The sequence below is a fragment of the Ranitomeya variabilis genome, chromosome 7 (genome assembly GCF_051348905.1).
Source record: "Ranitomeya variabilis isolate aRanVar5 chromosome 7, aRanVar5.hap1, whole genome shotgun sequence".
NCBI lineage: Eukaryota > Metazoa > Chordata > Amphibia > Anura > Dendrobatidae > Ranitomeya > Ranitomeya variabilis.
In genome coordinates, this window is record NC_135238.1 from 125679246 (window position 1) to 125923038 (window position 243793).

The 243793-nt window shown below is 44.9% G+C and overlaps 1 protein-coding gene and 1 long non-coding RNA gene across 2 annotated transcripts; both read right to left on the bottom strand.

Moving 5' to 3' along the window:
* Positions 1-34478: 34478 nt before the first annotated feature.
* LOC143786365 (carboxypeptidase O-like) lies at positions 34479-241973 on the bottom strand. Its single transcript, XM_077275701.1, has 11 exons — positions 241837-241973; positions 240014-240089; positions 235005-235129; positions 210471-210585; positions 210195-210296; positions 209921-210025; positions 147189-147299; positions 108502-108592; positions 54011-54213; positions 41590-41674; positions 34479-34899 (listed from the first exon to the last, which is right to left on the bottom strand). Exons 1-11 carry the CDS (start codon positions 241914-241916, stop codon positions 34625-34627), a joined length of 1368 nt encoding a protein of 455 aa, XP_077131816.1. The 5' UTR covers positions 241917-241973; the 3' UTR covers positions 34479-34624.
* LOC143786366 (uncharacterized) lies at positions 99408-100094 on the bottom strand. The gene is made up of 4 exons (XR_013218276.1): positions 100017-100094; positions 99763-99846; positions 99571-99681; positions 99408-99494 (listed from the first exon to the last, which is right to left on the bottom strand). It is a non-coding gene; the product is annotated as an uncharacterized LOC143786366 (long non-coding RNA).
* Positions 241974-243793: the final 1820 nt, after the last annotated feature.

A 243793-nucleotide genomic window follows, 5' to 3' on the forward strand; every position in this document is an offset into this window, starting at 1 on the left:
CAGACAAAATCACTCTCTCTCTGAGGACACCAGCCGGCTCTGAAACTCCCGGAGAGTCAGGCACAAAACTCCTAGAAAGAGCATCAGCCTTCACGTTCTTCGAACCAGGCAGGTACGAGACCACAAAATCAAAACGGGAGAAAAACAACGACCAACGAGCCTGTCTAGGATTCAGCCGCTTGGCAGACTCGAGATAAATCAGATTTTTGTGATCAGTTAAGACCACTACACGATGCTTAGCTCCCTCGAGCCAATGTCGCCACTCCTCAAATGCCCACTTCATAGCCAACAACTCCCGATTACCAACATCATAATTCCGCTCGGCAGGCAAAAACTTTCTTGAAAAGAAAGCACAAGGCTTCATCACAGAGCAATCAGAGCTTCTCTGCGACAAAACAGCCCCTGCTCCAATCTCAGAAGCATCAACCTCGACCTGAAAAGGAAGAGAGACATCAGGCTGACACAAAACTGGAGCCGAAGAAAACCGGCGCTTCAGCTCCCGAAAGGCTTCCACGGCCGCAGGAGACCAATTAGTCACATCAGAACCCTTCTTGGTCAAATCCGTCAAGGGTTTAACCACGCCAGAAAAATTAGCAATGAAGCGACGGTAAAAATTAGCAAAACCCAAGAACTTCTGAAGACTCTTAACAGATGTAGGCTGAGTCCAGTCATGAATAGCCTGGACCTTGACTGGGTCCATCTCAATAGTAGAAGGAGAAAAAATAAAACCCAAAAAGGAAACCTTCTGTACTCCGAAGAGACATTTTGAGCCCTTCACAAATAAGGCATTAGCACGCAGGACCTGAAATACCATCCTGACCTGCTTCACATGGGACTCCCAGTCCTCAGAAAAGACCAAAATGTCATCCAGATACACAATCATAAATTTATCCAGATATTCTCGGAAGATGTCATGCATGAAGGACTGGAACACAGAAGGAGCATTAGAGAGTCCAAAAGGCATCACCAAGTACTCAAAATGGCCTTCGGGCGTATTAAATGCTGTTTTCCATTCATCCCCCTGCTTAATTCGCACAAGGTTATACGCACCACGAAGATCTATCTTGGTGAATCAACTGGACCCCTTAATCCGAGCAAACAGATCAGACAACAATGGCAAAGGATTCTGAAATTTGACCGTGATTTTATTTAGAAGACGATAATCTATACAAGGTCTCAGAGAGCCATCCTTCTTGGCCACAAAAAAGAATCCTGCACCAAGAGGGGAGGAGGACGGGCGAATATGTCCTTTCTCTAAAGACTCCATTATATAGCTCCGCATTGCGGCATGTTCTGGTACAGACAAATTAAAAAGTCGTCCCTTAGGGAACTTACTACCAGGAATCAAATTTATAGCACAATCACAATCCCTGTGAGGAGGCAGGGCACCGGATCTGGGCTCATCAAATACATCCTGGTAGTCCGACAAAAACTCAGGGACCTCAGAAGGAGTGGAAGAAGCAATTGATACCAAAGGAGCATCGCCATGAATCCCCTGGCAACCCCAACTTGACACAGACATAGCTTTCCAATCCAGAACTGGATTATGGGCCTGCAGCCATGGCAGACCCAACACGACAACATCATGCAAATTATGCAGCACAAGAAAATGAATCACCTCCTGATGCACAGGAGTCATGCACATAGTCACTTGAGTCCAATATTGAGGCTTATTTTCAGCCAATGGTGTAGCATCAATTCCCCTCAGTGGAATAGGGAATTCCAAAGGCTCCAGGACAAAACCACAGCGCCTGGCAAACGACAAATCCATCAGATTCAGGGCAGCACCTGAATCCACAAAAGCCATAACCGAGTAGGATGACAAAGAACAAATTAAAGTAACAGACAAAATGAATTTAGGCTGTATAGTACCAATGGTGACAGGTTTAGTGATTTTTTTAACGCGCTTAGAGCATGCTGAGATAACATGAGTTGAATCACCACAGTAAAAGCACAACCCATTTTGACGTCTATGATTTTGCCGCTCAATTCTGGTCAGAACTCGGTCACATTGCATAGACTCAGGTCTCTGTTCAGAAAACACCGCCAGATGGTGCGCAGATTTGCGCTCCCGCAAACGCCGATCAATCTGAATGGCCAAAGCCATTGAGTCATTCAGACTTGCAGGCGTGGGGAACCCCACCATAACATTCTTAATGGCTTCAGAAAGACCTTCTCTGAAATTTGCAGCCAGGGCACACTCATTCCATTGAGTAAGCAGCGACCATTTCCGAAATTTTTGACAATACACCTCAGCTTCATCCTGGCCCTGAGAAAGAGCCAGCAAGGCCTTTTCTGCCTGGTTCTCAAGATTAGGTTCCTCATAAAGCAGTCCAAGCGCCAGAAAAAACGCATCCACATTCAGCAATGCAGGATCTCCTGGCACCAGAGAGAAAGCCCAATCTTGAGAGTCGCCACGTAACAAGGAGATAACAATTTTAACTTGCTGAGCGGAATCACCAGAGGAACGAGGTCCCAAAGATAGAAATAATTTACAATTATTCTTAAAATTCAGAAACCTAGATCTATCTCCAGAAAACAACTCAGGAATAGGTATTTTTGGCTCTGACATAGGGCTATGAACAACAAAATCCTGAATGCTTTGCACCCTTGCAGCAAGATGATCCACACTAGAAGTCAGACTCTGAATATCCATGTCTGCAGCTGAACACAAAACCACCCAGAGATTAAGGGGATGAGAGAAGCTGGACAGACTGCAGCAAAGATAGAGAGGAAAAAAAAAAATTGTACTCAGGGCTTCTCTTATCCCACTTCTGCGATGCATTAAACACTTTCTGGCCTGCTGTACTGTTATGATCCTAGTGGCTGAGGATCACCAAATGGACTAGCTAAGTTTATGAACATAGACACAAGCTCTAGGGAGGTGGTAACTGAACTGACCGCAAACCTGATCCTAACCAACACACTAAAGGTAGCCGGTGAACGTGCCTAAAATCCTGGACGTCTCGATGCAGCCTGAGAAACTATCTACTCCTGGAGGGAAAGTAAGACCTCACTTGCCTCAAGAGAAATCACCCCAAAGATATAGGAAGCCCCCAACAAATAATAACGGTGAGGTAAGGGGAAAACACAAACGTAGAAATGAAAACAGATTCAGCAAATGAGGCCCGCTAATACTAGATAGCAGAAGACAGATAGGGAACTGTGCGGTCAGTAAAAACCCTATGCAAAATATCCACCCTGAGAATACAAGAACCCCCACACCAACTAATGGTGTGGGGGGAGAAACTCAGCCCCCTAGAGCTACCAGCAAGCAAGGAAATCACATATTAGCAAGCTGGACAAGAAACAAAAATACACCAAGAAAAACTTAGCTTCTCTTGAAGAGACTGATAACGAAGGACTGCAGGAGAGCTCCAAAATAGCACTGAAGACATTGACAGCAGGCAACAACTGAGAGTCCAGGTGAACTAAATAGGAAACCAGCTAAAAGATAACGAGACAGCTGATCAGCCTCAGACCTGCAGAATGACACAAAGAACCACCAGAGGGAGCCAAAGACAGCACTACACAGTACCAGTTGTGACCACAAGAGGGAGCCCAAAAACAGAGTTCACAACAGTAGTGGTCACAGGGTCGTCCTCTCCATGTCGGGTATCTCCGGGACCTCATCCATGGAACATCCTCTCTACGGTTTGCCAACTCCATCTTGGGTTCTCTCATCTCCTGCATGGTTTTAGCCATTGAAGCAACAACATCAGTTAAAGAGTCAAGCTTTTGCTGAAGAGCCTCATTAGTAATGGGCCCCAGGGACTTAGCACTGGCACCGGACGTAGCTGATGTCACTGACATTCCCCATTGCTGAAGTGCATCTGCCATGGGTTGTGTGAGATCCTGATCCCGATGTGCCTCTGCCAGCTGGAGACGTATAGCGCTCTCCTTTAATTGGGCAAATGTCACTTCAGGGTTCTTAAAAACAAGCATGCTCACATGCCCCCGGTGAGAAGGGGTGTAGAGTCCCTCAATAAATTGGTCTCTTAGCAGTTTATCGGCTCCTGTGTTAAAAATGGGTTCAGCCAGTGTAAGCGATTTAAGGGCTTCCTGCAGGTATAAGGCAAAATCTCTCACGCCCTCATTAGCTTTTTGTTTGCAATTAAAGAATCGTACTGTAGCTTTGCTGCTGGCAGTGGTTTCAAATGTAGCTTTTAATCCAGCAAATATGCGTTCAACAGTACCTTTTAGATCAGTTGCCCATGCCGTGACTTCTCGCTTAGCATGGCCACTTAACTGCATCATCAGGAGACTAACACGCTGAGCTTCACCCACGGGGAACATATCAAAATGAGCCAGCATCTTTTCCCTGAAACCGTCAAGGGTATTAGGTTCACCTTCATACATTGGAAGCCACGGGCCACCCGGGGTATATGGCATCAACACCGGCATGATGGGCACCACTCCTTGCACTGCTGCGCTGCCAGGCTCTCTATCGACACTCTGTCTTTCAGCTGCATTAGCGTCGCCGGGTGCTGCGGCGTCTCCGTGCTGCGACATACTATACCCCCTTAGTTAATCCAGACCCCTCCAGTCCCAGCTTCCGTCTGTGCAGCAGGATGACAATGACACGCCCCCTGCTGCCTCTAACTGCCGCACGCTCTGTGATGGTGGATTTTGAAGTTTTTCAGTTAGACTGGGGCTTGGGTAATGACGTAGCTCGATTAACAGTTTTGTGCCTAACGGTTATGAGATGATCACATCAGGGGATGGCGGCCATTTTTACCCCATTATAACCAATGGAGAAAAGTCACTTTCAATAGTTTTCAATGGGGAACGGGATTTTCTTTAACAAAGTCAATCTCCAAGATTTTTCATCCAAATTTTCACAGTTTCAGACTCCAATTACGGCACATAATACCCGGTGTACGGGCTGGCCCAATCCTGTTCGTGACGCCAGTTGTGACGCCCGGGAGACCGAGGTACCCAGCACCAGATCAATGAGGTCCATCTCTTGTGGGGGATGTCACTAGTGGCTTGACCCGGTGCTGTGGCCTCAGGCGATGCACAATGTAAGGGATATCATGAAGGAACAGACACTTACTTGATCAGCAGCAGGTCCTCTCAGCTGTGATGACCCCGATCCTGGATCGATGGCTATTGTCCAAATGAAAGACTGAGGCGCTGAAACGTTTAACCAGTTTACTTCAACAAAAAGGGATTTGCAACCAATACTGTCACCGGAGTCTGTATAAGAACTCTGAAATTACTTTGACCCTGTCAGGATTTCCACCTCTTATTATGCGCAGTTTCTGTATGGCCCTGCTGCTGTTTGTGAACTGGCTGCCGACCCAATCTGTCTCTTCTGTGCTCTGGTTCGACGGACAACCCGAGTCCTTTTTGTCGGCTTACCCCCTCTGGGAGTACCGCTGAACTCTGTGTCTGTTGCTGCGTCTTACCCTGGTGAAGCTGATATCACCTCACTTCCTTCCGGTTGCTGTATTATATATAATGAATATAGCCACGGATCCGGTATCCGTCTCTGCGCCTATTCTGGGTAGAGGTTATTGCTACCCGGTTCTCACAATGTCTTTTTTCTCTATTCCTCTTTTCCTACTATGGGTATCACGGGCCTATAATCCGTCATAGGGCTGTTTGGAGTTCAGTTATACGACCTCTCACTTTCAGCTCCTCAACCCAACTGCCAATCCTTTTCTCAGACCAGAATAGATCAAGGGGAGTCTCTGGAGCTCCCCCTTCTGGCCGGAGATGGTAGTGCAGTCTTGCTATACATTACAGTGGAGTAAGGAAGGCTCCCAATCCCACCTGGTTAAGGGGATTCCTAATCGTTTCCAGGCTGCCTGGACCTTATCATTACCTGTGATCCGTACCCTGGACTGTGGCTGTACACCACCAGTAAAAGGTAAAGAGACTGCAACCTTGTATCCTCTGATTCTTTCTGGCACTACACCGTCTGTCATTTTTACCCACTACATCGGGAGCCCTGGAGATCAAGCTTCACCTGTGGGAAGCCATACCATCCCTGCTGCAGTGTCATCATTCCCAATGGACCCCTTTAAGCAGCGTCGGTCATCCCTGACTGAATACCACAGGTGGCGTCACGAACATTCTTTATTCAAAACAACCTCTTTAAAAACGTTTAACTTGGACGCCCAAGGCCACGGACCAGGTCGCTGCCACCGTGACTACCACTTTAACCCCTTTCTGTCATTGGATGTACTATTCCGTCCATGTGGGGTGGGCCCTACTTCCCAAGGACGGAATAGTACATCCAGCGCGATCAGCCGCGCTCACAGGGGGAGCGCGGCCGATCGCGGCCGGGTGTCAGCTGACTATCGTCACGGACTGCCCCCGGCACATTAAGCCCTGGCACACTGCGATCAAACATGATTGCAGTGTTCCGGCGGTATAGGGAAGCATCGCGCAGGGAGGGGGCTCCCTGCTGGCTTCCCTGAGACGATCGGTAGAAGGCGATGTGCTCACCTTGTACCAAGCATCTCCTCCCTGCAAGCCCCGGATCCAAAATGGCTGCGGGGCTGCATCTGGGTCCTGCAGGGAGGTGGCTTCACAGCGCCTGCTCAGAGCAGGCGTCGGGAAGCCTCCCTGCTGTGCATGTCAGATCGCTGATCACAGTGCACAGCAAAGTGTCAGATCAGCGATCTGTCACTTTATTGTGATGCCCCCCATGGGGCAAAGTAAAAAAGTAAAAAAAAAAATTACATGTTTAAAAAAAAAAAAAAAAATCCTAAATAAATAATAATAATAAAAATATATTGTTCCAATAAATATATTCCTTTATCCAAATAAAAAAAACAAACAATAAAAGTTCACATATTTAGTATCGCCGCGTCCTTAACGACCCGACCTATAAAACTGTCCCACTAGTTAACCCCTTCAGTGAACACGGTAAAAAAAAAAAAACAAGCAAAAAAACAACGCTTTATTATCATACCGCCGAACAAAAAGTGGAATAACATGCGATCAAAAAGACGGAAATAAATAAACATGGTATCGCAGAAAACGTCATCTTGTCCCGCAAAAAATGAGCCCCCAAAGAGCATCATCAGCGAAAAAATAAAAAAGTTATAGTCCTCAGAATAAAGCGATGCAAAAACAATTATTTTTGCTATAAAATAGTTTTTATCTCATAAAAGCACCAAAACATAAAAAAATGATATAAATGAGATATCGCTGTAATCGTACTGACCCGAAGAATAAAACTGCTTTATCCATTTTACCAAACGCGGAATGGTATAAACGCCCCCCCAAAAGAAATTCATGAATAGCTGGTTTTTGGTCATTCTGCCTCACAAAAATTGGAATAAAAAGCGATCAAAAAATGTCACGTGCCCGAAAATGTTACCAATAAAAACATCAACTCGTCCCGCAAAAAACAAGAAGAAAATAATTTTTGTGGAAAAAAAAGATTTTTTATTTTCACGGCTCTGCATTATAAACTGTAGTGAAACACTTGGGGGTTCAAAGTTCTCACAACACATCTAGATAAGTTCCTTGGGGGGTCTAGTTTCCAATATGGGGTCACTTATGGGGAGTTTCTACTGTTTAGTTACATCAGGGGCTCTGCAAATGCAACATGACGCCTGCAGACCAATCCATCTACCGTATATACTCGACTATAAGCCGAGGTTTTCAGCCCAAATTTTTGGGCTGAAATTGACCCTCTCGGCTTATACTCGAGTCATGATCGGCGGTGGGGTCGGTGGGTGAGGGGGAGAGAGGACTGTCGCATACTCACTTAGTCCTGGCACTCCTCCTGCCCACCCCACGGTCTTCGGTGCCGCAGCTCTTCCCCTGTTCAGCGGTCACGTGGGACCGCTCATTAAAGTTAAGAATATGGACTCCACTCCCATAGGGGTGGAGCCGCATATTCATTTCTCTAATGAGCTGTAATGGTGACCGCTGACAGATGAAGAGGCTGCGGCACCCGGAGACCAGCTGTCCGGGATAAGGAGCCAGGGACGCCGGGAGCAGGTAAGTATCTCATAGTCACCTGTCCGGATCCACACGCCGGGCGCCGCTCAGTCTTCGCGTCCTCTTGCTCTGACTGTTCAGGTCAGAGGGCGCGATGACGTACTAGTGTGCGCGCCGCCCTCTGCCTGAACAGTCAGTGCAGAGAGACGCCGAGACTGGACGCTGAGGAGCTCCGGGCAGCAAGAGAGGTATGTCGGTTTTTTTTTTTATTGCAGCAGCAGCATTATATATTGCACAGCTTTATGTGGAGCATCTATGGGGCAATAATCAACGGTGCAGAGCATTGTATATGGCACAGCTTTCTATGGGGCAAAAATGAACGGTGCAGAGCATTGTATATGGCACAGCATTCTATAGAGCATCTATGGGGCCATAATGAACTGTGCAGAGCATTATATATGGCACAGCTTTATGTGGAGCATCTATGGGGCCATAATGAACGGTGCAGAGCTTTATATATGGCACAGCTTTATGTGGAGCATCTATGGGACCATAATGAACGTTGCAGAGCATTATATATGGCACAGCTTTATGTGGAGCATCTATGGGACCATAATGAACGGTGCAGAGCATTATATATGGCACAGCTTTATGTGGAGCATCTATGGGGCCATAATGAACGGTGCAGAGCTTTATATATGACACAGCTTTATGTGGAGCATCTATGGGACCATAATGAACGTTGCAGAGCATTATATATGGCACATCTTTATGTGGAGCATCTATGGGACCATAATGAATGGTGCAGAGCATTATGTATGGCACAGCTTTATGTGGAGCATCTATGGGACCATAATGAACGGTGCAGAGCATTATATATGGCACAGCTTTATGTGGAGCATCTATGGGGCCATAATGAACGGTGCAGAGCATTATATATGGCACAGCTTTATATGGAGCATCTATGGGGCCATAATGAATGGTGCAAAGCATTATATATGGCACAGCTTTATGTGGAGCATCTATGGGACCATAATGAACGGTGCAGAGCATTATATATGGCACAGCTTTATGTGGAGCATCTATGGGACCATAATGAACGGTGCAGAGCATTATATATGGCACAGCTTTATATGGAGCATCTATGGGGCCATAATGAACGGTGCAGAGCATTATATATGGCAAAGCTTTATGTGGAGCATCTATGGGACCATAATGAACGTTGCAGAGCATTATATATGGCACAGCTTTATATGGAGCATCTATGGGACCATAATGAACGGTGCAGAGCATTATATATGGCACAGCTTTATGTGGAGCATCTATGGGACTATAATGAACGGTGCAGAGCATTATATATGGCACAGCTTTATGTGGAGCATCTGTGGGGCCATAATAAACGGTGCAGAGCATTATATATGGCACAGCTTTATGTGGAGCATCTATGGGTCCATACTGAACGGTGCAGAGCATTCTATATGGGGCACAGCTTTATGTGGAGCATATATGGGGCCATAATGAACGGTGCAGAGCATTATATGTGGCACAGCTTTATATGGAGCATCTATGGGGCCATAATGAATGGTATGGAGCATCTATTTTTAATTTTGAAACTCACCGGTAGCTGCTGCATTTTCCACCCTAGGCTTATACTCGAGTCAATAAGTTTCCCCAGTTTTTGTGCCAAAATTAGGGTTGTCGGCTTATACTCGGGTCGGCTTATACTCGAGTATATACGGTAAGTCTGCATTTCAAATGGCGCTCCTTCCCTTCCGAGCTCTGCCATGCGCCCAAACGGTGGTTTCCCCCCAACATATTGGGATCAGCGTACTCAGGACAAATTGTACAACAACTTTTGGGGTCCATTTTCTCCTGTTACCCTTGGTAAAATAAAAAAAATTGGAGCTGAAGTAAATTTTTTGTGTAAAAAAGTTAAATGTTCATTTTTATTTAAACATTCCAAAAATTCCTGTGAAACACCTGAAGGGTTAATAAACTTCTTAAATATGGTTTTGAGCAACTTGAGGGGTGCAGTTTTTAGAATGGTGTCACACTTGGGTATTTTCTATCATATAGACCCCTCAAAATGACTTCAAATGAGATGTGGTCCCTAAAAAAAAATGGTGTTGTAAAAATGAGAAATTGCTGGTCAACTTTTAACCCTTATAACTCCCTAAGAACAAAAAATGTTGGTTCCAAAATGGTGCTGATGTAAATTAGACATGTGGGAAATGTTACTTATTAAGTATTTTGTGTGACATATCTCTGTGATTTAATTGTATAAAAATGAAAAGCTGGAAAATTGCGAAATTTTCAAAATCTTCGCCAAATTTCCATTTTTTTCACAAATAAATGCAGGTAATATCAAAGAAATTTTACCACTATCATGAAGTACAATATGTCATGAGAAAACAGTGTCAGAATCACCAGGATCCGTTGAAGCATTCCAGAGTTATAACCTCATAAAGGGACAGTGGTCAGAATTGTAAAAATTGGCCCGGTCATTAATGTGCAAACCACCCTTGGGGGTAAAGGGGTTAATAACCACCGGACCCAGCCCGAGCACCCCAGGATCCTAGCATGCACTCCACTTGTCTGAAGGGTTGGGCTAGTCGCTGGTCTGTCACTGTATGATGTGCACAATGACAGCGCATGCTATGTTGCCGGGTCAGCAGAGTGCCTTGTCACGATACCCTGCATACAGAGACCAGTGATTTGAGCCAGCAACAGAGCTCACTGTCATTGTGCACATCACACAGTGCACATTGTGCAGGGACTAACTCAGCCCCTAAAATGAGCATCACTGATGATGCTTCATTTCAGAAAGGGGGCAGGGGTTTTGACAGTGACCGTAGCCTTTGCCTTCTGATGTCGTTTTGTTTCAGTGTCAAAAAATGCACTGGGATTCTCAAAGAAAGCGTCATCAAAAATGTAGTTTTAAAAGTGTAATATGCATAATTGACCCAATTTTCTCAGATGATAATATGCGTCAGTCTGCACCTGTACTATGTGTTATTATTTGTTTTATGCTACAATGTCACCAATAAGGCTACTTTCACACTAGGGTTTTCTGGCAGCCATCACAATGCGTTGGTGCGACGTATCGACGGATGCCTCAAAAATAGTGAAAAACGGATGCAACGCATACAGTATTTTTACAGATCCGTCGTGGATCCGCTAGACGGTTCCGTCGAAAAACTGGATCCGTTGCATCCGCTGTGTCCGTTTTTACCATCCGTTTCATCCGTTTTTATGACGGATCCATTTTCCATGACTAAAATTGGGAGTCTCCCAAATGTGATTGGCTACTGGAAAATAGGGAAAACTATATATTGACTGTTTTTACAGCCCATCTTTAAAAGGGTTTAGAGAAAGTGGCAGAGATGGAAGGAGTGCTTGTGAGGATTGCGAACGTAGTTACTGATGTGATTTTTGAGACCAATTGGCTGGATATAATAGTTCGGGAGAAGGAGGCAGCAGCAAGACGGAGGATGCTTCTGCAGTGACATGGCCAGCGACGACTATGGATACATCCTATAATTGAACTGCGGATGACCTGGGGCGTCTATTCAACTCTCTACATGGAGTTGCGGCAGAACCCAGAGAAATTTTTTAATTATGTTCGGATGAGGCAGGGCCACTTTGATCTTTTGCTGGAAAAAGTTGGGGATGTCATCCAAAGGCAGGACACACGCATGAGGTTTTCCATCTCACCGGCGGAGCGGCTGATGGTGACACTGCAGTAAGCCTACTTGTTTTTTTTTTATTTTTTTTATATCATTGCTCATATTTAATGTCATGTAAACATGTTTTAACCTATAGAAAACCACATTAGCAGTGAACATGCTGCAGAAAATACTGCGCTGAAACATTGCGTTGCATTTTCTGCAGCACGTTAATTTTTTTTATTGTTTGTGGCCATTTCAGTGTTTTACACCTGGTCCATAATAGGAATGCACAGATGTAAAAATGCTGCTTTTAATGTGCATCACAACAGAACAAAAATTTCCACAGTGCAATTTATCGAAACTTTAAAAAAAAAAAAAAATGTAATATTTGTGTACATTGCTTAAAAATGTTATGTTTGTCTTTGCAATTTTTACTAACATTTTCCTTTGTTTTTCACAGCTTCCTGGCTACAGGAGAATCCCTAACTTCACTACATTACCAGTTCCGCCTTGGAATATCAACTATTTCCGGAATTGTGAAAGTGACCTGCCTGGCTATATGGGATACCTTGCACACGGAGTACATTCCACAACCGACATAGGACATCTGGCTTTCAAGTGCAGAACTGTTTGAGAAACTTTGCCATTTCCCAAATTGCTTGGGTGCCGTTGATGGCAAACACATCCGTATTGCAAAACAAGCAGGATCAGGCTCAGAGTACTTCAATTACAAGAAGTACCTTTCAATAGTACTCATGGCCATAGCAGATGCAAACTGTAAATTCCTGGCTGTGGACATTGGAGCCTATGGCCGGTCCAACGACTCCCAAGTCTTCAAAGCTTCGCCGACGGACCTGTTGTTTGAATGGAGACACGTATGATTTTCCACCAGCCAGGCCACTCCCGGGAACAACTGGACCACCTATGCCATATGTCTGTGTTGGTGATGAGGCATTCCAGTTGTCACCACACTTACTAAAACCGTATGCAAGCAGAGACTTGACCAGAACAAAAAGAGTTTTCAATTACCGCTTAACTCGAGCCAGACGAGTGGTGGAGTGTGCCTTTGGAATTTTAACGGCAAAATGGCGAGTGCTGCTAACTGCCATAAGACTGCACACATAAACAGTGGATGAGCTTGTAAAGGCCTGTGTGGTGCTGCATAACTATGTACTTTGTACTTTCCAAGGAGCCTGTTTCCGTGGATGATGAAGACTGTAAGACAACCTTGTGGGATTACCGAAGCAGCTCTGTTCGCTCCGCAGGTTCTGTTTCCAGAATGAGGGACCACTTTGCAGAGTATTTTGTGTCACCTGTAGGCAGAGTGCCATGGCAAGACAACATAGTGTGAGATCTTTCTTTCATGTTTCGGTGATTTATGTTTTTGTTCAAAGTGTTTTTATTGACACCAAGTTTTATTAATTAGTTTCCAAAAGTTTGGTAATAAACCAAATATGTTATACCTTTTAACGTGTGTTGTGTAATCTTTTTTTACCTTTTGTTTGTTACCATACCAGCATACCTAAATGAAGGCACTGAAACAAATAGTAGATTTTAAAACAAAATAAATTTTATTTAACTTTTTTTGAAAACATTTTTCAAAACCTTGTCATACTTTTTTTTAATAAAACTTTGGGTTAAAACTTTTTTTGTATACATACCGTATATACTCGAGTATAAGCCGAGATTTTCAGCCCAAATTTTTGGGCTGAAAATGCCCCTCTCGGCTTATACTCAAGTCACGGTCGACGGTGGGGTCGGCGGGTGAGGGGGAGAGAGCGTGTCGCATACTCACCTAGTCCCGGCGCTCCTGGCACTCCCCCTGCCCGTCCCACGGTCTTCGGTGCCGCAGCTCTTCCCCTGTTCAGCGGTCACATGGTACCGCTCATTAAAGTTATGAATATGGACTCCACTCCCATAGGGGTGGAGCCGCATATTCATTCCTCTAATCAGCGGTAACGGTGACCGCTGACAGAGGAAGAGGCTGCGGCACCCGGAGACCAGCTGTCCGGGATAAGGAGCCAGGGACGCTGGGAGCAGGTAAGTATCTCACAGTCACCGGTCCGTGTTCCACACCCCGGGCACCGCTCTGTCTTCCGCGTCCTCTTGCTGACTGTTCAGGTCAGAGGGCGCGATGACGTACTAGTGTGCGCGCCGCCCTCTGCCTGAACAGTCAGTGCGGAGAGATGCCGAGACGGGACGCTGAGGAGCTGCAAGCAAGAGAGGTGAGTATGTCGGGTTTTTTTTATTGCAGCAGCAGCAGCATTATATATTGCACAGATTTATGTGGAGCATCTATGGGGCAATAATCAATGGTGCAGAGCATTGTATATGGCACAGCTTTCTATGGAGCATCTATGGGGCAATAATCAACGGTGCAGAGTATTGTATATGGCACAGCATTCTATGGAGCATCTATGGGGCCATAATGAATGGTGCAGAGCATTATATATGGCATAGCTTTATGTGGAGCATCTATGGGTCCATACTGAACGGTGCAGAGCATTCTATATGGGGCACAGCTTTATGTGGAGCATATATGGGGCCATAATGAACAATGCAGAGCATTCTATATGCCACAGCTTTATAAGGAGCATCTATGGGGCCATAATGAATGGTGCAGAGCATTATATATGGCACAGCTTTATATGGAGCATCTATGGGGCCATAATGAACGGTATGGAGCATCTATTTAAAATTTTGAAATTCACCGGTAGCTGCTGCATTTTCCACCCTAGGCTTATACTCGAGTCAATAAGTTTTCCCAGTTTTTTGTGGCAAAATTAGGGGGGTCGGCTTATACTTGGGTCGGCTTATACTCGAGTATATACGGTATCTTTTTAAATTTTTAGAAAAAGATTTTTAACATAAAAATAATTTTTTTTTGTTAACATAAAAAAAGCTTTCAGAGGTCAGTAAAGTGTGGGGTGGAGATACTAGCGCTGGGAATTGGGCCTGGGCTGGGATAGGTGTAGTGGCTGTGTGGGGAGGTGTGGGAGTTCTTTGGGGTTCGGACATGACCTGCATTAGAGCAGCATGGCAGCCTTGCATTACCCGCATCTGCTGGTCAAGAGATAGCTTTTCCATGCTCTTGAGCATGGATTGAAAAAAAAGGTTGCTTGGAGATTGACTTGCATCTGAATGCAGCCTATCCATGCGACTGCTGTGTTCACTGATGCATGTTTGCGCCATGTTGAACCCAGCAGTCACTTGCTCTCCTAAAATTTTGAAAGAGCTTTGGAAGGCTGCATTCAGATGCAAGAACTCAGGAGCATAGCTCCCTTCCAGACCCCTCTGACGCTGCCGCCACGAACCTAATGGTGGTGTAGAGGTGGCAGGGTCAGAGGGGTGTGGTAAAGGGAACGCTAAGTCTTGACAGCAGCTTCAAGTAACAAAGGCTGCGATGATGCTCCAGTGCTGGCGGCAGTGGAAGTGGATGGGGCAGAAGTACCGGAAGGGCCAGATGAGGGGTCAGAGGGGTGGGGTCTACTGACACAGTCCTCGGTGGTGGACTCCTGAGAGATCGCTCCAGAGGGATCCAAGGTGGATGCATGCTCCCGATGGCTACAGATGGTGCTGTGAAATAGGAAAAAAAACAATTAATATACTGATAGGAAAAAGCCCTGCCTGAAACCAAACAAGATAGACAGGTAAACATGGTGATTTATTCAATGGGCTGTTGAATACTTACGTTCTACTCAGCATTGTTTCCCGGAGGAAGGACAGGGCCCGGCCATACTTATGGCGAGTCCTTCTCCGTCGTGCTGAGCCACTCGGGGCCTGCATCTCCTCATTAAATTCCCTCTTGAAGTGATCCCTGAGTGACCACCACCGCTTCCTAACCCTTTCACCTGTAAAGACAAGAATGAAATTAAAACAAGTGTTAATTACAACACATTTCGTTCAGCTCAAAACATAACTGAAAAGTGAATACTTACATTCTTGAGTCTGCTGCCTTGGGTGAAGGTCCTCCCACCTTGGCAAAATGTTTTGGCAGACTTCCTCCCAGAGCAGACGGGTCACGTGTATCAGCATGCCTGCGGTCAGCCATATTCCACAGCGGCTCCCGCTCGCGGACCTCCTCGATGAGGCGGTCCCCATCGATTCCAAAATCCTCACCATCAGAGTCGGGAGCACGCTGTGAAGACGGTGAAAAGAAAACAAAAAATAAAATTAATACACTGAAGCACAAAACTTCCAAGAGAAAAAAAAATAAAAAACAAACTCACTGCTGGCTGACCGCGGCCGCGATTACGCCGACTCTGGGAGCGGCTGGGAGGATCTTCATGGCGTTGGCCAGAATGTGCAGCAGACTAAAAAAAAAGAAAAAGAATTAGGTTTAATGTAGGCATATGTTGTATGTGTACTGTGATGTATGATGAAGTGTTTTGTATGTGATTGATGTGTTTGCTCTGTGATGTGTGAAGCGACTGTTTCGGCACAACTTACACTCTGTGCGCCCGCTCCTTGTATTTCTCCACCCATCTCGTCTCCTTCGGAGAGGCCCTCGGCTGCTTCAACTTCCTGTGAAAACATAATTAAAATGCATATATTGATTAACCGAAATTTTAACTATAGCACCAAAACCTAAAAATTTTTAACTTACTGCTACACGCTGTCGCTCTGGAGGAGGGCTCCCCGAAGAAGACATTCTTGCTGTGGTCCCTGGTGGCTCGGTAAGTAAAAAGACACTTGTAATCTGCTATACACATTGAATTGGCAGATTTGTGGTCTTTCTTCAAAACTTACATCTGGAAAGTGGCTTGCTATGTGTTTGCACGGTCGTGGAGGTCCCTGGTGGCTTGCAAAAGGATGGCTGTGGTCCCTGGTGGCTCTGTAAGTAGAAAGACACTTACAGTTAGACCCACCCCCCAAACTAGGTAATCTGAAAGATTGGATAACCACCCTGTTCAAATTATGTGAGCAATGTTCATGCAGACCAACACCCAACAGTTTTGAGAAACAAACCCAGAAACAAATATATAGACCCAAGGCACACCATTCTGAGCTGGATTATTTACTTCAATAGTATGTGCAAGCTGTAAAACATTTTCCACCCACCCAAACAAAAACAAAAAAAACATGTAAAATTGAAAGGCCTAAACACCATGTGAAAATTTATTGACCACATATGTGATTTTAAAATATCCCTTTAAAAAGTACAAAAATAAAAAATAAACCTTTTAAAAATGTTCAATTAACTTTAAAAAATAAACCCTCAACCAACTCAGTATTGCATGTGTGGCCATTTGTACATACACCAGTTTAAAATGTACCTTTGTGAAATGATACTACGGACATTTTTAAGAACATTTTTATTAATTCTTTTTTAATTTTCTTTTTTTTTTACCATCACAATTTGGAGCTAAAGTGCTCTTTATCTTAAATACAAGTACATCAACTGGAAATGTTTTCAACAATAAAACAAAAAAAAAATTGAAAGAAAAAAACCAAACACACACGCAAGACACACGCTCACAAACTGAAACCACATGCTGCACAGACCACACTACTTGGTAAATACATATTTTAAAAAAATGCACGTGCACTCACCCAGTCACATGCACCCGCAATCACCCAGATGCATGGACGCATGCACGAAAGCACACCGGCGCATGCACAACGAATGCACACGCAAAAAAGCACACGGGTGTAGGAATAACACACGCACGCACAAAAGCACACAGTCGTACGCAAACACACACAGATGCACACAGGCTTATGCAAACACACACAGATGCACAAAAGCACACAGGCGGACAAAACCACAAAGCCGCACACAGACACACACACACGCATGCACCCACAGACACACGTAAAAATGGCAGGACACACACTGTCTGGATGCTGGCAGGCCTGAGGCTGGAGTTGGACGCTGGCTGGCTTCACAGTGTCAGGCCTCAGGCTGGAGCAGGACTCTGGCAGGACGCTGGCTGGTGCAGGACGATGGCAGGCCTCTGGCTGTATTCAGGTTTAGCTCTGGCTGTATTCAGTATGTCATACAGACACAAACACATGCACACGCACACACAGACATGCACACAGATGCACGCAAAATGGCAGTACTCAGACTGGCTGGAAGGCTGTAGCTTGAGGGAATCTTCTGGCAGCACAGTCAGGCCTCTGGCTGCCTAGGTTCTATAGCATAGAGAGTATGGAAGGCTAGCACTCGACAAACGTGGAAATGAAGGTGCAAGTGAACGGAACCAATGGTCCTCTCAGTCACAGAATATATAATCACTGCACTCATACGATGGAAATACTTGATTCATGTGAATAATTTTATTGAGAAAAATGTTCGGGTGGAGCGATAAGTACAAACGTTTCGGCCAACCCGTGGCCTTGATCACTTAATCGCTGAAACAAATAAGATAAAACATAGTAAATAACTATATACATAGTGTCAACAAAGATAATCATACATATAGAATCATACATATATACATATATACAAATCGGAAAACATGTCAGAACCGTATGCTGTGAAAAAATATCGAGAGGCCACATGGTGTCATGCCATCGAAACAAGGTGAGGAGCACAAATGACGGAAAAGGAGAAGGTTTCAAAGAAGCACAACGTATAGATGTTATTAAAGAGACGGTAAAGATTACAGCATACCCTTGGGTAGAAATTCTTTTCTCTAGAGTGTAACTGGTGCTGCTGGGGTATCAGCCAAAAAATTAGGGGTAGACAAACCTGTCAGGGTAAGAGGACATAAATGAGTCGTACAACTGTGATGCTGGTATATTTACTACATCAGGTAAGAGCAAGAGTAAACCCTGGACACGGCTGGCGTATATAAGTGTAAGGAGCATTCGTCACCTTAATCTTATTAGTGCAGCGGCCGCCGTGGAGAGAAGACGGTTGCTATGTCCATCAAAAGCTGTAGGGGTAAATGTAGATACACTAAATAGTGTTGTCTTAGTGGCAACCTCTAGGAAGTACGTCCAAGATAGTAGTGGCTACCTGTTAGATTGAGGAGCCTGTTGAGGCAAGTGTCTGGTGCTTTTGAGGGGGTGGACCAGTCCTCCGGGAGAATCTGCCCGGCTATGGGGGGATAAATAATGCGAGAATACATGAGAAAATCCAAATCCCACTGCCCCTCTTGTTTTGTAGTATATGGAGAGCAGAATCATTACCTTCTTATTTTCAGGGGCCAGCCCAAGCTAATAAGCGTTAATTTTGGCAAAATAAACCCGCAGTGTGAGGGAATCAGTGTAGCTATAAAGAGAGACAGATGGCATGAGGATGGAGCACAATTTAAGCTGTCATGAACTAGTAACTTATCTGATAGTGGTAGCTCACATCCGTCCTCAGGGTTCAGTACACTAGGTGGCTGGAATTCACGTCGGTGGATAAGTGGGATGTGCAGACACAGGCCGTGTCAATGCATGTGGCAGCGCTGCTTGTAAGCCAAGAATGGCGCTTATATGAGGTCCCAGATGGTCAGTAACGCGCGCAGAGACGCCGGCACGTGCGCAGTACAGAATCCGGCCGCTCGCACATGCGCAGTGGAAGAGAAGCTGAATCAGTCTGCACTGGAGTGGCTGGGCTTGCGCAGTATGCGTGAGACCAAATACGCCGATAGCGGAGCGATCGTCGGAGTCTGCGCTGTAGGGGCAGTAGAAAGGTGTCAGTGTGTACACCGTACATCAAAGAGGAGGGCGGTAATATCACCACTTATATTAGGGGAGGAGGGGGCCCAACTGCTCCAGTAAAGATGAGGGATGTCAGCCTAGATTCTACCAGCGCTTATGTACTTAGGATTAAGGTGTTGCCTCGACTATGTACACAGGGAAATCGGGACCCCGCAGAGCTGTTGTGTTTCAGGGCACTAATCGAAAGGATGTGAAAGGCTGATAAATAAAGCATAGCAAGGCATCACATTGAAGACAACTCACATATATACATGACACATACAGGAATATACAGTTACATTATGCAGATACATGGTAGGAGTCCAAACCAATAAATAAATAAATTTAAATCAAAAGTGGATGAAATAAATAAATGAGAATAAATGAAACAAAGAAGATGAAATGAAAAGATGAAGAAAATGAAGTGAAAAAATGATGAAAATAATGAATGCATAAAAAATGAATAAATGCAATGAATGAAAAGGATGAATGAGAAATGAAAAAAAATGAAAAAAATGAAACAAATGAAAAAAATGAAAAAAATGAATGAAAAGGGCGGATTAAATAAATAAATATGAAAAATAGGAAAACGAAAAAGCAAAAAATAAAAAATAAAAATAAAAGGAAAAAATAAAATAAAACAGGGGTACTGTTTTAAACCAGAACACACTGGGGTGTAATCTTACCGTCTCGGATGCGCAGAAGGATGAGGCTAATAGTGCAGTGGATTAATTCTAGAAGAATAGGGTAAAAAATAGAGTTAATCATGCTAGCCAGTCTATTTCCCGGTTCAATCCCCTAGGATGAAGGCTATCCAGAGTATAGATCCAGAACGTTTCCCTCTGTTTCAACAATTGAATATGATTGCCACCCCTTCTAGGGCGAGGAACTTTTTCCACAATCTGGAACCTAAGCTGTGACACATTGTGTCTTGCCTCTTTAAAGTGTAGTGGTAGTGGTAGCCAGACCTTTTCACAACTAATTGTAGACTTATGGCTAGATATTCGGTCTTTGATGGCTTGAGTCGTTTCCCCCACATACAGTAGCCCGCAGGGGCATTTGATAATGTATACTACATAATTTGTGTCGCAGGTATAGTGTTCCTTAATGGGATATGATTTCCCAGTACGCGGATGAACAATCTCGTTGCCCCTGATGATATTAGAGCAACATCTGCAATTTAAGCAAGGGAAAGTACCTGTTCTGCTTAAGCCAGTCAGAGTTCTGATTGATGATGTTTTATGTGGTCCTAAGTCGGCCCTCACCACTTTGTCCCGTATGTTCCTGGGTCGTCTGGTGCACATTAAAGGTGGATCTTTGAATATAGAGATTGTGGGATAGGCCTTGCTGAGAAGAGGCCAGTGTCCTCGGATTAAATTGTGTATTTTTTGCATTGTGGGATGGTGGTTATGTACAAAGGGGAGTCGTGAACTCCTTTGTACCCTAGAGGTTGTGTTGTCTGAATCATGGAGGGCTCTGGCCGATTCCATGCCAAGAAGATCAGATGGATATTGGCGGGCTTCAAACTTCTTTGACATTTCTTGTAGCCTGGTCTCTCTGGTGGAAGGGTCGGAAACAATTCTAGTTACTCTCTTGAATTGTGATCTTGGGAGACTATTTTTAATAGACCTGGGATGGCAGCTATTGTATAGTAAAAGGCTGTTGCAATCAGTCGGTTTTGTGAAGATGTCCGTACTTAGGTTGCCGTCAAGATCTTTCAATATTTTAGTGTCCAAGAAGGTCACTTCGTCGCTGTTGTGAACCAATGTAAAGGACAGTCCAGGTCTGATATTGTTAATGGTGTCGTAAAAATCTAGGAGGCTGGTCTGGTCGCCATGCCAAATGCAAAAAATATCGTCTATGTATCTAAACCAGGCGAGTGAGTGCTGCTGGAAGACGGGATTAGTATATACAAAGGCACGTTCGAAGCGATCCATGTAGAGATTGGCATAGGCAGGGGCCACATTAGACCCCATAGCCGTACCGCATGTCTGTAGGAAAAAATCATCCTCAAATCTGAAGAAGTTCTCTCTGAGTACCAAGTTCAGGAGATCTATACAAAGCTCCTGGGAACCCCCGTCCAAGTTGGCCTCACTGAGAGTTTGAGATACAGCGTCAATGCCCATGTCATGAGTGATAGAGGTGTAAAGACTAGTTACGTCTAATGTACATAAAAGGCTATCGCTTGGAATCTTATTCATGTTGCGGATTCTCCCTAGGAAGTCCCCAGTGTCCAGTATGAAGGACTTGGTGACTCTTGTGTATGGTGTGAGAAGCTTTTCCAAAAATATGGATAGTGGATTAAGAATAGAGTCGGTTGATGCCACGATGGGGCGACCAGGGGGATTCTGGAGATTCTTGTGGATTTTGGGCAAGATGTATAGAACAGGGGTCACCGGATGATGGTTAATGAGGTATGTTTTTGTTTTGTTATCAATGGTCTTCAGCTGAAGATGTTTATCAACTACCCTGGTAATCTTGTGTCGTATGGCATGGGTGGGATCACCAGGAATTTGTTTGTACGTTGTAGTGTCAGCAAGCTGTCTCCTCACTTCAGATACATAGTAGCCCTTATCCATGACCACGATGGCTCCCCCCTTGTCCGCTGGTTTGATGACAATGTTTTTATTTTCACTTAGTGAGTTCAAAGCTTGTTTCTCAAGAGGATCGAGGTTATGGCGGACAGGGAGGAAACCTAACCGCTGGTCATGTAGGGCTCAAAAGCACCAGACACTTGCCTCAACAGGCTCCTCAATCTAACAGGTAGCCACTACTATCTTGGACGTACTTCCTAGAGGTTGCCACTAAGACAACACTATTTAGTGTATCTACATTTACCCCTACAGCTTTTGATGGACATAGCAACCGTCTTCTCTCCACGGCGGCCGCTGCACTAATAAGATTAAGGTGACGAATGCTCCTTACACTTATATACGCCAGCCGTGTCCAGGGCTTACTCTTGCTCTTACCTGATGTAGTAAATATACCAGCATCACAGTTGTACGACTCATTTATGTCCTCTTACCCTGACAGGTTTGTCTACCCCTAATTTTTTGGCTGATACCCCAGCAGCACCAGTTACACTCTAGAGAAAAGAATTTCTACCCAAGGGTATGCTGTAATCTTTACCGTCTCTTTAATAACATCTATACGTTGTGCTTCTTTGAAACCTTCTCCTTTTCCGTCATTTGTGCTCCTCACCTTGTTTCGATGGCATGACACCATGTGGCCTCTCGATATTTTTTCACAGCATACGGTTCTGACATGTTTTCCGATTTGTATATATGTATATATGTATGATTCTATATGTATGATTATCTTTGTTGACACTATGTATATAGTTATTTACTATGTTTTATCTTATTTGTTTCAGCGATTAAGTGATCAAGGCCACGGGTTGGCCGAAACGTTTGTACTTATCGCTCCACCCGAACATTTTTCTCAATAAAATTATTCACATGAATCAAGTATTTCCATCGTATGAGTGCAGTGATTATATATTCTAGGTTCTATAGCAGGCAGGCAGGCCTCTGGACGCTGGCTGGCTGGACAGATGCTGGCTGGCTGGACACATGCTGGCTGGCTGGATGCTTGCTGGCTGGCTGCTGTCTTCTGTCATGAGTCTTGCTGGCACATTGGGGGTTGAAGACCCAGGCCAGGTTTATATAGATTTGGGGGTGTCTGGTGAAATTGGCTACAAAATCCTGATTCTGAGCATGCTCAGTGTAAAAAAACGTATTGCAGCGGTGGATTCCGTCATACGATGTGTCACGACGGATCCTGCGTCCATAGGCTTCCATCTTAGCCAACGACGCATGCCGCAGGATGCGTCGCGACACGTTTTCCCAATCAATGTTTTTTCCAGATGACGGGCTGCCAAATTTCGACGCATCCGTCGCACGACGCACACGACGCGTGACAATCCGTCGCGATGCGTCGACAATACAATTCTATGGAAAAAAAACGCATCCTGCAGGAGATTTTTACAGGATGTGTTTTTTTCACAAAATGACGCATTGTGACTTCCGCCGAACAAGTCTAGTGTGAAAGTAGCCTAATACTGGTCTAAATTTGGCGATAATATTTTGCATCAGGATTAGTGTTGAGCATTCCGATACCACAAGTATTGGGTATCGGCCGATACTTGCGGGTATCGGAATTCCGATACCGAGATCCGATACTTTTGTGGTATAGGGTATCGGTATCGAAACAACATTAATGTGTAAAAGTAATTATGATTGGTCGCGTCGCGTAATTTTAAAAATGCGCGCGTCTCCTGCCTCTCGTGACATCACGGCTTGTGATTGGTCGCGTCGCCCATGTGACCGCGACGCGACCAATCACAAGCCGGAACGTAATTTTAAATTCCTGAATGCCTAGAATTAGGCATTGAGGACCTGAAAATTACGTCACGGCTTGCTGTGATTGGTCGTGTCGCGGCCACATGGGCGGCACGCGACCAATCACAAGCCGTGACGTCATGGAAGGAAGTAAAAGCGCGCATTTTAAGCAAAGAACGCTGCCGGTTACCTCGGTGAGGTCCAGGCTGCGTCGGAGAGGTGAGTATAGCAATATTTTTTATTTTAATTCTTTATTTTACACATTATTATGGATCCCAGGGCCTGAAGGAGAGTTTCCTCTCCTTCAGACCCTGGGAACCATCAGGAATACCGTCCGATACTTGAGTCCCATTGACTTGTATTGGCATCGGGTATCGGTATCGGATTAGATCCGATACTTTGCCGGTATCGGCCGATACTTTCCGATACCGATACTTTCAAGTATCGGACGGTATCGCTCAACACTAATCAGGATGTAACCATATTACATACTTGCCTGTTGGAGGTATTTTGTAGGTGTGGTTGGCTTATTATGACCCTCAGTCTATAGTTCACCTTTTATATTTGTTTATGCATTTACCATGTTCCATTTGGTAAAAATGACATGGCAATATGATTCTCCAGATCAGTACAATTACGCGGATATCAAATATGCATATGGGGCTGTGTAAGGGCTTATGTTTTTGCACCTTGAGCTGACATTTTCATTGATACCATTTTGGTGTAGATATGAAGTTTTGATTGCATCTTATTGCAATGTTATGGTGGCAAAAAAATCTGTAATTCTGGAGTTTCAATTTTTTTCATTGTTGTGTTGTTTACTGTTTGGATCAACCCCTTAATGACAGAGCCAATTTGCTGCGTAATGACCAAGCCAATTTTTACAATACTGACCACTGTCACTTTATGTGGTTATAACTCTGGAACGCTTCAGCGGGTCCCATAGATTCTGAGACTGTTTTTTCATAACATATTGTACTTCATGTTAGTGGTAAAATTTCTTTGATACGACTTGCTTTTATTTATGAAAAAATGGAAATATGTAGAAAATGTAGAAAATTTTGCAATTTTCAAATTTTGAATTTTTATACCCTTAAATCAAAGAGTGGTGTCACACAAAATCCTTGATAAATAACATTTCCCACAAGTCTACTTTATATCAGTTCAATTTTGGAAACAAAAATCTTTTTTGCTAAGAAGTTATCAGGGTTAAAAATTAAGCAGCGATTTCTAATTTTTCCTACAAAATTTACAAAACCATTTTTTTAGGGACCACCTTGCATTTGAAGTGACTTTGGGGGGTCAATATGACAGAAAATACTCCAAAGCAACACCATTCTAAAAACTTCACTCCTCAAGGTGTGCAAAATCATATTCAAGAAGTTTATTAACCCTTCAGGTGCTTTATGAGAACTAAAGCAATGTAGAAGGAAAAAATGAACATTTGACTTTTTTCACAAAAAAAAAAATGGAATTTGGAACCAATTTTCTTAATTTTTACAAGGGTATCAGGAGAAAATGGACTACAAAATTTGTTGTGCAATTTCTCCTGAGTACACTGATACCCCACATGTGGGGAAAAGCGACTGTTTGGGTGCATGGCAGGGCTCAGAAGGTAGGGAGCACCGTTTGACTTTTTAAACGCAAAACTGGTTGGAATCAATGGTGGTGCCATGTCAGATTTGGAGACCCCCTGATGTACCTATACAGTGGAACTGCCCAATTCTAACTTCAAACCTAAACATAACATACCCTTAACCCTAATCCAAACCCTAACCATAACCCTAACCACAACCCTAACCCCAATACACCCCTAACCCTAATCTCAACCCTAACCATATCCCTAACCACAATCATTACCCCAACACACCCCTAACGCTAATCCCAACCCTAACCATAACCATAACCACAAACCTAACCCTAACACACCCCTAACCTTAATCCCAACCCTATCTCTAACCATAACCCTAGCCTTAACCCTACCATAAACCTGACCCTAGCCCTAACCCGAACCCTAGCCCTAACCCTCGCCCTAGCCCTAACCATAACCCTAGCCCTAACTCTAACCTTAGCCCTAACCCTAGCCCTAACCCTAACCTTAGCCCAACTCACTTTAGTCCAAATCACTTGGGCCAAATTTAACCCTAATGGAAAAATGGAAATAAATGTATATTTTTTATTTTACTATTTTTTCTTAACTATGAGGGTGGTAAAGAGGCTTTATTTACTGTTTTTTTATATTTTGATCACTGTGATAGGGTCTTATCACAGAGATCAAATGGGCTTCTGCTTCACCCCTTACCTTGTTTCCTGTCTCCTCTGGGTATCTTGCTCACAGTATTTCTCAGCACCGGTGCTGTGTCTTTCATCTTTGACGCCTCCTTGGTTTATTCCGTTCAACTCTTTAGCTCATGGTCTCTTATTGGCAGCGCACCCTTCTTTTTGTGAGACCAAATGATTGTGATTTATACCTAGGTTTACGAAAAGGTAGTCAACCAACAGCACTCAGGTAATCACAGTGCACACTCCAAAGTCCATGAATCCAACTGGACCAATACTCACAGAAGTTTGAAGAAAAGAGCAGCATCCGTTTCCAGGTGAAAAAATATATAAAAGTCTTTATTCTGCCATTACACGATACAACGTTTCGGCCAACAACCGGCCTTTATCAAGCATACATTAGGGCATAAATGGCCATCTTAAATAGTGTAAAGCCCAGGCACGGACCAATCACTACAGAAGGGCGGCCTTTAATATATCTTCAAAATAACAAGAGAATATGTACACAAGTTAAAAACAAATGCAGTATCAGCAATATAACATTTAACAACCTAAGTACCATATAGAAACTACACAAAATACATAAAAAGGACATCGGATACAGATATATCCACCAATCAGGGCATCGCTGTATAGTTGTCATAGCGACCCCTATGTCAATATGCCACAATACACATATAGGTCATCCAATCCCCGTTACCGATGATAAAAGCGCCATACCGCCACAACCAATCCCTCAATACCTCATTATAGATGTCCATCGGCTCAGAAACACCGGTGCATGCGCACATGACTCCCCACGTCACTGGTCACATGACTGCAATGCAGATGGAGCCCACGGCGCACGCGCAAACAGCGCAGAGCAAAAGACTAGGGTTGAGAGAAACGGGTCGGCCATTTTCAGAAGTCGCCGACTTTTGGCAAAGTCGGGTTTCATGAAACCCGACCCGACCCCTGTGTGGGGTCGGCCATGAGGTCAGCGATCTTCTGAATCTGGTATCGGAATTCCGATACCGAGTTCCGATATGTTTGCGATATCGGAAATCGGTATCGGAATCCACATTTAAGTGTAAAATAAAGAATTAAAATAAAAAATATTGATATACTCACCTCTCCGGAGGCCCCTGGACATCGCCGCTGGTAACCGGCAGCCTTCTTTGCTTAAAATGAGCGCGTTTAGGGCCTTCCATGACGTCACGGCTTGTGATTGGTCGCGGCCGCCCATGTGACCGCTCACGCGACCAATCACAAGCCGTGCCGTAATTCTCAGGTCCTAAATTCCTAATTCTAGGAATTTAGGACCTGAGAATTACAACACGGCTTGTGATTGGTCGAGTGGCGGTCACATGAGCGGCCACGACCAATCACAAGCCGTGACGTCATCTAAGGCCCTTCACGCGCTCATTCTTAAGACGGAAGGCTGCCGGAAAGAAGCAGGGCGCGTCCGAGGGTGAGTATATACCTAATAGGAATATACTCACCCTCGGCTTCTTTCCGACAGCCTTCCTTCCTAAGAATGAGCGCGTGATATGTTTGCGATATCGGAAATCGGTATTGGAATCCATATTTAAGTGTAAAATAAAAAATTAAAATAAAAAATATTGATATACTCACCTCTCCGGAGGCCCCTGGACATCGCCGCTGGTAACCGGCAGCCTTCTTTGCTTAAAATGAGCGCGTTTAGGGCCTTCCATGACGTCACGGCTTGTGATTGGTCGCGGCCGCCCATGTGACCGCTCACGCGACCAATCACAAGCCGTGCCGTAATTCTCAGGTCCTAAATTCCTAATTCTAGGAATTTAGGACCTGAGAATTACAACACGGCTTGTGATTGGTCGAGTGGCGGTCACATGAGCGGCCGCGACCAATCACAAGCCGTGACGTCATCTAAGGCCCTTCACGCGCTCATTCTTAAGACGGAAGGCTGCCGGAAAGAAGCAGGGCGCGTCCGAGGGTGAGTATATACCTAATAGGAATATACTCACCCTCGGCTTCTTTCCGACAGCCTTCCTTCCTAAGAATGAGCGCGTGATATGTTTGCGATATCGGAAATCGGTATCGGAATCCATATTTAAGTGTAAAATAAAAAATTAAAATAAAAAATATTGATATACTCACCTCTCCGGAGGCCCCTGGACATCGCCGCTGGTAACCGGCAGCCTTCTTTGCTTAAAATGAGCGCGTTTAGGGCCTTCCATGACGTCACGGCTTGTGATTGGTCGCGGCCGCCCATGTGACCGCTCACGCGACCAATCACAAGCCGTGCCGTAATTCTCAGGTCCTAAATTCCTAATTCTAGGAATTTAGGACCTGAGAATTACAACACGGCTTGTGATTGGTCGCGTGGCGGTCACATGAGCTGCCACGACCAATCACAAGCCGTGATGTCATCTAAGGCCCTTCACGCGCTCATTCTTAAGAAGGAAGGCTGCCGGAAAGAAGCAGGGCGCGTCCGAGGGTGAGTATATACCTAATAGGAATATACTCACCCTCGGCTTCTTTCCGGCAGCCTTCCTTCCTAAGAATGAGCGCGTGATATGTTTGCGATATCGTAAATCGGTATCGGAATCCACATTTAAGTGTAAAATAAAGAATTAAAATAAAAAATATTGATATACTCACCTCTCCGGAGGCCCCTGGACATCGCCTTCTTTGCTTAAAATGAGCGCGTTTAGGGCCTTAGATGACGTCACGGCTTGTGATTGGTCGCGGCTGCCCATGTGACCACCACACGACCAATCATTAGCCGTGACGTCACCGCAGGTCATTTGCGCGCTCATTCTTAGGAAGGAAGGCTGCCAGTTAGTACCAGGGCGCGTCCGAGGGTGAGTATATCAATATTTTTTATTTTGATTCTTTATTTTACACTTAAATATGGATCCCAGGGCCTGAAGGAGAGTTTCCTCTCCTTCAGACCCTGGGAACCATAGTATCCCATTGCACTGCATTGGGTTTCGTGTTTCAGCCGACCCCGACTTTTTTATAGGATCGGCCGATTTCACTCGACCCGACTTTTGAGAAAGTCGGGTTTCGTGAAACCCGACCCAATCCTATAAAAATAAAAGTCGCTCAACCCTACAAAAGACGCCTCCCCAGAGTCACCTGGTTTACAGAGCGGACCCGTGAATGGCCGGGGGGCGCTGGAGTGTGTAAGCACCCAGACACACCCCCAGCCAATCCACAGGCCGCGCCGAACCCGTGCTCACGGAGAGTACGCGGACCAGCCATTTCCATGGCAACCCGATCATATAAGGGTATACACACATTATTATATCAAATAGAGCTTCATCCATATGGGGATTTGGCAAACAAGGGAAAAAGGAGGAATAACAACATGAGGCATATTATAAACAAGTAGTGGAAAAAATACAAATATGTATATACAAATATCTTGTATCCTCCAGATGTCCCTGGATGTCAAATCCCAGATGTGCTAAAAATAAAAGAAAAGAAAAACTACATCATTACACATATAAAAACATATAGTACGGAACATTTAAAACCCAATAGTACATATATACATAAATACAGAGAGGACAGCCCACTGTACGTAGGAAGGATTTCAGGGCAAAAATATTTGGAGGTTATATTCAATATTCAACCCCTTTGGTTGTAGAGTCTCCAAAATGGAGATCCACCTCAATTCCTTTTGTTTTAATTTATGTACCCTATCACCCCCTCTCCTCAGCACAGGGACCCCATCGATAACCCTAAACCTCAACTGATTAATGGAGTGTCTACATTCATTAAAGTGCTTCGGAATCGGTAAATCAAGCAATTTAGTTCTAATGGTGCTCCTGTGTTTGCTGATACGTGCCCTTACCTCCATGGTGGTCTCACCAACGTACATGAGACCACATGGACATACAATTAAGTAGATCACAAATTTGGAGGAGCACGTATAGCGTTCTTTAATCAGAAATTTCTTACTGGTCCGGGGATGACTAAAGCTATCCCCTTTTAACATATTGCTGCAGCATGCACAATTTAGACAGGGAAAGTTGCCCATCCGTGGTGGACACAAAGTCCTTTGGAGAGCAACCTTACCTGTCCCCACATCCGATTTGACCAATTTGTCCTTTAGATTACGGCCCCGTCTATAAGAAAGAATGGGACGTAAACCAAAATCCAGTATTAGGGGCATACCTCTATTTAATATCCCCCAATGTTTGTTAAGAATATTTGCAATCCCATTGCTGGCTGGGCAGTACGTCGACACAAACGGTATACGTTTCTGCTTCACCTTAGTCCTGTGTATGTTCAAATCACCGTCTGGTAAATTAATTACCTTATCCTTCTGGTTAGTCACTTTCCTTCTAGGATAACCCCTGTGAATAAATTTCTCACACATCTCCTCCAACCTTGTATCACGCATTTCATTATCAGAGACTATCCTACGTACACGGACCAACTGACTCCACGGGAGTGAGTCCATCATCTTCCTTGGATGATAACTATCATAATACAAAAGACTATTTTTATGAGCCAATTTTGTGAATATGTCAGTGCACAAGCTGTCACCTTGTTTATACACCATGGTATCCAAAAACTGCAATCGATCCACCGAATGCGTCATAGTGAATCTCAGTTCTGGATGTACATTATTCAACTCAGTCAAGAAATTAGAGAGCTCATCACATGAACCCTCCCAAACACAGAAAATGTCGTCGATGTAGCGCCACCAAGCCCGGACATGGCACCAAAAGATGGAACTGTACACGAATTGGTCCTCGAGCACCGCCATGTAGATGTTTGCATAAGTGGGGGCCACATTTGACCCCATGGCGGTGCCCCGCAGCTGCTGGTAGTAATCATCCCCAAAAAGAAAAAAATTCTTCCTGAGGATGAACTCCAGCAGCGTGAGGACCAACTATGCACAATCCGGAGCCACGTCCGAGCCAGATAGCGCCACACCGACGGCATCTAAACCCCTCTCATGCTCGATAGATGTATACAAAGATACAACATCGAAGGGCACCAAGATGGTGGAGGTATTAACTCGAACATCGTTAATTGTTTCCAAAAAGTCATTTGTGTCCCTGATGTAGGACCGGGCAGACGTAGCAAAGCACCGAAGAATCTTATCAAGGAAGATTGCCACCTTATTACACATAGAACCCCTCCCTGATACAATAGGATGTCCAGAAGGACTAAATAAATATTTGTGAATCTTCGGGAGGGTATAAAGAACCAGTGTAATAGGGGCATCCACAAACAAAAATTCTGACAGCTTCTGATCGATCAGTCCACTACTCAGGGAGTCCTCGATCAGAAGCTGTAATTCCCTTACAAGATATTTGTATATACATATTTGGATTTTTTCCACTACTTGTTTATAATATGCCTCATGTTGTTATTCCTCCTTTTTCCCTTGTTTGCCAAATCGCCATATGGATGAAGCTCTATTTGATATAATAATGTGTGTATACCCTTATATGATCGGGTTGCCATGGAAATGGCTGGTCCGCGTCCTCTCCGTGAGCACGGGTTCGGCACGGCCTGTGGATTGGCTGGGGGTGTGTCTGGGTGCTTACACACTCCAGCACCCCCCGGCCATTCACGGGTCCGCTCTGTAAACCAGGTGACTCTGGGGAGGCATCTTTTGCTCTGCGCTGTTTGCGCGTGCGCCGTGGGCTCCATCTGCGTTGCGGTCATGTGACCAGTGACGTGGGGAGTCATGTGCGCATGCGCCGGCGTTTCTGAGCCGATGGACATCTATAATGAGGTATTGAGGGATTGGTTGTGGCGGTATGGCGCTTTTATCATCGGTAACGGGGATTGGATGACCTATATGTGTATTGTGGCATATTGACATAGGGGTCGCTATGACAACTATACAGCGATGCCCTGATTGGTGGATATAACTGTATCTGATGTCCTTTTTATGTATTTTGTGTAGTTTCTATATGGTACTTAGGTTGTTAAATGTTATATTGCTGATACTGCATTTGTTTTTAATTTGTGTACATATTGTCTTGTTATTTTGAAGATATATTAAAGGCCGCCCTTCTGTAGTGATTGGTCCGTGCCTGGGCTTTACACTATTTAAGATGGCCATTTATGCTCTAATGTATGCTTGATAAAGGCCGGTTGTTGGCCGAAACGTTGTATCGTGCAGTGGCAGAATAAAGACTTTTATACATTTTTTCACCTGGAAACGGATGCTGCTCTTTTCTTCAAACTTTTATACCTAGGTTTAGGCTTAGGCATACAGCCAAAGGGCACATTATGATAAGAATATTGGTGCTATTACTACTGGGATACTGAGCATGCCTATATAACACTGCAAATTGACATACCTGGTTGGGGCTTAAGCATACAGCTTAAGCGCATTTTGTGATAGGAACTGTTGTGAATTCTGCTTTTGGGCTCCCTCCGGTGGTTGTAGGTGGTAATGCAGTTGTCCCTGAGTTGCAGTCCTGGTCAGGTGTATCTGCTGATTGCAGTTCTGACTGGGGTATTTAGGCGTGCAGGATTCATTAGTCCTTGCCAGTTGTCCATGGTTGTTGGGAGGTTTTGGTCCTGGTTTGGTTCCTTCTGCCTTATCAGCAAAGATAAGTGTCTGGTTTTGTTTCTTTGGCACACATGCTGTGTGCTTAATAATTCTGTGCTATTCAGTGTTTTTTTTTTGTCCAGCTTAGATTGTGTCAGTATTTTCTCAGTCTTGTTGGATTCTCTGGAGTGGCAGATATACATTCCATGTCTTTAGTTAGATTGTGGAACTTTTTGTATTATCTGCTGTGGATATTTTTGGAAGGGTTTTAATACTGACCGCTTAGTATTCTGTCCTATCTTTCTCTATTTAGCTAGAGTGGCCTCTTTTGCTGAATCCTGTTTTCTGCCTGCGTGTGTCTTTCCTCTCCTACTCACAGTCAATATTCATGGGGGGCTGCCTATCCTTTGGGGTTCTGCTCTGAGGCAAGGTAGTATTCCTATTTCCATCTATAGGGGTATTTAGTCCTCCGGCTGTGTCGAGGTGTCTAGGGTTTGTTAGGCACACCCCACGGCTACTTCTAGTTGCGGTATTAGTTCAGGTTTTGCGGTCAGTACAGTTTCCACCTACTCCAGAGAAAGTTCATGCGGCTCCAAAGTCACCGGATCATAACAAGGAGCATTGGTGCTACTATTATTATTATTATTTTTTTTTGTTACTGAGCATGCCTATATAACACTGCAAATTGACAAACTTAGCATATGGGGTCATTATAAAGTCTATATATGACTACAATATATGGTATGCCGTTACTTAGTTTTTCTGGTTTGTATCTATAACATTATGCTATCATATTCTTGAGCCATTTGAGATATCAGACCCATGAACAGGAGACATTTTATATTTGTATTCATATAACCAAGTACATCATTGATCTTGATTGGTATTTGTGACTTATACTATGGTCATGTTGTATCATGTATTATACACATAGGGGTGAGTGTTACTTGTCCTGCATTCAGGCCTTTTTAAATGGTTTTATTCTTTGTTTGTCTTTTTGAGGTGTAAATAAAATTGGTTGATTTTTTGTACTATTTATGGGTGTGAATACCATTATTGGTCTAGTCTTTTTTCTTTTTTGCTTTTCCAAGTGATCAAAATGAAGCAATAGAAAAATGTCTTATTGCTGCTGGGTACAGGCTGGCAGATCTCCGCGGGCGCACTGTGCATGTGCCTGCTATTTTCTCCCGGAAGAAGACGCTGGAGGCCCGGGTGACTTCATGGGGAGGTGCCTGGACACCCGACGTACCCGTGGGGTGATCGGGGGACCTGGGGACCCTATTTCTCTCTCCTCCGATGTGCGATCACATCAAACGAGAGAGAAATTAAATGGAGAATCTGACTTTTTTTTGTGGTCGCTGTTATACCATTAATAACTATGATTGCAACACTGGGGCCAGTAAAAACCAACCTGAGTCATGTTCTCTGGGGTCTCAGCTACTCCCAGTAGCTGAGACCCTGGAGAAATTCCGAAGCTGGGGGGCGCTATACACAAACCTCAGCGCTGTTAAAAAGTCGCGCTATGGTTTAAGTACCCTTAACTGCAGCTGTTAAAGGCGTATCGGCAGTGGTTAAGAGGTTTATTTGTTTTTTTTTCTACTTTGTTATATCACACTTTTATGAATGCAGCAATACAAAATATGCCTAATTTTTAATATTTTATTTTAAATGGGGCAAAAGGAGGGTGATTTGAACTTGTATATATATTTTTTTTTTCATATTTTTTACATTTTTTCACTTTCAAATGTATTTGTTAGTTCTCAAAGGGGATTAAAACCTGTGATCATCTGATCACTTGCACTATACACAACTTTTGGGGTTTGGTGTTGGCAACCTCTGCCTAAGTGGGTGAGGTGAAGCTCACTCAACAAATTCATAAAAAGTTGCAGCTTACCTAGGACTGAAGTAACATTTCTGGTGGAGGCACACACCCACTGTAAGATGCATCTAAATCAATGGATTTTCCCACATACAAAGTACATTTTAATTTAGTAGATTTTGGAATAATGCTAAGTTCCACAACTGGATGTGTTAATGGGTTAGTGTAATAAATCACTACTCATTGAGATCCACCAAGTAGATAATAAAGGATTATTATATATAACTTTACAGCTTAAAAAATATAAGATAAATATAAAACTAAATTAAACAGAATCAATGTTATAATACGCATTTTACCTTAAAACAGCAAACATTAAGTGCAAATTTATTGTAATTTCATCTTTCAAACAGTACCGAATTAGACTATTTTTCTTTTACACATTAGACTTTTGAATAGGCTTAAATAATTATTGATATAATTAATACTTTAGTGCAGAGTACATGCTTGTGGCCACTGCCAAGATTACATTGATCCACAAAGATACGATAACCACAGCACTGTTTTCAAGGTAGTTCTCATGGACGTATTCTACCATTGACATTATGGCCGTTGTTGTTTCCTCACAGGTGGGCTTTATCTGATCTTCTGGAAGTACAAATCCATATGTACCATTGTCTCTTAACTCAAAGGTATATGAAAACTTTATTCCAATCTCAGTTGCCCAGTCACCGGATGAGCCAGAATCAAAATAATCTACAATGTAAAAGGCGATAAAATGTTGATTACAGTGTGATCACAAAATATAGTCTGCATATTGTCACCTGAAATAGATTTTTAATAAACTCACTGAGAAACTTAACTTTATATATTCTTCTATAATTTTGAATTCTGTTCCGTATTAATTTCCCTTTAGCGAAGGTTGGTTAAAGAAAACAACTCTTGTTCCATAGAATCTGTTCAGCTCTCTATTAGATCAGGTTCAGGCTATATTTCATGGTACATATGTGGACCTTAATGGATAAAACCTTGGTGTTATGTCCGAAACTTACAGCTTCATATATGCTTATTAGGCTGTAAATTCAGGTTGGAAGACCCCAAAACAATCCATGCATTCCAGTCCACATATAGACCATGAAATATACCGTATTTTTTCGACTATAAGACGCACTTTTCCCCCAAAAAAATTGTGAGGAAAATGGGGGGTGCGTCTTATATTTGGAATGCAGACTTACCCGGCATTGTGGCGGCGACAGAGGTGCGGGGATGATGTGGCACGGTGAGCTGTATGGCGTGAGCAGGGTCCCGTCCACATTTGAGGTGAATCCGCGGCCCGGTATTGATGGAGAGCAGCAGAGCAGGGTGAGTTACGGTATTTTCCGGTGGCGGCGGCCATCTTGCTGAGGCCGCGCGTGCGCAGATTCACTACTCTGCGTCCCAGGGCTTCAGGAAAATGGCCGCGGGAGGCCGCGCGTGCGCAGATGGAGATCGCGGCGGCCATTTTCCTGAAGCCGAGTTCGCAGATTGAGCTCTCGGCTTCAGGAAAATGGCTGCCGCGATCTCCATCTGCGCACGCGTGGCCTCCCGCGGCCATTTTCCTGAAGCCCTGGGACGCAGAGTAGTGAATCTGCGCACCCGCGGCCTCAGCAAGATGGCCGCCACCTCCGGAGAAATCCTTAACTCACCCAGCTCTGCTGCTCTCCATCAATACCGGGCCGCGGATTCACCTCAAATCTGGACGGGACCCTGCTCACGCCATACAGCTCACCGCGCCACATCATCCCCGCACCTCTGTCGCCGCCACAATGCCAGTAAGCCTGCCGCCACCAGGAAAACCGTGACTCACCCAGCTCTGCTGCTCTCCTTCACTACTGCTGTGGCGTCACCTCAAATGTGGAAGGGACCCTGGCCGCCGCCACCTGAGGAAGTGATCGCACATCTGCCGCCGCCACAGCAACCTCCCCATGGACACCAGGCCATGGCGTCGCCCACCTAAGCAGGATGGGACCCTGCTCAGGTGCACGCCGTTTCGCCCACCGCACCTCAGCATCACCTCACCTCTGCCACCACCATGCCTCCTGTGACCCTGCTCTGCCACTGCCTGCCCTCAGGTAAGAGATCTTAAATTCGGACAATAAGACGGACCCCCATCTTATAAAAAATCTTTTTTTCTGCAATTTTCACCCCAAATTTGGGGTGCGTCTTATAGTACGGTGCGTCTTATAGTCCGAAAAATACGGTAGTTATTAATTACCACAATGTCCAAATAATCAAGTTAATGGCACTTGAAATAGGCAATTCAAACCCTATTCTGGCTACAGGTACTGTCCAGAACAAAGAAGAGAGCCATTTGTATTTTAAAAAGATAAATCTGTATTAATCATAATGAATCTCGCCTAAGGTTGAGGTCAGGAGAGTGTAATAACTTGGATGATTTTCATCTGTATTGTTATCTGTGTATCTGTATTTTACATCTGTGTGACATCCATATGACATCTGTATTTACACATCAACATATTAAAATATACTTAATCAAATGCAAATTCCTATGTTAATAATGCCAATAATGCCAGTCCCACAAGCTCGCTGCCTCGGGGTAATTCTTGACACTGATCTCTCATTCAAAACACATATCCAAGCCCTTTCCACTTCCTGCCGACTTCAACTCAAAAAAATTTCCCAGATCTGTACATTCCTAACCCAAGAATCTGCAAAAACCCTAGTCCATGCCCTAATCATCTCCCGTTTTCACTACTGCAACCTCCTGCTCTGTGGTCTCCCCTCTAACACTCTTGCACCCCTCCAATCTATTCTAAACTCTGCTGCCCGACTAATCCACCTGTCCCCCCGCTTTTCTCCAGCTTCTCCCCTCTGTCAATCCCTGCACTGGCTCCCCATTACCCAACGACTCCAGTCCAAAACCCTAACCGTGGCATACAAAGCCATCCACAACGTGTCTCCTCCATACATCTGTGACCTTGTCTCCCGGTACCTACATGCGCGCCATCTCGGATCCTCACAAGATCTTCTTCTATACTCCGCTCTTAACTCCTCTTCCCACAATCACATGCAAGATTTCTCCCGTGCCAAATTCCCATGTCCCAGAGTGCCAAGGAGAAGACAGCCTTCTCAACGCCTGATGAGTGTTTTCAATACACCAGGATGCCCTTCGGTCTGCAGGGGGCCCCGGCAACCTTTCAGAGGGCTATGGATTGGAGCCTGGGTCTGCATAAGAAGTATGCCACAACGAACCTTGATGACATTGGGGACTTTAGCCATAACTGGGCTAGTCATCTGCCAAAGGTACAGGCGGTTCTGGATGCTTTAAAAAAATGCAGGGTTCACCATAAATCCAAAAAAGTCTGCCATAGGGAAGGAAGAGGCCAAGTACCTAGGTTATTTTGTCCATAGGGGCAAAATTAAGCAGCAAATAATCAAGATCGAGGTGATTCAAGAGTTGCCACAACTGCTTTCCAAGAAGCAAGTGAGGGCATTTCATGAAATTGTGGGTATTATCAGTGATTCATTCCAAGTTTCGCCATAATCGGCACACCACTGACAGCTCTTCTTAAAGGCACCAAAATCAACAATAGTTAAATGGACTGATGATACAGAGATGGCGTTCCAGTAACTGAAGTGGGCTCTGTGTAAACATCCAGTTCTGGTCGCACCAGACTTGAGCAAAGAGGTCGTGGTCCAGACGGATGCATCTGAAGTTGGCTTGGGAGCCGTGCTATCTCAAGAAATAAATGGAGAAGAACATCCCACCCTGTATTTGGGCCAGAAGCTCTCGTTATGCGAGAAGAAATATGCCATCGTCGAGAAGGAGTGTCTAGCCATAAAATGGGCTGTGGATACTTTAATGTATTATCTACTAGGCCGGAGGTTCAAATTTGTGTCCGATCATGCCCCTCTGAGATGGCTAAGGGAGAAAAAGGGTAGGAATGCATGGGTGACTAGGTGGTTCTTAGGCCTCCAGGATTTCAGGTTCCACATGGAACACACACCCAGGAAGGTACACTGGAATGCAGATGCCCTCTCCCAAATTCCCTGTTTTGTGTCCAAAGGTGTCAAAGTCCCTGGCTTTTGGCAAGAGTGGATTATGTGACATGGTCAATGGTGCGGCATGTGAGTGGAGATATGTGTCGCAAAGGTTATTATCCTGCGTGATGTGAAAGCCATAAGTTTTCCTCCAGCATGATAGGTGCTGAGAGAAAATCAGTCATTCCTAGAGTCTGGCTTTCATGTGAGTAGGCAAGAGATGGGAGGGATGCCTGCTCACCATATCTCCACCTCAAGGGTGTAGCCGGAGGGAGTTAAATTTTCAGTTAGTGTTTTTTTTCTGTCTGTGTTGTGTGGAGGAAAGAGGCCTTCAGAATTAAGCTCCTGCAAAGGTGCCATATGTGTTGTCCCAGAAGGCGGAAGCCATACTGGGAAGGACTTTATATGAACTTTTTACTTTCATTTGAGTCAGAAAGGCTGTTTTCTGTTACTAGTTTGGGCTTATTGGTTTATGACGCAATAAACCATCCAGAGACTTTAACCAAACGTGCTCCTGCCCCTACCTAAGGGAGCATCTGAGTGAGCCGACCTTCCATAAAATACATATATAGTATACATAACTGTGTATATACATATGAGTAGTGGTCTTATGCGGACCACTACTCATTCCCTCTGTACACATGTGTACTATCATGTAAACTCATGTCTGGCATAGTTTATTTTCTCCTACTAGTGCACGCATGGATATATGCTTGGCAGTGAGCTTCATTCTTACTGTTCTTCTATGGGCATAGGGTGTGCACAGACAATGTGCCTGATATCAGCTCTGCCTGAATTCTTCTCAAATTCATAATTCGGTGACCCACGCATGCATGTAGTTGTGTGCTTGGCAACAGCCTTGCGCTAATAAATATTCACTGCACTTAATGAGATGTTTGCTGTATTGCTCCTGTGTGTACTAATCATTCTGACACTAGCCCAGCTCATATAGGTGTACATCATATTCAGTGATGGGGTTATATATTTGCTTATTCACGCATGCGCCATACATATATGGGAAAGCAGCTTGCCCTTTAGTGTTGCGACAACTACGCCTGCGCAACCTTAGAAAATGGATATCCTGTCTACATGAGTTCTCTCCTACAACTCTGCAGCCACTGGTAATACAGTTGGTTAATGAGATTATCGCCTATATATAGAGCCTTATTTGTTTATTCCTCTCCCTGATGAAGCTGCACGCATGCTGTGATGCACTCGTGTTTTGTCTTTTTGATTCATGGGCCATGCATATAGCCATGTCTATCATAACCCCTATCCTTTCCCCATGTTGGGTCATTTTTTCCTGAGTTCTTGTGGGTATTTGCCATTTAAGTTTTATACTTGGTTGCTTCTCATTGTTATGTTTGTTATTTTGATTATCGCCAAAAGACCCTACTCAAGGTGTTAAATCAAACGAGAGGGTAAACGAGTATATTCAACCATTTAAAGTTTATTTTATTAAAGCACTTATTTTTAAAAATAGCAAAACTATTGAACAAAGTAACACTACCAAGAAAAAGGAGAACAATGTATGGGTTAGGCTAGTTTCACACTAGCATTTGCATGAGCTGCGGAGGGCTGCGGACTTCCGCCTTGAAGACCCACCCTCGGCCGCACCTCCGCCTCTAGCTCTGCCTACTTCTGCATGCGGCCGGCTTGCGGACTGTGTACCTATCTTTAACATTAGGTACGCAGGTCGTGTGCAGTATGCGGATGCTTCCGCATGTGTCGTTTTGACGATGCGGCCAAAAAATGAAATTGCTACAAGCTGCGTTTACGCTGCTCGCCGCATCGTCAAAACGATGCATGCGGAAGCATCCGCATACTGCGGCACGACCTGCGTACCTAATGTTGAAGATAGGTACACAGGCCACAAGCCAGCCGCATGCAGAAGTAGGCGGAGCTAGAGGCGGAGGTGCGGCCAAGGGCGGGGCTTCATGGAGGAAGTCCGCAGCCCTCCGCAGCTCATGCAAACGCTAGTGTGAAATTAGCCTTAATAACATGAAGGTATAGCCAACAGTCAAAAAAATTTAATTTCATCAGATAATAAATAATAAGAAATCAATATTCTAATAACAGAATGAAGGCAAAGTGCAGGTGCACATAGGAAGATCATAGAAGAAAGGACAATGTAATATACACACAGGCTCCTAACAGCAGCATGAAAATAAAGTGCAAATGCAAATGTAAACAAAAGAATCTATTGTAAGCTTAAAATCTCCGTAGCAGCAAAGTGCATTCTCGTGTGAGGTGGAGATTAGTAGTGCAATACAGCATATAAAGTGCCTGCTGTGCAAAAAGAGAATAGATACTATAATTGTGCGGGCTAATACCTACATAATCTGGAGGGTGAAAAGACCCCGACCTGCCGCCTCTATGCGCGTTTTGCCATGTCTTTGTTATTTTGATTGCGGTATTTACCTCATCTTTGATCACCACTATTACCACAGGACCTAACGCAGGGACTTAGTGTGGACTTTGTTTGAATTTTGGTTATGCAGCCTTTAATGTCTTGTACAGGCCCTTTATAGCTAGTAACTGTTTTATATACTCTATAATATAGGATACAATTTTCAGATCACACTCGTCCACACCTGTTAATGATTATGATCGGATTATGCAGTCCGATTTTCAGAGACTGACAGAATAGAGAAGATGAAGAATTGTTTTCCATCATCTCCTCATCTGAGAGAATCGTATCACACTATGCTGATCAGAGTTTGATGAGAGTCTGATTAGCATGATCGGCCTGATTTACTCAGATGACAGAATACACACCGGTGTGACCTTAGCCTTGCCAGGAATTATTATGTCAAAGAAGTTCTGGCACTTGGATTGTTAGTATAATTGTATGAAACATGGAGTAATAGTCATTGGGTAACACTGCGTATGTATTTGTGCTTTTATATTGAAATTTTGAAAGATTTGAAGCCAAGACACATATTGCTTCCTCTCAGCCTTGAAATTCTTGCATAATATGTCTGCTCTAACGTGTACGAGTGTCTTACAATGTTTTGCTCTGTGGCAAGAGGTAAAAGGATGTTTCATGGCTTTTGTATTGTCATGCCTATAAAGCTTCTTAATTTGTCTGATATTGTGCATTGTGTTGTCATATTTGCATGCTTTAGCACTACAGAGTGCAGCTTTATTTGTTTATTGAATATTGTGTTGGTTACTTGTTTGCGAATATTGGCTTCACTGACCTCTGGGGCACTGAACTGTGGAAATGCCTTGCCATATCTGGTACAAGAACTTACTAAGAAGTATGCCTACACACCTCGATCACTGAACTGCATATGAGCTTTGAATTCCTTTTATCTTGAGATCCACTGCTGGTGATTTTTTATAATACTGAGCACATGAGTTTTAATTAAATCCATTACAGTCTATCATCCATTTACTCACCTATGACGATGGATGAAGACCCTACTTGGTATTCATTATTATGTTTTTCCTTCATTTTTGCATTAGCTTTGTTTGCAACATCCATCTGAGAAAGAAAAAACAAATATAAGTGTATACTAAGCAAGAACTGTCTTCTTTACCAAAGCACTAAGTGGCCATTTCATTAAGACTGGTGTTAAGCACTCGAGTCTTAATGAATGAGCTCGCTGGAGTACAAAGCCCTAATTCTTTAAGAGGCTCATGCCACGTAATGACTTAAGTGCACGTATTAAAGCACCCATCTTTCACTTTTTTTAAATTTCAGCACTGGAGTGCTACTACTAATGTAAGTGTCCTGCCTTTGGCATTACACTCACTAGCCATCGTCCTTTCGCAGCGTCTCTCCAGTCCCGCACCATCATCTTGTGACCCACAACTTCTGACTGACCGAAAGTTGGTCACAAGCCCTCAATGTCTATGAGGGCCTCAATCTGGCCATCTTAGACTTATATTGAGTTGTGACTACCAGATCACCCAGCAAACACTGGAGGGATCCAGCAGGTCACAAACTGGTGGAGACCAACCGGAACAGCGCCAGTAACAGCTAAAGACAATGGCTGATAAGTTTAAAAATAGGGACAGGGAACTTAGATTAGCGATACCACTTCAGCACTGCAATAAAAAAAATATTGGAGTGTTGCTTTAGTTGACATGTGCCTCTGATAGATTTACACTCTAGACACTGTCTTGACTACATTTTTTTAAGTAAGTTAAGCCACAAAAGAGGCATAACTGTATGTGAATTTGACAGGAGGGCGAAGCCAAGCTCTGTTCCAGCAAGTGCTGCCTGTATTGGCACAGCTGTCCAGGACTGGCATTAAAATGTCAAAAGTCTCATATATTTATATCTTTACCAATTTGAACAAAAGTATTGTGACTTATTAGAGTGTTTAACAACAGAATTTTGGCCTCCAAGTAAGTAGATTAATAGCAACATTCATCTACTGTATCCATTAGATTACCACACTTGTCACAATAGTCACAAATTTGTGCACATCACATCAACATTGAAATAACACAACACTACCTGAGGAAAAGTAACCACAGGTTATGAAGAGACATATGCTTGGAGTTACTTAAAAATACAATTTATATTAAGGATTCAATCTAAAATACAATTAAAAATAAGCTAGGAATCAGAAAGCTAAGCAGAGGCTCATGTGAGGTTATATATTTGTAAATTGTTCAAAGGCCGAACATATAGAGATGCTAAATTCAGTGCTAAGAATCTGGAGTCCCTGGAAGAAGCCTGTCAAAATGGCATCATTGGGATGCAGCTACAGGGCTCGTGGTTACCTCCTATCTTTAAATAATTTGTGGCTGTAAGTAGATATTATATACATTTAATCCCTCTTTTGGATGGACATGGTGCTAATCTTCTGAGTCCTTCTTATATGCATAGGTCAAGGCTACTACATATGTCCTATTTGTATTAAAGCACTTGCATTTAATTTATCTGTTTCTATGCACTTGCACCTTAGCTCTCTATATGCTCAGTTTAAAGTTACTATATACATATGATCTACTTGTATTAATGCACTTGCACTTTACCTATACCCTGATCATTGGGCTGAATAGTTTCATATACACATAGTGACAATTACCATTATGAGGCTTCTCCCATACATTTGGTTTAGGACTACTACTTAGGACTCTTATGGAATCCGGGTAGCATGTCAGTGAATGCGCTGCTGATGAATGTAGTCCGATAATTCAATATATTTTACAAAGGCTTTAATGGTCAGGTTTTTAAAGTCAACGTGTTTCAAAGTCATATACGGGACTTCTTCATCAGGACAAAACCTGCCCAGGTCTCCAAACAAAATGATTTTGTTTGGAGACCCGGGTAGGTTTTGTCCTAATGAAGGAGTCCTGTATATGATATTGAAATGCGTTGACTTTAAAAACTTGACCAATAAAGCCTTTGTAAAATACACTGCTCAAAAAAATAAAGGGAACGCTAAAATCCCACATTCTAGATATCACTAAATGAAATAGTCCAGTTAAAAATCTTCATTCATTACATCGTGGAATGTTATGAGAACAATAAAACCTAAAAATGGTCAACATAAATCACAACTAATATCCCACGGAGGTCTGGAGTTGGAATGATGCTCAAAATTAAAGTGTAAAATGAAATTACAGGCTGATCCAACTTCAATGGAAATGCCTAAAGACAAGAAAATGATGCTCAGTGGTGTGTGTGGCCTCCACGTTCCTGTATGATCTCCCTACAATGCCTGGGCATGCTCCTGATGAGGCGGCAGATGGTCTCTGGAGGGATCTCCTCCCTGACCTGGACTAAAGCATCTGCCAACTCCTGGACAGTCTGTGGAGCAATGTGAAGTTGGTGGATGGTGCGAGACATGATGTCCCAGATGTGTTCAATTGAATTCCAGGTCTGGGGAAAGGGCAGGCCAGTCCATAGCTTCAATGCCTTCATCATGTAGGAACTGCTGACACACTCCAGCCACATGAGGTCTGGCATTGTCCTGCATTAGGAGGAACCCAGGGCCAACCGCACCAGCATATGTTCTCACAAGGGGTCTAAGGATCTCATCTCGGTGCCTAATGATAGTCAGGCTACCTCTGGCAAGCACATGGAGGGCTCTGCGGCCCTCCAAAGAAATGCCTCCCCCCACCATTACTGACCCACTGCCAAACCGGTCAAGCTGAAGGATGTTGCAGGCAGCAGATCACTCTCCACAGCGTCTCCAGACTCTGTCATGTCTGTCACATGTGCTCAGTGTGAACCTGCTTTCATCTGTGAAGAGCACAGGGCACCAGTGGCGAATTTACAGATCCTGGTGTCTGTGGCAAATGTCAAGAGTCCTGCATGGTGTTGGGCTGTGAGCACAACCCCCATCTGTGGATGTCGGCACTCAGACCATCCTCTTGGAGTCGGTTTCTAACCGTTTGTACACACACATGCACATTTGTGGCCTGCTGGAGGTCATTTTGCAGGGCTCTGGCAGTGCTCCCTCTGTTCCTCCTTGCACAAAGGCTGAGGTAGCGGTCCTGCTGCTGGGTTGTTGCCCTCCTACGGCTCCCTCCACATCTCCTGGTGTACTGGCCTGTCTCCTGGTTGCGCCTCAAGCCTCTGGACACTATGCTGACAGACACAGCAAACCTTCTTGCCACAGCTCACATTGATTTGCCATCCTGGATGAGCTGCACTACCTGAGCCACTTGTGTGGGTTGTAGAGTCTGTCTCATACTACCATGAGTGTGAAAGCACAACCAACATTCGAAAATGACCAAAACATCAGCTAGAAAGCATTGGTACTGAGATATGTTCTTTAGTGCCCACCTGCAGAACCACTCCTTTATTGAGCTTGTCTTGATAATTGCCAATAATTTCCATCTGTTGTCTATTCCATTTGCACAACAGCATGTGAAATTGATTGTCAGTGTTGCATCCTAAGTGGACAGTTTGATTTCACAGAAGTTTGATTTACTTGGAGTTATATTCTGTTATTTAAGTGTTCCCTTTATGTTTTTTGAGCATTGTATATTGATTATCGGACTACATTCATCAGCAGCGCATTCACTGACACTACTGATGAGCGGGCATCCTCGCCACTACTCAGTACTCACCCAAGCTTCTCACTGCTCGCGATGCTCTGAGCTCGCTGAGTAGTTCTGAGGTTGCTCGACTGGAGCTTGTCTCCGCCCTGCATTTTTTGCGCTCTTTAGAGAGCCAATGAACATGCAGGGATTGACACAGACTGTAATGCCGCAGCCATGTTGATTGTGGCATTACAGTGATTGGCTGGCCACACAGCGTCATCAGGTCTATATCAGACCTTGGGCGACCATGCTCGTCACAGTCTACTATGGAATCTGGCAGTGTAGGGAGAGTTGCTGCTGAGCTAGGGAGAGATTTGCTTGGCTCTTACTTGGTGTGGGTATGCCATATATTATACACATATCCATCTCAACTAACAGTCCTTCTGAGGACTAATAAAGCTGCATATATAGCTCTGGCAAAAATTAAGAGACCACCACATCAAAACCCTGTCATGGGCAGCCCAATCTCCAGACCTAAACTCCATTGAAAACCTCTAGAATGTAATCAAGAGGATGATGGATAGTCAATAGCTATCAAACAAAGAACTGCTTAAATTTTTGCACCAGAACCAGTGTGACAAACTGGTGGAAAGCATGCCAAGACGCATGAAAGCTGTGTTTAAAATTTATGGTTATTCCACAAAATATTGATTTCGGAGCTCTTCCTGAGTTAAAACATCAGCATTGTTGTTTCTAAATGATTATGAACTTGTTTTCTTTGCATTATTTTAGGTCTTAAAGCACTGTTTTTTTTATTTTGACCATTTTTCTTTTGTCAGAAAAAAATACAAAATGTATTGCTTGGAAATTCGGAGACATGTTGTCAGAAGTTTATAGAATAAAAGAACAATTTAAATTTTACTCAAAATTTACCTATAAAGAGAAAAATCAAACAAACAGAACATTTTTCAGGGGTCTCTTAATTTTTGCCACAGCTGTATATCAGTGCTAAGCAGGCAGGCAGGCAGTGTAGGTTTAGACTTCAGAGCATATAGCAAGGGGGTCCATTCCAGTTCTGTATGCTGCTACTATTACAGATATTTCTAGACATAGCCCCAGGTATCAGGGGCCAGGAATAGTTTTTTTGGGATCTTAATCCTGATTATTTGAATAAAAAGCAACCCAGAGAACACCGTTTTTCTGCTCCATTTTCTTGTTGGCACTGCAGAATACAGTCAGATTCTTTCCATATTACAGCATTAAAATCCATCTATTTAAAACTGTGGTTTGTCCGTCACACGGATCATATAATAATTGCGCTCAAAATTTTGCCATTTCTGGCCTCCATTTAAATTTTGTTGCAGTGTGTTAGCGAAGATATTGACACCTGTTTTGGTAAAAATAGTTACCTACAGGCCAGCTTTTCAAAACTGTGGTATGTCCTTCACACGGATCACATACAATTGTACTCAAAATTCTGCCATTTCTGGCCTCTATTTAAATTTTGTTGCAGTGTGTTAGCGAAGTTATTGACACTAGGGATAAGCGAGCGCCGAGCATTTCTGGGGTTGCTCAGCAGGAGTTCGGGTCCCCGCCCTGCATGTTTGTCGCTGTTTAGAGCACCAATCAACATGCAGGGACTGTCTGCCACGCACTGTAATGCTGCAGCCATGTTGGTTGTGGCATTACATGGATTGGCTGGCTGCACAGCGTCTTCAGGTCTATATCAGACTTGGCACCGCCCTGCTTGTCACACTCAGCTCTGGAATCAACACTGTAGGGAGAGGTGCTGCTGAGCTAGGGACAGAATAGGTGAGGTATCAGTTAGTGTTGGTATACCATTGTAGAATCCACAAATCCAGCTAAACCAACAGTCCTACTAAGGACTAATTACAGGGTATATAGATATCAGTGATAGGTAGGCAGGCAGTGTATGTGGCTATACACACATGGTCAAAATTGTTGGTACCCTTCTTTTAATGACAGAAAAACCCACAATGGTCACAGAAATAACTTGAATCTGACAAAAGTAATAATAAATACAAAATCTATGAAAATGAACAAATGAAAGTCAGACATTGCTTTTGAACCATGCTTCCACAGAATTTTATAAAATATAAAACTCATGAAATAGGCCTGGACGGATTAAATATCCTTAACTTAATATTTTATTGCACAACCTTTTGAGGCAATCACTGCAATCAAATGATTCTTGTAACTGTCAATGAGACTTCTGCACCTCTCAACAGGAATTTTGGCCCACTCCTCAAGAGCAAACTGCTCCAGTTGTCTCGTGCTTGAAGGTTGCCTTTTCTAGATGGCATGTTTCAGCTCTTTCCAAAGATGCTCAATAGGATTTAGGTCAGGGCTCATAGAAGGCCACTTCAGAATAGTCCAATGTTTTCCTCTTAGCCATTCTTGGGTGTTTTTAGCTATGTGTTTTGAGTCATTACCCTGTTGAAAGACTCATGACCTGCGACTGAGACCAAGCTTTCTGACATGACACTGCGCAGCACATTTCTCTCTAGAATAGGTTGATCGTCTTGAGATTTCATTGTACCCTGCACAGATTCTAGACACCCTTCCCCGATGCAGCAAAGCAGCCCCAGAACATGACAGAGCCTCCTCCATGTTTCACAGTAGGGACAATATTGGTACCCCTCTTTTAATGACATAAAAACCCACAATGGTCACAGGTGAACTTCAGGCTCAAAGAACATCAGTGTCATATCGCACCATGCATTGTTGTATGAGCCAAAGTAGACTTAATGGGAGACAACCAAGGAGGACACCATTGTTGAAAAAATGTGCTGATGGTAAAAAATGGACATGTCTATGTGTGGGGCACACCAACACACGGTCCGTGGAAACACACTAGCATGTGCACAGACCCATTTATTTGAATGGGTCTATGTGTGTACGTGTCTCTGGTACGTGTGAAAACGGTCACCACATGTACCGGAGACACGGACGTGTGAAAGAGGCCTAACATACATGAAAGAATAAAGTTGCATTAAAACCAAGCACACCATTGTTTTTTTGTGAAATTCTCAATAAGTTTGATATCACATGACCCTCTTCCCATTTAAAAAAATAAAGTTGGATCCAAAATGGCTGACTTCAAAATGGCCGCCATGGTCACCACCCATCTTGAAAAGTATTCCCCCTCCCATATACTACAGTGCCACAAACAGGAAGTTAATATCACCAACGATTCCCATTTTATTTAGGTGTATCCATATATATGGCCCACCCTGTACATCTTTTAGTTTAGGAAAATGTAAGATGTTGCGACTGACTGCTGGCCACAAGGTTCTGGGTTAGAAAAAACATTCTGGCTACGATTCATCAGTTTTGTCAACTCAAAATTCTACAAACATTTTGCAACGTTTGCCATTTTTATACAAAAAGAAATACCAATCTTGCGGATATACTCATAAATGACAAAATCCCTTCCATAGGATGTGCCCATTGCACTCCACTGAAAAAGGAGGGGGAGGGGCAAACTCCCAAACATATATGTTTAATAAACTGAAAAGAGCATGATGCCCCAAGAGAACCAATAACAACAACACAACATAACAAAATATTATGCAAACTAGAAATTTATTGATAAAGTACAAAAATACTAAAAACAAACAGGTGTATGAGGATGTGGTGTATGACTACTATGAACACCATCAGGAACACGCATAAGTGCAACAGTCACAAGGGTACAATTATGAAGCCCTATGGCGTAGTGATACAAGTAAAACTGGCAGTATTGTATACAATATGGAAGTACCACGGGGTGGGAAAAGGGGGACACTATATGTGTCTTAATAACTAGTGTCTTAATGCATGAATATCCCACCATTACCCAGCACCCGCCCCTATTGCAACTGCCCGAGAACAGAATGTTGTAACTGAACCATAGGCTACCAGCTAAGCTTACCCATGTATGCGATGTCCTGTATGTGGTGTCCAAAGGAAATGCCCCGACGCACGTTTCGCGATTGTCGCTTCTTCGGGAGGCAGTGTAAATGTGGCAAACTGAGGGGTGTTTTGTATCATTGTAGCAGCTGCTGCTGATTAGCATTGGTGATGAGCGGCGCATGCGGGTGGACACACTCAGGCACGCCGCGCTACTTCCGGCCATCCCAGCGGTGCACAGAGAAGGGGAATATCCCCGTGACGTCATCAGATCTGTGCGTCGCTGTTACAGGATGCCGTTAGGGGGCGCGGCCTATCCAAGAGTCCATCACGCATGCGCACCACCAGCGGCCATTTTGGAAAAGGGAATAAGTGCTGGCAAGTCGGAAATAAGGTAAAATATGACTGCACACTTATAGAAAAACATAAAATGTATATAAATTTAACCAATGAACCCTCGCTAACATTACAGCACAATGAATCATAAGTGATTAACATAAGACTGATCATGATATGCTGGACATAAAAGCAAGATATAAATAACATAGATATATACATAATGTTCTATAAATACTAGGAAGGCGGCGAATGTTGCCACTTCCCATCTGATGTATGATCAGAAAAGGTGCTCCCAGCAAGTATACGGCCTCTTCCAAATGGACATACTTAGGGTGACATCACCAGCAGAACGATGTAGAAGGTGCAATACAGCTAAAACCAAAATGTGAAAGAAAAAGACAATAATTAAAAACACTAATTAAAAACAGATGAAACAGAGGAACAGTATTTTGATGCAAGAAAACGCACCTATAGGAAAGGGACAAACGATAATTTTTCATTAAGGCCATTTGGGGCCATAGTCCCCAGGAGCACAATCCAGCGGCACTCAACTTGTGCTAACATACGTTTGAGGTTACCACCCCTATTGCCCAAATGGACCCGATCAATCCCCCGTACCTTAAATGTATCAGGGTTGCAATTATGGTATGTTTTGAAATGTCTTGGGATCGTTTTAAGTTCCAAGATGTTATCAATATCCCTAGCTGCCTCAATATCCCTGACATGTTCTCGGACCCTGACACGAAGCTCACGAGATGTGAGGCCTACATAGATTAAATTGCACGCACAAGTGGCGTAGTACACCACATAGGTGGTGCTGCACGATATATATAACTTGTGATCCGGAAGTCCCTACCCCCTCCAGCCGCAGAAAAGGACGTGGTTCTAATGATGTTTTTACATGCCTTACAGGAGCCGCATGGGAAGCAACCCCACCTTGGTGGTCCTGAACCAAAAATTCTTGGGGGTGCAGGGACGTAGTGACTCCTCACCAGCTGGTCTTTAAGACTCTTCCCCCTTCTTGCTGTAAGAAGGGGGCGGTCCGGCAAGATGTTGTTAAGGGTGGGCTCAGTTTTTAATGCAGACCAGTGTCTCTGCAGAACCTCCCGAATATCGTCCCATCTGTTGTTGAAGGTAGAGATAAACCTTAACGGCTGATCTCTCTCAACGGGAGTGGGTCTGGGCGGTCTGCAGAGCAACTGGTCTCTAGGGGAGCTCCTGGCACGTAAATAACCCTTTTTAATGACCCTCCTGCTGTAGCCCCGGTCCCGGAACCGATCAGCAAGGTCCCGAGCCTGGCGCTCAAAGATCCCATCCGCAGAGCAGACTCTCTTCATTCTAAGGAACTGGCCCACTGGTATAGCTCGTATAGTTGACCTAGTGTGAGCTGAGCTAGAATGAAGAAGGGCATTAACCGATGTTTCCTTACGGAATACATCCGTCTGTATAATCCCATCCTCACACCTCATTGTTTTAATGTCCAAAAAATCTATGTCATTGGTAGCTATTCGATGGGTAAGCCGGATGTTACGGCTATTTTGATTAAGCTCACGGATGAAGTCAAGGAGAGCCGGCTCGGGACCCTGCCAAATCAACAACACATCATCAATAAAACGGTACCAGCACTGCACATGGGAGGCGGCGCATGCGCCCTCCCCAAAAACCTCTCTCTCCCAATATCCGAGAAAGAGGTTAGCGTACGAGGGCGCACACGCCGCACCCATGGCAGTGCCGCGGTTTTGTAAAAAATACCGATCTTTAAATAGAAAAAAATTGTGTGTTAAAATGAAGTGTAAAAGTTCCAGGACCAGGGCCCGCATCAGGGGGTCAAGGTTACTCATGCTCAAAAAGAACTCCACCGCCTATAACCCATCGTCATGTTTAATGCTGGAGTAGAGGGACTCTACGTCAACTGTCGTGTCAGGGTCTGAGAACATGTCAGGGATATTGAGGCAGCTAGGGATATTGATAACATCTTGGAACTTAAAACGATCCCAAGACATTTCAAAACATACCATAATTGCAACCCTGATACATTTAAGGTACGGGGGATTGATCGGGTCCATTTGGGCAATAGGGGTGGTAACCTCAAACGTATGTTAGCACAAGTTGAGTGCCGCTGGATTGTGCTCCTGGGGACTATGGCCCCAAATGGCCTTAATGAAAAATTATCGTTTGTCCCTTTCCTATAGGTGCGTTTTCTTGCATCAAAATACTGTTCCTCTGTTTCATCTGTTTTTAATTAGTGTTTTTAATTATTGTCTTTTTCTTTCACATTTTGGTTTTAGCTGTATTGCACCTTCTACATCGTTCTGCTGGTGATGTCACCCTAAGTATGTCCATTTGGAAGAGGCCGTATACTTGCTGGGAGCACCTTTTCTGATCATACATCAGATGGGAAGTGGCAACATTCGCCACCTTCCTAGTATTTATAGAACATTATGTATATATCTATGTTATTTATATCTTGCTTTTATGTCCAGCATATCATGATCAGTCTTATGTTAATCACTTATGATTCATTGTGCTGTAATGTTAGCGAGGGTTCATTGGTTAAATTTATATACATTTTATGTTTTTCTATAAGTGTGCAGTTATATTTTACCTTATTTCCGACTTGCCAGCACTTATTCCCTTTTCCAAAATGGCCGCTGGTGGTGCGCATGCGTGATGGACTCTTGGATAGGCCGCGCCCCCTAACGGCATCCTGTAACAGCGACGCACAGATCTGATGACGTCACGGGGATATTCCCCTTCTCTGTGCACCGCTGGGATGGCCGGAAGTAGCGCGGCGTGCCTTAGTGTGTCCACCCGCATGCGCCGCTCATCACCAATGCTAATCAGCAGCAGCTGCTACAATGATACAAAACACCCCTCAGTTTGCCACATTTACACTGCCTCCTGAAAAAGCGACAATCGCGAAACGTGCGTCGGGGCATTTCCCTTGGACACCACATACAGGACATCGCATACATGGGTAAGCTTAGCTGGTAGCCTATGGTTCAGTTACAACATTCTGTTCTCGGGCAGTTGCAATAGGGGCGGGTGCTGGGTAATGGTGGGATATTCATGCATTAAGACACTAGTTATTAAGACACATATAGTGTCCCCCTTTTCCCACCCCGTGGTACTTCCATATTGTATACAATACTGCCAGTTTTACTTGTATCACTACGCCATAGGGCTTCATAATTGTACCCTTGTGACTGTTGCACTTATGCGTGTTCCTGATGGTGTTCATAGTAGTCATACACCACATCCTCATACACCTGTTTGTTTTTAGTATTTTTGTACTTTATCAATAAATTTCTAGTTTGCATAATATTTTGTTATGTTGTGTTGTTGTTATTGGTTCTCTTGGGGCATCATGCTCTTTTCAGTTTGCCATTTTTATGCCAGTTCAGGCCAGCCTGCCCATCAAATTTCTGAAAATTTTGCACCTCAAAAGTGACATAAACATTTTGGTGGATGCACACACATTTGGTGTGTCTTACTGTAATGGACCTTTTACTGAGTCTGGCGAGCAGGCCTTAGGGGCAGTTCTGTTTGAAGCCAAAGCAATGAATTAGTCACCGTGACACCACAAAAACACTAGTGCATGCCCTTATCATCTCCCGCCTCGACTACTGCAACCTCCTACTCTCTGGACTCCCCTCTAGCACTCTGGCACCACTCCAATCCATCCTACACTCTGCTGCTCGACTAATCTACCTGTCTCCCCGCTATTCCCCAGCCTCTCCCCTATGCCAAGCCCTTCACTGGCTTCCTATCGCTCAGAGACTCCAGTTCAAAACCCTCACAATGACCTACAAGGCCATCCACAACCTATCTCCTCCATACATCTGTGACATGATCTCCCGGTACCTACCAACACGCAACCTCCGATCCTCTCAAGACCTCCTTCTCTACTCCCCTCTCATCTCTTCTTCCCACAACCGCATCCAAGACTTCTCCCGTGCTTCCCCCATACTCTGGAACTCTCTACCCCAGCACATTAGACTCTCGCCTACCATAGAAACTTTCAAAAAGAACCTGAAGACTCACCTCTTCCGACAAGCCTACAGCCTGCAGTGATCCTGAACCTACTGAACCGCCGCACAACCAGCTCTGCCCTCTCCTAGTGTATCCTCACCCATCCCCTGCAGACTGTGAGCCCTCGCGGGCAGGGTCCTCCCTCCTTATGTACCCGTGTGCCTTGTTTTTGCTCATGTTTAATGTATTTGTCTAGATTTGCCCCGTATTTCACATGTAAAGCGCCATGGAATAAATGGCGCTATAAAAAAGAATAATAATAATAATAATAATATACAGACAAAAATTATATAGAAAAGATAGAGATGTTTTCTTTTCCTGAATACATTCATGGTCTTTGACTTCAAAACTTTCATTAAAAGTCCTGAACATGTAAATATGCCAAAAATCAAAATAATTGATTTCCTTAGTTTAGTTATTATTTTCCATAAAATGTATTTTAATAATTAACTTCCATTTCTAAGTCTACGGTTACATTTATTTTTGTTATTCTCTTTGCTTTCCTAGAGTGTGAATAATATCCTAAATCCATATCTTATCCATATCATTGTTATTAGTTGTCATGATACTAATGTACTATAATACTTACCATTATCTCATGGTCTTTAGAAGGTTCATATGTGTATCCATATGGAAGGAGAATCATCTTTCCATAAGAATGAATGGTGAGGTAAAAAATAACATTTTGTTTAATTGCTTCTATAAGACCTGACAGGGCTTTGGTTTCCGGTTCAGAAACAGCTGATGACCCACAGAAGATATTGCTGGTGCAGTTCATAGAAGCGCCAACAGCTGTAAAACAGTTTGATAAAGACAGTAAAATAAGACAGTGATGTGATTTCATCAGGATTCTAGCTGTCATTCACATTGTTGCCAATACTGTATGGTTTATGCTCCCTGATCTGCAGATCATGATACCTAGAATGTAATGCTTGTCATAGGTTTTTACAACCCACGTCCATATTACTGAAGGTATTACTTTATGGTTATTGGCCTGCCATTACTTTATTGCTGTTAGTGCTGCTCTTCATACTTGTTATTACTGATAAAAACATCTTGACTCAGCTCCAAATGATAAGAAAACTAAAAATGTTCTTAACAAAAATGTAAATGTTTAAACAGTTCCATTCAATAAAATGATGACTTTTATTATATTACCACATTTAATTACCATTTATAATCATTGGTCAAAATTGTGAGTGGATTAGTTGTATGGGATAATATTTAAAGGGAACCTGACAGCTGATACATGATGTCCGATCCATGAGCAGTATGAATCAGGTACTGACTGTATGATCTCGGCTATACCTGGCTGAAATCATACAGCCAGTGCCTGATTTATGATAGCCAAGGACCATTTTAAGTAATGATCTCTTTAAACAAATAAATGCAAATATTACCGCGTACTGCTCAATGTTCATACAATGTAGAATCACGAATGATTAAAATTCACCTGAACTTGAAGTAGATATCGAGTCTAGATTGCACTGGTACTGGGACATGTTAGGCTTCTTTCACACTTGCGTTGGTACGCGGCCGTCGCTAAGCATCAGCGCGACGTACCGACGGACGTTGTGAAAATTCGGCACAACATGGGCAGCGGATACAGTATTTCAACACATCCGCTGCCCATTCTAAAGTCCGGGGAGGAGGGGGCGGAGTTCCAGCCGCGCATGCGCGGTAGGAAATGCAGGATCCGACGTACGAAAAAACGTTCCCTTGAAAGTTTTTTCGTGACGACGGTCCGCCAAAACACGACGCATCCAGTGCACGATGGACGCGACGTATGGCCATATGTCGTGATCCGTCGGCAATACAAGTCTATGGGAAAAAAACGCATCCTGCGGGCACATTTGCAGGATGCGTTTTTCCCAAAACGACTCATTGCGATGGAGGCCAAACGACGCAAGTGTGAAAGAAGCCTTATTCTTATATTCCATCTATTTGTTAGGGCCTATTCACATGTAAGAGTCATACTTGTGCTGCCAGAGTTTTTAATTGAGAGCACATTAGCATATATCCCACATGGCTTTTGTCATAGAAAACATTAAGATCCATAATACAGCTCCTTTGAAGGGGCATTCACCCCCCCTCCTCCCCCTCTATCACACAGAACTTCCAGTAGGAAAAAAATCTGACATTCTAAACCTCTTTTAGTAGTAGAATTCCACAGTTTAACATATGGGAAGGGAGTAAATTACATATTGCTAAGAAGTGACAGAACTAATTAAAATTCCTTTTGAAGCCCAGAATCCCTGGTATAGCTGGAGTTCAGCACAGAAAACATCTGAATGGACCCCCAACCTGGTAGCACATGTTTACAAGATTGGTGGTACACCCTGATAACAAAACAGTAAAACACGGCAGTTAAAGGGAACCTGTCACCACGTTTTTGGAAGATGGGATAAAAATATCGTTAAATAGGGGCAGAGGTGGGCATTACATTAGTGTGTTTGTTATGCGTTTATTACCCACCTAAGTTGCCGAAATACCTTTGCAAAGTCTCCGTTTTCGCCTGTCAATCAGGCTGGTCTGGTCAAAAGGGCGTCTTGTCTTCCCCCAGATTTTGCGTAGTTTTCCGTTGGTGGCGTAGTGGTGTGCGCATGCCCAAAGTCCTGAATCCTCTGCCAGGGGATTTAAAAGAGCGCGCTGTTCGTTTTCATTGGTGATCGGTGGGCGCGGCCATCTTCCTTTGGCCGCGCGTGCGCAGAGGCGGCGCTCTGCTGGCCGTGGCTTCAGGAAAATGGCCGCGGGATGCCGCGCGTGCGCAGATGGATATCGCGGCGGCCATTTTCCTGAAGCCGCGGCCAGCAGAGCACCGCTTCTGCGCACGCGCGGCCAAAGGAAGATGGCCGCGCCCACCGATCACCAATGAAAACGAACAGCGCGCTCTTTTAAATCCCCTGGCAGAGGATTCGGGACCTTGGGCATGCGCACACCACTACGCCACCAACGGAAAACTACGCAAAATCTGGGGGAAGACAACGCCCTTTTGACCAGACCAGCCTGATTGACAGGCGAAAACGGAGACTTTGCAAAGGTATTTCGGCAACTTAGGTGGGTAATAAACGCATAACAAACACACTAATGTAACGCCCACCTCTGCCCCTATTTAACGCTATTTTTATCCCATCTTCCAAAAACGTGGTGACAGGTTCCCTTTAAGTGCTTCTGCCTGTTATTAAAGTGTTACTAACATTTACATTTTTATTTCATAAATCATTAGTACACATGAAAATAAGAGACTTTGTATTATATCTTTTCAGAGAAATCTGTTCTCTGCCGGGATTGTTCATTTATTCTCACAATTCTCCATTCATGGGGAAAATCTGTTCTCAGTGAAGACAGATTGTTGTGTTACTGAGACAGGAGATGATTTGGTACTGATCATTTTCAATGTAGAAGCAAGGAGGGAAGAAGAGGGAGAAGTTGGATGTTGAGCTCCTCTCTCCCCCTCATATATAGGTAGAATCTTATCAGTAGTATCTGCCATCTACTATCTCAGTAATGGAAAAGTGTCTTCACTGAACACAGATTTTCCGCCAGCACTGAGAATTTTGAGAATAAATGATCAGTCCTAGTGAAACAAATTTCTCTGATAAAGATATATTATAAAGTTGCATATTTTCATATATACTATTGATTTATTAAATATAAATGAAATTGCTGGTTACACTTTAGCATTGTAGATAATACTTTATTATTTACATTTAGTGAATTGCATGTCATGACACCTAGAATGTAAGATTGGTTATAGGTTTTTATAACACGTATTCCATATTACACAATACTTTATTGTTATTGCTCTGCAGTTACTTCATTGTTGCTCATTATACTTGTTATTACAGATAAAATGAAATCTATTGACTCAGGTGTACAAATGATAATGACTATAGTATCTATAGGAGAACTCCAGCAGATGTCCATGGCGTTACTAAATAGATGAAGACCAATATTACCACTATACAGAGACCTTAGAGTGGTAGATACTAGGGTTGAGCGACTTTCATTTTTTTAAGATCGAGTCTGGTTTTGTGAAACCCGATTTAGTCCAGAGTCGAGTCGAGTGAAGTCGGCCGATTATCGCTAAAAGTCGGGGATCGACCGAAACACGAAACCCAATGCAAGTCAATGGGGAAGCATAGCCGGCAGTGAGTGGAGGCCAGGAAAACACCTACAGTGCACATTTTACTGCCAAAAACATCCATTCTTGTTTTCTGAAGCTTGTCAATCTTAATTAACTTTATAATAATAGTTGGGCACTGGAAATTGGGGGTCATTTGGCAAAAGTTGTGGGGGTAGGGCTGGTTCAAGGTTTTAGTGGGCCCAGGAAACATGGACTACGTCATGGCGGTAGAGCAGGGAGAGGTAAGTATTTCAACGTTGCAAGTGCTGTGATCCTGAGCAAGCAGGGGGGGCCCACTCGTTCGCATTGGCACTGGCACAGGGCCCCTCAAAGTACGGCGGTGTGTTTGCATGGCGGGGGCGCCTCCCACCAGCAGCGACACTTTTGCGTACTCTGAGTGGCCCTGTGCCAGTGACGTCGCCAACGAGTATGCCCCCCCACCTGATGAAGGAACCTGCACTTTCATCTGCACCTTCCTCTTTGTCCCTGTGTAAGGTGGTATAATATGCGGGAAGGGGAACCTTACTTTCAGCAGGGTCAGATTCTGGCTGTGTAGAGTACAAGGGGAATGTAGTGGTCTAGGTCAATGTACCAGCAGACTCATCTAGCAGTGGCTGGGCAATGGGCAGGATGATGAGGAAACAGATATAGGGCCAAAGAATAAAGTAGGCTAAATGCAGATCAAAATTGGTAACAGGACTAAACAGGCGGCATTGCTTTGTTCAGTGGAGTAGCAAACTCAAGAGCAGCAGACACTGTTTCAAGGGCCTAACCACACTAGTAGGCCAAATGCAGTTTAATATCTGATAGTATAGGCCGAAAGCCAGAATGTGGAAGCTCAGCTTTGTTCAGTTGAGGACAACACCAGGGAGGGGCAGACACCGTTAGTAGGCCCTAACCACCATTTTGTTTTTTAAAAAACACTTAATGAGAGCCAGAAGGTTGAAGCTCAGCTTTATTCAGTTGAGGGCAACACCAGGGAGGGGCAGACACCGTTAGTAGGCCCTAAACACCATTTTGTTTTTTAAAAAACACTTAATGAGAGCCAGAAGGTTGAAGCTCAGCTTTATTCAGTTGAGGGCAACACCAGGGAGGGGCAGAAGCCGTTAGTAGGCCCTAACCACCATTTTGTTTTTTAAAAAACACTTAATGAGAGCCAGAAGGTTGAAGCTCAGCTTTATTCAGTTGAGGGCAACACCAGGCAGGGGCAGACACCGTTAGTAGGCCGGAACCACCAATGTGTTTAAAAACAGCAGTTAATCAGAGCCGGAAGGTAGAAGCTCAGCTTTATTCAGTTGAGGGCAACACCAGGGAGGGGCAGAAGCCGTTAGTAGGCCCTAACTACCATTTTGTTTTTTAAAAAACACTTAATGAGAGCCAGAAGGTTGAAGCTCAGCTTTATTCAGTTGAGGGCAACACCAGGCAGGGGCAGACACCGTTAGTAGGCCCTAACCACCATTTTGTTTTTTAAAAAACACTTAATGAGAGCCAGAAGGTTGAAGCTCAGCTTTATTCAGTTGAGGGCAACACCAGGCAGGGGCAGACACCGTTAGTAGGCCGGAACCACCAATGTGTTTAAAAACAGCAGTTAATCAGAGCCGGAAGGTAGAAGCTCAGCTTTATTCAGTTGAGGGCAACACCAGGGAGGGGCAGAAGCCGTTAGTAGGCCCTAACCACCATTTTGTTTTTTAAAAAACACTTAATGAGAGCCAGAAGGTTGAAGCTCAGCTTTATTCAGTTGAGGGCAACACCAGGCAGGGGCAGACACCGTTAGTAGGCCGGAACCACCAATGTGTTTAAAAACAGCAGTTAATCAGAGCCGGAAGGTAGAAGCTCAGCTTTATTCAGTTGAGGGCAACACCAGGGAGGGGCAGAAGCCGTTAGTAGGCCCTAACCACCATTTTTTTTTTTAGAAAACACTTAATGAGAGCCAGAAGGTTGAAGCTCAGCTTTATTCAGTTGAGGGCAACACCAGGCAGGGGCAGACACCGTTAGTAGGCCGGAACCACCAATGTGTTTAAAAACAGCAGTTAATCAGAGCCGGAAGGTAGAAGCTCAGCTTTATTCAGTTGAGGGCAACACCAGGGAGGGGCAGAAGCCGTTAGTAGGCCCTAACCACCATTTTGTTTTTTAAAAAACACTTAATGAGAGCCAGAAGGTTGAAGCTCAGCTTTATTCAGTTGAGGGCAACACCAGGCAGGGGCAGACACCGTTAGTAGGCCCTAACCACCATTTTGTTTTTTAAAAAACACTTAATGAGAGCCAGAAGGTTGAAGCTCAGCTTTATTCAGTTGAGGGCAACACCAGGCAGGGGCAGACACCGTTAGTAGGCCGGAACCACCAATGTGTTTAAAAACAGCAGTTAATCAGAGCCGGAAGGTAGAAGCTCAGCTTTATTCAGTTGAGGGCAACACCAGGCAGGGGCAGACACCGTTAGTAGGCCGGAACCACCAATGTGTTTAAAAACAGCAGTTGATCAGAGCCGGAAGGTAGAAGCTCAGCTTTATTCAGTTGAGGGCAACACCAGGCAGGGGCAGACACCGTTAGTAGGCCGGAACCACCAATGTGTTTAAAAACAGCAGTTAATCAGAGCCGGAAGGTAGAAGCTCAGCTTTATTCAGTTGAGGGCAACACCAGGCAGGGGCAGACACCGTTAGTAGGCCGGAACCACCAATGTGTTTAAAAACAGCAGTTAATCAGAGCCGGAAGGTAGAAGCTCAGCTTTATTCAGTTGAGGGCAACACCAGGCAGGGGCAGACACCGTTAGTAGGCCGGAACCACCAATGTGTTTAAAAACAGCAGTTAATCAGAGCCGGAAGGTAGAAGCTCAGCTTTATTCAGTTGAGGGCAACACCAGGCAGGGGCAGACACCGTTAGTAGGCCAGAACCACCAATGTGTTTAAAAACAGCAGTTAATCAGAGCCGGAAGGTAGAAGCTCAGCTTTATTCAGTTGAGGGCAACACCAGGGAGGGGCAGAAGCCGTTAGTAGGCCCTAACCACCATTTTGTTTTTTAAAAAACACTTAATGAGAGCCAGAAGGTTGAAGCTCAGCTTTATTCAGTTGAGGGCAACACCAGGCAGGGGCAGACACCGTTAGTAGGCCGGAACCACCAATGTGTTTAAAAACAGCAGTTAATCAGAGCCGGAAGGTAGAAGCTCAGCTTTATTCAGTTGAAGGCAACACCAGGGAGGGGCAGAAGCCGTTAGTAGGCCCTAACCACCATTTTGTTTTTTAAAAAACACTTAATGAGAGCCAGAAGGTTGAAGCTCAGCTTTATTCAGTTGAGGGCAACACCAGGGAGGGGCAGACACCGTTAGTAGGCCCTAACCACCATTTTGTTTTTTAAAAAACACTTAATGAGAGCCAGAAGGTTGAAGCTCAGCTTTATTCAGTTGAGGGCAACACCAGGCAGGGGCAGACACCGTTAGTAGGCCGGAACCACCAATGTGTTTAAAAACAGCAGTTAATCAGAGCCGGAAGGTAGAAGCTCAGCTTTATTCAGTTGAGGACAACTTGAATTAGGGACTGCAGACAGACTTAGCAGGCTGTCCCCTGTGTGGACCATGCATCCAATACATTAACCCATTGAGCCACAAAGGACACGTAACCTTCCGTGGCCATGCCTACAGGTCCATGTGTCTGTTGTCAGGTGTACATTTGTCAGTGTAGGCCTATTGGAAGGAGGGACCGCAGACAGGCTTCGAAGGCCTAACACAATAAAATGGGCTGGCTGTAGGCACTTTAAAATTGGTTCCAGGGGTACACGGGCAGCAGTGGTCTGGTCAGTGGAGGCCTAGTGGAAGGAGGGACCGCAGACAGGCTTCGAAGGCCTAACACAATAAAATGGGCTGGCTGTAGGCACTTTAAAATTGGTTCCAGGGGTACACGGGCAGCAGTGGTCTGGTCAGTGGAGGCCTAGTGGAAGGAGGGACCGCAGACAGGCTTCGAAGGCCTAACACAATAAAATGGGCTGGCTGTAGGCACTTTAAAATTGGTTCCAGGGGTACACGGGCAGCAGTGGTCTAGTCAGTGGAGGCCTAGTGGAAGGAGGGACCGCAGACAGGCTTCGAAGGCCTAACACAATAAAATGGGCTGGCTGTAGGCACTTTAAAATTGGTTCCAGGGGTACACGGGCAGCAGTGGTATGGTCAGTGGAGGCCTAGTGGAAGGAGGGACCGCAGACAGGCTTCGAAGGCCTAACACAATAAAATGGGCTGGCTGTAGGCACTTTAACATTGGTTCCAGGGGTACACGGGCAGCAGTGGTCTGGTCAGTGGAGGCCTAGTGGAAGGAGGGACCGCAGACAGGCTTCGAAGGCCTAACACAATAAAATGGGCTGGCTGTAGGCACTTTAAAATTGGTTCCAGGGGTACACGGGCAGCAGTGGTCTGGTCAGTGGAGGCCTAGTGGAAGGAGGGACCGCAGACAGGCTTCGAAGGCCTAACACAATAAAATGGGCTGGCTGTAGGCACTTTAACATTGGTTCCAGGGGTACACGGGCAGCAGTGATCTGGTCAGTGGAGGCCTAGTGGAAGGAGGGACCGCAGACAGGCTTCGAAGGCCTAACACAATAAAATGGGCTGGCTGTAGGCACTTTAAAATTGGTTCCAGGGGTACACGGGCAGCAGTGGTCTAGTCAGTGGAGGCCTAGTGGAAGGAGGGACCGCAGACAGGCTTCGAAGGCCTAACACAATAAAATGGGCTGGCTGTAGGCACTTTAAAATTGGTTCCAGGGGTACACGGGCAGCAGTGGTCTGGTCAGTGGAGGCCTAGTGGAAGGAGGGACCGCAGACAGGCTTCGAAGGCCTAACACAATAAAATGGGCTGGCTGTAGGCACTTTAACATTGGTTCCAGGGGTACACGGGCAGCAGTGGTCTGGTCAGTGGAGGCCTAGTGGAAGGAGGGACCGCAGACAGGCTTCGAAGGCCTAACACAATAAAATGGGCTGGCTGTAGGCACTTTAAAATTGGTTCCAGGGGTACACGGGCAGCAGTGGTCTGGTCAGTGGAGGCCTAGTGGAAGGAGGGACCGCAGACAGGCTTCGAAGGCCTAACACAATAAAATGGGCTGGCTGTAGGCACTTTAACATTGGTTCCAGGGGTACACGGGCAGCAGTGGTCTGGTCAGTGGAGGCCTAGTGGAAGGAGGGACCGCAGACAGGCTTCGAAGGCCTAACACAATAAAATGGGCTGGCTGTAGGCACTTTAAAATTGGTTCCAGGGGTACACGGGCAGCAGTGGTCTGGTCAGTGGAGGCCTAGTGGAAGGAGGGACCGCAGACAGGCTTCGAAGGCCTAAAATAACAAACAATAGGCTCATGGCAGTTTTACAGCGGTTACATGGATACACGGGCAGGCAGCTTGGTGGTGAGTGGAGGAGTATTTAAAGTAGGGACCGCAGACAGGCTATCAAAGGCCTAAAATAACAAACAATAGGCTCATGGCAGTTTTACAGCGGTTACATGGATACACAGGCAGCTTGGTGGTGAGTGGAGGAGTATTTAAAGTAGGGACCGCAGACAGGCTATCAAAGGCCTAAAATAACAAACAATAGGCTCATGGCAGTTTTACAGCGGTTACATGGATACACGGGCAGGCAGCTTGGTAGTGAGTGGAGGAGTATTTAAAGTAGGGACCGCAGACAGGCTATCAAAGGCCTAAAATAACAAACAATAGGCTCATGGCAGTTTTACAGCGGTTACATGGATACACGGGCAGGCAGCTTGGTGGTGAGTGGAGGAGTATTTAAAGTAGGGACCGCAGACAGGCTATCAAAGGCCTAAAATAACAAACAATAGGCTCATGGCAGTTTTACAGCGGTTACATGGATACACGGGCAGGCAGCTTGGTGGTGAGTGGAGGAGTATTTAAAGTAGGGACCGCAGACAGGCTATCAAAGGCCTAAAATAACAAACAATAGGCTCATGGCAGTTTTACAGCGGTTACATGGATACACGGGCAGGCAGCTTGGTGGTGAGTGGAGGAGTATTTAAAGTAGGGACCGCAGACAGGCTATCAAAGGCCTAAAATAACAAACAATAGGCTCATGGCAGTTTTACAGCGGTTACATGGATACACGGGCAGGCAGCTTGGTGGTGAGTGGAGGAGTATTTAAAGTAGGGACCGCAGACAGGCTATCAAAGGCCTAAAATAACAAACAATAGGCTCATGGCAGTTTTACAGCGGTTACATGGATACACGGGCAGGCAGCTTGGTGGTGAGTGGAGGAGTATTTAAAGTAGGGACCGCAGACAGGCTATCAAAGGCCTAAAATAACAAACAATAGGCTCATGGCAGTTTTACAGCGGTTACATGGATACACGGGCAGCCAGCTGGTGATGAGTGGAGGAGTATTTAAAGTAGGGACCGCAGACAGGCTATCAAAGGCCTAAAATAACAAACAATAGGCTCATGGCAGTTTTACAGCGGTTACATGGATACACGGGCAGGCAGCTTGGTGGTGAGTGGAGGAGTATTTAAAGTAGGGACCGCAGACAGGCTATCAAAGGCCTAAAATAACAAACAATAGGCTCATGGCAGTTTTACAGCGGTTACATGGATACACGGGCAGGCAGCTTGGTGGTGAGTGGAGGAGTATTTAAAGTAGGGACCGCAGACAGGCTATCAAAGGCCTAAAATAACAAACAATAGGCTCATGGCAGTTTTACAGCGGTTACATGGATACACGGGCAGGCAGCTTGGTGGTGAGTGGAGGAGTATTTAAAGTAGGGACCGCAGACAGGCTATCAAAGGCCTAAAATAACAAACAATAGGCTCATGGCAGTTTTACAGCGGTTACATGGATACACGGGCAGGCAGCTTGGTGGTGAGTGGAGGAGTATTTAAAGTAGGGACCGCAGACAGGCTATCAAAGGCCTAAAATAACAAACAATAGGCTCATGGCAGTTTTACAGCGGTTACATGGATACACGGGCAGGCAGCTTGGTGGTGAGTGGAGGAGTAGTGCAAGGAGTGTCTGTCCCAGTACTCCCAAAATATAAATAGATGTTAATGTCTCGCAAAACAACCAAAACAAAAAAAAAGGTGGCATACTTAGGTACAGGGGTGGGCTCATCTACTGAGTTTCTGACATAGTAATTTGGCAGTAACTATTTAATGGTGCCAATATAGGACACAGACACAGACTACTTTAAGTTGCATCATAGATGTCTACAAATTTGTATTGTCAGTGCCAGACATTGAATGATGTCAGCGAATAGACTAAAGATTGGTGGAGCTGTGCGACATAATTTTGCACGTGGTAGAGCACATTTTGAGCTGGGGTAGGGGGGAACTCTCTTGAGGCCGGCGGGACCGCCCCAGGGCCCCTCATGTTACAACGGTGTGTCTGACGTTGGGTGCGCACCACCACCGCCAGAGACACTACATTGTACTATGAGGGACCCAGTAGCAATGCCGTCAACCAAAAGCGAGCACACCCACCTCTTCAGACAAACAGCAGTCTCACGGGTGCTTGCGCAAAGTCGCGATACCACGGCCCCGTGTGGGGAGTTTGGCCATTTAGGGAGGTGTAAACATGTCGTATGCTGTACAATCAGCTGCAGCAAATTAGACATTAGAAAAGTAATTCACAGGCAAGAGCTTTTCATAGGAAAGCTAGGTGTCGGCCGGGCAAGGTGGGGCAAAAGATTTCAAAATCCAGTTGTGGTTCATTTTAATGAATGTTAGATCGTCAACATTTTGGGTAGCCAGACGAGTCCTTTTTTTGGTTAATATTGAACCTGCAGCACTGAATACTCTTTCTGATAGGACACTTGCTGCCGGGCAAGCAAGCTCCTGCAATGCATATTCTGCCAATTCTGGCCAGGTGTCTAATTTGGAGGCCCAGTAATCAAAAGGGAATGACGGTTGAGGGAGAACATCGATAAGGGATGAAAAATAGTTAGTAACCATACTGGACAAATGTTGTCTCCTGTCACTTTCAATTGATGCAGCAGTACCTGTCCTGTCTGCGGTCATAGCAAAATCACTCCACAACCTGGTCAGAAAACCCCTCTGTCCAACGCCACTTCTGATGTGTGCACCCCTAACACTCCTAGTCTGCTGCCCCCTGGAGCTCGTGTGAGAACGATCACGTGCGCTGTGTGCTGGGAATGCCTGAAGCAAACGGTCAACAAGAGTTGATTGTTTGGTTGCTAATATTAGTTCCAAGTTCTCATGTGGCATAATATTTTGCAATTTGCCTTTATAGCGTGGATCAAGGAGGCAGGCCAACCAGTAATCGTCATCGTTCATCATTTTCGTAATGCGTGTGTCCCTTTCTAGGATACGTAAGGCATAATCCGCCATGAAAAAAACCAGAACCCGGCCGTGACACGCAACCAATTTCCTGTGCCCCCGGGAAAGGTTCGGCATTAAAAATATACTCATCCCCATCATCCTCCTCGTCCTCCACCTCCTCTTCGCCCGCTACCTCGTCCTGTACACTGCCCTGACCAGACAATGGCTGACTGTCATCAAGGCTTTCCTCTTCCTCTGGTGCAGACGCCTGCTCCTTTATGTGCGTCAAACTTTGCATCAGCAGACGCATTAGGGGGATGCTCATGCTTATTACGGCGTTGTCTGCACTAACCAGCCGTGTGCATTCCTCAAAACACTGAAGGACTTGACACATGTCTTGTATCTTAGACCACTGCACACCTGACAACTCCATGTCTGCCATCCTACTGCCTGCCCGTGTATCCTCCCACAAATAAATAACAGCACGCCTCTGTTCGCACAGTCTCTGAAGCATGTGCAGTGTTGAGTTCCACCTTGTTGCAACGTCTATGATTAGGCGATGCTGGGGAAGGTTCAAAGACCGCTGATAGGTCTGCATACGACTGGCGTGTACAGGCGAACGTCGGATATGTGAGCAAAGTGCACGCACTTTGAGGAGCAGGTCGGAGAACCCAGGATAAGTTTTCAATAAGCACTGCACCACCAGGTTTAAGGTGTGAGCCAGGCAAGGAATGTGTTTCAGTTGGGAAAGGGAGATGGCAGCCATGAAATTCCTTCCGTTATCACTCACTACCTTGCCTGCCTCAAGATCTACTGTGCCCAGCCACGACTGCGTTTCTTGTTGCAAGAACTCGGACAGAACTTCCGCGGTGTGTCTGTTGTCGCCCAAACACTTCATAGCCAATACAGCCTGCTGACGCTTGGCAGTAGCTGGCCCATAATGGGACAACTGGTGTGCAACAGTGTCATCTGCCGATGGAGTGGTTGGCAGACTGCGTTCTGTGGAAGACCTGTAGCTTCTGCAGGAGGACGAGGAGGAGGAGGAGGAGGAGGAGGAGGGGGTGCGAACGCCTACAGCCAACTGTTTCCTAGACCGTGGGCTAGGCACAACTGTCCCTAAATTGATGTCGCCTGTGGACCCTGCATCCACCACATTCACCCAGTGTGCCGTGATGGACACATAACGTCCCTGGCCATGCCTACTGGTCCATGCATCTGTAGTCAGGTGCACCTTTGTACTCACAGATTGCCTGAGTGCATGGACGATGCGCTGTTTAACATGCTGGTGCAGGGCTGGGATGGCTTTTCTGGAAAAAAAGTGTCGACTGGGTAGCTCGTATCGTGGTTCAGCGTACTCCATCAGGGCTTTGAAAGCTTCGCTTTCAACTAACCGGTAGGGCATCATCTCTAACGAGATTAGTCTAGCTATGTGGGCGTTAAAACCCTGTGTACGCGGATGCGAGGATAAGTACTTCCTTTTTCTAACCAGAGTCTCATGTAGGGTGAGCTGGACTGGAGAGCTGGAGATCGTGGAACTTTCGGGTGTGCCGGTGTACATGGCAGACTGAGAGACGGTTGGAGACGGTATTGTTTCCGCCGGTGCCCTAGATGCAATATTTCCTCCTACAAAACTGGTGATTCCGTGACCCTGACTGCTTTTGGCTGGCAAAGAAACCTGCACAGATACTGCCGGTGGTGCGGAAAATGGTGGCCTTACAGTGACGGAAGGGATGTTGCGTTGCTGACTAGCTTCATTGGCCAAGGGTGCTACAACCTTAAGGGACGTTTGGTAGTTAGTCCAGGCTTGAAAATGCATGGTGGTTAAGTGTCTATGCATGCAACTAGTATTTAGACTTTTCAGATTCTGACCTCTGCTTAAGCTAGTTGAACATTTTTGACAGATGACTTTGCGCTGATCAGTTGGATGTTGTTTAAAAAAATGCCAGACTGCACTCTTCCTAGACTCGGATCCCTTTTCAGGGATTGCAGACTGAGCTTTAACCGGATGGCCACGCTGTCCTCCAACAGGTTTTGGCTTTGACACGCGTTTTGGGCCAGATACGGGCCCGGCAGATGGAACCTGTTGCGATGTTGATGCCTGCTGCGGCCCCTCCTCCACCTCCGCTTCTGAACTACTGCCGCCTGCACCCTGTTCCCCCAATGGCTGCCAATCGGGGTCAATAACTGGGTCATCTATTACCTCCTCTTCGAGCTCGTGTGCAACTTCGTCTGTGTCACTGTGTCGGTCGGTGGTATAGCGTTCGTGGCGGGGCAACATAGTCTCATCAGGGTCTGATTGTGGATCTGTACCCTGAGAGGGCAATGTGGTGGTCTGAGTCAAAGGAGCAGCATAGTACTCTGGCTGTGGCTGTGCATCAGTGCACTCCATGTCAGAATCTACTTGTAATGGGCATGGCCTGTTAAATGTTTCACTTTCTAAGCCAGGGACGGTATGTGTAAAGAGCTCCATGGAGTGACCCGTTGTGTCGCCTGCTGCATCCTTCTCTCTTGTTGTAGTTTTTGCTGAGGAGGACAAGGAAGCGACTTGTCCCTGACCGTGAACATCCACAAGCGACGCGCTGCTTTTACATTTACCAGTTTCTGAAGAGGAGGCAAAAGAGCTAGAGGCTGAGTCTGCAATGTAAGCCAAAACTTGCTGTTGCTGCTCCGCCTTTAAAAGCGGTTTTCCTACTCCCAGAAAAGAGAGCGTTCGAGGCCTTGTGTAGCCTGACGACGAAACTGGCTCCACAGCTCCAGACTTAGGTGGAATATTTTTATCCCCACGACCACCTGATGCTCCACTACCACTACCATCATTACCAGCTGACAATGAACGCCCACGACGACCTCTTGCACCAGACTTCCTCATTGTTTTAAAATCTTAACCAAAGTAACTTTATTTGTTGCTGTCAAACAACTTACACGGTGAGCTATAACTTCAGTATGATTTCAATATCCCTTAACAGGTTGGTGAGACCACAAGGAAAATCAGGCACAATGTTACACACTCTGTTTTCTGTGGCACAAAATCACAGAGATGACACACACGCAGGACTGTCACTCAAGCACTAATGTCAATATTAATCTCCCACCTAATTTATTTATTTTTTTTTCTCAGGGAGACTTTAGAAACCAAATAATATTTAAAAAAAAACAAACAAAAAAAGGCTTTCTATGGCCCACAATTAGAGAGAGAGAGGTGGCACACCCAGGAGTCAAGACTGGCGCACAAGCTGAAAGGGCAATATTACTCTCCCACTGTTTTTTTAAGTTTTTTTTTTTTTATTTTCAGGGAGACTTTAGAAACCAAATAATATTAAAAAAACCAAAAAAATAAATAGCCTTTCTATGGCCCACTGAATGAGAGAGAGAGGTGGCACACCCAGGAGTCAAGACTGGCACACAAGCTGAAAGGGCAATATTACTCTCCCACTGTTTTTTTATGTATTTTTTGTTTTTTAAGGGAGACTTTAGAAACCCAATAATATTTAAAAAAAAAAATAAATAGGCTTTCTATGGCCCACTGAATGAGAGGGAGAGAGGTGGCACACCCAGGAGTCAAGACTGGCACACAAGCTGAAAGGGCAATATTACTCTCCCACTGTTTTTTTATGTTTTTGTTTTTTTCAGGGAGACTTTAGAAACCAAACAATATTAAAAAAACCAAAAAAATAAATAGCCTTTCTATGGCCCACTGAATGAGAGAGAGAGGTGGCACACCCAGGAGTCAAGACAGGCACACAAGCTGAAAGGGCAATATTACTCTCCCACTGTTTTTTTATGTATTTTTTTTTTTTCAGGGAGACTTTAGAAACCAAATAATAAGAAAAAAAATAAATAAATAAATAGGCTTTCTATAGCCCACTGAATGAGAGATAGCACACACAGCAGTGGCACACAAGCCCTGACTGAGGCCAATATTTTTCTCCCACTGATTGATGTAGTGTTTTTGTGTTGAGGTAGATTTTAGAACACAAATCAAGGAAAAAAAAAATAAATGCTTTCTATGGCCCACTGAATGAGAGAGAGGTGGCACACCCAGGAGTCAAGACTGGCACACAAGCTGAAAGGGCAATATTACTCTCCCACTGTTTTTTTGTGTATTTTTTGTTTTTTAAGGGAGACTTTAGAAACCCAATAATATTTAAAAAAAAAAAAAAAAAAAGGCTTTCTATGGCCCACTGAATGAGAGGGAGAGAGGTGGCACACCCAGGAGTCAAGACTGGCACACAAGCTGAAAGGGCAATATTACTCTCCCACTGTTTTTTTATGTATTTTTTGTTTTTTAAGGGAGACTTTAGAAACCCAATAATATTTAAAAAAAAAAAAAAATAGGCTTTCTATGGCCCACTGAATGAGAGGGAGAGAGGTGGCACACCCAGGAGTCAAGACTGGCACACAAGCTGAAAGGGCAATATTACTCTCCCACTGTTTTTTTATGTATTTTTTGTTTTTTAAGGGAGACTTTAGAAACCCAATAATATTTAAAAAAAAAAAAGGCTTTCTATGGCCCACAATTAGAGAGAGAGGTGGCACACCCAGGAGTCAAGACTGGCACACAAGCTGAAAGGGCAATATTACTCTCCCACTGTTTTTTATTTTTTATTTTTTTTTTCAGGGAGACTTTAGAAACCAAATAATATTAAAAAACCCAAAAAAATAAATAGCCTTTATATGGCCCGCTGAATGAGAGAGAGAGGTGGCACACCCAGGAGTCAAGACTGGCACACAAGCTGAAAGGGCAATATTACTCTCCCACTGTTTTTTTATGTATTTTTTGTTTTTTAAGGGAGACTTTAGAAACCCAATAATATTTAAAAAAAAAAAAAAAAAAAAGGCTTTCTATGGCCCACAATTAGAGAGAGAGGTGGCACACCCAGGAGTCAAGACTGGCACACAAGCTGAAAGGGCAATATTACTCTCCCACTGTTTTTTTATGTATTTTTTGTTTTTTAAGGGAGACTTTAGAAACCCAATAATATTTAAAAAAAAAAAAGGCTTTCTATGGCCCACAATTAGAGAGAGAGGTGGCACACCCAGGAGTCAAGACTGGCACACAAGCTGAAAGGGCAATATTACTCTCCCACTGTTTTTTTATGTATTTTTTGTTTTTTAAGGGAGACTTTAGAAACCCAATAATATTTAAAAAAAAAAAAAAAAAAAGGCTTTCTATGGCCCACAATTAGAGAGAGAGGTGGCACACCCAGGAGTCAAGACTGGCACACAAGCTGAAAGGGCAATATTACTCTCCCACTGTTTTTTTATTTTTTATTTTTTTTTTCAGGGAGACTTTAGAAACCAAATAATAAGAAAAAAAATAAATAAATAAATAGGCTTTCTATAGCCCACTGAATAAGAGATAGCACACACAGCAGTGGCACACAAGCCCTGACTGAGGCCAATATTTTTCTACCACTGATTGATGTAGTGTTTTTGTGTTGAGGTAGAATTTAGAACACAAATCACGGAAAAAATAAATAGGCTTTCTATGGCCCACTCAGTGAGAGATGGCACACACAGGGATGGCACTGTAGCAGAAATGCCAATCTTAATCTCCCACAAAAAAAAAAAAAAAAAAAAACAGGGACTGTCCTACAATTACTATCTCCCTGCAGTAATCTAAGCCAGGTATGGCAGGCAGCAATAGGAGTGGACTGATGCACAAATTAAATAAAAAGTGTGGACAAACAAAAAAGATAGCTGTGCAGAAAGGAACAAGAGGATATGTGCTTTGAAAAAAGCAGTTGGTTTCCACAGTGGCGTACACACAGCAATACAGCTATCACGGAGCCTTCTAGGGCAGCCCAATGAGCTACAGCGCTGAGAGAAAAAAAAAAAAATTAGCTTCCACTGTTCCTGCACACCGAAGGTGGTGTTGGACAGTGGAAATCGCTACAGCACAAGCGGTTTGGTGGTTAGTGGACCCTGCCTAACGCTCTCCCTGCTTCTGACGAAGCGGCAGCAACCTCTCCCTAAGCTCAGATCAGCAGCAGTAAGATGGCGGTCGGCGGGAACGCCCCTTTATAGCCCCTGTGACGCCGCAGACAGCAAGCCAATCACTGCAATGCCCTTCTCTAAGATGGTGGGGACCAGGATCTATGTCATCACGCTGCCCACACTCTGCGTTCACCTTCATTGGCTGAGAAATGGCGCTTTTAGCGTCATTGAAACGCGACTTTGGCGCGAAAGTCGCGTACCGCATGGCCGACAAGCACAGGGGTCGGATCGGGTTTCATGAGACGCCGACTTAGCCAAAAGTCGGCGACTTTTGAAAATGATCGACCCGTTTCGCTCAACCCTAGTAGATACTACTTCTGCAGACCATATAAGAGAATATAGTACATCTATATACAGTGACTCACAGGTGACTGTGTTTTCTATGTGGCCAAGCCGCCATGATGACATTTTCTTTCAGCCACGACTCAGATACAGAATTTGCAATATATTTTATTTCCTATATCTTCAGCACTGCCCCATCTATTCCCAACCTACTCAAGTTCCCCATTCTGTTGCTACCTCAATGATGAGCATATTGTTGCTATACCCCTAGAAAATAATAATGCCACTTGAGTGCCTCTTAAAAATTAACAATGCCCATTTAGCAGATAATAATGAATAATGTAGGCAGTTTGCTGCTCACTTTAACCAATAATACTGCTCAAAGTGTCTTCAATCAATAATGCCTACTGTGTGTAATTTTGTCCTTTCAATAACAATATTTGACATCCTGCCTCCTTCAATAATAATGTTGGTCAGAGTGTCTTATAATAAGTATTAGTGACCCAGTAAAAAAATCAATAACAAATGCACACTTACCTAACTTTGAATCTCTGACCCACAGTATTTCTTTGCTGTACTATCACCACTAGAGATGAGCAAAAGTTTTCGGAAAATGTTAGTCAATCTCAAATTCAGCACGAACGTAGCACATTCGGATTTGTGTTCACTTTTACAAGCATTTTTACTCAAAGTCAGCAAAAGTCGGTCACAGTTTAGTAAATCATCGTGTTTCCACTAATGTTTTTGTTATTACTTTGGATAGCATAGTGGTACTGTATGATAAGCAGGTGTGGGGGGCGGGGGGACATGTTTGATGAGGGGAGGGGGTGTTTTAGGTCAAAGGAGCATGTGGAGAGGTTACAGCAGCGGCGCATTTTTTTTCTTCCCTTAACTTTTTGTGTGTTGATTCCAAAAACATATCAGGAAGCAGAAACCATCCACATCGTCATGACACAAGGTCTTCTGTGATTGGTTGCCGAAGTAACATGTCCCTGGCCATATAAAAAAAGCGACATCTTGTTTTGCTGGCGCTATATGCTCAGAGTCACAGTGCAGAGAGGATTCTCGTGTGCTAGCGCTGCTGAAAGTGAACTTATCCTGTGTGAAATCGATTTTCCAGTACCTAACAGTGTTTACACAACCTACCAGAAGTAGATTGTGCAAAAACTGTGTGGCAGTTTCTGGAAGCCCCATTTGCTATGCCAAATCTTTTGTGCTAAAACTGTGTTTCAGTGGCAAATCAGAAGGTCAGATTTCCACATAAAAATCATTAGGCCTACTATAGTGGTGCAGCCATGAGGCCCAATTAGCTACTGCAGCTCAATTGATCAGTCAACTACCTGTGTTACTATTCTTACATTTTTCTAATAATAGTAGTCTATAAACCTGATGTTTGTGTCATCTGAGTGTGGCTAGAATAATTTTTTAAAAAATGTAGGTGTTGCATGCAGTGTGAGGTCTCCCACCTAAGAAGGCTTATAACACTTTCTTAACCACCAGGTCCTCTACTGTGGGTCAATTGATGCAACATTTTCTGGTATGTGCCCCTAATTTTAGCTGTTTTGGAAGATATTTGTCACTCCTTAAGGTGTTGTCTATGTGTTTGGTTTTGCCTCCCATTGAACCTAATGGGGTTCGTGTACATTCATCGAACCATTTGGTGAACTGTTTGGCAAAAAGATGTCAGTTCAGTAAATCCAAACCGAACCTAATGTTGACAGGTTCGCTCATCTCTAATCACCAGCAATTCACAATGCACTGTTTATTATTGTAGCACTTGTTCTGGTGTAGGGAGGAGAGCCACGGTAAAGGTCCCTCTTGTGTGTCTGGGCCGGAACTATCAGGGCTGTCACCATTATTACGGGGGAAAGAGATTTCAGACCGGAGCAGTTCAGGACACCTAAATGATGGGGACATGTCCGACTTAAATAGCGGTGTGCCTGGGAAGATGGGGCTTTTTGGTGGGGAACCAGCATGAGAGCACAGAGATGTTGACTCCCTCTCGACTTACCCACTCTAGCTCTCCATGCCTTCTCATCCACTGAGTGGTGTCACCTTGCCTGACGGCTCAGGGCCCAGAGACATTACTGCACTGTATAGTGACCAGTACGGACTTCAGAGCATGGTTCCGCTCACCACCACAGAGGTGCTGGACTGCATACTACTTCTGCGGCCTTGTCTGCTGAACATTTTGTTACTTCCGCTGTGCCGTGGACCAACACCTCTCCAACATCTCGTGCCTGGACCAGGAGACCACGTGCAGAAGGACACGGAGGATCCACCACCACAAGGAGCCAGTGCATCGCCTTTCTGCGGGACTGGCTTGGAGACTTCTCGTTTTGCCTGCGCCGTCACCGAGGGATCTTCCATCCACCTCTTACCAAGGCCCAGAGACTGATAAGTTGAACTGTTGTTACCTTTACAATAATACCCCCCTGCTTGATTTATTATAGTGTTACATAAAATCACTGTTAACCCTTGATCTGCCTCCTGTGTGTCACTGCATCCTACGCACCTGCTAGCATCCTACACTGGAACACCACCATCTCTTGTGGGTTTTGTAAGTCACAGGCCTAAAGTGGCCTTTTAATTTATAACTGAGAATACAGTGATTTATTCCTTATCTTGCTGTTTTTCATCGGCTACATACCAAAGCTATCAAAGCAGAGTCCAGCAGTTGTGTCATGTTGACTTGAGTTCACTGATAAGAAGACTCAATGTTCAGGAACCAAATGCTCAGGGTGGCAGTCTTTTTTCATTCAGTGTCTCAGAAAGCATGACCTTCCGGATCACTGTGAGCACTGCAACAACGTAGTATTAATCTATATCGGAACACTAACTACATTTGCTCATACTTCATACCAACATTGATAGGTTTACTTGTGATTTGATTCCTGACATTAAAAGTAGAAATTAACTTGTTCAGAAAACATTTGCTAATCTCAACCTCGGTACTAACATTGCACGTTCAGATTCGTGTTCGGATTCTCGAGCATTTTTCCTCAAAATAAGAAAAATTCAGTCAAAGCTCAGTAAATCATTGAGTTTTCACTAATGCTTTTGTTAGGACTTTGGCTAGGATAGTGGTGCTGTATGATGAGGGGGGTATGTGTTTGCTGAGAGGAGGGTTTGGGGACATGTCAAGAGTAGTGGCAGATGGTATTTTTTTAAATTAACTTAATGTGTGGGATTCTGGCTGCTAATCAGGGCACAGAAACCATCCACAAATTCCAGGCTCAAGGGCTTCTGTAATTGGCTGCTGATGTCCCTCTCCATATAAAAAGCATTGTTTTTGCTCCATTTTGTCAGTGTAACAGCACAGAGAGGCTGCTCCTGCTGCAAGTAGTGAAATAGGTAGCTAAGATGTTTATTGCCAGCTAGTTCAGCTAGATGTGTCAAGTTGACCTTCCAGAATCTAAATCATTTGTGCTAATAGTGTGGTGCAGCCTGGAGTCCATATTTGAGAATCTAAATCATTTGTGCTCATAGTGTGGTGCAGAAAGGAGTCCACTTTTCAGAATCTAAATAGTTTGTGCTGATAATGTGGTCCAGACATGAATCCACATTTCAGAATCTAAATCCTTTGTGCAAATTGTGTTGTCCATCCAGGAGTCCACATTTCAGCATCAAAATCCTTTGTGCTAACTATGTGGTCCAGCCAGACTATCACAGGAAATAAATATGGATTGTTAATTTACTGACAGATAACTGACTTGTGTGGGCCTAGGGTTGTGAAAAAACTGGTTGAAAGAGGGGAAGGGTACATCCAACATACTGTAAGTAGGAAAAAGCAAGGTCATGGTGAAAGATGGAATAGGCTACTTAAAGCTCTACTGAACAAACACTGGCTCATCCTATCCAAAGACAACTGACAACTTCTGTTACTGGACAGACTACTCGACTATCTTTTTTTGGCAGCCACGTAGCGGTACGCCTTGTAGATGATGGCCAGAAAAAGCATGTGTTCCACTGGATGGTAAGCACTGCATCAAGTGGCCTCTCCTCCTCTTCCTCCACCTTAACATCACACACAGTACAATCCTCAGAAATGGCACCCCAATTACCCTTGTTTCCCCCCCATGTCACAACTCTTCAACCACCCAACTGTCCATACTGTACAAATATTTTATGTGCCCAGCTTGGATTAATGGGACAGGTTCTGGGACAGGGCTTGGACCAGCATTTCTAGCTTAAACATTGATCAGTAACAGGTGGATAAGTGACAGGAGTAGGCCTGGTGCTCTGAGAGCACTGCCAAATTCAGAAAACCCATATGAAGGAGACCCAACTTGGAGTCCAAATAATTCCAAAAATTAGGGGCAGACATCAGGAAAAGTGGCATCAATTGGCCCACAGTAGAAATTTTATAATAGCACAGCAGCTTTCAGCCATGGGTCATACATAAAGTATCAGGATCTGGGTCAGCATTTAGAGTTTTGAATTTAAGTTTAAATTAATACAATGTGGGCGAGGGACCGGTGTAGGCCTGCTGTGCTGGGAGCCCTGATATACCTCATGCTAAATATCAAACTGCTTTTCTAGCTCAGCCACGCTCAGGTGGAACAAAAGTCAGCTTCATAGACTACTATTGTTTAAAAAATTTAAGGACAGTAACACAGGTAGTTTACTAAAAGTAAGTGCAGGCTTGCCGGTCTGGGAACCCTACTGCTACAGGCAACACACATGAAGGAGACCCAACTTGGAGTTCAAATATTTCCAAAAAATAGGGGCAGACACCACTAAAGTGGTATCGATTTCCTCAGTGTAGAAATAGTATAATGGGGCTCTGACACAACTTCCACTACAGGCAAACCACACAACTTGGAGTCTCCACATTTCAAAAATTGTTAGTAACATCATCAGCAGTAGCAACAGTAGCCACAGAACCCACTGCAGCGCCCCAGAGTCCTGGTCGTTGTAGTACTGATGCTCCGCCGCTAAGGGGGGCTATGGTACGTCTGATGGCACTGATGGAGTTCTTCTGACCAGGTATCACAGTCACCAATACACTTCACAGTCTGGCCTCCAGGGGGAGCTAAGGGTGCTATGTATTAGGCCATGCCTCACAATCTGGTAAAACTGGGGGTTAGGCAGAAAGTTAGACAGAAGCTGACTGGGAATCGAACAGGCAACACCCTGTGGCAGAGGGTGTTGCGGGGAGAGACTCAGGGGGGTCCACTGTCAGGGGTGGGATCCTGACAGAGGCCTAGCGAACAGAGAGAACGTTACGGGACCGCGCCTGCACGAGATAGCGGCGGTACCCCAAGAAAGGATAAGAAGCGAGGTTTATTGTGCTGAGTGAGAAACGAGATCAACGCAACAAGGAGAAACACCAGTAGGAGTCGTGCTGTAAGACGAGGCAACATCCTACTGAGGCGCACAGCCGGTGGCCGGAACGCCGAGGAAGTATAGAGCTCCAGGCCTAACTTCAAACCTACGGCAGGACAGTCAGTTATAGGCGGGCTGTCTCACCCAATTCACCTAAGAAGACATAGGGGGCAACAACAGGAGAGGGGCGACTCTAGGGTCCCGGAAGAACTCCGAGCCTACCCGTCATACGGGTGCGTCCTAGCCATATCATCTGGGGGACGAAGAAGAACATCATAATCGAGTTGTGAGGGAACTTCAGAAACAGACACAACAGTTGTGGGGACTATCCCGTAAGCACAGCAGGGGAGGACCACAACACACAAGCGCTAGAAGGTAGGCACAGATTTCCACCTGCAAAGGGAACTCTGGAGGTGCCATCGGACCGGCCGGACTTGCGCAGCCCGGTTAACCGTATTCCGGACTGAGGGTCCTGAAGCCTTCAGTAAAGAGGTAAAGAGACTGCAACCTGGTGTCCTCGTTATTTACTGCGACCTGCACCGCACCACCACAACATCATCACCATACCTCCACCTTTATTGTACGCCCCTCAGCAGGGTCACGGGCCGGGTCTAGCCACCGTGACAACCCCAGAACAGAGACTCAGAGGCCCGGTACCGGGTACCCCTCGGCCCTGCGGCAGTGGGGGCGCTACAACACTACAAAGGTGCCATAGGTCTCACAATACCGTGAGATCAAGGCAGCACACAAAATAAACTACACCTTCGCCTAACCTGCCCAGTCTGCTACTGGGGTGCAAAAGTCATTGGAGATCCATGACTTGTTCATTTTTTATGAAAATTAGGTAGTGTACACTTTCAGGAGACAGCTGGATTCGCTTTTCCATCAGGATACAACCAGCAGATCTGAATACATGTTCTGAGAGAACGCTGGCTGCCAGACATGACAAAATCTCCAAGGCGTGACAAGCAAGCTCAGGCCACTGGTGTTTAGTGGTTTAGTTCACCATCCCTTGGTGTGTAGTGGTTTAGTTCTCCAACACCTGTTGCCTAGTAGTTTAGTTCTCCATTCTCTAGAGTGTAGTGGTTTAGTTCTCCATTGCCAAGCGCCCTGCAAGCCTTGGGTATTCCAAAACTTGTGGAGCAGACCCTACCTCGCTGCCCCTACAGCCATCAGAATTACCCACCCAGTGCCAGTCACCAAGATGTAACGCTGCTGATCATGCTTGCTCGCCCAGATGCCAGTGGTGAAATGCACCCTGGAAGACATAGATTTTTTCAAAGAATGGGTGATGTTGGCTTGACATGCTGGTGTAGTGCAGGCACATCTTTCTTAGAGAAGTAATGGCGACTGGGCAACTGGTACTGGGGAATTGCGATGGCCATCAGCTTTTGGAAAACATTTGTATCCACCAGGCAGAAAGGCAGGAATTCCGTGGTCAACAGATTGAAGATGGTGAAATTCAAGCTTTTAGCTTTGGCATGTGTAGAAGGAAACAATCTTTTACATGACAACATCTGTGAGACCAAAGCTGGTTACCGGGCTGAGAGAGGGTGGAGCAGGGTGAACACGACAAACTGCTGGACTGTGGATGAGGTGCAGGTGGAGATGTTACGGTGGATTGAGAAATAGGAAATATGCTCGGTGTCTGAGATCGGTCAAAAAAAGCTTTCTGCAGCAGCGCATCCAGGCGGGAATAGTTACCACCTCCACTGCTGAGCTACTCAGCTGCGTGCCTGTGAGTTCACATCAAGTGGGATCTACAACCTCATCGTCAACCTCTCTGTTCTCCCACTCCTTGCCCTCAGAATCTCCCTACTCCTCTTCCTTCCCTGATAGCACAGTACAATCCGCATGTGCCTCAGGTATCTGAGTCTAATCAGGATCACCTCCACCCCGGGGGTTAATATCTGGTGACAAGGGTCTGGATTCTGCTTGGACCCTATTTCGTTTGGCCCTGGATCCAACTGAACAAAAGTTTGGGCATTGGAGCAGATACTTTCCTCCTCTTGAGTCTGCGAATCATTGGAGCTGACCTCTAATGCCTATGGAATGCCCTGCTGACTCGCCGATCTGTGGTTCCCCACAGTCAGTTGGGTGGTTGGAGAGCTGTGATGTGGTGGGAAGCAAGGAACATTGGGGTGCCCTCTCTGACCTCTGAGGCCTTTATTGTATGTGACGTTAAGGTGGAGGAAGAGAAGGAGAGGCCAATTGTTGCAGCACTTGCCATCCACTGGAGCACATGCTCTATCTGGCCTTCATCTACAAGGCACAGATGAGGGCATCCCACAAGCTCGCTGCTTCGGCGTAAACCTGGACTCGGATCTCTCTTCAAAACACATATCCATGCCTACTGCAACCTCCTGCTTTGTGGCCTCCCTTCTACAGTCTTGACCTCTTAATCTATCCTAAACTCTGCTGCCCGGCTAATCCACCTATCTAATCCCCAGCCTCTCCTCTCTGTCAATCCCTCCACTGGCACCCCTTTACCCAGAGACTCCAGTTCAAAACCCTAACTATGGCATATAAAGCCATCCACAACCTGTCTCCTCCAAACATCTGTGACCTAGTCTCCTAGTACTTACCTGCATGCAACCTCCAATCCTCACAAGATCTCCTTCTCTGCTCACCTATTATCTCCTCTTCCCACAATCACATACAAGATTTCTCCTGCGTATCTCCTCTACTCTGGAACACTTCAAAATCAATATATGAGACTCTTGCCTATCATGGAAATCTTAAGAAGGAACCTGAAGAACCACCTTTTACTACAAGCCTATAGCCTACAGTAACCATCGTCCCACCAGCTCTACCCTCACCTACTGTATCCTCACCCATCCCTTGTAGAGTGCGAACCCTCATGGGCAGGGTCCTCTCTCGCCTCCAGTACCAGTCGGTGACTTGTATTGTTTAAGATTATTGTACTTGTTTTTATTATTTATACCCCTTTTGACATGTAAAGCACCATGGAATAAATGGCGCTATAAAAATAAATAATAATAGTAATACTGCTTTGCAGCTGCCAAAGAAAGGGAGTGGAATAGCCTGCCCTGTAACAGAAAGTTGTCAAAATGCACAATTATACAATTTCTACTCTGGGGAAATTGATGCCACTTTAGTGCTGTCTGCCCCTAATTTTTGGAAATGTTTGGACACCAGTAGGGCTCTCAGACAGGGAGGCCTGCACTTACTTTCAGTAAACTACTGGTGTTACTATCCATAAATTTTTCTACCAATAGTAGTCGATGAAAATGATGTTTTTTCCACCTGAGTGTGGCTGAGCAGAAAAGCAGTTTGAGCTGTTGCACGAGCAGATGCTCAGCAGGTCTACACCGGTTCTTCACCATCTCTTAATTTAGGTTGAGATTAAATTCAAACCTGTAAATGCTGGCACAGACACAGCAGCTGCTGTGCCATAATAATAATAATAATCTTTATTTTTATATAGCGCTAACATATTACGCAGCGCTTTACAGTTTGTACACATTATCATCGCTGTCCCCGATGGGGCTCACAATCTAAATTCCCTATCAGTATGTCTTTTGAATGTGGGAGGAAACCGGAGTGCCCGGAGGAAACCAACGCAAACACGGAGAGAACATACAAACTCTTTGCAGATGTTGTCCAAGGTGGGATTAGAACCCAGGACTCCAGCGCTGCAAGGCTGCTGTGCTAACCACTGCTCCACCGTGCTGCCCATTATAAAATTTGTACTGTGGGTCAATTGATTACACTTCTCCTGGTGTCTGTCCCTAATTTTTTGAAAAATTTGGGACTCCAAGTTGGGTCTCCATAAAGTGTGTTGCTTGTAGCAGTAGGACTCCCAGACCAGCAGGCCTGCACTTACTTTCAGTCAACAACCTGTGTTACTATCCTTACATTTTTTAAACAATAATAGTCTATGGAGATGATATTTGTGCCACCTGAGTGTGGTTGAGCAGAAAAGTGGTTTAGGCTGTTGCATGAGGAATCAGGGCTCACATCAAAGCAGGCTTAAATCGGTCTCTTTCTTTCCTTGTCTTAATTTACACTTAAATTCAAAGCTGTAAATGCTGGTCCAGGCCCTAATATCTCATGCATGGCCCATGGCTGGCTCCTGCTGTGCCATTATCAAATTTCTATTGTGGATCAATTGATCAGTCAACTACCTGTGTTACTATCCTTACATTTTTCTACCAATAGTAGTCTACGAAACTGGTATTTGTGGTACCTAAGTGTGACTGAGCAGAAAGCAGTTTGAGCTTTTGCATGATGGATCAGGGCTCCCAGCACAGCAGGAATACAAATGTCTCTCACCCACTTCTTAATTTGAACTTAAATTCAAAGCAGTAAATGCTGGCCTAGATCCTAGCTCATAAATAGCCCATGCCTGATTGCTGCTGTGCCATTATGACATTTCTACTGTTGGTCAATATGTTATTTTTCCTGGTTTCTGCCCCTAATTTTTGGATATGTTTAGACTCCAACTTGGGTCTCCTTCATATGTGTTGCCTGAATGCTAGTCCAAGCCCTTTCTCATGCCGTGTCTGCACTCTGGGTCAGTTTATGCTACTTATCCTGGTGTCTGCTCATAATATGAACTGTTTTACCATCTTTTTAGCCCAATCTAGGTGTTGTCTATGCATTTTGTTTTGCCTCTCATTGAATTGAGAAGTTTTGCCTTTCAATGAATTTAATTGGATTTGTGTTATGATCCGGTGACCTTGGAGCCGCATGAAAACTTTCTCTGGAGTCGGTGCAACCTGTACTGACCGCAAATCCTGAACTAACACCGCAACTAGAAGTAGCCATGGGGTGTGCCTAACAAACCCTAGACACCTCGACACAGCCGGAGGACTAAATACCCCTATAGATGGAAATAGGAATGCTATCTTGCCTCAGAGCAGACCCCCAAAGGATAGGCAGCCCCCCACGAATAATGACTGTGAGTAGGAGAAGAATAGAAACACGCAGGTAGAAAACAGGATTTAGCAAAAGAGGCCACAAACAACCCAGATAACCGACATCCTCTGGGAAACCGGAAGATCAGAAATAAAATCCATAGAAATATGCATCCAGGGCCTCTCAGGGACCGGCAATGGCAAAAGTAACCCACTAGCACGGGAACAACAAGGCTTGGCCCGCGCACAAGTCCCACAGGACTGCACAAAAGAACGCACATCACGTGACAACGAAGGCCACCAAAAGGACCTACCAACCAAATCTCTGGTACCAAAAATAGCAGGATGACCAGCCAACACAGAACAGTGAACCTCAGAAATCACTCTACTAGTCCATCTGTCAGGAACAAACAATTTCCCCACAGGACAGCGGTCAGGTCTATCAGCCTGAAATTCCTGAAGAACCCGCCGTAAATCAGGGGAAATGGCAGAAAGGACCACCCCTTCTTTCAGAATGCCGACCGGTTCAAGGACCTCACGAGAATCAAGCAAAAAACTCCTAGAAAGGGCATCAGCCTTAATATTCTTAGAACCCGGAAGATACGAAACCACGAAATCAAAACGGGAAAAAAACAAGGACCATCGAGCCTGTCTAGGACTCAGCCGTTTGGCAGACTCGAGGTAAATCAAATTCTTATGATCGGTCAGGACCACAATACGGTGCTTAGCTCCCTCAAGCCAATGTCGCCACTCCTCAAACGCCCACTTCATAGCCAACAACTCACGATTGCCGACATCATAATTGCGTTCAGCAAGCGAAAACTTGTGGGAGAAGAAGGCACACGGTTTCATCAAAGAACCAACAGAATCCCTCTGAGACAAAACGGCCCCTGCCCCAATCTCAGAAGCATCAATCTCAACCTGAAACGGAAGAGAAACATCTGGTTGGCGCAACACCGGAGCAGAAGTAAATCGGCGTTTAAGCTCCTGAAAGGCAGAGACAGCCGCAGAGGACCAATTCGCCACATCAGCGCCTTTTTTCATCAAATCAGTCAAGGGTTTAACCACGCTGGAGAAGTTAGCAATGAACCGGCGATAAAAATTTGCAAAACCCAAAAATTTCTGAAGGCTCTTCACAGATGTGGGTTGAATCCAATCATGAATGGCCTGAACCTTAACCGGATCCATCTCCATAGATGAGGGAGAAAAAATAAAGCCCAAAAAAGAAACCTTCTGCACCCCAAAGAGACACTTAGACCCCTTCACAAACAAAGCATTGTCACGAAGGATCTGAAACACCATCCTGACCTGTTCCACATGAGACTTCCAATCATCGGAAAAAATCAAAATATCGTCCAAATATACAATCAAGAATTTATCAATATAAGTCCGGAAGATATCATGCATGAAGGATTGAAAAACAGATGGAGCGTTAGTGAGCCCGAATGGCATCACAAGGTATTCAAAATGGCCTTCGGGCGTATTAAACGCAGTTTTCCATTCATCACCCTGCTTAATACGAACAAGATTATATGCCCCCCGAAGGTCAATCTTCGTAAACCAACTAGCCCCCTTAATCCTAGCAAACAAATCGGAAAGCAAAGGTAAAGGGTATTGAAACTTGACCGTGATCTTATTCAAGAGGTGATAATCAATACAAGGTCTCAAGGAGCCATCCTTCTTAGCAACAAAAAAAAACCTGCTCCCAATGGTGAAGAAGATGGCCGAATATGCCCTTTCTCCAAAGACTCCTTAACATAACTCCGCATGGCGGTATGTTCAGGCACAGACAGGTTGAAAAGTCGGCCCTTAGGAAACTTACTGCCTGGAATCAAGTCAATCACACAATCACAGTCCCTGTGCAGTGGAAGGGAACTGGACTTGGGCTCATCGAATACATCCTGAAAATCAGACAAAAACTCTGGAATTTCAGAAGAGGAAGAAGAGGAGATTGACATCAAAGAAACATCATTATGAAACCCCTGACAACCCCAACTAGTCACAGACATAGATTTCCAATCCAACACAGGATTATGTACCTGCAACCATGGGAAACCCAGCACGATAACATCATGCAAATTATGCAACACCAGAAATCGACAATCTTCCTGATGGGCTGGCGCCATGTGCATGGTCACCTGTGTCCAAAACTGGGGCTTATTTTTAGCCAAAGGAGTAGCATCAATCCCCCTTAAAGGAATAGGGTTCTGCAAAGGCTGCAAGGGAAAACCACAATGCCTGGCAAACTCAAAATCCATTAAGTTCAAGGCGGTGCCTGAATCCACAAACGCCATGACAGAAAATGATGACAATGAGCAGATCAAGGACACCGATAACAGAAATTTTGGTTGTACAGTACTGATAATAAATGAACTAGCGATACTTTTTGTCCGCTTAGGGCAGACTGAAATGACATGAGAAGCGTCGCCACAATAATAACACAACCTATTCTGACGTCTGAATCCTTGTCGTTCCATTCTAGACAAAATCCTATCACACTGCATTGGCTCAGGACTTTGCTCTAAGGACGACGCCACAGCGCGCACAGTTTGACGCTCCCGCAAACACCGATCAATCTGAATGGCCAGAGACATAGAATCACTCAGACCGGAAGGCGTGGGAAACCCCACCATAACATCTTTAACGGATTCAGAAAGACCCTTTCTGAAAATTGCCGCCAAAGCATCATCATTCCATTTAGTCAACACAGACCATTTTCTAAATTTCTGACAATATAATTCTGCCGCCTCTTGATCCTGAGACAGGGCCAACAAGGTTTTCTCCGCTTGATCCACAGAATTCGGTTCATCATATAATAATCCTAAAGCCTGAAAAAAGGAATCTACATTAAGCAAGGCCGGATTCCCAGATTCCAGGGAAAATGCCCAATCCTGTGGATCGCCACGCAGCAGGGAGATGACAATTTTAACCTGCTGAATGGAATCACCAGAGGATCGCGGTCTCAGAGCAAAAAACAGTTTACAATTGTTTTTAAAACCCCAAAATTTGGACCTATCACCAAAAAACTAATCAGGAGTAGGAATCTACGGCTCTAAAGCAGGAGTCTGAACAATATAATCAGAAATATCCTGTACCCTAGCAGCAAGCTGGTCTACACGAGAAGCTAATTCCTGAACATCCATGCTGGCACAAGACTCCTCAGCCACCCATAAATAAAGAGGGAAGAGAAGACAAAACAGACTGCAGAAAAAAAAATGGCTCAACACCTTTCTTCCCTTCTTCTGAGATGCATTTAACTCATTATTGGCCAGTTGTACTGCTATGATCCGGTGACCTTGGAGCCGCATGAAAACTTTCTCTGGAGTCGGTGGAACCTGTACTGACCGCAAATCCTGAACTAACACCGCAACTAGAAGTAGCCATGGGGTGTGCCTAACAAACCCTAGACACCTCGACACAGCCGGAGGACTAAATACCCCTATAGATGGAAATAGGAATGCTATCTTGCCTCAGAGCAGAACCCCAAAGGATAGGCAGCCCCCCACGAATAATGACTGTGAGTAAAAGAATAGACACACGCAGGTAGAAAACAGGATTTAGCAAAAGAGGCCACTCTAGCTAAATAGGAAAGGATAGGACAGATTACTAGGCGGTCAGTATTAAAACCCTTCCAAAAATATCCACAACAGATAATACAAAAAGTTCCACAATCTAACTAAAGACATGGAATGTATATCTGCCACTCCAGAGAATCCAGCAAGACTGAGAAAATACTGACACAATCTAAGCTGGACAAGAAAACACAAAGAATAGCACTGAATTGTGAAGCACACAGCATGTGTGCCACAGAAAAAAAAAACAGACACTTATCTTTGCTGATTTGGCAGAAAGACAGGAGGAACCAGGCAGAGGTCCACACCTCCCAACAACAATTGACAACTGGCAAGGACTAATGAATCCTGCACACCTACATACCCCAGTCAGAACTGCAATCAGCAGACACACCTGACCAGGACTGCAACCCAGGGACAACTGCATTACCACCTACTACCACCGGAGGGAACCCAAAAGCAGAATTCACAACAGATTTGGATATCTTCAACGAACTGTTCGGCAAACCTCGGGACGTTCGCCAATCCAAACCAAACCTAAACTTGAAAGGTTTGATCATCTCTAATGAAGAGAATACCCATGGCTTCACTTTATCATGGATCAAATTACTAAGGGCGCATATCCATATGCGAGAAAAAAACGGTCCGTAATCTGGACCGAAAAAAATGGACGAGTGACATGCGAGTGCCATGCGAGTGTCATGCAAGTACAATGCGATTTTCACACCTAGCATCCGATTACCATCTGAGTGCATTGCGATTTTAACATGAGCTTTTACATACCGTACAACAGTTCTCTATGTTATTTACACATTGTTTTCAAAGGACAAATTCATCAAAACACACACATATATATATACAGTATGACCCTCTTCCTATTGGAAAAAATAAAGTTGGATCCAAAATGGCCAACTTCAAAATGGTCGCCATGGTCATCACCCATCTTGAAAAGTTTTCCTCCTCCCATATACTAATGTGCCACAAACAGGAAGTTGATATTACCAACCATTCCCATTTTATTTAGGTGTATCCATATGAATAGCCCACCCTGCATATATATACTATATATACTGTGTGTGTGTGTGTATATATATATATATATATATATATATATATATATATATATATATATATATATATATGGTTCAAAATCGGAACAGCATCTTATATTACCAAACTGTAGTGCAGCGTCTTCCCAACCACTGTTGAAATGGTCTTTGGTAATAGATGAAAAAAAGAAAGACAGCACAAAAAAATAGAAAAAAAAAAAGGGCTTTAATGCCTGAACGGCGTGGCAATGTTTCGGATATCTTTATCCTTTTTCAAGCCTTTGACCTTGCAGGTGGCGGTAATCAACTCTGCCTGCCCATAAATTGTAGGTTTAGCCCAGAGTGACATATTTTGTCCATAGTTGTAGGCTGGTGGCCCAAAAGTGGCATGTATGGTAGAGTAGGACCCATCAGAGGGAGATCACCTTCCCGTGGTTGATGGGCGCACATGAATTGGCCAATTTATGCGCTAAGAATCTTCATTTCATCTATTGCTGTAAGCTTTATGAAAAAAAAAAAATTTTTTTAAAATGTATGAAAAAAATATTTTTGAGAAGTATAATTCATATTGAATATTTGTCTGTGTTTTCACATGGCCTAGATTCATGTACATGTGCTGCTGTTGCTGTGGCCGAGATGCAAATTCTGCTTCAGGAAAATGGCCACCGCGATCTCCATCTGCGCACGCGCGGCATCCCGCGGCCATTTTCCTGAAGCCGCGGGCAGCAGAGCGCTCCATCTGCGCACGCGCGGCCAAAGGAAGATGGCCGCCCCCACCGATCAACAGGGAAATAACGCACATCGCGCTGTTTTCACTCCCCTGTGCAGTGGATTCGGGACCTTGGGCATGCGCAAACCACTATGCCACCAACGGAAAACTAAGCAAGATCTGGGGGAAGACACCACGCCCTTTTGACCAGACCAGCCTGATTGACAGGCGAAAACGGCTACTTTGGTAACGTATTTTGGCAGCATAGGTGGGGAATTGGGGTCCACAAAATACACTATTGTAATGCACAGCTCAGGCCCTATTTAACAGTATTTTTATCTCACGGAAAAAACAGGGTGACAGGTGCCCTTTAAAGTAGCCACCTTTTGCATTGATGACTGCTTTTCACACTCTTGGTATTCTCTTGATGAGCTTCAAGAGGTAGTCACCGGGAATGGTTTTTAATTCACAGGTGTGCCTTGTCAGGTTTAATAAGTGGGATTTCTTGCTTTATAATTGGGGTTGGGACCATCAGTTGTGTTGTGCAGAAGTCTGGTGGACACACATTTGATGGTCCTACTAAATAGACTGTTAGAATTTGTATTATGGCAACAAAAAAGCAGCTAAGTAAAGAAAAACTAGTGGCCATCATTACTTTAAGAAATGAAGGTCAGTCAGTCCGAAAAATTGGGAAAACATTGAAAGTGTCCCCAAGTGCAGTGGCAAAAACTTTCAAACGTTACAAAGAAATTGGCTCACATGAGGACCGCCCCAGGAAAGGAAGACCAAAAGTCACCTTTGCTTCAGAGGATAAGTTTATCTCAGTCACCAGCCTCAGAAATTGCAGGTTAACAGCAGCTCAGATTAGAAAACAGGTCAATGCCACATGGTAAAATAGCTGTTAGGAAACCACTGCTAAGGACAGGCAACAAGCAGAAGAGACTTGTTTGGGCTAAAGAATACAAGGAATGTACATTACACCAGTGGAAATCTGTGCTTTGGTCTGATGAGTCCAAATTTAAGATCTTTGGTTCCAACCACCGTGTCTTTGTGCGCCGCAGAAAAGGTGAACGGGTGGACTCTACATGCCTGGTTCCCACCGTGAAGCATGGAGGAGGAGGTGTGATGATGTGGGGGTGCTTTGCTGGTGACACTGTTGGGGATTTATTCAAAATTGAGGGCATACTGAACCAATATGGCTACCACAGCATCTTGCTGCTGCATGCTATTCCATCCGGTTGGCTTTTAGTTGGACCATTATTTATTTTTCAACAGGACAATGACCCCAAACACACCTCCAGGCTGTGTAAGGGCTATTTGACCAAGAAGGAGAGTCATGGGGTGCTACGCCAGATGACCTGGCCTCCACAGTCTAAGACCTGAACCCAATCGAGATGGTTTGGGGTGAGCTGGATCGCAGAGTGAAGGCAAAAGGGCCAACAAGTGCTAAGCATCTCTGGGAACTCCTTCAAGATTGTTGGAAGACAATCTTGTAGCCACTTCAAAGTGGCTACTTTGAAGAACCTAGATTATAAGACATATTTTCAGTTGTTTCACACTTTTTTGTTAAGTATACAGTATAATTCCACATGTGTTAATTCATAGCTGTGATGCCTTCAGTGTGAATGTACAATTTTCATAGTCATGAAAATACAGAAAATTTTTTGAATGAGAATGTGTGTCCAAACTTTTGGTCTGTACTGTATATATGTACACTGCTCAAAAAAATAAAGGGGACACTCAAATAACACATGCTAGATCTGAATGAATGAAATATTCTCATTGAATACTCTGTTCTGTACAAAGTTAAATCTGCTGACAGCAAAATCGCACAAAAATCATCAATGGAAAGCAAATTTATTAACCAATGGAGGCCTGGATTTGGAACGATACTCAAAATCAAAGTGGAAAATCAAATTATATGCTGATCCAACTTCAGTGGAAGTGCCTCAAAACAAGGAAATGATGCTCAGTAGTGTGTGTGTGTGGCCTCCACTTGTCTGTATGACCTCCATACAATACCTGGGCATGCACCTGATGAGACGGCAAATGGTCTCCTGAGTGATCTCCTCCCAAACCTGGACTAAAGCATCCACCAACTCCTGGACAGTCTGTGGCGCAACGTGACGTTGGTGGATGGTGCGAGACATGATGTCCAAGATGTGTTCAATCAAATTCAGGTCTGGGGAATGGGCAGGCAAGTCCATAGCTTCAATGCCTTCATCTTGCAGGAACTGCTGACACACTCCAGCCACATGGGTCTGGCATTGTCCTGCATTAGGAGGAACTCAGGGCTACCTGCACCAGCATATGATCTGACAAGAGGTCTGAGGATCTCATCTCGGTACCTAATGGAAGTCAGGCTACATCTGGCGAGCACGTGGAGGGCTGTGCGGCCCTCCAAAGAAATGCCATTCCTCACCATTACTTACCCAGTGCTAAACTGGTCATGCTGAAGGATGTTGCAGGCAGCAGATCGCTCTCGATGGCGTCTCCAGACTCTGTCACGTCTGTCACATGTGCTCACTGTGAACCTGCTTTCATCTGTGAAGATCACAATGCTCCAACCGTTTGTGCAGATGCGTGCACATTTGTGGCCTGCTGGAGGTCATTTTGCAGGGCTCTGGAAATGCTCTTCCTGTTCCTCCTTGCACAAAGGTTGAGATAATGGTCCTGCTGCTGGGTTGTTGTCTTCCTACGGCTCCCTACCCGTCTCCTTGTGTACTGGCCTGTCTCCTGGTAGCTCCTCCAGCCTCTGGACACTACGCTGACAGACATAGCAAACCTTCTTGCCACATCTCGCATTGATGTGCCATCCTAGATGAGCTTGTGTGGGTTGTAGAGTCCATCTCATACTACCACGAGTGTGAAAGCACAGCCACCATTCAAAAGTGACCAAACTATCAGCCAGAAAGCACCGGTACTGAGATGTGGTCTGTGGTCCCAACCTGCAGAACCACTCCTTTATTGAGTGTGTCTCAGTGTTGCTTCCTAAGTGGACAGTTTGATTTCACAGAACTTTGATTTACTTGGAGGTATATTCTGTTGTTTAAGTGTCCCTTTATTTTTTTGAGCAGTGTATATATATATATATATATATATATATATATATATATATATATATTTGCTCCTCGACACCTTGGGCTAAGTTCACATGCAGTGCTTTTGCTGCATTTTTGCACATTTACGTTGCTTTCAATTGTGTGCTTTCATCATTTTTATGCTTTTGATGTGGAGTTACATAACTAACACTGGAAGTTTTGATGAATTTCTGACTACAGATGAAGATAAAAAAATGAATCAGTCAATGAGTGCATGGAAAAAACAGCAGCAAGGCTTAAAATTAATAAGGCAATAATCCCTGACTAGATTCCTGTCATACTGTCACGAGTGTGTCACTTTAACCTGGAGTAGAAGTTCACTGCATATTTTGAATCGCACATTTTCCATTTGGCGTGTGTATTTGGATCCCATGAATTTGATGGTGGCCAGAAAAATGCCCACAGGAAAATTGCCCCCATGAAAAATGCACACAGGAAAAATGCCCAAACGGAAGATTCCCCGCACGGAAAATTCCCCACATGGAAAATTGCCAATTACAGCATCACAAAAGTTTCAGATCTATGATATTTCAGGTGCAAGGTGAGGATGTTCACATAATATGTGATCAACTTGTGATTTACTTTTGACCTAGTGCAAAACTGCAAAAATGATGATCTGTGGTTTGCAGCAGTCTGTCATTATCAGAAATAGATAGATCTAGTCTGCTCTCCTCTCTCACTGACTCTGCCTTACTCCTCCCACCAGCCCAAAACAGCAGCACATGCAGAACCAGCAGCAGCAGTGTGATCCAGAGGAGCCATCACTGCTATCAGTGCTCACAAAAGAATCACTGCTGCTGGCAGAGATATTTGGTCCTGGAAGCCCAGAAGGCACAGCAGAAAGGTGAGATACTGTCACTTGTACCACTTTGTGTTCTTGCTGAGAATGTATGATATGCTTTTGCAGTGGAGTCCGATGGGCCCCAGTGCGAAATTTGGCCCTCCCCCCCCCACACACACACATGTTGGTCAGATGTATGGGCCCCTGTAGTGTTCTAAATTCTATAAAGACGTATGAATTGCCCCCCTCCCCCTTCATTATGTAGTAATGTCCCCCATACTGGTATATACAGTATGCCCGTCATCCTGGTGAATATGTCTGCATCCTGGTATATATGTCCTAATGCTGGTATATATGGTCCCCATCCTAGTATGTATGGTCCACATGATCTCCATCCTGGTATTTATGCCCCCTTTCTGGTATATATGTCCCTATCCTGGTTTATATGGTCCCCAATCCTAGTCTATGTGCACACGTAGGAAATGTGGTGCAGAATTTTCTGCACCAAATCTGCATCTCCTGGCAGAATCCGCAGGTGCGGTTTTTAGTGCGTTTTTAGTGCGTTTTTGCGTTTTTTGTGCAGATTTTACCACTGCAGATTTCTATTAATGGAGGGGTGCAGAAACGATGCAGAAATGCACAACAGAAGTGACATGCACTTCTTTGAAATCTGCAGCGTTTCTGCGCAGATTTTTCGCACCATGTGCACAGCTTTTTTTTTTTTCACATTGACTTACATTGTACTGTAAATCACAGTGCAGTTCTGCAGCAGAAAAATCTGCTGCAGTTCTGCACCAATTCTGCACTAAATCTGCATCGTATGCACATACCCTTATTGTGTTTAAGGGTATGTGCACACATTGCGGATTTGCTGCGGATCCGCAGCATTTTTTGAGGGGCAGAAACGCTGCGGATCCGCAATTGATTTACAGTACAATGCAAATCAATGGTAAAAAAATATGCTGTGCACACTTTGCAGAAAATCCGCTGCGGAAACGCTGCGGTTTAAAAGAAATAGCATGTCAATTCTTTTTTGTGAATCTGCAGCGTTTTTATACCCACTCCATTATAGAAAACCGCAGGGGTAAAAACCGCAGCAAATCCGCAAGAAAACCGCAGCAAAAACGCACAAAAAAACGCTGCGGAACCACACAAAAAAACACAGGTGCGTTTTCTGCCAGGAGAGACAGAATCTGCACCAGAAATTCCTAAGGCTAATCCGCAACGTGTGCACATAGCCTAATTATGCATTATGGTCAGAACGAGGACACATTAATATATACACTAGGATTGGGGACCATGTAAACCAGGATAGGGACGTATATACCAGAACGGGGGCATAAATACCAGGATGGAGATCATGTGGACCATACATACTAGGATGGGGACCATATATACCAGCATTAGGAAATATATATCAGGATGCAGACATATTCACCAGGATGATGGGCATATATACCAGCATGGGGGACATTACTACATAATGAAGGGGGAGGGGGGCAATTCACAAGTCTTTATAGAATTTAGAACACTACAGGGGCCCATACATCTGACCAATGTGTGTGTGTGGGGGGGAAGGGCCAAATTTCGCACTGGGGCCCATCGGACTCCACTGCAAAAGCATATCATACATTCTCAGCAAGAGCACAAAGTCGTACAAGTGACAGAATCTCACCTTTCTGCTGTGCCTTTTGGGCTTCCAGGAACAACTATCTCTGCCAGCAGCAGTGATACTTTTGTGAGCACTGATAGCAGTGATGGCTCCTCTGGATCACACTGCTGCTGGTTCTGCATGTGCTGCTGTTTTGGGCTGGTGGGAGGAGTAAGGCAGAATCAGTGAGAGAGGAGAGCAGACTAGATCTATCTATTGCTGATAATGACAGACTGCTGCAAACCACAGATCTTCATTTTTGCAGTTTTGCACTAGGTCAACTGTAAATCACAAGTTGATCACATATTATGTGAACATCCTCACCTTGCACCTGAAATATCATAGATCTGAAACTTTTGTGATGCTGTAATTGGCAATTTTCCGTGTGGGGAATTTTCTGTGTGGGGAATTTTCCATGTGGGGAATTTTCTGTGTGGGCAACTTTCCTGTGTGCATTTTTCCTGTGTGCATTTTTCCTGTGGGCAATTTTCCTGTGGGCATTTTTCAGGGAACCGCTGTGATCAGGCTGGTAGTTGTGCTGCCCCTGCTGATGCTGGCATGGCAGTTGTTGCAACTAGACTTTTTTGGGTTTACTAGACTGTATTTAAAAAAGCACAAGCCTTGTGAACACCCAATCCTTGGCTTGGCAACTTCACTCGTGTTGATGCCCTAAGGATCAATTGCCCGCCTAGTGTCTCTGGCAACCCTACTGCCTATTTCTGCCTGTTGTGGTGCTGCAGATCCCTCCCACTGTGCGCTGCTGTCCTCGCTCTGTATGACACTGTTAGGGGCTGGCGGAACACACTGAGTAAATAGTGAGATGATATTTGGTGTGTTCGCAGCCCGGGGTCCACCGTGCAGGAGAGAACCTGCTGCTAGTAAATGGCAGCACTATATGGCGGTAGAAGCGAACTCTGTTACTTCACAGAGTCGCCTATAAAGAAAGCACTGAGTCCTGTTTAGCTCACAAGAGTACACAGCAACTGCCGAGCAGGTAGCAGTCTGTGGTCACACAGTCAAAGAGGCACTCATACAATCTCCTCACCAGAGGAGCCGGTATTCTAGTGGCTTATTTCAGCCGGGGCCCTAAATACATACACACAATCTCCTCACCGGAGGTGCCGGTATTCTAGTGAATTATTTCAGCCGTGGCCCTGAATACACACATGTATGACGACATTGGCGCAAAACTCATGACATGAATTGATACTAGCGCATGGCCGTGCGGCCATGCGAACCTTTTATAGCTGCAGCAAGTACAGGACCTTCCCAGAAGGACCAATGAGAGGCTGCCACAGAACTTGAGCAACTTCAGGACCTTCCTGGAGGACCAATGGGATTTGCTGTAGTATCTAAGCATGTGACCCCAATCTCCAATGAGAGATCTTACCCTGGGCATGCTCAGAAGGGGAAAAGCAGGACTTAGTCCCAAAAGCGTCTGCTCGCTGCTGCCCAGCACTGGCTACAATGGCAGAAGCTGGAAAGGAAGCAGTAACCCTATGCACAGAGTCAGACTGAGCGAGATGCTGGGACCGACATCTCCGCTGAGCAGGCTTCACTGCGGCAGGAGAAGAATGGGAGACCGCAGCGGAGATGGCCCGAGATTCCCCCAGTGCAGAGGCGGGAACTTGACCCCTAACAGACACCTTCCCAGATTGGGTCAGTGACTTCATAGTCCACCACCTCATCTTTCAATTCTGCACCCTGGTCCTCCTTCTGACTTGCTGATGTAACAAGACCACTTGATGGCAATTGTGTCTCATCATCATCCAGCTCTTTTGACAGTATTTGCATTGTCCCATCTTCACCTTCTTGTGAGCGTGGCTGCTCAAATATTTGAGCATCACTACATGCTATCTCCTCATTCCCTGGTTGGAATAGGCAGGGTGAGAGGCTATAAATGGAAATATTAACAGCTCTTCAGAATGTCCAAGTGTGGGATCACTTGTCTTCTGGCACTTGGCCTGGTGGGAGGAAGGAGGATCAGGGTGAGGATTAGGTGGTCCAGAATAACGGCTACTGATAAAGTGTGGTAGACAGGTTGGTGCTGGCAAATTAACTGGAAGCATTATCTGCTATCCATCCAACAACCTTTTCACACTAGTCTGGCTTCAAGAGTGATATTCCACGCCTCCCCACAAAGTGGGACTGGAAGCTAGATCCACTTGATGTGTCTGTTTCTTCTACTCCCACAACAAGCACAGTTTCACCTTGCCTCAGTCTGTGCACGCACCATCAGCATCACGTTCACTTCCCCATCCCTTACCACACATTGCCCATTTTAAATTATATATGATATATCCCTGTTGAGAAAACGTTGCAGACAGTATGGCAAGCCCAGCTATATTTGCCTACTACAGATGGATGTATAACACTGTAGTATCAATATAGCAATGCTATTTGCAACCAAAGCTTTTTTTGTGTGTGTTTTGAGGCTCAACTCTAGCTCAATAACTGGAGTGTAAAATTTAACTGCTCAAAAAATTGCTGTATTACAATGCCAACAAAATTTGCCCAATTCAGATGGACATATGAGACTGCAATATAGATATAGCAATGCGTTTGGTTTAACAACATTTTTTTGACGTGTCTTGAGGCCCAACTGTAACACGCTAAATGTCGTATAAAGTTTCACAGCTCAAAAAAAAAGCTGAATTTCAATGCCTGAGAAATGTGTACAAATCACAAGGATGTATGTGACTGCAGTATAAATATAGCAATGCAATTTTTTAACCCCTTCACTCACAAGTCCAGTTTTCATTTTTATGACTGGGCAAATTTTACAATTCTGACAAGTGTCTCACTCTATGTGGTAATATAACTCTAGAATGCTTCAATAGATCCGACTGACTGAGAATGTTCTTTCATGACATATTGCACTTTAATATAGTGGTAAAATTTCTTTGATATACTTTGCGTTGATTTCTAAAAAAAAAATGAAATTTGCAAAATTGTTGATAATTTAGCAATTTTCTAAATTTTAATTTTTATGCCCTTAAATCAGGGAAATATATCACACAGGACCACATCAAATTTGAAGTGACTTTGAGGGGGCCTATATGACAGAAAATATTCAAACTGCATTCTAAAGGAGCTCAAAATCATATTCAAGAAGTTTGCTAACCCTTCAGGTTCCTCACAGGTTGGAATATGGAAGAAAAAACGAACAGTTGACTTTCTGTCACAAAACTTTTTACTATAAACCCAAACTTCTTTTTTTATTTTAACAAGGATAACAGGAAAAATGGAGCCCAAAATTTGTTATGAAATTTCTCCCGAGCATATCAATACCAAATATGTGGTGGGAAGCCACTGTTTTGAAGCAGCAGGGCTTGGAAGGGAAGGAGCGCCATTTGACTTTTTGAATGTAGCATTTGCTGGATTAATTAGCCAACGCCATGTTGCATTTGGACAGTCCCTGAAGTGCCTAAACAGTGGAAACTCACAAAGTGACTGCATTTCGGAAACAAGACCCCTCAGGGAACTTACGTAAATGCGTGATGATTACCTTGAATGCCCATATGCCTTGTAATGTTGAACAGTAAAAATAAAAAAAAAAATACATTTTCCCGACAAAAATATATTTAGTTTAGCCCCAAATTTAGCATTTCCTCAATAAATACATCTGGGGTTGAGGTGATCATATTGATACCTCGTGTGGGTCACAGAATTTTATACAATTGGACAATGAAGAATAAAATAATTATATTTTTACAACTAATATTTGATTGTAAGCAGTACTGGTTATACATGGGGCATCCTGGAGCACAGAATTTTCAATAATAGTTTGCGGACTCCATATACAGAGCCAGTAAGGGCTAGAAGAGCAGAATCCCTCTCCAGGGACCTCCTTTTGGAAATTATACCCCTTTGAGAATTTATCTACAGGTGTCGTAACAATTTTGATTCCTTGGGTGTTTTCCAGAAACAAGCTGCAGTAGATGTTGCTGAGTGAAATTTGCAAACTGCCTTTGTAGTGACCAGTACGTTGTGCCTAGCCCGTGCACTTGTAAATTAGGCGGGCACTCATTGGTACAGATATGCCAAACACATGGATGCTAAATGTAGATTAGGCACACTGGGAGCACAGAATTTGGTAAATTTATATTGGGGAGCGATGGCCATTTGGCTTTTTCAGAGCCTTTGTGCTACCAGTAAGCCCCCTATATTTCCATTAACAGATAATGAACAGGAGTTATGACTTGCTTTTTTGTGGATTGAGTTGAAGCTTTTATTGGAAACATTTTACAAAACTATTTGGATCACATTTATCATTTAGCATTCTACATTGGGCACTTACAGTGGGGTTTAAATTTCCAAGTGACGTAATTCAGATGAAATGCCTGAGGGATCCATTCACTATAATGAGTGAGCAGAGATACTCTGGACTCCATCTGGCCTCTTTTCAGGGGTGTCCTTTTTTCCAGAGGTGCAGAAAACTGTGGCCGACAGCACTTTTATACACTCCAAATAAAAAGACAGACACTACAGGATCACAGGTCAAACAGTATCCACAGTGCCTCCAGCTGCCTCATTATAGGAAATCTTATGCCGGGGGTTCTTTCTGAATCACGTATTTCAGAGATTTACACGGAAACCCCGATATAAGCACTTAGTGCAGAGCACAGGATAAATGGGAGCCGAGCCTTACTGCGATCTTTGGGATGCAGAATGAAAAATTCAACAGCAGGTGAAGAATTGGTTTTATTTATTTTTTACACCACTCTTCATACGGTATAAGTGATTAAATGACTTCGGGTCGGTGCGATTATAGTAATTTCAGGTTTATATCCGTTTTTTTCTGTTTGGCTGTTGTCACACACTTAAGGACACTTGATTTATTTTCAAAACTTAGTTTTTTGCATCATCACATTTTGAGAGCTATAATTGTATCATATTTCAGCTAACAGAGTAATGTGAGGGCTTGTATTTTGTGGGACAAGTTGATGTTTTTATTGGTACAATTTTCGGGCACATGTCATTTTTTGATTGCTTTCTATTCCAATTTTGGGAGGCAGAATAAACAAAAATTAACAATGCAGGTATTGTTTTTTGAGCTTTTTTTATGCCGTTGCACATGTGGCAAAATTGTTATGGAAGCTTTATTCTTAGGGTACCGTCACACTCAGCGACGCTGCAGCGATATAGACAACGATCCGACCTAAACTAGATCGCTGTAGTGTCGCTGTTTAGGTCGCTGTAGAGACGTCAAACACATCAACTCCCGAACGATGCAGGAGCGATCCAGTGACGTAACAGCGACTCACTTATCGTTCTCGCTGGTTGTTAGCTCCATGTCAAACAGCAAGAGTGTAACGATCCAACAAATTTCAGCGTAGCCAGATAGGCGTGTTTCTCCACATGGAGACACCCAGGATGTGACGTTCCGGCGTCCCGGAATATATATACCGCGACTCTACATCGATTCAGTTGTTCCATATTGTTTGAGAGCTGCGTCTTCACGTTCTTCTGCCTTTCCAGCGTCCTGTCCGGAACGACCCTCCGCCAGCTACGATCCTCTTCTCCCGTGAGCGTTCTCTCCGGAACGCCGTACTCAGTATACTGCAGGCGTCTTCTTTGGTTCTTTTCTTGCTCATCAACGGTATGAAACATCTTTGAGTTGTTTGTTTCTTCTGTGTATTGTTATGGCTATGCAGCAATTCTTATCTATGTACAAGATAAAATGATGTATAAAACATCTCTGGCAGCCATCTTGTGCATCTGGCAAGCGGACGCACAAGATGGAGGCACTTTAGGATGCGGTTAGCAACTCTTTTGCGCTGGCTGCCATTTTGTGCGCACACTATATGGAAAGGTAAACCAACTCTTTTGTGTTTGCCTTGGCTTGGCTGGCCCTGGCCTGCTCCGCTAGTAAATTAAAACAGCACACAAAATAAAGGTAATAATAAACTTTTTTTTTTTTTTTTTTAACCAAAAAAATTTACATCCTCCCACGGCGGTGGGCTAACAGGTGTCGCAGCGTGCGTCCCTGCTGCTTCACCTGCTCCAGCAGGCGCGCTGCTGTCCCCTCCAGCCGCTTCTGCTTGGCCAGCAGCTCTCTCACGGTGGTCGATTCTGTGGATAGAAGAGGTCGGAGAACGGACGGTGATTACGCTGCAAATACAGCATCTGTGAACATACCCTGAGATTTACTACACACTCAATTTGGTCCTGTCCCAGAGGGCGAGAACGTTTTTTTTTTTGTCGTTCTTGTCGTTGTCAAATGTGACATCCCACCGATAACCCCTCCCACTGTCTGTATACTTACGGAGAAGGGACACCAGCTGTTCATCCCCGGAAGAGGTGGAAGAGCTGCTCACCTCCCATCCCCTCGCTCAGGCCACAGCTGCCGCAGCTAAAAGGAAGCAAATACATATCTGGTTAACAATTGAACACGCTGTGGGGAAGCGCTCGCAGTTTTGGTCACTTACGAATGGTGGCCTCTGGGGAGAATGCCGCCGACCCGGGGGAGGAAGATGAGTGGCGGAAGGGTGGTGTTGTGGCCTGCGGTGGGGTGCTAGCGCGCCTGGTCCTTACTGCGTCTGTAATGTATACAATATTTCAGCTCCCCTCTAATTTCCCGTATGCAGTAATAAAATTGCATAGAAAGATGGTTAACATACGTGATGTCCCGGGCTGTGGGCTGCCGCTGGTGGCGGATGAAGGCGTGCTGGCTGGTGCTGGTGGCTGTTGCCGGCGCCGTCTCTCTACACAAACATTAAAGAACCGCAATATTTTGACACCAAAAGTACAGGGCTCCAGAATTAATAAAAATACCTAGGCGCCATTGGCGGCAAAAGTTAGGAGCCAAATGAAATGCTCCCCTCTAATGTCCCATATGCAGTAATAAAATTGCAATGAATGATGGTTAACGTACGTGATGTCCCGGGCTGTGGGCCGCCGCTGGTGGCAGATGAAGGAATGCCGGCTGGTGCCTGTTGCCGGCGATGTCTCTCTACACAAACATGAAAGAACCGCAATATTTAGACACCAAAAGTACAAGGCTCCAGAATTTAAAAAAATACCTAGGCACCATTGGCGGCAAAAGTTAGGAGCCAAATTAAATTTTTAGTCGCCAAATGTACGTACATATATAGAAAATAGAGCTCACTCTTCCCAGTGATGCTAGACTCTGCATTGTCGGGGGGCTCTGGTGTTCAATGGTCTGCCTGGCCTGGGACACGTATTATTGCATAACTAGGAAGCGCCTCACAGCAACGCGCATCTCCTGATTCCCCCCTCCCGGCAATTGCGGACATCCCAAAATTTTATATCTTGGTGGAGATTCTGGAACCCCTGACCTGACCATTTTTCACATTCCAACCCTCCCAGCAGCGTGCGTCTCCCGATTCCCCCATATTGGTACTTACCACGCCTTGTCTCCGCCCGCAACTCTGCCAGAAGCTTTGGGGTCTTGTAGCGGAGGTCAGCCCACTTTTTCCACAGCTGCAGCGCACTGCGGCGGATGCCTAACCTCCTCTCCATCATGTGCCCAATGCGGCGCAGCACCTCCTGCTTGTGGAGGTTCGGGTGGGCAGGTCCAGTCTCCAGGCCCTCATAGTCCAGGGCATACATTTTGTGCACAAAAAATGCAAGTTCAGGCCGCCCCAGAGGAGCTGAACGTTGTCGCGCCGCCATTTTCCCTGCAAAGACGCTGAACCGCCTAACCACGCCCAGAGGAGGTCCTTGACTCAGGCGTGATGCCGCGCGATCCGCATCGCTATAGCGTCTCCGTTTATGCACAGCATCGCGGTTGTGGCGCCGGCTCCAGAAATCACTCTTTAGCATTCCCGGTTTCAAGCCGCAGCGCTCATTCGTCCTGGTTTCATCGTTCCAGCGGCTTGTAGTGATGTTAGTGTATCAATGGGGAATGGCTGTAGCGTCAATGCTGCTTATTAGCCCTGCGTATTTTACGGACATATAATATGTAGCGAATATGTGATGTGTGAACGTTACCTTATAGTATTCGATGTCTTCTGTCAGTTTTGCAATTCATAACTACTAATTCTTTTTTTTGGTTTTTCAGGTTGCCATGTCTATTTCAGATGTACCTGTGATTGTAGCGGCTGCGTTGTTGTTTGAAGCTCACCGCCAGCTGGAGGCTCACGTACGGAACACTCGTACAAAGCGACAGCGCCGCATGTGGGCCAGACAGTGGCTGCAGAAGAGGAATCGATTGTCCCATATGGGCCTAATAAGGGAACTGCAGGAGAACAACCCGCATGATTTCAGGAACTACCTGCGAATGTCCTTTAATGTGCTATTTGCTGCTGTGGAACCTTCTATCAGGCGGCAAAATACCAGGATGTGAGCTGCTGTCCCTGTGGATGAGAGACTGGCTGTCACGCTGCGGTTCCTGGCGACTGGCAGGTCTATGCAAGACTTGCATTACTGCGCAGCTATTTCCCGATCCCTGCTCAGCGTCATCATCCCAGAGACATGTAAAGCAAACATCTCAGCTTTACACCGCACTTACATGCCTTTCCCGGAAACCCCGGATGATTGGAAACAGATTTCCCATGGATTTCAGCAGCAATGGCAGTTCCCTAATTGCGGTGGGGCCTTGGATGGGAAACATGTCCGCATCACCCAACCACCACACTCCGGCTCATTTTTCTACAATTACAAGGGTTATTTCAGCATTATTCTCATGGCCCTCGTTAATGCAAACTATGAATTTATAAGTGTGGCTGTAGGGATCAACGGGAGAGTATCTGATGGCAGAGTTTTGGAGCACACCGATTTTGGGGACCGCTTGAAAGAACACAAACTGGCCTTGCCGCCCAACAGCGACACAACTGGAAACATGAACTTTGTGTTTGTCGGAGATGAGGTGTTCCCACTGCATCCCAACTTTCTGAAGCCCTTCTCCCAGAAAACTCTGACACCGGAGCGACGCATGTTTAATTACAGACTTTCAAGAGCTAGACGCGTTGTGGAGAATGCTTTTGGTATTATGGCAAACCGATTTCGGGTTTTCCACACTGCACTCAACATGAAACTCTCGCCTATTGACTCTGTGGTGCTTGCCTGTTGCGTCCTGCACAACTTTCTACGCCGCCGTGATGCCACTGCATACAGCCCTCCACAATATGTTGACTCTGTTGACCCTGCAAACGGAGATGTAACCCAGGGTGAATGGCGTCTAGACGAGCACAGGGTTTCAGGCTTGGAAAGTCTTGGATCCAGAAGGAACTATGATGATGCGACGATTTGCAGGGAGAAGTACTGTGACTTTTTCAATGGGCCAGGGGCTGTCCCATGGCAGTATCTCCAGCAGTAGCGTAACTGTAGCCATTACTTTAACCATGTATTATGGAATACATTATTTTGGGTTGATGTGCTCTCGTGTACTTGTACCATGTATTATGGAATACTTTTTTTGGGTTGATGTGCTCTCGTATACCATTTTGTTGATGACCCATGCAATTCCTTTTTCTGTCTCAATGTCTACATAAATATATACCTATCTATCTATGCAAATACTCTTCTTCTGTATCAAACATATAAATCCTGGGAGTCCGCAGCATACTCTGCCTTAGTGCTTTCATGATTTTCATCTCTCTCTCTCTCTCTCTCTCTATATATATATATAATTAGATGGTGGCCCGATTGTAACGCATCGGGTGTTCTAGAAAATGCATGTCCATGTAGTATATTGCACAGCCCATGTAGTATATTGCCCAAGCCACTTAGTATATTGCCCAGCCACTTAGTATATTGCCCAGTCACGTAGTATATTGCCCAGCTACTTAGTATATTGCCCAGCTACGTTGTATATTGCCCAGCTACGTTGTATATTGCCCAGTCACGTAGTATATTGCCCAGCCACTTAGTATGTTGCCCAGCCACTTAGTATATTGCCCAGCCACTTAGTATATTGCCCAGCGACGTAGTATATTGCCCAGCCACAGAGACACGTAGTATAGAGAATTAAAAAATTATTTTTTTAAATTATTTTTTACATGACATATTAACCCCTTTCTGACCTCGGATGGGATAGTACGTCCGAGGCCAGAAGCCCCTCTTTGATGCGGGCTCCGGCGGTGAGCCCGCATCAAAGCCGGGACATGTCAGCTGTTTTGAACAGCTGACATGTGCCCGTAATAGGCACGGGCAGAATTGCGATCTGCCCGCGCCTATTAACTAGTTAAATGCCGCTGTCAAACGCAGACAGCGCCATTTAACCTGCTCTTCCGGCCGGGCGGCCGGAAATGAGCGCATCGCCGACCCCCGTCACATGATCGGAGGTCGGCGATGCTTCTCCTTTGTAACCATAGAGGTCCTTGAGACCTCTATGGTTACTGATCGCCGGTAGCTGTGAGCGCCACCCTGTGGTCGGCGCTCACAGCACACCTGATTTTCTGCTGCATAGCAGCGATCTTATGATCAAATCACCCCCCTTTCGCCCCATTCAGAATAAATCAGTAAAAAAAAAAATCAAATCTACACATATTTGGTATCGCCGCATTCAGAATCGCCCGATCTATCAATAAAAAAAAGCAATAACCTGATCGCTAAACAGCGTAGCGATAAAAAGTTCGAAACGCCAGAATTAAGTTTTTTTGGTCGCCGCGACATTGCATTAAAATGCAATAACGGGAGATCAAAAGAACGTATCTGCACCGAAATGGTATCATTAAAAACGCCAGCATGGCACGCAAAAAATAAGCCCTCACCTGACCCCAGATCATGAAAAATGGAGATGCTACAAATATCGGAAAATGGCGCAATTTTTTTTTTTTTTTAGCAAAGTTTGGATTTTTTTTCACCACTTAGATAAAAGAGAACCTAGTCATGTTAGGTGTCTATGAACTCGTAATGACCTGGAAAATCATAGCTGCAGGTCAGTTTTAGCATTTAGTGAACCTAGCAAAAAAGCCAAACAAAAAACCAGTGTGGGATTGCACTTTTTTTTGCAATTTCACCGCACTTGGAATTTTTTTCCCGTTTTCAAGTACACGACATGGTAAAACCAATGATGTCATTCAAAAGTACAACTCGTCCCGCAAAAAATAAGCCCTCACATGGCCATATGGACGGAGAAATAAAAAAGTTATGGCTCTGTGAAGGAGGGGAGCGAAAAACGAACACGGAAAAACGGAAAATCCCAAGGTCATGAAGGGGTTAATACTATTGATGCAGCATAGGCATAGGGGGTTACGGAGTTTGTGAAACAGAAGTCTCTATTGTTTTCAAGCCAAGAACCCTACAGATTTTGATAGTAGGTGTCCATCTCGCTGTACTGGTGTGTGGCCGTAGGAGGCCCTTGTGAAAAGTCACCAAAAGAAGGGGGTGGAGGTGGTGTCCGGAACTGCAAATGATGTGGGCCAGGTCTGCGGACAGGAGTGCTGTGCATGGTCAGTACAATTACAGTGATACCCCTTTATATCTTTTTTAGGTTTTGGCGCTTTTACCCAATAAAAACTAATTTATAGAAAAAATATATATTTTTACATTGCTTAATTATGAGAGCTATAACTTTTTTATTTTTTGGCTGATGGAGCTGTATGGGAGCTTGATTTTTGCAGAACAAGATGACAATTTCAGCGATATCATTTTTATTTAGATTTGTCTTTTTGATCATGCTTTATTCCACTTTTTGTTCAGTGGTATGATGACAAAGCATCATTTTTTGCCTCATTTTTTTTCTTTTTTTTACAGTGTGCACTAAAGGGGCTAACTAGTGTGACACTTTTATAGCTCGGGACACCACATTACCGAATATGTATACTTTTATTGTTTATCTTTTCAAAATAATATTTTTTTATGGGTACAATATATTTTTTATTTTTTATATTTTTAAAACTTTTTTTTAAACTTTTTTACTTATTCTCATTGTGGGACTTTCACGTTCCGTAGTCTGATGGCAGTTTTAAGGTATAGCAATGCAGAGACATTGCTATATCTTATAACCTGTTAGTGCTGCAGATACACGTTTATAAACCATTTCTATTTTTGGAGGGTTTTGAGAGCCAACTGTAGCATGCTAAATGCCATATAAAATTTCACAGTTCAAAAAAAGGCTGTATTACAATGGCAGACAAATTTGTACACCTCAAATGTACTTATCCGACTGCAGTATAAATATAGGAATGTGATTTTTTAATCATTTGTTTTTTTGGGGGGGTTGAGGCTCAACTGTGTCACACTAAATGCAGTATAAAATTTCACAGCTCAAAATAAAGGCTGTATTACAATGCCAGGCAAATTTGCACACCTCAGACGGATGTAGTAGACTGCAGTATAAATACAGCAATGCAATTTTTTGTTTCACTTTTTGGGGGGTTTTGAGGCCCAACTATAGCACTCTAAATGCCATACAAAATTTCAGAGCTCAAAAAAAGGGCGGTATTACACTGCCAAGCAAATTTGCTCACCTGAGAAGGATGTATGAGACTGCAGTATAAATATAACAATGTGGTTTAAAAAAGAAAAAAACTTTTTGGGGGTTTTTGAGGCCAAACTGTAGCACAATAAATGACTTATAAAATATCACTGCTCAAAACAATGCAGTGGTACAAAGCTAGGCAAATTTGCACAATTTATATGGATGTATGAATCTGCAGAATCAATATAGAAACGCTATTGAGATGCAACCAAGTCTGGCTGTATGCTTTTGATGCACAACTGCCGCAATGTATAATATTTCCCTGCTCAGAACAATTTGCAGGACTAAGAGCAAAAAAAGAATATTATCTTGAAAATAGGTTTTTGTATCAGTTGCATGCTGCAGCATAAGGGAAGTACAATTCACCCTATCCTGTCCTATTCAATACCTCCATCACAATCTCTTCCTAAATGCTGCTACCAGCAGTATTAATTTGTATTGTAGTTAGCTCTAAGAAGGGCTGTTGTTGAACTTAACAGAAATGTAAACTTGGTTGAATCCCTGGCTAATACGCAGGTACAGTTCTGTCCCTCTCTCATCAGCACCACTTCCTACTCTGCCTGTGTCTGGGGTACATTGTGCAAAAAAAAAAAGAAAGTTGTCATGATTAAGGGAGCTTAGTCTCCAGAAACGCGTTGAGATTCTTACCCATATGGCTTGTGCTGAAGTCTGTATCCTCTATGCTTAATAGTATGTGAATAAAGAAAACTCTTTTTTACGGATTCGGTGAAGCTGGACATTCTTTTCTTTTTTGGACTCTATACGCCTGAACACAGCGGGTCCGTGCTCCCGAGGATTGGTTGATGCATCACGGGTGAGCTGGTTTATATTCCTTCTTTCTACATTGTGCAAAGCATGGCATCACGGGTCTAATACAGATATGGTGATGCTATGCGACCAGCTAATCACAGTGATACCACAAACAAGATGGCTCCGGAGTAACAGTGCCTCTCAGGCAATCCTCTAATGTTCATTGGTTATCTACAAAGTGCCAAACCTGTAGGGTGGAAACTCAAGCTTCAGCTTGAACATTCAAAAAATACTCACCGAGTAACAAGCATCCCGAACACACTGATGCTCAAAGCGATTAACGACTAGAGATGAACACTCTCGCTCATCACTAAAACACCCCCTTATTGTAATTAATATTATTTAGTAAAATTTCTCAGCTTGCTCTAGAGGTGGCTGCCACAATTGTATCACTTAGCTACATGAGAATACATGATATTTGCACACAAAAATTAAAGCTACAGTGCTGTCAGTACTAGAGATGAGCGAACCTTTCAAGGTTCGGTTTGGATCAGCGAACATCCCGATGTTTGCAAACATTTGATTTTGGGAGGCAAAATCAAACGCATAGACAACACCTTCAGGGGGGTAAAAAAGCTAAAATTAGGGGCAGACACCAGGAAAAGGGACATCAATTGACCCATGAATTTTGGTATAAATAAATAATTATTTTCTTAAATTGATGTGGGTTCCCCTGTATTTTTCATAACCAGCCAGGCAAAACTGATAGCTGTGAGCTGCAACCCTCAGATGTCAGTGTTATCAAGATTGGTTGCCAAGAATAGAGGGTTCCCCATGCTGTTTTTTTAATTATTTAAATAGATAACTTAATACACCCCATTTTTGACAACCAGCCAAGCTAAAGTTGACAGCTAGGGGCTGGTTTTCCCAGTATGGTTAGGGGCCGTATATATTGCCCCCCAGCCTGAAAACAGTAGCCTGCATCTGCCCTAGAAAAGGCACATCCAATTTGGAGCTTTACCTGGTTCTTCCTACTTGTCCTGTGGCGATGGCAAGTGGGGTTCATATTTATGGGGTTGATGTCACCTTTGTATTTTGTCTGGTGTGGCTGTGTGTTTATTTATAATGTAACTATAGAATTTATAATAGTTGGGCATCTTATAGACACCTCTCCATTACTAACCTGTGAGCTTGATGTCACCAGACAATACAAAGATGACACCATTCCCACAAATATGAACCCCATTTGCTACCATTACAAGGCATGTGGGGTGGTTGTGGGCTGCTATGTTTAGGCTGGGGGGCCAATATCCATGGCCCCTTACCGGTCTGGGAATATCAGCCCCAGCTGTCTACATTAGATTGGCTGGTTGCCAAAATTGTCCGGTACCCCACACTGTTTTTTTTAATTATTTACTTAAATAATTAAAAAATACGGCATGGTGACCCTTCTATTCTTGACAACCAGCCTTGCTGAAGCTTACAGCTGAGGGTTGTAGCCCACAGCTGTCAGTTTTGCCTGGCTGGTTATCAAAAATACAAGGGAATCATATGTATTTTTTTTTTTTTTAATATACATAGCACAGCCGGTGGCTGATGATTGCTCCCATCAGCCAACGCTTTCTCTCTCTGTTAACAGTTGAATACAACTCTCAACATTGTCTCCTGCTAGCGCTGATCACAGCACAAGCAGGGTACCGTGATGTGAGCTGTCTTCACTTCAGCACCTGCCGCCGGGAACAGTGCAAACAGTACCACTGATTCCCAGGCACCGGTACGTGTCACACTGATGACACAGGGATGTCATGCTTGTGTCATCAGTGTGCACGTGTGCAGGACGTTTTGCCGCCCGTGCTGCTACCAGAAAGACTGATGTTTGAAAGAACCTCAGTGAACTTAGTAATTTGCTGAACTTTGTCCGACATTTGCACGAATCCGAATGAGCTACGTTCGTGTTGAATTTGAGATTGGCGAACTTTTGTTGAATAAATTCGTTCATTTCTAGTTAGTACTGAAATTATATATTATAAGGACAATCATCACAGAATTTTGCATCTAAGATTAAAAAGGTGGGGAAAAGTATACAACCATAATGCTCCATTGTGAAGGACACAGAACATTTGGAGCTAATAGTTGCTTAGAAATTTCTAGTTATCGAGTGATAAATTGCCAAATGTGGAATAGCTCTTTGGCAAAAAAAAAATAACATAATGCTACTTACTACACCACTTGGCATCAAAATTTCTATTCAGGTCCACTCCATAACAGGTGCCATTATTATATGGTGCTCGATTCTTTCTCCACAGACGTTCCTGTTTTAGAAGAAATACAACTTTTGTTTATTGTCCTTAACTTGATCGCCTATAATGCGGTTATTCCATTTCAGAAAACTTTTGTCTGCCAGTTTAGTTCATTATAAAAAAGCAAGCCGAACTTAACTTAGGGTACCGTCACACAGTGGCATTTTCATCACTACGACGGCACGATTCGTGACGTTCTAGCGATATAGTTACGATCTCGCAGTGTCTGACACGCTACTGCGATCAGGGACCCTGCTGAGAATCGTACGTCGTAGCAGATCGTTTGAAACTTTCTTTCGTCGCTGGATCTCCCGCTGTCATCGCTGGATCGTTGTGTGTGACAGCGATCCAGCGATGCGATCGCTTGTAACCAGGGTAAACATCGGGTTACTAAGCGCAGGGCCGCGCTTAGTAACCCGATGTTTACCGTGGTTACCAGCGTAAAAGTAAAAAAAAACAAACAGTACATACTCACCATCTAATGTCCGTCAGGTCCCTTGCCGTCCGCTTCCCGCTCTGACTGTCTGCCGGCCGGAAAGTGAGAGCAGATCACAGCGGTGACGTCGCCGCTGTGATCTGCTTTCACTTTACGGCGGCACTTAGTCAGAACGGGAAGCAGACGCAAGGGACCTGACGGACATCAGATGGTGAGTATGTACGTTTTTTTTTTTTTTACTTTTACGCTGGTAACCACGGTAAACATCGGGTTACTAAGCGCGGCCCTGTGCTTAGTAACCCGATGTTTACCCTGGTTACCAGCGAACCTCGGCATCGTTGGTCGCTGGAGAGCGGTCTGTGTGACAGCTCTCCAGCGACCACACAACGACTTACCAACGATCACGGCCAGGTCGTATCGCAGGTCGTGATCGTTGGTAAATTGTATAGTGAGACGGTACCCTTACACTCCATGGGTTCAGTGTTGTGCTATCGGACACAGTGGTGATGTCACGTCGACACTGCTGCAGCCAATCAGTGAGGTCAGTGTCTATATCCTATAGATGGCACAAGCCATCAAACTCAGTATTAAGCCACGCACAGACATACTGTATTTGGTCAGTATTTTACATCAGCATTTATAAGCCAAAATCAGGAGTGGAGCAATCGGAGGAAAAGTATAATAGAAGCACGTCACCACATCTGCATTTTTCACCCACTCCTGGTTTTGCTTTACAAATACTGAAGTAAAATACTGACAAAATGCTGAATGTGTGAACGTGGCCTTATCCTCGTTTTCAGATCTTGCCATTTTTATAAATCAGCTTTTATTATTATTATTATTATTATTAATAATAATAATAATAATAACAATAATAATAATAATTATTATTATTATTATTATTAATAGTAATTTTATTTCAATAATGCCAACATTATCTGTGGCACTTTGCAAATTTATATTTATACAAATCCTGCTTTTTCAATAACATTCTGAAAAAAAAAAAAAAAATCAGAGTACATCTTAAACATATACTTACCTTGTAAAGTCTTCACATTCTGTTCCATCCAGATGTGTCCGGATCCCAGATTTCCAAGCATCGGAAGTTCACCGACCTCCATATTGGGACACCCAAGTGATGGGTGTCTCAATATGGAAACACCATCGCACCACACACACACACACACACTGTATACGCCGTACGCACCACACACACACACAAACACATTGTTTATGCTGTACGCACCACACACACACACACACACACACTGTATACACTGTACGCAGCTTCTTGCGCAGTACCACCAGCGGAACACTGTCGTGAACATGCCACCACCGGGATCAGCTGAATAATTCACTGACTGCCACTATCTTTGTACAGGAAGAGCGCATGCGCAGTTTAAATGTGACTGCCGCTATCTGTCTGCACAATGATGGTTGCGGTCTGATTTACTGCACCTGTGTGAATTTTGCGTAGGCACAGTGAATAGTGTTGAGCGATACCGTCCGATACTTGAAAGTATCGGTATCGGATAGTATCGGCTGATACCCGAAAAGTATCAGATATCGCCGATACCGATACCCGATACCAATACAAGTCAATGGGACACCAAGTATCGGAAGGTATCCTGATGGTTTCCAGGGTCTGAAGGAGAGGAAACTCTCCTTCAGGCCCTGGGATCCATATTAATGTGTAAAATAAAGAATTAAAATAAAAAATATTGATATACTCACCTCTCCGGAGGCCCCTGGACATCACCGCTGGTAACCGGCAGCCTTCTTTGCTTAAAATGAGCGCGTTTAGGGCCTTCCATGATGTCACGGCTTCTGATTGGTCGCGTGCCGCTCATGTGACCGCCACGCGACCAATCACAAGCCGTGACGTAATTCTCAGGTCCTAAATTCCTAGAATTAGGAATTTAGGACCTGAGAATGACGTCACGGCTTGTGATTGGTCGCCTGGCGGTCACATGAGCGTCACGTGACCAATCAGAAGCCGTGACGTCATGGAAGGTGCTGAACGCGCTCATTTTAAGCAAAGCAGGCTGCCGGTTACTACCAGGGCGCGTCAGAGGGTGAGTATATCCCTATATTGTATTTTAATTCTTTATTTTTTACATGGATATGGATCCCAGGGCCTGAAGGAGAGTTTCCTCTCCTTCAGACCCTGGGAACCATACACTGGGAACTTCCGATTCCGATTCCCGATACCACAAAAGTATCGGATCTCGGTATCGGAATTCCGATACTTGCGGTATCGGAATGCTCAACACTAACAGTGAATCATTCGGCTGATCCCGGTGGCAGATGCACGACGTGTCTACAGGCAGAGGAAGACGGTCACATTAAAGGGGTTTTCCCACGAACGAAAGTTCATTTTAAAAATTGTCTGTGTCTGACCGTGTATGGAGCATACCACATCTCCTGAACAGGGGAGGAAGCAAAAGACAATACTGACATTACAGCAGAGGATTTCTCTTTTCAGGTAAAATATTTCACTGACTGTTTAAAAAAAATTTTTTACATCACAAAATGTATCCTCTGCGATCTCCTGCTGTAATGTCAGTATTGTCTTTTGCTTCCTCCCCTGCCCAGGAGCTGTGGTATGCTCTGTACAGAGAGAGAGCAGACAAGGGGGAGAGCACATGGGGTGCACAGGTCAAAGAAGAGATGACATGAGAGGAGATGACAGCAGAGAGGAGAGAGATAGCTCACAGGGGTGAGGGAGACAGAGTACAGTGGGAGACAGCTCAAATGGGACAGCACATGAGGGGAGAACAAAGCAGAGGAAGGAGAGAGACAAAAGACAAGGGGGATAGCACATGGGGTAGACAGGTCAAAGAAGAGAGCACAGACAGGAGACGTCAGCACATGGGGAAAAAGAGAGTGGATAGGTGGGTGAGCACATGGGGGGAGAGATTCTTAAAGCTGCAAAGCCTGCCCACATTGTGACATTACCGCCCTCCCGATGTGATAGCATTTGGCCTCCATCTAGTACATACATAAATACATACAGATATTTGGACCAGAACTACAAGCTAAGTGGAGTAGCAAAAGACCACTGGAGAATAGGTATACACATAATATTTATTTTAGAAAATCACATATAAAATCAGACTAAACATCGTACATTTAAACATAATAGACATAGTAGAAAAAACAAATAGAGGAGACATGAAGGTAGGCAAGGAATAGGCTATACATCAGTATAGAACATGGGAAAGCTGGGTAAATGAGAATCACAAAAGTGATTTATATAGATGACACCAAGTAAGAAACACTGTGGATACTTATAGGGTATACATATATGTTAATAACATGAAGTGCCACTAAGGTAAGTGCATGCTTACCCAAGGAACGTCCAGACCACACAGAGATTGGAGTAAACTAAAAAGTTACCAAAGTACAGGGTGGGCCATTTATATGGATACACCTAAATGAAATGGGGATGGTTGGTCATATCAACTTCCTGTTTGTGGCACATTAGACTATGGGAGGGGGGAAACTTTTCAAGATGGGTGGTGACCATGGCGGCCATTTTGAAGTTGGCCATTTTGGATCCAACTTTATTTTTTCAATGGGAAGAAGGTCATATGACACATCAAACTTATTGAGAATTTCACAAGAAAAACAATGGTGTGCTTGGTTTTAATGTAACTTTATTCTTTCATGAGTTATTTACAAATTTATGACCACTTATAAAATGTGTTCAAAGTGCTGCCCATTGTGTTGGATTGTCACTGCAACCCTCTTCTCACACTCTTGACACACTGATAGCAACACCGCAGAAGAAATGCTAGCACAGGCTTCCAGTATCCATTGTTTCAGATGCTGCACATCTTGTATCTTCACTGCATAGACAATTGCGTTCAAATGACCCCAAAGATAAAAGTCTAAGGGGGTCAGATCGGGAGACCTTGGTGGCCATTCAACTGGCCCACGATGACCAATCCACTTTCCAGGAAACTGTTCATGTAGGAATGCTTGGACCTGACACCCATAATGTGGTGGTGCACCATCTTGGGTGTCAGGTCTGAGTATTCCTACATGAACAGAATGAGGAAGCCAGTCAGGCAAAATGGCACTGTCAAGTTGCAGCTGAGGGGCACAGATGACCGGGACTCACACTGATGTAAGTTCAGCATTGAATTAGGGTTTGTGTTTTAGCTTCATAATATGTGAACTGATGCACTGTTGCACTTTGTGATTGAAATAGGGCTCACACTTACTAGAATATAGGAGGGATTCCTGTGTTAATGACGATGGCATTGCTGTAGATATATTAGCACTTTGCACTTTATTCTATTTATTATATGCCATGGTCTGTGACACAATATCCCCCTTTATGAATATTTTTAAGTAAATGCTGCTTAATTTTACTATCTTTAGTCATTGCTTACCTGTGCCTCATTCAGTTGCTCCTAAAGTGCTCCGCACCAACAGTGGATATGTCTCCTCTACTCTCTGATGTACAGTTGACCTTCCCCGAACCAGTTGTGGCACTTCCTGACAGATTTTCAGGGGGAAGGATCAATTAAGAGTGTTTACGGAGAGCTTTAATTTATTCTTTATGTTATTACCCTGGTATTCAGGGGATGAGTCCCAGTGGGTGGGTATAATTATGTCCCTATTGCGTGGGAGTCCTCAGACTTGGGCATTCTCTTTGTCCCCACTAGACTCCCAGAACGCTCTTCTGTTGATGCCTTTTTTGATTCTTTAGGGAAGATTTATGACAAACCTGATGGGGTCCAGGTCGCAGAGACTACTACTCAACTTCCTTGAGAATTCAATGTCACTTGACAGCTAGTAGTCCCAGAAGCACTGGTAGTATAGCTGGCTAAAAAAGCTCACAAGATGGGTGTTTGCAACGATTGGTATACTGGCCTCAATTGCAACAAGAGGTTGAAGGTATTTGCCAAAGATGTCACTGGTGTGATCTAAACAAACCCCTGGAACAGAGGCTATTCAAACCTCAGCGTCCTTGAAGCTCTGAAGATTGACTATTTGATTATTGGAATTTCACAAAATGGTTATGGGTACTGCTTGGTGAAGAATGAAGTGGAACATTCAAGTTGATCCCCGATGTCAGGTGGACAACTTCAGTCAGGAGACCTTGTGTTAGTGTGGGCAAAGCAACCCGGAACAAGCTACGTCACCATTGGGAGGCAGTACCAGACAGAGTAGTGAGTAAGATCCATCCAGATTACTCAGTTAATGAGGTTAGACCTGAGACAGAAGCTGTTTCCGTTCACCATTTGGGACAGAAAATGAACCAGGAGTCAACTTACATCCTCTGGTGGCTGAGTCCCCAAATACCCCAGAAGCCCCTCTAAGGAAGAGCTCTGTAGGACTGAGTGGACTAGCGCCAAGATTCCCCCTAACCGATATGCTCAGGATGAATTTTTTTTGGTCCCAGATATAGCAGAAAACCAAGTATGGTCAATTGTTGGCTGAACCCGGGCTACCTCTCGGTAAACCACTAATTCAAAAGGATTCCACTCGCCCAAGGACTGGTCAGGTGAGCAAAAAAAGGGGAAAAATGTAATGAGGAGCTGTTATATCTCAGAAGAGCTCTTGCAGGATGTGCCATCTGCTAGCCAGGCAAAATCAAGTGGATCAAATGGAACCAAATTGTACTGGAAGATTTCCAGGGGGAGTGACTTCATGTGCTTGACCTGATCAGGTGACTTGCAGGAAGGAGATCCTTGATATAAAAGCCCTGCTAACGAAACAGTAGGCAGATTTGGTGCTATAGAAGAAAGTGGAGCAGACATGCTTCAGGGATTTCACTGAGGCCAGTGTAACAGGCCTCAGCAGAAGGTTGGCACCATCAAAGTGTCGGTCATCACCTCACAAGGCCCGGAATCTGCACAGGAGGACTTTGTCTGCACTAGTCAGGACCAGGATCCGCGCCCCATGACAGTAAAGCTCATGAGCCAAGGTGTAGTCTACTCTGCTCAAATCCTAAGAGACTTCCATAGGCCGTCAAGCCGATGAGATACGTGAGGAGACTACAACAGGAGAGGCCTGCCTGCGATTGCAGAGGAACAGAGCGTATGAGCAGAGCCAACACTTCCAGCTGTCATCTAAGGTACCGGGGTTGGCTGGGATTAGTTTCTCATGTTGGGAGTGGGCCATTTTGTGTGTGGGAGGCTCAATGGGCTTTGATAGACTACATCAGAGAGAGACTTGCGGCCTAGTGGGAAAACCTGGTGACCCCTGCTATGGCCAGATTTGCAGAGAGAGAACTTACGGGTGAACAGAACATTAACATTAGTTAATAGCGAAATACTTCCCTTGCTTTTCCAAGTTTAATTTTGACCTGCTTAGGTACTAACTAATTGTTCACTTGAAGTCACTGTATATAAATTGAACTATAATTATCCTTGACTGTCTCCGCTTGTGCCTCTGTGCACTGCATCCAGACACCTACATTACATTCTCGCACTTTGCACTCATGAGGGGTGGTACCCTGAAATACAGTGTCTGCAAATTGAGATTTTGGTTCTGCCTTTTATCCTAAGTCATATGATAAGGCTTGTTAGAGGGTCAATATTGACTTTTTGGGAAAGCTACTTCCAATTGGTGGCACTAGAGTTTGAGTTATAATCACATAAAGATCTGCACTGAGATTGGGAGAGCAGAGAGCTGTCATTACACATCACATTGGTAACTCCCTCTTTATGTAAAATAAGCTCTGGAAGCAGATTCTCCTGCAGATCAGTGTCCGGTCCATAGTTCTGAAGAGCTTGTTTACATATACAAAAAACTTGGATTTTTTTTAACCCCTTAGTGACAGAGCCAATTTGGTACTTAATGACCGAGCCAATTTTTACAATTCTGACCACTGTCACTTTAAGAGGTTATAACTCTGGAACGCTTTATCGGATCCCGCTGATTTTGAGATTCTTTTTTCGTGACATATTGTACTTCAAGTTAGTGGTAACATTTCTTTGATATTACTTGCGATTATTTATGAAAAAAACGGAAATATGGTGACAATTTTTAAAATTTAGCAATTTTCAAACTTTGTATTTTTATGCACTTAAATCAGAGAGATATGTCACGAAAAATAGTTAATAAATAACATTTCCTACATGTCTACTTTACATCAGCACAATTTTGGAAACAAAAATTTTTTTTGTTAGGGAGTTATAAGGGTTAAAAGTTGACCAGCAATTTCTCATTTTTACAACACCATGTTTTTTTTAGGGACCACATCACCTTTGAAGTCATTTTGATGATAGAAAATAACCAAGTGTGACACCATTCTAAAAACTGCACCCCTCAAGCTGCTCAAAACCACATTCAAGAAGTTTATTAACCCTTTACGTACTTCACAGGAACTGAAACAATGTGGAAGAAAAAAATGAACATTTAACTTTTTTTTGCAAACATTTTACTTCAGAACCATTTTTTTTTATTTTCACAAGTGTAAAAAGAGAAATTTAACCACAAATTTTGTTGTGCAATTTCTCCTGAGTACGCTGATACCCCATATGTGGAGGTAAACCATTGTTTGGGCGCACCGCAGAGCTTGGAAGAGAAGGAGTGCCGTTTGACTGTTTCAATGCAGAATTGGCTGGAATTGAGATCGGACGCCATGTCGCGTTTGGAGAGCCCCTAATGTGCCTAAACAGTGGAAACCCCCCACAAGTGACACCATTTTGGAAACTAGATCCCTTAAGGAACTTAACTAGATGTGTAGTGAGCACTTTGAACCCCCAAGTGCTTCACAGAAGTTTATAACGTAGAGCCGTGAAAATAAAAAATCGCATTTGTTTTCACAAAAATGATTTTTTCGCTCACAAATTCTTATTTTCACAAGGGTAACAGGAGAAATTAGACCACAAAAGTTGTTGTGCAATTTCTCCTGAGTACATCGATACCCCATATGTGGAGGTAAACCACTGTTTGGGCGCACCGTAGAGCTTGGAAGTGAAGGAGCACCGTTTGACTTTTTCAATGCAGAATTGGCTGGAATTGAGATCGGATGCCATGTCGCGTTTGGAGAGCCCCTGATGTGCCTAAACAGTGGAAACCCCCCACAAGTGATACCCTTTTGGAAACTAGACCCCTTAAGGAACTTATCTAGATGTGTGGTGAGCACTTTGAACCCCCAAGTGCTTCACAGAAGTTTATAACGTAGAGCCGTGAAAATAAAAAAATCGCATTTGTTTTCACAAAAATGATTTTTTCACCCACAAATTCTTATTTTCACAAGGGTAACAGGAGAAATTAGACCACAAAAGTTGTGCAATTTCTCCTGAGTACGTCGATACCCCACATGTGGGGGTAAACTACTGTTTGGGCGCACCGCAGAGCTTGGAAGAGAAGGAGTGTCGTTTTACTTTTTCAATGTAGAATTGGCTGGAATTGAGATCGGACGCCATGTCACATTTGGAGAGCCCCTGTTGTGCCTAAACAGTGGAAACCCCCCACAAATGACACCATTTTGGAAACTAGACCCCGTAAGGAACTTATCTAGATGTTTGGTGAGCACTTTAAACCCCCAGGTGCTTCACAAAAGTTTATAACGTAGAGCCGTGAAAATAAAAAAATCACATTTTTTCTACAAAAATTATATTTTGCCTCCAAATTTTTATTTTACCAAGGGTAACAGGAGAAAATGGACCCCAGAAGTTGTTTTCCAATTTGTCCTGAGTATGCTGGTGCTCCATATGTGGGGGTAAACCACTGTTTGGGCGCATGGCTGAGCTCGGAAGGGAAGGAGCGCCGTTTTGGAAAGCAGACTTTGATAGAATTGTCTGCGGGCGTTATGTTGCGTTTGCAGACCCCTAATGTACCTAAACAGTAGAAACCCCCAACAAGTGACCCCATTTTGGAAAATAGACCCCCCAAGGAACTTATCTAGATATGTGGTGAGAACTTTGAATGCCCAAGTGCTTCACAGAAGTTTATAATGCAGAGTAGTGAAAATAAAAAATATATTTTTTTCCCACAAAAAAGATTTTTTAGCCCCCAAATTTTTATTTTCACAAGGGTAACAAGAGAAATTGGACCCCAAAGGTTGTTGTCCAATTTGTCCTGAGTATGCTGGTACCCAATATGTGGGGGTAAACCACTGTTTGGGCGCACGGCAGAGCTCGGAAGGGAAGGAGCGCCATTTTGGAATGCAGGCTTTTGATAGAATGGTCTGCGGGTGTTATGTTGCGTTTGCAGAGCCACTGATGTACCTAAACAGTAGAAACCCCCCACAAGTGACCCCATTTTGGAAACTAGACCCCCCAAGGAACTTATCTAGATATGTGGTGAGAACTTTGAATGCCCAGGTGCTTCACAGATGTTTATAATGCAGAGTAGTGAAAATAGAAAATATTTTTATTTTCCACAAAAAAGATTTTTTAGCCCCCAAGTTTTTATTTTCACAAGGGTAGCAAGAGAAATTGGATGCCAATATTTGTTCTCCAATTTGTCCTGAGTATGATGGTACCCCATATGTGGGGGTAAACCACTGTTTGGGCACACGGCAGAGCTCGGAAGAGAAGGAGCGACATTTTGGAATTCAGACTTTGATAGAATTGTCTGTGGGTGTTATGTTGGGTTTGCAGAGCCCCTGATGTACCTAAACAGTAGAAACCCCCCACAGGTGACCAAATTTTGGAAACTAGACCCCCTAAGGAACTTATGTAGATATGTGGTGAGAACTTTGAATGCTCAAGTGCTTCACAGAAGTTTATAATGCAGAGTAGTGAAAATAAAAAAATATTTTTTTTTCCCACAAAAAAGATTTTTAGCCCCCAAGTTTTTATTTTCACAAGGGTAACAGGAGAAATTGGACCCCAAAACTTGTTGTCCAATTTATCCCGAGTACGCTGATGCCCCATATGTGGGGGTAAACCACTGTTTGGGCGCACGGCAGAGTTCAGAAGGGAGGGAGCACCATTTGACATTTTTAGCGCAAAATTGGCTGTCGTGTTTGGAGACCCCCTGATGTACCTAAACAGTGGAAACCCCCCAATTCTAACTCCAACCCTAACTCCAACACACCCCTAAGCCTAATCTCAACCCGATCCATAATCCTAATCACAACCCTAACGATAATCACAACCCTAACCCCAAAACAGCCCTAATCTCAACCCTAACCATAACCCTAATCAAAACCCTAAATCCAACACACCCCTAACCCTAATCTCAACCCTAACCTCAACCCTAACCCTAATACCAACCCTAATCCAAACCCTAACCCTAATCCCAACTCTAACCCTAACTTTAGCCCCAACCCTAACCCTAACTTTAGCCCCAACCCTAACCATAACTTTAGCCCCAACCCTAACCCTAATTTTAGCCCCAACCCTAGCCCTAAGCCTAACTTTAGCCCCAACCCTAACCCTAAATTTAACCCTAACCCTAGCCCTAACTTCAGCCCCAACCCTAACCCTAAGGCTACTTTCACACTTGCGTCGTGTGGCATCCGTTGCAATCCGTCGTTTTGGACAAAAAACGGATCCTGCAAATGTGCCCACAGGATGCCTTTTTTGCCCATAGACTTGTATTACCGGCGGATGGCCACACGTCGCGTCCATCGTGCACTGGATCCGTTGTGTTTTGGTGGACCGTCGTCACAAAAAAAGTTCAATTTAACCTTTTTTTTGTACGTCGCGTCCGCCATTTCCACGCATGCGTGGCTGTAACTCTGCCCCCTCCTCCCCAGGACATAGACTGGGCAGCGGATGCGTTGAAAAACTGCATCCGCTGCCCATGTTTTCACAATTTTCACAATGTGCGTCGGTACGTCGGGCCAACACATTGCGACCGCCCCGTATCGACACAAGTGTGAAAGAAGCCTAAGGCTACTTTCACACTAGCGTCATACTCGGCCCATCGCAGTGTGTCGGGCCGACGTACCGACGCTAGCGTTGTAAGCACCGCACAACGGGTGCAGCGGATGCTGTTTTTTCAACGCATCCGCTGCCCCATTGTGAGGTGCGGGGAGGCGGGGGCGGAGTTCCGGCCACGCATGCGCGGTCGGAAATGGCGGACACGTCGCACAAAAAAGTTACATGTAGCGTTCTTTTGTGCTGACGGTCCGCCAAAGCACGACGCATCCGTTGCACGACGGATGCGACGTGTGGCAATCCGTCGCAATGTGTTGCTAATGCAAGTCAATGGAGAAAAAATGCATCCTGCAAGCACTTTTGCAGGATGCGTTTTTTCTCCAACGACGCATTGCGACAGAAGCCAAAAAACGCTAGTGTGAAAGTAGCCTAACCCTAACCCTAGCCCTAACCCTAAATTTAGCCCCAACCCTAACCCTAAATTTAGCCCCAACCCTAACCCTAGCCCTAACCCTAACCCTAGCCCTAACCCTAATTTTAGCCCCAACTCGTCTCTCCTGCCGGCCGGCAGATGGCAAGAGGAGACGCAGGAGGACCCAGGGACACCGGGTGAGTATGATAGGGTCCCCAAATCCCCCTATTTCTCTGTCCTCTGATGTGCGATCACATCAGAGGACAGAGAATTACAGATCGCTTTTTTTTTTTTTTTTGCGGTCGCCGGTAAACAGTTAATTACAGGCGATCGCAAAACAGGGGTCGGTAAAAACCGACCCCGATCATGTTCTTTGGGGTCTCGGCTACCCCCGGCAGCAGAGACCCCAAAGATCTTCCGGGTGCCGGGCGGCGGGCGCACTGCGCATGCGCCCGCCATTTTTTCCCAGAAAAAAGATGGCGGCGCCCGTCGGGAGCCACGAGGAGCACCGGGGAAGATAGGTGAGTATTGGGGGGCTATTGGGGGCCATCGGGGACACTATTTCTCTGTCCTCCGATGTGCGATCACATCGGAGGACAGAGAAATTAAATGGCAAAACGCGGTTTGTTTGTTTTTGTTGCGACCGCCGGTAAGCGGTTAATTACCGGCGATCGCAACTCGGGGGTCGGTAAAAACCCCCTGAATCATGTTCTCTGGGGTCTCGGCTACCCTCGGCAACCGAGACCCCAGAGAAAATCCAACTCTGGGGGGGGGGGCGCTATTCACTTTTTCCACAGCGCCGTTAATTAACGGCGCTGTGGTTTAAGTACCCTTAGCGGCCGCCGTTAAAAGGCGTATCGGCGGTCGTTAAGGGGTTAAAATATGACAATCGAATTACATATGTCTAGGTATCATTTTCTTCAACTTTCAATGATCTACATGCATGTATAGATGTTTAGGAGGGTTGATCCAACTGACAGATTCAATTTAAGCAGGGGAAAGCCCACTTTAATGCTTTTTCAACAGTCATTGAGTCCAACAATTATCAACCAACTTGGTTGCTTTTAATGTAGATCATTTGGAGAGCAGAGTCTTGAATAGTAAATTGAAATCTAATAAAAAATGTAATAGAATCAACCAGGGCTGGGCACCATCTATGCAATGTTAATTTTTGATGCTATACACAATACTATAGCTGAAAGAAATACTTTGTATTGTAGTCATACTCATTTGACAGATGTATTCACTATTTATATGATTGCTTAATGTGGGGTCTGAACAACTTAGGACAGATCTGTAAAAGAGGCACAGTAAGTCATCATATTTTTGTGGATATATTGCAATTCTGCAACATAGGAAACTGTAATTGGTCTTGTAAATAATAGCTGCTGTTGTAAAAACAGATTGGATGACTAGTGAGAAAAATATTGTCCCACCATTCTGGATGAAACTCTGAATGATTTTTTTATATCACCATGAGAATCTTGATAGGATAACACAACTTTTTCTCCACATCCAAGAAAAACGGCCCAATTATTTCATTCAGACTCTTATGGAAGTTTGATCAAAGTGGTATCAGTTTTTCTCAGATGTGGAGAGAGAGAAAAAAGGCTGTCCACCTTATCAGTTCTATCAGTCCATGAAAATCAGACCGCACTCACGTTACCCAAGTGATTTGTTCACTGACTTTTCCATGGACCACTCAGTCCGAGGGAAAAATCAGGCATGTGAGCATCCTTAAACAATATTATAGGTACGGTACTAGACGAGTGCTATCCATGAAAAACATGGAAAGCACTCGTCTGAGAAAATCAGTCGTATGCACAAGATATTAAGGAAAGAGCAGGAGCTATAGCATGCAATAACCGCTTGAATGGACCGAAGGGAGATCTACTAATTACATTTTTGTACTGCGTCCAACAATGTGTTAAATTGTGAAGTATTTGCAACAGTTCGGGGAATGTTTCAGGGCTTAATCACCATAAACTCTGCAAACGTGATGCTTGATCTCTGCTGTGCTGGAAAATGAGGTCACTGGGGAAGCACATAAGACTACATGGCACTGTTAGGGTATGTGTCCACGATCAGGATGGCCGGCGGTATGGTCGGAGCGGCAAACCCGCTCGGCGCTAAGCCCCGCCCCTTTCTGGGACGCGATGATGCCGGATGTGTTCATTGCACACATCCGGCATCATCGCACCCCTCGCATAGGGCCCTGTGTTATTCCTTGCGGCGGCGCAGCGTCGCCAAAAAGGAACACGGACATGCTGCGATCTTAAAAAACGCGCAGCATGTCCGGAGTCGCAGGGCCGACGGATGCGTGTTTCCACGCATAGTGGAGACGGGATTTCATAAAGTCCCCTCCACTATGCTGTAACATCTGGACGCTGCGTGTTTGACGCTGCGGCTCTACCCAGCATCAAACACACAGCGTTTCCTGAACGTGGACACATACCCTTAAAGTAAGATGGATGTGTTTTTAGAATTAATTTTGAGGACACACTTTTGCTTTGTAAGGGCTCATTCCCACTTGCGATGAAATCTTACAAATGCAATCTGATTGCATTCAAACCAATGTTAATCTATCATTGTGTGTTCATCTTTGTTTTTTTTTCCAGCTCGGAACAGATCATGATCGGACTGGAAAAAATTGCAGCATGCTGTGATTGTAATTGGAAATCCGATCGCATCCTGCAATAGAAGTCAATGGGTGCGAGAAAAAAATCACACAGCATGCGAGTGCTGTCTGATTTTTACACACTTGCTCGCTCTGACGTCAGATAGGTGAAGTAAGTTAATTGGCTGTGAACTCCCAGGGCTTTTCTGATGGCACCACGAGCATAAGAATTTTCTCACGCTCATGGTGCCATCAGAAAGGTAATAGGAGTTCACCATGAGACACTGGGCAGCAATAGCACATGCTGCTCAGTGTCTCTGCTGGATGGGAGGCTTGCAAGTAAAAACATAACAATTTTAAATTTATGTTTTTACTTGCAAATTGAATTTTTGGTCGTTTCTGGTACTCTTTACACCTCCTCTCTCTCCTAGTTTGACAACTAGTCCTCATTTTTCTCCAATACCTCTGCCAGCATTATTTTGAGCCACATTTTGGGTACACAGATACATGCTGATATTCCTTATGTGCTGCAACCATTCATGAGTTCCATACATTCATGGATGGCAGGCTGTATGGTCCCATCATGCAATCATGCAGCCTGCCATCTAGATATAGCAGAGATAGACCCATCGTGGGACAAATGGATTAACATCTTTTTGCAGAAAGGTGAGGAATATTGTTGTTTGTTATTTTAACTTTTTTTGCAGGAGACCATGGCATCTCTGGAAAGGGTGATGTCATAAGTATGGTTTAATTAAGATTTATTAAAGGAGTCTGTGTCATTCTTTCAGTTAAAGACTTTTTTCTGTGTGTGTGTTTTTATACAATATGACTATGGGGTTAGTAATGGGGATGTCTTATAGATGCCTCTCTATTACTAACCTTGGGGCTTGATGTCACCTGACAATACAAAGGTGACATCAACCCCCAACTCTCATCCCACTTGCCACCTCTACAGGACAAGTGGGAAGAGCAAGGCATCTTATAGATGCATTTTTGGGGGGCGGCTGAGAGCTGCTGTTTTTAGCCTGGGGGGCTATTCATGGCCTCTACCTAGGTTATTATTAGCCTCTAGCTATCTGCATAGTCTCTGTGGGTTCTTAATTATAGCGGGACCCCACGTCATTTTTTTTGGATCCCCCATTTTAATAGCCAATAAAGGCTAAGTATACAGTTGTGAGCTGATATTGGTATCCTGGGAAGCTGCATGGATATTATACCCTTCCCAGGCTGTAACCATCTGCCCCCAGTCATTTGCTTTCCCTCTGCTTGCTCCAAAAATTGTGAGGGAGCCCACACAATTTTTTCTGCAAAAAGAATCTTTTATTAATTGCAAACATGTCCCATAATTTTCACACACATACTTTTAATTGGATTGGTCACTGACATCTATATATCTATCTATTCTGTAACTATTTACTGTATGTAAACCATGTCTTATATCCTGTTGGCTCCTGCAGTGATTTTACCGAAGCCGACAAATGAATTACCGGCTTTTCTTTTATCTTTCTGTGCATTATAAATACATATATATACTGTATGTGTGTGTGTGTGTCACTGACATATATATATATATATATATATATATATATATATATATATATATATATATATACACACTCACTGGCCACTTTATTAGGTACACCTGTCCAACTTCTTGTTAACACTTAATTTCTAATCAGCCAATCACATGGCGGCAACTCAGTGCATTTAGGCATGTAGACATGGTCAAGACAATCTCCTGCAGTTCAAACCGAGCATCAGTATGGGGAAGAAAGGTGATTTGAGTGCCTTTGAACGTGGCATGGTTGTTGGTGCCAGAAGGGCTGGTCTGAGTATTTCAGAAACTGCTGATCTACTGGGATTTTCACGCACAACCATCTCTAGGGTTTACAGAGAATGGTCCGAAAAAGAAAAAAAATCCAGTGAGCGGCAGTTCTTTGGGCGGAAATGCCTTGTTGATGCCAGAGGTCAGAGGAGAATGGGCAGACTGGTTCGAGCTGATAGAAAGGCAACAGTGACTCAAATCGCCACCCGTTACAACCAAGGTAGGCCTAAAAGCATCTCTGAACGCACAGTGCGTCGAACTTTGAGGCAGATGGGCTACAGCAGCAGAAGACCACACCGGGTACCACTCCTTTCAGCTAAGAACAGGAAACTGAGGCTACAATTTGTACAAGCTCATCGAAATTGGACAGTAGAAGATTGGAAAAACGTTGCTTGGTCTGATGAGTCTCGATTTCTGCTGCGACATTCGGATGGTAGGGTCAGAATTTGGCGTAAACAACATGAAAGCATGGATCCATCCTGCCTTGTATGGAGCATCTTTGGGATGTGCAGCCGACAAATCTGCGGCAACTGTGTGATGCCATCATGTCAATATGGACCAAAATCTCTGAGGAATGCTTCCAGCACCTTGTTGAATCTATGCCACGAAGAATTGAGGCAGTTCTGAAGGCAAAAGGGGGTCCAACCCGTTACTAGCATGGTGTACCTACTAAAGTGGCCGGTGAGTGTATATATATATATACATCTATTCTATGTGCCTATATCTATTCTATCGATTCTATTCTAACCTGTCAGTGTGATTATACTGTACCCTGCAGATCATTTGCCGGCTTTTAACCCCTTCACCCCCAAGGGTGGTTTGCACGTTAATGACCGGGCCAATTTTTACAATTCTGACCACTGTCCCTTTATGAGGTTATAACTCTGGAACACTTTAACGGATCTTGGCGATTATGACACTGTTTTCTCGTGACATATTGTACTTCATGATAGTTGTAAAATTTCTTCGATATAACTTGCGTTTATTTGTGAAAAAAATGAATATTTGGCGAAAATTTTGAAAATTTCGCAATTTTCCAACTTTGAATTTTTATGCCCTTAAATCACAGACATATGTCACGCAAAATACTTAATAAGTAACTTCCCACATGTCTACTTTACATCAGCACAATTTTGGAACCAAAATTTTTTTTTGTGACGGAGTTATAAGGGTTAAAAGTTGACCAGCAATTTCTCATTTTTCCAACACCATTTTTTTTTAGGGACCACATCTCATTTGAAGTCATTTTGAGGGGTCTATATGATAGAAAATACCCAAGTGTGACACCATTCTAAAAACTGCACCCCTAAAGGTACTCAAAACCACTTTCAAGAAGTTTATTAACCCTTCAGGTGTTTCACAGAAAGTTTTGGAATGTTTAAATAAAAATAAACATTTAACTTTTTTTCACAAAAAATTTATTTCAGCTCCAATTTGTTTTATTTTACCAAGGGTAACAGGAGAAAAAAGACCCCAAATTTTGTTGTACAATTTGTCCTGAGTATGCTGATACCCCATATGTGGGGGTAAACCACTGTTTGGGCGCATGGCAGAGCTCGGAAGGAAAGGAGCGTCATTTGACTTTTCAATGCAAAATTGACTGGAATTGAGATGGGACGCCATGTTGCATTTGGAGAGCCCCTGATGTGCCTAAACATTGAAACCCCCCACAAGTGACACCATTTTGGAAAGTAGACCCCCTAAGGATCTTATCTAGATGTGTGGTGAGCACTTTGACCCAACAAGTGCTTCACAAAAGTTTATAATGCAGAGCCGTAAAAATAAAAAATCATATTTTTTCACAAAAATGATATTTTCGCCCCAATTTTTTATTTTCCCAAGGGTAAGAGAAGAAATTGGACCCCAAAAATTGTTGTGCAATTTGTCCTGAGTACGCTGATACCCCATATGTGGGTGTAAACCATTGTTTGGGCGCAGGGCAGAGCTCGGAAGGGAAGGAGCGCCATTTGGAGAGCCCCTGATGTGCCTAAACATTGAAACCCCCCACAAGTGACACCATTTTGGAAAGTAGACCCCTTAAGGAACTTATCTAGATGTGTGTTGAGCACTTTGACCCAACAAGTAGGGTTGAGCGACCTTTACATTTATAGGATCGGGTCGGGTTTCACGAAACGCGACTTTTTCAAAAGTCGGGTCGAGTGAAATCGGCCGATCCTATAAAAAAGTCGGGGTCGGCTGAAACTCGAAACCCAATGCAGTGCATTGGGTTTCCAATGGTTCCCAGGGTCTGAAGGAGCGGAAACTCTCCTTCAGGCCCTGGGATCCATATTTCCTTCCTAAGAATCAGCCCTTCCAGGACCTTCGGTGACGTCACGGTGATGTCGCGGCTTGTGATTGGTCGCGCGAGCGGTCACATGGGCGGCTGCGCGACCAATCACAAGCCGCGACGTCACCGCGACGTCACCGCAAGGTCCTGGAAGGCTGATTCTAAGGAAGGAAGGTTCCCGCTAAGTACCAGGGCGCATCAGAGGGTAAGTATAGCGATATTTTTTATTTTAATTCTTTATTTTACACTTAAATCTGAATTCCGATACCAATTCCCGATATCTTAAACATATCGGGAATCGGTATCGGAATTCAGATTCCAGATTCAGAAGATCGCCGACTTCATGGCCGACCCCACAAAGGGGTCGGGTCGGGTTTCATGAAACCCGACTTTGCCAAAAGTCGTCGACTTCTGAAAATTTCCAACCCGTTTCGCTCAACCCTACCAACAAGTGCTTCACAGAAGTTTATAATGCAGAGCCGTAAAAATAAAAAATCATATTTTTTCACAAAAATGATCTTTTCGCCCCCATTTTTTTATTTCCCCAAGGGTAAGAGAAGAAATTAGACCACAAAAGTTGTTGTGCAATTTGTCCTGAGTACGACGATACCCCATATGTGGGGGTACACCACTGTTTGGGCGCATAGCAGAGCTCGGAAGGGAAGGAGCGCTATTTTACTTTTCAATGCAAAATTGACTGGAATTAAGATGGGATGCCATGTTGCGTTTGGAGAGCCCCTGATGTGCCTAAACATTAAAAACCCCCACAATTGACACCATTTTGGAAAGTAGACCCCCTAAGGAACTTATCTAGATGTGTTTTGATAGCTTTGAACCCCCAAGTGTTTCACTACAGTTTATAACGCAGAGCCGTGAAAATAAAAATTCTTTTTTTTTTCACAAAAATGATTTTTAGCCCCCAGTTTTGTACTTTCACAAGGGTATCAGGATAAATTGGACCCCAAACGTTGTTGTCCAATTTGTCCTGAGTACGCTGATACCCCATATGTGGGGGGGAACCACTGTTTGGGCGCATGACACAGCTCTGAAGGGAAGGAGCACCATTTGGAATGCAGACTTAAATGGATTGGTCTGCAGGCGTCACGTTGCATTTGCAGAGCCCCTGATGTACCCAAACAGTACAAACCCCCCACAAGTGACCCCATATTGGAAACTAGACCCCCCCAAGGAACGTATCTAGATGTGTTGTGAGAACTTTGAACCCCCAAGTGTTTCACTACAGTTTATAACGCAGAGCCGTGAAAATAAAAATTCTTTTTTTTTTTCACAAAAATGATTTTTTAGCCCCCAGTTTTGTATTTTCACCAGGGTATCAGGATAAATTGGACCCCAAACGTTGTTGTCCAATTTGTCCTGAGTACGCTGATACCCCATATGTGGGGGGGAACCACTGTTTGGGCGCATGACAGAGCTCGGAAGGGAAGGAGCGCCATTTGGAATGCAGACTTAAATGGATTGGTCTGCAGGCGTCACGTTGCATTTGCAGAGCCCCTGATGTACCCAAACAGTACAAACCCCCCACAAGTGACCCCATATTGGAAACTAGACCCCCCAAGGAACTTATCTAGATGTGTTGTGAGAACTTTGAACCCCCAAGTGTTTCACTACAGTTTACAACGCAGAGCCGTGAAAATAAAAAATCCTTTTTTTCCCACAAAACTTATTTTTTGGCCCCCAGTTTTGTATTTTCCCAAGGGTAGCAGGAGAAATTGGATGCTAAAAGATGATGTCCAATTTGTCCTGAGTACGCTGATACCCCATATGTTGGGGTAAACCCCTGTTTGGGCACACGGGAGAGCTCTGAAGGGAAGGAGCACGGTTTTCCTTTTTCAACGCAGAATTGGCTGGAATTCAGATCGGATGCCATGTCCCGTTTGGAGAGCCCCTGATGTGCCTAAACAGTGGAAACCCCCCAATTATAACTGAAACCCTAATCCAAACACACCCCTTACCCTAATCCCAACAGTAACCCTAACCACTCCTCTAACCCAGACACACCCAACCCTATTCCCAACCGTAAATGTAATCCAAACCCTAACCCTATCTTTAGCCCCAACCCTAACCGTAGCCCCAACCCTAGCCCCAACCCTAGCCCTAACCCTAGCCCTAACCCTAGCAATAACCCTAGCCCTATCACTAGCCCTAACACTAGCCGTAACACTAGCCCTAACCCTAGCCCTAACCCTAGCCCTAACCCTAGCCCTAACCCTAGCCCCAACCCTAGCCCTAACCCTAGCCCTAACCCTAACCCTAGCCCCAACCCTAGCCCTAGCCCTAACCCTAACCCTAGCCCTAACCCTTGCCCTAACCCTAGCCCTAACTCTAGTCCTAACTTTAGCCCTAACCCTAACCCTAATGGGAAAATGGAAATAAATACATTTTTTAATTTTTCCCTAACTAAGGGGGTGATGAAGGGGGGTTTGATTTACTTTTATAGCGGGTTATTTAGCGGATTTTTATGATTGGCAGCCGTCACACACTGAAAGACGCTTTTTATTGCAAAAAATATTTTTTGCGTTACCACATTTTGAGAGCTGTAATTTTTCCATATTTGAGTCCACAGAGTCATGTGAGATCTTGTTTTTTGCGGGACAAGTTGACGTTTTTATTGCTAACATTTTCGGACACGTGACTTTTTTGATCGCTTTTTATTCCGATTTTTGTGAGGCAGAGTGATCAAAAACCAGCTATTCATGAATTTCTTTTGGGGGAGGCGTTTATACCGTTCCGCGTTTGGTAAAATTGATAAAGCAGTTTTATTCGTCGGGTCAGTACGATTACAGCGATATCTCATTTATATCATTTTTTTATGTTTTGGCGCTTTTATACGATAAAAACTATTTTATAGAAAAAATAATTATTCACAGGCAATAATCATCACAGGGATCACCAACTTGCCTGGGCGGCATACCTTAGTCAGTCCAGACCCACAAAAGGACGGTAGCTTCCCCAACACAGACCATCCAGAACCATAGTCTTTCTGTGCGCTATTCAGGGATCCGGTCCTACTCCCAGAACCTCCCAACACACCAGCATGAGCTACTCCCAGGACATCCAACACATGAACCGCACATGTGACCTGTCCGGGTGCTATTCAGGACCTTGTCCAACACCCCAGGCATCTGACCTGTCCAGGTGCTATTCAGCACCTTGGTCCAACACCCCAGGCCACTAGCAAGTCCAAAGCCCCATCATGTGCTCTTCAGGACTCCTACTCCCAGGAAATCCAACACATACTTCCAGGACCTTCACCACTCAGGTCCAAACACTGGAACCACACAGGGACATGTGACCCACACCCTGGTCACATTATATACCCTTAACCACCCCACTGGGTGGGAGTGTGGATGTGTGGCTAGTTTGTCCCGCCCATCTCACATAACTAGCCTAGTAAGTCTCCCTTACAACTACACCATACATATACAGACTCTTGAGGGACTACAGGTCCCAGAACAACAACATTGCATCAGACTTACCACGCAGACTCCCCCTGCGACACATATCGGCCACTCACAATTCTGCCAATCACTGTTTCACCACCATTATAACAATAAATATGTCTCCATGCATATCCCAAAAAGCACACACAGCACCCCCTAGCTGCCACAGGGGTCACTGTACCACAATATATATATATATATATATATATATATATATATATATATATATATATATATATATATATACAGTATATATATTCTATCTTTTCTATTCTTAACATATCAGTGTGATTTTACTGTACACCGGACATGAATTGCTGGCTTTTCAAAGGACACGGGTGCATAAAAAAATCAGCAAGCACTCACATGTAGAGTTGAGCGACTTTCATTTTTTTAAGATCGAGTCGGGTTTTGTGAAACCCGATTTTGTCCAGAGTCGAGTCGAGTGCAGTCGGCCGATTATCGCTAAAAGTCGGGGATCGACCGAAACACGAAACCCAATGCAAGTCAATGGGGAAGCATAGTCGGCAGTGAGTGGAGGCCAGGAAAACACCTACAGTGCCCATTTTAATGCCAAAAACATCCATTCTTGTTTCTGAAGCTTGTCAATCTTAATTAACTTTATAATAATAGTTGGGCATTGGAAATTGGGGGTCATTTGGCAAAAGTTGTGGGGGGTAGGGCTCGTTCAAGGTTTTAGTGGGCCCAGGAAACGTGAACTACGTCACGGCAGTGGAGCAGTGAGAGGTAAGTATGTAAAGTTTGCAAGTGCTGTGATCCTAAGCAAGCAGCCAGGGCCCACTCGTTGGCACTGGCACTGGCACAGGGCCCCTCAAAGTACGGCGGTGTGTTTGCATGGCGGGGGCGCCTCCCACCAGCAGCGACACTTTTGCGTACTCTGAGGGGCCCTGTGCCAGTGACGTCGCCAACGAGTATGCCCCCCCACCTGATGAAGGAACCTGCACTTTCATCTGCACCTTCCTCTTTGTCCCTGTGTAAGGTGGTATAACATGCGGGAAGGGGAACCTTACTTTCAGCAGGGTCAGATTCTGGCTGTGTAGAGTATAAGGGGAATGTAGTGGTCTAGGTCAATGTACCAGCAGACTCATCTAGCAGTGGCTGGGCAATGGGCAGGATGAGGAGGAAACAGATATAGGGCCAAAGAATAAAGTAGGCTAAATGCAGTTCAAAATTGGTAACAGGACTAAACAGGCGGCATTGCTTTGTTCAGTGGAATAGCAAACCCAAGAGCAGCAGACACTGTTTCAAGGGCCTAACCACACTAGTAGGCCAAATGCAGTTTAATATCTGATAGTATAGGGCGAAAGCCAGAATGTGGAAGCTCAGCTTTGTTCAGTTGAGGACAACACCAGGGAGGGGCAGACACCTTTAGTAGGCCGCAACAGCCAATTTTTTAAAAAAACAGCAGTTAATAAGAGGCAGAAGGTAGAAGCTCAGCTTTATTCAGTTGAGGACAACACCAGGCAGGGACAGACCCCTTTAGTAGGCCGGAACAGCCAATTGCATTTTTAAAAATGGTAATTTGGAACAGAAGGTTGAAGCTCAGCTTTATTCAGTTGAGGACAACACCAGGCAGGGGCAGACAGACACCTTTAGTAGGCCGGAACAGCCAATTGCATTTTTAAAAATGGTAATTTGGAACAGAAGGTTGAAGCTCAGCTTTATTCAGTTGAGGACAACACCAGGCAGGGGCAGACAGACACCTTTAGTAGGCCGGAACAGCCAATTGCATTTTTAAAAATGGTAATTTGGAACAGAAGGTTGAAGCTCAGCTTTATTCAGTTGTGGACAACACCAGGCAGGGGCAGACAGACACCTTTAGTAGGCCGGAACAGCCAATTGCATTTTTAAAAATGGTAATTTGGAACAGAAGGTAGAATCTCAGCTTTATTTAGTTGAGGACAACACCAGGCAGGGGCAAACAGACACCTTTAGTAGGCCGGGACAGCCAATTGCATTTTTAAAAATGGTAATTTGGAACAGAAGGTTGAAGCACAGCTTTATTCAGTTGCAGCTTCTTGGCAATAATATAAAGAAGACGAGACAGGACAACACTCGTTGGATGCCATATCTGTGTTTTCACTGGTAAAAAAACTGTCAGTTAACTACTTGTAGGAGAAAGTTTTTGTAGCTGGAGGCCACTTTTTGTATTGTACCAGTTTTTTGTTGTATGTTTGGAACTGAAGGTTGAAGCTCAGCTTTATTCAGTTGAGGACAACACCAGGCAGGGGCAGACAGACACCTTTAGTAGGCCGGAACAGCCAATTGCATTTTTAAAAATGGTAATTTGGAACAGAAGGTTGAAGCTCAGCTTTATTCAGTTGAGGACAACACCAGGCAGGGGCAGACAGACACCTTTAGTAGGCCGGAACAGCCAATTGCATTTTTAAAAATGGTAATTTGGAACAGAAGGTTGAAGCTCAGCTTTATTCAGTTGAGGACAACACCAGGCAGGGACAGACCCCTTTAGTAGGCCGGAACAGCCAATTGCATTTTTAAAAATGTTAATTTGGAACAGAAGGTTGAAGCTCAGCTTTATTCAGTTGAGGACAACACCAGGCAGGGACAGACCCCTTTAGTAGGCCGGAACAGCCAATTGCATTTTTAAAAATGGTAATTTGGAACAGAAGGTTGAAGCTCAGCTTTATTCAGTTGAGGACAACACCAGGCAGGGACAGACCCCTTTAGTAGGCCGGAACAGCCAATTGCATTTTTAAAAATGGTAATTTGGAACAGAAGGTTGAAGCTCAGCTTTATTCAGTTGAGGACAACACCAGGCAGGGGCAGACAGACACCTTTAGTAGGCCGGAACAGCCAATTGCATTTTTAAAAATGGTAATTTGGAACAGAAGGTTGAAGCTCAGCTTTATTCAGTTGAGGACAACACCAGGCAGGGGCAGACAGACACCTTTAGTAGGCCGGAACAGCCAATTGCATTTTTAAAAATGGTAATTTGGAACAGAAGGTTGAAGCTCAGCTTTATTCAGTTGTGGACAACACCAGGCAGGGGCAGACAGACACCTTTAGTAGGCCGGAACAGCCAATTGCATTTTTAAAAATGGTAATTTGGAACAGAAGGTAGAATCTCAGCTTTATTTAGTTGAGGACAACACCAGGCAGGGGCAAACAGACACCTTTAGTAGGCCGGAACAGCCAATTGCATTTTTAAAAATGGTAATTTGGAACAGAAGGTTGAAGCACAGCTTTATTCAGTTGCAGCTTCTTGGCAATAATATAAAGAAGACGAGACAGGACAACACTCGTTGGATGCCATATCTGTGTTTTCACTGGTAAAAAAACTGTCAGTTAACTACTTGTAGGAGAAAGTTTTTGTAGCTGGAGGCCACTTTTTGTATTGTACCAGTTTTTTGTTGTATGTTTGGAACTGAAGGTTGAAGCTCAGCTTTATTCAGTTGAGGACAACACCAGGCAGGGGCAGACAGACACCTTTAGTAGGCCGGAACAGCCAATTGCATTTTTAAAAATGGTAATTTGGAACAGAAGGTTGAAGCTCAGCTTTATTCAGTTGAGGACAACACCAGGCAGGGGCAGACAGACACCTTTAGTAGGCCGGAACAGCCAATTGCATTTTTAAAAATGGTAATTTGGAACAGAAGGTTGAAGCTCAGCTTTATTCAGTTGAGGACAACACCAGGCAGGGACAGACCCCTTTAGTAGGCCGGAACAGCCAATTGCATTTTTAAAAATGTTAATTTGGAACAGAAGGTTGAAGCTCAGCTTTATTCAGTTGAGGACAACACCAGGCAGGGACAGACCCCTTTAGTAGGCCGGAACAGCCAATTGCATTTTTAAAAATGGTAATTTGGAACAGAAGGTTGAAGCTCAGCTTTATTCAGTTGAGGACAACACCAGGCAGGGACAGACACCTTTAGTAGGCCGGAACAGCCAATTGCATTTTTAAAAATGGTAATTTGGAACAGAAGGTTGAAGCTCAGCTTTATTCAGTTGTGGACAACACCAGGCAGGGGCAGACAGACACCTTTAGTAGGCCGGAACAGCCAATTGCATTTTTAAAAATGGTAATTTGGAACAGAAGGTTGAAGCTCAGCTTTATTCAGTTGAGGACAACACCAGGCAGGGGCAAACAGACACCTTTAGTAGGCCGGAACAGCCAATTGCATTTTTAAAAATGGTAATTTGGAACAGAAGGTTGAAGCACAGCTTTATTCAGTTGCAGCTTCTTGGCAATAATATAAAGAAGACGAGACAGGACAACACTCGTTGGATGCCATATCTGTGTTTTCACTGGTAAAAAAACTGTCAGTTAACTACTTGTAGGAGAAAGTTTTTGTAGCTGGAGGCCACTTTTTGTATTGCACCAGTTTTTTGTTGTATGTTTGGAACTGAAGGTTGAAGCTCAGCTTTATTCAGTTGAGGACAACACCAGGCAGGGGCAGACAGACACCTTTAGTAGGCCGGAACAGCCAATTGCATTTTTAAAAATGGTAATTTGGAACAGAAGGTTGAAGCTCAGCTTTATTCAGTTGAGGACAACACCAGGCAGGGACAGACCCATTTAGTAGGCCGGAACAGCCAATTGCATTTTTAAAAATGGTAATTTGGAACAGAAGGTTGAAGCTCAGCTTTATTCAGTTGAGGACAACACCAGGCAGGGACAGACCCCTTTAGTAGGCCGGAACAGCCAATTGCATTTTTAAAAATGGTAATTTGGAACAGAAGGTTGAAGCTCAGCTTTATTCAGTTGAGGACAACACCAGGCAGGGACAGACCCCTTTAGTAGGCCGGAACAGCCAATTGCATTTTTAAAAATGGTAATTTGGAACAGAAGGTTGAAGCTCAGCTTTATTCAGTTGAGGACAACACCAGGCAGGGACAGACCCCTTTAGTAGGCCGGAACAGCCAATTGCATTTTTAAAAATGGTAATTTGGAACAGAAGGTTGAAGCTCAGCTTTATTCAGTTGAGGACAACACCAGGCAGGGACAGACCCCTTTAGTAGGCCGGAACAGCCAATTGCATTTTTAAAAATGGTAATTTGGAACAGAAGGTTGAAGCTCAGCTTTATTCGGTTGTGGACAACACCAGGCAGGGGCAGACAGACACCTTTAGTAGGCCGGAACAGCCAATTGCATTTTTAAAAATGGTAATTTGGAACAGAAGGTTGAAGCTCAGCTTTATTCAGTTGAGGACAACACCAGGCAGGGGCAGACAGACACCTTTAGTAGGCCGGAACAGCCAATTGCATTTTTAAAAATGGTAATTTGGAACAGAAGGTAGAATCTCAGCTTTATTCAGTTGAGGACAACACCAGGCAGGGGCAAACAGACACCTTTAGTAGGCCGGAACAGCCAATTGCATTTTTAAAAATGGTAATTTGGAACAGAAGGTTGAAGCACAGCTTTATTCAGTTGCAGCTTCTTGGCAATAATATAAAGAAGACGAGACAGGACAACACTCGTTGGATGCCATATCTGTGTTTTCACTGGTAAAAAAACTGTCAGTTAACTACTTGTAGGAGAAAGTTTTTGTAGCTGGAGGCCACTTTTTGTATTGCACCAGTTTTTTGTTGTATGTTTGGAACTGAAGGTTGAAGCTCAGCTTTATTCAGTTGAGGACAACACCAGGCAGGGGCAGACAGACACCTTTAGTAGGCCGGAACAGCCAATTGCATTTTTAAAAATGGTAATTTGGAACAGAAGGTTGAAGCTCAGCTTTATTCAGTTGAGGACAACACCAGGCAGGGACAGACCCCTTTAGTAGGCCGGAACAGCCAATTGCATTTTTAAAAATGGTAATTTGGAACAGAAGGTTGAAGCTCAGCTTTATTCAGTTGAGGACAACACCAGGCAGGGACAGACCCCTTTAGTAGGCCGGAACAGCCAATTGCATTTTTAAAAATGGTAATTTGGAACAGAAGGTTGAAGCTCAGCTTTATTCAGTTGAGGACAACACCAGGCAGGGACAGACCCCTTTAGTAGGCCGGAACAGCCAATTGCATTTTTAAAAATGGTAATTTGGAACAGAAGGTTGAAGCTCAGCTTTATTCAGTTGAGGACAACACCAGGCAGGGACAGACCCCTTTAGTAGGCCGGAACAGCCAATTGCATTTTTAAAAATGGTAATTTGGAACAGAAGGTTGAAGCTCAGCTTTATTCAGTTGAGGACAACACCAGGCAGGGACAGACCCCTTTAGTAGGCCGGAACAGCCAATTGCATTTTTAAAAATGGTAATTTGGAACAGAAGGTTGAAGCTCAGCTTTATTCAGTTGAGGACAACACCAGGCAGGGACAGACCCCTTTAGTAGGCCGGAACAGCCAATTGCATTTTTAAAAATGGTAATTTGGAACAGAAGGTAGAATCTCAGCTTTATTCAGTTGAGGACAATACCAGGCAGGGGCAAACAGACACCTTTAGTAGGCCGGAACAGCCAATTGCATTTTTAAAAATGGTAATTTGGAACAGAAGGTTGAAGCACAGCTTTATTCAGTTGCAGCTTCTTGGCAATAATATAAAGAAGACGAGACAGGACAACACTCGTTGGATGCCATATCTGTGTTTTCACTGGTAAAAAAACTGTCAGTTAACTACTTGTAGGAGAAAGTTTTTGTAGCTGGAGGCCACTTTTTGTATTGTACCAGTTTTTTGTTGTATGTTTGGAACTGAAGGTTGAAGCTCAGCTTTATTCAGTTGAGGACAACACCAGGCAGGGGCAGACAGACCCCTTTAGTAGGCCGGAACAGCCAATTGCATTTTTAAAAATGGTAATTTGGAACAGAAGGTTGAAGCTCAGCTTTATTCAGTTGAGGACAACTTGAATTAGGGACTGCAGATAGACTTTGCAGGCTGTCCCCTGTGTGGACCATGCATCCAATACATTAACCCATTGAGCCACAAAGGACACGTAACCTTCCGTGGCCAGGCCTACAGGTCCATGTGTCTGTTGTCAGGTATACCTTTGGACTGACAAATTGACAGAATGCAAGGACAATGCGGTCTTTAACATGCAGGTGGAGGGGTGGGATGGCTTTTCTCGCAAAAGAATTGTCAACTGGGTAGCTCATAGTGTGGTATATCGTAGTTCATCCTGCTTTATTAATATTAAATTAAATAAAAAAATAGGCTCTAGGCACTTTATAATTGGTTCCAGGGGAACACGGGCAGCAGTGGTCTGCTCAGTGGAGGCCTAGTGGAAGGAGTGACCGCAGACAGGCTTCAAAGGCCTAACATAATAAAATGGGCTGGCTGTAGGCACTTTGTAATTGGTTCCAGGGGTACACGGGCAGCAGTGGTCTGGTCAGTGGAGGCCTAGTGGAAGGAGGGACCGCAGACAGGCTTCGAAGGCCTAACATAAAAAAATGGGCTGGCTATAGGCACTTTATAATTGGTTCCAGGGGAACACGGGCAGCAGTGGTCTGGTCAGTGGAGGCCTAGTGGAAGGAGGGACCGCAGACAGGCTTCGAAGGCCTAACATAATAAAATGGGCTGGCTGTAGGCACTTTATAATTGGTTCCAGGGGAACACGGGCAGCAGTGGTCTGGTCAGTGGAGGCCTAGTGGAAGGAGGGACCGCAGACAGGCTTCAATGGCCTAACATAAAAAAATGGGCTGGCTGTAGGCACATTATTATTGGTTCCAGGGGTACACGGGCAGCAGTGGTCTGGTCAGTGGAGGCCTAGTGGAAGGAGGGACCGCAGACAGGCTTCGAAGGCCTAACATAAAAAATGGGCTGGCTGTAGGCACTTTATAATTGGTTCCAGGGGAACACGGGCAGCAGTGGTCTGGTCAGTGGAGGCCTAGTGGAAGGAGGGACCGCAGACAGGCTTCGAAGGCCTAACATAAAAAAATGGGCTGGCTGTAGGCACTTTATAATTGGTTCCAGGGGAACACGGGCAGCAGTGGTCTGGTCAGTGGAGGCCTAGTGGAAGGAGGGACCGCAGACAGGCTTCGAAGGCCTAACATAAAAAAATGGGCTGGCTGTAGGCACTTTATTATTGGTTCCAGGGGTACACGGGCAGCAGTGGTCTGGTCAGTGGAGGCCTAGTGGAAGGAGGGACCGCAGACAGGCTTCAAAGGCCTAACATAATAAAATGGGCTGGCTGTAGGCACTTTATAATTGGTTCCAGGGGAACACGGGCAGCAGTGGTCTGGTCAGTGGAGGCCTAGTGGAAGGAGGGACCTTAGACAGGCTTCGAAGGCCTAACATAAAAAAATGGGCTGGCTGTAGGCACTTTATAATTGGTTCCAGGGGAACACGGGCAGCAGTGGTCTGGTCAGTGGAGGCCTAGTGGAAGGAGGGACCGCAGACAGGCTTCGAAGGCCTAACATAATAAAATGGGCTGGCTGTAGGCACTTTATAATTGGTTCCAGGGGAACACGGGCAGCAGTGGTCTGGTCAGTGGAGGCCTAGTGGAAGGAGGGACCGCAGACAGGCTTCGAAGGCCTAACATAATAAAATGGGCTGGCTGTAGGCACTTTATAATTGGTTCCAGGGGAACACGGGCAGCAGTGGTCTGGTCAGTGGAGGCCTAGTGGAAGGAGGGACCGCAGACAGGCTTCGAAGGCCTAACATAATAAAATGGGCTGGCTGTAGGCACTTTATAATTGGTTCCAGGGGAACACGGGCAGCAGTGGTCTGGTCAGTGGAGGCCTAGTGGAAGGAGGGACCTTAGACAGGCTTCGAAGGCCTAACATAATAAAATGGGCTGGCTGTAGGCACTTTATAATTGGTTCCAGGGGAACACGGGCAGCAGTGGTCTGGTCAGTGGAGGCCTAGTGGAAGGAGGGACCGCAGACAGGCTTCGAAGGCCTAACATAAAAAAATGGGCTGGCTGTAGGCACTTTATTATTGGTTCCAGGGGTACACGGGCAGCAGTGGTCTGGTCAGTGGAGGCCTAGTGGAAGGAGGGACCGCAGACAGGCTTTGAAGGCCTAACATAATAAAATGGGCTGGCTGTAGGCACTTTATAATTGGTTCCAGGGGAACACGGGCAGCAGTGGTCTGGTCAGTGGAGGCCTAGTGGAAGGAGGGACCGCAGACAGGCTTCGAAGGCCTAACATAATAAAATGGGCTGGCTGTAGGCACTTTATAATTGGTTCCAGGGGAACACGGGCAGCAGTGGTCTGGTCAGTGGAGGCCTAGTGGAAGGAGGGACCGCAGACAGGCTTCGAAGGCCTAACATAAAAAAATGGACTGGCTGTAGGCACTTTATTATTGGTTCCAGGGGTACACGGGCAGCAGTGGTCTGGTCAGTGGAGGCCTAGTGGAAGGAGGGACCGCAGACAGGCTTCGAAGGCCTAACATAATAAAATGGGCTTGCTGTAGGCACTTTATAATTGGTTCCAGGGGAACACGGGCAGCAGTGGTCTGGTCAGTGGAGGCCTAGTGGAAGGAGGGACCGCAGACAGGCTTCGAAGGCCTAACATAAAAAAATGGGCTGGCTGTAGGCACTTTATAATTGGTTTCAGGGGTACACGGGCAGCAGTGGTCTGGTCAACGGAGGCCGATTGTAATGAGTGTCTGCCAGTTAGTAGTCCAAAACAACAACTAAATGTGAATGTCTCGCATTAAAACAAAACAAAAACACTAAAGGGTGCAATCATTAGGTTCAGGGGTGGGATCCTCTGCGTTGTTTCAGACCTACTAATTTTGCGCAAAGTATTTACTGTGGTAAATAGAGGACACTGCCCCTGACTATGTTAAGTACCATCATACATGTCAACACAATGGTATTGTCAGTGGCAGGTATGGAAGGATGTCAGCGCATAGACTTAACATTGGTGGAAGTGTGAGAGATAACTGTGGAAGTGGTAGAGCAATGTTTGACCTGGGGGTGGGTGAACTCTCTTGTGGCCGGCGTTACAGGCCCAAGGCCCCTCATGTTACAACAGTGTGTCTGACGTTGGGTGGCCACCACCACCGCCAGAGACACTTTATTGTACTATGAGGGACCCAGTAGCAATGCCGTTGACCAAAAGCGAGTACACCCACCTCTTCAGACAAACAGCAGTCTCACGGGTGCTTGCGCCAAGTCGCGATACCACGGCCCCGTGTGGGGAGTTTGGCCATTTAGGGAGGTGTAAACATGTCGTATGCTGGACAATCAGCTGCAGTAAATTAGACATTAGAAAAGTAATTCACAGTAGTCCACAGGCAAGAGCTTTTCATTGGAAAGCTAGGTGTCGGCCGGGCAAGGTGGGGCAAAAGATTTCGAAATCCAGTTGTGGTTCATTTTAATGAATGTTAGATCGTCAACATTTTGGGTAGCCAGACGAGTCCTTTTTTCGGTTAATATTGAACCTGCAGCACTGAATACTCTTTCTGATAGGACACTTGCTGCCGGGCAAGCAAGCTCCTGCAATGCATATTCTGCCAATTCTGGCCAGGTGTCTAATTTTGATGCCCAGTAATCAAATGGGAATGACGGTTGAGGGAGAACATCGATAAGGGATGAAAAATAGTTAGTAACCATACTGGACAAATGTTGTCTCCTGTCACTTTCAATTGATGCAGCAGTACCTGTCCTGTCTGCGGTCATAGCAAAATCACTCCACAACCTGGTCAGAAAACCCCTCTGTCCAACGCCACTTCTGATGTGTGCACCCCTAACACTCCTAGTCTGCTGCCCCCTTGAGCTCGTGTGAGAACGATCACGTGCGCTGTGTGCTGGGAATGCCTGAAGCAAACGGTCAACAAGAGTTGATTGTTTGGTTGCTAATATTAGTTCCAAGTTCTCATGTGGCATAATATTTTGCAATTTGCCTTTATAGCGTGGATCAAGGAGGCAGGCCAACCAGTAATCGTCATCGTTCATCATTTTTGTAATGCGTGTGTCCCTTTTTAGGATACGTAAGGCATAATCCGCCATGTGGGCCAAAGTTCCAGTTGTCAAATCTCCGGTTGTGATTGGGTGAGGGGCAGTTGCAGGCAAATCTACGTCACTTGTGTCCCTCAAAAAACCAGAACCCGGCCTTGACACGCAACCAATTTCCAGTGCCCCCGGGAAAGGTTCCGCATTAAAAATATACTCATCCCCATCATCCTCCTCGTCCTCCACCTCCTCTTCGCCCGCTACCTCGTCCTGTACACTGCCCTGACCAGACAATGGCTGACTGTCATCAAGGCTTTCCTCTTCCTCTGGTGCAGACGCCTGCTCCTTTATGTGCGTCAAACTTTGCATCAGCAGACGCATTAGGGGGATGCTCATGCTTATTACGGCGTTGTCTGCACTAACCAGCCGTGTGCATTCCTCAAAACACTGAAGGACTTGACACATGTCTTGTATCTTCGACCACTGCACACCTGACAACTCCATGTCTGCCATCCTACTGCCTGCCAGTGTATGTGTATCCTCCCACAAAAACATAACAGCCCGCCTCTGTTGGCACAGTCTCTGAAGCATGTGCAGTGTTGAGTTCCACCTTGTTGCAACGTCTATGATTAGGCGATGCTGGGGAAGGTTCAAAGACCGCTGATAGTTCTGCATACGGCTGGCGTGTACAGGCGAACGTCGGATATGTGAGCAAAGTCCACGCACTTTGAGGAGCAGGTCGGAGAACCCAGGATAAGTTTTCAATAAGCACTGCACCACCAGGTTTAAGGTGTGAGCAAGGCAAGGAATGTGTTTCAGTTGGGAAAGGGAGATGGCAGCCATGAAATTCCTTCCGTTATCACTAACTACCTTGCCTGCCTCAAGATCTACTGTGCCCAGCCACGACTGCGTTTCTTGTTGCAAGAACTCGGACAGAACTTCCGCGGTGTGTCTGTTGTCGCCCAAACACTTCATAGCCAATACAGCCTGCTGACGCTTGCCAGTAGCTGGCTCATAATGGGACAACTGGTGTGCAACAGTGTCATCTGCCGATGGAGTGGTTGGCCGACTGCGGTCTGTGGAAGAGCTGTATCTTCTGCAGGAGGACGAGGAGGAGGAGGAGGAGGGGGTGCGAACGCCTACAGTCAACTGTTTCCTAGACCGTGGGCTAGGCACAACTGTCCCTAAATTGATGTCCCCTGTGGACCCTGCATCCACCACATTCACCCAGTGTGCCGTGATGGACACATAACGTCCCTGGCCATGCCTACTGGTCCATGCATCTGTAGTCAGGTGCACCTTTGTACTCACAGATTGCCTGAGTGCATGGACGATGCGCTGTTTAACATGCTGGTGCAGGGCTGGGATGGCTTTTCTAGAAAAGAAGTGCCGACTGGGTAGCTCGTATCGTGGTTCAGCGTACTCCATTAGGGCTTTGAAAGCTTCGCTTTCAACTAACCGGTAGGGCATCATCTCTAACGAGATTAGTCTAGCTATGTGGGCGTTAAAAGCCTGTGTACGCGGATGCGAGGATAAGTACTTCCTTTTTCTAACCAGAGTCTCATGTAGTGTGAGCTGAACTGGAGAGATGGAGATCGTGGAACTTGCGGGTGTGCCGGTGGACATGGCAGACTGAGAGACGGTTGGAGACGGTATTGTTTCCGCCGGTGCCCTAGATGCAATATTTCCTCCTACAAAACTGGTGATTCCCTGACCCTGACTGCTTTTGGCTGTCAAAGAAACCTGCACAGATACTGCCGGTGGTGCGGAAAATGGTGGCCTTACAGTGACGGAAGGGATGTTGCGTTGATGACTAGCTTCATTGGCCGAGGGTGCTACAACCTTAAGGGACGTTTGGTAGTTAGTCCAGGCTTGAAAATGCATGGTGGTTAAGTGTCTATGCATGCAACTAGTATTGAGACTTTTCAGATTCTGACCTCTGCTTAAGCTAGTTGAACATTTTTGACAGATGACTTTGCGCTGATCAATTGGATGTTGTTTAAAAAAATGCCAGACTGCACTCTTCCTAGCATCGGATCCCTTTTCAGGGATTGCAGACTGAGCTTTAACCGGATGGCAACGCTGTGCTCCAACAGGTTTTGGCTTTGACACGCGTTTTGGGCCAGATAGGGGCCCGGCAGATGGAACCTGTTGCGATGTTGATGCCTGCTGCGGCCCCTCCTCCACCTCCGCTTCTGAACTACTGCTGCCTGCACCCTGTTCCCCCAATGGCTGCCAATCGGGGTCAACAACCGGGTCATCTATTACCTCCTCTTCGAGCTCGTGTGCAACTTCGTCTGTGTCACTGTGTCGGTCTGTGGTATAGCGTTCGTGGCAGGGCAACATAGTCTCATCAGGGTCTGATTGTGGATCTGTACCCTGAGAGGGCAATGTGGTGGTCTGAGTCAAAGGAGCAGCATAGTACTCTGGCTGTGGCTGTGCATCAGTGCACTCCATGTCAGATTCTACTTGTAATGGGCATGGCCTGTTAAGTGTTTCACTTTCTAAGCCAGGGACGGTATGTGTAAAGAGCTCCATGGAGTGACCCGTTGTGTCGCCTGCTGCATCCTTCTCTCTTGTTGTAGTTTTTGCTGAGGAGGACAAGGAAGCGACTTGTCCCTGACCGTGAACATCCACAAGCGGCGCGCTGCTTTTACATTTACCAGTTTCAGAAGAGGAGGCAAAAGAGCTAGAGGCTGAGTCTGCAATGTAAGCCAAAACTTGCTGTTGCTGCTCCGGCTTTAAAAGCGTTTTTCCTACTCCCAGAAAAGAGAGCGTTCGAGGCCTTGTGTAGCCAGACGATGAAACTGGCTCCACAGCTCCAGACTTAGGTGGAATATTTTTATCCCCACGACCACCTGATGCTCCACTACCACTACCATCATTACCAGCTGACAATGAACGCCCACAGCCACGACCTCTTGCACCAGACTTCCTCATTGTTTTAAAAAATTAACCAAAGTAACTTTATTTGTTGCTGTCAAACAACTTACACGGTGAGCTATAACTTCAGTATGATTTCTATATCCCTTAACAGGTTGGTGAGACCACAAGGAAAATCAGGCACAATGTTACACACTCTGTTTTCTGTGGCACAAAATCACAGAGATGACACACACGCAGGACTGTCACTCAAGCACTAATGCCAATATTATTCTCCCACCTAATTTTTTTTTTTTTTTCTCAGGCAGACTTTAGAAACCAAATAAGATAAAATGTTTTTTTCAGGGACAATTTAGAAACCAAATACTAATAAAAAATAAAAATAAAATAAAAAAATAAACAGGCTTTCTATGGCCCACTGAATGAGAGAGAGAGAGGTGGCACACCCAGGAGTCAAGACTGGCACACAAGCTGAAAGGGCAATATTACTCTCCCACTGTTTTTTTTATGTCTTTTTTTTTTTTCAGGGAGACTTTAGAAACCAAATAATATTAAAAAAAGGAAAAAAAAAAATAGGCTTTCTATGGCCCACTGAATGAGAGAGAGAGAGGTGGCACACCCAGGAGTCAAGACTGGCACACAAGCTGAAAGGGCAATATTACTCTCCCACTGTTTTTTTATGTTTTTTTTTTTTTTTTCAGGGAGACTTTAGAAACCCAATAATATTAAAAAAAAAATAAATAAATAAATAGGCTTTCTATGGCCCACTGAATGAGAGAGAGAGAGAGGTGGCACACCCAGGAGTCAAGACTGGCACACAAGCTGAAAGGGCAATATTACTCTCCCACTGTTTTTTTATGTATTTTTTTTTTTTTTCAAAATGACTTTAGAAACCCAATAATATTAAAAAAAAAAAAATAATAATAATAATAAATATGCTTTCTATGGCCCACTGAATGAGAGAGAGAGAGGTGGCACACCCAGGAGTCAAGACTGGCACACAAGCTGAAAGGGCAATATTACTCTCCCACTGTTTTTTTATGTATTTTTTTTTTTGTTTCAGGGAGACTTTAGAAACCAAATAATAAAAAAACAAAAAATAATAAGCTTTCTATGGCCCACTGAGTGAGAGATGGCACACACAGGAGTCAGGAGTGGCACACAAGCACTGACTGAGGCCAATATTTTTCTCCCACTGATTGATGTAGTGATTTTTTTAAACGTAGATTTTAGAACCCAAATCAAGCAAAAAAATAAATAGGCTTTCTATGGCCCACAATTTGAGAGAGAGAGGTGGCACACCCAGGAGTCAAGACTGGCACACAAGCTGAAAGGGCAATATTACTCTCCCACTGTTTTTTTATGGTTTTTTTTTTTTTTCAGGGAGACTTTAGAAACCCAATAATATTAAAAAAAAATAAAAAATAAATAGGCTTTCTATGGCCCACTGAATGAGAGAGAGAGAGAGGTGGCACACCCAGGAGTCAAGACTGGCACACAAGCTGAAAGGGCAATATTACTCTCCCACTGTTTTTTTATGTATTTTTTTTTTTTTCAAAATGACTTTAGAAACCCAATAATATTAAAAAAAATAATAGTAATAATAAATATGCTTTCTATGGCCCACTGAATGAGAGAGAGAGAGGTGGCACACCCAGGAGTCAAGACTGGCACACAAGCTGAAAGGGCAATATTACTCTCCCACTGTTTTTTTATGTATTTTTTTTTTTTTTCAGGGAGACTTTAGAAACCCAATAATATTAAAAAAAACAAAAAAATAAATAGGCTTTCTATGGCCCACTGAATGAGAGATGGCACACACAGGGATGGCACTGTAGCAGAAATGCCAATCTTAATCTCCCACAAAAAAAAAAAAAAAAAAAAAAAAATGTCCTACAATTACTATCTCCCCTGCAGTAATCTCAGCCAGGTATGGCAGGCAGCAATAGGAGTGGACTGATGCACAAATTAAATAAAAAGTGTGGACAAACAAAAAAGATAGCTGTGCAGAAAGGAAGGAACAAGAGGATATGTGCTTTGAAAAAAGCAGTTGGTTTCCACAGTGGCGTACACACAGCAATACAGCTATCACGGAGCCATCTAGGGCAGCCCAATGAGCTACAGTGCTGAGATAAAAAAAAAAAAAAAATAGCTTCCACTGTTCCTGCACACCGAAGGTGGTGTTGGACAGTGGAAATCGCTACAGCACAAGCGGTTTGGTGGTTAGTGGACCCTGCCTAACGCTCTCCCTGCTTCTGACGAAGCGGCAGCAACCTCTCCCTAAGCTCAGATCAGCAGCAATAAGATGGCGGTCGGCGGGAACGCCCCTTTATAGCCCCTGTGACGCCGCAGACAGCAAGCCAATCACTGCAATGCCCTTCTCTAAGATGGTGGGGACCAGGACCTATGTCATCACGCTGCCCACACTCTGCGTTCACCTTCATTGGCTGAGAAATGGCGCTTTTTGCGTCATTGAAACGCGACTTTGGCGCGAAAGTCGCGTACCGCATGGCCGACAAGCACAGGGGTCGGATCGGGTTTCATGAGACGCCGACTTAGCCAAAAGTCGGCGACTTTTGAAAATGAACGACCCGTTTCGCTCAACCTTACTCACATGGTGTGAGTGCTGTGCGATTTTTTTCTCGCACCGATTCACTTACGTTGGCAAGTCTCGTCCGAGATACCCAGCAATAGGCAGCATGCTGCAATTTTTTTCTCAGTTCAATTTCAGCTGAGAAAAAATTTGCAGAGGAGATGTAACTCATTGAATAAGATTGGTCGGGGTGCAATCCGATTTTTTATCAGACTGCACTCGTCTGTATTTTTCGCAATTGAGTATGAGCCCTAATCGGTAGAATAGCGCCAACCTGACACTGTGTGTAGGTTACTGTGCACAATCCTACTGACAGGTTCCCTTTAAACTAAATATTTCACTACTAATGTAAGAACAGTATTGATTAGAAAATGCTACTGAAATGTTTAGCACAGAATCAAATGCTGAAAATGTCATTCAAGATATATAAAATTAAAACTCTAAAACCGTTTTCTACAAATGATACTATAAGATTCTCTTACCGTCGTCCATGAGTAAACATAGCCATCAACATTAAATATTGGTACAATGTAGATGTCCACTTCTTGGAGTACTTTGTTTAGCATAGTATTACTCTTATGAGTTGATACAATCTGTGGAATGGGGAAAAGTAAGGAAAAAGAAAGATTAAGTACCCTTTTTTAATTTAAGAAAACCCGTAATTCCCTAAAAAAGAGTTTAAAAAATTCTTATTGCTCATTAATAGGTAAAATCTACTGGCTTGTACACTCTGTTGGGTGTCGAGTTCCCGACTCTGTACAGGGGGAATCTCGAACCATCTCCGCTGCGGTCTCCCATTCTTCTCCAGCCGCAGTGGAGTCTGCTCAGTGGAGACAACGGTCCCAGCATCTTGCTCAGTCTCACTCTGTGCCTAGGGTTACTGCTACTTTTCCAGCTTCTGCCATTGAAGCAAATGCTGTGCATTGGCAAGCAGACGCTTTTGGGCCGAAGTCCTTCTTTTCCCCTTCTGAGCATGCCCTGGGCAAGATCTCCCATTGGAGATCATAGGTCACATGCTCAGATACTGCAGCAGATCCCATTGGTCCCCCAGGAAGGTCCTGAAGGTGCTCAACTTTTGTGGCAGCCTCCCATTGGTCCTTCTGGGAAGGTCCTGTACTTGCTGCAGCTATAAAAGGTTTGCATGACCGCACGGCCATGCGCTAGTGTAAACGTGTGTGCGTTGATGTGTGAAAGTCGTTCATTAATTATCCCCTCCCTTGGTATGAATGCTCGCATAAGGTGGATGATTGCTATCTAGCGCCCGACTTAGCCATCAGCACGTAACACACAAAACAGCGTCTAATTGATGTGACCACCAGTGGGGCGCCGAGCGCTTTCACAGCGCTTTCCTGACCCAAGCCTGGGTGGTTAGTGGCGTCCGCCAGTGCGGCACCGCACGCACTCTTGCGCATCTTTATTATTATTTCTTTCACTCTGACACCCCAGTTGCGGTGTCGACCGCAAGAGGTCTATATGAGCTCAAATCCTGTGTCTTGGGATTGAGTTCTGAGACTCCTTGCTTGCGCTCTTGGTGCGGTACCGTGGCCCTGTGACACAACAGAGTTCGATTCCTTCACACAGGGTGAAGTTAACCCGTGTGTGTATCCACATTGTACCGCCATATAGTCCGTCATTACTTGGCAGCAGGTTCCATCTCTGCAAAGTGGACCCCGGGCTGCGAACGCACCTTACTCTATCTTTCTTATTATTTGGTGCATTCCGCTAGCCCTAACATTACACTAGCGCCAGGGTCTGGCTAGTAATGACGGACAAACAGCAATCCTTGCGGTACATTCAGCAGCTGGAGGGTAGGTTGGCGGCTCTCGAGCGCACACCCTCAGCTGTGGATGTAACCGCAGTTGCTGTTCAGGCTGCTAGTGAGGCTGCTAGTGTGGCTGCAGACACCTTGTCCACTGCCACCCCTGTACCGACTCTATCTCGCCTCCCGCTGCCAGAAAATTTTTCTGGTGATAGTAAGTCTTGTAGAGGTTTCGTGAGTCAGTGCTCTATACATCTTGTGCTTCTGGCCTCTCGTTTCCCTACAGAGTGGGCTAAGGTGAGGTTTATTGTGTCTCTCCTGTCGGACAGGGCTACACCGCTGTGGGAGCGTGGCGATCTTGTGGGGCAGAGTGCTTTGTTGTTCCTGAGCACTCTGAAACAGGTCTTTTTAGGACCTCGTGTCACCAAAGATACGGCGCTCCAACTGTTGGCATTGACTCAGGGCTCGTCCTTGGTCAGCCATTTTGCCATCCACTTCCGCACCCTAGCATCTGAGCTGGAGTGGTGGGATAAAGCCCTTATTCCGATATTTTGGAGGAGGCTGGCTGACCACGTGAAGGACGCCCTGGCCACTAAGGAGATTCCCGCCACACTGGAGGAGTTAATAGCAGTGTCCACTCGAATTGACCTCCATTTTTACGAGCGGAGGTTAGAGCAAGCCCAGTGTAGGCAGAGGTTTCAGCTGGCTCCCACCTTCGCCAAACCTTTGGAATCTCCAGTCCAGGCCCCTGAGTCACATGAGGCCATGGAAGTGTCATGAGCAGGATCTAAGTCCCGGACCGCTCATGCACTCCAGGTTTGTCATGTTTGCCAGCAGTCAGGACATCTTGCCACCAGATGTCCCCAGCGGTCGAGGAAACGTCAGCGTCTAGTGGTAGTAGGTGGAGGTACACTAGACAGGGCGACGTTTGCCTCCAAATTGTCCTTTAAGGGGACAATTACAATAGGCTCATTCACTCATTTGGTAGACCTCTGTGTGGATTCAGGTGCGGAGGGCAATTTTATGTCTTCTGCCTTCGCCCAACGTCACGCAATACCCCTGGTAATGCTAGCTCAATTAGTAACTGTACGAGGGGTGAGTAAGTCAACACTGCCCTCACAGATAACACACCAAACCATCCCTTTCACACTGTCCTTGTCACCATCTTATCAGGAGATTATACTCTGCTCGTCATTCCTGAGGGAATTGATCCTGTTAGGGATGCCTTGGCTACGGTATCACTCTCCTCATATCGAGTGGTCCACAGGCAGAATTTTAGGATGGGGTGAATCTTTTGGGGGTAGATGTCAGAGGGAGAGCGTTCAGGTTGCTACTACTGAGGTACCCGCTGTTAGGAGTCGAGTTCCTGCTGCTGCACAGGGGGAATCTCGAGCCGTGTCTGCTGCGGTCTCCCATTCTGCATTGGCCGCAGTGGAGCCTGCTCAGCGGAGACATCGGTCCCAGCGTCTCACTGAGTCTGATACTGTGCAAAGGGTTACTGCTGTCTCTCCAGGCTCTGCTATTGTACCCTGCACTGATCTGTGGCGAGCAAGCTTTTCTGGGACTAAGTCCTGCTTTGCACACACTGAGCATGCCCAGGGTAAGATCTCTCAGTGGAGATCAAGGGTCACATGCTCAGGTACTGCAGCAACTTCCATTGGTCCTCCAGGAAGATCCTGTACCTGATCAAGTTCTGTGGCAGCCTTCCATTGGTCCTTCTTGGAAGGTCCTGTAGGTGCTGCAGCTATATAAGGTTCTCATGACCGCACGGCCATGCGCTAGTGTCAAATATGTACGAGCTCAGCGCCAGTGTGGTCGTGTGTGTGGTCAGGGACACAGCTGAAATAAGCCCCTAGAATGCTGGCACCTCCGGCGAGTAGTTTTGTGTACGGTATGCAGTCAGGGACCTGGCTGAAATAAGCCCCTAGAATGCTGGCACCTCCGGCGAGGAGTTTATGTGTGAATTCAGGGCTGGCTAATAGCCGATAGAATTCCGGCTCCACCGGAGAGGAGCTGCGTGTTGGTTAGACTGCATGACCACTGTCGGCTCTACACAATAGCTGTGTCCCCTGTGAGCTAAACAGGGCACAGCGTTCTCTTTACTATGGGCTCTGTGAAGTAACAGAGTTCATTTATTCTAAATTGCTTCGCCGCCTTACTTAGCAGCAGGTTCTTTCCTGCACGATAGATCCCGGGTTGCGAACGCACCTATCCCATCTAATAAATATATTTGGTGCGTTCCGCCAACCCTAACAGTACACTAGCGCCAGGATCTGGCTAAGTAATGGCGGATGAACAGCGATTGCAGGGGTACATCCAGCTGCTGGAGGGCCGGTTGGCGTGCAACCTCGGCGGTGGATGTTACCGCAATAGCTGTTCAGGCTGCTAGCGTGGCTGCAGCAGCTTTACCCACTGCCACCTCTGTTCTGAATTTATCTAACCTCCCATTGCCTGAGAGATACTCTGGGGACAGTAAGTCCTGTAGGGGTTTTGTGAGCCAGTGTGGTATACACCTCGAGCTCCTGGCTGCACGTTTTCCCACAGAGCGGGCAAAGGTGGGATTCATAATCTCTCTCCTGTCGGACAGAGCGTTGGAGTGGGCTACGCCGCTGTGGGAGTGCAACGATCATGTGGTGCAGAGTGTTCCTCGGTTTCTGGACACTCTGAAACAGGTCTTTATAGGACCTCAAGTCACCTATGATACAGCGCTCCAACTGCTGGCTTTGACTCAGGGTTCAACCATGGTCAGCCATTTTGCCGTTCACTTCCAGACATTAGAGTCTCAGTTGGAATGGCCAGATAAAACCCTCATTCCCGTATTTTGGAGGGGGCTGGCTGACCATGTGAAGGACGCTTTGGCCACTAGGGAGATTCCTGCCGCACTGGACGAGCTCATAGCTGTATCAACTCGCATAGACCTTCGTTTTCACGAGCGAAGGTTGGAGCGAGCCCAGTATAGGCAGAGGTTTCGGCTGGCTCCCACCTTCGCCAGACCTTTGGAATCTCCAGTCCAGGCGTCCGAGTCACATGAGGCCATAGAGGTGACACGAGTGGGATCCAAGTCTCAGTCTGCTCGTGCACTTAAGGTCTGTCATGTTTGCCGGCAGTCAGGACATCTTGCCTCCGAGTGTCCTCAGCTTTTGGGGAAACGTCAGCATCTAGTGGCAGTTGGAGGAGGAACACTAGACACGGCGACGTTTGCCTCTAAGTTGTTCTTCAAGGGGACAATTACCATAGGCTCATCCACTTATGGTAGAGCTATGCGTGGACTCTGGGGCGGAGGGTAATTTTATGTCATCCGCTTTCGCCCAGCATCACGCAATACCCCTGGTGATGCTCGCCAAACCAGTAACCGTTCGAGTGGTAAATTGGTCGACACTACCCTCACAGATTACCCACCAAACCATTCCTTTCACTCTTTCTGTGTCTCCATCACATCAGGAGATTATCTCCCTATTAGTCATTCCTGAGGGAATTGATGAGGTCCTGTTGGGGATACCATGGCTACGCTATCATTCTCCTCATATAGAGTGGTCCTCAAGGAGAATTTTGGGATGGAGTAAATCCTGTGAGGGTAGATGTCAGAGGGACAGTAGTTCAGGTTGCTACTACAGAGGTACCCGCAGATCTTTCCTCTCTCCCCAAGCACTATTGGCCCTATGCGGACGTATTCTCCAAAAGAGCTGCGGAGACCCTTCCGCCCCACCGCCCCTATGACTGTCCTATTGACCTCTTGCCTGGTGCTGAGCCTCCCCGGGGTCAAGTCTATCCGTTATCTCTCCCGGAGACAGAGGCAATGTCTCAGTACATCCAAGAGAATCTGGCAAGAGGATTCATTAGGAAGTCAGTGTCACCTTCAGGGGCTGGGTTCTTCTTCGTACAGAAGAAGAGTGGAGACTTACGTCCATGCATAGACTATAGGGGTCTTAACGCCATCACCGTTAAGAACAAGTACCCATTACCCCTGATATCTGATCTTTTTGATAGGCTACGGGGAGCAAGGGTATTTACAAAATTAAATCTGCGGGGTGCTTACAACCTGATTCGCATCCGTGAGGGGGACGAATGGAAGACAGCTTTTAACACCAGGGATGGGCACTATGAATATCTGGTAATGCCCCAGCCATTTTCCAAGACTTTGTGAACGACATCTTCCTGGATATGCTCACCACCTCGGTCGTAGTCTATCTGGATGATATTCTCATCTACTCTCCAGATATTGACTTCCATCGGAGAGATGTTCGCAAAGTCTTTGACCTCTTATGGGCAAACTCCCTCTACGCCAAGTTGGAGAAGTGTGTGTTTGAGCAGGAGTCCTTGCCTTTCCTTGGTTATATCATCTCTGCCCAGGGTTTGGCTATGGGTCCTGCCAAGCTACAGGCTGCTATAGACTGGCAGGAACCCCATTCACTTAAAGCGGTGCAGCGCTTTATGGGGTTCATTAATTACTATCGTCAGTTCATCCCACACTTCTCAACTTTGGTAGCTCCCTTGGTTGCCCTCACCAAGAAGGGAGCAAATCCCAAGTTGTGGTCAGAGGATGTCTCCAAGGCCTTCCTCTCGGTTAAGTAACACTTCGCTAGCGCTCCCATTCTACATCACCCCGATGCAGATAAGCCATTTATCATGGAGGTGGATGACTCATCCGTTGGTGCTGGAGCAGTCCTTTTCCAAAAGGATGCTCAAGGTCGGAAGCATCCATGCTTCTTCTTCTCCAAGACCTTCACACCGGCGGAGAGTAATTATTCCATCGGGGACAGGGAGTTGCTAGCCATGAAGTTGGCTTTCTCAGAGTGGAGACATCTCTTGGAGGGAGCTCGCTTTCCCTTCCAGGTTTTCACTGACCACGAAAACTTGGTATATCTACAGACAGCCCAGCGGCTGAATTCTCGCCAGGCTAGATGGTCCCTGTTCTTCTCCCAGTTTCATTGTACTCTTCATTTTCTCTCCGGGGAGAGGAACATTCGTGCCGACGCTCTCTCCCGCTCCGTAGTGTCATCTGAGGAGGAGGAGCCTCGGCTTATTGTCCCTTCTGAGAGCCTGAGAACTGTAGCTCCGGTTTCGCTAGAGTCTGTGCCCCCAGGCAAGACTTTCGTGCCAGCGAATTTTCGACCAGAGGTTCTCTCTTGGGCTCACTCATCCAGAGTGGGTGGGCATTTTGGGACCAAAAGGACACCCGAGCTTTTGGCGAGAATGTACTGGTGGCCGCATATGGCCCGTGATGTCGGGGACTATATTCGGGCATGCGTTTCCTGCGCCCAGAATCGGTCTCCTCGGCAATGGCCTGCTGGGTTGCTTTACCCCCTACCGGTGGCAGACAGGCCTTGGGAAATGATCGGGATGGACTTTGTGGTGGGCTTACCCAAGTCTCGTAGCTGCACCATTATCTGGGTTGTCACCGATCATTTCTCTAAGATGGTGCACTTGGTGCCGCTTCCATGGTTACCTTCTGCACGGGCTCTGGCTGCGTTGTTCATCAAACATATCTTTTGCCTACACGGTATGCCGGACAAAATTGTCAGTGACCGGGGTCCCCAGTTTGCATCTCGATTCTGGAGAGAGCTTTGTTGTCTACTCAGTATTGAGTTGAATCTCTCTTCGGCATATCATCCCAAGACGAATGGGTTGGTAGACTGGGCCAACCAGACCCTGGTCACATATTTACGACATTTTGTTTCTGCCAGGCAGGATGACTGGGCATCCTTGCTACCGTGGGCAGAGTTTGCGCTTAACAACGCCGTAGCCGACTCCATCGGTCAGACTCCATTCCTCCTAAATTACGGCCAGCATCTGCGTGTCCCTGTGCCCATGCCCATGTCTTCCTCCGACTCCAGGGTGGCAGACTGGGCTGTAGAGGCACGGGACATTTGGACCGCACTCAGGATGCCATTCGGGCCTCAAAGGAGAGAATGAGGTCCTTTGCTGATGCTCATCGGCGCCCCGCTCTGACCTTTGCTCCTGGTCACTTAGTGTGGCTCTCCGCCCCTAACATCAGGCTGCGTGTTGAGTCCACTAAGTTTGCACCTCGCTACTTGGGTCCCTTCAAGGTCCTTGAACAGGTTAACCCTGTGGTCTACCGTCTGGCCCTTCCTCCACGCCTGGTTATCACCGACACCTTTCATGTGTCCCTCTTGAAGCCAGTATACATGTCCCGGTTTTCCGAGTCATCTGCCGGGACATCGGGTTCATCTACGGACGATTACGAGGTGAACGCTATTTTGGGGTGCAAGGTGGTACATGGCAAAAAATTCTATTTGGTGGATTGGAAGGGTTATGGCCCAGAGGACAGGTCCTGGGAGCCTGCAGAACACATTTGAGCTCCACAGCTCATTGCTGTCTTCGAGCGTAGTGAGGTTCAAGGAGGGGGAGGACCTAGGAGGGGAGGTAATGTTAGGTGTCGAGTTCCCACCTCTGCACAGGGGGAATCTCGAACCATCTCCACTGTGGTCTCCCATTCTTCTCCAGCTGCAGTGGAGTCTACTCAGCGGAGACATCGGTCCCAGCGTCTTGTTCAGTCTCATTCTGTGCATAGGGTTACAGCTGCTTTTCCAGCTTCTGCCATTGAAGCCAGTGCTGGGCAGCGGCGAGCAAACGCTTTTGGGACTAAGTCCTGCTTTTCCCCTTCTGAGCATGCCCAGGGCAAGATCTCCCGTTGGAGATCGAGGGTCACATGCTCAGATACTGCAGCAGATCCCATTGGTCCTCCAGGAAGGTCCTGAAGGTGCTCAACTTCTGTGGCAGCCTCCCATTGGTCTTTTTGGGAAGGTCCTGTACATGCTGCAGCTATAAAAGTACATCAAAAAGAATCGAAGCAATTAGTCATTAAAAATTTAACAAATTTTATTGGAATATTCTAAAAACAGTTACATTTAAATACGTTCACTAAAAAATAGAAAATGGGGGAAAAATATACAAAAACCGCCAAACATTGCATAGGTAAGAAGATTACATTTAGTAAAAAATATTCACCATAACATGCGCTGAGCCCCAAGGACTTATATCCCTAGAGAGTAATATGCTTTATGTAAGATAGAATACTTATTTAGGTGACCTAAAGTAAATGAGGCTCAAGCTCCCCTATGCTAGAAGTATAAACCAAGTGGTTTCTATTAATACATTAGGGGATCTAGATGATAGTCAGCCTAAGTTGGCAAATGCAGCATGAGAGGGAGTAATGAATGTGATTACCTGCGGTTGCTGGCGGTGGCCCGGACGCGCGTTTCGCGTGTGGCTTCGTCTGCGGGAGGGTGTGTAATGACAGATATGGTAAGTTGCTTAAATAGTGTTGGTTGTCATGCGGGGGCGGCAGCTGTATAACGGCGCTTCCGCCGGCTATCCCGCTCTGTGCCGCCGCTGATCGGCGCCATGTGACACCTGGTCACTTCCCCTCTCGACGCGTCAGAGAGGGGAGTGAGTCAGGAGCCGGTGTTGACGCGTCTCCACAGCAACCCTGTAGCGGGCAGCCTGCGCAAGCGCACACTGCACAAGTAGGAGGTGAATGACTGAATGCATGTAATGTTTGCAAGAACGAGTGTGAGAGAGAAAGTGGATCAATGGGGGAATAAATACCTTCATATCTTTCTATATATATATACCGCAGGCGCAATAGGCATCCACAGAGGTACATATCTAATTAAAAGGCCCCCATTTCTTCCAATGTTCCAAGAGAGAATATACATAATAACATAAGTAAAAAGATGTAAAAGCTGTGAAAAATATATAAAAAATGTGCATTTATATAAAATTATTTCTATAGATCACATATTATGCACATGGGTAAAAAAAGTGACAAAGTGACAAGAGCACAAATATATAAATACCCCAGAAGGATATAAAATTATACATACATAAATGTATTTACATGTGCCGACATATATATATATATATATATATATATATATATATATATATATATATATATGAGAAAAGTGATTCTAGTGCTGAATAGCATGTTTTGACAATGTCAAAACCGCGTGCTCATTTGTTGATAAAAAAAAAAAAAACTCTAAGTGAAACTATAAAGTATTTTTTCATATATATATGTATTAGTGTATAAATACTAAATTAATTATATAACAAGATAAGAATACCAGATTAATCTCACACTCTTAAACATAAAAAGATATATCAATTATGCCAAAGCACAAAATTAAATGCACTTTGAAGATATCCTTCTTATGGTATCGTTTCTTCGTGAAATACAGTCATTAACAAGGGCCCCTATGTGGGCAAGGAACCAAGTAGAGTGATGCAGCCGTCCCAATCAACATCTTGTGGATTCATGATATATGAAGAAGGGTTAGGATATACTAAAGAGATATATAAAAAACAAGAAGTTAAAATCAACCAAATAACATTTAAAAGCATACTAAAAAGGATATAACACCATAAGTCTACAAAAAGGGGGCAAAACTAAGGATTTCATTAAGACCTGCTGGTTGGACCGAGCCAACCCTAAAAATCCACTGGGCCTCTAGCTGGGCCAATTTCTTTCTCCAATTACCTCCCCGGGTATCAATATACACCTTGTCTATGCCGATTACTGATAACAATGTGGCATCACAGCCGTGACAGTTTTTAAAATGCCTTGGTATGGGCTTTAATAAAGTCATATCCTTTTCACCAGCAGCATTAGTGATGTCTCGAAAATGCTCCCTTACTCTAATTTTAAGGGACCTGGATGTAAGCCCCACATATAATTTGGGGCAGGTACAGGATGCAAGGTATACCACCCCTATAGTATTACATGTGATATGTTGTGTGATGGTGAACTCCTTCCTGCCATCACTAGATTGGAAATCTGTCGCACGCAACATATTGGGGCAGGCAATACATTCACCACAAGGGTAAAAGCCCCATTTGGGGCCTGTAGATGTAAAAGACTTACCCGGATGTATACCCTTGTAGTAGCTATGAACCAATTGGTCTTTTAAATTGGGTGAGCGTCGGAAGGTAATTGATGGTTGATGTGGAAGATGCTTGACCAAAGTACGGTCATTTGTAAGGATGGGCCAGAATTTTCTCAGGGCTTCCCTCATTTCAAACCATTTGCCATTATAAGAGGAAATGAATCTCACAGTTGATTCAGTAGTAGTTTTTTTACACGGCTGCAAAAGATCGGAACGTTTTGCTTCCTTGGCTCTCCTAAATCCCTTCTTAATGCTTCTTCTTGAGTAGCCACGTTCCTCAAACCGGTTTCTTAATGCTTCGGCTTGCCTCTGAAAAGATGCATTGTCCGAACAAATACGTCTTGCCCTCAAAAATTGCCCGGTAGGGATGCCATTTATCAAGGGCCTGGGATGTGATGAAGTGGCATGAAGGAGGGTATTTACAGCAGTCTTCTTCCGGTGGACGTCAGTTTCTAGAGTGGCGCCTTGGTTTCCTGTGATCTGAATATCCAGAAACTCAATATCGGTCTGACTATGCTTAGAAGTCAGTTTAATATTTAGAGAGTTGTCATTCAAAATCTTCACAAAATCGAGGAGGTCCTGCTCCGGACCCTGCCAGATGACCAAAATGTCATCTATATAGCGGGTCCAGAACAGGACTCCCTCGATATGTGCCACCGGATTAGTGAAAAAAATCCCTCTTTCCCACATACCTAAAAATAAATTTGCGTATGACGATGCAAAGGCCGCACCCATGGCGGTGCCTTGCCTTTGCAGGTATATGCTCTCTTTAAAGATGAAAAAATTATGTTCCAGGGCAAAGGTTAATAAAATGATCAGAAATTCAACAAATTCAGGTTCGTATTCCGTCATGGCTAAGAAAGTTCTCACCGCCCGTATGCCGTCTTGATGGTGAATAGATGTATATAAAGACTCAACGTCCATTGACATGAGCCACATGTCCTCTTCCCACGGTATTCCCTCAATTTTCCTCAAAACGTCACTAGTATCTTTGGCATAGGACGGGAGGTCCCATACCAAAGGTTTGAGATGGAAATCCAGGAACTTTGATATAGTCTCACAAAGGTTTCCATTGCCTGAGACTATGGGCCGCCCTGGGGGGACTATTGGATTCTTGTGGATTTTGGGGATGAAGTAGATGCAAGACATCCTAGGATATGTTGGAACCAGATGGTTTTGAAGGTCTTTGGTAATAAGTCCCTTGTAAAATGCCACATCTAAGATGCCTTGTAGTTCCTGCTGATATTTTAATGTAGGATTAAATGTCAACCTCCTATAGCAGGTTTCATCCCGCAATTGTCTAAAGGCCTCCCTTTCGTACATTTGTGTTGGCCATATTACCACATTACCCCCCTTGTCAGCGGGTTTAATTACTACCCCCTTAATACCTTTAAGTTCTTTCAGGGCTATCCTATGCTCTCTGGACAAATTGTGATTAGAAATTGATGTATCAATTTTCTCAAATTCCTTAGTGACCAATTTGACGAATAGGTCTATGTCAGAGTAGAGATTAAGTGAAGGGAACTTTTTAGGAATGGGAGGGAAAAATTTACCTGCATTTGTCTTGGGATTTTGCGACGGTTGTTCACCCTCCAATTCCTCCAATGTAGCTATAATCTGTAGGTCCATATCCGTTAGGGCACTTTCTGCCGGCCTATCATGTAATTTCTTTAGGACCAATTTACGGGCAAAGAGTTGTAAGTCTTTTATCGCTAAAAAAGAATTGAAGGGTGAGGTTGGTGAGAATGACAGACCCAAACTTAAAACCTCCATTTGTGGTATGCTAAGTCTTAGATTGGATAAATTAATCACCTGCAGTTTTGATGTTAAGGTACCCTGTCATGATTTCCCCAATGGCAGGGAAATCAAAATAACAACGGACTAGCTCTCGGGTGATGGGAACTAAAGTGACCGTGACCTGAACCTGACACGACACTGGAAGTAGCCGGGGAGTGTTTCCTACGATGCCCTAGACACCACGCGCCAGCCGGAGATCTAACTACCCCTATCAGAGGAATATACAGGCCTGCCTTACCTCCAGAGATGAACCCCAAAAGGAGATAGCAGCCCCCCACAGATATTGACGGTGAGTCAAGAGGAAAAGACATACGTAGGATGAACAGCAGATTTAGCACAGTGAGGTCCGCTTACTAGATAGCAGAAGTACAGGAAAGAGTCACTTCACGGTCAACTTCAAAACACTACTCAAAAAACACCATCCTGAAATTACTTTAAAACTCCAGTGACAACTCATGCCACTGGAGTGGCAATTTCAGTCCACGAGAGCTTCCAGCTACAGAGAGTCACATTGCAAATAGCTGGACAAAAATAGCATAAACTAGAAACAAAATTCAACTTAGCTGAACAGGATCTTGAGGCAGGAGAATGCAACAGAATGCTACTGATACATTGTTGGCCGGCATCGGACCAGCAGCCAAGCAGCCTTAAATAGGAAACTCCCCTAATGGGTGTCAACAGGTGATCAAGGATAGAAGAAGGCAAATAAGTGGCACTACCATAAAACACCACCGGGGGAGCCCACAAACAGAATTCACAACAGTACCCCCCCCTTAAGGAGGGGGCACCGAACCCTCACCAGAACCACCAGGGCGATCTGGATGAGCACTATGAAATGCACGAACCAAATCAGGAGCATGAACATCAGATGCTGTCACCCAAGAATTATCCTCCTGACCATAGCCTTTCCACTTAACCAGATACTGAAGTTTCCGTCTGGAAACACGGGAGTCCAAGATCTTTTCCACCACATACTCCAACTCACCCTCAACCAGCACAGGAGCAGGAGGATCAGCAGACGGAACAACCGGCACCTCATACCTCCGCAACAATGACCGATGAAAAACATTATGAATAGTAAAAGATGCTGGGAGGTCCAAACGAAAGGACACAGGATTGAGAACCTCCAGAATCCTATAAGGGCCGATAAACCGAGGCTTAAACTTAGGAGACGAGACCTTCATAGGAACAAATCGAGAAGACAACCAAACCAGGTCCCCAACACAAAGACGAGGACCGACACGCCGATGACGATTAGTGAACTGTTGAGTCTTCTCCTGAGACAACTTCAGATTGTCCACAACCTGTCCCCAAATCTGATGCATTCTATCAACCACAGCATCTACTCCAGGACAATCCGAAGACTCCAATTGACCGGACGAAAAGCGAGGGTGAAACCCTGAATTACAAAAAAATGGAGAAACCAAAGTGGCAGAACTGGCCCGATTGTTAAGGGCAAACTCTGCCAATGGCAAAAAATCAAGCCAATCGTCCTGATCAGCGGACACAAAACACCTCAAGTAAGTCTCCAAGGTCTGATTAGTACGCTCAGTCTGGCCATTAGTCTGAGGATGGAATGCAGACGAAAAAGACAAGTCGATGCCCATCCTGGCACAGAACGCCCGCCAAAATCTAGACACAAACTGAGTACCCCTGTCAGACACTATATTCTCAGGAATACCATGCAAACGCACAACATTCTGAAAAAATAGAGGGACCAGCTCAGAGGAGGAGGGCAATTTGGGCAAAGGTACCAAGTGAACCATCTTGGAAAAACGGTCACACACCACCCAGATGACGGACATCCTACGAGAAACAGGAAGGTCAGAAATAAAGTCCATAGAGATGTGCGTCCAAGGCCTCTTAGGAATAGGCAAGGGCAACAACAACCCGCTGGCCCGGGAACAGCAGGGCTTAGCCCGAGCACAAACATCACAAGACTGCACAAAAATACGTACATCTCGAGACAAGGAAGGCCACCAGAAGGACCTAGACACCAGATCCCTGGTGCCAAAAATTCCAGGATGACCTGCCAACGCGGAAGAGTGAACCTCCGAAATAACTCTACTGGTCCAGTCATCAGGGACAAACAGTCTACCAGGCGGACAGCGATCAGGCCTATCCACCTGAAACTCCTGCAAAGAGCGCCGCAGGTAACTGTTGTGAATTCTGTTTGTGGGCTCCCCCGGTGGTGTTTTATGGTAGTGCCACTTATTTGCCTTCTTCTATCCTTGATCACCTGTTGACACCCATTAGGGGAGTTTCCTATTTAAGACTGCTTGGCTGCTGGTCCGATGCCGGCCAACAATGTATCAGTAGCATTCTGTTGCATTCTCCTGCCTCAAGATCCTGTTCAGCTAAGTTGAATTTTGTTTCTAGTTTATGCTATTTTTGTCCAGCTATTTGCAATGTGACTCTCTGTAGCTGGAAGCTCTCGTGGACTGAAATTGCCACTCCAGTGGCATGAGTTGTCACTGGAGTTTTAAAGTAATTTCAGGATGGTGTTTTTTGAGTAGTGTTTTGAAGTTGACCGTGAAGTGACTCTTTCCTGTACTTCTGCTATCTAGTAAGCTATCTAGTAAGTAAGTTCCGTGACCTGAACCTGACACGACACTGGAAGTAGCCGGGGAGTGTTTCCTACGATGCCCTAGACACCACACGCCAGCCGGAGATCTAACTACCCCTATCAGAGGAATATACAGGCCTGCCTTACCTCCAGAGATGAACCCCAAAAGGAGATAGCAGCCCCCCACAGATATTGACGGTGAGTCAAGAGGAAAAGACATACGTAGGATGAACAGCAGATTTAGCACAGTGAGGTCCGCTTACTAGATAGCAGAAGTACAGGAAAGAGTCACTTCACGGTCAACTTCAAAACACTACTCAAAAAACACCATCCTGAAATTACTTTAAAACTCCAGTGACAACTCATGCCACTGGAGTGGCAATTTCAGTCCACGAGAGCTTCCAGCTACAGAGAGTCACATTGCAAATAGCTGGACAAAAATAGCATAAACTAGAAACAAAATTCAACTTAGCTGAACAGGATCTTGAGGCAGGAGAATGCAACAGAATGCTACTGATACATTGTTGGCCGGCATCGGACCAGCAGCCAAGCAGCCTTAAATAGGAAACTCCCCTAATGGGTGTCAACAGGTGATCAAGGATAGAAGAAGGCAAATAAGTGGCACTACCATAAAACACCACCGGGGGAGCCCACAAACAGAATTCACAACAGTACCCTCATCGTCACGCCTCTTATTGCGTCTAGTGATGTCATTCCTTCTTCTATAGTTTGTTCTACGAAGATTGTACAGACGCTTATGGTTTTCCTCCCCCTCTCTGGAGGATATAGATGAGAGTGAGGATGAGCGTGATATGTCCATCTGACCAACAGTGCTGGGTTGCCACTTGTAAACAGTACCGTTTTTAAAATCCTGTAGATCCCTCTGGAATTTCTTGGCCTTATTTTCCTTGGTTTCCTTTTCCCAAACATTAAGTTGGGTTTCAATTTCCTTGTTTAAGCCCTCCATCTCAGATATGGATAATGTCTCATTCAATTTTTTCTGCATATTTTCTATATCCGCATCCAATTTATCCAGACTTTTTTTATTGTTTCCTATAAGAAGCTCTATAAGAAGCTCTATCAAGGCCCTAGAGCAGATGGAACATGTTTCCTCCCATCTCGCCCTAAAGGTCGTATCTTCAATAGGAAAAGAAGGCATTATACGTATTCTCAGGCCTCGCGGAATAAGGCCTTTTGCTAGATAATTTTCCAGGGATGCCTTGGTCCACCAGGTCCTGGTTCTTTTCCTTAGATGGTGTTTCATGGAATTTTTCAATTCCATTTTTTGCCCATTTTCTGCAGAGATATCCTGTATACTTTCCCCACCAAACACAGTGTCAATACATGCAAGCCAGTTTTTGTCCCTGGCTTTCAAATCCATTCTGGCAGAGAAACTGCAAAAAGACTGTAAACAAGTACAGCACAGAGTTAACAATACATCAAATAATATAACTGCCTAGAGAAATGACATGCTTCCCAAAGGCTAAGAATACATCAAAAAGAATCGAAGCAATTAGTCATTAAAAATTTTACAAATTTTATTGGAATATTCTAAAAACAGTTACATTTAAATACGTTCACTAAAAAATAGAAAATGGGGGAAAAATATACAAAAACCGCCAAACATTGCATAGGTAAGAATTTGTCCAGAGAGCATAGGATAGCCCTGAAAGAACTTAAAGGTATTAAGGGGGTAGTAATTAAACCCGCTGACAAGGGGGGTAATGTGGTAATATGGCCAACACAAATGTACGAAAGGGAGGCCTTTAGACAATTGCGGGATGAAACCTGCTATAGGAGGTTGACATTTAATCCTACATTAAAATATCAGCAGGAACTACAAGGCATCTTAGATGTGGCATTTTACAAGGGACTTATTACCAAAGACCTTCAAAACCATCTGGTTCCAACATATCCTAGGATGTCTTGCATCTACTTCATCCCCAAAATCCACAAGAATCCAATAGTCCCCCCAGGGCGGCCCATAGTCTCAGGCAATGGAAACCTTTGTGAGACTATATCAAAGTTCCTGGATTTCCATCTCAAACCTTTGGTATGGGACCTCCCGTCCTATGCCAAAGATACTAGTAACGTTTTGAGGAAAATTGAGGGAATACCGTGGGAAGAGGACATGTGGCTCATGTCAATGGACGTTGAGTCTTTATATACATCTATTCACCATCAAGACGGCATACGGGCGGTGAGAACTTTCTTAGCCATGACGGAATACGAACCTGAATTTGTTGAATTTCTGATCATTTTATTAACCTTTGCCCTGGAACATAATTTTTTCATCTTTAAAGAGAGCATATACCTGCAAAGGCAAGGCACCGCCATGGGTGCGGCCTTTGCATCGTCATACGCAAATTTATTTTTAGGTATGTGGGAAAGAGGGATTTTTTTCACTAATCCGGTGGCACATATCGAGGGAGTCCTGTTCTGGACCCGCTATATAGATGACATTTTGGTCATCTGGCAGGGTCCGGAGCAGGACCTCCTCGATTTTGTGAAGATTTTGAATGACAACTCTCTAAATATTAAACTGACTTCTAAGCATAGTCAGACCGATATTGAGTTTCTGGATATTCAGATCACAGGAAACCAAGGCGCCACTCTAGAAACTGACGTCCACCGGAAGAAGACTGCTGTAAATACCCTCCTTCATGCCACTTCATCACATCCCAGGCCCTTGATAAATGGCATCCCTACCGGGCAATTTTTGAGGGCAAGACGTATTTGTTCGGACAATGCATCTTTTCAGAGGCAAGCCGAAGCATTAAGAAACCGGTTTGAGGAACGTGGCTACTCAAGAAGAAGCATTAAGAAGGGATTTAGGAGAGCCAAGGAAGCAAAACGTTCCGATCTTTTGCAGCCGCGTAAAAAAACTACTACTGAATCAACTGTGAGATTCATTTCCTCTTATAATGGCAAATGGTTTGAAATGAGGGAAGCCCTGAGAAAATTCTGGCCCATCCTTACAAATGACCGTACTTTGGTCAAGCATCTTCCACATCAACCATCAATTACCTTCCGACGCTCACCCAATTTAAAAGACCAATTGGTTCATAGCTACTACAAGGGTATACATCCGGGTAAGTCTTTTACATCTACAGGCCCCAAATGGGGCTTTTACCCTTGTGGTGAATGTATTGCCTGCCCCAATATGTTGCGTGCGACAGATTTCCAATCTAGTGATGGCAGGAAGGAGTTCACCATCACACAACATATCACATGTAATACTATAGGGGTGGTATACCTTGCATCCTGTACCTGCCCCAAATTATATGTGGGGCTTACATCCAGGTCCCTTAAAATTAGAGTAAGGGAGCATTTTCGAGACATCACTAATGCTGCTGGTGAAAAGGATATGACTTTATTAAAGCCCATACCAAGGCATTTTAAAAACTGTCACGGCTGTGATGCCACATTGTTATCAGTAATCGGCATAGACAAGGTGTATATTGATACCCGGGGAGGTAATTGGAGAAAGAAATTGGCCCAGCTAGAGGCCCAGTGGATTTTTAGGGTTGGCTCGGTCCAACCAGCAGGTCTTAATGAGATCCTTAGTTTTGCCCCCTTTTTGTAGACTTATGGTGTTATATCCTTTTTAGTATGCTTTTAAATGTTATTTGGTTGATTTTAACTTCTTGTTTTTTATATATCTCTTTAGTATATCCTAACCCTTCTTCATATATCATGAATCCACAAGATGTTGATTGGGACGGCTGCATCACTCTACTTGGTTCCTTGCCCACATAGGGGCCCTTGTTAATGACTGTATTTCACGAAGAAACGATACCATAAGAAGGATATCTTCAAAGTGCATTTAATTTTGTGCTTTGGCATAATTGATATATCTTTTTATGTTTAAGAGTGTGAGATTAATCTGGTATTCTTATCTTGTTATATAATTAATTTAGTATTTATACACTAATACATATATATATGAAAAAATACTTTATAGTTTCACTTAGAGTTTTTTTATCAACAAATGAGCACGCGGTTTTGACATTGTCAAAACATGCTATTCAGCACTAGAATCACTTTTCTCATATATATATATATATATATATATATATATATATATATGTCGGCACATGTAAATACATTTATGTATGTATAATTTTATATCCTTCTGGGGTATTTATATATTTGTGCTCTTGTCACTTTGTCACTTTGTCACTTTTTTTACCCATGTGCATAATATGTGATCTATAGAAATAATTTTATATAAATGCACATTTTTTATATATTTTTCACAGCTTTTACATCTTTTTACTTATGTTATTATGTATATTCTCTCTTGGAACATTGGAAGAAATGGGGGCCTTTTAATTAGATATGTACCTCTGTGGATGCCTATTGCGCCTGCGGTATATATATATATAGAAAGATATGAAGGTATTTATTCCCCCATTGATCCACTTTCTCTCTCACACTCGTTCTTGCAAACATTACATGCATTCAGTCATTCACCTCCTACTTGTGCAGTGTGCGCTTGCGCAGGCTGCCCGCTACAGGGTTGCTGTGGAGACGCGTCAACACCGGCTCCTGACTCACTCCCCTCTCTGACGCGTCGAGAGGGGAAGTGACCAGGTGTCACATGGCGCCGATCAGCGGCGGCACAGAGCGGGATAGCCGGCGGAAGCGCCGTTATACAGCTGCCGCCCCCGCATGACAACCAACACTATTTAAGCAACTTACCATATCTGTCATTACACACCCTCCCGCAGACGAAGCCACACGCGAAACGCGCGTCCGGGCCACCGCCAGCAACCGCAGGTAATCACATTCATTACTCCCTCTCATGCTGCATTTGCCAACTTAGGCTGACTATCATCTAGATCCCCTAATGTATTAATAGAAACCACTTGGTTTATACTTCTAGCATAGGGGAGCTTGAGCCTCATTTACTTTAGGTCACCTAAATAAGTATTCTATCTTACATAAAGCATATTACTCTCTAGGGATATAAGTCCTTGGGGCTCAGCGCATGTTATGGTGAATATTTTTTACTAAATGTAATCTTCTTACCTATGCAATGTTTGGCGGTTTTTGTATATTTTTCCCCCATTTTCTATTTTTTAGTGAACGTATTTAAATGTAACTGTTTTTAGAATATTCCAATAAAATTTGTTAAATTTTTAATGACTAATTGCTTCGATTCTTTTTTATGTATTCTTAGCCTTTGGGAAGCATGTCATTTCTCTAGGCAGTTATATTATTTGATGTATTGCAGCTATAAAAGGTTTGCATGACCGCACGGCCATGCGCTAGTGTAAACTTGTAAACGTGTGTGTGTTGATGTGTGAAAGTCGTTCATTAATTATCCCCTCCCTTGTGTATGACTGCTCGCGTAAGGTGGATGATTGCTATCTAGCGCCCGACTTAGCCATCAGCACGTAACACACAAAAGAGCGTCTAATTGCTGTGATCGCCAGTGCGGCACCTTGCGCTTTCACAGCGCTTTCCTGACCCAAGCCTGGGTGGTTAGTGGCGCCCTCTCGTGCATCTTTATTATTATTATTTCTTTCACTCTGATACCCCAGTTGCAGTATCGAGCGCAAGAGGTCTATATGAGCTCAAATCCTGTGTCTTGGGATTGAGTTCTGAGACTCCTTGCTTGCGCTCTTGGTGTGGTACCGCGGCCCTGTGACGCAACAGGGTTCGCTTCCTTCACACAGGGTGAAGTTAACCCGTGTGTGTATCCACATTGTACCGCCATATAGTCCGTCATTACTTGGCAGCTGGTTCCATCTCTGCACGGTGGACCCCGGGCTGCGAACGCACCTTACTCTATCTTTTTTATTATTTGGTGCGTTCCGCTAGCCCTAACACACTCCCCAACAAAGCGTCCTAAGAGCTGTTTTTCAAAGCAAAAATGCAGAGCCAAAGGTTGCACACGCTACTGTGAGCAGCCTGCATAGCCTAAATGTGCTACCATGGCTTGCTGTATCTTCGTATTTGTCTTCCTTTGAGCAAATCTGCAATTGCAAAGGGAACTGCCATAAGTGGATCTTGATGATTTGCGTGACCAAGTGCATTCAGCATGGCAGAACATTCCCCAGGCAACCATTAATAATCTCACTGATGGCATTCCAAGTATGCAAGTGCGAGAATTTCTGCTTGTGGCGCAAATAGTTGCTACAGAATAAATCAACATGTTTTGAATATTTGTTTCCATTTTTTCATCATTTGCACATCATCTTTAATAAATGTCTATTGATCCTGTGATTTCCACAATCCCATGACTTTACCATCTTTGTGTTGCAATTTCAACGTTGAGGAGTATATATCTCACAGCAATCATTGGTATTTATATCTTTACTATGTTTTTATTAAATGTTTGAAGATATTGGTAGTATAGTAATAACTCTGACACCCTTGATGCCAGTGCTGGGCTGGTACTGAAATTCAGCCCTGGGATTTAAGAGCACATAGGCACACTTGTTGTGTGGATGCAAGAGTAGCCCCTGGCTGAAGTGTACTTCGGGGGCCCTCAACATCCTTATTCATGGGTCCTTGCATACATGGGTGTGCATGTGTTGCAGTTTCTGTTCTGCTGCTTACACATTATGTTCTGTTATGTTACATATGTTACATATGTTATGTTACAGACTATGTTCTGCCATGATAGGACTGGCGAGTAAACTGGGACCAGGGGCACCTTTCTTGGCCCTAGCACTAGGGGGGCCCTAACCGCCCTGTTCCCCAGGATACCTCAGATGGCGAGGATGTCGGGGCCTCCGCCCTTGCTCTGTCTCCTAACTGCAGCCTTGTGTTTGTCCTCTTCCCCCACCCAGGGAAGAGGGGTACTACCGTGCACCGCAGTACACCAACCCGACAGACAGGGGAAAAAAAAAAAGGGTAAAAGAAAATTCCACTCACACAAATACATAGCTCCCAACCGTCCCTCATTGTGCGGAATTGTCCCGGTTTTCAGCCTCTGCCCCGCACTCCCGCATGGGACGCTCTAATCCCGCGGCGCAGACAGCAGGACCGACACGCCCCCTTGTATAGTTAAGCCATGCCCCGGGCCCTTACCCTTTTGTATGGCTGCCTGTTTTCTGAGCACAGGACCTGTGATGAGGTCACAGGAGGGGAGTAGTCAGGGGTCACATGATTGGCACCTCCATGGATTGCAGGACTTGCTGCCACGTTGCCACATGGTCTTGCAGGAGGTAAGTAATGCCTTGTATGGGGTCAGGAGGTGTACAGTGTGGATGTAGCAGAGCCGTGCGTGTACGAGGTGTGCGGAGCGGAGCCGTGCGTGTGCGAGGTGTGGGGAGCGGAGCCGTGCGTGTGCGAGGTGTGCGGAGCGGAGCCGTGCGTGTGCGAGGTGTGCGGAGCGGAGCCGTGCGTGTGCGAGGTGTGCGGAGCGGAGCCGTGCGTGTGCGAGGTGTGCGGAGCGGAGCCGTGCGTGTGCGAGGTGTGCGGAGCGGAGCCGTGCGTGTGCGAGGTGTGCGGAGCGGAGCCGTGCGTGTGCGAGGTGTGCGGAGCTGAGCCGTGCGTGTGCGAGGTGTGCGGAGCTGAGCCGTGCGTGTGCGAGGTGTGCGGAGCTGAGCCGTGCGTGTGCGAGGTGTGCGGAGCTGAGCCGTGCGTGTGCGAGGTGTGCGGAGCTGAGCCGTGCGTGTGCGAGGTGTGCGGAGCTGAGCCGTGCGTGTGCGAGGTGTGCGGAGCTGAGCCGTGCGTGTGCGAGGTGTGCGGAGCTGAGCCGTGCGTGTGCGAGGTGTGCGGAGCTGAGCCGTGCGTGTGCGAGGTGTGCGGAGCTGAGCCGTGCGTGTATGAGTTGTATGGAGCGGAGCGCTTGTGTACGGAGTGGAGCCATGTGCAAAGTGTACAGAGCGCAGCCCTTTGTGTAGGAGTAGCTATGTGTGGCCATTATATGGTACGAAGTATTATGTGCGGCCAATATACAGTATGGAGCATCATGTGCGGTCATTATACGGTATGGAGCATCATGTGCGGTCATTATACGGTATGGAGCATCATGTGGGGCCATTATACGGTATGGAGCATCATGTGCGGTCATTATACAGTATGGAGCATCATGTGTGGCCATTATACAGTATGGAGCATCAAGTCTTGTCATCATTCAGTATGGAGCATCATGTGCGGTCATTATACAGTATGGAGCATCATGTGCGGTCATTATACAGTATGGAGCATCATGTGCAGCCAGTATACAGTATGGAGCATCATGTGCGGTCATTATACAGTATGGAGCATCATGTGCAGCCAGTATACAGTATGGAGCATCATGTGCAGCCAGTATACTGTATGGAGCATCATGTGCGGTAATTATACAGTATGGAGCATCATGTGCGGTCATTATACAGTATTGAGCATCATGTGCGGCCATTATACAGTATGGAGCATCATGTGCGGCCATTATACAGTATGGAGCATCATGTGTGGTCATTATACAGTATGGAGCATCATGTGGGGTCATTATACAGTATGGAGCATCATGTGCGGCCATTATACAGTATGGAGCATCATGTGCGGTCATTATGCAGTATGGAGCATCATGTGCGGCCATTATACAGTATGGAGCATCATGTGCAGCCAGTATACAGTATGGAGCATCATGTGCGGTCATTATACAGTATGGAGCGTCATGTGTGGTCATCATACAGTATGGAGCATCATGTGTGGCCATTATTCAGTATGGAGCACTGTGTGGCCATAGTTTTTTTGTTTATAATTATTGTATATGAAACAGTGTGATCAGCAGTGCTGAATGGGTGTGGTTGGGACGTGGATATGGGTGTGGCTAATTATGAATGGGTGTGGTCAGAGGTGTGGCCTAAAATTTGCCGCGACGCGCGTTGAAAGGCCCGAACCAGTCTGGTTGCATGGACGTAGGGAGCTGGAACCCATATCCTCTCCTCAGGATCATACCCCTTCCAATGTACTTCCTCCTCCAGTAAACCAGAAGGGTGATCACCATTGAACGAACTAAACTGTGGATGGAACCCATATGACCCGAAAAACGGGGACTTACCGGTTGATTCCTGACAGTGATTATTAACTGCAAATTCAGCCTGTGGTAAGTAGGTCATCCAGACCTCCTGATTCTCAGACACAAAACATCTAAGATAAGTCTCTAAATTTTGATTAACCCATTCAGTCTGCTTGTTAGACTGCAGGTGAAAAGCCGAAGAAAATGACAAATGGATCACCAGACGGGTGCAAAATGCCCTCCAGAATTTATTATTATTTTATTACTATTTATTATTATAGCGCCATTTATTCCATGGCGCTTTAAATGTGAGGAGGGGTGTACATAATAAAAACAAGTACAATAATCTTGAACAATACAAGTCACAACTGGTACAGGAGGAGAGAGGACCCTGCCCGCGAGGGCTCACAATCTACAATGGATGGGGGAGGATACAGTAGGTGAGGGTAGAGCTGGTCATGCAGCGGTTTGGTCGATCGGTGGTTACTGCAGGTTGTAGGCTTGTTGGAAGAGGTGGGTCTTCAGGTTCTTTTTGAAGGTTTCGATGGTACGTGAGTGTCTGATGTGTTGTGGTAGAGAGTTCCAGAGTATGGGGTGTTGCGCGAGAGAAATCTTGTATGCGATTGTGGGAAGAGGAGATAAGAGGGGAGTACAGAAGGAGATCTTGTGAGGATCGGAGGTTGCGTGCAGGAAAGTACCGGGAGACCAGGTCACAGATGTATGGAGGAGACAGGTTGTGGATGGCTTTGTATGTCATGGTTAGGCTTTTATACTGGGGTCTCTGGGTAATGGGGAGCCAGTGAAGGGAATGACAGAGGGGAGAGTCCAGGGGATAGTGGGGGGACAGGTGGATTAGTCAGGCAGCAGAGTTTAGAATAGATTGGAGGGGTGCGAGAGTGTTAGAGGGGAGGCCACAGAGCAGGAGGTTACAGTAGTCGAGGCAGGAGATGATGAGGGCATGGACTAGGGTTTTTGCAGATTTTTGGTTTAGGAATGTACAGATCTGTGAAATATTTTTGAGTTGAAGGCAGCAGGAAGTTGAAAGGGCTTGGATATGTGGTTTGAAGGAGAGATCAGTGTCAAGGATTACCCCAAGACAGCGAGCTTGTGGGAATGGGGAGAGTGGGCAGCCATTTACTGTAATGGATAGGTTCGTTGGGGTGGTCGCGTGAGATGGGGGAAAGATGATGAATTCTGTTTTGTCCATGTTAAGTTTTACTAGTATAGAAGAATAGGAGACAAAAAAAGCGCAAATAGGGTCTTATCCTCAGGATTGCTTCTAATCAATTATGAGAGAACTGCTCACCTGGTGGTACAAAGTAAAGGCGTGTAGTTTGTCAGCTGCTGCAGATCCACAGGTTGGAGCTGCGACCACTTAAAGACGTTATAATAGATGAATGTGGATAAAATCCGCGCTGCTGTGACAAATAATGGATCCAGATATAGTTGTAAGGTGTTCGGGTGGTTTATTCAACGTGTTTCGAAGCTCATGGCTTCTTCTTCAGGAAGTTTCCACACAAAGATAACTTTGTGTGGAAACTTCCTGAAGAAGAAGCCATGAGCTTCGAAACGCGTTGAATAAACCACCCGAACGCCTTACAACTAGTGTTGAGCGATACCTTCCGATACTCAAAGGTATCGGTATCGGATGGTATCGGCTGATATCCGAAAAATATCGGATATCGCCGATACCGATACCCGATACCAATGCAAGTCAATGGGACACAAGTATCGGAAGCTATCCTGGATGGTTCCCAGGGTCTGAAGGAGAGGAAACTCTCCTTCAGGCCCTGGGATCCATATTCATGTAAAAAATAAAGAATTAAAATAAAAAATATGGATATTCTCACCGCTCCGGCGGCCCCTGGACATTACCGATGTAACCGGCAGCCTCCATTCCTAAGAATGAGGAGTTTAGGACCTGCGATGACGTCGCAGCTTGTGATTGGTCGCGTGACCGCTCATGTGACCGCTCACGTGACCAATCACAAGCCGCGACGTCATCGCAGGTCCTAAACTCCTCATTCTTAGGAACGGAGGCTGCCGGTTACATCGGTAAGGTCCAGGGGCCGCCGGAGCGGTGAGTATATCCATATTTTTTATTTTAATTCTTTATTTTTTTACATGAATATGGATCCCAGGGCCTGAAGGAGAGTCTCCTCTCCTCCAGACCCTGCGAACCATACACTGGGAACTTCCGATTCCGATTTCCGATATCACAAAAATATCGGAACTCGGTATCGGAATTCCGATACCACAAGTATCGGCCGATACCCGATACTTGCGGTATCGAAATGCTCAACACTACTTACAACTATATCTGGATCCATTATTTGTCACAGCAGCGCAGATTTTATCCACATTCATCTATTATAACATGTTAAGTTTTAGAAATCTAGAGGAGAAGAAGGATGAAATAGCGGACAGACATTGAGGGAGTCTGGTTAGTAGAGTGGTGATATCTGGTCCAGAGATGTAAATCTGTGTGTCGTCAGCATAGAGATGATACTGAAAACCGTGATATTCTAAGAGCTGTCCAAGGCCAAATGTGTAGATGGAGAAGAGCAGGGGCCCTAGAACTGAACCTTGCGGGACTCCGACAGATAGGGGGCATGGTGAGGAATTTGTAGATAAACTGCACCCCCCCGATCCGAAACAATATTCGTAGGAATCCCATGCAGACGAAGATTTGCGCCAGAGTTTTGGCATTAAGCAAAGCAATAAAATGAGACATTTTACTGAACCTGTCCACCACCAGGATTACAGTGGTCCCTGCAGACACAGGTAGATACGTAATAAAATCGACAGACAAATGAGTCCAAGGTCTGCTGGGAATCTCCAATGGTAGGAGAGCCCCTGACGGACGAGTATGTGAGGTCTTAGAACGCGCACAGATATTGCAGGCGGCCACATACTCCTGGACATCCTTTAAGCACCTGATCAACAATAACACCCGACTAAGGCTAGTTTCACATTTGCGTTTAAAAACGAAGCGTTTAAAACGCAAACGCAGGTGGTGAAAAAAACGCATGTAAACGCGTGCAAACGCTGCGTTTTTTAGACGCATGCGTTTTCTCATGCGGTAAAAAACCGCGGCGTTTTGACGCGTTTACATGCGTTATTTCATGCGTTTGCGTTTTTGAAACGCATGCTGAGAAGTGTGTGACAGCTGCCAATCATCAAAATCATCTAGAAAACCCACTATAAATAGAAATAGCTAGGGTTGGGGTTAGGGTTAGGGGTAGGGTTAGGGTTATGATCCCTAGGGTTAGGGTTAGGGTCCCTAGGGTTAGGGTTAGGGTTAGGACCCCTAAGGTTAGGGTTAGGGGTAGGGTTAGGATCCCTAGGGTTAGGGGTAGGGTTAGGATCCCTAGTGTTAGGGTTAGGTTTAGGATGGTTAGGGTTAGGGTTTGCATCCCTTTATCACCTTGATGGTGGGGGGTGGCTTATCAGTGTGTATTCTTGTTTTTTTCTATTGAAACGCATGCGTTTAAAACGCAACCAAACGCATGTGCTTAAAAATGCATGCGTTTACATAGACAGCAATACGTTTTTTTGCCGCAAAAAAACGCCTCTAGAAATTACTACATGTTGCATTTCTGCAACAAGACGCAAGCATAGAAGCGACGCATGCATCGTCAAACACGGCAAAACGCATACAAAAAAAATGCATGCGTTTTTAATGTTAAATATAGGGAAAAAAACACATGCTTTTTTTGCGCTAAGACGCAGCGGCAAAAAACGCAAATGTGAAACCAGCCTAAGTAGATCCGCGGTGGCCTTATTCCCCGGATGTCCAGCAAGCACCGCATCATGATGTTCACTGAGGATTCTAAGACGGAGATTGACCGTTACAAACAGTTTACCAAGTGGACAGGTAGCAGGGGCGTCCCCCTGAGCGTCAGCAACTTCTCTTTCAAGATTGGAGCATATAGACGCCATCACTACCCCTTTTGGTAAAATAGAAACCGATTTGCACTTATCGCCTCCCCCAGGAAAGCAACAGGACAAAGCATTTGCCTTAACATTTTTTCTCCCTTGCCTAACAGTAACAAAATAGTTAATCCTGGTAAAGAATAATGCCCATCTTGCCTGACAAGGTATAAGACGTTTTGCCAACTCCAAGTAAACCAGATTCTTATGGTCAGTGATCACCATTGTGAAGAGCGGAACAAAAATGGTTACCTCAATGAACCAAAAAGAATTTGTGATCAATATTGACCTGTCCATTCAAGGACATTTTAGCTATAGTGTGAAATCCTATTTTTTGTTTGTGAAACTGCCACTTAGGCGAAACTGTACTGTTTTGTTTGTTGTGAAACTATCACATAGCCGAAACTGTTTTTTTTTGTCTTCTCTTTTCTCTCTTTGTTTAAACAAGCAAAACTTGTATAACCACTGAAACTACCTGTACAACTATATAAAGAGGGGATAGCACCTTGAAGGCAGGCATGCTTCCGAGGCTTCCCAGTGATATACTATACGAGACGTGTCTTGTGTATTATTTCTGGTGATTCCCCACTTCCAAAGGCTGCTCCGACTGAGTGTGGTCCCGACATTTCCTGGCGCCCGAACAGGGACCCGAGGTCTGTGTACTCCTTCAAGAACACCGGCAGAATACGAACGAAAAGAGAATCTGGGATAATGGACGGCAGATGAATAAAAAACCTGGCCAGGTAAGAGACACTGTTAGATCTCTTATATCTGCCCTGCACTGTCCGTAAGATTTTCTGTGTCGTGTCCTTTAGCGGGTAGTTCTAGTAGAGGAGGATACCTATAGCTCGGGTTCTTGAACTACTTAGGAATTGACCACCTCACGGAGTACGGCATTGAATGAGAGTGAATGTGAATAGAAGGTGTGTGGAAGTTGGGAATAGCCCTATAAGCCGCCCAGGGTGTTGAAACAGAAGAAGTGACTGCCCCACTGGGCAACGTGGTTGCGTCCTTTCGGGGAGACCTCCGCGCCTATGTTCAATCTCTGATCCTGTCTTTGACGAAAACCTGGTGACGGATAAGTGTATGATAGTATGAGCCCAGGACAGATAAATTAGCCTGGGACAAGATACGTTGTATTTTGATCCTCTGTCTGGTTGCATTTGTGTTGTTTGCTATGGGTGTAGGAATCAGGATTTTCTTACATCAACACGGTACGCAGAAGCCGTTAAACATCCTAGCTCCTTAGGAAGAAGGTAACGAGGTATTCTCATACCCAAACGCCACCTAGGGCAAGAAAAGAAAAAAGCTCAGGATAAGAAAATGGGGAATAAGCAAACAAAGTCGGAACCAGAAGAATTAGATATCTATACTATCATAAAGGAGAGAAGTGGTGAAGATGCCACTAAGGGGCTGAGAAAGATTTTTAGTAAGTTTGGAGTTACTAAGGCAGAAGCCTTTAGTAGAAAAAAATGGGAAGGAATTCAGGAAAAAAAAAAAGGCATAATCAGAGACAAGAAATGGATAGATCAGATCCAAGCGTTGATTGATGTCTCTAGGGTAGCAGAAAAAGAGGGATGGACATATGATCAACAGAATAAAAAGTGGTGTATTAGACCCGCAGGCTATGGAGAAAAACAAAATGTGGAATATAAGAACACCCCACCCCCATACCTTAACCCACATGCCCCATCTTTTCTCCAAACACCACCTCAAAGTTTAGCCGGACCAGGAGGATGGGTATGTCCGCACTGTGGACAACAAAATCCAGACTGGAGAAATGATTGCCTAGCCTGTGGTACACCTAGACATGGCGCTGTACTTGCCCCTGTTAGGGTAGTACCAAGACCCTTTAGGGAACCTGGTGCTGACGGAGTAATGGGAACTAGATATCACCAAACTCGACAATATTTCCCTTGGTCCCCCGCTGAAGGCATGTCTCTCTTGCATAACGCACCAGATCCCACCCAGTGTCCAGTTAGATTTGCACAATATATACAGCAAATTATGCAGACTCACGCTGGAGTTTGGGCAGATGGAGAAGAATTATGTAGAATGAAAATGACTCCTGGACTCTTCCAGGAGCTATTAGCAAATCTACAGGTACATAGGCCCCAGGCAGGAGATGGTGCCTTACAAACGATAGAATCAGGTACGCAATTTGTAGATCACTTAATGGTTTTTATGAGGGAAAAACAGAGGCAGAGAGGAACAACGGGAGTGGTGGCTCAGAAATCTGGACAATCAGTAGACGAATATTATCTAAGTGTAGAAAATAATTTCAGAGATGAAGGCATGGATCTAACCGCTTCAGGAATGATGAGGTTAGTTACAAAAACCTTTATAGATGGATTGTCTCCAAAAGTGAAGGAAAAGCTTAAGGCCGCAACCCCTGATTGGAGAACCTTGGAAGACCCACACCTGGCTAGACAGAAAGCTGTAGGGATAGAAATGGACTTAAGAGAAAATTCTAAGCCAGTAAGAATTGCACAGGCTAATACTGGCTCTGCTAATCAAAAGTTTACTTGTCATTACTGTAAGAAGCCAGGACATTTCCAAAGGGAATGTAGGAAGAGAAAAGCAGATATAGATTCAGGAACCTTTGTACCCAAAATTAGGATAAATAACCCAGCGCCTGATCAAACAGACAGCTCAGAATGACTGAAGGTTATGCAGGTCTCTCTTCCTTCTAGAAGACCAATAATACAAGTTGAGGTTGAGGGTAAAAATGTACCTTTTCTGATAGATACGGGAGCAACATCCTCCATTTTAAATCAAGACTTTTTACCATATCCTGACAATATATCCTCAAAGGTAACATATGCAGAAGGGTATGATGGTAAAATTCAGGCGTTGCCCTTTACAAAACCTTTAAATGTGAGCTTTGGCCCTAAAACCTTTGTATCCAAATTTTTATTTGCTAAAGGTGCACCTACCTGCTTGCTGGGTACTGATGTCTTAAGTAAAATGCACGCAAACATCCATTTTAGAGAAAATGGCACAGTTATGCTGACCATCCCTGAAGATGCTGAAACTCTGGAACAATATGTTAGAATACAGGCAATGGAGGATTTTCCCGAAATTTACACTCAACAAGCAAAAATTGACTTGTCTCGGGTTCCTGACAGCCTATGGGCAAAAGGAGACACTGATGTAGGATTCTTATCAGTAGCTCCTATACTGTTAGAAACTGCCCCGGGAACCATTTTACCTCAGCTTAGGCAATACCCCATCAGCGCCCAGCAAGAACTGGCGATTTCTCAACAAATTCAGGATTATGTGTTACAAGGTGTTTTGGTAGAAATCAGGTCACCCGCCAATACACCCTTATATCCTGTTAAAAAGAAAGTTTCCTCCAAAGAAACTATGGTGAAATATCGCATGGTGCACGACCTACGGGAAATCAATAAGGTTTTGGCACCGGTCACCCCTGTGGTACCGAATCCTCATACCTTACTGTCTCAAATTCCCAGCACTGCTGCATATTTTACGGTAATTGACTTATCAAACGCATTTTTTTCTGTGCCACTACATAAGAACTGTTGGCATTTGTTTGCCTTTACATTCAAGGGTAAACAATTAGCATGGACAAGATTGCCACAAGGTATGGTACACTCACCAACTTTGTACTCTGAAGCAATGCAGACCGTGCTGAAAAATTTCACCCCAGAACCAGGAGTAGTCATTCTACAGTATGTAGATGACTTACTTATTTGTTGCCCTGATGAGCAGACGGCAGTTACCTCAACTGTTAATTTCTTAATTTTCCTAGCGCAAGAAGGCTGTAAAGTAAATAGACAGAAACTCCAGGCTTGTCAACAAACAGTCGTGTTCTTAGGTCACTGCATATCACAGGGCATCAGACACCTCACACCTCAACGTACGGAAGCCATACGTAACATGCTTGAACCCAGGAATCACAAACAGCTGAGTGCTTTCCTGGGTATTGTTTCACACTGTAGACAGTGGATCATACATGCAAGTCAACTCATGCAGTCTTTATATGACTGTATTGCCAACACGCCATATTCACTCAGTGAAGAGGCTAAACAGTCATTTTCCTCTTTGAAAACAGCACTGGTATCAGCTCCGGCTTTGGGACTCCCAGACTACACTAAACCTTTTCAATTGATGGCAGCTGAGATATCCTCACATGCTACAGGGGTGCTCACACAAAAACATGGAAACAAACAGAGACCTGTGGCATACATATCAGCTCATCTGGACCCTGTAGCTAGAGCCGCACCTTCTTGTGTAAGAGTAGTAGCCGCAATTTCACTGTTATTAGATAAAGCTTCTGAGATTGTTCTTGATCACCCACTTCTAGTTCAGACCACTCATGATGTACATGGCATTCTTAACCAGGTCCAACCTAAACATATTTCAACGGCCAGACACCTCCGTCTCCAATGTTCCCTACTACTGCCGCCCAACATTTCCTTTGCCAGGGTTCAGACTCTTAATCTCGCGTCTTTGCTCCCTTTAGAGTCTGAGGGGGGTACCATACCTGAGGAAACTGCACTCTCCAACTCCTTTGACCCATCAGAGTCAATGCATGATTGTGTACAATTAATGGAACAAGAGACTCAGGGCTTACGTAATGTACGTGACAAGCCACTCTGTAATGCTACATTTGAACTTTTCATAGATGGCAGTAGATATGCAGATATGAATGGACAATTTCATACAGGTTATGCGGTAGTAACTCAGCATGAAGTGCTGAAAGCAGAACCTCTCCCTGCTAATCAGTCTGCACAAGAAGCAGAACTTACGACATTAGTTGAAGCTCTAAAAATAGCCAAAGATCAGACAGCAAACATATACACTGATTCTAGATATGCACATGGCATTATTTTCGATTTTGGCGTAATATGGAGAGCCAGAGGTTATATGACTGCTTCAGGCCAACCTGTTAAACATGCCTCCCTCATTAGACAGATTCTGGAGGCAGCACAAGAAACTAAAGAAATAGCGGTGATAAAGGTAGCTGCACATGTGAGACTCGACACCGAGGAAGCCAGGGGTAATGATAAAGCCGACAAAGCAGCAAAACAGGCAGCACGTAAACCCTTACATCATGCCCACACACTAGATAGCTCTGAAGATGATGAGGAGAGATTGAAGGAAGCTCAGAAACAGGTAGACGACGAAGAACGAGGGCAGTGGCAGAAAAAAGGGGCAGAAGATCAGCAAGGATTATGGAAAAAAGGAACTTTGTTGTGTTTACCCAGAGCCTGGTACCCCGCAGTGGCGAGTGACCTCCACCTACCTACGCATGTATCGGCAAACGGTATGACGCTCAAGGTAAAAGAAAGGTGGTTGGCTCCAGGCTTTGGTAATTTCGCTCGGAACATGTGTGCTGCATGCGCTATATGCCTGGCACACAATCCAGGTCAGACCATTAAAACCCCAACCAAGCATCATGTAAGACCACTGTATCCCTTTCAAAGACTCCAGATCGACTACATCCAGCTTCCTAGGTACAATGGATACGAATATGTGCTTGTGTGTGTGGACATGTTCTCAGGGTGGCCAGAGGCTTATCCAGTTCGTAAAGCCTCAGCAAAAACTACTGCCATTAAAATAGCACATGAACTGATACCCCGTTACGGCATGCCTGAGGTGATCGAGTCAGATAGGGGTACCCATTTTACTGGAGAAATATTCCAGAATGTTATGAAAATGTTGGGAGTAGAAAACCAGTTTCACACTCCGTATCACCCACAGAGTTCAGGTAAAGTGGAAAGATTAAATGGAACAATAAAATTAAAAATCCAGAAGGCCATGGCAGAAACAGGAAAGCCTTGGACCGAGTGTCTACCACTTGCCCTGTATTCCATCCGAAACGCCCCAAGGGGGAAGGCTAAGCTGTCACCACATGAGATTCTTTTTGGTAGAGCAGCAAATTTGGGTTGTTATTTTCCACAACAACTGATGTTGAATACTGAGACTTTAACTGCTTATGTACAAGAATTACAAAAACGTTTAACTAAAGTGCATTCGCAAGTTTTTGCTTCCCTTCCAGATCCAGAAAATCTCGAAGGAGGCCACAAGTTGGAACCTGGTGATCAAACCTACGTGAAAAGACACACCAGAAAGACTCTGGAACCGAGATTTGACGGACCTTTCCAAGTCCTGTTAACAACTCCAACAGCAGTCAAGCTTGAAGGAAAGGCATCATGGATACATGCAAGCCATTGCAAAAAAGCAGTATAAGACTCATGATATTGATGTTAATAATGTTAACCTCAACGGAGGCATGGGAAAGATTGAATTCTCTAGCCCCTTTGAACAATAGATTCGTACAACATCATAGAAAATTAGTGCATGATTTGTTAAATAATACGCAACCCCTGGCAGATTGTTGGATCTGTACCCATTCACCAGTATCAGCCACAAGTATACCTTTTCTAGCAGTTCCCGTGTCAGCTGAAGAAATATTCGCTTGGCCTAATTGTTCAGACAACCTGGCCAACAGCCAACCTGGCAATACTAGACTATGGAATACTACAATCGCCATACCAGTTGTGGGATGGGTAGAATTTCCTTGGTGGCAGGGCAATCTTACAGGAAAAATAGGCAACTTACAATATTTAGCACTCAGAGGAGGAGCATGGGTACCTAGGAATAAGACTGGATTAACTGATTTAGGACAGGTCCCCACTGAAAATCTACAGCTCAGTTTCAGTACAACCACCCCTTCCTCTGATGCTTTCAAACCTACAGTATTGGAAAGGTACATACATAATAGAAAATGGGAACATTCCGAGTTGTTCCCCCAAGGTGATGCAAACAGTTGTACAAGTAAGCCGGGGAACCTGGTTTGTAATGAATCCGATGAGTATGTCAACGGAATGCATGTATGTGGGAATCCCGCAGCCGGGTACTGTAGCCCCTTGGGACAAAAACCCTCTTGGTGTATGCTTCAGAATGTATCTAGTTTTGTGGATTTGGCTCACAGATTGGTATTGCAGCACTCAGCTTTGTGGGATCTGCCTGAGGGTACATTTTGGATATGCGGAGAAGGAGCATATAAATGGCTTCCCGTAGGTATAAAGGGTACTTGTACATTAGGACGCCTAACCCCGGCTACTTTCATAATTTCGAACAAACAAGTGAATATGCAAGCCGTGCCCAAGCACACACTGTATAAAAGAGCTGCAGATAACTCACCACGTCCCTCGGGGAGGCCACATATAGTACAAATGGGAATTCCCAACAAAATTGCTAGTACCATTTTTATTTATCCTATGTTAACACAGATGTGGGATAAATTAGTTAGAACCACGGATTATCTAGATGACCAGATTTGGGATATATTGGACATATTAAATACTAGTATAGCTGTACAGAATCAGCTTATAATAGTCACTAACCAACATACCCTGGTATTGGATTACCTAACTGCCTCACAAGGGGGTATGTGTCAAATCATCGGACCCACCTGCTGTCATTATATAGACCCGAATAGTACTATGAGTATGAGATTTAAATTAGAAGACGTACAACGACTCAGGGATCAGTATGACAAAGACAATGACCAAAATAAGGATAGCTGGTGGTCAGATACCTTTTCTTTTCTTAACCCGGCCAATTGGTTCAGGGGGATCGGTGGGTGGGTTACCGGGATTATGCAAAGCCTAATACATACAGTTATAGTTATTGTAATTATATATGTATTATTCAAGGTTGTACTCAAGGGTATCTCGGTATGCACAAATAAATTTTGTGTAATAGATGCGAGAATATAAAGGTTTTTTTTGTAATATCACAAAAAGAATGACTAAAATAATCGTCTATATGACAAGGTTTTGAATGGAATATGTCAAAGGGGGGATTGTGAAGAGCGGAACAAAAATGGTTACCTCAATGAACCAAAAAGAATTTGTGATCAATATTGACCTGTCCATTCAAGGACATTTTAGCTATAGTGTGAAATCCTATTTTTTGTTTGTGAAACTGCCACTTAGGCGAAACTGTACTGTTTTGTTTGTTGTGAAACTATCACATAGCCGAAACTGTTTTTTTTTGTCTTCTCTTTTCTCTCTTTGTTTAAACAAGCAAAACTTGTATAACCACTGAAACTACCTGTACAACTATATAAAGAGGGGATAGCACCTTGAAGGCAGGCGTGCTTCCGAGGCTTCCCAGTGATATACTATACGAGACGTGTCTTGTGTATTATTTCTGGTGATTCCCCACTTCCAAAGGCTGCTCCGACTGAGTGTGGTCCCGACATTTCGGACTGAGATCTATGTCATCACGCTGCCCACACTCTGCGTCCACCTTCATTGGCTGAGAAATGGCGCTTTTAGCGTCATCAAAACGCGACTTTGGCGCGAAAGTCACGTACCGCATGGCCGACCCCACACAGGGATCGGGTCGGGTTTCATGAGACGCCGACTTTGCCAAAAGTCGACGACTTATGAAAATGAACGATCCGTTTCGCTCAACCCTACCCAGGACCTCTCCTCAGGCCCATAACCACGCCAGTGTACCAAGTACTGTAAAGTGCGGCGCACTACACGAGAGTCAACCACCTTGGAGACTTCAAACTCCAAATTACCATCCACTAAGACTGGAGGTGGCATAGGCGCCGCGTCCACATAACCCACCACCTTCTTTAAAAGAGACCTGTGGAACACGTTGTGTATCTTATACACCGTAGGGAGCTCCAATCGGTACGCTACTGGGTTAATGACGGCGGTGACCCTAAATGGACCAATAAACCGTGGACCCAATTTAAGGGACGGTATTTTGAGTCTTATGTTTTTTGTGGACAACCACACCCAGTCATCCACACTCAGGTCCGGTCCTGGCACACGCCTACTGTCAGCCACATGTTTGTACCTAGCACCCAAACTCAACAGGCGCTGTTTAACTCTCCTCCAGACTGATGACAATTGTGCTCCTAACTGGTCTTCCTCCGGGATGCCGGAAGAGCCCCTCTGACTCAAAGTACAAAATTGAGGATGTAGCCCGTAAACACAAAAAAATGAAGACTCCGCAGACGACTCCTGGCGGTGATAATTGATGGCAAACTCAGCCAAAGGAAGAAAGGTAGACCACTCCTCCTGGTTATCAGACACAAAGCAGCGTAAGTACTGTTCCAAATTTTGGTTCATACGCTCCGTCTGACCATTTGACTGAGGATGAAACGCCGAAGAATGAGACAACTTGATCCCCAGCCGTGAGCAAAATGCTTTCCAAAATTTTGCCACAAACTGAGACCCCCTATCAGACACGATGTCAGACGGAACCCCATGAAGTCTGACCACCTCCTGCACAAATACCTGAGCCAGAGTTTTTGCGTTAGGCAACGAAGGCAAAGACACAAAGTGCAACATTTTAGAAAACCGATCAACAATCACCAAGATGACCGTGTTCCCAGCTGATGAGGGCAAATCAGTGATGAAATCCATGGAGATTTCCATCCACGGCTTACTAGGTACCTCAAGAGGAAGTAGTGTGCCAACAGAACGGGAGCGGGGCGTCTTAGCCCTAGCGCACGTGGTACAAGCTGACACGTATGAGACCACGTCCTGTCGGATCTTGGGCCACCAAAACCGATGTGACACCAACTCCAAGTTACCTCTAACCCCTGGTTGGCCAGCCAGGACAGCATCATGATGCTCCGCCAAAACCTTTAAGCGGAGATGAAGCGGTACAAAAGATTTGTTGATGGGAAGCTCAGATGGTACCTCCTCCTGAGCCTCGGCAATCTCAGCCTCAACCTCGGTAGTGAGAGCTGAAACTACAACACCCTTTTGGAGGATGGGTACTGGATCCTCCCGAGGTTCTCCCCCTGGAAAACACCTGGACAGAGCATCCGCCTTAGTGTTTTTAGACCCCGGTCTGTAGGTGACCACAAAATTGAACCGCGTGAAAAACAATGCCCTGTGAGCCTGCATGGGGGACAGACGCTTGGCTGACTCCAAATACAGCAGATTCTTATGATCGGTAATAACAGTTACCTGATGTACCGACCCCTCCAAGAAGTGTCACCATTCCTCAAAGGCCAACTTAATTGCCAACAACTCCCTGTTGCCGATATCGTAGTTACGTTCGGCGGATGACAGTTTCTTGGAGAAATAGGCGCACGGACGCAAACCACTCAAAGATGAGCCTTGAGATGGTACCACCCCCACACCAACCTCAGACGCATCGACTTCCACAAGAAAGGGTTTTGATACATCTGGCTGCACAAGAATGGGGGCTGAAACAAAACTGTTCTTAAGAAATTCAAATGCACGCACAGCAGCCTCAGGCCAAACGGAGAAATTGGTGCCCTTTTTAGTCATGTCAGTTAACTGTTTAGCAATGATGGAAAAATCCTTGATAAATTTCCTATAGTAGTTAGAAAACCCAAGGAACCGCTGAAGTGCTTTCAGGTTATCAGGACGTTCCCAATGCAGCACCGCTTGCACCTTAGCGTTGTCCATTTTAAAACCAGAAGCAGACACAATATAACCCAAGAAAGGCAACTCTTGAACAGAAAATACACATTTCTCAAGCTTAGCATACAGCTTATTCTCTCTGAGAAGCTGTAACACCTGCCTGACATGATCTAAATGAGCATCACGGTCGCAAGAATATATGAGAATGTCATCTAGGTACACGATAACGAATTTCCCCAAAACATGCGAGAATACATCATTGATGAAATGTTGGAACACTGCAGGTGCGTTAGTCAACCCAAATGGCATCACCAAATTTTCAAAATGACCCTCAGGGGTATTAAAAGCCGTCTTCCACTCATCACCTTGACGGACTCTTATGAGGTTGTACGCCCCCCTGAGGTCAAGCTTGGTAAACCACTTAGCACCTGCCACCTGGTTGAACAAATCTGGTATCAGAGGCATAGGGTATGGATCATGAACTGTAATCTGGTTCAACTCCCTGAAATCCAAACACGGGCGTAATCCGCCATCTTTCTTCTTCACGAAGAAGAACCCTGCTGCCACCGGCGAGGATGAAGGCCTGATGTGCCCTTTGCTCAAGCTTTCAGCAATGTAATCTTTTAACGCTTGTCTCTCTGGGCCGGAGATGTTAAACATCCTTGCTTTAGGCAATTTGGCCCCTGGTTTAAACCTGATAGAACAGTCATAGGGACGATGTGGCAGCAACTCTGAACAACCCTTCTCAGAGAACACATCCACAAAATCCAGAAGTGACTCCGGAACGCTTGAAGTCACCGCAGCAACACATGTGGCCAGGCAATTCTCCTGGCAAAACTCGCTCCACTGAATTATGTCCTGAGTTTTCCAGTCAATTACCGGGTTGTGCATAGACAACCAAGGAAAACCCAAAACCACCTGAGCAGGAAGATTCCTGAGCACCTTACATGAAACCCGCTCAGAATGTAGAACTCCAATGTGGAGTTTCACCTCAGCCACAAATTCAGTAATCTCCCCCTGAGAGAGGAGCAGCATTGATGGTGACCACGCGGATAGGATGAGACAATTTTTCAATCCTAAAACCTGCTGTGCGCAAACTCCTCATCAATGAGATTTGTGGCTGAACCTCTATCCACAAACACAGTAATTGGCAGCTCACTGCCAGCGATTATAACCTTAGCAGGGAGCATGCATTGAGAAACCACCATGGAGGATATACATAAGCTCAGATTGGTCTCCTCCACACCCTCTGAGCTTAGAAGTTTTCCGCCGTTGCGTTTTTCTTAGACAGCAGAGGACAGATGTTAATAAAATGACCAGTTTTACCACAGTAAAAACAGGCTCCCTGCTTCCTGAGCTCAGGGACTGGACGCTTCACATGTGACACCCCTGCGATTTGCATAGGTTCCGTGGGCTCACCTGCAGCAACCTCACTTGAACCTAAACCTAAACCCTCTCCCATAGGCGATGTCTCAAGCTCCCCCTGATGCAAACGGTGATCAATGCGGACAACCAGACTCATAGCGGAAACTAGAGAAGTAGGAGCCTCGCACATCAGAAGGGCTTTTTTAATCCTTCCAGAAATCCCATGAATAAACTGACTCCGCAATGCTGGATCATTCCATTGTGTATCGATCGCCCAGTGACGAAATTCAGAACAGTAATCCTCTGCAACTCGCTCCCCCTGGCGAATAGAGCGTATCTTAGACTCTGCTAGAGCCATTCTGTCAGGTTCATCGTAGATTTTTCCAAGAGAGGAAAAGAAACTCTCCACAGAGTCAAATGCAGCAGAATCAGATGGCAAAGAAAACGCCCATGATTGGGGATCCCCGCTTAATAATGACAACATCAGGCCCACACGCTGAGCCTCATTACCCGAGGAGATCGGGCGCATACGGAAATATAGTTTGCAAGCTTCACGAACAGAAACAAATTTACTGCGTTCCCCAGCAAATTTTTCAGGCAAAGGAAATTTAGGCTCAGCAACTCTTCCTGTCGCTCCAGCTTGCACATTAGATACTGCTAGTCCCTGTCGCTGTACTGCCCCCCTCAACTCAGTGACCTGTAGGGACAGCGCCTCCAACTGGCGGGTTATGGAAGTCATGGGATCCATGACAAACACAAAAAAATGGGGTTTCTTTTTTTTTTTTTTTGTGTTGTTGGGCCGATTATAATGTCACGGGGAGACTAGGTGAGCGAGAGCTAATAACCCGGGCCCCTGCAATTTCCCTCAGACTAGGGAAATCCTGACTGACCCTCTACCTGGAGTTTACACTGATGGTGTGCATGTCCAGGCTTCGACCCTCGCCCTGTCTCCTGTTTCAACCCTAGGCTGAAAACCTCCACCCACCACCCAGTGAAGATGTAATTCACCAATACCCACAGTAAGCACAGACAAGGATAAAGGAAAATATACACCACGCCGCAGACACTCAGGAATACACTATAAATGTTCAGGGCAAAATAAATACAAATATAGGAAGGAGTAAATAAGACAAAGGAAAATACACCACCAGCAACGACTCTCCAGCAACCAGCTCTCCACTCCAGACCGAGATAACAACGCACAAGACAGAAGCTATAATCGGCGAAGCCCAATGATCAGGAGAGCTATTTAAAGGCAATGGGCATGGCCCAGCTTCCAATCCGAGGATCAGGTAAATTAACCCCGGAACAGCTAGATAGAATCTAGCCGACGCCAATGAGCAAATAGTGGTCAAAAGCGGAATTACCACTGTCTGTCGAACGACCTGGTCTGAACAGCGTCCGACATGACAATCACTTCCTGTGTCTGCCAATCAATTACCGGATTGGGCAGAGTGAGCCAAGGAAGACCCAGCACTACAGGTGAGGGCAGGCCCTCAAGCACATAGCAGTTTATCACCTCAGAGTGTATGGCTCCCACCTGTAGCCTTAAGTCACGGACCACCTGTGTGAAGTGCCCCTCTTTTAGAGGGCTGGAATCGATTGCTATGGGTATGTGTCTGTACAAGGTATGTGAAACAAGGCCTTGGTCCCGAACAAACCCAGCATCAACCAAATTAAACCCCGCCCCACTGTCCAAGAAGGCAGAAATGTCCACCTTATTTTTACCCACGTATAAAATAGCTGGAAGGAAAAAATGAGTTTTTCCCACAGAAGTTATTGGTACACCCGAGTTGCCAACCTCCCCGCAAACCAGGCCATCTAGATTTTCTGCGGTTGTTTAAACAAGTGACAGGTAGGACATGTGCTCACAAAATGACCCTTCTTGCCACAACAGAAACACACTCCCCCCTTACACTGGATTAATGCAAGTTTATTAGGTTGGGATGCCACATGCACTTGCATGGGTTCCACAGTGGAATCAGTACTGGTCATGCTCAAACTTGGACCTCCTGCCCCTAAAGGTGTCTCCCTATGCGTCTGGCGAAGACGGCGATCAACCCGGACCGCCAGAGACATAGCCGCCTCAAGGGAGTCAGGAGTTTCATAGAGAGCTAATGCATCCCTTACTCTCACAGAGAGACCTTCGCAGAACTGACTACAGAGGGCCGGGTCATTCCATCTAGTGTCAGTGGCCCACCGCCGGAACTCGGAGCAGTATTCCTCCGCCAGACGGTCTCCTTGCTGACGTTGGCGCAGAGATGACTCAGCCAAGGAGACACAATCAGGGTCATCATACACCAAGCCCAAAGCCTGAAAGAAGCCCTCTACTGTCTGGAATGACTGTTATTCAGATAGGAGAGATAATGCCCATGCTTGTGGGTCCCCCTGCAGGAGCAAGATAACAATCCCCACCCGTTGCTCCTCTGTACCAGAAGATACCAAACGCAGCCAGAAATAACGTTTACAGGTCTCACGGAACACAGCAAACTTGTCCCACCCGCCAGAGAACCTGTCTGGCAGAGCGACCTTGGGCTCCAGAGTGGTTTGCCTGGAGGGCGAGATCCACACCAGATATAACAGAGTGCTGTGAAACCACCTTGGCTAATTCCTCCATCTCCAAACTGAGCTGCTGCAACTGTCCTGTCTAGGATCCATCATCGATCAGGTAAGGCTTTCGGTCTGAGATAATGTCACGATACGACTGGCGAGAAAACTGGGACCAGGGACATCTTTCCTGGCCCTAGCAATAGGGGGTGCCCTAACTCGCCCTGTTCACCAGGATACCTCAGATGGCGAGGATGTCGAGGCCTCCGCCCTTGCCTTGTCTCGTAACTGCAGCCCTGCGTCTGTCCCCTTCCCCCACTCGGGGAAGAGAAGTGCTACCATACACCGCAGTACACCAACCTGACAGACAGGGGAACAAAATACAAGGGTAAACGAAAATTCCTATCACACAAATATACTCTCACAAATAACAGAGGTATTCACCAGGGTGTGAAGGATGGGGGAAGAAATTTCCAAGCGTACAAACCAAGCAACATTCACACAATAAATTCCTCCAGCTCTCCAGACACTAGGTCTTCACTCTTCAGATCTATCTAACAAGTGCTATCTCAGACAAGGATCCAGCCAGAAGGCCTAGCCTTTATAAGAGAGAGGAGTGGCTAACCGAGCACAGCTGAATGCAGGGATTACCACATGGCCGATTAACCCCTATCCTGCTGAAAGAAAACGAACACCTTTAATATACTGGAGAAGTGCTTCTCCTCAGCGGTGAAGCATAAGCCATCAGATGCTGCGGTCTTCTGGTACTGCTCTGTCGAGGTAACTCCGTGACACACGATTTGTGAGGCACTGGAACCCCTTTAGCTCCATAATGAAGAAAACAGACAGGTTTATGAAAATAAAGTCTTGTTTACTAGGCCTGGAACATATATGCAATGAGTAGCAGGAACACTGCTTAAATTTTAATCTGTACAGGGTAAAAATGACTCACACTTGACGGTTGCGGATGGTGGCACATTACTTGTATAGAAAGTAGAAAGTTGAAAGCTGCAAATAAATAACAGGATATTGGGGCCTCCATATTCCTAGTACAGGGCCACATTGGTCAATGTGTTATGCTGTGCCCACTGCACCCAAACTGCACTCTATCAACGCACCAAGTTTAAGATGTAATTGTATTAGGTGCGTTCGCAGTCCGAGGTCCACCGTGCAGGTGAAAAACCTGCTGCTAGTAGAGACGGACGATATGGCAGTACAATATGAATACATACATGGGTTAACTTCACCCTGTGTGAAGGAAGCGAACCCTGTTGCGTCACAGGGCTGCGGTAACGCACCAAGAGCGCAAGCAAGGAGTCTCAGAACTCAATCCCAAGACTCAGGATTTGAGTTCATAAAGACCTCATGCGCTCGACACCGCTACTGGGGTGTCAGAGAGACAGAAATAATATTATTTAAGAAGCACGAGAGTGCATGCGGTGCCGCACTGGCGGACGCCACTAACCACCTAGGCTTGGGTCAGGAAAGCACAGAGAAAGCGCACGGCTCTGCACTGGCGGTCACAGCAATTAGACGCTGTAATGTGTGTAACGTGCTGATGGCTAAGTGGGGCGCTAGATAGCAATCATCCACCTTCCCCAAGCAGTCATACAATAGGGAGGGGATTTTAAAGAACGACTTTCACTCACAACACACACATTTACAAAAGACAATACTAGCGCATGGCCGTGCGGCCATGCGAGCCTTAAATAGTTGCAGCACGTTTAGGACCTTCAGAGAAGGACCAATGGAGCTGCTGCAGTACCTGAGCATGTGACCCCAGATCTCCACTGAGAGATCTTGCCCTGGGCATGCTCAGAGTGCAAAGCAGGACTTAGTCCTAGCACCTACAAGGACCTTCCAAGAAGGACCAGTGACCTAGCTGCAGTATCTGATCATGTGACCCTCGATCTCCACTGAGAGATCTTACTCTGGGCATGCTCAGAACGTGAAAAGCAGGACTTAGTCCCAGAAGCGTCTGCTCGCCGCTGCCCAGCACTGACTTCAATGGCAGAAGCAGGAAATGCAGCAATAACTCTTTGCACAGAGTCAGACTGAGCGAGACGCTGGGATCAACGTCCCCGCTGAGCAGGCTCCACTGCGGCCGGAGAAGAATGGGAGACCGCAGTGGAGATGGCCCGAGATTCCCCCTGTGCAGAGGCAGGAACTTGACCCCTAAGGGTGTGTGTCCACGTTCAGGATTGCATCAGGATTTGGTCAGGATTTTCCATCAGTATTTGTAAGCCAAAACCAGGAGTGGGTGATAAATACAGAAGTGGAGCATATGTTTCTTTTATACTTTTCCTCTAATTGTTCCACTCCTGGTTTTGGCTTACAAATACTGATGGAAAATCCTGACCAAATCCTGATGCAATCCTGAACGTGGACACACACCCTAACACTCTCTCAGCTACCACCCTATGGATGTGTACTAGCCTGGCTGAACCCATATTTATTCACAGAGACCTCCAGGTCTGGCTAACACAAAGACTGGTTTAAGATCCACTTCCAGTACATTACCAATTTGTCTGCTATGAATAGAAACTTCTGCTATCGTTACTTATTTGCTGGAAATTAGCTACTTGGTATGTCTGCTCTTCACACACACCCGATGATGAACAGAAAGGACTGAGTGTGTACTTTCTTCTCTCTAGCTCAATCAACACTAATGATATAGAACAGTAGTGCCTATTACTCTTTTACAGATATGGGCTGGCCCTACAGTTAACCCTGTCTACCCTGACTAAAAGGAAACTTCAGCCTAATGAGAGTAAAAAAGACAATAATACACAGGTTACATTAGAAATATAATCTTCTCTATGATTAATGTGAAATATGTTTGTGCATTTGTGGGTTATGATACATCAGGTGTATATCACATTCACAGAATACAAGCTGCTGTAACAGGAGATTTCCTTCAGGAATTTTTTTTATTTCTATTGACTGGAGGAAGGGAAATATTTGTGCTAAAGTGTTCCATGATCCATTCATAGAACATTTAAATAAATGCTGTAGTATAGGAAGAAAAAACAGCTTATCACACCGTGCAATTTGAAGTCCTGGTTCAATATGTTCCTGGAATATACTAGTCCAGCCGGTGATTGCGGCAAAGTAGAACAGGTGGATAGGATGAAGCTCAGCACAAACTTCCAGTAAATAAAATTCAAATATTTATTAAGTGAAAAACATGATTTTAAATAAAACCTGACCCGTTTCTGGCACATCAGTGCACTTAAGTCATAGTCATCCTATAACTAAGTGCACTGACATGCCAGAAACGCATCTGGTTTTCTTTTTAATTATGTTTTTCACTTAATAAATTTTTGAATTTTAATTAGTGGAAGTTTGTGCTGAGCTTCATCCCCCCCCCCCCCCCGCTCTAAAAAAATGCTGCCCCACGTACCTGCTTGCGACAAGCGATAGATGCAATGTAATATGCCACACAGGTAAAGTGTGCAAGTAAAAGATATGCAAGCAATTTAGTCATTACATTGCTTCCAAAACTTTTATTTCCATCCCAAACCAGTATGTAATGTATCAGTTAATTCCTTTATAATAATTTTACATATATCTATACTTGCCAACTGGAAAAGGCAAATGACGAAAATTACAAAAGACAAAAAAGTGCTGTTCATTGTGCCTGAAAGTTTTCCTTTTATCTTTCCTATTTAGAAAGGACATGCCCCTTTCGGGATCTAGGTCACAAACATTAAACATGACTATTCAGCACAAACAAAAACCATACCAGCCTTCCTACATAAATAGTGTTAACTATCTACTATATGATTGTCTAAGGGTCACTTCCGTCTTTCTGACTGTCCTTCTGTCTGTCTGTCACAGAAATCCCAAGTCGCTGATTGGTCTCGGCAAAACAGCCACGACCAATCACCGATGGGCACAGTCCGGCGGCAAAATGGCCGCTCCTTACTCCCCGCAGTCAGTCAGTGCCCGCTCCATACTCCCCTCAAGTCAGTGCTCACACAGGTTTAATGGCAGCGTTAATGGACCGCGTTATGCCGCGGTGTAACGCACTCCGTTAACGCTGCTATTCTGCTATTAACCCTGTGTGACCAACTTTTTACTATTGATGCTGCCTATGCAGCATCAATAGTAAAAAGATCTAATGTTAAAAAAAATTAAAAAAAAATTAAAAATCATTATATACTCACCCTGCTCCACGTGACGCTCCAGTGACCGGTCCATGCATTGCAGTCTAGCGAGATGATGACGTAGCGGTCCCGTGGGACCGCTACATCATCATCTCGCGAGACCGCAATGCACTCTTGGGACCAGAGCGTTGCGAGGAGCATCGGTAAACGCCTCGGCTGGATCCGGGGGGCCGACGGAGGGTGAGTATATAACTATTTTTTTTATTTTAGTTCTTTTTTTAACAGGAATATGGTGCCCACATTGCTATATACTACGTGGGCTGTGTTATATACTACATCTCTGTGCTATATCCTATGTGGGCTGTGCTGTATATTATGTGGGCTGTGCTATATACTACGTGGCTGTGGTATATATTACATGGCTGGGCAATATACTACATCACTGTGCTCTATACTATGTGGCCTGTGCTATATACTACGTGGCCTGTGTTATATGCTACGTCTCTGTGTTATATACTACATATCTGTTCTATATACTACGTGGCTGTGCTATGTATTACGTGGCTGTGCTATGTATTATGTTTCTGTGCTATATACTACGTGGCTGGGCAATATACTGTTGTGAATTCCGTTCTTGGAATCCCTCTTGTGGCTATGAATGGTAGTTTGGTGATTTCTGCTCTTGGGCCCCCTCTGGTGGCTTTGAGTGGAACGGCTGTTCCTTGATGGTGCTTTCTCAGCTGGAAGCACTCATTGTTTCTGCTGGTCTTCTATTTACCTGGGCCTTGCTAGTTAGTTGATGCCAGCTGTCAATGTCTCAGGACTGGTTCAGATCTCTCTTGGATTTCTCAGATGGCCTGTCCATTCCAGCAGAAGCTAAGTTTTTGCTTATGATTTCTGTGTCCATTTGCATGTGAGGTTATTCCTCTATGTTTGCTATTTTTCTTGTCCAGCTTGCCATTATGATATTTGTTTGCTAGCTGGAAGCTCTGGAGTGCAGAGTTGCCCCCCCTGCACCGTGAGTCGGTGTGGAGGTCTTTTTGCATACTCTGCGTGGATTTTTAGTTTTTGTACTGACCGCACAGTTCCCTTTGCTATTCTTGTCTATCTAGTATAGTTGTGGCCTCCTTTGCTAAAATCTGTTTTCATTCCTACGTTTGTTACTTCCCTCTTCACTCACAGTCAATATATGTGGGGGGCTACCTTTCCTTTGGGGAATTTCTCTGAGGCAAGGTAGTTTTCTATTTTTCCATCTTTAGGGGTAGTTAGCTCTTAGGCTGTGAAGAGGCGTCTAGGGAGAGTTAGGAACGCTCCACGGCTACTTCTAGTGTTGGTGTCAGGATTAGGGATTGCGGTCAGTAGAGTTACCATCTCCTCAGAGCTTGTCTCAGGTTTTGTTTTGACCACCAGGTCATCTCAGTGTGCACCTAACCACCAGGTCATCCAGTGTGCACCTAACCATCAGGTCAGTTCGCTGTGCACCTAACCACCAGGTCATTGCAGTGTGCACCTAATCACCAGGTCTTCTCCGTGTGGACCTTACCACCAGGTCATAACAATATACTATGTGGCTGAGCAATATACTACGTGGCTGGGCAATATACTACGTGTCTGTGCTATATGCTACATGGCTGTGCTATATACTACGTGGCTGGGCAATATACTACGTGGCTGGGCGATATACTACGTGGCTGGGCAATGTACTACGTCGCTGGGCAATATACTACGTCGCTGGGCAATATACTACGTGTCTGTGCTATTTACTACGTGGGCTGTGCTATATACTATGTGGCTGGACAATATACTATGTGGCTGTGTTATATACTACATGGGCTGTGTTATATAGTACGTGGGCTGTGTTATACGCTACTTGGCTGTGCTATTTTTCTCTGCTGTATCTGTGCATCATGAATCGTTGTATGTGTTAAAGAGAGGGGCCCACTGAGACTCTTTTGCCCGGGGTCCTAAAAAACCTGGAGCCGGCCCTGGCTTCACTGATTGTTCGCGGCTGGGCGTGAACAATCAGCTACAGTCGCAGTCTGCCCGTGAATTGGCGTGGAATTTGAACCACGCTTAGCTAATTGGTCGTGCCCGGCTGGCCGAATCCTGTGTATAAATTGCATTATTTTGAAATCTTCATAAATAAACTACATACATATTCTAGAATACCCGATGCATTAGAATCGAGCCACCATCTAGTCATTATATATATATATATATATATATATATATATATATATATATATATATATATAGACACTTTCTATAAAAAAGGATAATTCCATATATAGAAATAACACAGAACACTGTATGATAAGGGACGCCATTACATAAAAAATCACAAGGGAATAATGGTAAATACAATAAGGGTGACTGTATGTTGTAAAAATATTTAGAATTAGATGGTAGCCCGATTCTAACGCATTAGGTATTCTAGAATATGTATGTAGTTTATTTATGAAGGTTTTAGAATAATACATTGAATACACAGGATTCAGCCGGCCGCGACCAATTAGCAAAGCATGGTTCAAATCCCATGCCAATTTGCGGCCAGACTGCGCCTGTCGCTGATTGTTCGCGGCCAGCCACGTAGTATTTAGCACGGCCACGTAGTATATAGCACAGCCATGTAGTAAATAGCACAGCCACGTAGTATATTGCACAGCCACGTAGTATATTGCACAGCCACGTAGTATAAAGCACAGCCACGTAGTATATAGCACAGCCCATGGAGTATATAGCACAGCCTACGCACGCAGTATATAACACAGGCCATGTAGTGTATAACACAGGCCATGTAGTGTATAACACAGGCCACGTAGTGTATAGCACAGCCCACGTAGTGTATAGCACAGGCCACGCAGTACATTGCACAGCCTACACAGTACATTGCACAGCCCACGTTGTACATTGCACAGCCCACACAGTATATTGCACAGCCCACGCAGTATATTGCACAGCCCACGCAGTATATTGCACAGCCCACGCAGTATATTGCACAGCCAACGCAGTATATCACACAGCCCACGCAGTATATCGCACAGCCCACGCAGTATATTGCACATCCCACGCAGTATATCGCACATCCCAAGCAGTATATCGCACAGCCCAAGCAGTATATCGCACAGCCCAAGCAGTATATCGCACAGCCTACACAGTATATCGCACAGCCTACACAGTATATCGCACAGCCCACGCAGTATATTGCACAGCCCATGTAGTATATTGCCCAGCCCACGTAGTATATTGCCCAGCCCACGTAGTATACAGCAATGTGGGCATCATATCCCTGTTAAAAAAAATAATTAAAATAAAAAAATAGTGATATACTCACCATCCGTTGGCCCCCAGATCCAGGCGAAGTGGTTACCGACGCTCCTCACGCGCTCCGGTCTCAAGAGTGCATTGCAGTCTCGTGAGACCGCTACGTCATCATCTCGCGAGATCGCAATGCATGGAGCGGTCACCAGAGCATCGCGAGGAGCGGGGAAGGCCTGTTCTGGATCCGAGGGGCCGATGGACGGTGATTATATAACGATTTTTTATTATTTTTATTATTTTTAACATTAGATATTTTTACTATTGATGCTGCATAGGCAGCATCAATAGTAAAAAGTTGGTCACACAGGGTTAATAGCAGCGTGAACAGACTGCGTTACACTGCGGAATAACGCAGTCCGTTAGCGCTGCCATTAACCATGTTTGAGCGCTGACTGGAGGGGATTATGGAGCGGGCACTGACTGCGGGGAGGAAGGAGCGGCCATTTTACCGCCGGACTGTGCCAGTCACTGATTGGTCGTGGCTGTTTTGCCACGACCAATCAGTGACTTGGGATTTCCGTGACAGACAGACAGACAGACGGAAGTGACCCTTAGACAATTCTTTAGTAGATTGAGAGTCCTCAGTGGTTGATACCTTTTAATGGCTAACTGAAAAGATGGTAACAAATTGCAAGCTTTTGAGACTACTCCGGTCCCTTCATCAGGCATAGACTATAGAAATTCTGAAGAATCACATATTTATGCACAACACAGCACAGAAATAATGCCATAGATAAGACAGGTGATGTGAAGCAGAATTACCATTATGTGAGTGACAAACAGTTATGTCCATAAATATTGGAACAGTTCATATATAAGGAGTGTGAATATTTTATTGTCCTCTGATTGGGGTCTGGTTCTATGTTGTGATGCCGCCAAATGGTCTGAGGAGCAAATTCCTTAATTGATGTAAAAAGACATAAATCCATACACTGAGTGTGTCAAAGGTCATCATCAGCTTATATTCCCAGACTCTTCTGTCTCTCTGAGATTTGAAGTTGCCTTTTAATACAAGTAATTTAATGTCCATAATGCTATGATCAGGGAGACAAAAATGTTCATCCGTGTTCTCAGTTTCTGCCCTGTCTCCCCTACAGCAGAAATTACCTGGGATCTTGTAGTCCTGATGTGAATTGGGGATCTTTACCTTGTCCGTGATCATTATAAATGGACAGGTTTTAAATTTTTTATGGTTGCAAGGAAGGGTTCCTGCAGCTGTTTGAGAGGACAGGGAGCTTCTGACAATGATACTTCTTAAATTTGTGGGTTGTCTAAAACACAGTAGTGGGGGGTCTGGAAAATCGATTGTAAGCGGGCATCTTTTTGCAGTAAAGGTTGTAATTTCCGTGCAGCTCCCCTTAATACCTCCAGATTTGGATTGTAGGTGACTACTAGAGGTACCCAGTTATTTTCTTCTTTAGCTTTCTAATGTAGCAGGTGATTCGTTGATATTTTAGTTGCTCTTGTAATTTGTTTTTTAATGGTTCTTGGATGGTAGCCCTGATTCAAAAAGGTCTTTCTGAGGTGACAAAGGTGTTCATCCCTTTACATGTGGTTGGAACATATACGATTGTATCTGATAGCTTGGCTGTAGACAATAGAGTTTTTTATGTATTTTGGAAGGAAACTGTCCCATTTAAAGTATGTTGGGCGGTCGATTGGCTTCTGATACAGGGATGTTTCTATTTCATTGTTCTGCAGCTTAATGTCCCATTAGGCCTCTGGCCTACTACCGCTACATTGATGATATTTTAATCATCTGGATGGTTGTTATGGTTCTCAATGGCAAGAGAACATAGCCCAGCAAACATAAGTACTAGCTCTTGGAAGGATGGAAACTAAACTGACCATGAACTAAACCTGCCACACAACTAACAGTAGCCGGGTAGCGTTTGCCTACGTTTTATCCCTAGACGCCCAGCGCCGGCCGGAGGACTAACTAATCCTGGCAGAGGAAAATATAGTCCTGGCTCACCTCTAGAGAAATTTCCCCGAAAGGCAGACAGAGGCCCCCACATATATTGGCGGTGATTTTAGATGAAATGACAAACGTAGTATGAAAATAGGTTTAGCAAAATTGAGGTCCGCTTACTAGATAGCAAGAAGACAGAAAGGGCACTTTCATGGTCAGCTGAAAACCCTATCAAAATACCATCCTGAAATTACTTTAAGACTCTAGTATTAACTCATAACATCAGAGTGGCAATTTCAGATCACAAGAGCTTTCCAGACACAGAAACGAAACTACAGCTGTGAACTGGAACAAAATGCAAAAACAAACGAGGACTAAAGTCCAACTTAGCTGGAAGTTGTCTAGCAGCAGGAACATGCACAGAAAGGCTTCTGATTACAATGTTGACCGGCATGGAAGTGACAGAGGAGCAAGGTTAAATAGCGACTCCCACATCCTGATGGGAACAGGTGAACAGAGGAGATGATGCACACCAGTTCAATTCCACCAGTGGCCACCGGGGGAGCCCAAAATCCAATTTCACAACAGATGGTTCCATGAACAGTTTAATCAATTTCATCCCACCATCATCTTAACAGTCAACTCCTCCTGCACTGAAATTAACTTTTTGGACACCATCATTAAGGGCCGTCTACCACTGACGTCACTGAGCACGCACAGACTCCCCGCCTGACCGGCAGTGAACTGACAGCATGGGATGTTCAGAAAATGTCCGATGCTAATGAGTTAATGTCCGGTCAGTTGGGGAGGCTGTGCAGGCAGCTTTTCATTCATTCCTCCGCAGTTTACAGCCCTGCCGGTGGCATTAGCACCTCTCCGGGTTGTAAGCTATTTAATAACCCCTTGTGATGGATTGGTGCATGGGACTTGACTGTACAGCGGACAGTTATGGGATATTGTAGCTTTTTTATTTTGGATTTTTTTACAGAAGAGCGAGGGCTTCGCTTGGATTGAGAGTGTAATAAAGATGTTAAACCTGTGTGTTTCATTATTTCATTAAAATACTTTATTCTTAGTGTGTGTGTGTATGTGTGTGTGTGTGTGTGTGTGTGTGTATTTTTAACCCTTTCATACTATTGGATTAATAATGGATAGGTGTCTTATTGACACGTCTCCATTATTAACCAGGCTTAATGTCACCTTACAATAGCAAGGTGACTGTAACCCCTTATTACCCCATATGCCACCGCCACAGGGCAATGAGAAGAGAGAGGCTAAGTGCTGGAATAGGCACATCATACAGATGCGCCTTTTCTGAGGTTGCTGGGGGCAGATTTTTTTTAGCCAGGGAGGGCAATAACCATGGTCCCTCTCTAGGCAATTAATATCTGCCCTCAGTCACTGGCTTTCCCTCTCTGGCAGAGAAAATTGTGCGGGAGCCCATGCCAGTTTTTTCCGTGAATTAATCCTTTAATTTAACACCTACAGCTCCAAAATTTTACACACACTCACACTACTAACATTATTAGTGAGGGACATATATAAATAAAACGGATATGCAATGGTTTACTGCATGTAAACCATGGCTCATATCCTGTCGGGTTCTATAAAGATGTAGCAAAAGCTGACAAATTAATTACCGGCTATTCTGCTATCTAGCTCTGTATGAAATAAAAATACATATATTTATATATGTGTCTCACTGACATATATACACTCACCGGCCACTTTATTAGGTACACCATGCTAGTAACGGGTTGGACCCCCTTTTGCCTTCAGAACTGCCTCAATTCTTCATGGCATAGATTCAACAAGGTGCTGGAAGCATTCCTCAAAGATTTTGGTCCATATTGACATGATGGCATCACACAGTTGCCGCAGATTTGTCGGCTGCACATCCCAAAGATGCTCCATACAAGGCAGGATGGATCCATGCTTTCATGTTGTTTACACCAAATTCTGACCCTACCATCCGAATGTTGCAGCAGAAATCGAGACTCATCAGACCAAGCAACGTTTTTCCAATCTTCTACTGTCCAATTTCGATGAGCTTGTACAAATTGTAGCCTCAGTTTCCTGTTCTTAGCTGAAAGGAGTGGTACCCGGTGTGGTCTTCTGCTGCTGTAGCCCATCTGCCTCAAAGTTCGATGCACTGTGCGTTCAGAGATGCTCTTAGGCCTACCTTGGTTGTAACGGGTGGCGATTTGAGTCACTGTTGCCTTTCTTTCAGCTCGAACCAGTCTGCCCATTCTCCTCTGACCTCTGGCATCAACAAGGCATTTCCGCCCACAGAACTGCCGCTCACTGGATTTTTTTTCTTTTTCGGACCATTCTCTGTCAACCCTAGAGATGGTTGTGCGTGAAAATCCCAGTAGATCAGCAGTTTCTGAAATACTCAGACCAGCCCTTCTGGCACCAACAACCATGCCACGTTCAAAGGCACTCAAATCACCTTTCTTCCCCATACTGATGCTCGGTTTGAACTGCAGGAGATTGTCTTGACCATGTCTACATGCCTAAATGCACTGAGTTGCCGCCATGTGATTGGCTGATTAGAAATTAAGTGTTAACAAGAAGTTGGACAGGTGTACCTAATAAAGTGGCCAGTGAGTGTATATATATATATATATATATATATATATATATATATATATATATATATATATATGTACATATACAGTCTATATATATATATATATATATATATATATACTGTATATATGTTTTCAAGAATATTTGAGCCCATGGATCGATTATATGTCCATTTTGCAAGTCACCGAGAAAATCTCCCCATACGGATGTCATACGAGTGTCACACGGATGCTTACATGCGAGAAAATTGCATCCTCGCACTGGACACGGATGACATACGGATCACTGTTCAGGGAACATTTCTGCGATTCTCGTCCGTTTAAAACGAACCTTTTTTATACGTTGTGTGTGACTCCAGCCTTTTGTAAAATGTATTTTCCCTGTTAGATGCTGTCAAGAAGCAGTGTGGCAGTCCTTCCTACCCATAGCAAAGCAATCTCACATGCAACAGTTGTATTACCCTGGGATGGATACATACAGCAGAATGATTCTGTGTAAAGCCGGTTTCACATTTGTGGTTGTGTACGCAGCGCTTCTTCCGCAGATATCCACATGGGTTGTGTATTCCTATATTTAACATTAGGGACGCATGCATCTGCGATCAGTTGCTTTTTGCCACGTTTGACGATGCATGCGTTGTTTCGTCGTCTGCTGTTTGGCGCGGAAATGCTACATGTAGTAATTTTTAGAGGCGTCAATTTGCCGCCTAGAAATGTATGCATTGCTGTCTTTGTGAACGCATGCGTTGCACCAGAGAAAAACATGTCTAGGCACTGATAAGCCACCCCCCACATACAAGGTGATAAAGGGAGGGAGTGGACATTTGCAGGTCACTACTCAGCAGACAGCCAAGCAGAGCAGACAGACCACAGCACCTTGGAGCAAACAAGCCTCTGAACAATGTGAGTATATCCAAGCCAATGCCTTTATTTTCTATTTTCTGTCTCTACATTTCCTAATTTCTGCCATTTCTTTCTTTCTGCATGCATCAGAATGTCTTCTTCTTCTGATGAGGCGCAACGTCCTGGGTCTTCTGAAGTAGAACATGTCAGTGAAGTGAGCACTCGCCTCCTCAGATTGGTAAGTATTCACTGTCACATCTACACATATGACAATTTTTGTTTTTCATTTTTTTAGAGCAGTTCTTCTACTGTGGCAGAGACTGGGCAGGAGCAGCGGAGTCACGGTCGGGTGGCAAGGTGACAGCGTGTACGTATACAAGGCTGACTGTTTACTGTATCCTCAATTTAGTATTCTTGAATCTTCCTTTCTTTACATTCCTATTTCTTTACATTTTTCTTCTGGAATCCTTTTGTATCTTGACTTATTATTCATGCCATTTCTCAGCCTCTGTTTTCTTTCTTTTCCTCATGTTAATGTATCCAACATTAATGTCTTTATTTAATTTTTAGGTTCCAGAATGGGATGAAGACCTCATAGAAAATGACCTCCTCATCTCCCTGGTCCAGGAGTGAGTCCCGTTGTGGGACACCCGGGTTCCACAGCACTTGGACAATGTGACGATCCGGCGCCTATGGAATGAGGTGGCCAAAGAGATGTGGGATGGCTGGGACAACGCCCCGACTCGGGTCCGAAATCAATTTGGTAAGTATTGCAATGCAGTGTGAAGCAGCAGAGACCTTGGCCGTGCTCACACAACTGTGTGTGATGAGATAAACTCTCAGGAGTTTCTCTCATCACACACAGTTGTGTGAGCACGGCCAAAAGTCCATTGTCTGACCATTATGTTTTGTTTTTTCAACAGTGGCCAGAGTCAAAACACGTTGGTGTTCGATGAAGGACCACTTCAACAAGGACCTGCGTCAAGAGAGCCGTGTTCCCAGTGGTTCAGGAGCACGGATCAGAAAGTACAAATACCATCGCGTTCTGACATTTTTAAGACGGGTCCTTGCCCAAAGAACGTAAGTATTTCTTCCGTGCATTAGGTTGTGTTGTATTACCATAATCTGTATGTTTCTATTCCACAGGAGTTGGCATCTGGTTAATTTGTGGTATTAATTGTTTTTATCATTTTTTCACAGCACATGGAGCAGCACTGTTGGCCCAGGTTCTGGAGCGGTCCTTCATCAGACAGCCACGGACCCATCCCAGCCATCCAGCAGCGCTGCAGCAAGTGGGCCTGCCACACAAACTGGAGACCAGGAAGCTGGTCCATCAGGTCTAGCCCTTTCCCAGTCCTCTGCCACTGCCCCTTTTTTTTGGGCTCCTCCCGGCAGCGGCAGAGGGTATCGGGTCAGTCCCTCATGCCCGAGTTTTTGCACTTGAGCTCGGTTTTTCACAAAGGACTCAAGGCTTTGGGTGACCGAATGGATATTTCCCTTAGCCACATGAATACACGTATCCAGGAGGTCACCAAAAGCCTTGACCAAGTAAAAGCCGACCTCCAGAGGCACATCATTTTTTTAACCAAATTGAGCAGGGCATGTCGGAACACCTTACTCCTGATCTCCAGCTTAGCGTCATGCAGGCCTGCAATGCTGCTTATGTGCAGGCTATGCAGCAGAGTCGGTATTTTCAGCAGACAGTGGCGGCATATCCACCTGTGCTGTTATGGACCTGGTGGTTAGGTGCACCAGGAATGACCTGATAGTTAAACACAGAATCAGGATGAGCTCTGGGGAAATGGGAACTCTGCTGACCGCAAATCCTACTCCTATCAACACAACTAGAAATAGCCGTGGAGCGTGCCTGACTCTGCCTAGACGCCTCTTCACAGCCTAAGAGCTAACTACCCCTAAAGAAAGGAAACAAAGCCTCACTTGCCTCAGAGAAATTTCCCCAAAGGTAAAAGCAGCCCCCCACAAGTATTGATGTGAGATAAGAGGAAATCACCAACACAGGATGAAATAGGTTTTAGCAAAGAGAGGCCAGACTAACTAAACAGATTGAGGATAGAAAAGGGATCTTTGCGGTCAACACAAAAAGCTACAAAAACCACGCAGAGTGTGCAAAAAATACCCCCGCACCGACTCACGATGCGGTGGTGCCACTCTGCACCCCCAGAGCTTCCAGCTAGCCAGGTAGTTTCATGATAGCAAGCTGGACTAGGACTTAGCAAGAAAAACCATATGTAACAATTGAACAAGCAGGAACTTAGCTTGTGCTGAAGTAGACAGGTCCTCAGAAAGATCCAGGAGAGATCTGAACCAGTAGTAGAACATTGACAGCTGGCAAGGAATAATGATCTGAGTGGAGTTAAATAGAGAATCCAGCCTAGCCCTAAGCGAGGGCAGCTGGAGAAGGAATCTCAGAACCAGCAGCTCCACTCACAGCCACCAGAGGGAGTCCACGGACAGAACTCACCGAAGTACCATTCATGACCACAGGAGGGAGTTCGAGAACGGAATTCACAACACTGTGCCTTCACTGTCACATTCACTCTGCTGCATACCACTGCACGGCCACCTCTATTCCTAGCACTGCCGGATACCAGTACAGCACCACCACCATGCCGAGTGCTGTTGGACAGCCCACCGCCACCACCATGACAACCGCTGCTCCTGCTTTGACCTCCTCCACTGACACCACGATGCAGCCGGACCCAGGCATGGCCTTCCGTACCACCACCACCACGATGCAGCAGGACCCTGGCATGGCCTTCCGTACCGCCACCACCACGATGCAGCAGGACCCTGGCATGGCCTTCCGTACCACCACCACCACTATGCAGCAGGACCCTGGCCCCTGGCATGGCCTTCCATAACGCCACCACCACCACGATGCAGCAGGACCCTGGCATGGCCTTCCGCTCTACAAGCGCTATGGACTCTGACATGGCTGCACGCTCTACGAGCACTATGGACTCTGACACAGTGCAGCCTGACCTTGACAGGTCACCCACATGACCATGCCACGACATATGAGCCCACAGAGGCTTACCAGAACCCGGCAATCCCAGAAACAAACAAACAAACAAAAAGAAAACACCGGACTCTTAGTATTCCTCCCCCTTCACCTCCCAGTGTGTCTGTAATGTCAGGTTTGTCTCACTCTTCCAGTGCGTCTCAAGCCTCTCATGTGTCAAGCCCTATCCCCGAACTACCAGACCCCACAAGTTTCATTGCCCCTTCTCCTGCCACCTTTGCGTCGTCCACGGTTAGCCAGGCCTCACTGCTTCACACCCCCCCGTTTACATCACTCTACCCCAAGTAGGCGCAGTAAATAAAAATTTTGTCTATAACAAAATAAGTAATATTGTTTTTTGCCCCCAATTATGTGTGGTTTACTTGTGTATTTCACAGCCGTCAACACACACTTAATTTTTTGGCCACATCATAGCTCCAGTAGTTAGCAAATAAAAGACTGCAGCTTTGTGTGTCTTTAGTATAGAGATATGAGGTGGGCCAAAATATTTATACTTGTATTATCTCCATAATCTCTTCCTTCTGCTTAGTCTGTGACTAGTGTTGCAGAGTGAAGAGAAAATGGTGGAAATAAAATGCAGAACTATACTCAACAGGTCAGGTGTCCACAAACTCATTAGTTAGGACACCTGACCTGGTGAGTAGAGAACTGCCTTGTATAACCTCTATTTTCTCTTCTGTGTACGTAATCTATTTCACACAAAGTGAAGGGACGATGGCGGACATACACGGCATATCTATGCTCACCTGTACATGTGTCAGAAATAGTGAATTCATGAAGCTGTTATATGTGCATCATGAATTCATTATTTCTGACACCTGACTAGATGAGTATAGATCTGTTTTGTATGACAGCCATTGTCTCTTCAGTCTGTGTCCAATGGATACTGCAGAACAGAATCCGGACGCAATGACATCAACAACTTTTAAAACAACATGGCTGTCGTCACATTAACAGTATGTGGTCAGTATTTTATATCAGTAAGTCAAAACAATGATTGGAACAATGAGAGGAAAATGTTAAGAGGAAAATTATAATAATAACATATCTAGTTCCTCAGCTATTATAACCCACTCCTGGTTTTAGATTAAAAATACTGATATGAAATACAGACCAAATACAGCTAGTGTGAGGACAGCCTTGGTGTCACGATCCAATTTTGGATTTGTGGCAGATCTGGTTTGCCTCAGTTTAAGGCTACTTTCACACTAGCGTCAGTACGGGGCCATCGCGCTGCGTCAGCCCGACGTACCGACGCATACTGTGCAATCCCCGCACAACGGGGGCAGCGGATGCTGTTTTTCCACGCATCCGCTGCCCCATTGTGAAGTGCGGGGAGGTGGGGGCGGAGTTCCGGCCACGCATGCGCGGTCGGAAATGGTGGACCGTCGGGACAAAAAAAGTTACATGTAACGTTTTTTGCTGCCGGCGGTCCGCCACAACACGATGCAACCGTCGCACGACGGTTGCGATGTGTGTCAATACGTCGCAATGTCTAGTTCTATGGGGAAAAAACGCATCCTGCAGACGACTTCGCAGGATGCGTTTTTTGCCAAAACGACGCATTGTGACGTATGCAAAAAAACTCTAGTGTGAAAGTAGCCTAAGACCTTTTTTCCTTTTTGGTCATCGGGGGTTAATGCAGTTTTTCCCCCTCTGGTGGCTGCTGGTGTTATTGCATTGTTGCTGGGTCAGCTGATGTTTGTGGTGACCACTCCCTCCATCCTTTAGGAGGTCACCTGGATCATCAGCTGACTGTCGGTGTTAGTTCATTCTTCAGCGACCAAGCCGGGAGTAGGAGCTTGCTGGGAACTGTTGTTCTACTGCTGTGTCCGGTGAATCTGGTGTTTCTTCCTGCTGTGCTGTGCCTTGCAGCATTAAGCTAAGTGTGGTTTTCCTTTACCTTGTCCGTATTCCCTGTTAAACTGTTGTATTTATACACTGGTGCAGTCCACCTTCCTTGGGGGGAGAGGGGGCCACTGTTAGGGCCTGCACAGGAGACAGGGATACGCTGGCGGCTCAGGCCTCCTAACCATCATAGGTACCCCTGAGATAAGGGAAGCCAGGGCCCCATTGTAGTGGCAGGGACAGGTGCGGGTCCCAGTACGCCGCCCTGCCCCTTTATCGTCTAAAAAACGCCACATTTGGACGTGTTTCTATGCGTTTTTTCCTGCACTTGAGCATGCGGATTAAACGCTGCGGATTCCAATGCAAATGTGAAACTAGCCTAAGAACATAATATGGGTCCTTTGTTTTCCAATATCTCTTAGAGTGCCGACGTATGAATTTCTAATGATCTACTAATAATTAAGAGCCATGTTAAAGAGGAAAGTTTCACATTAAACTGATAGGGTAATAATCACACATTATATGAAGCCTTGGGAAACATATTGTGATATTAGTATAATATGATGAGGGGCAAACACCCCGAAACAGCTGTCTGTGGATGGATACCATGCTTGGCATAGGTGGTTTTCCTGTATTGGATGTTTTCCTTTATTGGATGCTGCCCTTCCCGTGGTTGTTCCTTCCCGGGGAAAGGTCTGGCTATTCACTGCTTGTGTTGAGAAACACGTGATGGTGTCTCCGCAGCTATCCTACATGCATTTGCATATTTCCCATAAGGGATGGGGGCAGTGTTCTGGATCACTGCGTTGAGAAACACGTGATGGTGTCTCCACGGTGTTGGATGTTTTGGTCTCCCTGAGGCCAATCATCTGTTCCTTCACAGCCTTTTACTAGGCACTGCTCCTAATAGCCAGATTCCTACTCCACACTGATGAGGGGCAAACACCCCGAAACAGCTGTCTGTGGATGGATACCATGCTTGGCATAGGTGGTTTTCCTGTATTGGATGTTTTCCTTTATTGGATGCTGCCCTTCCCGTGGTTGTTCCTTCCCGGGGAAAGGTCTGGCTATTCACTGCTTGCGTTGAGAAACACGTGATGGTGTCTCCGCAGCTATCCTACATGCATTTGCATATTTCCCATAAGGGATGGGGGCAGTGTTCTGGATCACTGCGTTGAGAAACACGTGATGGTGTCTCCGTGGTGTTGGATGTTTTGGTCTCCCTGAGGCCAATCATCTGTTCCTTCACAGCCTTTTACTAGGCCCTGCTCCTAATAGCCAGATTCCTACTCCACACTGATGAGGGGCAAACACCCCGAAACAGCTGTCTGTGGATGGATACCATGCTTGGCATAGGTGGTTTTCCTGTATTGGATGTTTTCCTTTATTGGATGCTGCCCTTCCCGTGGTTGTTCCTTCCCGGGGAAAGGTCTGGCTATTCACTGCTTGCGTTGAGAAACATGTGATGGTGTCTCCGCAGCTATCCTACATGCATTTGCATATTTCCCATAAGGGATGGGGGCAGTGTTCTGGATCACTGCGTTGAGAAACACGTGATGGTGTCTCCACGGTGTTGGATGTTTTGGTCTCCCTGAGGCCAATCATCTGTTCCTTCACAGCCTTTTACTAGGCACTGCTCCTAATAGCCAGATTCCTACTCCACACTGATGAGGGGCAAACACCCCGAAACAGCTGTCTGTGGATGGATACCATGCTTGGCATAGGTGGTTTTCCTGTATTGGATGTTTTCCTTTATTGGATGCTGCCCTTCCCGTGGTTGTTCCTTCCCGGGGAAAGGTCTGGCTATTCACTGCTTGCGTTGAGAAACACGTGATGGTGTCTCCGCAGCTATCCTACATGCATTTGCATATTTCCCATAAGGGATGGGGGCAGTGTTCTGGATCACTGCGTTGAGAAACACGTGATGGTGTCTCCACGGTGTTGGATGTTTTGGTCTCCCTGAGGCCAATCATCTGTTCCTTCACAGCCTTTTACTAGGCACTGCTCCTAATAGCCAGATTCCTACTCCACACTGATGAGGGGCAAACACCCCGAAACAGCTGTCTGTGGATGGATACCATGCTTGGCATAGGTGGTTTTCCTGTATTGGATGTTTTCCTTTATTGGATGCTGCCCTTCCCGTGGTTGTTCCTTCCCGGGGAAAGGTCTGGCTATTCACTGCTTGCGTTGAGAAACACGTGATGGTGTCTCCGCAGCTATCCTACATGCATTTGCATATTTCCCATAAGGGATGGGGGCAGTGTTCTGGATCACTGCGTTGAGAAACACGTGATGGTGTCTCCGTGGTGTTGGATGTTTTGGTCTCCCTGAGGCCAATCATCTGTTCCTTCACAGCCTTTTACTAGGCCCTGCTCCTAATAGCCAGATTCCTACTCCACACTGATGAGGGGCAAACACCCCGAAACAGCTGTCTGTGGATGGATACCATGCTTGGCATAGGTGGTTTTCCTGTATTGGATGTTTTCCTTTATTGGATGCTGCCCTTCCCGTGGTTGTTCCTTCCCAGGGAAAGGTCTGGCTATTCACTGCTTGTGTTGAGAAACACGTGATGGTGTCTCCGCAGCTATCCTACATGCATTTGCATATTTCCCATAAGGGATGGGGGCAGTGTTCTGGATCACTGCGTTGAGAAACACGTGATGGTGTCTCCGCGGTGTTGGATGTTTTGGTCTCCCTGAGGCCAATCATCTGTTCCTTCACAGCCTTTTACTAGGCACTGCTCCTAATAGCCAGATTCCTACTCCACACTGATGAGGGGCAAACACCCCGAAACAGCTGTCTGTGGATGGATACCATGCTTGGCATAGGTGGTTTTCCTGTATTGTATGTTTTCCTTTATTGGATGCTGCCCTTCCCGTGGTTGTTCCTTCCCAGGGAAAGGTCTGGCTATTCACTGCTTGTGTTGAGAAACACGTGATGGTGTCTCCGCAGCTATCCTACATGCATTTGCATATTTCCCATAAGGGATGGGGGCAGTGTTCTGGATCACTGCGCTGTGAAACACGTGATGGTGTCTCCGCGGTGTTGGATGTTTTGGTCTCCCTGAGGCCAATCATCTGTTCCTTCACATTAGTATAATAGTGTCATGGTATTTTCAATGTGAATATCACTGCAAAATTCATTTCCATCCCTCCCATATTTTCTACATCATTGTACACTATTGAAATAATATATATATATATATATACATACATATATATATATATATATATATATATATATATATATATATATATATATATATATATATCAAAAATGTTTTTTTTTATTTAAAAAGAATAAATTTACCTCTTTCACAAACCACTGACAAAAAGCAACAGAAATCCATTCTCTGGCATGAAATCCACAGTCTATAAACATAATTTTCTTTCTCTTATCTGACGGGTAGCCAATCTGTAAATGTATGCAAATGAAATAGATTTTAGATTTCAAACGTTATCATATTTCTGAGGGTTAATATTATCAACATGGTATAATGTTGTTATTCATGAAATATTCAATTTTCTTCTCTTCATAATTCAATTATTGTTTAGTACAGGTAAAGAAATAGTTTAGTACTCACTCTGAAATAATATATTGATCTGCGTTCATAGGTTTGTCCGAAAAAAATTTTTGTCACCACGTCACTATGTTTCTCGTTAATTTGTTCCATCCATTCATAAATCTGTCAATAAAAGAAAATCTGTAAATATTTGCTCCAACTCTACATGACAAAATAATCCACGCATAATAAATGAATTACGTTTATTACCCCTTGTCACGGAGAAACTAGAATTTGATATTTTCCATATTTTACTGGGACAGTGAAGCTGGTACTTCAACATTATTCCATTCTTACCTCATCCATCGGGTGATACCGAGTGTAGTTATAACTTTCTAAAGACACGGCTCTAGTATTTATATTATTGATTTTGTATAAATCCACAAGTTTTTGTACATTGTCGATCAGCACACTGCAAATAAAAAAGAAATCATTAGTACTAGAAATACATTACTAATTCTAACTAAACATATAGTAAATAAATTACAAAGATGTACAAAATACAGGCTCATGTGGATGAGAGTATAAATTGGATATTCACTGTTAAATTTTTGATTGGAGAGTAAACAGAAAGCACACTGACCCATGTTATTTAATAGGGTTGCTCAGATAATGTGAGAAAAAAAAAATTGCAGCACGCATTATTCTCTTCCGAGTCTAGGATGATAGTCACTAGTGATCATAAGTACATGTGGGGGTTGCCTGGTTGCTAGGGAATCCCCACATGTAATCAAGCTGGCTTACAGATGTAAATCATTCAGCTGCTGCATGGAAAACTAAATGTCCGAGCACTTACAAATACTCTGAGGACACCTGAGCGTGCTCGGGAAATCTCGAGTAACGAGTATATTCGCTCATCACTAATAGTCACTAGTGATGAGCGAATATACTCATTGCTCAAGATTTCCCGAGCATGCTCGGGGGGTCTTCGAGTATTTGTAAGTGCTCAAAGATTTAGTTTTTGTTGACGCAGCTTCATGATTTACAGCCAGCCTGAGTACATATGGGGGTTGCCTGGTTGCTAGGGAATCCCCACATGTAATCAAGCTGGCTAATAGATGTAAATCATTCAGCTGCAGCGATGAAAACTAAATCTCCGAGCACTAAAAAATACTCGGAGGACACCCAAGCGTGCTCGCGAAATCTCAAGTAACCAGTATCCTCGCTCATCACTAATAGTCACCCATTCAAAAAATCAGATCCAGCACAGAAAATATAAGCGGCACCCGATTTTTTACAGAAACATTTTAATAACATACAAAGGAAACTATATTTGTACACGCACATTTTTTAATGTAGATTAGGGATGAGCAAACGTGCTTGGCGATACTCGGTTATCACTCAAGTATCACGGTGCTTGGATGTACTTGTTACTAGAGATGAGAAGACCTTTCAAGGTTCGGTTCATTTTATGAACATGTTCACCGAACATGTTCATAGAACGATTAGATGAACATACCTCGACCCCATTGACTTTGATGGGAGGCAAAATCAAACACATAGACAGCATCTTTTTGGGGAGGCAGGCAAACTGCTAAAATTAGAGGCAGACACTAGGAAAAGTAGAATCAATTGACCTATTAATTGCGCTATAGATAAATAATAAAAAAAAAAATGTGGGCTCCCCTGTATTTTTGAAAACCAGCCAGACAAAACTGACAGCTGTGGGTTGCAACCCTCAGTTGTCAGCATTAGCAAGACTGGTTATCAAGAATAGTGGAATACCCATGCTGTTTTTAATTATTTAATTAAATAATGTTAAAAAGGCATAGGGTCCCCCTAGTTTTGATAACCAGCCAAGCTAAAGCTGACAGCTGGGGGTTGGTGTTCTCAGGCTGCTAAGAGGCCATGGATATTCCCCCCAGCCTAAAAACAGAAACTTGCTGCCGACGCAGAAAAGACACATCTATTAAACTCAATCCAGAAAAATGTTAACAGACCACGTAACAGAAATAGAAGCCTACAATATTTTTAAAAGCTTTTTATCAGCGTTAGAGATGGTAGAATTGTTCACAGACCACATGACACTGTATGGCTGAGAAATTGAAGCATACCAAATTTTTAAAAGCTTCTTGGGTACATTTAATTTCTCTATAAGCCTCCAAAAACTTGTTCCAAATTTATCTGTCATATAGCTCACCCATTGGATATTACATCTTCTTGGGTACATATAGTTGTTATAAGTGCATGAAAAAGTGTTTGCCCTTCTCGAATTCCTATTCTTTTTGCTTTTTGTCACACTTAAATATTATATATCACAAAACAAATGTAAATATTAGACAAAGATAGCCCAAGTAAACACAAAATTCAATTTTTAAATGAAGGTCTTTATTATTAAGGGAAAAAGAAATCCAAACCTACAGGGCCCTGTGTGGAAAAAGTGATTGCCTCCCCTCCTTAAGACATATATTAACTGTGGATTATCACGTCTTTGGGAAGATGATTTCAAATTGCCTAGCCACATGCAGGCAATGACACTTTCCAACCTCGGACCACTTCACAGGACCTTTTGTCAGCAGAGTTGATACTAACTGTTTCTACGTGGGGACACTCACTTACTGTCTGTCTGGTCCCGTTGACTACATAGGAGTGGTTTTGGCACTGACTCACTAGAACATATTGAGCATACATTTATATGTATTTTCATTGCTGATTACTTGTCCTGCTACACATATACTCTTTACTGCTGTCATGTGTTGATTGCCTTGCATGTATATATGCTACTTCATAGGTCGGGAACTATTTCTTGCATATTATGGTATAAGGGCATTGCTTACATTAGCTCATTTAGAGATGGGGTGTTGTCATTGTTGTTTTTTAAATGTTTTTAACCATGCTTGTGCTCTACATGACAATAACATAGTTTTGTGTGCATTTTTGCATCTCTGGTGTGCACATGTATATGTATTAGTTCTGTTCTCCTCTATTTCCATAGCCACATGCAGGCGTGATTACTGCAACACTTGTTCTCAATCAAGAAAGCACTTAAATAGGACCTGTCTGACAAAGTGAAATAGACCAAAAGTTCCTCAAAAGTTAGACATCATGCTGCAATCTAAAGAAATTCTGGAACAAATGAGAAACAAAGTAACTGAGATCTATCGGTCTGGAAAAGGTTATAAAGTCATTTCTCAAGCTTTGGGACTCCATCAACAGCAGGTGAAAAATTGGTTTTATTTGTTTTTTTTTACGCCGTTCTTCATGTTGTACAAGTGAATAGGCAACTTTCTTCTTCTGGTTGGTGTGATTACAGCGATACCAGATTGATATATATATATATTTTTTATGTTTGGCTGCTGCCACACACTCAAAGATGCTTTTCAAATAAGACTAGGTGGGTGAGGGATGGGTGTAATCCTTCTCAGTGGTGGACACTGACAGCTTTGGGCCCCTGTGTAAGAAGTGTAAGTGTGTCTGGGCCCCCTTCCTGCCCAGCATGCTGCTTATGATGAGGGCAATCTGGCTCCGAGCAACAAGCCAGATTGCACTCACTATCAAAGCCCTGGTTAAGATGTGGTTCTGCTGGTTCCAGCGCAGTCAGACTTGCAGTCAGGTGACAACTATTGTTGCTGTGTCAGTGAATAGAATACTGCAGACGTGGCTGACTCTCTAGTTGGCACATGACAGCAAGTGTGCGAAGTGATAACTGCTGGAACCAGAAGGGCCCAATCATGTATGCATTATATTACATGTACATTATATGTCTGATATCTGATAATATGCTTCAAATAAAAGTATGTAATAGGGTAGTAGACTGCACTATTCCATACAACAGTATCATGTAAAAGACGAACTACAGGGAGAGCCCCCACACAGCTCTCCCTATATACAATATGTGCCCCACATAGCCTCCTATATACAGTGTGAGCCCTCACAGAGCCCCTTAAATAAATCAGGAGCCCTCACAGAGCCCCCTATATAGAGCAGGAGCCCTCAGAGTCTCCTATGTACAGCAGGAGCCTTCACAGTCTCCTACATAGAGTAGGAGCCCTCACAGAGCCCCCTATGTACAGCAGGAGCCCTCACAGAGTATCTTATATACACCATGATTTCCCACATAGCCCCCTATATACAGTATGAGCCATCATGTATCCTCTATATAAAGGAACATATCACAAACACATTTAAAAAAAAAAAAACAAGAAAAAAAACATACTCACCTCGCTCCCATTCCCTGGCGCTTTTCTCCGCTCTTTGCTGTGTGCACTGACTCTCCGCACAGCAGAATTGATGCATACCTCCCAACCGTCCCGATTTCAGCGGGACAGTCCCGCTTTGGCACCGGGGTCCCGCTGTCCCGCTTCGGGCATTTAAAATCCCGAATTTGCGGCCGCCGGTGAAGCAGCCCCGCCCACTCGGGAAGCGGAAGTTGCTGACTGAAATTACAGATTGGCATTTTAATTGTCCAATCTCAGTGTGCGGAATCCAAGCCATAGCAACCAATCAGGACGCAGCATGTCGGTTCGGTGGGCGTTTCTTGCTGCGGCCTTGGTAACCGCATCATGGTAACCCGCTGTACGGGCGCACATTCCCGCGCACGCTGTGAGGAGCCGCACGCACTGACCCCAGCTCCGCCGTCCGCTCCCGGCACCATGAAGATCGAGGAGGTGAAGAGCACCACGAAGACTCAGCGCATCGCCACCCACAGCCATGTCAAGGGCCTCGGCCTGGATGAGAGCGGGATGGCCAAGCAGGCGGCGGCCGGGCTGGTGGGGCAGGAGAACGGCCGGGAGGTGAGGCTCAGGGCTGGGCATGCGTGGCTCTGGTGGGACTACAGGTGCCAGCAGGCCCGGAGATCTGGGATGCTGCCGCATCATGTCTGCACGTGTTGTTCACCACTCTGCTTGCTGTCAGTGACTGGAGACCTGAATCTCCTCCAGCTGTAGCAGGCTGACTGTTTGCTACAATGTGTCAGTGCAGGGGAAATGATCGCACTGGATGCAGTTGTAACGGAACCGCTGCTGTTTTCAGCTTCTGGATGATTAAAAGGGAAATCAGTCTTCACTGACAGCAAGTGGAGGTCTGGACGGTAGAAAAGACCTGCAGCCGACCGTGTACGAGCTGTCGCTCCACTATGATAAAAGGGGCCCTCGCCCGTCCCCCGGCCTCACTGTGTGTGTTACTCCCTCTCCCCAGGTCCACCTCTGAGTTGCCGCCGCTGCTCCTAGTGTCTGTTATTGTCTGCAGCCAATCACTTAACTCAGTTTCTCACCCAGAGTTGACGGCATGAGTCGCTGATTGGCTGCAGCGCTGTCGAAGTAACATGAGTGCTGCATATATATACAAAAGGGACTTGGCCCCTATAATAATTATACCAGCCTAAGGCCGGCGTCACACTCGGCGTAAGACAATACGCCACGTATTATACGGCCGTACTACGGGCGTAATACGGAGAAATGTCCCCAAAATATTGATCCGTAGTCAGGGTGTGTCAGCGTATTTTGCGCATGGCATCCTCCGTATGTAATCCGTATGGCATCCGTACTGCGAGATTTTCTATGGGGCTGTGCTGCATTATATTCTATGGGGCTGTACTGCATTATATTCTATGGGGCTGTGCTGCATTATATTCTATGGGGCTGTGCTGCATTATATTCTATGGGGCTGTGCTGCATTATATTCTATGGGGCTGTGCTGCATTATATTCTATGGGGCTGTGCGGCATTATATTCTATGGGGCTGTGCTGCATTATATTCTATGGGGCTGTGCTGCATTGTACAGTATGGAGCGTCGTGTGTGGCCATATTTTTTTGTTCATAATTATTGTTAACGAAACATTGTGATCAGAAGTGCTAAATGGGTGTGGTTGGGGCGTGGCTAGTTGTGAAATGGGTGTGGCCTAAAATTTGCCGCGCCGCGCTACGCGCGCCGCTGACTTTGTCCCTCTTTCCCTTCCCCTAAAGTTGGGAGGTATGATTGATGTAGTGACATCATTGCATCTGCGGTCTGTCTTACATGCTGTGACTGGTGGAAGGAGTCGGTGGTTCTGTCCTCCACCATTATATTCATGGTTATGTGCATCCTGAAGATGCAGATGACAGTGAAATCTGGATGCTGGTGGGCCGTATGGTGCAGCCTGCAGACCAGTGTTTTCGGGTGTTTGGCTATCACTGATAGCTTAGTCTGATTTCCACATTTTGCCCAGGTCTGTTATATATGAGCCATATACTAATCTGTGTACTGGGTATTATGTACTATACCAGTGATGGCAAACCTTTTAGAGACCGAGTGCTCAAACTGCAATCTAAAACCCACTTATTTATTGCAAAGTGTCAACATGGCAATTTAACTGAGGTTTTAGATAAGAAAAACTCTTACTTTAGCGTGCTATAGCATCTATAGCAAAGAGCTTGTAATCACTGCCCTCCAAGCCAAAGGTACTAACCACTTATTGCAGTGGAGGTCTGTTCTTGAGAATGAAGGGGATTTGTATTCCAAAGTAAAATTGACAAGTTGTTTGTTTTTTACAACCTCTTTGCAATTGTACCCCTTTTTCATGATGAGAATAACTCTTTAAGCATGGGATGTCAAACTAAATTCACATATTCCTCCATACTGTGTAATGGGCCTCACATGATGCTCCATAGAGTGTAATAGGCCCTACACAGTGCTCCCTACTGTATAATGACCACATATGAAGCTCCCTACTGTATAATGGCCACACAGTGCTGTATAATGGCCACAGTGTTCCATACTGTATAATGGCCACATATGATGCCCCATACAGTATAATGGCCACACTGTGCTCCATACTGTATAATGGCCATGCAGTGCTCCATAATGTTTAATGGCTTCATATGATGCTCCATACTGTATAATGGCCACACAGTGCTCCATACTGTATAATGGTCACATATGATGTTCCATACTGTATAATGGCCATAACCAAACACATGACAGAAAACAGCATAGCAAAAGATGAAACAATCTATGCTAAAGGTATCCTACGGAAAATAGGGACCAATAATTGGGGATAGTCGCTAACACAATTGTAGAGAGAGCTATGGGTCACAAGGGCCCAAAAGAACGACCAAAAAATCCCAATGTAAAAAATATATCAACTTTATTAATACATAATAGTACTGAGAACATAACATATAGGAAACAGGTGAGGCACAGTGCCACAGGGTGTGCACAGACACCACCACAGGAGCATACTAAGGGGGCACGGAGCCGGGATAAAACCATGTACCCATCAAAAGAACAAAATTACTAATAGTAAAGTACTGCATAGTGTGTCATATTAAATGCCCTGATGAGACACTGCTGAAGATCCAACAGCTATATAATGAACAGCAGACCAGAATGCCAAGGTATAATAAATGTATATTACCTCAAAGGGCAGATGGGTAGAGTGTATCCGGGGTCCGTGCGCCCTCCCCACGGGGAGGGCGCACGGACCCCGGATACACTCTACCCATCTGCCCTTTGAGGTAATATACATTTATTATACCTTGGCATTCTGGTCTGCTGTTCATTATATAGCTGTTGGATCTTCAGCAGTGTCTCATCAGGGCATTTAATATGACACACTATGCAGTACTTTACTATTAGTAATTTTGTTCTTTTGATGGGTACATGGTTTTATCCCGGCTCCGTGCCCCCTTAGTATGCTCCTGTGGTGGTGTCTGTGCACACCCTGTGGCACTGTGCCTCACCTGTTTCCTATATGTTATGTTCTCAGTACTATTATGTATTAATAAAGTTGATATATTTTTTACATTGGGATTTTTTGGTCGTTCTTTTGGGCCCTTGTGACCCATAGCTCTCTGTATAATGGCCATGCAGTGCTCCATACTGTATAATGGCCATGCAGTGCTACATACTGTATAATGGCCACACAGTGCTACACTGTATAATGGCCACATATGATGCTCCATACTGTATAATGGCCACACAGTGCTCCATACTGTATAATGGCCACACAGTGCTACATACTGTATAATGGCCACATATGATGCTCCATACAGTATAATGACCACACAGTGATCCATACTGTATAATGGCCGCACGTGATGCTCCATACTGTATAATGGCCGCACATGATGCTCCATACAGTATAATGGCCGCACATGATGCTCCACACTGTATAATGGTCCCACAGTGCTCCATACTGTATAATGGCCACATATGATGCTCCACACTGTATAATGGCTCAAAATGATGCTGCATACAGTATAATGGTCCCACATGATGATGCGTACAGTATAATGGTCCCACATGATGCTGCGTACAGTATAACAGCCCCACATGATGATACGATACACTTTATTGATCCCTGGGGAAATTACGGTATTACAGCAGCAATACAAACAGCAGTAAATAAAATATTAGGACATAAATCTTGCACAAGTATACCAACAATACATAGCAAATAAATGTGGGTAGTACAGGTATATAAGTCACTGTTAATTGACATTAATACACTTGCAGTCATTGCTGTCTACCACCCTTAAGAAATTATTATAAATCCCCATAGCAGTAGGTACAAACTATTTCCTGAATTTCTCCTTCTTACACCTTAGTAGGATTAGACGGCTGCTGAATGTGCTCTTCTGCTTCAAGAACAGCTAGTATAGTGGGTGTGTATTACTGATCACTATAGCCCTACACTTCTGACTTCTATACTGCAATACCTCCTCAAAAGAGTCCAGATGGAGGCCAACAGCCGCGCTTTCCTTCTTGAACAGTTTGAGCTTATTAGCGTCAGATACTCGCACACTACTGCCCCATTATATGATAGCAAAAAAAAATGGCGCTTGTCACAACGGACTGGTAGCACATTTTCAGCATTTTACTGCACACATTGAACAAGCTGAGCTTCCGAAAAAAGTAATGTCTGTTCATTCCCTTCTTATTCCCATAGTCCTAGTTTGAAGAGGCTATAGTCAGTTCAAAAAAATTCAACAAATACATATTCAATCATGGATTACCACAAAAGAAAAGTGAATAAACGATAGTATCAAAATATATTTATTTAGAAAATATTTTAAAATTACGCATAATACAACAAGAATATCAAAAAAGGCAAAGGTGGGGGGGGGAGGGTTTTAACCACCAAACTATAAGAGAGGGGGGAAAGCAATACTGCACAGATCCACCTGGTTAATAAAATAAGACTTAACCAATCTATATCATAGAAAGATGAAATTTGTGATATAGTTAAAAAACAGCAATCAGATGCACACACCACTAGTGCATGTACACACCTTCCAGGAATAGATCAGATCAAAAGGGAATCCCTACTAATTTGGTTTTACCAGTAAATGAAACATGTATATCCAGCAATAAAACTCAGCTGTTAATAGGCAAGGAAATAGGAACTACTTATGTGCATCCTAAAAAAGTACCCAAATAAGGGGATCCCATGTAATGGGCTGGTTACCTGCAATTCAGATGTGCCTAGGGTGGTGACTGACGCTGGTGGTGGAGTGCAGGTGCTGTTCCCCGGCGCACCTCATTCCCTTCTTGTAAACCTTTTCTGTATGACACCTACCTCCAATCTAGTTTGCCGTCAAGGTGAACCCCCAAATATTTGTAGCTCTCAACAATCTCAACCTCCTGGCCAGCAATATTGATCGGCAAGTAATCCACCTTTTTCTTTCTATAACGTACCACCAACTCCTTAGTTTTCTTTACATTTAGTTCTAGACAGTTAGTCTGGCACCAATCCACAAAGTCAGAAACCACCCTTCTATATTCCTGCTCCCCCCGGCCCCCCACAATGCCCCCTACAAACACTGAGTCATCTGAGAATTTTTGGAGGTGACAAAAATCTGATTTATACTGAAAGTCAGCTATATACAATGTGAAGAGGAAGGGCGACAGTACTGTACCTTGAGGGGCTCCAACACTGCTCCGTACACTGCCATATACCACCTCCCCCATCCTTACAAACTGCGGTAGTCCCATAACCAGTTTACCATCCCCTCATCTACCGCCTGTAGCGTTTCCCTTACTTCGGGTCTTGGGGGACACTCGCTTTGCACAGGAATAATGCATACAGACACGATATCTCACACAAATTAAGTCCATTCCGGTTTATTAAAGCGTCATAAACCGCACCGTAAGCCAGGATACACATCACCAGCTTACCCATAGTCTGTTACTTTAACACGTGTGGCTTTACAAAGCATTCAATAGTCACGCCTTATCTCTCCAGTCACCAGGTGACTGCACAGTCCAGCAACTGTCATATGTTAGCGCACAGTTCATTACAGTTCATTGTATGCATCAACGGAACATATTAACCACCGACAGTCTGTTCCAATGGCAGATACGTCTCTGCCGTATATTACAGGTTTTTTCCCCATACCAGGGGCTACCTCTCAGGAGCTCCGGCTCCACACACTGACTCCTGCCATTGCTGGTTCACAGGGAAACTGCCTCACTGGGATCACCGTCCTTGTGACCAGGGCACCTCGGAGAGTCCAGACCCACAGTAGGAACTGTAGCTTTCCCAACACAGAAACCGTCTCAGGCTCTGTAGATGCAGCCTTTCCATGCGCTTCCAGGAAGTCCAATCACAGGCACTTCCAACACACAGGCCATCAGTCTATGATCTTACCAGGTGCTTGCAGCACTCCAGTCCATCCCAGGACAATCCAACACCCTGACCATTCCAGGACTCACACTCTTACCAGGTGCTTGCTGGATTCCAGTCCATACCAGGACAATCCAACACCTCGAACATTCAGTCCATAGCCTCAGCAGTGCTTCCAGGACTCCAGCCCACTCCAGGATCTTCCAACACAGACCGTCCAGGACCTTGCACATGGACCAAACAGATCCATACACTCTGAACCATGTGACCCACACCCTGGTCACATTATCTAGGTGTTACCACTTCCCTGGGTGGCAGTGTGGGTGTGTGTGGCTAGTTTGACCCTCCCATCTCTCATAACTAGCCCTGCCAGTCTCCCATTAGCATTATACAATTACTTGTGGGAATACAGGTCCCAGCATACCAATCTAACTTCAGACTGACAGCGCAGAGTCTTCCTCTGCAACACACACACACCGGCCATTTACACTCCTGCCGGACTTTGTCTCATCACATTTATGCCTCCAAGTGCATCTTGAAGCGCACACACAGTGCCCCCTGGCTGCAACGTGGGTCACTGCACCACACGCTATATCAGTCAGCTTATTACGCAGCAAGGGCAGCTGTAAGGTATTGAAAGCACTTGAGAAGTCAAAGAATATAGCGCGCACTGCAGTCCCATCATTGTCCAAGAATGAATGTCCTGTATGTAGCAGAGACTCTACCGCATCATTCACCCCTAATTTCTGCTGGTACGCAAACTGTAGGGGGTCAGTAAAAGCCCTCACCCTCGGACACAAGTAGGTGAGTATTATTCTCTCCAAGTACTTCATAGCATGCATACAATATAATGCACAAAATATAATGGTCCCACATGATGCTGTGTACTGTATAATGACCCCACATGCTGCTGCGTACAGTATAATGGCCTCACATGATGCTGCATACTGTATAATGGCCTCACATGATGCTGTGTACAGTATAATGGCCCCACATGATGATGCATACAATACAATGGCCCCACATGATGTTGCATACTGTATAATGGCCTCACGTGACTCTACATACATTATAATGGCCTCATGTGATGCTGCGTACAGTATAATGGTCTCATGTGATGCTGCATACAGTATAATGGCCCCACATGATGATGCATACAATATAATGGCCTCACATTAGAAAAAAAAAATCCTACTCAAATGGCAAGCACGCCATTTTGGCAATACTGCTGCCACCACTCTCCTCAGCCAACGCACCATCCCCGTCCTCAGCAAGTGCGCAGACTGATGGAACGGCGCGCAGACTGATGGAACGGCGCGCTGCCTGATGGGGGAGTTAGGAGCAGAGGAGAGTGGCCGCAGCGCCAGGCTAGTGATGAAGGTTTGGGAGATTACAAGTGGGCTGAGGAGAGTGGTGGTGGCGCTAGTTTTGAGGAGATGGTGCCCGTGCCATAGGTTCACCACCACTCTACTGTACTATGTGCACATATATAGCGTTACATGCACTGACCAGGCTGCAGGACCTCACATTATAATGTATATCTGATATATAATGCAGGACGTCCTGGAGTCGGGTTCAGGGTCAGACAGTGCAGGGTGAGGATCACTGTGAGTTATTGCTGCAGCTTCAGCTTACATACAGATCGGGTGATGCTGAAGCCGATGACGCCACTGACAGAGTGACTCGATCTGTATGTAAGTTTAAGATGGTTCAATAAATCATGCAGTGCAGATAGAGCCTCCGCAGAAAGCAGATAAGAAAGCAGGAATCAGATGAAGCCCAGTCACATACCTCCTGCCTCAGCCCCATGGCTCTGCTGACCTCATCTCTCCTCTCTGGCAGAGTAAACAGGCGCGCAGATGACGTCAGATCAGCAGACACACAGCCTGCTGTGTATGCAATACGTGGATGCCGGCCGGCACTTGTATACTTCTAATACAGTGCCGGGACCGATCTACTGCAGCAGTAGAAAGCTGGGCTGCTGGCATTACATCCCTGTCTGCAAGGGCCCCCCTCCACCTCCGGGCCCCGGTGCAGCTGCACTGGTTGAATCGGCAGTAGGTCCACCCTTGATCCTTCTTTGCTGGGAGTCCTGATACCTCAAACTGAATTTTTCTCATCCACACTTAGGTGGCACAAAAATTAGTTTTGTAGGCAACTATAGGTAGGAAAATGTAAGGATAGTAAAACAGTTGACTGAAACCTAGTGCAGGCCTAGGAGCCCTACTGCTACAGGCAACACATATTTTGAGAAAATTATTGCCACACACCAATAAAGTGGTATCAATTTCCCCAGAGTAGAAACAGTATAATGGGGCTCTGACACCCCTTCCAATACAGACAACCCATCAGATGGAGATCAAACTTGGGAGTCTCCACATTTCAAGAAAATACTTGTAACATCAGCAGCACAAGCAATAGCAGGCAAAGAAGACACAAGAAAGGTATCATAGACTGCAATAACGCAAGATCAATGCATGACACTAAAAATAACAGCATCGCCTAGTCTGTCCAGTCTTCGACTGGGGTATAAGTCATTGCAGATCAATGACTTGTACATTTTGATGAAATTTAGGTGGTCTACGCTTTCAGGGGACAGCTGCGCTTATCTATCAGGACATCACCAGCAGCACTGAAAACAAGTTCTGAGAGAACACTGGCTGCTATTCATGACAAAACCTTCCAGACCTGACAGGCAAGATCAGGCCACTCTTCCATTTTAGAAGACCAAAATGTAAAAGGGTCCAATTCCATCTGATGACATTGATATTGAGCTTGACATACTCCTGCACCATTCTCTCCATTCGTTCATAATGTGCCAGACTTGTAGTCTGTTCTGCTGGTGCACTGGCTGATCTAAAAATTGTGTGAAACGACTCATAATAATTGCTTCTGCTTTTCTACAAATGTGTTTCGATACCAGCATGTGCATATCCCTTTCCAGGGGTGGAAGCATCTGGCAAAATGTACTCTTATATCATGGATCTAACAGAGTAGCAACCCAGTTGTCAGCTCTATTTCTAATCCTAACAATATGGGCATCATGTTGTAGATAGTGCAGCAAGAAGGTGCTCATGTGTCAGGCACTTAAATGAGGTCCAAGTCCATGGTGTGTTGGTGGCGGGGTAACACTCAAGGTTGCTTCCTCCGTCCCCTCCTGCCCACTACAGACAACAGAGACGGAATCCTTATCCTCTTCATCTCCTGAATGTCCATCACCTCTTCTTCCTCATCCTCCTCCATTTGTTCCTCGGCTCCTGCACCTTCAATAACAGTTTGTATGGCACCATGAGCACCCGCCTGTGTGATGACAGTCTTTAACTTAGATATTATAATCTTTTCCAAATCCTTCTCTGCTTCCACCTCTTCCTCTTGGACCACCATCTCCTTACACAGACTATTCAAAGTGTGCTCCAGCATGTAAATGACCTGAGTAGTTATGCTGATGACAGCATCATCAGCACTTACTATCTTAGTAGCCATTTTGACACTGTGCACAAAAGTTCAGAGGTCCTTCATTTGTGCCCACTCCACAAGTGTGATTTGCACCATGTCCGTACTGCGTTGGCCAAGGCTATGCAAAAGGACATACTGCACTGGGGCTCATTGCTGTCACCGTGCAACATGTGCAGAGTGTTATTTCACTGTGTCGGCACATTGCAAATTAAATTATTAAATGGTAGGCCAAAACAACTCTGTAGCGATGCAAGTCGATGACCTGCGGGGTGCGATAGGCGGAAGTGAGGACACAGCAATAGTGCTTTCTGCAGCAGTGCATCCAGGCCGGGATAGTGTCAGAAAAATTGCTGTACCACCAAGTTGAAGATGTGAGCCATGCAACGCCAGTGTGAGGTTGCCCAGACATAGGGCTACCACCAGGATGGCACCATTATCACAGGTCTCCAGATTCAGTGGAGACATCCACTACTCAAACTCAGCCTGGATAGCTGTCGACAACTCTTGAGTAGACATAAGTTAATATTTCAATGTTTGGTATGATTGCGAGTGTCAAATATGCAATATTCACCTATTTATTTGTTGAATATTCGCCAAACAAAGCCGAACACCATTCAAGTCAATGAGTCAATGGGAGACAAAACAAAAACAAACTTATACACAGCACCTATAAACAGGACCAAAAGCTGCCAAAAACATCAAATTAGGTACAGACACAAGGAAAGTACACCCACAGTACAAATTTTAGAATGGCACGGCAGCCATGCATGAGGTATCTGGGTCTGGGATAGCATTTACGACTTTGAATTGAACTTCAAATTAAGACGAGGTGGGTGAGTGATCAGTGTAGGCCTGCTGTGCTGGGAGCCCTGATACCGTATGCTACAGCTCAACCTGCTTTCATGATCAGCCACACTCATGTGGCCCAAATATCAGTTTTGCAGACTCAGAATAATCTAAGCATAGTAACATGGGTAGTTATAATAATAATAATAATAATTTTATTTATATAGCGCCAACATATTCCGCAGCGCTTTACAACTTATAGAGGGGACTTGTACAGAAAATAGACATTACAGCATAACAGAAATCACAGTTCAAAACAGATACCAGGAGGAATGAGGGCCCTGCTCGCAAGCTTACAAACTATGAGTAAAAGGGGAGACACGAGAGGTGGATGGTAACAATTGCTTTAGTTATTTGGACCAGCCATAGTGTAAGGCTCGGGTGTTCATGTAAAGCTGCATGAACCAGTTAACAGCCTAAGTATGTAGCAGTACAGACACAGGGGCTATTGACTGCATAAAGTGTATGAGAACATGATGCGAGGAACCTCATTATGTTTTTTTTTTTTTTTTTTTTTATTAGGCCACACAGGGATAGTTAGGTTAATGCATTGAGGCGGTAGGCCAGCCTGAACAAATGTGTTTTTAGGGCACGCTTAAAACTGTGGGGATTGGGGATTAATCGTATTAACCTAGGTAGTTGACTCAAAGGTGGTGGAGGCCTGCCTCTCTCGGAGGCCTACTGCTACAGGCAATACACATAAAGGAGACCCAACCAGGAGTCTACACATATGCAAAAAATAGTGGCATCAATTTCAGCACAGTAGAAATAGTATAATAGGGACCTACACATCTTCCACTATAGTCAACCCTGCAGATGGACAGCCAACCAGGAATGTACACATTTACGAAGAGTGGCAGACACCAATTAAGTGGCATCAAGTTTACCAGAGATTATATAGTATAATAGGGAGTGACATCTCTTCCACAACAGCCAACCTAGCAAATGGACAACCAACCAGGAGTATTTACACCGAATGTTTCCGTTTTTTGTTTTTTTTAAGATTTTATAAAATTTATCACATGTTTCCAATCACAAATTTGAATGTGCCATATTCGTGCAAATTTTTGTTTGGTGATTGTTCTTCAAACAAATTTGCTCATCTCTACTCTTGGGCTGTGTGACTGTGATCTCCAAGTAATATTAATTTTAACACTGCCTGATTGCGGTGAGCTTTGGCTATGCAGTACGGAGTTGGGGGGATTCTCTCTGCACTTTTGGAATACATGTATCATTAAGGGAGAGGTTGAGGATGCAAGTGGAGTGGGAGGAGGAGCTGTCCTGGTGTCAGTGATGAAATGCACCCTGTCAGACATAGATTTTGTCAGGGAAAGGGTTATGTTGTCTGCAACACGCTGGTGTAGCACCGGCACAGCTTTCTTAGAGAAGTAATTGAAACTGGACAACTGGTACTGGGGGACTGAGACAGACATCAACTTTTGGAAACCATCTGTATCCACAAGGCGGAAAAGCAGCATTTTCCAACAGATTGGAGAGAGTGGAGTTATCTTTTTTCATGTGTAGGAGGAAACATTCTTTTGCGTAACAACAACTGCAGGTCAGAGGGCTGGTTGCTGTGGTGAGAGAGGGTGGAGAATGGTGAACACAACAAACTGCTGGACTGTGAGGGAAGGTGCAGACAGAGTTATGGTGGATTGAGAAAGTTGTGCTAGACGACCCTTACTGCCCCTGCGAACTGCAGACTTGTGACCATTGTTGACTACAGCCAAACTTTTGGCTGAGGATGCAGTGCTTGTCATTGTTGCACCGCTCCGTGTCTGTACGGCAAGCTGCAATGTAACCTCCATTTCATCCACTTCTTTCCCCTCTGCTGAGCTACTCATCTGTGTGCCTCTGGGTTCACACCAAGTGGCATCTACAACCTCATCATCATCCTCTCTGGTCTCACAATCCTTGCCCTGAGAGTCACCCTTCTCCTCTTCCTGCCCTGACACCACAGTACAGTTCTTGTGTGCCTCAAGTATCTGAGTCTCATCAGGATCACCTCCACTCCTGTGGGTTAACATCTGGTGACAAGGGTCTGAATTCTGCTCCGGCCCTGCTTCCAGCCCCAGATCCAACTGGAAAAAAGTTTGGGCATCAGTGTAGATTCTTTCCTCTTCTGGATTATGTGAATCTTTGGAGCAGACCTCTGATGCCCATGCAATAGCATGTATGAACAGCTCTGCAGACTGGCCCATCTGTGGTTCCTCACCATTAGTTGGATCGCTTGAAAGCTGTGTTGCGGGGGACAACAAGGGTAGGGGATGCCACCTCTGAGGATAGCACTGTGTGTGTGTGTGTGTGATAAGGTGGAGGAAGAGGAGGAAAGGCCACTGATACAGCACTTTCCATCCAGTGGAGCACATGCTCCTTCTGACCCTCATCTGCAAGGCGTACTGCTGTGCCGCTGCCAAAGAAAGGGAGTCGAGTAGCACATCCAGTAACAGATGTTGTCAGTTGTCTTTGGATAGAATGAGACAGTGTTTGTTCAGTAGAGCTTTCAGTAACATTACCACCTAACTCATGTACACTTCGAACACCAAGTCTATTCCTCTTTCCACCATGACCTTGCTTTTCCCCCACTCATGTTGTATGTACCCATCCTCTCTTTTAACCAGCTGTTTCACAACCCAAGGCTCAGAACTGTCAGTCACCTGGCTCTAAATGAACAATCAGTATTTATTTTCTGAGATAGTGTGCCCAAACAGCAATATTAGCCCTAATGATTTTGATTAGCAAATGGCCCTCCTGGCTGCACCCCAATATTAGCTCTAATGATTTTGATTGTCAAATGGGGTTTCCTGAGTCCTGACTGCAATACAGAATTAGCCCAAAGGATTTTGACTAGGAAATGTGGACTCCTGCCTGCACAACATTATTAGCCCTAACTATTTTGATTAGCAAATGGTACCTCCTGTCTGTACCCCGATATTATCCCTAACAATTTTGATTAGAAAATGTGACCCCTTTGCTGCAAATCAGTATTAGCCCTAATGATTTTGATTAGCCAAAGGGGCCCTCCTCGCTGCACCACAATATTAGTCTTAACAATTTTGATTAGAGAACGGGACTGAGTCCTGACTGCAGCACATAATTAGCCCAAACTATTTTGAGTAGGAAATATGGACTCCTTTGTGCACAACACTATCAGCACAAACCAGTTCGATGATGGAAGGTTGATTTCACACTGGATAGGATCCTATTTAACTATATGACAACTTTCAGCAGCAGGAGCAACCTATCTGTGCTGTTACTCTGAGAAAATTAAGCCAGCAAACAACATGTCCATTTTTTATATGAAGAAAAACATGTTGCTTTAGCAGCCTATGACAGAAGCCCTTATGTCATGATGTTGTGGATGGTTTCTGCGCCCTGATTAGCTACCAGAATGTTCACACATTAAATTATTAAACAAATTGCACTCTGCTGCTTCTCTGACCTATACACACACCCTCCCCTCATGAAACACATTTGCCCCACTCATCATACAGAACCACTATACTAGCCAAAGTAAAAACCAAAACATTAGTTGAAATGCGATCATTTTACCGATCTGTGACCGAATTTTGCGGAAAAATACCGAATTTGAGATTGGCGAATGTTTTCTGAACAAGTGTGCTCATCTCTACTCATAACAACCAAATAGCAGATTTAATTTATTATACTGCTGAGGTAAAATATAAGATATGCTATTATTGGATACTATGGACACCACCACACTGTTTGGATGCTGGGTTAAGAAAATTTTCTCTGCCCACAGCATCCAATCGTTCATTAATTTCTAATCAATTTAATTACACTAAAATCATTCACCAAAGGTCAAGCAAACAGGTCAAATTTGGTGCAAAAATACCTATGGAGTCATTGATTGTGGGGAAAAACTGTAATAATGGAATTTTTCCAATATTTTTAAAGAGTTAAGGAGTCGAAAGTATATAAAAACCACTTCTTACTTTTCAATCAAGTTTATCCTTGCATACCTGTCACATCAGATGAAAATAATCTGGGTTTTTTGGATGAAAGTTGAATGTTTTTTAATACTCTTGTCTGCAACTATCCTGAATTATAATATAGATGTACAAATGAAGGACAACTTTGTTGATGTCTGAATGTTTTCAGACATAGCAAGCCTTAGAAATTCATTATGGATAGTGTTGAGCATTCCGATACCGCAAGTATCGGAATTCCGATACCGAGTTCCGATATTTTTGTGATATTGGAAATCGGAATCGGAAGTTCCCAGTGTATGGTTCCCAGGGTCTGGAGGAGAGGAGACTCTCCTTCAGGCCCTGGGATCCATATTCATGTAAAAAAATAAAGAATTAAAATAAAAAATATGGATATACTCACCCCTCCGGCGGCCCCTGGACCTTAGCAATGTAACCGGCAGCCTCCGTTCCTAAGAATGAAGTGAGTTTAGGACCTGCGATGACATCGCGACTTGTGATTGGTTGAGTGAGCGGTCACGCGACCAATCACAAGCCGCGACGTCATCGAAGGTCCTTCACTCCTCATTCTTAGGAACGGAGGCTGCCGGTTACATCGCTAAGGTCCAGGGTCCGCCGGAAGGGTGAGTATATCCATATTTTTTATTTTAATTCTTAATTTTTTCATGAATATGGATCCCAGGGCCTGAAGGAGAGTCTCCTCTCCTTCAGACCCTGGGAACCATCCAGGATAGCTTCCGATACTTGTGTCCCATTGACTTGCATTGGTATCGGCGATATCCGATATTTTTTGGATATCGGCCAATCCCATCCGATACCGATACCTTTGAGTATCGGAAGGTATCGCTCAACACTAATTATGGATTTGACAATTAAGTATTTAAAACTATTCAACTCCCTTTGCAAATTAGAATTTTTAGGAAAATTTACAAAAAATACTTTCCCTAATAAAGCGCCCTTATGACTGTTTGGGACATCTGAACTAAAGTGAGCACTAACACGAGTCGTACCTCATACCCTGAGACAATTGATATGTGAGGTTGTTTTCTATCTAAGGGAGTGGGTTCACTCACATTTTTTGCCTAAGAACACTGCCTTGAATGCAAAATGATATCTAAACACCCTCCAAGTGCAACTTCTCTAAGCAATCCAATTAATTTGATGATAATCAATGCTTTTTACAGCGATTTCACAAGGCAAAAGTAATAACCAATGGTCTTTTCGTCTAGGGCCAGGAAACTTTCCAGATATCAATTCTATTGATAACCCATGGTCAATCCTCAAAAAATGGGTAGCCAAACAAAAATACAAAAATTGTGATAAACTTCAAGCACTGATTAGGCAAGAACTGGTTGCCATTGGTGATGAGCGAGCACTAAAATGCCCGTGTGCTCGTTGCTCGAGTCGAGCAATTTGTAATACTCGGGTACTCGGCCAGAACAACGAGCCCAATATAAGTCTATGGGAAACCCGAGTATTTTTACCGCAATCCTCCCTGGGGGTCCTTTTAGGGTCTAAAAACGTCTGACAATGATGGAAACAGTGCTCAAATGACATGAGAACATCATGGGGAATGCCCGTGGAATCATTTCTGACTCCTAGGTCACAGCTTTGAGCAATGTTGTCAGAGTCTTACACCATTTTTACAGGCGCGCCCAAAAACATACAAAAACAAAATGGATTTTCCTGAGAAATATGTTAATGAACATCCTTTCCAGGGTAATGAATTATATATAAGGCAAAATAATTAATCAAAAACAAAAATGTTCCTCCACCACTTTGGCTATGTTCACAAGCAGCATTTTTGATGCGTTTTTCAACTTTAGCATTGCTTTCAACCAATACAATGCATTCACTGGGAAATATCATTGAACAACCTTAGCTGGTCATGTAGTGTATGACACATTACCAGACACATCTTGTTTCATTTATGAAGGAGGGACTCTTAAAGTCACAAAGCCTATTTTTAGAGGGGCATCGGGCGACATTAATATTCTTAAAGGGCCATTATTAAACAGTGGGTCTCCTATACTGTTATTGCCTATGCAGTGAGAGGCTGGGCTGCCAAAAATTAGGACGCACACCAATACCTCTTTCACAAGACGTACAGGAGGGCCTCCTGGAAAAATGTTCCCATTATAAGAAAGTGGGTCTCCCATAGCATTTGCCTATGCATTGAATGCAAGGCCTGCCCTGCACCAAAGTAACACGCACCCCAATAAGCCTTTGAGCCCACGTACTGGATGGCAACATGTAACCAAAGTTCCCATTATTATTAATTTGGTACTTCCATACTGTTTGCTTATGCATTGAATGCAAGGCCTGCCCTGCACCAAAGTTACTCGCACCACAACAACCCATTGAACAGACGTCCTGTATGGCCGCATGAAACCAAATCTTTTCCAACATATGCAGAGTAGAGTTCCAACACGTGGGGACATCACACACCAGTCGGTGAGCCAGAAGCTACAAACGCTGCTGTAGCACGGCAAGGGCAGCTGAAGCTGTAGCTGACTTTCTAAAATAGGCAGACAGGCAGCGTACTTTCACTAACAGATCCAGCAGCTCCGGATAACTTTTGAGAAACTGTTGAATGATGAGATTAAGCACATGGACCAGGCATGGTACGTGTGTGAGCTCATCTCCCCTCAGAGCCGCCACCAGGTTCTGGCCATTGTCACACACAACCATGCCTGGCTGTAGGTTCAGCGGTGTCATCCAAACATCTGACTGCTCTTTCAGAGCTGTCCACAACTCTTCAGCATTGTGAGGTTTGTCACCTAAGCAGATTGGCTTCAGCACAGCCTGTTGCCGCTTGGCTGAGGCAGTTCTGCAGTGCTTCCAGCTTCTGACTGATGTGCTTATTTCAGAGTTGGAGGCTGGAGAGGAGGAGTAGGTGCAGGAGCTGTAGACTGTGGGGAAACCCAGATTGACAAACTGTAAAGTGCTGCGGAATATGTTGGCGGTATATAAATAAAGATTATTATTATTATTGACGTAGGACCAAAAACTGCACCCTGTTGTGTCCTCAGAATTATTTACTGCATCACCTGCCCAGTACTACAACAGTTACCATCATTAACCCTATACTCCCTACCCGTCGAGAGCTTTGCTGCGCCACCATCGTCCCCAGTGGACCTGAACTGCAGCATCGGCAATTCCTTGCCAAACACCATGGGTGACGTCACAAATGAATCCCCTATAAACTTTTCCCCTTTGCATCATTTTTATTGCACACCCAGGGCCACGGAGTTGGGTCATGTGACTCCCCCAAAGAGCTCTCTGACCCGGTACCGAGTACCCCACGGCTCTGGTGGGCATCACACCTGTATGCCTTGCACTGATGTGTACTGTATATAGACACATACACTCCCCTGCCTACCTAGCACTGCAATCTATAGACCCCATAATTAGTCCTTAGAAGGACTGTTGGTTTAGCTGGATATGTGGACTCAACGATGGTAGACCCACACTAAGTAATAAATCCCCAAATCTGACCCTATCTCAGCAGCAGCTCTCCCTACACTGTCTGATTTCGGAGCTGAATGCGCCGAGCCGGGTGATGACAGGTCTCTTATACACCATTCCACAACTGTTCTAAGCCAGAATATGGCAAGAACCACTCAACTAAGTCCATAGAAATGACAGTACATAATTTCTTTAAGACAATAAGGTTAATTAATACAGAAAATTGCTGGCACCCGGAAGATATCCTTAAGTGTAGTCATGAAAACAAATCAGGTGCTATGATAAAACTGGCTTTCTTGAGGATTGTCCAAGGAAAGGAAGACCAAGAAATACTTCTACTGCAGAGGATAAATTCATCCTGTATCACGGCGGTAACTCACATGCCTCCTCGTCGCCCCTCTACTCACCGTGCGTTTTATTCCTGCATCAGCTTATCTGCCTCATGCTGCACTACTGCATTACTTATGGCATTTACTTAAGGTACCTTCACACTAAACGATGCTGCAGCGATATCGACAACGATGCCGATCGCTGCAGCGTCGCTGTGTGGTCGCTGGAGAGCTGTCACACAGACAGCTCTCCAGCGACCAACGATGCCGAAGTCCCCTGGTAACCAGGGTAAACATCGGGTTACTAAGCGCAGGGCCGCGCTTAGTAACCCGATGTTTACCCTGGTTACCAGTGTAAATGTAAAAAAACAAACACTACATACTTACATTCGCGTCCCCCGGCATCACTGCTGTGCTTTGCTTTCCGGCCGGCACTGACACACTCAGTGCAGGAAGCTCTGAGCAGCAGCGCGGACGCCGGGGGACGTGACAGACATCAGAGGGTGAGTATGTACTGTTTTTTTTTTTTTTACTTTTACAATGGTAACCAGGGTAAATATCGGGTTACTAAGCGCTTAGTAACCCGATATTTACCCTGGTTACCATTGTAAAACATTGCTGGCATCGTTGCTTTTGCTGTCAAACACGACGATACACGCCGATCTGACGACCAAATAAAGTTCTGAACTTTCAGCAACAACCAGCGATATCACAGCAGGATCCAGATAGCTGCTGCGTGTCAAACACAACGATATCGCTATCCAGGACGCTGCTGTCACGGATCGCTATCGTTATCGTTGTAAAGTCGCTTAGTGTGAAGGTACCTTAAAGGTACCTTCACACGAAGCGACGCTGCAGCGATAGCGACAACGATGCCGATCGCTGCAGCGTCGCTGTTTGATCGCTGGAGAGCTGTCACACAGACCGCTCTCCAGCGACCAACGATGCCGAGGTCCCCGGGTAACCAGGGTAAACATCGGGTTGCTAAGCGCAGGGCCGCGCTTAGTAACCCGATGTTTACCCTGGTTACCAGCGTAAAAGTTAAAAAAACAAACAGTACATGCTCACTTGCACGTCCCCCAGCGTCTGCTTCCTGACACTGACTGAGTGCCGGCCCTAACAGCCCAGCGGTGACGTCACCACTGTGCTTTCACTTTCACTTTAGGGCCGGCGCTCAGTAAGTGTCAGGAAGCAGACGCTGGGGGACGCATGTAAGTATGTGCTGTTTGTTTTTTTTACTTTTACGCTGGTAACCAGGGTAAACATCGGGTTACTAAGCGCGGCCCTGCGCTTGGTAACCCGATGTTTACCCTGGTTACCAGTGTAAAACATCGCTGGTATCGTTGCTTTTGCTTTCAAACACAACAATACACAGCGATCGGACGACCAAATAAAGTTCTGGACTTTAGTCAGCGACATCACAGCAGGATCCTGATCGCTGCTGCGTGTCAAACGAAATGATATCGCTAGCCAGGACGCTGCAACGTCACGGATCGCTAGCGATGTCGTTTCGTGTGAAGGTACCTTTAGACTTAGGGGGGCATGGCTGGTCTCTTTAGGAATTTCTCCCATCCAGCTTCTGCAGAGATTAGGTTACCTAGCCTATCCCCTTCTAACAGGGCCTTTATTTGGCAGCCCTACCTAACACTCCCTGCCCAAATGTTGGTTCCATTACATTTAGCACTCATTCATGTGTTCCACTTTGTTCTGTTTACTGTTACCCGGCCTATTTTACCTGTCCGTTTACTGATTCTGTGTTGCTTCACCTTACTTCGGACCGTCTGACCACGCTTTTGTCTAATCTCTCCATCAGAGGATCTAGCAAAAACCAGGTAGTTGCTTAGTTATACCCCTCGTGGGTAAGCCTGGTCTTTGGCGCAGTGTTCCACACCCACCAGCGTAACATTCTGCCTCAGAAACCACATGCAAATCGACGGCACCTCAGTTAACTGTTATCATGAACAGACATCAAGAAGGAGGCACATATCAATATTAACTGTATAACTGTCCAGAGGAGACTACAAGAAGGCCTTTATGGTCAAATTGCTGCAAAATAGGTACTACAGAGATTTGCAAACAAGGAAGACTTGTATACGTCAAGCCAAAGACTAGACATTAGACGGATATATGAACTGTGGTCTGGTGAGCCAAAATGTAAAATTTTAGATTTGTATAAACTTTTGACTGGTAATGTACAGTATATGCATATCGGACATAAAATAAACTGCAATAACATACTTGTACGGAATGTTGTATTGAAGAAGTGAATTCTTAATTTGTCGAACATAGGAGGAGGGAATTCGCATATGGACTTCTCTCCCAGCATGGATTGCTTCAGGAGTAACTGGCATCCACAGATCAAGCTGAAACAAAAATAGAATAATGCTTATTACATTTTTGCCATCTCTTAAAGGGGTTGCAGTTGGAGCAGCCCCCAAACGCAGGACAGCGGGGTACTCGGATCCGGGTCTCTCGGTTCTGAGGATGTCACGGTGGCCTGACTCGGTCCGTGGTCCTGCTAAGGGGCGCCCAATAACAGGTGTAGGTGGTGGTGTAGGTCGCAGTAAATAACGAGGACACAGGGTTGCAGTCTCTTTACCTCTTTACTGAAGGAATCCAGAGCACTGCTAACCGGGCTCGCTGAGACCGGCCGGTCCAAAGGCACATCCAGAGTTCCCTTTGCAGGTGGAAATCAGTGCCTACCTACTAGCGCCTGGGTGTTGTAGTACTTCCCTGCTGAGCACCACGGGATAGTCCTCACAACTGTCGTGTATGTTTCTGTTCTTTCTCTCCGTCCCCCAGATGGTTTGTATAGGATGCACCCGTATGACGGGGTAGGCCTGGAGTTATTTTATAGGGACCCTAGAGATGCCCCTCTCCCACAATTGCCTCCGTTGTCTTCATTAGGTGATTAGGGTGAGGCAGCCAACCTAAAATTAACTGCCCTGCCGTTGGTTTGAAGTAATGCGTAGAGCCCAATACTTCCTCTGCGTTCCGGCTACGTGCCTCAGTAGGATGTTGCCGATCTCGGGGCACGACTCCTACTGGTTCTATCGCCTTTGTGCTGTGATCTCGTTTCTCACTTCTCCACAATATACTTCGCTTCGTCCTTTCTTAAGATGCCGCTGCAATGAGGTGCAGGCACGGCTCCATAACAATCTGTCCTTTCGTTAGGCCTCTGTCAGGATCCCACCCCTGACAGGGACCCCCCTGGATCTTCCCAAGCAACGCTCTTCTCTCACTAGATGTTACCTGGGCAAAAACCCAGTCAGCTTCTGTCTAACTTCCTTTCCAACCCCCAGTTTTACCAGAGTGTGAGGAGTGGCCTAATACATAGAACCCTTTGCTCCCAATGGTGGCCGGAGTGTGAAGTGTAATGTTTGAGTGTGATACCTGGTCAGGTGAACTCCTTTAGTGCCATCAGACCTACCATCACTCCCCTTAGTACTGCAACGACCAGGACTCTGGGGCGCTGCACTCCCTTTTCACAAAAACTTTTTCCCCCATAGGTTCAGATAACTATAAAATAACCCTTAGGTTCACTTATCTGCCCCATGTGTTAGGTGTCAAGTTCCACTGCTTCACAGGGAAAATCTTGAACCGTGTCCTCTGCGGTCTCCCATTCTTCTCCAGCCACAGAGGAGCCCGCTCAGCAGAGACGTCAGACCCAGCGTCTTGCTCAAGCTTATGCTGCAAGTCTGGTTACTGCTGCCATCCCAGGTCCAGCTATTGTAACCAGCATTAGTCAGCGGTGAGCAGACGTTCCTGGGACCAAGTCCTGCATTTTGCCTACTGAGCATGCCCGTGGAACGACCTCTCATTGGAGGTCGGGTGTCTCATGCCCAAGTCCTCAAGCGGCTCAGATTGGACCACTGGCAAGGTCCCGGGAGGCTGCAACTATAAAAGGTTTGCATGGCCGCTCGGTCATGTATTAGGGTAAACTGAAATCGTGTGTGTGAATGTGTGTATGCTATTTGGTGAAAGCTCCTAATCATCCCCCTACCTAGCGTTGTTGTATGTGGTTGGGTGTTTGGAGCTGACTAGTGCCAGTTAAGTGCCATCCAGCACAAGGAACAATCTTACAGCATCAATTCAGCAGCATCCGCCAGTGCGGCGCCGTTCTCAGCTAGTGCGCTTTCCGGTCCCTAGCTAGGGCGGATAGTGGCATCTGCAAGAGCGGCGCTGCACGCACTCAGTCCGCTGAAGCTTTGTTAGTTTAGTTTTCTTCCTGGCACCGCAGTTGCGGCACCGAGCGCTGGGGGGTCTAGAGGGACTCTAACCCCATGTCCTTGGGGCAGAGTCATGTGACCAAACACTATCGTTCACTCTTCGGTATTTCGGCCCTGTGATGCAACAGGGTTCGCCTCCATACATACCAGGTGAAGTTAACCCGTGTGTATTTTCTATTATACCGCCATATACAATCCGCCATTACCGAGCAGCAGGTAATATCTCTGCACTGTGGACCTCGGGCTGCAAACTCACTTTATATCTTTCATTATATTCTTTTGTGCGTTTCCTCCAGCCCTAACACCATGTCTCCACCGCTGCCTCAGTCTCTGTTTGTGTGATATCACATTCACAGCACTGCAGCCAATCACTGATCTCAGATGGTCATGCCATCTACATCAGCAGAACTGTGGAGCTCAGTGGTTGAATCCAGCTCTGTCAGGATAACACCATCTCTGAAGTTAAACAACAGAGACCTTGGCAGCACTGGAGGCAATTAAAGCTTTTTGGTTTTTTTTCCAGGGAGCTGAGCCTATGGGAAAAGGAATTTTTGAAAGTGAGCTATCCCTTTGACAATATGCAGCAAGAGACATCATCATAGTGGAGCACCCCCAGACGCAGGGCAATAGGGTACTCGGTACTGGGTCCCTCTGTCTCGGTTCTGGGGATGTCACGGTGGCCCGACCAGGTCCGTGGCCCTGCTAAGGGGCGTCCAATTAAAGGTGTAGGTGGTGGTGGTTTAGGTTGCTGTAAATAACGAGGACAAAAGGTTGCAGTCTCTTTACCTTTTACTGTAGACTTCGGCATCCACAATCCAGAGCCCTGCTAACAGGGCTGGCTGAGACCGGCCGGTCCGAAGGCACATCCAGAGTTCCCTTTGCAGGTGGAAATCAGTAGCCTTCCTACTTGCGCCTGTGTGTTGTAGTACCTCCCTGCTGAGCACCACAGGATAGTCCTCACAACTCTTGTATCTGTTTCTGATGTTCTCTCTCTCCGTCCCCCAGTTTGGATAGGACGCACCCGTATGACGGGGTAGGCCTGGAGCTATTTTCTAGGGACCCTAGAGACGCCCCTTTCCCACAATTTGCCTCCGTTGTCTGCTTAGGTGAAAAGGTGAGACAGCCAACCTAAAGTCAACTGTCCTGCCGTGATTGAAGTAAAGTGTAGAGCCAGTACTCCCTCGGTGTTCCGGCTACGCGCCTCAGAAGGATGTTGCCACGATCTTAGGGCACGACTCCTCCCAGTATTATCTCCTTTGTTGCTGTGATCTCGTTTCTCACTTCTCCACAATATACTTCGCTTCTTGTCCTTTCTTAAGATACCGCCACAATGAAGTGCAGGCGTGGCTCCGTAACGATCTGTCTCTTGCTAGGCCTCTGTAAGGATCCCACCCCTGACAGGGACCCCCCTGAATCTTTCCCCGCAACACCCTCTCTCACTGGTTGTTGCCTTGGCAAAACCCAGTCAGCTTTCTCTCTAACTTCCTATCCAACCCCCAGTTTTACCAGAGTGTGAGGAGTGGCCTTATACATATGGAGCGGCCCCCAAACGCAGGGCAGCGGGGGTACTCGGTACCGGGTCTCTCTTGGTTTTGGGGATGTCACGGTGGCCTGACCCGGTCCGTGGCCCTGCTAAGGGGCGCCCAATTAAATATGTAGGTGACTGTGTAGGTTACAGTAAATGACGAGGACACAGGGTTGCAGTCTCTTTACCTCTTTACTGAAGGCTTCGGCATCCGCAATCGAGAGCACTGCTAACAGGGCTGGCTGAGACCGGCCGGTCCGAAGGCACATCCAGAGTTCCCTTTACAGGTGGAAATCAGTGGCCTTCCTACTTGCGCCTGTGTGTTGTAGTACTTCCCTGCTGAGCACCACGGGATAGTCCTCACAACTGTCGTGTATGTTTCTGTTCTTTCTCTCCACGTCCCCCAGATGATATGGATAGGACGCACCCGTATGACGGGGTAGGCCTGGAGTTATTTTATAGGGACCCTAGAGACGCCCCTCTCCCACAATTGCCTCCGTTGTCTTCGTTAGGTGTAAAGGTGAGACAGCCAACCTAAAGTTAACTGCCCTGCCGTAGTTCAAAGTAATGCGTAGAGCCTATTACTTCCTCGGCGTTCCGGCCGCCGGCTACGCGCCTCAGAAGGATGTTGCTGATCTTGAGGCATGACTCCTTCTGGTTCTATCTCCTTTGTGCTGTGATCCCGTTTCTCACTTCTCCACAATATGCTTCGCTTCGTGTTCTTTCTTAGGAGTCTGCCGCTATAAGGCACAGGCATGGCTTCGTAACGATCTGTCTGTGCTAGGCCGCTGTCAGGATCCCACCCCTGACAGGTCCTCTCGAACTCTCCCCAGCTACTTTCTCCCTAACTTCCTATCCAACCCCCAGTTTTACCCATGTGTGAGGAGTGGCCTAGTAGATAGGACCTTTTGCTTCCCCTGGTGGCCGGAGTGTGAAGTGTAATGTGACTGTGATACCTGGTCAGGTGAACTCCTTTAGTGCCATCAGACGTACCATTACTCCCCTTAACGGCGGAGCGACAATACTGCAGCGACCAGGACTCTGGGGCGCTGCAATAGCATTACACTGCAATCTGAACTGCTATTTATAATATCATTACAAGGTGTTTTCTGCAATTTAATACACGACTGTAGGTTAATGTTTTGAGGTTTTAATTAAGAAAGATATCATTGTGCATCAAATAGGAGGACAAATTAATCTCTGCATTTTAAAGTAGTTGCATTTTAAAGTAGTTGCTAAACATTGGTCTTTCAAACTTTCTATATATAGGTCTCTGTTGGTGAAGGGACATCATCATCATTTATTTAGCAATGTTTTTCCTATACCTACAGAAGACGTTACATACACACTGTACAACATACTATATAAACCTGTTTGCATATACTAATTTTAATCTTAATAATAAATGTGTCTTCTTTTCATTTCTCTAGTAAAAGGATCAATCTTGGAACATTAAAACTGACTCTTAAATGTAGTTATCTTATTATTCTTACCTGCCATTGGTTAGTGATTTCCTGTAGATATTGAGCCTGCTGGGCAGTCTGGGGAACTATCTTCAGGACTTCATCTCTATAGTAAAGAGAATTGATAACTAAAAATGGCAAGTGCACACGGTAATAAATGGGGCACCAGGGAGTATACCAGAGAGACTCGATCCATGCCAATGGCCTAATAAGGGATAGCGGATTTCCCTTTTCTTGTATTGGTGCTAAAGTTGTTTCCACCTCTGCCTTGTTCGTCATAAACCATCATCATGTCTCTACTCCACTCTATTTCTGAGTTCTAGTAAACTCTAGTTTTATTTTTTCCTTTTTTTTTTTTTACACTTTCAAAATCAAATTTTATTCTAGTCAGGTGGGGCAGTGATTTTGACGAAGTAGTCTTGCCTCTCTGCCCCCCATCTTGTAAGGACGCCCTTCTGTGTGCAATTTAAATAATTTATAAGGGCAATGTCAGTATCAGATCCTTGTAAATCGCGTGCACGCCCGGTTTCCTGCCTCCCTTGTAATGTGCAGTGATGTTGGGTATACCCTCCTTGCTTCATCAGTGCACTGCAGGGAGGCAGAATGGCGCATGCACATGTGAGATGTGCAAGAAACCGACAGTGATGGCATTCTTTCCCATCAAGTTAATCACACACAAAGGGCGTGATTACAAGATGAGCAGCTGTCCCAGTTTGGGGAAATGAACGCCCCGCCGGACTAGTACTGAGGCATTTGCGTAGCGTGGACACAGAATAAAACTTGATTTTGAAAGTAAATAAAAATCGCAACGTCACAAGAAGGAAGTTGCTTGGATGTATATTTATACACTGTTTCTCTGATGAACACTGTTTTTAACCTCATAATGAAAACATATTTTGGGAGTCATCAGTTGCTGTATAACGATATGCATTTTTATTATGATGATCTTGCAAGTATTCCTGTAAGATTAACAGCCTGTGCAAGACTGTATTTGGTAATGCAGAGGATGGAGAAAAATCTGATCTTATGGCTGGAGGAAAAGAGCCCCCTTGTACCAGCAGTGCATACTGTAGTATGGCCACCTGTATGTATTTTAAAACTATGGATAAAAATACATGAATATAAAAAGAGTAGATTACATTACATTAAAGCATATATATTTAAAGCTAAAAATGGCCGCATGCTTAAAGGGTTATACCCAACTTTCATCACTTAGAACCCAACCAATCCAGAGAATGGAACTGTGACATGCTTCATTAGACTTGACCAATGGCAAACTGGGCATTTAAAGGTCAACGTCTCTGAAATAGTGTGGGTGCCAGTGGTTGTAACTACAGTGATCTGCAAATTGATATCACCTTTGCCATAGATAAATGATAACTTTAATGTTGTAAATAGCTCTTTAAAGAGGTTCAAGTACTTTAATGAGCTTTCTCATTATACCTGGTAATAACTAATATCCCAGATAGACCCTTTATGGTATAATGGGGGTCATAAAGGTTAGATGGCTTTTATACTTGACTTGATGCTTAGGGTGTGCAGACTAGCATAGATTGTATTCCAAACAATAATTTATATCAATTATTTACAGAAAAGGATGCCACCTCCTTTCTATTATATATGACATTTCACAGCCCTGCATGAGTGTAAAGCCACAATTTATTGCAATAATTTGATCAAACTAAAAGATTCAACTGCCCACAATTATTCAGATACAATAGGAAAGATTTTTCATAACAATAAATTACTTTTCTGCATCAATAGGAAACATTGTGTGCACAATCTGACAAAATGTTTCAACATAAGCAATAAGGTGAGCATTGAAACAAGACTGCAGTTGAGTCGATACTCACCCATCATATTGCACCTTTACACCGAACCCTTTATGTAAAAAGGCACCAAGTAAGCAGATGATCAAGGGGACAGACTTCATCTTTCAGTAATGTTCTTGGCAAGTTTGGTGTAATACTTATTAATAACTAAGCCTGTAATGAACTTTGTCATGTAGATAATATTTACTATATTACTTAGGAATGGGAATTGCTGAAAATAAGCAATAAATGGATTGTTCCGTGACATAAGGGCCTTTCTCCTTATCTAGCACTGATTTGTAGGGTTGAGCGACTTTGACTTTTTTAGTGTCGAGTCGGGTTTCACGGAACTCGACTATCTCAAAAGTCGGGTCGAGTGAAATCGGCCGATTATCTCGTAAAGTCGGGATCGGCCGAAACACGAAACCCAATGCAAGTCAATGGGGCAGCATAGTCGGCAGTGAGTGGGGGCCAGGAAAACACCTAGAGTGGCCATTTTAATGCCAAAAACATCCATTCTTGTTAATGAAGCTTGTCAATCTTAATTCCCCTTATAATAATAGTTAGGCATTGGAAATTGGGGGGCATTTGGCTAAAGTTTTTTGGGGTAGGGCTGGTTCAAGTATTTTGTGGGCCCAGGAAATCTGAACCACGTCACGGCAGTGGCGCAGGGAGAGGTAAGTATTTCAATTTTGCAAGTGCTGTGATCCTGAGCAAGCAGGGGGGGCCCACTCTTTGGCATTGGCATTGGCACTGGCACAGGGCCCCTCAAAGTACGGCGGTGTGTTTGCACGGCGGGGGCGCCTCCCACCGGCAGCGACACTTTTGCGTACTCTGAGGGGCCCTGTGCCAGTGACGTCGCCAACGAGTATTCCCCCCCCACCTGATGAAGGAACCAGCACTTTCATCTGCACCTTCCTCTTTGTCCCCGTGTAAGGTGGTATAGTATGCGGGAAGGGGAACCTGACTTTCAGCAGGGACACATTCTGGCTGTGTAGCATGCAAGGGGAATGTAGTGGTCTGGGTCAATATACCAGCAGACTCATCTAGCAGTGGCTGGGCAATGGGCAGGATGAGGAGGAAACACAGATATAGGGCCAAAGAATAAAGTAGGCTAAATGCAGTTCAAAATTGGTAACAGGACTAAACAGGCGGCATTGCTTTGTTCAGTGGAGGAGCAAACCCAGGAGCAGCAGACACCGTTTTAAGGGCCCAACCACACTAGTAGGCCAAATACAGTTTAATATCTGCTACTATAGGCCGAAAGCCTAAAGACTGAAGCTCAGCTTTATACAGTGGAGGACAACACCAAGGAGCGGCACACACCGTTAGTAGGGCCCAACCAAGGTTGAAGGCCAAATGCAGTTTAATATCTGCTACTATAGGCCGAAAGCCTAAAGACTGAAGCTTAGCTTTATACAGTGGAGGACAACACCAGGGAGCGGCACACACCATTAGTAGGGCCCAACCAAAGTTGAAGGCCAAATGCAGTTTAATATCTGATACTATAGGCCGAAAGCCTAAAGACTGAAGCTCAGCTTTATATAGTGGAGGACAACACCAGGGAGCGGCACACACCGTTACTAGGCCCCAACCAAAGTAGTAGGGCAACTGCAGAGTTACATTTAAAAATACTTTGAGAGCCTGAAGGTTGAAGCTCAGACAAGGAAACCTGGAGGAGAACACCAAGGAGGAGGAGAACACCAAGGAGTGGCAGACACCGTTACTAGGCCCCAACCCAGGTAGCAGGGCAACTGCAGTGTTACATTTAAACATACTTTATGAGAGCCTGAAGGTTGAAGCTCAGACAAGGAAACCAGGAGGAGAACACCAAGGAGCGGCAGACACCGTTACTAGGCCCCAACCAAAGTAGTAGGGCAACTGCAGTGTTACATTTAAAAATACTTTATGAGAGCCTGAAGGTTGAAGCTCAGCTTTTTCAGTGGAGGACAACACCAGGGAGCGGCAGACACCGTTACTAGGCCCCAACCCAGGTAGC

Bases quoted from the DNA above. Each gene is read 5' to 3' on its own strand.
- LOC143786365 (XM_077275701.1), bottom strand. From the start codon at position 241,916: ATGAAGTCTGTCCCCTTGATCATCTGCTTACTTGGTGCCTTTTTACAT. The intron at 210,586-235,004 runs GTATGTTATTGC...TTTTATTTGCAG, and splicing joins CAATACAACATTCCGTACAA to TGTGCTGATCGACAATGTAC. The intron at 210,026-210,194 runs GTGAGTACTAAA...ATACATTTACAG, and splicing joins GATCAATATATTATTTCAGA to ATTGGCTACCCGTCAGATAA.